Here is a 237,286-nt window from a genome sequence, read left to right on the forward strand (position 1 = left end):
AGCGTTTTAACTCTCTACTTCCTTTTTAAATAAAACAATGTTGATCCATAAATATCTTCATAAACAATGGGCAAATATGTTAATTTTGGCTTTTCCTTCCTGTTTTGCTGTTGCCTTGGCTTAATTTCTCAACTACTTGCGACTCTTGTTTCCAGTTGCCAATGTTGCACAAGAAGTACTGTACAATTAGGGTAAGACCAGACGAGGTAACGGGTGACAGTCATATTGCTTATGGGTTTAAGGGTTATTGCAGGGTTTGATGATGGACGCTGTTACGCATTATTTTCATTAGCACTTTGCTGCTTAATTTCGGGGAGGGCCTGGGCCCCCTCGGGCCTCCCCTTGGGTACGTGCCTGGCGTGTATACACCTACTTCTTCGTCCTTTAACTGCTGCTCTATTTCTAACCACTTCGCTCTCTTTCTACCGCCTTGCATGCTTGTGTACCTGATCGTGTTAATTTCTTTTTTTGTAGTTTTCTTCCTGGACCTCCTAGTGACCATTTTATTGGCGTCAGCGTCTATTGTTGCACTTTATACATTGTTCCTACATATCTCTATACCCTAAGCCGAAGTGGACCCCCGTAAAAAAGCTACTGCCCTGCTTGCCAGGCGCCAGCCGATATCGCCTCCTATGCATGCCATTGCGTGTAAAGCCTCCGCCAAAGCCTGCTCTATGCACTTCTCTGTTTATGTCTGCCACTTCAAAGCCTTTCTCCTGGCTTAGCTTTCTTATCTCCCGATTAACAGCCATAAAGTCCTTGGTAATAGGGAGTTTTAGAATAGGGGCCCCAATAGTTTGGGGCCCCGAAGAGCTTTGCGGGTGTTAGCGTTGGGGCAGGTAGGAGTGAAGAGCTTTAGAATAGGGTTTGACGTTTGCGGATAGCTGGATGGATGGATGGATGGATGTTATGAGCGTCCCCTTTGGAACGGGGCGGTGGCTTGCGCCACCAAGCTCTTGCTACTATGCTGCCTAATATCCTACCTAGATTCACCAATGAAAAAAAAACCACTATGAACTACCACGTCCAAATTTTCTGATACCCTATTGCGAACTGTGCTTTTGTACGTCTCCGTCTTTTGTCGTTTCCCTACTTTTCTTCCACCAATCCTCCAATCGCCTCTTACTGATGTCTATTGCGGACCTGTTTGCTTTACCACTGCTCCCGCTGAACCCAAGGGCTTCAAGGAGGCCAGTGGTGCCTAAATCGACCGCTGGATAGACGTCTTCACATTCTAATAAAATATGCTCCGTCGTTTCCCTAGCTTTACCGCAGCAAGCACATGCTTCTTCTTGCTTCTTATATCTCGCTTTATAGGTGCGTGTTCTAAGGCATCCCGATCTCGCTTCGAAAAGTAATGAGCTTCCCTTTGAGTTATCATAAATGGTTTCTTTCCTAATTTCGTTTTTTCCCCTTAAGTAGTTACTCATGGCAGGTTTCTTTTCCATTGCCGCCACCCATGAGATTAATTCAGCCTCTCTGACTTTCCGCCTGACCTTCTTTGTTGCTGTGTTGCCCACCCCACAGGCCGCATACTTGCTGGTAAGCTTCCTAGTTCTTTTCCTCCACTGTGAATCAATGTTTTGCCTGTACAGATACCTGAACACTCTCCCAGCCCATTTACTTTCCTCCATATTCCTCAGCCGTTCTTCATACTCAATTTTACTGCGAGCTTCCCTCACTTCAAAACTAGTCCAGCCCATATCCCCTTGCACAGCTTCATTTGTAGTCTTCCCGTGAGCGCCCAATGCGAGGCGACCCACTGACCTTTGGTTCCCGTCGAGTCCTGATTGTACCCCTGATTTAAAGCAAACAACCGCATTTCCAAAAGTAAGTCCTGGAACCATTACCCCTTTCCACATACCTCGGAGGACCTCGTACCTATTGTATCCCCATAGCGCTCTGTGCTTCATTATGGCTGCATTTCTCTTCCCCTTGACTGTTATGGTTTTTTCCTGTGTTTCCATATATCTGTTGCCTTCGTTTATCCATATACCAAGGTATTTATATTCTGTTACCCGAGGTATTTCTTGGCCCTGTATCTCCACTGTCTGCTCACTGTTTTCATTGAATACAATACAATACAATAGCGTCTTGCGCTGACAGCGCCACTACGGCGTCAAGGAAAAACTATTAGCAATAATTAAATAAAATATACCATTTTATGATAGGAATAATAATTTTTACAATTGAGAGGTTATTCTCTGTAAGCAGCAAACAATTAGTCGCGCTTAGTTTTGAGCAAACCAACTTTACTAACCTTCACCAGCCAAGCTTAGCCGCGTTAGGCCTACGAGCCATAAAATCCACAATCAAATTCAAAATCAGCGGCGTCTAATGAGTCAATCTTCATAACACACGCTAGTTGAGAGAAAGCGATAACCGCACTCACTTCTCCTAGCTTGCGAACTTCTCGCGTTACCGCGAATCCAACCCAGTTTTGTGCTATAGGTTAGAGCCGTCGCTTCGATGGGTGCCGCCATGTTTGCCGACGCAAAGCTTTTGGGGCCGCTATTTGGGTTCCCGCTAAATCGGTGAAATAGCGTTCCCAAAGCAAAACCTAAACGGAGTTCGCGTCTTGCGCATGCGCAGTGGCTTCGACGCTATTTCTTTGGGGCCCCAAAACGTTTGGGGCCCCTATTCTAAAACTCTATAATTTCTCCGTTCTGTGCATGCCACGATCTGGATTTACTGTGCTATCGCCCTTAAATCGTCAACTCCCTCCGCTAATATTTCCACTACTTTTGCGGCTTCACCATTCAGGACATCATTTAGACCCTCCGCTACCACTATATAGCGCTCTGCAACATTTTTAGGAAGCTGCTGATTAGTCCACTCTCCACTCTAGCGGTTGTAGCTTTTTGAAGACACTTTTGGTTTCTGTTCTGAAAATCAATCCAGTTTACGTGCATAGTGTAACAAGATGGCGTCTGGTTCTTGGCGTGCGCTGCCGAAAGGTGTACGAAATGTCCTGAATGGGTGAGTATTCGACTCTTGGAGCATTTTGTCACTGCGCAGTCTTATTTCTGACTGCTCGACAGGGAGCGGCCGAGTGTTAGCGGCGGTCGTAGTCAGAATCTAGCTGTACGAGGCAGCGTTCTCAAAAAAGGTGCCGGAGTGGGCTGGTTGTGAGAAAACTAGATACAAAAAAACCCATTAAGAAGGCATTCACGAAACAGCGTAAAAGATGACTAACCAAAGGGTTTGAAAAGCACATCCCACTGCTTCTCTTCATGCACTGTTTTCGATCCCCAACTATGTTCGCGAGTAGTCGTGTTGCTGAGCGTACATGTGCTCCCTCTTGCCGATCGGAGACTCGTGCGTCAGCTATGCATCGCGTCTCCTTGATTCGTCTGCACCAGTGGCGCGCAGTGCGGCACAAATGTGCCTCTTGCGAGGGTGACTCGGCGAACGGACACTTCAAATGGCGCGCTGTTCTGTTGGCTGCCGCAGGCCGCTGCGGGGAAAAGCATGCAAACACTAACCGCGTGATACAGAAAATGTGTGGTGAAGTCAGAAAAAAAATTCTACTGTGCCCCAGTAGTTTAGTTAAGTGCCGTAATATCCCCCCCCTTCAAAAAAAAAAAAAAAAAAAAAGCTCGGCCGATTTGAAACCCTCTTTCTTGTGGGGATGGGGGATGTAAAGATCACTCAACAACCTTTTATTAACTGGACAGAATTATGACCAAACCAGGTAACTGGACTGACTGATGTAACAATAGAGAAAAGCATAGTTTTCAGTTACTGGTCGTCAGTTCCTGATGCCACTCAACAATTAAAGTCCATACGTCTACCTTTCGAACTCAGGGTTACAGTGAGCCTGCCTCCTTTCCTAGCTTTAGTTGTTATGCAGGCAGCATCACAAATTTCCTGGGGTTTTACTTGGGCTTGTAGGTCCCTAGGAACTCAGTTTAAGTCTGCATCGGGGAAAGATCTACAGAAACACACTAGTATCCCCAATGGCAGCTCAAACTCAATCTTGTGTGACAAACTTGTACCGCATAATGTTCAGCAGGTGCATCGAAACAAGGAAGAGGAGGCACAGCGCCAATCTAATACACCGAATTTATTTGCATGATTTGCGAACCTTGCTTTCTTCACTTTGGGGCCTTAGCAAGGGGGTGCACAAGTTACATGTGGATTCCATAAACACATCCCCCATTCCCCCATGACATTTCTTGAAATACGCAGAAAAAGAAAAGTATAACACAAGCGAAAGGCCCTTATTTTACATAACCCTTACTTGGCCTATCCAGAATCTGTTTGAAAGCCATTGAACGTGGTATACTCTGAGCCATTGCCATTATCACTGGTGTCTCGAACAACATCATCTGCAGTTGATTTGATTTGATGTTTATTTACTTCAAACAAAAGGGGAAGCCAAGGTAGAAGGCAGTAGGCCTGACTGGTCCTTGGCTCCCTGTTACAGGCAGCAACACACTCATCCAATGTATATATAACAACGAAATATGTGTGTAAATCAGAAAATACGTTGGTTATGTACATAGAAAACAACTATGATGTGGCATCAATACAATAACGGAATATGCATGGAAAAGATCACACACGCACAAAAAGAACTTGTCCTACAACATGTACAATACTACAGCAGGTACAACTCTATAGGGTATTCATTCAAGTATTGCTTTATATTTTTAAAAACCTTTGCCGAAGTCGAGAAGTCATCTAGTGAAGTTTTATTGATGACAAATGGTACCTGAAAGGTACCATTTGTCATACTGAGCGTCTGCCCTGTCCACTCCATTTCTTGCCACCCGTATTTCCGCTCAACGACACTACATGATGCACCAACTGGCCCAACAGTCTACGCTTCTGGCCTGAAAGGTTAATTTCTGTCTCCCATAGTTAGTCCGAGTGATAGGTACTAATTTTCTACGTGTTCTCAGATGGTAAGTTACGGCAGGCCTGTCGGTAGAGTGACGTAAAGTTTGTTTTGGCGAATATATTGCAGTAGACGATAGTAATAAATTTGATGTGGTAGTTGGAATTGTATATTTCATGAATAAAGGTTCTGTAGGCAAATCCCGCAGTCTGCCATAATAACCTTCAATGGCTCTAAGGGCTTTTTTTTTTTGCAGAACATGTAACCTACTGAAGTTTCCAGATGAAGTGGTTCCCACACAAGACTACAATATATTTTGGAATAAAAAAAGAGCATGGTACATAGAAATTTTGAGCCATGTGGGTGTTAAATTAGTAACCTTATAAACAGATCATATAGTTTTACTCAAATCTTTTACTAAATTAAAGACATGAGCATTCCAGAAAGGTTTTTATTAAACCAAATGCCTAGACACTTGTGATTGGCAACTGGTTTTATGATATTGTTTTTATAATTAATAACTACACTACTTCGTTCAGTAGTATTAATCGCCCTAAATATGTGTTGTTTTAGTAAGATTCATACTTAGCTTATTTGCCATCAACCCAATTTCGCAATTTATATAAATAATCATAGACCCATATTTCTAATTTAGTTAAAGAACAGTCACTGAAAAAGGCATTGATGTCATCAGCATACATTACCAGATCAGGTGAGTCAGGAATATTAGTTATATCATTAATCTATGCTATGAAATAATGGCCCTAAAATTGATCCCTGGGGAGCAACTTGCTGTATAACCATGGGAGCAGAGGAGCAGTTATTGTCTCTTACAAACTGAAGCTTGTTGCACAAATATATATAGAATAGAATTTATTGACAGGAAAGACAGAGAGGTCGACCTGAGCTAGTGTGCTCTTGTCTGCTACTCTGCACTGGGGACGAGGGAAGGGGAGTGAAAGTACTGGGATGGTAAGAGAAGTGGTCAGGGCTTATGTATACGAGACAGTCCCCTTGCTGGAGCCGCTCGTCGACCTTGGTGTCCTGCAGAAACTTCAACAACACTTTAGTTGCACGCACTGAAGTTGCAGTGTCAGGCCATGGGCCGAGGATAGCTTCCTCTGACAGGGGTTGCCTGCCAATGCTGGCTAGGAAACTTTTAACGTGCTTCACTCCAGCATATATGCTGGGCGATCGCACAGTACGTGTTCCAGTGTTTCAGGCATCTGGTAGTGTTCACAATCAGGGCTGTTCGATTGGCCTATGAGGTGCGCGTAGCGACAGGTGAAAGCTTCTTAATAAATAACACTTGATAAGTCCAAAAGTCCAACCCCATAATCTGTCAATTTATACAATAAAATATGTTGGACACAGTCAAATGTTTTTCAATAGTCAAGAAATAAACCAACAGTATGTTTCCGACGTTCAATATTATCAATTATTTTCTCTTTAATGGACAACAATCAGTAGATTCAGTAGATCTTCGCTTCATAAATCCATATTGTGAGCTGGTTATAACGTTATGCTTACTAAAGAGGTTTTATAGCCTAATATTTATTACTCCCTCAAACACTTTAGATAACATTGGCACGATAATTTGAGATTTCATTTCTGTTACCACCCTTATACACTGGACACGCACGAGCTACCTTTAAATGATTGGGAAGCATGCTGTTTGTAAGCATGAGGTTAATAATGTACGTCAAGACGTCATATATCGACATCGATACATGTTTCAGGGGAGATGCCCTGATGTCTTCATGCCCTGCTGATGCATTGTCTTTTAAGTTTCTAATTAAACTAGCGACTTCAGTGGTAGAGGCAGAATAGAAGGTAACAGAGTGTGATAGTGGGTTTATCAGATTTGGTACGTCCTACATGAGATTGGGTCACTGTGCTCCACAGTGCCAACAAAAAATGCATTCATTGCCGTAGCTAAACCAGAACCACTCAATATTCCATCGGATGTAGTTATGTAGTTTCGATGTACTTGAAGTCGACGCTGATTGGGTGGAGAGATGGCGTTTTCCTGCAGAAATCAGGCATTTGTATTGGCTCAAAGGTTGCCCCTGTTCTTAGCAATATTTACCTGAGTAAGGTTGACAACTGCTTAGAGAAAGTCCTAGGTGATAGCGTTATCGAGCTATTTCGTTACGTTGACAATTACTTGATTTTCTGCAATAAGGAAGAATTCGATTTCGCTGCTACCTCAATAAATGAGCAATTTAAACTTTATGGCGGAGGATTAAAGTTTACCAAGAATTTCCTCACCAACACGTATTTCAGTTTCTTGACATTTCCTTGGTCTTCGAACAAAATCATGTTTGTTGGCAGTACTCCCCAACATCTTCGAAGCTGTTGCTAAACTTTCAATCCAAGCATTCCAAAGTAGTAAAAACGGAATTGCCATGTCGTGCCTTAAGTCTTCTCTCACCAGATCCTGCATGCGCAAAATGAGCGCCAGTTTTAATGCGCAGGTCCGGCGCCTATTAGAAGCAGGTTATCCTAGTGTAGCGGTGGCCACTGTGGCTGAGCGCCTAAAGAAGTCGGTTTCGAGAGGGACGGACGTGATTACAGAAAGCAGTAATAGCAAAAAAGAGTAGTGGCTATTCCGTATATTCATTCAGTGTCATCATCATCATCATCATCAGCCTGGTTACGCCCACTGCAGGGCAAAGGCCTCTCCCATACTTCTCCAACAACCCCGGTCATGTACTAATTGTGGCCATGCCGTCCTTGCAAACTTCTTAATCTCGTCCGCCCACCTAACTTTCTGCCGCCCCCTGCTACGCTTCCCTTCCCTTGGGATCCAGTCCGTAACCCTTAATGACCATCGGTTATCTTCCCTCCTCATTACATGTCCTGCCCATGCCCATTTCTTTTTCTTGATTTCAACTAAGATGTCATTAACTCGCGTTTGTTCCCTCACCCAATCTGCTCTTTTCTTATCCCTTAACGTTACACCTATCATTCTTCTTTCCATAGCTCGTTGTGTCGTCCTCAATTTGTGTAGAACCCTTTTAGTAAGCCTCCAGGTTTCTGCCCCGTAGGTGAGTACTGGTAAGACACAGCTATTATATACTTTTCTCTTGAGGGATAATGGCAACCTGCTGTTCATGATTTGGGAATGCCTGCCAAACGCACCCCAGCCCATTCTTATTCTTCTGATTATTTCTGTCTCATGATCCGGATCCGCCGTCACTACCTGCCCTAAGTAGATGTATTCCCTTACGACTTCCAGTGCCTCACTGCCTATTGTAAATTGCTGTTCTCTCCTGAGACTGTTAAGCATTACTTTAGTTTCCTGCAGATTAATTTTTAGACCCACTCTTCTGCTTTGCCTCTCCAGGTCAGTGAGCATGCATTGCAATTGGTCCCCTGAGTTACTAAGCAAGGCAATATCATCAGCGAATCGCAAGTTACTAAGGTATTCTCCATTAACTTTTATCCCCAATTCTTCCCAATCCAGGTCTCTGAATACCTCCTGTAAACACGCTGTGAATAGCATTGGAGATATCGTATCTCCCTGCCTGACGCCTTTCTTTATTGGGATTTTGTTGCTTGCTTTATGGAGGACTACGGTGGCTGTGGAGCCGCTATAGATATCTTCCAGTATTTTTACATATGGCTCATCTACACCCTGATTCCGTAATGCCTCCATGACTGCTGAGGTTTCGACTGAATCAAACGCTTTCTCGTAATCAATGAAAGCTATATATAAGGGTTGGTTATATTCTGCACACTTCTCTATCACTTGATTGATAGTGTAAATATGGTCTATTGTTGAGTAGCCTTTACGGAATCCTGCCTGGTCCTTTGGTTGACAGAAGTCTAAGGTGTTCCTGATTCTATTTGCAATTACCTTAGTAAATACTTTGTAGGCAACGGACAGTAAGCTGATCGGTCTATAATTTTTCAAGTCTTTGGCATCCCCTTTCTTATGGATTAGGATTATGTTAGCGTTCTTCCAAGATTCCGGTACGCTCGAGGTCATGAGGCATTGCGTATACAGGGTGGCCAGTTTCTCTAGAACAATCTGTCCACCATCCTTCAACAAATCTGCTGTTACCTGATCCTCCCCAGCTGCCTTCCCCCTTTGCATATCTCCTAAGGCTTTCTTTACTTCTTCCGGCGTTACCTTCGGGATTTCGAATTCCTCTAGACTATTTTCTCTTCCATTATCGTCGTGGATGCCACTGGTACTGTATAAATGTCTATAGAACTCCTCAGCCACTTGAACTATCTCATCCATATTAGTAATGATATTGCCGGCTTTGTCTCTTAGCGCATACATCTCATTCTTGCCAATTCCTAGTTTCTTCTTCACTGTTTTTAGGCTTCCTCCGTTCCTGAGAGCATGTTCAATTCTATCCATATTATACTTCCTTATGTCAGCTGTCTTACGCTTGTTGATTAACTTCAGTGTAGCACTGGATTAAAAAAGTTGCAAGTAGATATGATGTTAATGTTGCTTTCACTGCTCCCAATAAGCTAGGTAAGATATGTGCTGCCGTACAGAGAAAAAAGGAGCAGGTAAAAGTAAAAAAAAACGAACAGATATTTGTCCAGTGAAGCACAATAAGAACAACAGTTTTACTGACTGTCGTATGGGTGTCGTTTATAAAATTCCCCTTAGCTGTGGCCAGTTTTACGTAGGGCAAATGGGACGGTGTATCAATCAGAGGCCAGTGGAACATAAAAGGTCGTTAACCGGTGGATCGCCTTCTAAACTTTCACTACATTCTCAAGATTGTAACTGCACGCCAGAGTTACATGAATGCGCAATATTGTACAGGCATAAGAATGAAGATACGCGTCTTATGGTAGAGGCATGGCATATCTATAATGGTGGAAGTGCGTGCGTGAGTCAGCCTTCGATTACTTTACATAAGGAAGAGATTAAGTACCTTAACAGTTATCTCTCACGTAGACCGGCACGTGTACCCGACTGACACGTGGTGTTACCTTTCCTGAGCTTGCGCATATGAGTTTTGTGTCTTCTTTCTTTTTTTCCCTCAGTGCTCCCTTCAGTTGATAGTCGGTGTTCGTGTTGTCCACTTCTCTACTCTTGTGTCCTGTCTGCACGCATCACTTCTTTTTTTTGCATAATGATGTAGTTATCTCTGATAGGCTAGTTTGAGTTTTCCTATTCAATAAATTATTTACTTGCCACCATACTTTCTTGGCGTCATTGCATATCAGCGTAAAGTGCTCAACATACTGATTTGATTTTGCAGTTTTCAGTTTTTTATTTAGTTTGTTCCTATATTTCTTGTTTTCTGAAAAAAGATGAGGATTTCTAGTTTCAATAAACCTATGGTATATTTCATTTCTCTTTTTAATTTTCTCATACAGTGTTTTATTTATCCATGGTTTTCTATATTTTTTACTTTTAATTTTCCTTTCTCTCAACGGGAAGGCTTCATCGTAGCAGCCAATAAATTTTTGAAGGACAGCTTCGTATGGTTCGTTTACATCAGTCATTTCATATATGGTACCCCAAGAAGCATCGTCAGTGAGTAATTTGAATTTACCCAAGGACTCTTCACTAATGTCTCTAGGCTTATATGTTACCACGGACTGTTTAGGCTTATATAGTTGAATAGGAACAAAACCAAAAACAGGCAAATAGTTACTATTGTTCTTGACCAGCACATCAGACACAGTTTCAGAAATAATACATTTGTGGTGCAGATATCTAGTAAACTAGAAGTGGTTGCAGTTACCCATATGGGTAACTTTATGTTCGAACAGGCATATGTATGTGCAATACTATTTAGTTCCCGTGTTATATTATCATTGGAAATTAGGTTTACGTTGACATCACCCATAAGAACAACCGGAAGCTTGGTGGACGTTAGGAATTCCATTTGACTTTCTAAGAAGTGGGAAAATTGTAATCTGTTGCCAGCAGGTGGTCTGTATGCTGTTGCAACCATAGTATCGGGCAGGGCTACAACCATACATTCAACATTTGGAGTTATGATTGAAAAATCTTCTATTACACTATGTGGATAGCAACTTTTAACATATACTGCAACACCACCGCCTCTGCCGCTCGACCTAACTAGACCATTATAGTTGTAACCTGGGAGGGGAACGTGTTCATCATTAGTGTCCAACCAAGTCTGTGTAAATAGAATTGCATCAAAGTTTACTTTTAATGATTCAAAAACAAATTTAGGCAATCTTCATAATTCTTCATGCTACGGGCATTGAGATGAATTGTCGAAAACCCAGCTCTGTCTGAGCAGTAAGTTGAGGTGAGACTATCATTGTTATAATATTTACATATCACAGATGAATCCATGAGAAAAACAACAGCGATATAGCTTGCATAGAAACACACCTTGTCCAAATCGGACAGATCTCGGACCTTTAGCACATCTCGCGTCTCAATATTTTGCGAGAGTACCTTGCCACCAGAGGTCCAGGCAAACTTCTACCCGACCTGCTTTTTACATGCAGTAGCAGCTCCCATTAACATGGCAAGTTGGTGACTGAACTTGTTCCCAGGGGCGGGCAGCAAAACCCGGACGAAGGACAAGGGGAAGTGCACGGTACGAGCGCTGGCTCACAACTGGTGTACTTTTTCAAACAAGAGACTGAAATATACAGAAAATGTAAACACATGTAAAGTGACGCTTACAAAGGTGAAAGGGTGTTAGCCTATCTTGCCGTTCGAAAACTCAGTTTCTTTATCCAGCAGAGTGATAGAAGACTGGCTGACGCATGCACCAGAGTTTACGTGCATGAAGTAGGATTCCACAATCTTGCGATTGATTTGATTCATATTATTGTACAATATTTCCATTTGTTCAAACATAGTTGTTAGTCTGCACTCATATCGTGTACAGTCGCCGACCATTTATTCGGACCTCACGGGGACTGCGGAAATGTCCGAATAAACAGGTGTCTGAAAAAGCAGATTAAGAAAAAAAAAAAAAACAAGTCCTTTATTTCCACGCACTTATTCGGGCTCGGCAGTAGGCTTGAAAAAATCGTAAATGCGCCATTGCACGCTGTTCCGTTTACGAGCAATCAGATATGCCTGAATCTCGGAGAGAGTCCTATGGTCACTATAGGTGGCTGAAAGCACAGTCACTGCTTGTACTCTGAGTCATTGGAGCCAACTTGGAGTCGTCGTCCGGCGGTGTAGCAGAAACCTAACGAATGATCTCGCCGTTGTCGAGTTCTGCATATGTCAGTACAGCAGTGTCAGCACCTGTGAAACTGTCAAATGAGATGGTGTCCGGAATTGCAATGCAGCCATTGCGCAGGTCTCGGCAGAACATTTTCAGCCTCAGTAGGGAGCACAACGGAAGGTGACAAATCCTAGGCCTCCCAGTGCCCGCTTGCCGGCATTCCCCAGTGCAGTCTGCGCGGGCACTGTTGGTGCCATTAGAAACTTGACGCTATGTTTCTATATGCCGCGTTGGATCACCACTACCTCGGCACAGCACACAAAGCAAACACTACCACGCCGTCACGCTGACGCCAGTCGCACAAACGAGTAACGTGGCTGTAGCAAGCATGTGATGCCCCCCAGGCATAATGTTCGTTTGCCGCCAGGCTCGGTGGCCTGCTAAAGCTCGGCAGGCAACATTAGTCACTGCACCGCAATAATTTCAGGTTTATGGAGTTGCCGAAACCCATTTAAGAGATGAGGAAGAGCCACCATTCACTGCAGGATACACCTGGGTAGAGTGCAGCAGAAAAAGGAAAGGACGCAAAGGAGGAGGCCTTGGGGCGCTAGTGAAGGGACAGGACTGGGAAAGGGTAAGGGAGAGCTGCAGTGAGCACATGTGGCTCAAGGGCACCGTAGGGAATGTTGAGACAATCCTGGGAGTTGTGTATCTGAAAACGGGGAATGAGTCGAAAGAGGAGAATGCAAAACATTTCAAATGTATGGCCAAGGACATCAGGGAGTTAGCTATGAGACTGGAGGTAATCATCCTAGGGGACAGGAATGCACATTTGGAATACCTTGACGAGGCGACAGATGCAACAGGGCAGATGTTGGTAGATTTTTGTGAGGCTCATGATTTTGTGATAGTTAATACTGAAATTAAATGCGGCGGGAAGATAACACGGGAAAGAAATAACTCCCACTCGACAATCGACCACTGCCTAATGTCCCACAAGCTGTATGAACGGTTGGGAGGTATGGAAATTGATGAGGAAGCTACAAAAACCCTGGGGAGTGATCACAAACGAATCAAAATCAGTTTTGGAAAGACAGTACCACTGGTAGAAACTAAAGAAAGGAAAGGTATGAGCAAATTGAATGACAGGCAGCTACAAGAAGTGGCGAAAAACATTGAAAGCATGCTATCCAAGCAACCGCAAAGTGCATGGACATACGACGAGTTAATAGGTATTTTTAAATGAGAGCTAGAGAAGGGACAGATTAGGAAACTAGGAAGTAAGCAGGGAAAACATAAACCGAAAAGCTGGTGGGACCGAGAAGTTAAGGAGGCCATAGAGCAACGCAACGATGCGTGCAGAAAACACAGAGCAGCAAAGAAAAGGGGAGCCACACCAGAAGAGGTGGAGACAAAATGGGAGGATTACCTTGCAATGAAGAGAGAAGCATTGGCATTAATTCAAGCCAAGATAGCAAAAGTTGGGGTACAGTGGTTGTTAGAGATACGAAAAAAAGACAGAAATGCCTCTAAGAAATTTTGGGAACACATAAGGCAACAGAGTAAGAAGACAGAGGTGGTTCAGCACTCACTGACCACACCAGAAGGAACAAAGGTAGAGGGAGAGGAAGCTCAGGAATATATTAGGTTAACAATAGAGGCAGCATTTGCAGAGCCAGTGGGTAGTGAAATGGAGAACAATGACAAGAGCAGGACAGAGGGATGACAAGTAAAGAATGGGACAGAATTGAACACAAGGTCCCCGTTGGAACAGCGACAGGACCTGATGACATACCTATGAAATTGATAAGCATATTAGGCCAGAAAAGTAAATTAAAATTACAATAACTTATTGAACAAATAGTAGTAGGGGGAAATGTTCCACAGGGCTGGAAATCAAGCAGAATGATATTAGTTTACAAAGGTAAGGGGAGCAAGGACAACATAAGTCCTACAGGCCAATAACTGTCACATCAGTCATATAAAGAGTAGCAATGCAGATGGTGAAAATGAGAATGGAGGAATTGGCAGAACGTGAAGAGATCTTGGGAGAACTGCAGAATGGATTTAGAAGGAACAGAAGGCTAGATGATAATTTATTTGTTATAACATAGTGCATAGAGATAGCGGCAGCCAGGCAGAAACCGCTATGGATAGCTTTTTTAGACATTAGAGTAGCCTATGATAATGTAAACCGAGAAAAGTTATGGAGCCACTTGAGGGAATATGGTCTAGATAGAAAGGTGATTGGGTTCCTACAACAAGTTTATACAGATAATGAGGTAGAGATAACATGGGAGGGTGAAACTACAAAGCCAGCTAAAATAAGAAGAGGTCTCAGGCAGGGCTGTCCATTGTCACCCCTGCTTTCTATGATTACATGAGCCAAATGGAAAAAGGAATAGAACAGAGCAGAATAGGAAGTGACATAAGCTATTGGCGGCGAGGAGTTACGGAGTCGCCATCTATCGGAAGCGGCTCGCTGGCGTAGTATGAGGGATCACGTGGTGCGCTCCTCATAGGTTTTGCTGTCAGCGCTCACTGAAAACACCATGCGCGAGCTCTTCCGGACATTTCTGTAAGTACTTTCGAAACGAGAGAAGCTTTTTACTGTCTAAATAATAATCTTGGGCAAACTGAAAGAGCACAATCGTTTACAGACGCTATCTCTTTACCGAATACGCACAGTGAACGCCACTGCGCGCGGTCGCCGCGATGGAGTCTCCTCAACCGGCTTCTTGCGTGAAAGGTAGGTAAACGCTGAGAGCAAACTACGTGAAATATGTTCTTATAGTGGTTGTATAACTAAAGGAAGCGTAAAAGAATGAAGCCTCAATGCAGCGATCGCACGGATTCGCAGCGACTGACTGCGCGTCTGCATGCTTGTTCGCGCACTGTTTCGCTTTCGCCGCGTGCCCATTTTCGCACTGTGCCATGAGCTTTAGGCCGCAGAATATGAGCGTTTGACAGTATACAAGCAACCATTGTTGCGTGGGCGCTATTAGAGCTGTTCAAAAAATAATTTCATTGTAGAGACTTCGACGCTTACGGGGACTGTGATGTACGTGCCGTCACGACGATTCAATGTTTTTTTTTATTCTAAATTATATTACCTTTCAATATTATTTCTAGAGTCGCGTCACACTGTATGCTCATCGGTGTTCTCAATGTGCGATTTCCCGCTGCTCCTTTTTTGTAATCCAGCTGCACTAATTCATAACACAAATATGACCATATGCCATGCTTTCTTTTTAATGTGCTTCTTACCGCTCCCTTTCCACTCCACTGAACTTGCCAGTGTCTATAGCATCGACAAGTTCATAGACCAAACCGTCGTGACATTACTCAGGCAACGGACTCGGGCGAGCGTCGACCTCAGTGCGCGTTTTCCGAACATCACAGACACGGCGCCGTATCAGAAATCTTCCTCGCGTCTGTGCTTGCTGGATACTCGAGTTGTAGCCAATGACTGTTTGCCGGTTTTATGGTTTGCGAGCCAAGCTTCACGCGGCTTCTTGTCCAGCGCCTACGTGTGAAGAAGGCTGACATCGGCCTCCGTTACGTACGTCCGGCATTGCAGCACCGAGCAGTAGCCTACCATGTTGCGCGCCTTCAAAGGCAGCCACTACCTATTGTAGTGCTTTCAAGCGTTGTAAAGGAGACACTCAAAGCGGGGAAATCTCGCCACTAAATGAGGACCGCAGCGTACGAGGGAATTTAAACTCTCGTTTTCAGCTCGCTTCGGCGCTCCCGAAGCAGCCGACGCGGCCGCTATGTCCACGTGATCCCTCCTAGCACGTCACGCCGACGGTGGCGCCAGCTTTTCCACTGGTGGAGCTCGAGGCCAATATGCTGGAAGGGCAGAAGGTAGCTCAAGTACTAGCCAGACTGATGTATGCAGATGATATTGTACTGCTTGCTAACACCCGAGTAGGGCTACAGGAACTAATGAGCATATGTGGAGAGGAGGGGGAAAAATTGGGACTACAATTCAGTAGAGAGAAGTCTGGGATAATAGTGTACAATGAAGAAAGGGGGGAACCATTGGAAATACAAAGCACTAAGATTGATCATGTTGAAAAATAAAAGTATTTGGGCATATGGCTAAATGAGGGCAAAAAGTACTTGGAAGAACATGAAAAAATTATGATTGAAAAAGTGAAATGGAACTCAGCTGTAATGAAACACAAGGCACTATAGAACTATAATAGGTACGAGGTGGTTAGGGGCGTATGGAAAGGGGTTATGGTACCTGGCCTCACATTCGGAAATTCAGTACTGTGCATGAAATCGGAAGTTCAGGCATGCATGAAAACAAGACGGAGAAGTGTAGGCAGGTTGGCCTTAGGAGAGCACGGGAACACTCCTAATGAGGGAGTGCAGGGGGACCTGGGATGGACGTCATTCGAAGGTAGATAAACTTTGTAACAAATGCTGCATGTAATAACACTGTTTTATATTGCAAACATTGCTTACAGTAACAAATGTATAATGCGCATACTGATCTGCCCATCGACATTTCCATCAAAGCCAAAGGATGCTTACCTTTCCCTAGCTGCACTGAGCCAAAGTGACACTTAGTGCGACCAAGTTCACTTGCTCAAAGTGTTACTAAATTTACTCGTCACACCGGGGTATGACTTTTGATCAGTGTCGATGCAGATTGAATTCTCTCACATGGTCTTTTGCAATCATACTTTGAATTTGCTATACTCAGCCGTGCTCTGTCATTCGTGATTGGAAGTTGAGAAGCTTCTGAATGCGATCAAAGGCTGCCATTGACTATGCTTGAGCTCTTTCAGGAGAGAGAATAAAATAAAAGTGACATCATCATTAAGGAATACCGCACATTATTCCAAACTGTGCTAGCGACTGTGCAGATGGGAATGATGGAAGAACCTCTTCAAGTGTTGTGTCTACAATTGTGCACACCAAGATAGTGCACCACAAGCAAAAGTATCAATGAAAATAATATTTGAAAGACGTCATGGATCTAAAAAAAATTGTAATGGGACCTGTGCTGCAACTTGTGCAAGTTGTTTTAGTACAAGTTTGAAAGTGGACAGCTGGGTGTTTCCTTTCAGTGGGCTGTAAACATAGTGGCTTCACTTTTGTGGCTGGATAGGTGCTTTACATGTAAGCTAGACATGTAGTAATTGACATTCGTGTAGCGAGTTGTTGCATGGAGTCCATATTCTGCAAACTTGTCAGTACTCACTGAACAATAGAAAATTGAATAGAATAGGAAAATCTTAATCGGTTCTGTAGCTGTGGGCTTTTGATGACTTTGATGATGCAAGAGATGTGGTGAAGCTAAATTCCTAACAGATAGAAATAATTAGTGCTTGAAGGAGAGATAGCTTTCTTCTTCTGCATTGTTTTAACCCAATGAATGAGATATGCAAGTGCTCTTGAGAGGTTAAAAGGATTCAGTTAGTATGATGGAAGCTGTTGGCAAAAAGCTTGACCACCATATTGTTTGCATAGATAAAAGGTTGAATTCTATCGGATGTAAGCTGAAGTGTCTTTCTGGGAGTGTTGTGCAGATTGAACATTGTCAGAAAGCCATGGATAAAATATCAACTGGTAGGACCAAAGCTAGGCAAATTTGAAAACCAAAGTAGGCTTAATAATATGGTTATCTGTGGACTGTGGGAAAGCAACCCAGAAACGTCTGAATTGATTCATAAATACGTAATTGAACATGTATTTAGCACTAAGATGGTTGTTGTCATAACAAGCCTCAAAAGAATTCATCGTGTCAAAAGGAAAAAGAGGCACGAACAGGCCAATCATTTTGAGACTATTTAATGAAAAAAGCTGTGCTCTTTAGGCATGCACAGAAGTTAAAAGATCCAGGATTATCTCGCAGTGATGACTACTCTAAAGAGGTCAAGATAAAAACAGGCACTTGAGAGAATATGCAAAGGCAAAAAAAGAGCAAGGGGAGCCGAGCCATGTTGTAAAACATTTTTACAATAAGTTAATTATTGATATTAATACAGCAGCACAGTTTTGCAGAGATTCCAGTGTTTTGTTTAAATGAATTTGATGCGATTCCTTTGTTGCATTGGCTCAGGCCATACGAGAGTTTGGTATGCTGGGGTTTTTAGCCAGTCTCAAGTTGTGACAAAGTAAGTTTGAAACACAAGGTATACAATTACAAAGTACGCACTTTTGTGACCCAATAAATTTATTAAAGGTTTTTGCCTGTGCTATTTGTTATGTATGTGACGTCTGAACACCAGGAAAGATCCTGAGATATCTGAATGCATTAGTACTTTATGATTACTGAGCTCTTTTGTGTGTAGTTATCAACGGTGTAAAAGGAGCTCCTGCCAAATTAGTCAAGTTTTGCAGCCAGCAAAGACGCTTAAAAAAAAGGGGTGACGCTGCCTCGAAGCATTAGCTCACGATGACACAGGGATTTCAAATGCCTGTAATGGGATCAAGCGGGACAACATTGTATTCTAAATGAGCCATAGCCTGAACTTCGAGCTTTGAGCAAGCTTTTTAGAACTTGTGCTTCTCCATCAGTGGCCTAAACACAAGAAAATACTTCAAAATCCCATGACGTCACATTAACGTATCATCAATGGGGTTTTAGAGTGAAATAAAACAAAAGAAACAGTGACCTTCGTTATCTCTTCAAACGAATCAACATTTTACTGTAAAATGAACAAAGAGCTTTGAAAGACTACTTTATCAGTGTAAATTGATTTAATCCTTACCCTTGGTGTCCCTTTAATTTGCAGCTGAAAGGATAAATTTTTTGAATTTGCAGAAAAGTCACCTAAATGATAAATTATTTGAGAACCTGTTAATTTTGTCATGTCTTGACTAGCTATACAAAGTTTACAAAGTTTGCATTCTGTTTCACTGTGCAAGTGTGTTTTGCCTTTTTTCATTCTTTTTTGCTGTCAGCTTACAGTAGAACTGTAACCTGCATTGAAAAACGTCCTGCAGCCCCATTAAGGTAGTCGTCACCAACTACATACTCTAGTAGTATGGTAATTTGTTTTATTATATGTTTGTTTGGTATATTCTATTGTACCCAGCTAGTCTATAATGATACCTTTATTATAATAATTTCACCTTAGAACACTTTGTGGATCAATCCTGGCCATGGCAGCCGCATTTTGATGCGGGTGAAGTGCAAAAATGCCCGTGTGCCATGCATTGGGTGCACGTTAAATGTCCCCAGGTTGTCGAAATTTCCGGAGTCCCCACTGTGTGGTGCCTCATCGTGGTTTTGGTTTGTAAAAACCCCAGAATTAAAACAATAATAATTAATTTATTCGTGCGATAATCCAGTTCTGTTTAGAGACTGGATTGTTTGGAGTGCACCAAAGTCTGTCTAATGTGAAGTGCAAAAAAAGAAATGCATGTGTGATGCACAATGATCCTTTTCTTCTTATCAACCTGAAGAGATGGGGAGCGCTACAAAGGCCACTCAACCACGTGGCAGCAGCTCTCTTTGGGACTGAATGTATCATGTGATGATGATCGTGCGATGTTGATTCTGGCCATCAGCAGAATATTGCCGCTGCCCAGTGTGGCTTTGTGTCAGTAAACGTTCTGTGAGCTCCTGCACTGTCGCAGTGCTTGTCCCATGTTACTATTACTCATACAAAATGTCTCTGCTTTTAAGGAAATACTGCTTATAACGATGGTTGTTTGTAGTTTCGGGGACTTCATTATAACCACGCTTTACCGTGCCAGTAGGATGAGTGAGGGAACTGGCATTGTGCAGCCTAATGGCAATGCCCCTACAGAGTGTCTTCCATCGGAGAAAAGCTGAAATTCTGAGAGAATTTGTCAGTTCTGGAAAGTTTAGGGGAAATACTGTTTTCACTCCACTTGCTTAGAATTGTGGAAGGGGTTGTTATGGCAAAGCCAGTGGTATGCAAGATGGAAGCTAAGTTTTCAACTGAATCCAGACAATTCACAAATAATGATGCCTTTTGCTGGTTTTGTGTGTGTGAGCCGAGCCGGGTGTCTAGAATATGAAACGCATGATTTGTTTAAATCTGATGGTGCATATCCCACCTGATTTACAGCTTACTGTTGGTAATTGGTGAAAATTATGGGTGGGAATAGTAACTCGGCCAGCTACAAATGCACATTTTCTTCTTGCAGGGACTTCTTTTCGTAAAGAATGGTCTGGTGGTAAAACTAGGGAATGTGCCGATGTGTAGCAGACAGCCTCTTTCGCAGGCACTGTGACAGCCGGCGGCTGCTGTGCACCACGGGCAGCGTCCCAAGTTCGGAGCAGATAACCAGGGTGCCGCTTTCCCAGCCCCTGCCGGGGTTTCCCAAGCCACTGTATGCTGTGCCCTCGGCTCAGGACCATGCCACCGAGGTCACCACCCTCAACAACGGACTCCGGGTAGCCTCGCAAAACAAGTTTGGCCAGTTTTGCACCGTGGGCGGTGAGTGGGACTACCTGTGTCTAATCTCGCATGCGTATGGTTCATGTCTGCAAGTTTAGGCATATCCACCATTGGAAAAGCGAGCTGCTGCAGGATTGTGGATTGGTTTTACCATGCTTCAGCAGCTAAACAAAATGCTAAAACATCTTGGTGGCCGCTTGGCATGATATTGTTACGGGGATAACATTATGGTAACTTACAGTTATTTTAGAATAGCTGTCAGTTGGGCATGTCGGTAAATGTTCATGATGGAAAAGCACTGCTAAAACAGAGACTTAGGAAAAACACAGGACAAAGTGCTACTAGCAACTTGAAGTTTTATTTATGAAAGGTGTTATTATATACATAATGAATGTATGTCACCACGAGGCCACTATCGTTGAAAACCAGAACCAGAGATATCAAGACCGAAACATGTGTGCAACCAATCATAACCAAGGCACATGTACAATCCCCTTGTTAAATCGAAGGCACAAAGGCCGTTGTCATGTTTTATACAAAAAAAGCAACTTTGTAGTTTAAAAGCAGACTAGATGGCTGGCTGACACAGTCAACCCCACTCTTCTTAATGTGATAGGCTTCAGTGATCTCTTACAGTTCGCTTCACGTGCATGTAAACAATAATCGTGTCATCAAATTTAGGTTTGCACGGGCATTCACTACTGTGCATTTCTAAATGTGAATACAGTGCCCCTTTCAGAGAACTTTGATGTAAATTACAATCTGATTTACAATTTACAATTTACAATTTGATTTACAATGCAAAAACCAGAAACACCTGTACCACCATGTGTGACTAACTAGCCCACTTGCTCGGAAGCAGCTGCACAGGATTTCACGAAGCATGCTTGTCGGCCACAGTTTTGCTGTCTCTTTGATCGTGCCTTGTGCGCTGCTAGGTGCTCTCCGATTCTTTGGCACTGAGCCCCTTGCTTGTTGGGCTGTCAGGCTAATTACGTAACCATTTTAACACTTGTCCCGTAAATTAGGACTTACAATAGATCATTATTATCGTGCTAGGTTACAAAGTGCTCGCGAGATGAAGTTCTCGGCATGGACTTCCTGAACCAACAAGGCGCAATCATCGACCTGAGGTCAAAGTCGATAACGCTGTCCACAGACAAAGCGATACTGATGCAGAGGCCTGCCAGTCAGCGTGCCTTGAACGTACTTGAGGATGAAGTCAGCATCCCGCCTCGCTTCAGCATTGTCATTTCTATCGGCAGCGAAGCACCCGCAGACGTTGAAGGTGTCATCGAGGGCAACCATCATCTACTGCTCCACCGTGCAATTTGTGTTGCAAGAGGGAGCGCTCGACTGAACTGAGGGAAAGCAAAACTGATGCTGACAAGCTTCAGCAAGAAGTTCAAGCACATCAGCAAGGGCACGACGATCGCATACATTGAAGAAGTTGTCGAAACCAGCAAGGGGTTGGTCCTCTTGGATTCTGCCACATCAACACCAACGACTGTAGTTCCCGAACCAGGCTTCAACCTAAATACATGAGTAAGCAGCAGTAGCTCGCAAGTCTTCTTCAACGATACAGGGGCTACTTTTCGATTTAATTGAGGATTCGACAAACAGCAGTTGCAAAGCATCACATAATAATTGAAGAGTACGCTCGATCACTCCGCCAGAGCCCTTACTGAGTTTAGATGTGAGAACGTGAAGCTGTAAGGCAACAAGTCGACAGAATGCTGCGCGAAGATATCATCCAGCCGTCGAAAAACTTGTGGGCATCTCATGCAGCCTTGGATTATCGTTGGTTGAACAAGATCACAAAGGAGGATGTATACTCCCTTTCCACACATAGACAATGCTTTGGATTGGCTCTGTAAGGCGAAGTACTTCTCGTCGATGCATCTCAAGACTGGCTACTGGCAAATGGAAGCCAACGAGAGGGATGATGAAAAGACCGCCTTCATCACGCTAGATGGCCTCTACAAGTTCAAGATCATACCATTCAGACTGTGTTCGGTGACTGCAACATTCCAGCACGTAATGGACTTGGTGTTCGCAGGATTGAAGTGGCAAACCTGTCTTGTTTGCTTGGATGACGTCATTGTCTTCGCCGGAAATTTCGACGGTCACCTTTAGGCGGCTTGCGTCGCTTTTCAGTTTTCACAAAAGATCACTTTTGCGCCACTTGACGTTCGATATATCAGCAGTTGCTGCTATTTTTGTTCGATGTAAGCGTAATTTTGGCTATATATACTCATTGTAACTATATTGTGTTCAGAAATTGTTTGATATACAGAATAATTCGGTGTAAACAGGTTCAATATAGTTGGGTTCGACTGTACTTTGGTTAGGAGCTTTAAGTCATTTCTATATTATTCTACTTTGTACACCTAAAAAGTTGGCATGCATTTTATTTGAAGGCAGATTAAACATCTAGCACCTATTGCCAAATGAATTGGAGATGTGTTTTAGTGTTGTTTTCGGCATCTTGTTTATTTCACGCCGCCAGATAAATAGATCAATTTCATTGGTCCTGTTAGGGTCGAATTAATGGAAGTTGACTGTATTGCGTATAATTGGCATAATTATGTAAATAACTTTAATCATGTAGATCTTTCTCCTTGCAGTTGTCATCGATTCAGGATCACGATACGAGGCTCCTTACCCAAGCGGAGTATCGCATTTCCTAGAGAAGATGGCATTCAATGTGAGTCATTGGTCGCTTTGAAGTTTCTGTTGGCTGAAAAGTTGTTGTGAAGGGGAGATTAACTGGATTAAATCATGGACTGTAATAGAGTGCCAACGTGGGTAGGTTGGTGCTTGTTTGTGCTAATTAAAGAATCCAGAAGCATGACAAGTGGACGTATGAATTCCTCCTGTTTGTCCTGTCCCATGCACTGGTGCTCTATTCCATGAATATACTTTTTTAAAGTGTGAAGTTGAAGTAACCAGTAATAGAAATGTAAAGGGGTGCAGTAAAGCATTGAACCTTGTCCAGAAAGAAATTGAGCTGGCAATTTGTTACTGCCAGAGATGTTGTAGTGACATTTGTCCTGCACCTTCTGATAAGCCCTTACAAGTGCTGCTGATGTAGCTGCTCATTTGCAGCATTAGTTGCCACTCCCAGATTATTGTTCATTTGAGTACAGTCAAACCCGGCTATATCGAACTCACTAAAAAACGCCTATCAGTTCGATACAGAGCATAATTCGATATAAGCCTGCTAAATAATTGGATGTCATAAAAGCACATACCATTTATAAAATCATTTTATTGGTGAAACTAGCTTAGTTTCGCACGAAGTAGTCCTGCATTTTCTTCTGCTTGGGCAATTTCGCTGCCTGCGACGCACGCACTTTTCCACATGGTCAGCGTCGGAGCAGCTGAGGCCGCAACCTTCCGCATTCGCGCAGAAGCACCGACTAGTGCGAGCGCACCAATCACTTCGGAGGATGTGGGCCAAGGACCAGCGTTGCTTTCGTCATTGTGCCCACTTTCACTTGTGCTCGGTACGATGTCGGCAATGTAGTCTTCGTTTTCGGGCTCTCCTGTGGTCGCGACACCATCATTTGCACTCACAAACTCGTCCACCGTTGATTCGTCAACAGATTCCGGAAATTCTGACAGCTCGCTCCGAACTTCGGAAACATCGGCAACGGCTTCTTCACATTCATCAGGATTTAGTCATCACCGAGCACGCGAAAGTCGGCATGGCTGAAGCAATTTCGGATGAACCACTCGCACACGGCCCTGCGTACACGTCGGGCGCCACGGGCACCGGGTCGCGAGTTTGGCCGCTTTAGCCATAATCTCCCCCTTCAAGATCGTGCTGAGAGTGCTCCTCGGAATCTTGTACGCTGCGGGGACATCTGACTTCTCATCGCGTTCAATCCTATTTATGATTTCGAGATTCATGACAAAAGGCGAATTTTGCCGCTGCATCACGGCAACACTGCGGGAGACGGCCTACAAGGCGCACACACAATGAACCAGAAAAGCAGCTAGACAATTCGCACTTCCGCCATCCTGCACGACGAGGGCTCAAGAGCCTCTGATTGGCTGTCTGAGCAAGTGCTGCGGGCGAGCCAGGATCATTTTTTGCAGGGGGGCGTCGAAGGCTCGTCCGAGGCAGGGCGGTCACGGTAGGGAGAGCGGTTGGATGGAGCCGCGCCGCCGGGTTTTCCCGACACCGGGAGAGAAAGCCAACTTCCGGGAGCACTTTCTGCCGCTTGACGTTCGATATATCGGGAGTCGCTGCTTTTTTTGTTCGATGTAAGCGTAATTTTTGCTATATATACTCATTGTAACTATACCGTGTCCAGAAATTGTTCGATATATAGAATAATTTGATGTAAACGGGTTCGATATAGTCGGGTTCGACGGTATTCCTTGAGATTGAGGAACAATCTCAATCAGGTTAGATGGGCCATCACTTGATGAGTGTAGCAATAACATGAGTTAAAGCCAACAAAAGAATGTTTATTCAAACAGGCATATTGTATCTATATTTCTACACATGAGGCAAAGGCAGCCACGTGTGATTGTAATCAGTTGCACAGTCGGTTGTACGTATCGGCGTATGCACACATTGGGCAGACTTGACAAGTACAATACATTTCCCTTTCTGTAACTTACAAAGGCTTTAATTATGAAACTTGGATGAAGTTAAAGCCGGCAACATTGATGCCTTCAGGTAGCGTGTTTATTTATTTATTTATTTACTTATTTATTTATTTATTTGGTACCTGCATCGCCGATAGGCTTTACAGCAGGGGGCACACTTTCACATTTGTAATTTACAAGAAATCATGCACTTAACTGAAATCATGCATGGTCTCATCGCTTCGAGACATAGAACAGTGGCTTTAGATAATTTGTTTTGTCTATATCAATCTGAGAATAATAGATGCTGGAGAGAAATCTTAATCTCAAATTTTTTCTTTGAGCTTTAAGGTCTGGCCTATCGTAATTTTCAAGGACAAAACGGGCTACCCTATTCTGAATTTTTTTCCAATTTATCCACATGATCTTGAGTGTATAGGTTCCAGCAGACAGACGCATATTCAAGTACCGTGTGGATGCGAGTAAAATATAAAAGTTCGCTGAGATGTTTGGGAAAATGGCTGAAATTTCTTCTGAACAAACCTAGGAGACCAGCAGTTTCCTTCACGATGTAATTGACATGCTTTGACCAGGTGAGCAGTAAGGTAGATGCCTAAGTACCAAATTCTGCGCTTTGCTCACAGACATGTGGTGGATATCGTTAGCATAAGACAGGTAAGAGCGCTTCCTTGAAAAAGTGACGTGTAGACATTTTTTAGCATTCAAAGTCATGTCCCAATTAGCACATCAAACGAATATCTTATCTAAGTCATCTTGTAGGCTTTGCATGTAAATTGCACTCTGTAAATCACACAATCTGCGAACATTCTGAATGAGGATGTAACACCACGTAATTTATTTTGCTACGAGGTGCTGCAGGAGCGAACGATGATGAGAGGACTGATGAAGACGACGATTGCTGATAGTCATGCGCCAAGCTCCATCTTGTATGCCTGTCTTCTGCCTGTTGTATGTATCTTGTAAATATATTGCCAAGCGTCGTTTCTCCCCATAACATTTTGGTGGAGAGTGCGGGTTTTTCAAGTTTCAAGATGGATGGAAACAGCGGACGCTCCTTGGCGGCATCTACTGTACAATGCCACTGCATGGTGGGGACGAGAATGGTTCGAGCAGGTCACCAGCCGTGCCTCAATCATCCGCCGCCAACCGCCCCGCCATCTTCACCCAACCGCATGACCCAGGTACCTTTTCTGGCTCTGACAACATGTCGAAGATTGGCGGCAACTGCATGAATGGGTGAGCACTAGCAACAACTGGGACCCAACTCTGATGCTGGTGAACATCATATTTTACCTGGCAGGCATGGCATAAGTGTGGTTTCTGAACCATGAACAGGAACTTACGAGCTGGGAGATATGTAAGCAAAAGCTCATCGATCTGTTCAGCAAGCCCATCAAACACCGTCGTGCTGCGCATAAAGAACTTGCATGCCGAGCTCAGACTTGCACCGAGTCCTATGTGAAGTACATCCAGGACGTGTTCGCTCTTTGTCGCAAAGTCGATGACGCGATGCCAGAAACAAGAAAAGTTTTGCATATCCTCAAAGGTATCACGGATGACGCCTTTACACTTCTGGTCTTTAAGAATTCATCTGCAGTGCAAGACGTCACCAATGAATGCCAAATCTATGAAGAAGCAAAAAGTTGCTGCGTTACTCCAAACTTCACACATCTTCCGAACACGGCTGCGATGTCTACCTGCGAGGACCTCCGTTTCCCACCCGTTCCTGCTGCATCCGACAATATTGTGCACATCATCCGCCGTGAGATTGAAGCTGCCTCCCCATTTCCCCTTCAGGTGCGTAACTCCGATGAGTCCCACACAACCATTTCCCTTATCCAAACCGTTGTGCGTCAAGAACTAGCAAACGCAGGATTACAGACGCTTTGCCCAGTCAACGGACTTGACTACCACCTGCCCGCCGCACTTAAGTTATACTGCGGCCAACCGTTTGTCCTCATTATCAAAATTCCGCAGAATGGCGCACTTCTGATGCCAGTCCTGTCTGCTTCTGTTGTGGACTCGCTGGACACATTTCCTGCCATTGTCGCAGTGCTTGGAACTCGCAGCCTTGGCCGAGCTATTGAAACATCCGATTTTCTTCGAGTGCTGGTACACAATAACGACAGCGCTCCGCCATCATCGCCAGGACGATGAAACCACTCCCCTTCGCCATCCTGACAGCTGCCCCGCTCACCTATGCGTCGTCGCTCTCCTTCTGCCTCATACTCCCACCACTCATTGGAAAACTGACGGGCACACCTCCGAGAGGTGAGCCTGCCGTTACGACCCGACCAGAAATTCCTCTGCGCACACTACCTGGACATCACAACCTCACCAACATAGACATGGATGGTGCACAGTCGCCGACCGTTTATTCGGCCGAACCTCACGGGGACTGCGGAAATGTCTGAATAAACAGGTGTCCGAAAAAGCAGATTAAGAAAAAAATGAAATACTTTATTTCCACGCACTTATTCCGGCTCGGCAGTAGGCTTGAAGCAATCGTGAATGCGCCGTTGCATGCTGTTCCGTTTACACGCAATCAGATGAGCCTGAATCTCGGAGAGGGTCGTACGGTCACTATAGGCTGCTGAAAGCACAGTCACTGCTTGTACACGCTCCGCATGCGACGACAGCGTAGCACATGGTGCGTCATCTTCCGACTCGGAGCCATCGTCCGGCGGTGCGACAGAAAACTGACGAATGATCACGCCGTCGAGTTCTGCGCATGTCAGTACAGCAGTGTCAGCACCTGTGAAACTGTCAAATGCGACGGTGTCCGGAATCGCAATGCAACCACTGTGCAGGTCTCGGCAGAACATTTTCACATTTTCCGCGTCAGTAGGGAGCACATCGGAAGGCGACAAATCTTAGGCCTCTTGGCACCCGCTTGCCGGCATTCCCCAGCGCAGTCTGCGCAGGCACTGTCGGCGCCATTAGACACTTGACGCGATGTTTCTGTATGCTGCGTTGGATCACCGGAACCTCGACACAGCACACAAAGCAAACACCACCATGCCGACACCAGTTGCACAAACGAAAAACGTGGGGGCGTACTCGCGGCGTCGTGTGCGAAGAAACAAATCAGCTGCTGGCTTGTCTTGACATGGCTTACTAAGCTGAAACCAAAACTGCTGTAGAGCCACTCTATCGAACCAGGCAGAAACGATGACGATGAATGGGGATTTGCAGTAGCGCCACTTCGTGGGGCAGCAAGGAGGCTCCGTTTAAAACAAAAATGGCGCTCAGCAAGTTGGACCATGCACCGGTCAGAGTCGGTGCATGGTGCTCTCGATTGAGTTGGCTCAAAGAGTGTCCGAAAAATCAGACGAGAGTTTGCAAAGTGTCCGAACTTTTGGCAGTTGTTATACATAATGGTCTATGGGGAGAATGGCGGTGCCGCGAAGCATACCGAATAATCGAGCATGTCCGAATTTTTGGAGTCCGGAAAATCAGTCTGCGACTGTACCTGTCATCGCACTCATTGACATTGGCGCCCACATATCGGTCCATGAGCTCAAACCTCCGTATTCGTCTGAAGAATGTTCTTACGCCTGCTCCGATTGCTGTAGTAGTCTGTGTAGCTGATAGTGCGACTTCGGCTGTTGCTGGGTTGTGTACCGCCCGTTTCACTGTTGCCGGACGCCACACTTCAGTTTTGTTTCACGTCTTGGATCAGTGCCCACACGCAACCATCTTAGGACTTTACATTCTCTCGGCACATTCGGCTCTTATTGACTGCTCTGCAGCCATTATCCATCTTGCCTTACCTCATGTGTTTGAGCCTTCTGATCCTGTGCCGAGTTGCCTGTGTTCCGCCGATTACATTCGTCTATCACATCTAGCCGTGATGTACCGTATTTACTCGCATAATGATCGCACTCGCGTAATGATCGCACCCCTGAATTTTGTTGTCAAAATTCCCTATTTTTTATTTCCCGTGTATTGATCGCACCCCGAACTTGCCGCAGCGATATGTCGTGTGCCAAGTCTAGCTAGTAATGATTGCGCTATCTGTCGAATGCTACGCGAACGACTCTTCAAGACAAACCAAGCGGTCTGCACGCACAACCATTCGCAAGCAGATGCCCCATTTCATTCCTTTCATCACTTTCCGCACTTCCATGACAAAAAAAAAAAAAAAATAGAAGGCTACAACCAAACTTGCCTTTATTATGTGTAGGCTTTATAATGGCTGTGGTCAACAACAACAAAAAAGGCGCCTTTCAATTCTTCTCGTCTGCACTCGTGGGCACGCAACACAACAAATCGCGAGCGGCAATGATAGCAGCCACGTTTACACTGATACGTTAGAAGTGTACCCTATTCATACACCGATGCTTGTAACATGGCTAAGATATTCGCCCACCCTTAGCGGAAATGTGCCGTATTAGGATAGTAGTGAAGACAAATGCCGCAGTTTCTGCAGCATGCCTGCCAGGTGTTCCTGTCACTGGCAGCTAAGCGCGCCCATCTGTTTCTGTCCCCTCAAAGAGAACATGGCTACGTTATTGCCACAGACCTGCCGATATTAACGATATTATTCATTACTGATACGGAAGAAACTGTTTCAATGCACGTAATTTACTCGCGAGGAGAATAAAAATCGCGTTCGGCGCGTTCGGCTCGCTCCGCCGGCCGCCATCTTTGTTTTGGTGTCCCGCACCACATACAGGGCAGCCGCCTATTTATTGACCTGTTGTCATCCCACAGCAAATGCGAGATGAAAAAAAGAAAATTTTTTTTTTGCGGGAAATTTAACCCGCATAATGATCGCACCCTTGAATTTGCGTCAATTTTTTTTTTACAAAAAAGTGCGATCATTACGCGAGTAAATACGGTACATAGACGTCTCTCCTGATCCCCCTGGGGTTGACGGCAATTACATTATGTCGCGCAACGTTACCGTCCTCTGTTCGCAGAATGTTATGTTTCTCGGTCATCAGTATAAAGGACAATGCCGCATGTCTCTCTATTGTGAATTTTGGACTATGTTCTCAAATGATACCCCAGGGAATCTCTCTTGCAACCCTAGCTCCAGCCTTTGACTATCACGTTTCCGTCTTAACTGAGCCTGCTGCACCGCCTTCTGCTGCTATTGATTTGAACCTCACTATGCTAGATAACATAACGAAGATGATCACCACTGACCTTCCGGCTGAACACATAGTCGCTCTTCGGGGTCTGCTCATGTCATACCAGGACATTTTTTATCTCAATGACTGACCACTGGGCCAAACAACAGTTGTCAAGCATCGGATTCACACCGGCGATGCCCAACCCCTACACTAACGTCCCTATTGTGTCTCCGCTGCTGAGCGCCAAGTTATACAAAAGGAAGTTGACAAAATGCTTGTCCGTGATATCATTGAACCTTCTTTAAACCCATGAGCATCTCCTGTCAAGTTCGTTAGAGAGAACAACAGCTGGCGCTTTTGTATCGACTACCGGAGTCTCAACCAAGTAACAAAAAAAGACGTGCACCCCTTACCTTGGATAGATTACGCCCTTGACTGTGTCAGGAGTTCCAAGTATTTTTCTTCGATAGACCTTCGTTCCGGGTATTGGCAGATTGCAGTTGACGACATGTATCATGAAAAGATGGCGTTTATTACACTTGATGGGCTCTGCCAGTTTAAGGTGATGCCATTCGGGCTATGCAATGCTCCCGCCACATTCTAATGAATGATGGACGCCCTCCTTCAAGGTTTAAAGTAGTCAATCTGCTTGTGCTACCTCGATGATGTAATTGTCTTTTCGCTGACTTTTGACACACACCTCGAGCATCTCTTGACAGTTACTTCAGTGTTCCGCAAGGCAAGACATCAGCTCAATTCTACGAAATGCCACTTCGGCCGCCGGCAACTTACTGTGCTCAGACACCTCGTCGACTCATCTGGTGTTCGTACTGATCCGGAGAAAGTTCATGCGATCAAGGATTTCCCTGTGCCCACCTGCACAACCAATGTTCGAAGCTCTGTATGCCTCTGCTCCTACTTCCGCTGTTTCATGCGAAATTTCACTGATACCCTCTAATGGAAGTTCCTAAGGAGGACACGACTTTTGTCTGGAGTCCCGACCACGTTTGTGCATTTGCTGAGCTGACGACGCAATTCACGTCGCCACTGACTCTCAGCCACTTTGACATGTCCGCCCCAATGGAGGTTTGCACTGACGCCAGTGGCCACAGTATCGGCGCTGTTTTGGCACAACGACAGTACGGTTGCGACTGTGTCATTACTTATGCTAGCCGTCTTCCGTCACCAGCTGAGCGCAATTACTCGATCACCGAATGTGAATGCCTTGGCCTCGTTTGGACTGTAGGTAAATTTTTCTCCTACCTCTACGGACAGCCTTTCATAGTTATCATCACGCCCTATGCTAGCTTTTATCTTTAAAAGATCCAGCTGGATGTCTGGGTTAGTGGGCTCTACGGCTCCAAGAGTACTCTTACACAGTGGTGTATGAGACAGGCCGACTCCATGAGGACGCTAATTGCTTGTCACATCATCCAGTGGACCCACCTGACCAGCCTGAGACCGGTGTGTAAACATCCATCCTCGTGCGTACTGCATTTGGTGATATCGCCGATAAGCAACGATGCGTCCCTCACCTGAGAGACATCATTCTCAGCCTGATGGACCTGCCAACTTTACCCTCTTCGGGTATGCTTGTGTTGCAAGATGACTTATTGCACCGTTACAACATGCACCCTGATGACCCTGAACTGATGCTGGTCGTTCCCAACCATGTGCATGAGACTGTGCTCGCACAGTTGCATGATGTCCCAACCACTGGTCATCTGGGAGTCTCAAAGACATACGACTGTGTTCAGCGTCGTTTCTTCTGGCCTGGTATTTACCATTCCATGTGCCGTTACGTCGCCTCCTGTAACTCTTGTCAGCACCGCAAAAAACCAGCAGCTGTACCAGCTGGTCGTCTTCAGCCCATTGAAATACCACCTTCGCCATTCTTTCGAGTTGGTCTTGATCTCCTTGGCCCTTTTCCTCTATCGCTTAGTGGGAACAAGGAGATAGCAGTTGCTACGGACTACACCACCCGGTACACGATCACGCGGGCTCTCCCTACCATGTGTGCAACTGACGTGGCTAACTTCCTTTTCGACGCAGTGATACTTCACTGCGGCGCTCCCCGACAACTCCTTACCGACTGGGGCCGCTACTTTCTCTCACAGGTTGTCCAGGACATCTTGCACACCTGCACTACAAAGCACAAGTTTACAATGGCGCATCACCCTCAGACCCTCGCAGAGCGGCTCAATAGAATTATCACAAATGCTCGCCGTGTGCGTCTCCACCGACCACCGTGACTGGAATGCTGCTCTGCCATTCATCACATTCGCCTACAACACGTCCCACAATGATTTTGCTGGTTTCTCTCTATTTTTTCTCTTGTATGGACGAGACCCTATACTACCGTTTCACACGATCCTCCCAGCTGTCCTCGATACAATGTCAGAATCTGCCCACGATGCCATACCTAGAGTGACCGAAGCACGTGAGATCGCACGTCTGCCTCTGACCACTTCCCAAGAAAAGCAACAACGCATATATGACGCTCGTCACCGCGCTGCCCACTTTAACTCTGGTGACTTCGTGCTTTTGTGGAAACCAGCATGGCGAGTTGGTCTTTGTGAGAAACTGATTTCACCCTATTCAGGCCCATACTGTGTCTTGCGTCAAGTGACAGACGTGACCTGCAAGTTACAACCTCTTGATACCTCCACACCGCGATCCTCCTCTGATATCGTTCACGTGGCTCGACTGAAACAATGTTGCTCAAACCTGCCAAGCGCCGGGGGTCATGCTACGAGGCGCTGCAGGGGCGAACGATGATGAGAGGACTCACGAAGACTGCGATCGCCGATAGGCGTGCGCACGAGCTCCAGCTTGTGTGCCTGTCTTCTGCCCATTGTATGCATCTTTTAAGTATATTGTCAAGCGTCTTTCCTCCCCGTAACAATATATAAGAAAAGGGAAGTGGCCCCAGAATAGAACCCTGGGCGATGCCATAAGTGAAAGGACCATGGTTCCACAAACAACTACACTCTGCTGATGCCGGGACTCAGAAATCCATAAGATGACCCTGTCATTCAAGTTGTAGCTGCGTAACTTAGAAACAAGAAGATTATGCGCAACAACATCAAATGCCTTCTGTAAATCCAGAAATGTACAGTCAATAACATTTTGTTATTTGTTTAAGATAACTTTTGTTATAACCTTTTGCTAGGTCATATGTAAACTCGACCAACTGTGCAGAACAGAACATACCTTGACAAAAGCCGTGCTGTGCGGTGTTAAGTAAATTATGTTTTAACAAGATGATGATGATGATGATGATGGAGCTGTTGATTACATGCCCCATTGTGTTACAAGCTATACTTGTTAGAGGCACTGGCCTATAATTTTCTACCAAATTTCTCGGCCCACTTCTATGTATAGGCACAATGCAAGCCAATTTCCAGTCTGTTGGTAGAGACTCTTCTTGCAAACTCTTTTCAAATATATGGGTAAAGTACAATGACAATGTATCACTCGACCAAATTTGTAGAACAGAACAGACCTTGATGAAATCCATGCTGTGCGGGGTTAAATAAATTTTTAACAAGATGCATCATGATGCAGCTGTAGATTACATGCCCCATTGTGTTGCAAGCTATACTTGTTAGAGGCACTGGCCTATAATTTTCTACCAAATTTCTCAGCCCACTTTTATTTATGGGCACAATGCAAGCCAATTTTCAGTCTGTTGGTAGAGACTCTTCTTGCAAACTCTTTTCAAGTAAATGGCTAAAGTACAATGACAATGTATCAGAACAGTTTTTAGCAACTGTAGCTAGTAAATCGCGTGGGCCGCTTGCAACTGTTGGCTTCACATTACGCAATAACTTTCTAATACCTGTTGCACTAAAGATAACTTCTGGCATTCGATCAGCATCTGGTGATGGAATCTGTAGTACTCGCGATTGCGATGAATGAAATACTGACAGGAAATATGTAATAAAGGTTTCAGCCTTGCATGCGTCATCATCAATCAATCACCACTTTTTATCGTTGGTACCAAACAATCAGCTTCGCCACGACTGTGACCAAATTTCCAGAACAGTTTTGAATCTTGATCCAAGCTGTTTCCAAGTGTAGAAAAATAAGAATTTCGCATTATTCCTGCTAATGATTTAAAGTCAAGCTTCAGTCTCATTAACTGAGCCAGATTCTCAGGGCAATGCTTCCTCCTGAGTTTCTAATAGACACATTTTATTCTTCTGCTCAGATCACGCAACTGGCTGTTGAACCATGGTTTATCTTTAGCTCTTTTAGAAGATAAAGTTCATGCAGGGATGAACATGTCTAAGTTGATCAACCAGAGAATTGAAAACTGGAAAATAGGATTCCAATTTTATGTTAATGCTATCATAATTGCCTTTACTATGTATGTAGACTCTTCACACAAGTTTCTTTGCGACTGACGTGTTACCAATAGGGATGTGAGCTATCACTATATTGTGATCACTTATTCCCGACAGTACCTGAACATCTGAAAGAACATTTGTGGTATTACAAAGCAATAAATCAAAAATATTCCCAGAGCCATCTTTGTGTGATGCATCATGAATGTTCTGGTGGCACTTAAACGAATCAATTACTAGGTACAAAAATGTTGAGTACAAACAACCTTGAGCACTGTCTCTCAGGGAACTGGCTGGCCAATCTATGCCAGGGAGGTTCAAACAACAAAATAGGATCCCAACAAGATAGGATCGCTCTCGACAGTGTCGAGAATATCCGCTAGATGTTCAAATTGTGCCCGTGATGAATCTGTTAGACAGTAGGCCACCCCAGCAGCTAAGCTTTGCCTACTTAAATATGTTAATTTACAAAACATAGACATCTTAACACTGTAAAATTGCAACAATGCATATGGTACTCTTATAGCTACAAGAATGAACACACCTCCTCCTTTTATGCAACAATCACAACGAAAACACTGACATCCAAGGGGAAAAACCTCAGAATTTAAGACAGACTAATCGAACCATGACTCAGCTTTAAGAACAATTTGTTTAATAGATTGGACAGAACAGAATTCATTGATATTATTTTTGATGCTTTGGCAGTTGATAAGCAGTGAACTGAGTGGCCTTGATTTAGCAGGATGAACTTAGTGATCACAGCTCGTCTACTCCCCCTGACTTGCTATCATCCTGATAATGTTTGCCATTTAAGTGCAGCATATCGAACCTTAGCACTGGCTTCTTTCAATTCTGTTTGTTTCTTTTAACATAATCCCACAATATCTTTCTGTTTTCGCGCGCAGAGTGGGAAGAATCTTCAGATATGCTATAAGACGTGTCTTTCAGGTTATGCACGCTTGAGAGCACTGACTGTCGTACCTTGAAGGAGGAAAATTTCACAGTGATAGGTTGATCTTTGGCAGCTTCAAGTTTACTTAGCCTGTGAGTGCGTTCAATTTCCAGCAAGCAAAGTTCGAAAGCGCATAAATCAAGAACAAGTTCTTCAGACTGAGCAGTGGACTCGTTGTAAGAGTCCTCAAGACCAAAAAAAGGTCAAATTATTCCGCCTTCCTCTGTTTTCTAAGCCTACAATTTTGGCTTTCAGTACCTTCAGTGCTTCCTGGTCTTGGCGCTGTTCAGCTAAATTAGTATCTATGGCTTTGCTCATGTCATCCATTTTTGCAAGCTGCTTTTCAAGAGAACGTAAACACTCTTTCAAATCATTCATTTCAGTAGTGAGCTGGTTTTGATTTGCCTCTATTGATGTTAATTTGGACATAATAATTTTCTGGCCATCGAGTAATTGAGTCAGCTGCTCAGAAAGTCCCGGATTCATTTCAACATCATCGCAACACAGAAGCAAAAGTAAAAAATAAAATGCGTGATTGTGAAACAGAGATAGGTACTGCCTAGGATTAACATTCCACGACGGCATATCCTTCTGCTGTGATAATACAATCAAGAACAATGTGTGGGGTGGAAGCGGCAGCAAAAAAATTTGGCGAGTAAGAGAATGATGCCGAAAACCAACCTGCATCAATGGCAGAACAGTTGAGATGGGCATCGCCATGTTGCCGGTTCCATGCCCCGTTGATGCAGTGTCACTTTGCAGCATATGTAGCCGTGGGCCGTTCGTTCCCAGCACCCATTGTTGCGATCACAACATTCAAAAAAGTTCAGATATGTCCGTTGCTAGGCACACTTGATTTTTGAGCTCGAAAAAAAGATGCAGATCTTCATCCTCAAGCCGGCACACGTCGTCCACGAAAGTGGGCACTGAAGATGTTCCTCCAAGAGTCTGGTGAAATTTCTTGCATGAAAAAGTAATTGCCATTGCTTCCTTTTCAATGTGTGAATACAGTAGAACCTCATTGATATGTTCCCGTGCCAATGTTTGCAATCGAGAATGAAAGCAATTACCCAATAGAGTTACGCTCATTTTTTACCTGTTCATGCGTTCCCAGAAAACACTATTTTTCGGCACTAATATTCAATACGTTGCCAGACTGCAATATTATGATATGTTTTCCAGCCACTAGATCCCATGTAAACAAGAAAAATGCGCATGCGCGCACAATCAAGAAGGGTATATAGCTGCCCACTGCTCGACTGCAATACTCTCTCGCCTGTCTAACGTGAAAATGCTGGCATGCACTCAGTTTCTCATTTTAGTACCGGTAAATCTTCTCCGGGGCCGTTGCGCACGGCATTCACAGCTATCACCGCAAATCCTATTGCGATCGCCTATCTGTTTCCAGAATGTGGTGCCGTCAGAATCGTAGCACACACTTTTAATAGGCGATAACCGAAACGTGTCGCCATTCCCTACTGCAGACTGCAATCGTGTACGTTTTCCGGCCACTAGATTGCATGTGAACAAGAAAAGGCACGATGTGTGGGCCACCGGGAACAGCATATAGCCGCCTGTCTCATGCAAATATAATGGCGCATAGTTTATTTAACAAGCATGTGACGCCCCCTCAAGCATAATCTTCGTAGGCCCGCCAGGCTCGGTGGCCTGCTTTGCTTGAAGGCAACATTGGGCACTGCACCCAATAAACACCGACGAGCACAGCTGCTCGAGGGTCAGTCATCGTTCGTCACCACTACGCTGCGGAGCGTCTGTCTTATGGAGGGTGTCTCGAGGCTTCCCTTGTTCATGAATCTAGACGGATCGTGACACTGGTGACGAGTACCCACGGATCGTCCCACGCCGCCGTGAGAGGCAAAACACTGCCCCCCATTGCCGCCGCCATGCTGCTGTACGGAAGGCTCAAGCCGTTCGAGGGAGATGGGTCCACCTGGCCAATTTACAAGGAACAAGTCCACGTGTTCTTCCGGGAAAACGACATACCGAAGGCCAAACAGCGGGACATTCTCCTGGCCAGCTACGGGATCTGTGTCTTTAGTTTCCTGCTTGACCTTCTCAAGCCAGCCACGCCGCATGTTAAGACTCTGGGTGAGCTGCTCACCATACTGTGCTCACATTTCAACCAGGCGCCGTCCACATTAATGGAGTGTTTCCGCTTCAACAATCGGAGCCGCCGAGAAGGAGAGACCCTTGGTCAGTTCGTTGCTGCGCTACGAGGATTAGCGAGTGCCTGCGTTTTCGAGGACCAGCTGAACTCGCTGCTGCGGGACCGTTTCGTCTGCGGCATCAACAACTGCGCCATGCAGACACAATTCCTGGAACTTCCCGACCCCTCACTGGACGACGCCGTGAAAACAGCGCTGGCAATGGAAGCTGTCGGCGAGATTGCCCGTGCTACTGGCTCACCATCGGCGGAAGCGGCGGTCAACGAGTTGGCGACAAAGAGCAGTATCTGCGGTCGCTGTGGTGGTGCCCACTCCCCCTCACAGTGCCAGTTCTCTCAAGCACAATGCTTCACGGGTGGGAAAACTGGACACCTGGCACGGGTATGCCGAAGGGGGAGGGCGAACAACGGACAGCAGCAGCAGCCTGGTTCAAGCCCAGGTACCACACAAGCCCGCAGCCAAGGTAGCCGTCGCAAGGGTACACGGTGGGGGCGTGCGGCAGCAGGCTCAAGTGCTTCTGCGGCCAGGCTCCACGTCGTGGCCAAGGAGTCACCGATTTTCGACATGTGGCACACAGGCCTTGTACCGTCGTCTGTGCTGCCGTACATGCTGGCCGTCGAAATCGATAGGCAGCCCATTTCCATGGAGCTGGACACAGGAGCCAGCGTGTCAGTAATGGCCGGGAAACTTTTCAAGCGTACTTCCCCGGTGTGTCTCTCGAGGCTTCGGGCATGATGCTGTGCAGCTACACCGGGCAGCTCTCCCAGGTCCAGGGTCAGGCACAGGTCAGCGTTCGCTTTGGCGACAGGGAGGCAACCCTTCCCCTTTACTTAACGAAGGGGTCGTTGCCGACGCTGCTGGGCCGAAACTGGATGCATGAAATGGGCGTTTGTCTGCCAGAGTACCAGGATACCAGCCTGCATGCGGTGAAAGACGTCCCCAGCCTCCTGACCGAGTTCAAGTCTCTGTTCCAGCCAGGGGTTGGCACATTCGCCGGCATGACGGCTGGCATCTATGTACCTGAGCGAGCCCGGCCTCATTTTTTCAAGCCTTGGCCACTGCCGTTCGCCCTGAAGGAAGGGGTAACCCAGGAGCTGCAACGGTTACAGCGAGAGGGCATCCTGGTGCCCGTCAAGACGTGTGAATGGGCAGCTCCCATCGTACCAGCCCTCAAGTGAGACGGCAGTGTCAGGATCTGCGGGGATTTCAAGGTTACCATCGACCCCGTCGCTACCGTCGAGAATTACCCGTTGCCCCGGATTGAAGATCTCTGATCAGCATTGTCTGGTGGACAGAAGTTTACCAAGCTCGACCTCAGAGATGCTTACCAGCAGCTGGTGCTCCAGGATGCCTCCCGGAAGTATGTCACATTATCGACAACTTTGGGGCTCTTTCAGTACATGCGCTTACCGCTTGGCATGGCCTCAGCCCCAGCCATATTTCAGATGGAGATGGACAACCTCTTCAGGGGCATGAGGCATGTGGCAGTGTACTTGGATGACATCCTGGTTACTGGTAGCGACGACGGGGACCACCTGCAGAACCTGCACAACGTCCTGGCACGGCCACAAGGTGCCGGCCTTAAGCTCAAGCTGGGAAAGTGCATTTTCCTGGCCCCCAGTGTTGAGTACTTGGGACATGTAATTTGCCAGACTTGCCTAGCCCCGGCTCCCCGCAAAGTTGATGCTGTGCTTAAGGCGCCTAAGCCCCAGAACAAGAAGGAGCTTCAGAGCTACCTCGGCCTCATGAGCTTCTACAGGAGTTTCCTGCCAAACCTATTGGAGCATCTACAGCCGCTCTGTCTTCCGTTTCATGATGGTCAGCAATGGGTCGGTCATTGAGCGTCTAACGGAGGGTGCCTCAAGCCCTCCCATGTTCACGAACCCGGGTAGATCCTGACACTGGCGACGAGGATGGGATTCGAACCCAGGGGCCTTCATAAGATGGAGTCAATGGTGGCTTGATAGAGTTACACCACAGAAAGGCATATGTGGTTGTGTCCGTTGTCGGAAAACTAAACACAGGCTCCCTGTGGGCGATACATGGGGGTGTAGGTCGAAGTTGGTTGAGCCAGGAATGTAGCCTCTCTTAGTGCTGTGTGGCCGGTGGTGGAGTGCTTTTATGGGGGCCGAAAAACTGGCCTGGAGCGCAGATTGCTGACCCATAGAGCATCTCGGCTGCGCTGACTCCATCGTCGTTGATTGTTGTTCGTAGCGCCAGTAGTACTAGGGGTAGCCTTTCCACCCAGTGCTGTCTGTTGAGCATGGTGGTCAATGTCACCTTCAGTTGTCAGTGGAGACCCTCAACCATGCCGCTGCTCTGTGGGTGGTAAGCCGTGGTATTATGTGAAGGTGCGTGCCAAGGAGTTTGTCAGGGCAAAAAAAAAAAGAGTGAGCTTTGGAATTGTCAGCCTTGGTCAGTAGTGATGTGCAAAGGGCAACTGTACCGCGACACCCACGTGGCAACAAATGCTTCCACCACTGTTTCAGCCATGATGTCTTGCAGAGGCGCCTCAGGCCATCTTGAGTATAGGTCGACATACGTGAGGAGGTACCGGAAACCTTGGCAGGGCAGAAGAGGCCCTATCAAGTCTAAATGCACAGAATCGAAACGGCTCTCTAGTGGTCAAAATGGCTGTGCCGCTGAATGCATGTGCCAGGCCACTTTCACGGCTTGGCAGGCTTGGCAGCTTCATGCCCAGCTTCAAACATATTTGTTCATCCCTGGCCAGACGAAGCAGTCTGTGATAAGCCTCCGTGTCGTTCTGATACTGGGAGGCTTAGCCCATGCAGTGAATCGAATATTGGCTGCTCAAACTGATGGGGTACGAATGGGCGAGGAGCTACCTGCAATTTGTCGCAAGTGACCAATATTGTTGTGTAGAGAAGCAGCACCTCCGCAAGCTGGAGCAACGAGCCTTTTTCCTGCAGTTTGAGCAGCTCGGGTGTTGTGTCGGCAGCGGCAGGCAAGCGGGGGGCCCCGACCGGGCGAACGTGCGGCTAGCGCCGGCGCAGGAAGGAGACACGGAGCTGACTGCTCCTGATGAAAACCGGAACGAAGACTCAGCCAACCCGCGGCTGTTTATTACTAATAAAGGCTTCACACGCCAGATGACACCTCCAGATTGGCCCAAACTCGTCACATGACAGAAGGGGGGTGCGCCATCTAGCTAAACAACTATAAAACATACATGTACGATAACACAGAGATCTGACAGGGGGCGACACTATACTACATCATCCCCCCCTGGAAACAAAGTAAGCATACAGTGAAACGCGCACACAAGACGCGCACTTAAGTCCAAAGGCGATTTCAGTTCGTTCCCCCCCACGTTCACACACGCGTGCCAGCCGCACACAAAGCACGCACTTAAGTCCACAACAAATTCAATCCGTCCCCGCCCAAGTTCACATACACGCACACCAGTAGTCTTGGGCACCAAAACACAGGCAGTTACTCAAAGTCTGACAAGGAACACGGCACAAAACTCACTGCACCACAACAAGGAGCACTTTATACCTGTGTTAATGAAACATGTGGACTGTCTCCTAAATGTCACAGCGAGGCCCCTAGCCGTGGCATTTCGAAGACGGCAATACGCTCTACACTACAGAAACAAAATCATCGAGCCGCGGAGGCCGTTTTCTCTCACGATGAGGACGCGTGCGTACCTCAGAAGAACTTTGGGGGTTGCGACGCGTATCGGTCGACTTTAAAGACCCAGTCGTCCCACTATTTCCCTCCCCCTGGTTGGACAATTGAATGTGGTTGTCGCTCAAAGCTGGAGAGGGTTGCCCAGGAAGCTCCTCTCGACGTCCCAACAAGTCCTGGGAGGCTACCGATTCTCCTACGGAATCAGAGACGACTGCTGACTGTGTAAACTCGGAAGTGATACAGTCAGACTGACTACTCAGCTGAAGCTTATGACTGAGAAGACGCTGTCGCTACAGATGAGTCATCGGAATGACTATCCAAGTTTGAATATGAGTACAAAAAGTTTCTATCACTTGTACACAATGTACTACCTGCTGGATCCTTCATCACTAGGGTTAACTTAGAGATATGCCACGTCTTCCCATCACTGAGTAGAAAAGTAGATGGTCCTACCTGGGCCTTGACTTTACGAGGTTTACTGTACTTAAAAAATCGTTTCCTCTTAAATCTTATTCTGACGGTGTCTCCCACCTTGATACAAGTTGCCTGAGCACCTCTACGTTTGTCTACGTACTGTTTAGTCTGCCACTGTTTCTGCAAGACCCTTTCTTGAACGTGAGGCACAAGACTGTCCTGTTCCCGTAGATCTACACAGAGCCGCATGGTTCCATCCTTCTTGCGCACCACCACGAGTGGAGACACCCACTCAGAAGCCTCGACGCGCTCGATGACGTCGCAGTCCTCGAGACGTCGCAATTCGTTTGGGACCTGGTCACGGAGAGCCAGGGGTAGTCTGCGCAAGTTTGAAGATACTGGTTTCGCATCTTGCTGCCGATTAATTCGGTGCACAAGGTTGTTTACGAAACTCAACTCGTCACTGAAGAGGTGATCAAAACCCGGAGGCACACCTGTGGGGCTCTGTACTGAAGGAAGCGATGGTAGACGACATGTCAGCGATGTACCGTCGATCTGTATGCCCAAGCGTTGGATGGCGTCTAAACCCAGCAGTGATGTTCCTGTAGTCGTTACGTGGAACGTGACGGAGCATGACCTTTGAAAAAACTGGACAGTGGCTTGAAACAGGCCTTGAATGTCTATGCGTTGCTTGGAGAAATTTTTCAAGTCCACTGTTGTTTGTGACAGTCTGTGCTGTCGACCAAAGTGCTTTCCAAAATCTTTGCCCGTCATCAATGAGACAGACGCTCCCGTGTCCACCGGCAGTCACATGGAGACGCCGTTCACTACAACCGGAACTTCCAAATCTCTTTTAATTTCAAAAGCGCTTACCGTCAAGACAGACGCGGACGGCTGCCCTGCGGAAGTTGAAGACAGCGCCTTTGCGGAAGAGACGTGTTGAACAGTACGGGTTTTTCGGCATACTGATGCAAAATGGCCCAACGTGTGGCAGGCGTTGCACCGCCGGTTCCTTGCTGGACAATTCTTGTACGTTGCAATATGTTTCGTGCTGCCACACCGGTCGCATGCACCACGGTTCCCGGAGGAGCCATGTGCGAAATGTCGGCCCTCTTGGCGGCTTCTCGGAAGAAGTCGGCCATCTTGGCGGCCTCCCGGACTACGTCGGCCATCTTGGCGGCTCCCCAGAAGAAGTCGGCCATCTTGGCCCGTCGACGGAACGCCAAGTTGAGCTGCCTCGATTCTCTGTATTTTCTCCGAGTCGAACGCGCGGTTCGCTCGATGCAGGGCTTCTAACGAGCGTCCAATTTCTTCTGCCTTGTCCAGGGACAGGGTTTCGCCATGAGCCAGCAACTTTTCGCGAACGCTGACGTTCGCTACCCCATGTATTACTTGGTCTCGGACGCGCTCGTCGTAGGTTGTGCCGAAGTTGCACTGTACTGCCTTCTCCTTCAATGCGGTCACGAATTCCAGGAATCCTTCTCCCTCGAACTGCTTTCGACTGGCGAATTCGTGCCTTTCCGCCAGGACATTTGTTGACGCGGCGAACAGCCGGTCAAGCTGCTGCAAGAGTTTCTGGAACTCTGACGCTGGCGGGACCGCATCACTTGACGTTGACGCTGCGCCGGTCGACTGCCTTGCTGCTTCGCTTGACGCTGGCGCTGCGCTGGTTAACTGCCTTGCTGCTTCCTGCTCCTCGTCTGCAAAGTACTTTCGTTGTCCTTCACGCCCGAGAGCGCTGACGAGCGCGGACACTCGTCGCGCGTCCGTCCAGTCGCCACCGCCGGCCGCTTCGAGGTGGGCCTGAAAAATTTTTTTCCATCGATACCATGGAATTAACGGTGGCCCGTGCAATTCCAGAAAAACGGGAAGGTTCGCCGTAAAAGACGCCATGCCCGGTAGCGTGCAGGAGACAGTGCAGAAAACAAGCCGGAGCTTGCAGCAGGAATGGGGCACGGAAGAACAAGGGGGCGAGTAGGCCTAGGCTCGGAAGCCTCGCGACGCCAAGTGCGTCGGCGGCGTTTGCAGGCCGTGCCGACACGTAAAGGACGCTTCACTTACGAAGCTCGTTGGTTTCCCGGGGCTTCGGTCGGAACCGCTGCGGGAATCCCATCCTCGTCGCCAAAAGATGTTGTGTTGGCAGCGGCAGGCAAGTGGGGGGCCCCGACCGGGCGAACGCGTGGCTAGCGCCGGCGCAGGAAGGAGACACGCAGCTGACTGCTACTGATGAAAACCGGAACGAAGACTCAGCCGACCCGCCGCCGTTTATTACTAATAAAGGCTTCACATGCCAGATGACACCTCCAGATTGGCCCAAACTTGTCACATGACAGAAGGGGGGTGCGCCATCTAGCTAAACAACTATAAAACATACATGTAGGAGAACACAGAGATCTGACAGGGGGCGACACTATACTACATCGGGGTCGTTTTTCTGGGCGGAGGCTAGAGCTTGGAAATCCACAGGGCCAGCAGACACAGCACCAATTCACGGCAGTGCATCAGCTGCCTGATTTCCGGTCCAAGAGATATGGCAGATGTCATTAGAAAATTCAGAGATGGAGGAAAGTTGCCGAAGCTCACATTCTGAGTACAAGAAAATGTACTCAGAACTGTTCTTGAAAACGAAGGTTAATGGCTTGTGGTTGGTCGAATGTGAATGTTGCTACAGCCTTCAAGAGAAAAAGAGAAATGCTTGACAGTGCAATAGATGGCCAACATCTCCTTCCCAAAGGTGCTGTAGCGAGCTTCTGTAGGACTGATGTGCTTTGCGAAGAAGCCCAGCAGCCTTCAGTCCGTGCCATTGTGCTGCTGCCGTACTACATCTACTGCCATGGTCGACGCATCTACCGTAAGACAGGTTGGTGCATTGGGCAAGGGATTAATTGGCAACACTGCAGTCACCAACCATGTTTTGGCTTCCTAGAGGGAGTGTTGAAGCTCCGAGGAGCAGTGAAAAGTAGGTGTTTTTTTTAGTTGCGACGCAGCAGGCCGGTAAGGGGCTGAAGAACTTGTGCACAGGATGTTATGAAGCGCCTGTGAAAATTTATAACTCGTGCAACTTTCGGAAGGAAGTTGGCGAGGGGAAATCCTCAATTGCCCACACCCGTGATTCCAGTGGCTTGATACCTTGGAATGGAATGTGATGGCCAAGAAAATCCAGGGCTTCACCTCTGAAAATGCATTTCTGGGGCTCGGGTTTGCGGAGTGCTCACCCAGTAACTGATGCAACCGGGGCAGGAGTTGTGGCAGTCATTGGTCGCTGAGTTCCTCGGAGAGGAGCTGTTGGAGTCTACTCTGTTGCGATGACTCGAGGTGCTGCAGGACCATGTGTTTCAGGTTGTCGTATGCTGCGGCCGAAGCTGTACCCACTAGCAAGTCGTCTATGGCATTGGCGATGTCGGAAGGTAGTGCAGTGATGATGGGCAGATACTTCGCTGTCTATGAAGTGATGCACCAGAGTTGAAAATGGGCCTCTAGTTGTATAAAACAAACTCGGCGATTCTTGGGCTAAAAGCTGGGAAGCTGAAGCTCTGGGGCAATGACAGAAAACATAATTGCAGCCTCATGTCTGTCATCAAGAGTAGGAGCAGCGTTGTCTAGGGCTAGCGTTTGAAAAAAATGTAAATGTCCTGGATCATCACTTGTTGGGAGCTTGGTTTAGTGGAGGCAAGGAATACACGTTGTGACAGCTTGAGAACGGAGAGTCGACTGGCTTTATTCCAAAGTAAAAGGAAGTTTTCCGAGTGGCTGTGGTGGTGCCCCAGTCGGACAGTTTCTCGGGCCTTTGGGTATGACTTCTATGATTTCCCATATCTTTTTCATGCTATTGCTCTCATTCTTAATAAGCTTAGTATAATATTGCCTTTTCAATTTTCTAATCATGCTAACTGAGATACACTGTGGTGTAAAGTTTGTAAACAGGGATAAGGTGCCTCAGAAAGGCTGGCCAACGTTTCGATAGGAGAACCTATCTTCGTCAAAGGCAGCCTCGTCATCCTTGGCATGTTAGTTTTAAAGGGTTAGTGCAGTGACGTCATGTGTGTTTGTCGTCAGTTGCGGTTGGTTATAAAGGGAGAGACTTCAGAGGTAATGAGTGCTGTCGCCTGACATCTGTGAGCGTCATTCCCTAGACGAGGGGACAAAAGTGGGGGAGTGGGAAGGCAGGGAGAAAAGAAAAGAAGAAAAGAAAAGGAGAGGAAAAAAACCGGGGGAGGGGGGACATCAAAAGGGAAAAAAGGGGAGGAGAAAAAAAGAAAAAAGGAAGGGGGCACGGGAGGGCGTTGGGGAAGCGAGAGGTTAGGGAGCATTCAGAGGTGTCGTTGGCGGCACGTTTTTGTGGCATTAGAAGAGCCGGTTAGGCGGTCAGTGCGTGAATAACACAACAGGCAAAAAAAAAAACTGAGTTGAAAGCGTGACTTTAGTAGCATGGCAGCAATGCGTCGAGTAATTTTGAAGTAGTTAAGATGGCAACAAGGAGTTTGGGAAGCAATGTATGGCATATCTGGAAGGCAGCGGCATGGTCTTTCAAGAGCCGTTAGCCCCAGTAGCTCAACGTAGGTATCGTTAGGGCAGTATGCAGAAATGGCAAGGACAAGGAGACAAGGACAAGGAGTTCTGGATGCAATGTATGGCATATCTGGAAGGCAGCGACATGGTCTTTCAAGGGCCTTTAGTCCCAGTAGTTCAACATAGGTATCGTTAGGGCAATATACAGAAATGGCGATACCATGTGTGGCTCAGGTGGCGAAAAAGGTATACTGCATTTACTCGCACAATGATCGCACTTTTTTGTCAAAAAGATTGATGCAAATTCAGGGGTGCAATCATTACGCGGGTTGAATTTCGTGCAAAAAAAAAATTTTCATCTCGCATTTGCTGCAGGATGACAACAGGTCAACAAATAGGCAGCTGCCCCTGTAATAAAGGCGAGTTTGGTTGTAGCCTTCTTTTTTTTTTTTTTTTTTTTTGTCATGGAAGTGCGGAGAGTGATGAAAGAAATGAAATAGGGCATCTGCTTGAGGATGGTTGGTGCGTGCAGACCGCTTGGTTTGTCTTGAAGAGTTGTTCGTGTAGCATTCGACAGCGCAATCATCATTAGCTAGACTTGGCACACGACATATCGCTGCGGCAAGTTCGGGGTGTGATCATTACACAGGAAATAAAAAAAAAGTGAATTTTCACGACAAAATTCAGGGGTGCAATCATTACGCGAGTGGGATCATTATGCAAGTAAATACGGTAATGACGTCTGGGACTTCGGAATGTGTTGGTGAGGGTATTTCAAAAAACACATAATAGAAAACAGACAAAAAGAAATATAGAAGGAGGAGAACCAAAACCGGAATAACAAATAGGAAAGTGACGTGTGCAGAGGCGGGCGGGGGCTGGTGTACATGGGAAAAGGGGGTCGTACAATTGACATAAATGTAAAAACATGAAAGAGTATGTTGAAGAGGTATGAACCTTCGAATAGAAGATGAAGAAGGGCGGGAACCGGGGGACGGGAGAAGAGAAAGAGGGAGTGAGAATAAAATGTAGACGAGATGGACGCCAGTTCCACAGCAATGCTTTACGTCTACTGTGTCCTTTAACTAGGAACGCTACATTATTTTGGCGCCGCCGACAACTGACTCCAACATGTGGGTGACATTTTTCCTCGAGGAGACCCCCGCAGGGAAGATCATCTTTTCGAGATAACAAGCTCAAGACGAACCAGCGGTGGAACTACCTCACGAACTCAACTCGGCAGAACTTGTGAACCTGGTTTTTGAGAAGGCTCCCATGGACACTACTGAACTACTTCGGAAGGGTGCTATGAAAGTGAGCTTGCATCTGGCGATCTTTGACGAATTAGTTCTTCAGCCGATGCGTTAAAAGGACTTGGGACGGTCTTCGACAGAAGAGGTGAGCCTCGTTTTGAAAGCTCTTCAGCTACAGCAAGAACAGATTGCACAACAAAACCAACTGGTGACATCGCTTATAAGCTCTCTAAACGCTGAGAGGCCGACGACTAATTTTGTAGAGCCCGATGCGTTCGACGACATGTCTTAAAGCCCAGAAAGTTGGCTTGAATTCTATGAGTATGCCGCTGGGAAGAACAAATGGTACTCTGATAAGGACAAGATTACTAACATGCGTAGTTATTTAAGAGGTGTTGCACGGAAGTGGTACGATCTGCACATTATTGAAGATGCTGGCAAATCTTGGAACCAGTGGAAGGAAAAATTCTTGACGACATTCCGAAGCAACCTAGTGCAAAGATGGGACGTTGCGCTTAATTTCAAATTCAAGCAGGGCTCCCCCGTCGAGTATTTCTTTGAAAAGCGCCGCCTTTTAAAGCTGGCTGAGCCTATGCTTCCTTCTTCTGCCGTAGTAGCACTAATAATGCACGGACTGCACGCGGAAGTCCTGAAGCTAGTGCAAGTACGATCACCTAAAACTAGGGACGGGCTCCTGGAGTGCCTTAAGGACATACCATCCACTTCAGAAGAAAATATAACCGCTGGCTCAAGCAGTCGCTTCAGACAGACTGGCACAGATTGGTCAAGCCGTAATCCGCGATAACCGAGCTGCCTTGCAGGCAGTACAGAAAACTTGGGTTGGCGTGCTCCCAGGGGTCGAAGGCGAATGTGAAGACAGCTTCATAAACAAATCCCTGGGAAGCGTAAATCATGACTGTGAGGATGGTGAAGAATCAGTTGCCGCAGTTTGCGGCAACCTACTTCCACATAATTTGTTTACCGTGCATCACTAGCCCCAGAAAAAGAGCTTCCGTGAGACAGTGTATTTGATGTCGTCAAGCTTATTGTACGCCCCCATTAAGGTAGATGGCATTGAAGGGAAGGCTCTTGTTGACAGTGGAGCTTCGGTATCAATTATCAACAAGACTCGAGTGGATGCCAATCGTCTGCACGCTGGTAGAACATTGCATGTCCAAGCCTACGATGGGTCAGTGACCATGCATAATGAATGGGTAACCCTGGCTATTGAATTTCAAGGACATGCTATTACCAGTGGCGTTTTGGCAATTCCCAGTGTCACCTACGATTTTCTTTTGTCCCGTCCAGACATGAAAAAACTTAAGATAAACCTCTATTGGGATGACAAGGTAATGGCCGAAAACACGATAAGAACAGAAGATCCTGGTGAAGAACCTAGTGTATCAAGCCTAATTTTTCACCAGGAAGACATCAAGACTAAGTACCCAGAGCTTACATGCATGGGTAGCTACCCTCCAGCAATGAAATCACATGTCGTTCCTTTCGAGCTCACAGATAAAACAGTGGTTCGTAGAAGCCCCTATAATATGTCCAGAGATAAAAAGGTGTGGCTGAAAAAGGAGTTGCAAGAAATGTTAGACCCAGGTATCGTCCGGCCTTCTGTATCCCCATTTGCTTCTCCTATAACTATTGCACCAAAAGAAGACGGGACATTCTGCCTTTGCACAGACTACCGGGCTCTCAATCGTCAAACTGAATTGATACCATATCCAATGCCGAGAATCGTCGACATCATTGACGAAACTGGTGGTTGCCATTGTTTTTCACGAATAGACCTCTGCAAGGACTTTTGGCAGATTCCACTAAGTGAAGAAACGAAGAAGTACACCGCACTCATAACCCCATTTGACTTATTTGAGTACCGCCTCCTACCATTTGGTTGGAAAAACTCCCCTGCGTGGTTTCAGAAGGTTATGACGGACATTCTGAAACCTTACCTGGGCATATTTTGCAATGTGTACATCGACGGCATCATCATCTACACAAAGACAAAGGAAGTACACCATAGTCATCTTTCAAAAGTTCTTCATGCCCTCAGTCTTGCCCAACTCAAAGTCAACTTCAAGAAAAGTGCGTTCTTTCAAGATACCGTAGTATTTCTTGGCAGGGTGTTTGATGGACACACTAAAAGCACTAAGCAAGAATCCGTAGAGAGGATCTCCAAGCTGGTAAAGCCTTATGATGTGCCCTCCCTGCCCATTTTTGTTGGCCTTGCAGGACACTTCCGGGCGTTTATCAAAGACTATGCACTGAGAACAAGGTGCCTCAAATTTTGGCGCAGCCGACAACTGACTCCAACATGTGGGTGACATTTTTCCTCGAGGAGACCTCCGCAGAGAAGATATTTTCGAGATACCAAGCTCAAGACGAACCAGCAGTGGAACTACCTCGCGAATTCAACTCGGCAGAACTCGTGAACCTGGTTTTAGAAAAGGCTTCCATGGACACTGCTGAACTACGTCGGAAGGGTGCTGTGAAAGTGAACTTGCGTCTGGCGAGTAAATACGGTAATGACGTCTGGGACTTCGGAATGTGTTGGTGAGGGTGTTTCAAAAAACATATAATAGAAAGCAGACAAAAAAAATATAGGAGGGGGAGAACCAAAACCGGAATAACAAATAGGACGGTGACGTGCGCAGAGGCGGGCGGGGGCCGGTGTACATGGGAAAAGGGGTCGTACAATTGACATAAACGTAAAAACATGAAAGAGTATATTAAATTGAGTAGTAGGCAGGAAAAAATTTTCGAAATGGAGGAATAGGTGAGGTTAAAAATTAAGGTTAGCTGGTGGCATAATGTGCTTTGTGTCCTGGTTGATGATATAAGACTTTCAGATTTAAGTTACAGCTTTTAAAGATTCTAAGTTGCCATGTGCCAAGTTAATTCCCGTCGGGTGCAGGCAGTTAAACTTGTGTATGAGGTATGATTTCGTATATTTCCTTTCGCAAGGTGAACAGAAATTTGTTTGTATTGTATAGAGCCTTGCTTTGTCAAATAATCCCGGCCACGGCGGCCGCATTTCGATGGGGGTGAAATGCGAAAACACCCGTATGCTTAGATTTAGGTGCACGTTAAAGAACTCCAGGTGGTCAAAATTTCCGGAGTCCTCCACTACGGCGTGCCTCATAATCAGAAAGTGGTTTTGGCACGTAAAACCACAAATATTATTATTATTATGCTTTGTCAAATATATGACCATGTTCATTAATGTGGCTGGCTACTGCTTTAGGTAAATTGTGTTTTGTGTTCGTGTGGTGATCGTTGAGGTGATCGATCAGTCTAAACAAACTGATATACAGTATTTCTAAAGTATTTAAAGCTCTCCCTATAATATTAATTTGATTTATTGCGTTTCTATTTACAGTAAAAAGAGTCTGTGTTTTAATGTTTCTGGTGTTGTGTTGGTTATCCAAGGACACACTGCTCGCTCCTAATTGTGGTGCACATATGCCCTTGTAGATTGTCTACAGATTGCTGTAGACACTGTTCTTCAAATAATGTTCATGTTTTCCATCAATATTCATGAAACTTTCCATCCTTGTTAAGACTTTTGTGGTGATTTCAAATATGTAATTATTTTTCCAATAGGCCATTTAGTTCTGAAGATAAATGAAATTCATTGTTCATAATTTGCAGAAACAATAGGGAAAAAAATGTGCTACAAAATTCATCTTGGCACATGCCTGGGTACTAGAAAACACAAGGAACACAATGGTAGGAATACTATTTCGATACATCAAATATTAGCAATTTTATAGCAATTCAATCGTTACTGTTCGAATTTTGGCTACCCCACTGTCTGATCTAAAGCAGAATTGAAAATTTTTAAAGCATAAATTCCAAAATCTGACCCTACCATTGTGTACTTTGCACACTCAGCTACAAGCCACAAAAAATTATGGCTCTATCTGCTTTGAAGGCAGAGATATCGCCGCGGCAAATCAGCAACAAGTCAAAAGTCGGTGTTTCGAGAAAACGAGAAAAAAGGGATACAGTCACTTTTAATCAGTACCGAAATAATTTTGCATTATTTTGTAGTGAAAGTGCCTAAAAGCCACCAGGAAAGTAGTCGCCCTGACCACGGCCACCCAAATGCGGCAAAAACATCGTTTGGCACCTTTCGCCGATTCCCGGTGGCTTGCATAGCGCGCACGGCAAGGTTGTCGTTCACGCGGGTCGAGCTCCACGCCGATGCGATATCGCCGCAACACGCGCATGTGATAACGATCTTTATGGCGAGGCCAGATTACCGTTCGCTTTTGCCTCCTGCGACGCTGCCGCCGCACACCTTGCACTTGACAAACGACATCAGTGCATTCACGGAGTCCCACTGAAGATAGCGAAGCCTGCCTCGGCGTTGACTGGCGCGGCTGCAGCGCCGTCGGCGCGAGTGAGCAAATCCAACACCCGCTTTGTTGCTGGCGTTGACGCAAGGACTTTTTGAGCATTCATCTCCCTCTGCAAAAAATCCGCACGCTGCAACATTGCAGTGTTACGCCGAACGTGGCCGCTGTCCGTAACGATTTCACTCATTTGTGAGCTGGCTAGGCCTACTTCGGCATCGTCCGCGGCTTCGGCATCATTTGCGGTTGGCGGCGAGCTACTCTCGATGCTTTCAGAAACAATTGAGCGCTTTTGAAAGTTATAAGCTGATCGCTTCCTCTTGCCGAACTTGTGCCTCGTGGTGAACTTCCCCGGTGGACTGGACATCGTTGGGCATGTGCCAACAAACCTACGAGACGCACCATCGCGTCGCCTGCGGAGTGGAGCAGACGATGGGAACCTCGCGCAGCCAACCACAGCACGCGTTTTTGGTCACGTGCGCTAGTCAACGAATCGGATCGCGTGACTCTTGTTTCCAGTTGCCAATTTTGCACGAAAAGGGCTGTACAATTAGGGGAAAGCCAAACGAGGTAAGCGGTGACAGTCAGATTGCTTATGGGTTGAATGGTTATTGCAGGGTATTATCATGGACTCTGTTTGACAATATGTTATTTTCCACCTTATCTAACCCATATCGCGGATTCTGAGGATCTACCAGCATCGGGGTGCGCCGTCACTCGAGGAAATAATCAAGCAAAAGGAAAAGTTAAACGCAACTGGCATTTTCTCCGGCTGCAACTCGTTCCATGAGCATACAGACCAACTGACAATGAACCGAATCCCTTTCCTGGCCCCTGGATCAGTCTAAACAAAGAAGGTTGAACTAACAAAGCAACAGTGATGCGCGTGATTGTTGAATAGATGGTCACATAAAAATTGTGTTGGGCATTATAAATAAAATAAGATTGTGTCTGCAGCCTCCAGAACCATTTCCAACTTGATAAGTGTATCGATGTGCTGACACGTGTGAGACATGTTGCAGTGTGGCGGCTATGCGAAGTAGGTACACTGGCATCGATGCAGATAGGTTCCCTGGATGTTGCTGTGGGATGAACTGCGCGAAGTAAGGTTTGCGGTTAAATGCCGTCCTATTCTACAGCTGCTTGGACTGCTCTTGAATGCTCTCGAATGTCTATAGTTAGGTTCATGTAAATATTAATTTTTTGGCTTGAAGTGAATAAATGTAGCAGGGTCCTTCCGTACTTAGCAAAACTGTTTCAATATCGGGCTTCCGTGCTAGACATCCTGTGTTCGAATCCTGCTGTCGGGCAATTTTAATAATGTTTGTTTAATTATTTATAGCACAGTACTTTCTTGAAAATCATGAGTTTACAAAGTAATGAAGCCGTTTGAAGTCAGAACGATGAACTTTAGCCAAATCCATGTATTAACCATCATTCCCATGCTGGCTGACCTGGCCCTCTCGCAGCTTCTATAGTCACAAGCACCAGAGTTTCCTCGAGTAATTAATGTATCAAACTCTATGCAGTAAATGATCTCTAATATGTTTTGCACAACGGTGGCAGGTTTCCTAAAGTCAGCATCACCGCAATGCATTTGTGTTATTCGGTAAAGTGTCTGAACACTGTGAAGGTGGTTTTGGTATCTTGTCCAATTGGCGTTGTGCAAGCAATTTTCAGCCCAATTTTCCTTAAAAAAAGAAAATGCCGTGGGCTAGAATGGCGTAAATACTCTGATCAGACATTGAGGAACTACAGTTCTCGCTTGAACTCTATAGTTCTCGTTTCCTAGGGCAGGCTGAAAGTAGGCATTTTTGATGGGAGAGGATGTGTGTTCAAACCATTCATCGTCCCCTAAACTCCAGTGAGGCAGATGCTACCACTAAAGGGGTTGCTATTGCTGTCGCCAAATAGATCAGGCACATGCGTGCTGACTGGTGAAGTTCGAATTATCCAGCGAAAGCCAATTTTAGGATCGAGATAACAAAAGTTGGCTCATAGAAATGTATAGGTGTTGGCCGGGGCTTTTGGGCAGGATCGAATTATCCATCAGGTTGAATTAACTGGAGTCAAAATAACCGAAGTTTACCGTATTGAATGTGTATTTTGTTATAATCTGCTTCATACACTAAAAATGTTTTGCTGTGTAATCTTGTTCAGAATGTCAACAAAAGGAGCAAAGATGCTAAAAACAAAGTGGCAAGTGCTGTTACTAAAGAGCCATAAATAGCAGTACCGCCATGTCACATTATTAGTGCTATTATGTTGCTTCATGTAGTCATGAAGGGCCTTCAGCCTGGCTGCTTTATGAAGCGGAAGAAGTTCAAAATACTGGGGTCTCACCTGTGAAACTCTGAGGTACTGTAAAATTAAGATTCTTTTGTACAAATCTTAGTTTGGCTTGTTGTTGTGACATCAATATGAGGCAGTGCATAGACAGGATGATCCGATGCAGAAGTTTTGTATGTGTGGCGCCGATTCAACATTCAGTTGAATATTCTAAAATATGCAATATTCTCCCAACCCTACAGTTGCAAATTGTAGGGCATTTAAACGGCAGGGCATATCCACTTGAAAATAATTATGTGGATAGCATCACTTTCAAGATATGCACTGTCGTTTCACTTGCTTTTATAATGGAACACCTGTTTTATGCTATGAGGTACAAAAGTAGCTGTACTGCCAGTATATTGCATCCCAAAGTTCGGGACTCAATATCCTGGAACTGGTGTCATGCTACTAATTCACTCCTAGTGGATTGTCCTTGCGAACTCCTCAGCAACAACTTATAGATTGTGATATGTGCCATAAGTTTAGTCAAGAGTTCGACGAAAGTTTGTCTGGTCAGGTAACATGATGATGAAGAAATTGTGGTCACTGACAAAACCAAGGTGAAAATAACACAGACGTTTGAGGAGTGTGATCAAGGAACCTGTACGGGTCCCGAAACGTCTCTGTGTTATTTTCACCTTGACTTGGTCAGTGACTGCAATTTCCTCATCAAGGTAACTAGTTAAAGCATAATTAGATAATTTTAGAGATTATTCAATTGGGCATTCTGATTTCCAATGCAAATAATGTCTGCCTCTTCGAATAGTCCAGCACAAGGACTGGAAGTGCTCTATCTATGACAGGTGATCTTTAACATGTTTGGCATGTTTAGCGGAAACACCCAGTATACATCTTTATCAATGGTCTCTTTAATTGTTTGCTTAAATGTGTTAGTTCATTTTAGCCACCTTTGCTTAAACTGTGCTGGCAGAGGGATAAGAGTAGGTTCTCAGCTGATTCGAAAAGTACTTTGCAAATTCTCAGCAACTTGAGAATTGGGCCAAGATACTGAAACATAACTCGCTAACGTCTATTACTTGTGCTGCCTTTGTCTGAGCTAGATGCTTGGCTGGTGTGGAGAAATTAACTCTTTTGAAAGGTAAATGCTCCTTCCATTGAGACAGGCACTAGAAAAACCAGTTTAAAACAGGACACTCAGTGTCTCCTCACATGCATCACCTGCTATGTGATGCGTGCAGGTAGAAACACCCAGTGCTGGGTCATGGCCAAGAAACTGCCTACCATGGAGCTTCCCTTCCATTTGTTACAGGAAAAAACTTGACAAGTAAACAGAAATCTGTGTCCATATTTGGTACAGCATAATTAATCGAACTGAGCAGCAGCCAAGAGGGAGCAGTCGCAAGGATCGGTGTCAGATTTTTTTATGGGGCATGTGAGATACTAGCGTCAACAATGAAAAAAGTGGGTGAGGCAACGAAGAGCCAGAAATGGGAAATGGGCTGGGGAACCCGGAGACCAAACTAATGAGCAAACTAATGAGTGAATATCCCATCTGCAGCAGCTGCTTATTGATGGGGGCGGAATGCGAAAAGGGCCGTGTGATGTGCATTGGCGGCACGTTAGAGAACCCCAGCTGGTCGGAATTAATCTGGAGTCCCCCACTTTGGTGTGTCTCATGATCAGATCGGGGTTTTGAGACATAAGAAAAATAAAACAAGTGAGTAAGAAGGGTGCAAAGGAAGCTGTGAAATGCACGGGTGTCACAGTGCTACAGCTGTGCAAGATATCGCCGAGCACCATTGTGTGCGTGCTCATTTGGCTGAGGTGGAGCTTGAAGTGCAGCAACCTGTGTTGCAGTCCACACGGGAGTTCAAGGACCGGGATGCAGTGCTACAGGAGCTGGAGAAGCAAGGCGGCATTTGTGACTGCCAGGGATCGAGGCAAGTGTATATCTTACTACACCTTGGCTCATGGCTGCATTGGCTTTGGCCCTACCAGTACCACTTGGGTAGTTCGAAGCTTCTTTTTTTATGGTGAGTTTGCATATTGGCTCGAGGGTCTCTGAAGAATCCTCTGATGTCAACCAGCTGACACTATTGAAAACCGTTTAATAGCTCATGCCCCAGATACGGCAACTATGACATCAGCAGCCCTTCCAGCTACCTGCAGTGTGGTGAAAACATGGTCTCTTAAGCTGGTCCCTCCGGAGGTGGGATGTGAGCACCACTACCTTCACAAGTCATCAACCATATTTAGGGCTGGGACTCCTGTGCCAATTGTACCATTTTGGTACAAATGTACATTCCTGTGCCAAACTGCACCAAACATAGAAAGTTGACTGAAATTTCACTACGCTGCACCAGAATGGCTTCGGCATGTGTGCTCCAGCAGTGGCCGTGGACAGAGAGCAGATTTGTTTCCCGACAGAAAGTGCAGCCATTCTCATTCCGCACACCGTGCAATTGTGCCATCTCCCGCACCATTTCTTGTAATTTTTGCACTTGCAACTCTGGACTTGTTGGTGCTTGGCAGGTGCTTGTGCGGCAACTTGCTGCTGCCCACTGCTGCAGCAGCAGGCAGGCATCTCTTCTGTTCCCAGGGCCGGTATAAGGTAAAACTATTCCAATCTGTTATTGTGCCCATATGGGTGGGGCCTGGGCTGTTTTGCCCTATCATGAAGGGCTAATGGCAGTTTTGGAATAAAAACAGATCGGAATAGTTTCATGTGGAAGCAGCCCAGGGTCGATTGCAGCTCTCTGGGCCTTCGTTGACAAATGGTGACCCAGAAATTATGTTGCAACGTCGATTGGACCGCATAATTTGCTATCATCATGAGCGTTGGTGCAGGAATACATGGTTTGATTGTAGTGCCACAGATATTTTCGGCTTTACAAGAAAATATGCGCCATGCTGCCGCTCGACCCACTCTTCTATATTCTAGTACACTATAGCTACAAAGTGCGCTTCTACCGTGCCGCATTCTGATTGGCTTGCAGCAAGGCAAAGCCATTTATATTAGGTAGAACTGGCTTCCAATAAACCACAATAGTTCATTACTCTGGATTCTCCATGCAGTCTGTAGGTGAAGTGCATTTCCAGGCAATTGACCCACACTTTCAAGACATTAAAAAATATGTATTGGACTACGTTTAGAAGTTTTTGACTGACTATTGCAGAAGGCATGTTTTTTGGATTGCTACCACTAATATAAGCAATATTATCAAAATTTGCATGCAGTAGACAGTTTCAGTAGCAGGGTAATCTGCTTCAAAATTCAGCTTAAGACATCACTTAAGTAGGGAGGGAAGTGCTTTGCCAATTTTGCCATCTTGTGCCAAACCATCGAGCTGCGCCAATTGTGCCAAAACACTAATTTCTAATGAAGTTGCCAAATTTAGCAGGATGTTGCTTGTTCAGTGGCAACCACACAGCCCGTAGCCATGCATTGGCTAGTGCTTAGCCCTGCAGTCCAAGCCTAAGTAATCCCTTTCAGTGTTGGCGTCTTTGGAATGTGGTTGTGTTTGGTGATATAATTGTAACTAGGCCACAAGAAAATGAAAACAGTTTTGTGCTATACAGTGCATTAGGAATGTTTTAGCGCAATAGCTTAAGGGCTGCACGTTGCAGAAAATTGTGCATCGGTGTTGGCGTTGGCACCTGTGTCTGCGGACGAAAAAATCATCCAGAACCACGCATCCGGAACAGCGCAGGCCCTCCGTGTGGCGCATAGGCAGTACTGAATTGAATTTCTCAAAGTGAAATGCGTCCGAAAATTTGTAATGTATGACTTACACAAAACCTACAGACATGATAGCGTGGGATTGTAATCTGAATATGCGAGAAAACATAATTCCGTTGCATGGAAGCTCAAACACAAACCCCTTTTTCAGCTGTCGTTTGTCTGTCTTAGTAGGAATGGGGCAGCCCTTTCGGTTCCTAGCAACACCATCAAAAATAGAACCAGAAAGCTCGCCTTCGTGCATCGTGTTCACCACTAGCATTTCCAGGAAAAGATTGCGGTCGCATAAGCTTCAGTTGCTGGGAAGCATGAGAAGCAGTCAGAGATCTTTGAATGCTATTGCGTTCCACTCTTAAAGGCGAAGTTTAAGCATCCTCCAAAATTTTATAAAAGTGTTACGCATTTGTGTAGATGCGGACCAGCTCAAGATGATTTGAACTGGCGCTCATTTCATGGGAAGGGAAAGGAAAGCGGCACTGAATGAAAAAGTTCATACAGTCTGCCCAGTGTAGATCATCAGTTTCACTATATATTTTAGCACTCCATATTGCACCCAGTTGGTACATCTGCGTTGATTAATGGGCAAACGCCGTGTGTGTGACATTCTAAATCCTGTTTCGCACGTGCACCACGTCCGCTTACTGGGATGATAATGCGTCACACCGACAAATTACCTGCCTGCTTTCATGAAACTTTTTGGTCACAAATATCCAATCGCAACCGCAATCGTCGCTCAATTTTCACACTTACGCTGCACTATTCTCAGCCCGGTCACATCACACAAAATCAGTCTCTTGCCGCCACAGAACGCAAACCAAGCATGTAGTGTTTCATATTTAGTCAACCTTAACAGCCAAATTGTGGTCGTAATTAAATGTTCTTCGAAACGCAAACCTCTGAAATTGCATTTGCAGCAACGATGTTCACGACACGACTTGTGCAGATCGAGTCCAAAAAATTTAATCAACCATCGTTCAGCGCACAAAATATTGGTTGTGTTTACAGTGGCTTTATGGCGCCTTTGGCGGAACCGTCAATAAGCACGCCTAATCGAGCTTATTCGAGGTACTGGTCAATGATGCAGACTGGAAAGCCAGTGATTTTTTATCCCTGTGTTGTTATCAAAAATATCTTGGAGCCTTTTCTGAGTAGGCGATGTGAAATACTGGCAAACTTGCAATGACCAGTATGCCACTTTACATTTATTCTGCTTCATATGCTATCTTGACTGAATCACAGAGAATTAAAAATACCAGAGGGCACTACGTGAATCTTGTTCACTGTACCTTGATGGGCACATGTTGTTCATGGTGGCCACTGTGAATATTTCTCCTTCATTGTGCACGAATATGTCTAATTAGCCAAATTTATAAATTTACTTAATCAATGAGATGTAAATGAAAAAGTTGTGCATGACGTTGACAAATGACTGCTAAAAGCATTTAAAACAACCTGGGATTCATGAAGACCTTTTTTTAATGGGAAAGAAAGCTCGTGAAATAAATAAAAAAGAATGCAGAAAAAAAAGAAACTGCTGTGACCGTGATAACGCTTTGCACACCAAAGATTGCATCAATCTTTACGCAAACCTTGTCAAACAGTGGCACTGGGAACGAGCACCTGCACTTTTTTCTTGCTGCATTCGCTTTTCGAACCATTACAAGACCGTGACCCAGGTTTGCATGTTCGTAATACATGCAATGTACTGATGACATTTACGTCTGCGACCACTTATATTACTGGTGTGGAGTCACGTTGTCACGTGGATCAAAAAAATGTTTTTGACGGTTTTTTTCTTTTTTTTTTTTTCAAAGAAACAAGAAGGATCACGCAAGACCTAGGTCGCCATATACTGGCGACCTAGCTTACAAGAAGAAACGGTTGATATCCTTTCCGGGAGAGGTTGGACATCTTTCTGAGAGTAACCCAGATATGAGATGGGAGCTGTAAGTCTAACGTGGCATTTCTCGCGGTTTAGTTGGAATCTGGCATTGTGGCACCTTTCAAGAACTTTGTCTAGGTTCCGAGGATGTTTTTCTTCTGTTGTGCTCGCAACTAAGATATCGTCTAGGTACACAACACAGCCATGATCCTTAAGTGTGCCTAGCACGGTGTTAATAGTGCGCTCGAACGTGCTGGGAGCTGTCTGTAAGCCAAGTGGCATACAGTGAAACTCGTAAAGCCCTGCTGGTGTACAGAACATGATTTTAAACTTGTCTTCTTCAGCGACATTGATTTGTCGATACCCAGCCTGCAGGTCTAACGACAAAAAGAATCTTGCATTCCGTACTGTATCCATGGCATTGTCAATGCAGGGCAGTGGGTAGGAGTCCAATATAGTAAGCTTGTTGAGCTGTCTGTAATCAACACAAAACTGCAAAGTGCCATTTTTCTTGTGAACAAGGACAAGATGTGTGGCCCAAGTGCTACATGGCAGCCTAATCACGCTGGCAGCCAGCATATTACGTACTTGTTTAGCAATGACAGTCCGTTCACATTCAGCATACCATTACAGTGGTATGCTATATATCCATACTAAAGTGGAATTCGTGTCGGCAATATGGAATTCCGATCAAGCGTACCTTGTTGAGCTACTGGAAGCCCGGTTTATCCAGAACCATGCAGCCCGGTTTATTACATCCCAGTACGACTACCGGCTAAGTGTTAGAAACACTAAATCATCTCTCCAAATCCAATCATTAGCACATCGCCGAAAATCTCGCGCTTATGCCTCTTTCAAAAGCTGTATTACAATTTCCCACATTTACGCGACACACTTCTTTTGCCACCCAACCGTACTTCACGCCGTCTCTCAAACAACCTCAGTCTTCACTGTTCTACTAAATCCTTCAACAGCTCTTTCTTGCCGGTAGCTATTACAGAATGGAATAGTTTACCTGACCATGTAGTAATCAAACGAAACCCTACCAAGTTTCGAAACATACTAACAAACTTTCTGAGTACTGATGCTTAATGTATTTGACTTATCTTTACTACATCACTCTTGCTTTTTTAGTACATTGGTTATCACTTTTTGTGTTTGACAGTCATTTCAGTACACCTTCTTTACCCTTCTCAATGTTATTGTTATTGTTTCTTACTTCAGTCATGACTGTTTCTGAGTTTCTTTTTCTTATGTATGCTCCCCCCTTGTGTAGTACCCCAACAGGGGCCTTTAAGGGTCAATAAATAATGATGATGATGATGATGATTGTGATGATTCATATAGGTGGGTGGCTGTCTGTCGGAATGCAGTGCTCAAGCAAGTTGGTGCAGGGAAGTTGCACATTGTTGTCAGCAAACGGCGCAATGTTGCTCGAGAATGCTAGAAAGGGTCTTCCTGCCCGAAGGCTCACCTGTCTGTGGATCAGTCGGTAGCGTGCAGGAGGTCATGGATCGGAGTCTAACTTTGCCGACTTCAATATTCAGTGGTATGTTGTCAGAAAGGATGTAGTCCATGCCAAGAATGATGTCGGCAGGCAAGACATCGAAGACGGGGACCTCACGTAGGCACTTAGTACCAGTGGTTGTGTGTGGACGCAAGTCATCGGTGTCTGCTGGCTGTACGTTTCCACCTAGGCTTTGCATTGCTGCCCGAGTCCATGGCTGCAGAGTGGGAGTGGCGCGTTGCCGAAGCAGCGCTGGACGCTTAGCGCACATGTCTACAATTGCTGTCAGCTCTCTGATACCGTCGACACGAATTGGCACCAACGGCAGTAGGCTGCTCTAGTATCATATGTGCCTCTTGTAGTGTGCAATACATTGCTAGAGCAGTGGCTAGAGTCACCAACGGAGGAGTGTCCACATTGCAGTAGGGAAGCTTGCGAGGTAGTATGCGGCGGCGTGGAGGCGGCCCGACGCCACCCAGCTGTGTCCTGTAGCACTTAAGCCTTGCGGACAAAAGCATCAGGCACTGTCTTTAGTGCATACACGGACAGGACGACAGCATGCATGGGGTTGTGGATACCATCCATGACAACCTGTTTGGCCGCTGGGGAAGCCCAGGTAAGGTTGCAGGTATGAAGGAGCTGCAGCTTGTTGTAAATGTATTCGGCTATGTCTTCATCTGGAGCTTGGCATGACCGCATCTCGGTGAACTGAGCGTCATAAGCACTTGGAAGAGCTGCAAATGCGGTTGTGAAAGTTGCACTCCAAGTTGGCCATGACGCATATTTGCTTCCGTGGAAGTGATGCCAGCACCTCAGAGGTGCCCTTCTGTGATTGATTTCTTGATGGACTCTGTCCGAAAGTGTTTTGAGGCAACAGAGTTGACCTAAGTGGTGGGGTCGACCGATGAAACTCTGGAGTTCCATTCTCAGAGGGTGGAGTAAGTGCAGTGTACCCACTGTCGGCAATCAAGCTTGCCATGCTGTTCAGTTGTTGCGTCAGCATGGACAATGCGCGGGCAAGTTCAGCGTTGCAGTCCTGCCTTGGAGTCGCCATGGAGGCTTAGACGCCGTTTCCAGGCAGTAGTGACAGCGAGTCCGAAAGGACTCGTTCGCTTTGAAGGGTGGTGGACGGAGGCGGATGAAGGCTCAATGGCTCTGGGGTTCGTGACTGTGCCATTGCAATGAACAGAACAGAGATAACACCCGTACACCAGACTGGCTGTTCTATTCTCCCTTTGTCTCCTTCTTCTTCTTTTCCCTTGTCCCATGTTACCAAGCTTGTGCTTCTATTTCGTACAAATGTTTTCATTTCAAACTCTTTTGAATGTCAGAGATTTGCAGGTCGTTGAAAGCTCCTGGACTTAAGCACTCTCGTCACTAAATTTCGTTTTATTTGTTTGTACTTAAAGGCCAAAGGGCATTTTTACATAAGGATATTGCATTACATTATATAAGGGGTTCCATATCTTTCTGGCCTCATGGAACCCCACAAGCCCTTGTAATGTGTTACTCCCTCCCCATGTGCAACGTGTCAAATATCCTCCCCTAAACAGGCATCCAGATGCAGGCAGTCATTATTTCTAGGCAAGGTTTATTGCACTCAAATGAGAGATAAAAGAAAGAGTCCACATTTTAGTTTGAAGACGTGGCTCGAGGTTGCTGAGGGTCAGCCTCAAATCGGGTGCCAGCGATATTTATTTTTGGCATAGGACAGAGCTGATAATGCCTTCTCGGCAATGCGATCCGTACTGTTATCTCTGTGCCAGAAAGGTGAAGAAAAAGGGGAAGGCCCCTTGGGCACTCGCAGAACCCAGTTTGAGAAACCCTACATTACATAATGCACTCTCAGTACACAGCTTATTGTATTCAATTGGTACCTTAATTTAAAAAATTTACTTTTGACTGTAGTTGCATAAGTTTTGGTTATAATGCTTTGTGCCGCATCAGCTGCATTAAGGACAAGTTGCATCAAGCTGTTTGTCATTTGGTGTAGGGCGTTTCTACAGCTCATGCAACCTTACTGTAAAGAGCCTGATAGGAGTCTGCACATAAGAAGTGGTAATTTTGGTTCTGTAGAAAGAAAAAAAAAAGGCTTTGTCTACCTACTACTGTTGTCTCACAAACACTTCAATCACTGTTATTGAAGTGATGCTCATTCACCACAGGCAGTTTACAGGTGATCAGAGAGGTGTTCCCAGTGGTTCTCATCATCTGTGCCATGCAAACACTCCTTGAAACATGCATGACAAGGTCTTGTGAATACCATGGACAATCCATGAGCACAGCACTTTTGGAGAAGCTCATTTAAGCCATCTGGTCTGTAGCATAGTGGGATCCACAAACTTTCTCCAAACCTCTTGATTTCTTGACCACGTGACCTCTCTCCAAAGCTAATTCCGGTGTATACCAACTGTTCCAATTGGATGTTGCCAAAAAGATTTAGATACTGGAGGGCTTCATACAAACAATCTCCTCTTCCTTTTTTTTTAAATGGGTGGTGTTCATGCTATTCATGAGTTCTTTCTATTCCACAAAAATAATTGTTTAAATGAAGTTTAATTAGTTAACTTTTAGTTTACCTTGTCAATAAGAAATCATGCAAAAGTTGTGGAGGATATCAAAAATTGCCTGTAACAGCATTTAAAGCAACCTAGGTATTGTGTGGTCATTCTTTCTGACAAAAACTAGAAAGCCTGAAAAATGTTTAAAGTATAACAACACGTCTGTGTCTCAAACAAATATCATCAGCTAGTACGCTGTACTAGTATGTCCTGCAAAATGGCTGGTGACAAGCCATCACGTGTAGCTCACAATTAGTATGTGTATACTCGATGACCTCATTGGCAATGGAGCATGAGACCATATGAACATATTAGGTTGACAGCCATCATAGTGCGGAGTCTGCGTGCAGCCTTTTCATGTGTCTGAAAAATTTGTCTGTGACTCTATAAAGTGTTATACTGCAAAGAGTAACAGTGGAAGAAGAGATATTGTGAGCCAAAGAAGGAGAGGTACGTGGCATAAAGTGATGAATCGGGGAAGGCCACACTGAGCTTCAGCGCACCAATCAGGGTAAAACATATAGAAGAAGTTCTAATGAAACAGCACCAGGACGCGTAGGGATGAACAGAAAGAATGAGCCCCAGCTACAATCTGGAATGGTAGAGTGGAAGTCGACCTGGAGTCCAGACCCACCTGGTGTTTCATGGAGACAGTCTGCAGCAATCTGGTCAGAGGCCATGCCCAGCTTCTGCAGCTACGATCGGGAAGCTAAGTGGGGGCAACGGAGAACCACAGCCACCACCTCATGGGGCACCTTCGCCAAGACGACATGCCCACGCTCTTGTGGCAGGCATGGTGAACAGGTCCAAGATGTGTATTCGCACTGACTTGACATCTTCAGGCCAGGATCGTCGTCCTGACGTCGGAACTGGCGAAGCCAAATCCTTCACAAGGCCAAACCGGGCTATGCAATGTCGAAACCAGCAGTGCCTGCTCGACACTTCGGCTTGGACAAACTCATTGCAAATACCATAAGACTCTCATGTAGTGTCTATACTGGCACATTCATGGCAATGATACTTTCACACTTCACCCAAAAAGTTTACACTGCAGTAAACTGTTGCATGAAAGTCCTTGCCTACTTTCAGATGCAATACAACAGTTATTACGGAACATATAAAGTCTAGCATGACTCCTGAACATGGTGCAAGAATTCACACCATTCATGCACAGCAAAACTGCTTAAAACATGATTCTACAAAAATAATAATGTCATTGTGACATTAATATTTTTGCTCATAATCTTGAATTTCCATCTCCTGCCTTTCCTGTGGTTTCCCAATATCATTGTAGAATCATGTTGTAAGTAGTTTTGCTGTGCATGAATGACGTGAATTCTTGAACCATGTTTAGGAGTCATGCTGTACCTTAGATGGTCAGAAAAACTTTTTGTTACTCCTGCTACAGTTCCTGTTATCCTTCAGTGGCCATTAATCCCATTATCACGGTAATACACTTCACCGTTTCTCTGCAGGCACAACTATCTGTTGTAACAGTTTGCCACTGCTGTTCAAATGCAGCTTAAATGATAGGCCATCTTGGGCTTCATTTTGAACCAAGGTCTTATCCCTTTCTGTGATTGGTACACAGCCCATTCTACTAGATACAGTCTTCAGGGATACATTATCATTCTGCTGCTTGGCAAAGAGTGCAGGCGAGCTACCCAATATTTGTGCAATGACTAAAGATGCATTAACTACCTATCTTTCATTAGTTCATTAGTCCTGCCATTAGGCAGCATCGTCTGTGCAGCAGCCTGTAGACAACCTTTAGTCTTATCGTGTTCTGTTGATTTCCTTCTTTTTGCCAGGATACTTCTCTTTTGAACAAGGCTCCTCAATTTGTTGCATCCCAGGTGTGTTTCCTAGGAAAATGTCATACATGGGTTTCTTGATGCACTTTACTGATATCGGCCCTGAATAGCATGGTGTCATTATACGAGGGTGAATCAGAGAGTCTTTGCCTCTGTTTTTTATTAGCTAAAGTAAGGTACATACAGGTAATTATAAATATACTATTCTACGTACCTTACAGTATTTTTTCACATAGTCTCCACATCGGTTCAGACATATGTCCCATCGTAGCACCAAATTTGAGATGACCCTGTGGTAGAATTCGTCTGGCTGACTGTGGAACCAGCGGCAGACTGCTGTCTTGGCTTCATTCAGAAGAACTCCAGTTGTGCCCTTGTGCAGCACTGTTGCATGTGAATCACTGTTCTGCAAGGTACTTCAGCGGACCGAAAACGTGGAAGTCACTAGGGGCGAGGTCCAGACTGTATGGTGTGTGGTCCAGGCTCTCCCTTTGAAATGACCGGAGCTTGTCGGTGGTTCTGATTGCCACATGTGGCCTCGCATTGCCATGTAGGGTAAGTGCATTGTGCACATCGGCAATGCCTCGGCATTTTCGCCTGATGGCAGCCAGCAGACGTGACAGTGTGGAACAGTAACTGTCGGCATTGATGGTTGCACCTTGTGGCATGAAATCCAGCAGGAGTGGTCCTCAACGATCCCAGAGGGCATCGCTTTCCCAACAGATGGCACTGAAGTGAATTTCTTTGTCACAGCTGAATCCGGATGTTTCCACACCTTGCTCTGCTGCTTCGATTCTGGTGTGAAATGCAGTATCTACGTTTCATCGCCAGTAACAATACGGTCCAGGAAACTTTCACCCTCTTCAGCATACCATTGCAGATGACTCAGTGAAGCAATCATTCGCTTGCCTTTCATAATGTGATCCAACTGGAACCTACCAACATGAAACCTTCCGGTACCCTAAGAACCTGTGAACAATGTCGTAAACACTCCCATACGAAATGCCAAGCTCCCGGGAAATGTGCTTGAGGTGAAGACGCCGATCCGGTTTCACCATTGCATCCATGCGGGAAATGTTGTCTTCAGTCAGCGACACACGAGGCCTCCCTAAATGCTCATTGTCGTGCAAGTCTTCACGACCTCTTGTGAACTCAAAGAACCACCGCTACACACTTCTCAAAGCGAGACGCTTTTCCCTGTTCATGGGCTGCATTTCCCTGTGGATTTCAATGGGCGTTCATCCCTTGCTCTACAGAAAACGAATCACATTTTGTTGCTCATATGCCATGGACATGTGAAGCACAACCGCCATCTTAGACAACTGACAGCAGCGCCATTCCATGGAGCTACTAGCAGATAAGGCTGGGCCGGTCCAAGAAATGTCCACCGCTGGGAATGGTGTGTTGACTTCGCATTTACAGCCATAATTTGGCTAGAAAAAAAAAATAGGAGCTAGGACTTTCAGATTTGCCCTTGTAATTGTATTGGCCACAGGCAGCCACCTCATTATACCATCGACTAAGGTCACTGGTGCAGTTTTGTCTGTGATCTCGGTTGTTCTAAAATAGGTTTTTTCTAACTATAGCTGTGCTCATGCCCCAAAGGATAGAAACTCATTTGTCATGTGTCTCTACCACAGGCATCCACTGATCTCCTGTAGAAGATAGCGCTCCATGTGCGATATCTACCTTTGCTGTTTCTTTTTCACCCGACACGCTGATGTGTTTCCCTAAAGGTGCTGCTACAGCTGCAACTTTATTTGTAGTGCTTCTTTTACATTGCTGTGCTATGACTAGTTGTTTTGCACAACTCACACATTGTGTTTGTGTTCAAATGACAATGCGCTACACAGTGTCCCATCCTGTTGCAAAAAAGTCATCTTTTAGCAGTGTGTTCAAAGGGGCTGGTTGGTTCTGTTCCGTTCTGAAACGGCGCTTCGTCCTGTGCTCTTTACACGCTCGTCCTGTGTCACGCTATTTCTGTTTTATTCCAAAGTCATATTTGCCCACATCTTTTGCCCTTGCCATACTACCTTCCCTGTTATTATATTCTACTTGTTCCTCTGCTGTTATCACCTGCATGTCTTGCCTTGTTTTACTTAAATTATTTATCCCTTGTGCTTCAGTGAACTGATAAGCATATTCTACTAAGTCAACATGGGATTTCACGTTTCGCTTTTTCAAAAATATGACGAGTTCTGGACTACAACAAAACAAGAACCATAGTGACCATAGCTCAGTGACCATAGAGTCCTTGACTGCTTTGTAAGTCTTAGCTGTGCTTCACATTTAAATCCATCTCTCAAAGTAGTTACTCAAGCGACAGATGAACTGTGGACGAGTCTTCGGGTCTTCTGGCTTGCAGTTTTGCAACTTTTCTTGAAATGGCATATTTACTCGCATAATGATCGCAATCTTGAACTTTTTTGTCAAAATTCGATTTTTTCCCTTTCCCTTATAATGATCGCACCCCGAACTTGCCACATTGACATGTCGTGTGCCAAGTCTAGCTAATGATGATCGTGCTTACCATCTGTCGAATGCTATCAAATACTATGTGAACAACTCTTCAAGACGTACCAAGCGGTCTGCACGCACCAAACATTCTTAAGCAGATTCCCCATTTCATTCCTTTCATCACTTTCCACACTTCCATGAAAAAAAGCTACATCCAAACTTGCCTTGGCTTTATTATTTGTAGGCTTTATAATGGCTGTGGTTAACAACAACAAAAAAAAAGGCACTTTTCGATTCTTGTCTGCACTCGTGGGCACGCAACAAATCGTGAGCAGCAACGATAGTAGCCACGTTTACACTGATACGTTGGAAGTGTACCCTATTCATATTCTGACGCTTGTAACACAGCTAAGATATTCGCCCACCCATAGCGGAAGCGTGCTGTATTAGGATAGTAGTGAACACAAACACTGCAGTTTCCGCAGTGTGCCCGCCATGGGTTCCTGTATCACTGGCAGATAAGCGTACCCATCTCTGTTTCTTTCCTCCCAAAGTGGCCATGGCTACGCTATTGCCGCAAACTTGCCGATAGTAACAATATTATTCATTACTGATATGTAAGAAACTGTTTCAATGCGCATAATGTACTCACGAGAAGAAAAAAAAATTGCGTTCGGCGCGTTCGGCTTGCTCCGCTGGCTGCCATTTTTGTTTTGGTGTCCTGCACTGTTACAGCAGCAGCTGCCTATTTGTTGACGTGTTGTCATCCCGCAGCAAGTACGGGATGAAAAAAAATGTTTTCTTTTTGTGGGAATTTTAACTCGCATAATGATCGCACCCCTGAATTCATGCCAATTTTTTTTACAAAAAAGTGCGATCATTATGTTAGTAAATATGGTGCCGTTGCAGTTCGTCTGAACCTCCGAAGCTGTGCAAGTTTGACTTTGTTGTAGTCCATAGATTCAGCTGTGCACATTCTACCAAAGACACTTTGCCTACCAAACACAGGCTGAGTGCCGTAGTCCACTGTCCACTTGCTGCGTTCCGAACCTTGTCCCAAATCAATCCTCTTAAACCTCTGTAAGTAGGTGTAATGTCTCTTTTGTTATCGAATGGTTCCATCAGTTTACGCGTACAAATCTGTGATCTTCTGCGTGGTTCTGATCCCGATGAAAGGGACTATCTGTCAGTCTCATTACTCCATGGTGTCAGCTCTGTTTGTGCATAGGGCACTGCTAATTGTAATTTCAACTGAGAAATTCCTTTTCTGCCTCTTGTACTTTCCAAGCTTCCTGTTGCGCACGCTCGAACAAGGTAAGTGATTCCCCTAACGTGAGTTCCAAAGATCTTGATACTCCAAGTAGCTTCTCATAATCCACGTTCCTGCGAAGTAAGAGACCAATTACTGAAGATAAGAATCCTGGCAGGCTTGCCAATATTTTGTTGTAGCCTCTAGATGGAAAGCATGATGCAGGAACATTTTGGATAATAAGGAGCCTTTGTGTAATGAGGCTCAAAACAGACAAGTTAGTCCACGAGGAAAGCTCCCAAAATAGACTTAACAAAGCTCAAACACGCTCCAAGTAACACGCTACACAATACAAGTTAACAGCAACATAGAACAAGAATGAGAGTCTTATGGTATTTACAATAAGCTTGTCAAAGCTGTAGCGTTGAGCAGGCATTGCTGGTTTCGACGTCGCATAACATGGCTCAATGTTGAGACGAGGGATCTGACACAAGAACTAGCCGCACCAGATCCCTCCCTGAAACGTTGGTGCATGCTGTGACATAGCGTGTGGCACCTATGTTCTTAAAGAAAAAATACTAGTTGTGCGACTAGATGACTGAGGGAGCCACCTGAGCCTCACCACCCCCTCCCAGGCACGTATTGCCAGGTATTGCTTCCATCCTTTGCGAGGTCCATGTAACCCACAAACAAAGGGTACAAAAGGAGGGAAGGGACCATGCACGGGCAGTTGTTCCTCTGGGTGAGAGCTGTCCTGTGCCTTGGTTTGTTCCGTTACCGTTCACTCTTGTACATGGCGTAGCCCTGACCTCTCTTGTGCTTTGCGGTAACCCTGACCTCTCTTGGTTTGTTCCGTTACCGTTCGCTCTTGTACATGAGCGAGAACTGCGTCTTAGCATAGCCCTGACCTCTCTTGTGCTTTGTGGTAACCCAGACGTCTCTTGGTTTTTTCCGTTACTGTTCACTCTTGTACTTGAGCGAAAACTGCGTCTTGGCGTAGCCCTGACCTCTCCTTTGGCACTGTGGCTGACTGCTGCGACGGTTACCCGCTGTCCTTGTCGATACAGAGGCTTTGAGGTGGCCCTGGACTATGCGGTTGCACTCGGCTCTTATAGTCTGAATTTCAAGTCTCCATCTCTGACGAGCATGTGAAACCCCCTTGGCATAATCTTTGTTGGCCCCCCAGGCTCGATGGCCCACCAAGCTTGATGGGCAGCATTGATTGCCACACCAAATAAACACCGATAAGCACAGCTGCTCGCGATCAGTCATCGTTGTCGTCATCAGTCATGGATGACTGTTCGCAATCCATTATCGTCAGAATTGCCTTCGACCTAGACCGAATCCAGCTTGTGCTACGTAGGATGTTTTGTATACGTGCCAGTCCTGTGAAAAAAGCGTAATGCGGGCGACCGCCTTTTTAACGGAAGGCTTGCGCCTCCGGAATCCTTCGTTATACAGGTCACATCATTGCAAAGGTCGCACAGCCAACAGCTCGCACAAGAACATGGACAAGTTATTCTTGCGTTACGAAGTTCCATCATTGCACAACATACTGTGGCTTTAATATTGAATACAACCTATGCCAAGGCTGTTGCTGTTTGTGTGCACAATCCAAAGTTAAATAGTCTTTATGAATAAAGTGCATTTGTATCCCTGAAAACATATGCAGTCAGGGTGACCATTAAAGGAAAAGTTCAGTTCGCTTGGGTGTTTACAAGCTGGCAGGTACACTCTACAAATTAGCATAGGAGATGTGCGGGCATGGTGGTGGCCTCAGCAAAGAATGTAGCCACTTACTGGCGTGCCTGTATTACTGACAAGATCTTCATTTATCTGGTCGGCAGCACTTGTGGTGTAGTGCTGTTGAAAGAGTACTGCACAGCTTTAATTACCAAGACGCGCTGCCGATAGTTATCGCCCGCAGCCTGAAGTTGCCGCATTGGCTCAGCAAGCTACGTGTCACAATTGTGCACCACCTACATAGCCAAAAGCAGTGCTTGGCTGAATGCTTTCTTTGGTGTGTAGGAATGGCTGTTTCATTTTGTGTCCTTATCATTTGATGTTCCCATTTATTTCTCTTTAGGTGCTCTTCTACTTTTGCCATTAGTTTTGTGTCTCGAGCGCACGAGCACTGATACCCTTTCATGTGCTTGGGCACCTGTGATTTGTTGATTCATTCATTAGCTGGTCGAATATAACAAGTTCTGCATGTGGGAAAAAATTCGCTTTCTGCTTGAAATCTCCTTGGTTACACTCATTGACAAAAGTAATTAAATTATGTGTTTTGCAAGTCTGCTATTAGGAAAAACAAAATTTCAGTTTCCTGCTTTGTGAGAGCTTGCACTTTTCACCACACCAAGGCCTGCTGGGCTGCCATCAGTTACTGAAAGGCTGATATTTCACCCTGCAGGGACACAATGATCTATGCGGCCTCAGCCGATGCTCGTGGCCTGGGCTCTGTTGTGCGGCTCCTTGGCGAGGTGGTTCTGCGGCCTCTCTTCAAAGAGGAAGAGGTGGGTGACGACGTGGCGGCAGTATAATTATTACGCAGGTCTGGCATGTTGTTACCATCAGGTGACATCACACATGGTAAAATAAAGAATTGCTGACTGGATCTTTTTTTCAAGACCCCTATTTTCTGGCATGCTCCTCTGTTTCCTTAATGACACCATATTGTGCCCACAATTTAATTGTAAAAGCAACTGTAACTTTGGCACGTGTGCAGTATTTCTCACAAGATCCACATACAGTTAACTCTTGATGTAACGAAGTTGGGAAAATTGGCAATTTGCTTTGTTATATCGAAATGTCACTTTTTATGCAAATAAGTACAATCGCCAATCGATTTTTCTTGCACAGAAATGGGGCGCAGAATTTTCTGAATTATCGGGCAATAAAAAAACAGCAAGTTTGAATGAGAAAACAATTCATTTTGATAAATGTGGGAGTCAGTGACAAATGAGACTGTTTCATGCTACTTACGTCGACGATGTCTTTACATCGGCGGTGCGAATTAAGCAAAGTCGACCACGCTTTTGCGTGCACTCCGTCCCTGTGGCTAATAGCGTTGCCCTCACTGGAACGACGCTATCATGAAAAGCACCGCCAGCGAGGAGGGAATGCTTTGTCTGCCTCTTGCTCCAACGTTTTCTGAAACTCAAGATTATGCAGCCTCCAATACTAAACATGCAGGAAAACAGCTTACATGGTGCCATGCCATGCGTATGCACTCAGCCACGCACTTATGCTCACAGCCATGCGCAGCCACGGCCGTGACGCACGCCAACTTACCCCCCATTATCCATAGTTAACTTATCGAGAAACATAAATTTATGTTTTTCCCATTACATTGCTTTGAAAATCTTGAGTGTGAACTGGAACCGTTATGAACTGTTACGGATCTTTTTCTTTTTTCCGTTCCGGAGCAGAACTGGAATGGCACTTTCTTCAGTGGAACGACACTAAAATGAGACCGAAAAACATTTTGTTCTGACACCCTGCTTTTACTCCTTTAAAGTGGCTTGAAAGATAGGTCGATTTGCATTTGGAAAGTGTTCCTGTTCCAGTTGCGCATAATGTCTGCTTGAATTTTTGCTAGGGTCATCTCATCACTGTACACTGATGGCAGCATCATTAGCATTCGCTTAAATTCAGATCTCATTGGCAGCACATGCATTGGCTCTTCATTTTCAGTGTCAAATTTTCTGTCATCACTTACGGACGATTTCACCGTTGGTTAATTCTGTAGAGAGGGTGAGCTCATTGTCAGCATCACTGAATCTTTCAAATGTTATCTTGGTGGCAATTGAAACACCAGCAGGTCATTGGTCATCACAGTGTCTATAGAAGGGGACTGATCAGGCATACTGTCAATATCTGTGAATGAGATTGCCGTCTCAGTACCGAGTGTGAAGCCAGTGGGCCGAAAACAGTTACGAAGTGTGTCTTCCGTCATTACCTTCCATGCACCCAAAAGCATGCATACAGCAGACCTGAGATAAACACAACTTTTGCTGCAGTCCAAGCGCAGTTCCATTCGGCTGAGCACCTGTACTGAAGCTTAAGATTGCGGATCATGCATTGGTCCATCGGCTGGAGGATTGTTGTTGTGTTCGGCGGCAGGAATTTCATCTGTACAGCCTTTTGGTTCTTGATGTATCCATGCGCAGCACAGTTGTCCACAAGCAGCAGAGCATTCTGATTTTGCTGTTCAAATATTCTATCTAACTTGTGGACATATTCTTCAATAACTGCTGTTCGCTTCGTGAAAAACAGGTAGGCATGTTTGCTTGATGATGGCAGCTTTCTTTTCTGTCGTCAGCTTATCGTAGTGCTTTCCTTGCTTCAAAGCCATCGGCCAGGATGACAAAGGCGGAGGCGACATCATTGCTAACAGCAGCGAAAACCTTTCACTGAAACATGCCACTTGAACAGAAGGAGGCTTAGTAGCAAATGCTGAAGCAGCTAGCTTCTATGATTGCAGAGCTTATGATAGCACAAAATGACCATGTACCAAATTTCATGCAGCCAAACACAAGTGAGGTGACTGCGGTGGCTATGGCTCGTGTCTCGCACTTCGCTCCATTTTCAACGCGCTGAAAGACGTGCGACATATCCGTGCACGTTACTCAACCCAAGATGAAGAGAAGATAGCTTATTCCCTTTGCACCCATGTACTCACGCCATGAGGTGGCACCAGTATTGGAACACTAGCACCATCTCTTTACAACTACACCAACTACTGGCAGCACAGAGTTACCTGGAGAAACTGCATTACAGGAGATGTGAGAGCCATGCGGGAAAAACAACACCGGGAGACACGAGAGAGGGGAGCGTCTCCACATGTTTAATAAGCAGATGGAGCAGCATTTGGCTGATGCATCTTCAAGGTGTATTGAATCTCCGAGAAGGTGCTGTTCCGATGCCCCAACTTGTGCACATTCCCCTGAATACCATGGCAGGAATAAATGCACATGGGGCTCTCTCTGCTTCTACACACTACAAATATCAGCAGTTTGTCCAAGTGGCTCTTGGTGAGTAAGTAGATGAGCTAGGGCTGCGTGTGCTCCACTGTAAATTGAGCTGGTGACACAGTTGCTGGGATGTTGCTTAGCACGGAGCAGTCAAATTATATGCAACTTACCTTGAAATTACAGTTAAACTTCAATATAACCAACTTTAGTATAACGAAGTTCTCTATATAACCAAGTATTTAACTTTTTATGATATCTTGTCCACAGAACACCATGTATATAAAGAAGTGTTTGTGCGCAATTTCAATCGAAAAAAATTTCATTGCTGCTGTGAAAGAATATCGAGGCAATACATAGAAACTGCTACAGATCCATATGGTTGAATTACATGCAACTCTTTGGGAATGCAGCTCTCAAATCACACGCCGTGCGACAGAGAGCAGCCGCCGAAGCAGAGCAGGAAGACTCTCTTGCTGTCGTGTTCCATATAAAGTCCAACTGATCCTATCGCAATTCCATGCATGCCTTATGCATGTGGCTCAATTCGCGCTGTCTTCCCGCTTGAGAAGGGGCGGGGGCAATGCAAGGTACCGCAATGTAGATGGTCATTGCAGAGCTCTACAGGATGGCTAAAGGAGGCATTAAAGATGGAATATTTTGACAACTCCGAAGTGTTACTTTTTCAAGTCTGGGGCTTGGGACTGAATGTTACAGGCAAACTTTGACAATGTGAATGATATTTGCTGCTGCAGCCAAAAAAAGAAAAAGAACAAACAGGGGAGCCTACTTTAATAAAGTGGGATTTCCTTCATCTCTGATGGCAAGCCCAGAGATCCTGCAGGGACTTGGCCATGTAAAGAATTCAGAAAACAATCCAGAAGATGCAAGGCAGGTCTGAGGGTGCATGAAGGACATTTGCCTGAATTTCTCTTTAACACCATCCTGATGCAAAGGGGAAGCGTGCAATCTTGTCATACATGTTGGTGAAAGTGTTTTTTGCATGCACTGCATTGTATGCCTGCAGAGGAGACAGTTGTTGGCGCTCTGTTCATTGAGTGTGCCTTCCGAAAGCAGGCGAAGAGAAAGGAAAATTGAAAGGGGAGGTGCCCTGTCATTAATGTGTGGTTTGTTATTTCTCTGCAACTTTGTTTTCTCTTGAGGATCATCAGTTGCACGCTCTACCTACCTGATGCAGATAGAGAGGAGCCGGCAGACCATCCAGTTTGAGCTAGAGGACATTGACAGCAAGCCAGACCAGGAGCAGCTGCTCTTTGAGATGATCCATGCTGTGAGTCACTCTACTCTCTCTTTGTATTCGCACTGGCAGCAGTGTGCAATGTGATTCTTTTAAATTAGGTATGCTTCCGGAAGCTGGAGCCCAAGTCATTTTCTTATTCCCATCTTCTTGACCTCTGTCGTTTTGCTATGTTTCAACCCCTTACTGCATGAATTATTATTTTCTTGTGACACAAAGTTAGACAGGCTTTTGTTTAGGTCAGATGTGCCCATATGCACCTCAATTTTGTAAATCTTGCAAATCTTACATACAAAAATAGCCTGTATCATGGTTAAAGTCACCATCCAGTTAGGGGTATGTTAGGTCTGGTGTGGTGTCCGCGCACATTCTAGTACAGCCGCCCTGATTTTTAATAATATAGCGCGAGCGTCGACTGAACTGCTGGTGAGCGCCTAATAACGGCGATAAGCATGCAACAAGAGCGTGCAACAAGGCGAGTGCAACAAGGCAACAAGGCTCGTGCGCGAACTCTCGCCTTGTTGCACGCTTATCGCCGTTATAAGGCGCTCACCAGCAGTTCAGTCGACGCTCGCGCTATATTATTAAATATCAGGGCGGCTGTACCTCTTCTTGTTGGGGTTGTCGGATCTGTTAATAGAGCTAGACATTCCTGTTGCGCATCTAGCCAGAGGTTTCGGCCTTTGGGATTCTCAACTTTGTATTCCCATGCCGCGTGTTGGGCATTAAAATCTCCTCCTATTAACACCACACGATTTTCCACTAGTGCAAGGGTTTTTCAAAATACTGTTTGAAACTTGCGTTATATATATATTTTTTTCACTTTGGGTCGCTGTACACATAGAGAAAAAATGGGCTATCTGCCATTTTTCTAGGGGGTATTATTTCTATTAGAATGTTGTCTATGTCTGATTTTTGTAAAGTGTTGTGTGACTGTGAGGTTTCCTTTCACCAATGTGGTTATCGCCTTTGTCTCCCCTTCAGCACTGCCAGTCAGCTTGTAGCCTGATAACTTTGCTAGCCCATGCGTCTCTTGTAGTATGATAATATCTGGTTTCCTTTCATTAATCAGGTGTTGTTGTAGAATGACTTTTTTCCTACTGTACCCTCTACAGTTCCATTGCCAAATTTTATATGTATCATGTCTGTCCATGACGACATTACGGCTTTAGTGCCCCCAGTTCCAAATTGGGGTGCCTGTCATAGGGCTTGCTTGTCGTTTTAATGAGGCCCCACTTTTGTTTCAAGTTCTGTTACCCTTGATACCAATGTCTCAAGTTGTTGTTTTATGGTGCTCAATTATTGCATTATTTGTGCACCCATTTCTTTTAGCCTTGCTCCCATTGCTTCCTCTATTGTTTCCTCTATTTTGTACATTTTCGTTGCCATTTCCTCAATTTTCTATTTGATCCGCAGTTTGAATTCGTCTTGACGTTTTTGAATCGTTTTGGTTATTTTAATTTTCCTTGCGCTGCTACTGTTTTCTCCTGTGCCTTCTGTCGCTTCGCATTTAGTTACAGTGATATCTTTTTCCTCTTCCATTATCTGTAGACTGCCTTCGACTACTGTTTTTGCTGCTTCACGTTTTCTTTCTGCTTTCGTATATTTATTAGTTTCTTCCTTTAATTTCCTATTTTCTTTTCTTAGTGCATTTATACTCTGATTATTTTGCGCTAGCATTTGTTTAAGCTGTGCTAGTTCTTCCTCTACTCTGTTACTTTTCTTGTTAAAAGTAGCAACTGCAGCCTCCGCGCGCGCTCTGGCGACTGCGCCTGCCCAGCTCACCTTTAATAACCTGAGGCAAAGCACGCAAAAAAGCACGAGGACAGCAAAAGGGAATAAAGGCTTCGTACTTTCTTGCGCTTTGCCTCAAGTTATGCAGTGTCAACTAGCCCAGCAGTCTGTTCTCGTCAATCACTTTTAATGATCCAGCTTTGCTGCCTCCACTTGCCTCTCTCCTTTCGTTTTTTGCGTGAGGCCCAGTCTCCTGGTAAGGCGCGTGTCAAGCTCCTCTTGTCATTGGGTCAAGACGTTGATCTCGATCTGCCCCTGGATCTCGATCAGCTTCTTCCTCTGGGTCCTCTTTCTTTGAGTCCAGTAATCAGGGAAAGGGTTCCAAGCAATCCCTTGTCTGTTTGTTTCCTCTGTCCTCTCTTGTTCTTGTCTCTTTGTTGTATCCATTGTTTTCTTTTGTTTGGATCTATTGATTCCATCTTCTTGGTGTATTGTAATATTCAGCTTCTGCTTCCTCTTCCTCCTCTTCTTCTTCTTTCTCATCTTTGTCTCTTGACTAGGTATGAAATTCTATATCTGGCAGTACACCTCTGGTCTCCTGCTGTGTGGTCCTTTCCACACAACTGGCAATCTATTATGCACTCGTGGTCTCGTTGTGAATTGTTCTTTCCATATCCACGGCAGACTTTGTCACTGGGATTGGGGCACACGTCCACTCTATGTCCAAGTCTGCCGCATTCGTAGCATTTGTCGAACTGTTTTTTGTGTAGTACACAACAAACAAGCGAGGCACCATAGTTTTTTATTTTTTTATTTTTTTTTTTCATATACCTCACAGGCTCCAGAAGGAGTATTGTGTGAGGGGGGCGGTACAGATAACAATTGTGGAGCAAAAACTTGTTTTTTTGTTACATAACTATGAACAGAAAGAGAATCCAATAATAAACAAAGAACGCGAAATAAATAAAGATAAAAAAAAGAAAGGTAAACTAACAGTTGTTAGCTTTTTGAGTATACAGTAAAGAAAACAACCTTAGAACAAATGCTTACATAAATACACAACAATGAAGTTAAGAGCAACAAAATGAAAACATATTTTCATTTTCATTTCATTTATTGAACCCTCAGAGCCAAACGCATTAAAGAGGGGAGTGGTTTTTGTTTTAGCTTTTTTAGTTTAGTTTTAGCTGTTTTAGACTTGTTTTTAGCTAAGTACTAGCCAAATATTGCACTGATTTTTTGTCTGAAGGTTAATGGGTCGTTTATGTCAGCGATGTTATCAGGAAGACCATTCCACAGTGCAATCGCACGTGGCAAAGCTGAGCAGTTGAATGCATTGGTGTGACCGAAGATGCGTTGGAAACTGAGGTGATTATGCAGGCATCTAGATGTGCGGGAGGGACGAACGAGTGGTAAGGTAGATGGGCGTACATTATGCATGATTTTGTGCAGAAGACAAAGTAATGCTCTATTCCTCCGTGATTCCAAAGATGAATGTGACAACGACAACTTGATGTTAGTTATCCTCGAAAATGGGCTATAATCTCTGGCAGTGAAACATGCAGCGTGGTTTTGGACCTACTCGAGAAGATGGATTAGATATGCCTGATGAGGTGACCATATAGAAGCTGCGAATTCGAGCTGCGGTTGCGCTACTGTTTGGTAGGCCATCTTTCTGGTTAGGGAAGGAGCGCTGCGAAGGTTATGTTTTAGGTATTCGAGAGTGCGCGATGCTTGTCGTTATTTTCTCAATGTGGGATGACAATGAAAGGCTAGGTGTTAGAATAATGCCATGTACTTGTATAAAGATGTGCAAGCGACAATACTATTGCTTAGTGAGTAACTGAAAATAGAGTAGGATTTTTTGCGAGTAAATGTCATTAGATTGCATTTGTTAGTATTCAGGGTCATTTGCCAATCCAAACACCAGTTAGTGACTCATTAAAGGTCATGTTGAAGAGTGATATGATCAGTGGGGGATCGGATTTGACAGTAGATAACACAGTCATCTGTGAATAGTCAAACACTGGATGTAATGTTAGATGGCAAGTCATTGATGAAAATCGGGAAGAGTAAGGATCCAAAGACACTACCCTGAGGTACGCCTGATGTTACGTTACTGAAAGGGGAAGAGTACTGATCAATGACAGTGGACTGCTTTCAAAAAGACAAAAAGTTTCTTACCCAAGAAATTGTTAGATCATCAAGGTTTAAGCATGAGAGTTTAGAAATGAGGTGACAATGAGCAACACGATCAAATGCTTTAGAGAAGACGATGAATATTGAGTCAGTCTGAGCATTGTTGACCATATTTTGAAAAAGATCCGCAGTGAATTCAGTTAGTTGCGCCTCACATGAAAGGCCTTTTCTGAATCCATGCTGATGTTGAAAAAAGAAGTTATGACATTCTAGGTGATGAACGGCATTAGTAAAAATGATGTGTTCGAGTAACTTGCAGGGAACACTAGTTAGTGATAAGGTATGGTAATTACTCAGATCGCTCTTGTCACCTGACTTGAAGATGGGTATGATTTTGCCGACTTTCCAATCATTCGGCAGCTCCCCTGTTGACAGTGACTGCTGAAATATATGACTGAGGATTGTACTGGAAGGGACTACTGTATGCTTTAGGATTTTCGTGTTAACGGCATCAGATACAGAACTAGTCAATAATTTGAGATTGTTAATCAAAGTAGCGATTCCAGCGGCTGTTACGGTAATAGGAGTCATATATTGGTAATCAAAGTCTCCCATCTTTGTCATATTGGAACGGTCTTCCTTTGTGAACGTGGAAAGGAAATAGTTGTTAAGTACAGATGTGCAGAGCTCTCGCAGTATGGCAAGACCAGTGCTATCCACCAGTGCGGGAGTGTCAGTGCTGTTTGAAGGAGATATGGTCTTCCAGAATTGCTTAGGATTCTTTTTTATCAGTGATTGAAGGTCATCGGAAAAGAATTTATGCTTTGCATGACAAAGGGAACAAATTTTGTCACATAGAACCCGTCCAATATGATGATCACATTGGTCGTGTTTCCCATTCCTTGAGCCTAGAGCACATTGGGATTGCCAGGTTAAAAAGCATTGGTGCAAGCACCGACCCCTATGGCACTCCCCGCTTTGTGTTGAAGCTGCTGGTTGCATGTCCCGCCACATGAATGGCAAACGTCCTTTGAGTTCGAAAGCACTTTACGAAATTACAGACATGCTCGGGTAGCCCCATGCAATGCATAATGTCAAGTAAAGTCATGTGGCTAACTTCATTGTATGCCTTGCACACATACACTGCTAATATTGTTCGCACCCGGTGAATCTGATTGCCTGCCAGAACCATTCCAGTTAAGCGCTGCAAGTCCATCTTCTGTGCCCAGGTGCAGACAAAATCAAATTTATGCAGGATGATACCATTTGAATTCTTCAAGCCACCAGGTTGTTCACATGGCAAGCATTTTCTCAGTTAATTGGCAGACAGTGGCAGTTAAGCCAGTGGAAACTGACCCTGTCAACCTTCAACAGCTGAACTCTGTCGAGTGAGGCTAGCTTAGCAGGACTCTTTGAGGAACTATCAGACATTGTTTGGGATATCATCGGCCTTAGTGAGATTAGAAGAACTGGTGAGGCTTACACGTTGCTGAATAACGGACATGTCCTCTGGTATAAAGGTCTTCCTGATAAGAAGCTATACGGAATAGGATTCCTAATCCATAAGGACATAGCAGCCAACATTGATGACTTCTAAAGCATTAATGAGAGGATAGCAGTAGTCGTAATCAAACTTAATAAGAGGTATAGATTAAAGGTAGTACAAGCCTACGCTCCAACATCCAGCCACGACGATGAGGAAGTAGATCAGTTTTATGAAGGTGTTGAATTAGCGATGAGAAAAGTGCAAACTCGGTATACAGTAGTTACGGTTGACTCCAATGCAAAAGTGGGGAAAAAGCAGGCAGGTGAACAGGCAATTGGCAACTACGGCGTCGATTCTATGAACACTAGAGGAGAGCTGCTAGCAGAATTCGCAGAAAGGAATAAGCTGAGAATAATGAACACCTTTTCAGAAAACGTAGCAACAGAATGTGCACCTGGAAAAGCCCTAATGGTGAAACAAGAAATGAAATTGATTTTATACTTTCTGCTGATCCCAGTATAGTGCAGGATACAGAAGTGTTAGGTAGGGTAAAGTGAAGTAATCCTAGATTAGTGAGACCCAGGATTCACCTCAATTTGAACAGAGAAAGAGCAAAATTGGTCAAGAAAAAGCAGGTCTACTTAGAGGCAGTAAGGATAAAAGCAGACAAATTTAGGCTGGTACTTGCAAACAAATATGCAGCTTTAGAACAGATAGATGGTGAGGAAGACATAGAGTTAATGAATGAAATCCTAATGAGGCTGGCTTCAGAGGCAGCGATTGAAGTGGGAGGCAAGGCACCAAGGCAACCAGTAGGCAAGTTCTCCCAAGTAACAAAGGACCTAATAAAGAAACGACAAAGAATTAAAGTGTCCAACCAAAGAGATAAGATAGAATTCACAGAACTGTCAAAACTGATCAACAAGGCGAAAATAAGAGATATTTGAAATTATAATGTGAGAAAGACTGAAGTAGCCGTAAAAGATGGACTCAGCCAGAAATCATCGAGAAGGAAACTTGGCATAGGACAAACCAAAATGCATGCACTGAAAGGTAAGCAGGGTAATATCATCAGCAATCTCGAAGGTATAATAAAAGCAGCGAAAGAATTCTATACTGACCTGTACAGTACCCAGAGGACCCGGGAGTACTCCATTCGAAACAATAATGAACAGGATACAGAAACTCCTCCTATAACTAGAGATGAGGTCAAAAGGGCCTTGCAAGACATAAAACGGGGAAAAATGGCAGTATAAGATGGAATAACAGTCAATTTAATCAAAGATGGAGGAGACATAATGCTAGAAAAACTGGCGGCTCTCTATACGAAATGTCTCTCAACTGCAAGGGTCCCAGAAAACTGGAAGAATGCAAACATTATAGTAATCCACAAAAAGGGGGACATTAAAGAACTGAAAAATTACAGGTCCATTAGCTTACTCCCAGTATGATATAAAATATTTACCAAAGTAATCTCCAATAGAATAAGGGCAACACTGGACTTTAGTCAACCAAGGGAACAGGCGGGCCTCAGGAAGGGATACTCTACAACGGATCACATCCATGTCATTAATCAGGTTATCAAGAAATCCGCAGAGTACAATAAGCCTCTCTATATGGCTTTCATAGATTACGAAAAAGCATTTGATTCAGTATAGATACCAACAGTGATAGAGGCATTGTGTAATCGAGGACTACAGACCGCTTACTTAAATACCCTGGAAAATATCTACAGAGATTCCACAGCCACCTTAGTTCTACACAAGAAAAGTAGGAAGATACCTATAAGGAAAGAGACACAATCTCTCCAGTGCTATTCACTGCGTGCTTGGAAGAGGTATTTAAGCTATTAAACTGGGAAAGTTTAGGATTAAAGATCGACGGGGAATACCTTAGCAACCTTCGGTTTGCCGATGACATTGTTCTATTCAGCAACACAGCAGACAAGTTACAACAAATGATTGAGGACCTTAACAGGGAAAGTGTGAGAGTGGGGTTGAAGATTAATATGCAGAAGACAACGATAATGACGGACAACCGGACAAGGGAACAAGAGTTCAGGACCGCCAGTCAGCCTCTAGATTCTGTGAAGGGGCACGTTTACCTAGGCCAACTAATCACAGGGAACCCTGACCATGAGAAGGAAATTCTCAGAAGAATATAAATGGGTTGGATTGCATACAGCATACCTCATGAGCTCCTGACTGGAAGCTTACCGTTATCATTGAAAAGGAAGGTAAGCAATCAGTGCATTCTACCTGTGCTAACATATGGAGCAGAGACTTGAAGACTGACAAAGAAGCTTGAGAACAAGTTAAGGACTGCGCAAAGAGAGATGGAACGAAGAATGCTAGGCATAACTTTAAGAGACAGAAAGAGAGCGGTTTGGATCAGAGAACAAACGGTTATAGAGAATATTCTAATTGAGATTTAACAGAAAAAAATGGCACTGGGCAGGTCATGTAATGCACAGATTAAATAACCATTGGACCATTACGATGAGCAAAATGTGAACAAGGTGAATGCAGGAGCCAACGTTTCGACAAGTGGACTTGTCTTCTTCAAGGCGACATATGCTTTCCTCGCCACAGTATATATAGGTGGGGTTCTTCTAAAGGGGAGGGGGTGTGAGGCGAGAGCGCGTGGAAACGAGGGAAAGTGTGTTAGCGTGTCGAATTAGCAAAGGAACGCTGTGTACAAGGTCAAAGCCAGGACCCCCCCTCCCCTCACCCCAGTCTGTCAACCCACGCGCGTTAAGGTAATGGCTAACAACATCAAGTACAGGCTCAGGAACTCTTTTAAATCGACGCAACCTACAACACCAATAGATCCTGCGTCCCAGTTAGCTTCAACACAGGAACACGCGCCTGAAATTTTCAACACCAGCTCGCATGCACGTTCCACCGAAGCTAGAACCCAAGAAGCATCTACACAAACGGTGGACGCGGAACCAACACCACCTTTACAACATCCGCGCATACGGAAGCCCACAACCACCCGCGAAGCCTTCACGCAAACAGCTACATACACTAACAAGCAAACCGATACGCAGACAGACATCGGTGCAGGCCTCGACAAGAAAATTAAGCGTAAAAAGACACCACCTGAAAATTTTTCGCCCCGGAGGTCTGCCCGAACCAAACAAAGATGACTACCACGCACTAGGGATAGCACACGCAACAACAAATCTCGCCCTTTCCTCCAATCCCGCAAACTCGTCGCCAAACAAACAAATTACAGATTTCACCTAAAAACTTACACTAGCTGCATTAAACAGAGGAAAATCCCAAAAGGTCTCAGAATTAAGGTTAGATGCGCCCTTGGTTCTTTACCCTCCAGGCTATTATTAAAGTGGAATGCTGTCCTAGAAAATGCATCGCTCTCCCTTATCGACATTTTCGAAGAACACTGCAAAGAACAACTTAGGATAATCTCTGATCAACTCGACAGCATAAAGTTAACTGAAACGGAGAGAAGAGAACTTAATCAATTCGTCCGAACTAAGGAGGAAAAATTACTAGGTAAATACCAGCGAAAAGATATTAGAGCTGCAGATCCACCCAAAGAAACTAATGTAACCCCTGCAGCACGTAGCTCCACCGACAGTCCTACAGGCGAGCATCCAGAGCACTGCAGCAATGTAGTAGACATATCCCAGAGTCTAAGCCCCGAAGAAGTTGATCTCCTGAAACGTGGTCTAACGTTTTGTCCGACGAACAACGCAGTAAACGAATACGAACTGCACAAAGATATAACAGAGTTTTCACGACGCATGCGCATCAAGGAATTCTTTTTCGGTAGACCAGATGTAGGAAAAGAAGATAGAGACTCTCTTAGACCACCTAGCACGTGGACACCGGGAAACGAACAGTGCCCAGACCTTGATTTATACTTCAAACTGATATCAAAGGAAATTCTAGAGTCAACGCAGCATTGCCGGAAACGCAAAAATTTGACCCCCGCTCAACACCAAATCCTTAAACAACTTGCGAAAAGGAATGATATTGTAATAAAACCAGCAGACAAAGGCGGCAGTATCGTAATCTGGCCTATAGCAAAGTACAACAATGAGGCCTCTAAACAACTGAACAACCACACCCATTACAGAAAACTTGACTCTAACCCAACCTCAGATTACAGCAATATTGTGTTAAGCACAATAGCGGAGCTCCGGTCCAGGGAACTAATCACGCAATCTGAATATCGCTTTATGATGCCCAAAAACAAAACAGCAGGCCGCTTTTATCTTCTTCCTAAAATACATAAAGTTCCGGTCAAAGAAATATTTACAGCAGAAATCCCAGGTCGGCCTATTGTGTCTAATAACAACACTCCTACTGAGTCACTATCTAAATTCTTAAATCACCACCTGTCAAACATACCCACCACCCTCCCATCCTTCGTTCAAGACACGCCGCACTTCCTTCGAATTATCGACGGCATCAACGCCAACCAAATCCTTTCCGACAGCGCTATTCTAGTCACTTTGGATGTTTCTGCCCTTTACACCAACATTCCCATGAGTGAAGGAATTGAAGCCGTTTCTAGATCCCTCGCAATCAATCCCCAAGCGCACGCTCCTGAAGTTTACTTATCGCTCCTTAGGTTAGTTCTCACGCTCAACTATTTCGAATTCGATTCTATACACTACCTGCAAATTTTTGGCACTAGCATGGGTACGCCATTCGCTCCCACGTATGCGAACATTTTCATGGGGCAGCTTGAAGCAGACCTGCTGAAATCCTACCCTTTAAAATCCCACACCTATCTTCGTTACATTGACGACATATTTATAATATGGGAACACGGCACAAGCGCCTTAACCAACTTAATTAGCCATTTCAATCGCTTTCACCCGAGTATTAAATTTACTGCTCACCACACTCCTAGTCAGGTCAACTTCCTGGACACGACGGTCTACATAGAAAACGGAAAACTGAGAACGACACTTTACCGGAAGCCTACAGATAGCCAGCAATATTTAGACTACAACAGTCATCACCCGCGACATTACAAGAAAGGAATTTTTGTCAGACAAGCGAAACGTATAAGAAGAATCTGCAGTGAAGACCATGATTATATACACCACCTAAATGACCTTAGATCAACGCTAGCAGAAAGGAACTATCCCCAAGTTGCTCTCGATAGAGCTTATGATACCGCGTCAAGATTGGAGAGGCAGTCGGAATTGGCGAAGAGACAGCCCACATTAGAATCTGACAGACCGCCGGCCTTTATAACAAAATATTCTAATGCACTCCCAAACATAAACAACATCCTAAGAAAATACCACCCAATATTATCAAGTAACGAGCGTCTGCGAAAAGCGCTCCCGGATGTACCCAGGGTTACCTATCGCCGAAACAAGAACTTTAAAGACATGTTAGTGCACGCAAAAGTCAGCCAGCAGCATTCCCCCGTAATAAAAGCATGTTGTCGCCCTAGGTGCAAAACCTGCAGGCACCTTCAAAGTGACATTAAAATTAAAAGCACCGCAAATAATTATACACATGAAGTCAAATCTAGCTTCACTTGCACAAGTTCGGATGTGATTTATATGCTTGAATGTTCCTTCTGTAAGAAACAATATATCGGTGAAACAGAACAATCAATGAACGTCAGATTAAACGGACATCGCGCGGACACAGCTAAAAAGCTTCCCAAAGCCGTCGCCGAGCATTTCAACCAACCAGGTCATAACTTTGATGAACTTAAACTCTACATCTTACAGTCAAATTTCCGTTCTGAACGAGAAAGAAAATACAGAGAATCATACCTTATCCATAAGTTCAAGACATTGCAACCAATAGGCATAAACGTTTCAAAGGGAGCTTTAGAATCTATTCGCTATGCTAAACCTCAAGCTATAGGCAACAACACTTAGTTTGATTTCTTGGCGTATCCCCCCCCCCCTTTTCCTTTTTCTTCCCTTCTTTTTCTTCTTCTTTTTTTTTTGTCAGCTGGCGTGTCGGACGCCCTTGACACGCCGGCTAACGCGCGTGGGTTGACAGACTGGGGTGAGGGGAGGGGGGGTCCTGGCTTTGACCTTGTACACAGCGTTCCTTTACTAATTCGACACGCTAACACACTTTCCCTCGTTTCCACGCGCTCTCGCCTCACACCCCCTCCCCTTTAGAAGAACCCCACCTATATATACTGTGGCGAGGAAAGCATATGTCGCCTTGAAGAAGACAAGTCCACTTGTCGAAACATTGGCTCCTGCATTCACCTTGTTCACGTTTTGCTCATCGTCTTGAATTGCCATCTCCCGCATTCCCCGTCTTTTCATTGGACCATTAGGGTGACAGAATGGGTACCAAGAGAAGGGAAGCGTACTAGAGGACGGAAGAAGACTAGGTGGTGCGACGAAATTAGGAAATTTGCGGGTGCTAGTTGGACTTGGTTAGTGCAGGACAGGGGTGATTGGAGATTGCAGGGAGAGGCCTTCGTCCTGCAGTGGACATAAAATAATATGACGACGACGATTATGATGATGATGATGATGATGATGATGATGACAATAGAATGAATCTTTTGGAGATTAGTAATGTCTTTTCCTGGGCGTGGGTATAGGTATAACTACAGAGTATGTCCAAGATTCTGGTATATTGCCTTCAGTCCATGTGTGATTGATGTTATCCAGGAGCGAGACCAATTATGTCTCTGAGATTTTTGAAGAATTCGTGAGGTAATCCATCAATTTCAGGTGCTGTGCCTGGCTTCAATGCATCGATACCTGCTATCAACTCTGGCATAGTGAACGGTGCCTGGATTCCAGCGATTGCCTCTGGGTATTGGCTTACCATCGAAGGCAGGATCACGGTGATCTATAGGTGCATGAAGCGTATCATAGTGTAGGAACAATGTCGGAGTGATTTGTTTCGCCGCATTTAATGGCATAGCTACAGAGGCGAGAAGCATGGAAGCTGTGGGATCAAGCTGACGTTGACCCTTCACCATTGCATGAAAAGCATGGCAGAGAGAAGCTGTGCGTGAGGGTCTGAGGGACATACACCAATCCAGCCAGCATCCTCTATCTAGTCTTCTCTCGTGTCGACAGGCTTGTGCCATGATACGGTGCATTTGAATTTTCGCTTTTATTGATGTGGGATCATGCATCGCAACAAGCTCAGCCCAGCGCAGAGCTGTCCGAAGATGCAACAGCTGCATGTCTGGGGCCAGACGACCTTCATCTACCCAGGATGTTTGCATTGCTGAATCAAGTGCCTTTCGAAGAAATTCCTGAAGGTTTCGCAGCGACAGATCCCGTGTTAAGAGCGCTGCTTCCCGAAAGGCATCTCAGTGAACAACTCGACAACAGCGACGAAGTTGGTAATGTCTGTGGGTAAGAAGTAAGAGCTAAGGGGTAGTGGTTACTCCATGTAACGAGTGGACTGGAACAATTACTATGCGGCAGCAGCGCGACAAAGTAAAAGAAGTGTGTGTGTGGTGGTGCGCGGCAGCGTGGCACATGAGGAGAGGGCAAGCCAGGATCTAATTGCGGACGGTACGGGAGAAGGAGCTCGGACTGGTGAGGACCTGGCGGAATGTGTTCCAGCGAAGCTGATTGAGATGGCTACCGGTTCGCCTTGGCGCCTGCCTTTCCACGAACACAACCGGGTCAGCCCACACATCAGCAGCTAATGGTTCGCTTGGGCAGCCGTCCGGGAACCATCGGGTCCAGTGGATGGCAGTCGCCCTGTTAAGCATGCTTGCGGTCCCGCCTGAGGGCCACCACCGCAGCCACACAGCGCTACAGCTCACGCGGCTGCCAGCCATGCTGGCGGCTTTTGCCGTGGGCCGGAGTCAGCAGAGCTCACCACCAACGGGCCAGTCAAGCTTTGCGAGCCCAGAGTAATGGGCATCTCTACCTGCCCTGGTGCCTCGACATGGCAGCTTCGCCTGCCAAAACAGTCCCGGCCATTCAGCCTACCGTGAAACCTCGCCGTGGTACTACTACGCATGGGTGAATCGTCAGCGGGGTGACAGCAAACACTTGAAGTCGATGAACTCTAGTGCATAGCCACGGACAATTAGAGACGTGCCACGAAGTTTTTCTAGGTGTTACATGTGTTCATGTGTATTGTGTGCTGATAACTGCCATACGCACCCTGTTATAAGGCAGATAAACACAATGTTGGGTCACTACCTCTGCCTCACTGTGTGTTAAGCCCCTGGGCCTACGAACCGTTGCTATCACACTGGTGCCAAAAAACGTGCACTCGCCAAGAATAAAATAAAAATAAAGAACCAACATTTTGGGCTCCGTACGGGTCCCTTGATCACAATGAAGATGTGAGCATGGGCGCGTGGCTATTTATGGGTAAGGTGGCGTAGTGTTCGGCTGTATATCTCGGGAAGATTACCCTGTGTCCTGTTTATCGTGTGTCTAGTTGATTGGATGTAAAATGATTCTAAAAGCAAACGGGCAGATAAGTGTTTTCCTTTTGCGATGATGGCTGCCGGAGTCCCAGTCAATGATGTGTCCGGTTAGTTCGTGATGTTCCACCAGGGCGTTCGTGGCTGTGTGGCCCTTGGCGACGTCATTCATGTGTTGTTTCAAGCGCCGTTTAAAATTTCTGTTCTCCCCAGTCTACGACACGTGACACTCCTTGCAAGGTATCTTGTATATCACGTACCGGGTAGTCCGTGTGTTGCAAAGGGTCTTTTGCGCATACCAACCGTTGCCCAATTTTTTGGGAAGGTACGTGGGTGATTCGAACACCATAGCCCTCACAAATTCATGCAAGGGTTTCACTTGTTCCCAATGTGTGGGGTATCGCCACGCGCTTCACTGTTTCTTTCACCGTTTCACGGCAGGGCTTCGCTGCTTTGCGCTCCTGCGTTCTCAGCAGTTGTCAAGGGTAGCCATTGTTCAACAGGTCCCTTTTCACAACCTGTTGCACTTGCCTACATTTCGTGGAGCTGGAGCAGATGCGGAATGCCCGGGAGAAGAGTGCTGCTGTGACGGATCGCTTTTGCCCAATTGGGTGCGCCAAGTTGAAGCTCAGGTACTTCCCCTTGTGCGTTGGCTTTCTGTAGACACTAGTCTTCAAGCCGCTTGTAGTCCTCTCTATGAGGACATCCAGGAAGGGAATTCGTCCATTGTTTTCCTCTACAGCCGTCAACTTTATACTCGGCTTAAAATTTAGGTGCTCGAGGAAATATGTTGCGTACTGGCAAGGGATAACGCAGAAGCAGTCAGAAATAGCTTTGGTCGTGTCCCAAATGAAGATAAGGCGGCACTTTCCAGATCCTCTGGAGCAATGTTGGCGCAAACGACGGATACAGAGGCTCCCATCGCTGTGCCGAATACTTGCTTCTAATACTCCTTGTTAAAGACGAAGTACGTATTCTCAAGGCATAATTTTAGAAGGCGGGAAATGTCATGGGATTCTAATGGCGTGCGTTCGGGCAAAGAAGAGTCAGCCTCGAGAAGTTTTCTGCAGCACTCGACCACATAGTCAATAAGCACACATGTAAACATTGACTTTAGGTCAAAGGAGATCATGACTTCGTCATCGTCAATGCAGGTGCTTCTTATTAGCTCAATGAAGTGAGTGGAGTCTTTCACGAAAGTGGGCGTGAGTCTTTCAAGTGGCCTAAGAATACGGTGCAGGTAGCCGGACAGTTCGTACAGCGGCGAGTGTGTGTAGTCCACAATCGATCGTACCGGGACGTCCGGCTTGCGAATTTTCGGCAGTCTGTAGAGCGCAGGAGCCTAACCGTTGTGGCAGAGCAACCTGTAGCAGACATTCTTTCTTTCAGGGGGGGGGGGGGGATAAACTTGAAAACTTCAGTAAGCAGCTTCTGGAGCTCCGATTCCACCTTTGTTTTATCCCTAGCCAGTTTGGCATAGGTCCTGGAGCAACCTATTTATCTTGTTGACGTAGTCCACACGGTTCAAAACCACAGTGGCATTTCCTTTGTCCGCGGGGAGGATGACTATGTCCTCGTTTTCTGGTAACCGCTTCAATGCGCTTGTTTTTGCTGTCGGCAGGGTCGTAGAATTTGTCCTCGTAACCTTCGAGATGACCCCAATTGCACGCGAGCGAGCTTCTTCCCATAGACTGGGCTCAACAAGTCATACCGCTTGTTCCACGGCACAAGTCAGCTGGCCGACATTTGGTCTTGTGCCGATGTTGTACTTAAGGCCGTGGCTGAACAGAGCATGCTCTACCGGGTCGAGCCTGTATGAAGATAAGTTCCGAACACCTAGTGTGCCCAAACTATCGGCATTTCTTCGTAGAAGAACAAGGGAAATGCCACTGCAGATAAGGGAAATTCCACTGTGGTTCCAATGTGCTTAAGCATAACTTTATTCAGGTAGTTCATGAGCTGACCAGGACAGAGGGGCAAAATCAATCTACGCTGGATTTGTTATTTTTGACTAACGGACCATTTCATTATAGTGTCGACATTGAGGAAGACGTATCAGATCATAAAACAGTAGTAGCAATTTTAAGTATAGGAATCACGCAGTTAGAAAAAAATCCCTCTGTATATGTGTATAACTTTAATCGGGCTGATGACACGTCGGTTACCGACTACTTAGAACGTGCTCTTGATAATATGCCGGTTGATAATGACATAAATAGAGTTTGGAGATACTTTGTATCAGTTGTTCGCGCCTGTTTAGAAAAATATATGCCCAAGAAAATCAAGCGCATAGGAAAACCCAGTCCATGGGTAACTAGAAACATTGTTCATTTGAAGCGGAGACTAAATCGTGCACGTAAAAGGATGCTAAGGTGGTGTGCAGAAATAGCCAGTCTCAGTACGCAAATTGGAAAAGAATTAAAAGATGCGAAGGCGGCATTTTTTTCAACAACACTGGTGGATTACTTGCAAAACTCGCCTCAGAAGTTCTGGAATTACTTATCTGGTTCTACGTGCAACATTAATGAAATTAAGGTAGGCGGAAATGTCTGCACTAAACCAGCTTTGATTGCACACGCTTTTAACAGTATGTTTAACTCTGTATTTACACCTGGCAGTAATAGGCACCCCATAAATGTGAGCGATGGTTTGTTGCTGTGTAAAGACAGAAATGATATTGTACTTTCTCGAGAAGGCATTCTAGCATTATTGCTAAAACTGGATACCAAAAAATCTTGCGGCCCCGATGAGATACCCAATGAGTTTTTAAGGCGTTATTATGAATAGATATCACATTTTTTGTCTAGATTTTTTGCAATGTCATTTCGTATCGGAGGTGTGCCAGAAGATTGGCTCCTTGCACGCATCGTACCTATTTTTAAAGCGGGCAATAAGTTATTGGCGGAAAACTATCAGCCAATTTCCATTACATGCTCCGGATGTAAAATGTTAGAACACATAATATCGAAACATCTGGTTGAATATATAGAAAATAACTTATTCTACAGTAAGCAGCATGGCTTTCGCCAACGTCTGTCAACTGTGACACAGCTTTTTGAGGTGTCTCATGCTTTCGGCGTCGCAATTAACAATGAACAAATTGATGCTATAGCAATTGAGTTTTCGAAAGCTTTTGACCGGGTGTGTCATACAAAACTTATTGAGAAATTGTATAAACTTGGTGTTAATACGCAAATTGTGAAATGGATCCATGCGTACCTTACAAATAGAAAGCAATATGTTTAAATAGCAGGCGAAAGATCATCCTCCTTACCTGTTTTATCTGGTGTGCCACAGGGTTCGGTTTTAGGACCAATTTTGTTTCTGTTATATGTAAATGACATTGCTGATGACTTGCATCCTAACATTGAACTGCGTCTATTTGCGGATGATTGCCTTATTTATTGTCGCGTTAAGAATGTCCAGGATCAAATGTTGTTGAACGAATGCTTGCAAAGAATTTATGACTGGTGTGTTACGTGGGACATGAAAATTAAATTCGATAAATCAGCTTACATGACTGTATCTAACAAGAAAACCTCGTTGCTTTTTTCTTACAGAATAAATAATAGCCCACTTCAACACGTTAGTAAGCTTAAGTGTCTTGGCGCCACAATCACGCACAATTTTAATTGGAACGTACACATTGAAAACATTTGTGGTTCTGCTCAACGCAAACTCGGTCTGTTAAGGTGAAAGTTGAAAGATGCTACACCCGAGCTAAAGCTCAAGGCGTACAAAACAGTTGTACAGCCCACACTGGAATACGCATGTATAGTCTGGGATCCGCACCAAGTGGGCTTGATCAGTAAACTGGAACGAATTCAAAGACTAGCCACACTTTTTATCTTTAATGCTTATAATAATAATAATAATATCCTTTATTTCATGAAAATATTGCACATTCAAAAATCCGGTCAGCCCAAGCCATGGAGGCTTGTCGGGCTGTACTCGGCAGTCAGCGACAAGTACTCAAAAAAAGCAAGGTTAGCAAGCTATAAACTGAAGCAATTTGCAAAACAAAAAGCAAACTACGACGAAAAAGGCTACAACACTAAAGCAAAGTACCACAAACAAAATCTTAGCTACGAGCAAACGCAAGCTAGAAAAGATACAAAGTGAAACAGACAAGGATACACACCAATCTAGACCAAACAAAACTAATCGAAACTATAGGACGGGCTCTAATGACAACTAAATAGAAGAATAATTAGTTTTTAGGTATAGTTTGAGTGTCCGTTTTGATGAGATAGAGCACAGTTCAATGGGTAAAGAATTAAAAATGTTAGGAATATAATATTTTCTGGTATAACAACCAAAATGGGTATGGAGTGGAACCCCGTTCATACATTTTTCACCGGACCAGGGAAAAAAAACGTAACAGCCGGGAAAACGCAACAGTGAGGAAAGCTCCGAAAATGAATGAAAAAAGTGCAGCTTCAACTATAGACAATTTATTTACACAGAGTGCGCTTAGGACTTTAAAAAGTCTAGATTGGTGGCTTGCAGTTTCTTCCGCTCGCTAGAAATCACCACAGGTTTCTCAATAGCATGGAAGGCCGCATTGCTGTCAGCGTCGCTGTGAGGTGCGACATACCTGCGGAGGAGGTCCAGAGCCGCGACGGCTTCTCCAAAGCTAGAATTTGGCAACTCCCCGGCATCATGCGGCTCGTGCTCCTCGTCGTCACCGCGCCACGGCAATGGCAATGGACGAAGGAATGTCCGCGGGAAATTTTGCCCTCTTTGGCGTAGTCATGCTAACGTGCTAACGAATGTTTAGTATTGCTGCGGAGCGCGCGCGTCCGAGCAGTCCGGTTGCGCGCGGCGCGGCATGGTTTCGCGAGAAACGTAAACAAGAGAGGAGAGCTGGCCCGATAAGCAATGCCATGAGCAACGCCAACTTCCGGCTTCACTTTAGCTTCACATAGAGTCAGGGCCTCTCCCGAGTTTCCTTCCTCCGTGAGTCGACCCGTCCAAAAACCACGCGGTGACCGTAATCACAGTGATGATAGTGAGAGCATTTTTCACGAATGGCCACTTAGTGGCGGCCTCTCAAACTGGCGTGCGGCTTCTTGCAGCCAGTTCTATAGCCAAGCCCGGCGGCCAAAACTCGTCAAAAGCCAAAATGGCAGTTGGAGCGCGTTGCCTACTTTAGCCCAGGCGGGTTCGGGGTGCTAAGCTGCGACATATCATGCGGGAACGTTTTCAAAGCTACTACGTAACAGCGGGGTTCCTTATGCATTGGATCCTATAGAAGCTATGCCGGGACCGGATGAAAATGACATAGCAGCCGGGAAAACGCAGCAGTGAGGAACGTAACAGCGGGGTTCTACTGTAACACCGCGGGGTAGTGAACATATTATGGTGTCTCAGTGGTCTGGCAGGAATCAACGGAAAAAGAAAATCACTGTTCCAAAAATGTTTTATCACCACAGTTTGAAAAAATAATGCTTCAAATGAGGGTTACTGCAAAAAAGGAAAATAGATTATTATTAGGGGGAATGGTCTCATTGTATGCAACATTGCAAAGAACAGATTTCAGAATAGAATTCAATTTTGCGCGCCATGTAAATGAACAGTGATAAAATATGGTAATTCCGTATCTAAGATAGCTGTACACAAGTGCGTGAACAATGACTTTCCGGACAGAAAACGGGAACAGGTATCTAGAGTTATACAGAAGACAGGATACTGAACGTAGCTTTTTGCTAATACCTGTAAAATGAGTGTTCCATGTCATATGAAAATCAAACATGATGCCTAAATATTTTACATTAGTTGTGAACTCTAATGGTATGCATTTGCAGTTTATACAGTTAGAGTCGTGAACAAAAAATGGCACAGGACGATCAATTTTTTTTATGGGGATTATGAAAGCAAAGTAGTTTTGTCTTTTGTCTATTAATTCCAATTCCGTTATTTGTACACCAATCCATTACAGACGTGGCATCTGCTTGAAGGTTATAAACGCATGTATTAAAGGATGCATGATTTGATAGAAGGACAGTGTCGTCGGCGTACAGGAATATGCGGCATTTTCACACAAATTGAGGTAAATCATTGATGTACAGGTTAAATAGAACAGACCACTGGGGAACACCCGATTTTAACATTATTTTTGTACTGGAATAGTCACCTATGCTCACCACCTGAGAGCGATTGCTAAAATAACTAGACTTATAAATGGGCCCCTGAAGCCAATTCTTTCTAGCTTATCAAGAAGTAATGTGTGAATAACGGAATCGAAAGCCTTACTTGCATCTAAAAAACGAGCACATACGAATTCATTATTATCAAAAGCTGAATAGATAGTGTCCGTAAATTCTTCTAGTAGTGAAATAGTGCTTTTTCCCTGGATGAAACCAAACTGTGCTTGTGACAGAACATTATTTTTATTCAGGAAATTGGTCATCGTTATGAGCAGGTGTTTTTCAATTATTTGGCTGATTGCAGGCAGAATGGAAATCGGTCTGTAGTTCTCTGCTTTGCTATGAGAACCACTCTTATAGAGCAGCTTAACCACAGCCACTTTTAGATCGTCGGGAGTAACGCAATGATCCATATACCCATTAATAATGAAGAGAAGGACGGATTCAAGCACAGAAAAATTACATTGAATATCATGTATGGAGATATCGTCTATACCAGGTGGTTTCTTAGGTCTAAAGCTAAATAAGATGCTGTGCATGTCTCCTGCAGTAACCGGTGGCAAGAATGCCGATCGTACAGTATTAGGAACAGCGTTAGGCACATCTGGAGCAAAAGGCTGAAGATTGAAGACACTATAGAAAAAAAATAATTAAATTCTTGAATGGCTCACGTAAGGTTGCTGAAATGTTTTGCGAATACATGTTCTAAAGGTTGATTGGGGTTTCGTCCGAATACTTCATTAATAGCTGACCATGTCTTTTTGGGGGAGTGTTTGCTTTCATAAAAGGTCTTAGTGTAATACTGACGCCTTGCCGACCGAGTCATGGCGTTTACCCTGTTCCGGAGCGATCTGTACAGATCTCTAAGGTGAGTATTGTTTGGGCAACGCTTACAACGGTGACCAAACGGCATCTTTTTCTTTAATAGCCGTCAGTATATCGCACGTTAGCCATGGAAGTTTGGGGTTGTGTTTTCTCACGGCGATTGTTTTCTGGGTGGTAATTTTTAGAGAACGGATTGCATCAACAAAACGCGTATAAGCGGTGGATGCAGTCTTCAAGGATGCAGTCTGTAACTGCGATATTATCTCGTGCCGGTCTGCCCGAACTCGCAACGCACAGAAAAATAGCCAGGTTGAAATTGTTGTACCAACTGCATAACAATAAATCCAATTTGGACTCCAGACTATACTTGCGTCCCCCCGGACGAGTGTCCCCACGTACACGTCACCCTCATGCTGTAATGCCCTATGTGCCGCGCGTTGATGCCTTCAAATTTTCCTTTCTTGTGAAAACTATAGTCGATTGGAACAAACTTGATCGAGATGTATTTATTGAAACGCACACAACTGAATCATTTGAGTGTAAACTGTTCTGTGCTTGCTGAATGCATTGTTTGTTTATTGCGGAACTGGTGTTACGTGTTTGTGGAAAATTCTTTTCCCCCACCCCTGTAACAGCCCACAAGGGCTATCAGTATTGAAAATAAATAAATAAAATAAATAAGTAAAGAAATACAAGACCAGCTGGAAGGCACCGGACTTAGATGTTCGTCGAGCAAATCGGAGCTTCTCATACTCCCACCTACCAAAAACAGCAGAGGCAAGACCAGACAAAGCGAATACGAAAAAATCAGAATCGTAACCAAATCCGGCAACGTGATCCTCGAGGCCAGCAAAATTAGGATCCTAGGTACGGTCATCGAAAAGCATGGAAAAAATGGCGAAACCATCACGTGTCTCACGGCAAAAGCAGCCAACGTGATTCGACTCCTCAAACAAGTCACTTCCCGGAAAACTGGCATGAGAGAGGAGAGGCTAATTAGGCTCGTCCAATCCTTCATCGTGAGCCACATCGCGTACGTTGCAGCCTACCACAGATGGCTGCAACACGAACGTAACAAAATGAATGTGACCATCAGAAGAGCGTACAAAACGGCGCTGGGCCTGTTCGAGTCCACAAGCACGACCCGCTTCTTACAACTCGGGATACACAATATGCTCGAAGAAATAGCCGAAGCGCAATGGACCTCTCAACTGGAGCGGCTGTCCATTACCAAAGCCAGGAGGAACATACTAGACAACCTGGGAATAGGACGCTCGAACGAGGTGGAGATGAAGCTCCCCATCCCTGAAGACGTCCGACGCCAGACCAGAATCGACACCATACCGAAGAACATGAATTCTGAGTTCAACAAGGGAAGAAGAGTGGCGAGGGCCAAAGCTCTCATCGACCAGCACGCTAACGACAAGCATGCGTGGTACGTGGACGCGGCCGAATACCAATGGAACACCTTCACAGCGGTCGTCATAGAGGCGTCAACTGGTGCCACGAGGACGGCAGCGAGCGTGAGAAGTGCCGGAGTGGAACAAGCAGAAGAGGTATCCATCGCCCTGGCCATCGACGACGCAGACTGCCACACGGTGCTGAGTGACTCGGGACAGCTGGTGCAAAACTTCGCCAAAGGCCAAATCTGCAGGGAGGCTGAGCGCGTGCTACGAGTGTCCAAACTACAAGACAGAAAAATAAGACTCAAGTGGTTCCCGGCACACGCAGGCAACGCATCGGAACGCAATGAGAACCACAATGAGACTACACACACAGCGGTGCAAGTGCTAATCAACTGCGCCCCGGAGACAGACCGTCCGACGTGGTTCGGAACCAAGGACTGCATGACGGATTACAACGAAATCACAAAGGCCTACCGCCTGGCTTGCAGGACTCTCCCACCCCCGCACCCGAGGCTGAGTCGAGCGGAGGCGGTACTACTGAGACAGCTCCAGACCGGATCGCTACCGAGCGCAGGACTGATGCATCACATGTACCCAGAGACATATCCGACCGATAAGTGCAGAGTCTGCCGGAAGGAGGCGGCAAATTACACGCACATCTTGTGGGACTACGTTAAAACTCCAGAAGAAGCAAAATCAAGAACGATCCACCGCGGCTCGAGGCAGCCGCGAAGAGCTACGACCAAGCTTGCGTGCCCCGACCGAGACGTCGGGGCACGCAAGCGCCCAACTGCAAGCACAAATAAAGTTGGCTCCAATCCAATCCTCGAGCACCTAAATTCCTTTAAGCCGAGTATACAGTTCACAGCTGAAGAGGAAAACAATAAGCAAATTCCCTTTCTGGATGTCCGTCCTCATAGAGAGGACTTCAAGCGGCTTGAGGACTAGTGTCTACAGAAAGCCAACACACATGGGGAAGTACCTGAGCTTCGACTTGGCGCATCCAATTGGGCAAAAGCGATCCGTCACAGCCACAGCAGCACTCTTCTCCAGGGCATTCCATTTTTAAATTTGAAAACATGAAGTGGGGGGGGGGGTCGATTTACAATCGAAACCAAAACATGGCACCACCAAAATAGCGAGACCAACGAGATATCAGGGGAGCTACAATGTAATTACATTTTTATGTTTGCTCTATGGCCTCACCCATAGCTTTTCGCTATCCCGCACATTTGTTTGCTTTTTAGAAAGATTTTTGAACATCTTTGAAAGTTTTACAGTGCACACAACACTCATGGGGGGGGGTGTCGATAGTTGATGGAAGTGCCGCTGTTCCACTCGCGGCAGCACCCTCAGAATGGTGGCACTTGCGGGGAGTATCCCTGTAGCTCTTAGGTTGACACGTTCGATTTGACTGCAGGCTACGAGCTACCGTGCTTCCTCAGTCGTCATGAGCACTCCAGGCCCACTAAACATTCGCCGCTTGTTCACAGCAGTGTTCAAGAGGGCTGCCATCCTTTACGCCGAAGAAACAAATCACTGCGCAGCGGGCCGCAAGTTCGATGTTTCTGAACGGGCAATGTGAGAGGGGCGACGAAGCAAAATTTTCACCTGTGACTGCAAGTGAAGAATTTCTCACGGGCCGAAGTCTGGACACTTTCCGGAGCTGTAGGCCAAGCTTATGGCATACGTCCCTGAAATGCGTAGTCGGTCCCTGCCAGTGAAGTGCGACATGGTCATGAAACAAACCTGGATCTTAACCTTTTAAGGACCTGCTCCGCCGTGAGTATGAGTGGCTGGCGGCAGAACATCGCGATCTTGCGCCAACCAGACCTGTCAAAAGAGCCTCCCTGACGGCTGCGTATGGGTGGGTGCATTTGGCGTGGGCTGCTGTTCCACAAGATGTCGTGGTGCGGTCGTTTGCCAAATGGGGAATTTCGCTGGATGACGACGCGCTGTGGGACTGTAGCAGCGATGTTGATGGCAGCACTACTGAGAACGAGTAATCCAGTGACCACGCCAGATACCTATGACTTTCGTTATCGAATGCACCCTTGGGTCTACTCTTTTTTTTTTTTTCCTGTCACACGTGATATGGGGTGGGGGGGGGGTGTTGACTTACATTCGAGTCGACTTACAATCGTGTAAATATGGTAATGTGGCATTTGCTTTTTGAAGCAGTACTGCCCAAAAAGCATGATGTCCGAAGCAAACCCGTTTGCGAAGTTCACATATCTTGCCCAATAGGCCACGACATTTCTACTGCAGAACATTTTGGGGCTGGGAGTGTTGTGACAACATTACTTTAAAAGATTGGAGGCCACAACTTGCGACAGTGACATCAGCTGTTTGGCCACAAATTGCAGGAGTTTCACAGGTATCGGGTCAGCAGACGAAGTACGCAGTTGTTGAAAAGATTGTTGAAAAGACTGGATGTTTGTGTCACGCGACATTGTGCATAGCGTTGCCATTCATCTTGTTAGAAGTACTTGGTGGCACCAAAGGTGGTCTATCTCTTCTTGAAGTCGGGCCAACCTCATATCCAATAATACGAGATCGTATGGTGTTTCCATTTGCGAAGGAGGAGGCTCAGTTTGTCGGCGAAGGCCTCCTGCGTGGCTCTTTGACCATGGCAGTATAACTTTTGTTTTCCGTGGAAGGCGTGACCTCCGTGACGAGATAGTCGTCGGTTTCTAATTTCGCCAGTTTGGTCTTGGTCATTTGATTGTTGGCATTTATGCTGAAGCTCTCGCATGGTGTTTCGTTTAGTCATATAGGTGACGTTATGTCATGGTCATCACTCTTGCAAAGGCTACAGCGAAAATTGGAGCCAGCTGTTGCGTCCATGTCAGCACCCGGTTGTGTGTAAGGGCATGATGCCTTCATGTGCCCTTTTTTGTAGTAACCATAATAAAATATGACAGCAGGCTTGAAAGGTCAAAGGCGAAGGATACAGCCATAGTAGTACATCTTCTCCAGTGGGGTTAAGGGACCTTGGACAGTGACTAAACAAGTACCCCTTTTTCCCATGTGGCGTGCAGGAACAATGATATCTTGGGGGCAGAAGAGCTCGCTGTGCAGGGCATCTTGTTCGGCCCTTGGGTCGACTCTAGCGACCACATACATCGACGTCCGATGGTTGATAGGCCTGGACAGGTATAGGCTCGCCGTCTGGAGGAACAATCTGCCTAAGCTGCTGAAGTCGACTAACAGCGTCTAGCGACAGTATCCACACCGACACTGTATTTGTTTGTTGATAGATGCGGAATAACCCCGTCCTGTAAAGACATGCATATATAGCGGCTTGAACGATGGTACAGTGGAAAGGTTGATGCAGGCGCGTGCTTTGATGATGGCCTTGTATGGGTGTGCATGTCAGGCCACAGGAAATGGGTTCTGCATGCATGCTTCACATTCGGGGTCAACTCTTGTTCATTAAGTCCATGGCAGTTTGTGAAGAGAGACGTTTACCAGGAGCTTTCAAGGCAGCGGCCTCATGGGCCAATGCGACTGTGTTCATGAAGACTGGCGATAAAGTGGCATGAGACGCCATTTGCTTTGTACGTAGAGCTGCTGAGAGTGGCATTGGCACTTGTACACACAGACACCGCTTGGCGTTCCCTATTGCAGCAGTCAAGCCGGTACACTGGTTATGGTGGTACCTTTGACAAGTTAGGCCCACTTTCCAGTGGTCAGGAAATTATGAGTGCCAGAAGTGGTTAGCGAGTCATACTGCACATTCGCTAGAAGTCCGCACAAATCGTGAAAAAGGACGTTTAGAATCCGGGAGCTGTGGGAAGCCAAACTGAGAGCTAGCAGCACTCGCAGTGCTCCCAGAGTCCAAATTGCGGATTCTGCAAAATTCGTGAAAAGCACTTTTGATTGACTGGGCACTTCCATATTTTCTTCACGAAGACAGATTTTTTTCCTCACAAAACTAAGATTGATTTCGTCTTGGCACTCAGGAGCAAAATATATTTTTGATCAGAATTAAAAAGGGTCACCAGGCACACCTAGCCGATCTTATCTGAACACACCCTTAAACAATGAGAGTTTGTAAACCAGTGTCTCGGAGCAGTGCATTTGACCCTCGGTGTCCCATGTTGTTGTCACACATAACGGGATGACATTGCTGCATGTAAGACAGTGTCTTACATGGTATCAAGCATGTAAAGTTGCACATTACTACAGCAAACATTACAGTAAAATATTACTACAACAAACAGATTTGTTTCCTCTAGCTGTTGCTTGAAATGCCTAGCATTTTGTATTTAACCCTTTCATTGCCGGGCTTTTTTGGAGATGATGTGCCACCATGGTGGGGTGTATTTTCTCGGATATTATAAAATAAACACATATGTTTATTTTTGGTCATTCAGAAGGTTGAAAATGACACAGATTCTTATTTTATCTATTCATGAATGGAAGTGCCATGCCAGTTGCGCCATTATGCACCGAACCGCTGAGCTACACCAACTTGTGCCAAACATCGAAAGAAGTCGCTGAATGTTGCGGGATTTGCATGTTCAGTGGCAACTACACAGCCATGTTTTGGCTAGCATTTCGCCTTAGAAACCAAGCTAGAGCAGTCTGTTTCAGTGCCTGGCGCCATTGTAGTGTGGGTGTGTTTGCTGGTGCATTGTAATTTGGCTGTAGTAAAACGGAAATCCTTTGTGCTATACAATGCAATGTGAATGTTTTTTATAAGTCTTATGCATTTGTGTAACATGTGGACAAGTTAACGATGATTTGAACTGGTGCTTCTTTTATGGGGCAGTTGGGAAAGAAAGCTGCGCTCCCAGCTGAATAAACAAGTTGTACGGCCTGTAGTTATACATTTTAGGGCTCGCTTGTATGCCCTATTCATAAATCTGCATTGATTAATGGTGAACACCATGTGTGTAACATTAAAATATATTTCAAAGATGAACCACGTCTGGTTACTGGTATGGTAATGCGGCACACTAACAAACGAGCTGCTTGCTTTCATGAAACTTCTTGACCAGAAATATCCAATGGCAACCATAATGATCCCTCAAATTTGTACTGTGGGTACTCCGTATTCTGCGCAACCATGCCATACAAAATCGAGTTTTTGTGACTACAAAATGCAAACCGAGGATGTAAAGTTTTGGTTTTAGACTACCTAAAAAGTAAAGAGTCGGAGTATATGCGAACAGCAGCAATTGCTTGCAATGATGTTCGTGATGTGACTTGCGCATATCAAGTCTTTTAAGAAACCATTGTTTGGCATACAAAATATTGATCGCCATTTTACATTTATTACATGCGGCAGCCTTAATAATCAAGCTTGTGCAAAATATTGGTCGGTGATGCTGATCGAAAAGCCACTGAACACTTTTTCCCCTTTATTCTTTTCATAAATGTCAGAATATTTTTCATTCTTCTCACCAAGTTATGTGGAATACTGGCAAACATGCGATGACCAACCAAGTAACTTTGCATTTATTCTATAGTTTCATGCTGTTCCACCTGAATGCCACCAAGAAATAAAAAGGGCATTACGAGAACGGTGTTCACTTGTTTATGGTTGTCACAGTCAGTATATCTTGGTCACTGTGCACTAATGTGTCTAATTAGCTAATTTTATAAACTCGAGTAATAGACGAGATGTCAATGAAAAAGTTGTGGAGGATGTTGAAACATGAGAGATAACTGAATTTAAATGAACCTAGGATTGGAATTATCCAATAGCTTGTCTAATAAGTGAGGTAATTAATGTTAGCTAATTAAACTTAAATATTAGTTGCTCATGCACAAAAAAAAAGAAACTCTTGACTAGCAATAACAAAAGCCTATCAACGTTCAGTGGGCTGCTGTTTCGTAAATCCCCCTTTTCTTTTTTTTTTCTTGGCCACATTTAGTTGGCATGTCCAGTATGTAATTTAACAGGGTTCTCCAAAGGAACACGTATAGGTTTTCTTGGTCAGATGTATGACATTTTTTTCCTTTAGTGAACTTTCCTCCACCTTGCGTGTTTCTGCAGAACTAATTACCCGTAACCCAATAGTGTTTTACAAAGTCAAATAACATGTTTTTTTATTTGCCTATACGTATTTCACTCATGTTGATCCTTACCTAACATGCTTCAAAACAGGTATCTTCTGCTCCACAACGAATATTCAAAAATGTAATATTCATTGTATATAATACAATGTAGTATTTATGAATTATTGTAATAAAATTTCTTGCTGCAACAGTAATGGTTATGACTTTATTAGCGAAGCCACTAGCTTCGTGGCACACTGCTTTACACGGCAATACAACACTACGGAACTCGCGCACAGAGGCAAGGCACCGTCGGCACTTATCGTCGCATAGTCCCAGAATGTCCTTGCTGCCTACCGTCCACGCTCGGCACACAGGGTTGCAGACACAACACTCTCCCCCCCTAGCCGATGTAGTCCTCCAGGTAGCTTGGCTGTTTGATGTGCTGAGAACGGCCAGGTTGTTCTTATGGCTCGAATGCCTCGGATAGTTCCACCGGGTGTGAGATAGGTGATGATAGGGGCGACTCGGCCACTGGTTTCTCCGTGGTGTCAGCACGTTCACTTGGCACAGTTTGCTCCTCGGAATGTTCACGAGGCTCCGGAAGCAACAGCTACGGGTCAACGGTCTTATTTTGCAACACAATTAGAGGTTGACGGAATACTCATCCCACTCTCTGCTCCTTAACTGATCAACATGATGCTTCCAAAGATGACAGTCTTTAGTACAAACCATGTCTGACAGAAGTCCTGTAATGTTGCATACAATGCCAGGCAGCCACTTGAGACCTTCCAAGTAATTTTGGATGAACAAGGGCTGTTGATACTCCAAAGTACCACACCTTCTGGCTGCCTTGCTGTGCCAGTTTCTCCTGTTTATCCTTCATCTCCCCCAGCAGATCTGGGCGCATTTTATCCAGTGCAGTGTGGAGTCTTCTGCCCATCAGCATTTCAGGACTATCGCTTGTTGTTGAGTGTTGAAGAACATGTTGGCTTAAAAGAAAACGAGCCAGTTTTGTGGTCGTGTCTCCACCACTCATGCGTCTCAGAATCTGCTTGGTCTCTTGCACCATGCGTTCAACCTGTCCTGAAGATGGGTGGTAACGTGCCACTCTGACATGATGGATCTGGTTGTCTCGCATGAACACTTCAAACTCCTCTGAACAAAATGCTGTTCCATTGTCTGAAACCACAGTGTCTGGGATGCCATGCACTGCAAACAGAGCACGCAACTTGCGGCACACAGCTGCTGATGACATGGATTTCAGAGGAAGTATTTCCAACCATTTGGAGTGCGCGTCGACCATCAGGAGGAACAGTTCGTTGGAATGGTCCTGCAAAGTCTATGTGGGTCCTCCCAGGGACATGACCTTGCACATTCTGGCCTTGTCTTTTGACAGCACTGACAAGCTCGCACCTATCGCTCAATGCCCGCATCGATTCCTGGCTACGAGACCGGGCTTCTTGCCAAGGCTTTCATGTGCACAATACCAGGATGTGTGCAATGCAGCAACTCTAAAACATGACTTCTTGCTTGGTTTGGAATAATCAGCCTGCTGCTCTGCAGAGGACAGCCATGGTACCCTGAAAGCTCATGCTGCCGATGAATAAATGGCTTAAATTCCTCTTGTAGTTTTTCATGAGGCCAACCATTCACAACCCAATGTTGAACTCTAGCCAAAGTTGAGTCACTTCGATTGCACTGAGCTGTGAACATCCCAAGCAGTTTCAGGCCCTGTCTCCAGCATTCACACTTCGCCCAGTTTTTGTTCAGTCAAGCTTGTCTCTGTTGCTGCAGGCAGTTGACTAAGGGCATCTGCATTTCTGAGGCCTTGCACGGGCCTGTACTCCAATTCCTAGTCATATGCAGACAGCATTAGCAACCATTGTAACATCTCTCATGAAAGAACATCTGGCATTGGCTTTGCATGGTGCAACAATCCCAGTAGAGGCTTATGATCAGTCACTATGCAGAAATAGCGGCCGTAGATAAACTCGTGGAACTTCTTAATGCTAAAGCCTATGGTCAAGGCATTTCGGTCTGTCTGTGCATAGTTCCTCTCTGCTGCCGTCATTGTTCGGGAGCCATAGGCTATTGGCACCTCATAGCCATTATCATCAACGTGGCTCAACACCGCTCCAAGCCCATACGGCGAAGCATCACAGGCCAGTAGTAGAGGCTTCTGGATGCTGTAGTGGGCAAGGATGGTTGACGATTCTAGCAGCTGCTTAGCTCGATGAAAAGCCTCTGCTTCTTGCTTTGTCCGCTTCCAGCTGCCATCAAGTAACCTGTATGAGGGTGTGTGCAGCTCCACACAGGAACCTGTTGTAGAAGTCTTCCAGAAAAGCCTGCCGCTCCTTTTTACAGCTTGGTGCATCATGCAGAGCCTTCACCTTGTCATCAGTTGGCTGGATTCCTGCCCCGCTGACTTTTTACCCACGAAACTCAAGTTCATCCATGCCAAAGGCACATTTCTCTTCGTTCAGTCGCACACCTCATCCTGTATGCTCTGTAGCACTGCTCCAAGTTGCCCATTATGTTCATCTTTTTTGCCAACCAAGATGTCGCCTAGTTACACTTGCACACTTTCGATACCTTAAAGCAGCTCTTCCATGTACCACTGAAATATAGCAACAGCTACTGTTACTCTGAACTGCAAACGCATTACTCAGAAAAGTCCGTGATGAGTTGACAGTGTCAAAAGGTCAGCAGTTTCCTTGTCAACGACTAGTTGCTGATACACTTGACTTAAATCAAGCTTGGAGAACTTGGAACAGCCCATTACCTCAGCAAACAGCTCTTCTGGTGTAGGCAAGGGATATGTGTCCCAACAGATCACAGGATTCAAAGTACTTTTGTAGTCCCCGCAAATTCGTATACTGCCATCCTTCTTGGCTATAGCAACTATCAGTGTGGCCCACTGGAAATGTCGGACAGGCTCAAGAATACTTTGCCCGATAAGTTTATTCAGGGCCTCATCCACCCACGGAAGCGAATCAAAGGCAATGGGCTGGGGCTTGAAAAATCTGCAATTAGTGTGGCCCACTGGGAATGTTGGACAGGCTCAAGAATACCTTGCCCGATAAGTTTATTTAGGGCTTCATCCACACGTGGAACCAGAGCAAAGGGAATGGGCCGGGGCTTGAAAAATCTGCGTTCTGCAGATTTTTCAAGAGCCAATCTGCGTTCTGCGTTCTGCGTTCTGCACTTCCACCCCTACCGGCAGCCCTTGGCTCTTCCTGATACCTGGTTGAAAAACCTTGGAGGGCTTTTTTAGCACTTTAGTGAGGGATGGGCTTTGGCTCACTTTGTCCATTCTCAGTTGATGAACCTTCAGATCAATCCAACAAACCTTGAACCAGTCCCGGCCGAGCAAGCTCACACCTGCTCGGTTGACCATGACTGGATGTAGCCACTCCTGCCTGCCCCTGTAGTTGACTTGGACTGTCACCAAGCCTAGCACCTTCAGGTCTCGCTGGCTATACATACGAAGTTGCAACTCGCATAGCTGAAACTTATGTTTGGACACCCAAAGTGTCCACAGAGTCCTCTTGCTGACTACGAAGCACGCAGCTCCGGAATCGACTTCCATCTCAAAAGACCATCCATGACTTTGACAGTGATGTGAAATGCAGGCTCTTCACCTGCTATCTGGAAGACACTCTACACGTTCATTGTCTCGTCACTACAGCGCTGACTAGCTTGCTTGCTGTCTTTCGTCCGGGGCGTTGGCGAAGAGTGCTGAGCTTTCTGCCGCCAAGCTTTTACAATGTGCCCACGCTGCTTCCAATAGTGACGTTGCATGTGCCGAAAAGGACACAAGTCTGGCACATGACGTTCTCCGCAGTGAAAGCACTTGCTGTCAGGCTGCCGTTTGCTGTCTGGCCTGGGCTTCACAGTATCTTGCTTCGCCACCGTTGCCTTCTGAATGCAGCATAGTTCTGCTGTTGTCACCCCATGAATATTCTTGATCTCTCAGTGGGCATGTTCTGCTGCCAATGCTTTCTGCTGGGCCACCTCAAAGGTTGACTTGAGCTCAGAAAGGAGCCGTCGCTGCAAGGCGTCACCCCGGAGATCACAGATCAACCTGTCACGGAGCATATCTTCCAAGGTAGTCGCAAAGTTACAGTGCTCCGATTGTGACAAAGCTCGCTGCTATAATCAGCGATGCTCTCGCCTGGCTGCTGGTCACGCTTGCCAAATCAAAACCTTTGCACAGTGATGGATGGCATGGGGTTCACATGCACTGACAGCTTCTTGATGATGTCAGCTTAGCCCGTGCACAACGGCAGAGCCGGTGAGCACAGTGAACGAATGACTGCGTACGTCATTGGCCCACATACTGTGCACAACACGGCACATTTTTTTCTTCTGTAGTTATGTGATTTGCTTTGAAGTAAAATTCGAGCCTTTTGACGTACAGAGCAGTCCACTTTCAAAGATAACACTGGAGCACGTGGCGTCTGCTGCTGACCACAACTGGCCGGTGGCTGCAATGAGCTTCGTGCAGGCGCAGAGAGCGGTGATCTCTCGTCTGCTACCATCTGCAGCCGCAGTGAGCGTTGTGGGTGGTGCTCTTTCGTTGCCTGCTACCGTCTGCCGCTGTGCTTCGCATCGTCATGAAAAAAGCAGCTCGCCTAGGTCGTGCATAAAGCAGGCACTTTCCTTCCAGCTGGAAGGAAAGTGATGGGATTGACCTACAATGAGATAAATGTCGCAATGACACTAACGTCTTTTCCTCACCTTATCGATACATAAAGAATTGCCCACTTCAGCAAACATTTAGTATGCACGTCGACTTCTGCTATTCCACGATGGCTCTAGGGCCATACGATGAAAGCCAACATATTGTTGAACTGTGGCTAGGGAAGTACATTCGGTGCGCTATTTCAGGATTAATGAAGAGGCCGCTCAAAGCAGTTAATAGAATTGTTCAAGCTTATAAGAGCAACTGACGCATAAAGGACACTCCTAGGAAGCCACGGCGTTGGGCTACGAGCCATGTGGGAGACCTTGCCATTGTAGCTGCTGTGGCCTACTGACCTCGGGCTACTGTTCAAGACACCAAACAAAGCCTTGGACTGAATTCTTCAAAGACAACTGTGAAGTGCTGCTTGTATAAGGCAGGGTTAAAAAGCGGAACATCTGCACAGAAGATCCCCCTTCGCACTGCTTACAGGAACAAGCGGCTTAAGCTTGCAGAGGGTCACGCAGGCTGGATGGTGCAGGATTGGAAGAAGGTCGTCTTTACAAACAAGTCTACTTTTACCACCTGTTGGGACCAGAAGACACGCATTTAGCGCCCTGACTGCACTTGGTAATATACACCTTTACTATAATGTTGCTCCTTGCACGATTTTTCATTTTCATTATTGATAGCTGGAAACTTGTCTCTCTGGTTCTGAGAATTCCTGGAAGTGTTTGTAAAAGCGGATGATGATCCATAAAACAATATACAGTATTATTTATGGAATCCGACCTCTCCTATCACACGGAGCCTATCACGGTTGACAATAAGCAAAAACTGCTCCCAAATAATTATTTGAAGGGTAGCTTGAAAAATGTGCGGTCAATCTTTTTCTGGTTGCAATATATAGACATGGTGGCTAATATATAGCAATGGTATCAGCGATGACACATAACACTACATTACATTTCAGAAGCTTCTTATGTCACAAATATAACAAACTAGGAAGAGCAGTGTCGTTTCTTATGGATAGAGTTTTCCGAAGGAATCTGTAGTTCCATTTTGTAAAAATCTTTGCATGTCATAAGCTGAACCCTAGATATTGCAGAGATACTGAACGTGATGATGCAGTGTCAAGTATGCAAAAACTTCCAGTTTAATGAAAAGATCCACGACTTGCACTGCCTGATTGCATGCATTGCGGATCATGCGACGTGCTTGTTGAACCTCTGTTATTTCGTACTTCAGCTACAGGCTAGAAGACATCCAGCGGCTCACTGCAAGCGGAAGGACAGCCGTCAGCGTGTGGAGCTGCATGACAAAGAACTGGCTCGGGCCTCTCGTCAAGCTGGAAGGAAAATTCATGGCCATCAAATACTTTGACGTCATTGAACAAGTTGCCCTTCCTCATGTTGCAAATGGTGCTTCCCAGCCACATGACTTCCTGTTCCCGCATGACAACTACCCTGTAGACAATGCAAAAAAACCTCTATCACTTCTGCAGTGTCACCAAGTGGAAGTTCTGAGCTGGCCACCGCAATCTGCCAACTTGAACCCCATAGAAAATGTTTGCGGAACCATGAGAAAGGCTTTAGCAAGTTAATGCCTGCATGGGCTCTCCACAGACCGGCTTTGGAGCGCTGTCAAGGCCGAATGGGAATGTTTGAAGCAAAATTCGTTCTTCTTTGATGTCTTGTATGCAAATCTTCTTTCAAGAATGAAGGCAGTGCTGGAGGCAAACGGCGACGTGACCAGATGTTGAGCAGTGCACGGGGATTAATTACCCTTTTGTTTTCTTAAAGCTTGGAAAGATTAAAGTTTTTGAGAGCACCTTTGATGTCAAGTCCTAATATAGAGGTCATAGCAATCAGTATTTTGAAGTCGTATTCTAAAATGGCTACTGTAACCACAAAGGCACCATTTGTAAATGTTCACAACTTAATGCTTTAGAACAATTTCGCCATGCTGCTAAACTTCAGCATCCACGTGTTACTGAAGTCTCTGCAACTGCAGGAGCTTAACAGGTTATAGAGACCAATACGTTTCCCCATCGAGCTTAGTGCTGTGAATTCTTTTGAATGCTCTTTAAAGGCCTATGCACTGCAGCGACTCAAATATGCATTAGTGCACATGAGATAGCCACTAAACATGGAGTAATGCTCTCCAATATAGTTGTGCCATGAAGAGACATCTGTAAAAAATTGTGATGTTTGTCTCATAACTTGAAACAGGAAAAATAACTGTGAGGTAATATTTTGCACCGTCCAATTCTCCTTCAGTCTTGCAATGGCTAGCTATCTGAGTGTGACCAGGCAGTCTCCAGCCAACTTTAACAATGTGTGAATGGGTTGCTTTGTGACGATCCGAAGCACGGCGGTAGAAGGTAGCAGACGATGAACGAGCACCACGCACTGCACTCGCTGCGGCTGCACTCGGTAGCAGATGCCGAAAGAGCACCTCCCACTGCGCCTTTGTGAAGCTCGTGGCACCTGCCAGCCGGTGGTGGCGCAGAGCAGACGCCATGCACTCCGATGTCCCCTTCAACAGTGGCCCGCTCTGTACAAAGTCCATGCCACCTCACCAGATCTTGGCATGAATTCTCTCATGGAGCCCAACGTTGTTGTTGTTGCTGCCATCTCGGTAGATTTGCCTCATGGCCAATTGTTATGGTTTTATATGCGAAGCCCCTAGCTTCGGACACACTGGGTTACACAGCAATACAACACTAATGAATTCGCGCACAGAGGCAAGGCACCATCAGCACACACTGTCACATAGTCCTGGAATGTCCTTGTTGCCAACCATTCAAGCTCAGCACACAGGGTTGCAGACACAATAGTAATCTTCTGTCATGGAATATCCTGACTTAAAATTGACTTGCATTAATCCAAAACTTCCTTGGGCGCTTCCATCCGGGTCTATTCCTCACATTCCTATCTTTGTTTTCTACCTCCTACCTAGTTTTGTCAGGACAAAAAAACGAGAGAGAGAAAGAGAAACCTCATAAACGTACAAAAGGTGGCAGAAACACGCAAGAGTGATGGCCTTGCACTACGACATGAATATTTCGACGAGGATTCGCTGTGGTTGTGGTGCAAAAAATTTGAGAGCCACTCCTCCCGTCTGCGGTGGATGTGCGATCTACGTGGCGCAACCACCCCACGAGGGTGTGCATTCCACAGCACACTAACAAAAATTTGGAGGACGCTTAAGCTTCGCCTTTAAGAGTGGAACATGATAGCATTCAAAGATCCCTGACTGCTCCCCACGCTTCCCGGCGACTGCAGCCCATGTAAGCGTATTGTTTACCAGGGAAACGCTGGCCGCGAATGCTCTGCGCCAAGGCAGCCTCTCTGGTAAAAACGCAGCCTCCTGCATAGGCCGCGATGCAGCGGAGGCAAGTACCATCTGGAGGTATTGCAAGGAACCAGGCATGCCGCTTTGTGGCTTCCAAGATACTCTAGCGGGCGCACGCACAAATGGTGGATGCCATGGCCTGTCTATGAATGGTAGAAATGCTGGAAGAAGGGTTTCTTTAAGTTTTTGCATAACAGAATTATGTTTTCCCATGAATTCAAATTACAATCTAGCTATCGTTCCTCTGCCTATCGGCTAAGATCAAAGCAAATTACAATCCGAGGCTATGATGTTTGTAGGTTGTCTATAAGTGATACTTTACGATTTTTTTACGTATTTTAGCTTGAGTAATTTATTTAGTTCAGTAACTGCCTTGTGCCACATGAAGGGCCTGTGCATGGGTGGTTTGAAAATCTTTTTGCCAAAACAAGGTCCGACGCAGGACACCGGATTTTTTGCGGCACGGGGCCCCTTACGCTATCACATTCAAACCCAGATTGAGTAAACAAACTGATGAGAAAATATGCTTTTTGAAATTTACTACAGATGGAGCTTGCCACCTTTGTGTTATTGCACATGTCTGACTGGAGAGAGTGGAGAACGGGTACCTCAGTGACATTGTGGAACAGAAGTATGGAAATGTGCCAGTATGTGAGTGGCACTGAAAGGGTTAAAGGAGTACTCACATGACATTTTGGTTTGTCTTTTCTTGCTTTAAGCTGCCGACTCCGTAATCGTGGCATGAGGCCTTGATTTGTCGAACAAGCAGCAAATCATAGATCATGCCATCAGTTAATGTGTGCATCAAATGGAATGTGGCTTTTTATCATATGGTGTGTTTGTAAGGGTGTTTGTACGCATCAAGAAAATCAGGGTGGGTGGTGCTCACGTGAAAACATTTGTGTACAGGGAAGTTCAGTGGTTTGCCTTGCGATTAACGAGAGGAAGGAAGGGCTTGTGTGCGTTGGGAGAGAAGTGACTAATGTGGAGTGGAAAAGGGGGCCATATGTGTGGCTTGCAACCATAGGCTGCTCATGCTGCAACACTGCACTGCGTTATGTAAGCATCAACAAGTCCAGCGTTAACAACTTCCTGTAGAACAATGCAGGCCACTTTGAGGTCTAGACAGGAAGCTTGGAGGGAAATTAACCCTTTGAGGGTCGAATTATTTTGAAAAAAAAAAACTTTCCCAGGTAGTCAAATTACTTTATTGCGGATATTGAATGTACAAAATGTATAAAGTCAGTAATAAATAGTAAAAAAAAAATATTAGGAACAGCATTTTGGTGTCGGCATCACTCAGAAATGCAAAATGTTCAATAGTATTTCAGAGTGTGGTACTCCTTGAAAAACGGGTCTATGTACAGCGCCTTATCGCACTCTGCACACCTAAAATGCGTGTATGTTCTCCTCTTGGAGCGACGAGTTGTGTTGGCACATACATGACATCTTCTCTGCGTGCGGCTGCCTTGGGCAGAGATCTGAGGCACCCTCTTGCGTAAGCGCAAGAGTCATGAGCAAGAATACCTCGTGAGTGGCAGTGATAAACAAGCTAAGAGCAGCTCCAATCAAGATAGAAATCAACTTCTGCCGCCCCTGCAAGAGAGTGCCGACAAAGAGAAAAATCACGTTTCACGTGCCTACGTTGCGATCACGCGGTGAAACCAAAACCGCAAAAGGGCGTTGCCACTGAGAGCGACAATATTTCGCGAGCGGCGTTGATAAACAAGCTAAGAGCAGCGCCAATGAAGATATAAATCAACTTCCACAACCCCTTCAAGAGATTGCCAACAAAGAGAAAGATCACGTTTCGCACACCTCCGTTGCCATCATGTGGCGAAACCGAAACCGCAAAAGGGGTGTTGCTGCAGTCTGCGCGACACGCTGAAACTAGAAATCAGTTCTGTTTATCTCTGCAGCAAGGTAGCACAAATTTAAAATGCTTCTTGTAAGTCCTAAGAGGTGGCAGCATCTCCCAGTGAGCACGCATCGTCATTATGGCACGAAATTTCAAACGGACGGTCGAAACCGTACCCGCACGGCAAAAATCTGGCGGGACAGAAAACCGCCGCCGTACATGTGCGGCAAAAAGCTTCAAAGGGTTAAGCTACCTGTTTTGCTATGCGCCTAAGGTAAGCTACACTCTCACAAAGTCATCCAAACACCTTGCTGGACAAAGGTGCTGTAATGCCTTTTAGAATAGCTCAGGTGGGCTGGTTTCTTTAGAGAACTGCAGGGGTCAATGGCAGAACAAGCTGCTTTTGGCACATGTGATCTCAGAATCTAATTTTTTCCCCAAGGAGTTGCAAGTCAGCCAAGGGCAAGGCCGGTTGCATACATTCCAGTTATTCTCACTGCCTTAAGCATAGGGCAACTAAGCACAGAATGCGTTTTGTTTTTTCTCTCCGTGAGAAATTGGCAAGATGAGTGAATGTAAAAACAGTGACACAGTCACAAGGACCCATGCAGCATGACTTGTGCCATGCAGGGTAAGCTTTTTGTACAAGATACTGCTATCCTGCAGGAAATGCTACGCCTTGAAATCAGGCAGTGTCTGAAGGAATATGAATGCATGCTGTACATTGCACCTTGGCAGCATTGCCTAGGAGAGTGTGAGCTACAAAATGAACATTGTTGCACACAGGGTTGGCTGCCATGGGAAGCAGATGAAACAACACTGCACGCCAATTGTGGTCAAATTAGCACCCCGATTGTCTGCCAAAACTTGCATAGGATATCACAGGATTATAGAAATTAGTATACATAATTTCAAATTTGAAATAGACCTGTGTCGAATTGTCACTATGGAAATGCTTTGGCAATGCATTGTACAGCTAGGATGCTGTATGCAGCAACTGTAGCGTTCATCCACAAGGGGATCATGTTTCTAGAGTTTCAGTCCTTTGTTTGCAAGAGTACAGGACATGAGCTTGCAGTCACAAGAAAACAAGAAAACAAACCATGTTCTGTGCAAGTGCAACAATGCATTCACAACAGTTTGGCCTGTGAAGGTCAAGCACTGTCTGTATCGAATGATGTCTCCTTACTTGGATTACCTTTCTGTGGCCTAGACTGTCATTCTAACTAGTGCAACACATTTTGTGCTCTCATAACCTTTCCTCTTTGGAGCAGCCTTTGTCAGACCACTGCCATGGACTAAGGTCTGAGCTCTCACTGCTTTCTCGATCTCATCCAGACTTGCGCCTTGTTTATTGGGACTGGTGGTTTGTGCAGGCCGCCTATGGCAACAACACGTTGGGCTTGCCCAAGCTGTGCCCACGGGAGAATGTGGCCGTGGTTGGGCGCCAGGTGCTGTACACCTACCTGAGCCACCACTTCACTCCGTCACGCATGGTGGTGGCTGGCGTTGGGGTCGACCACACTGCATTGGTGGAAGCAGTGCACAGGTGAGACTATGTGTTAGAAAAAAAAATTTAATTATGGGGTTTTATGTGCAAAAACCACTTTCTGATTATGAGGCACACCATAGTGGAGGACTCTGCAAATTTTGACCACCTGGGGTTCTTTAACATGCACCTAAATCAAAGTACACGGGTGTTTTTGCATTTCTCCCCCATCGAAATGCAGCCGCCGTGGCCGGGATTCGATCCCGCGACCTCATGCTCAGCAGCCCAACACCATAGCCACTAAGCAACCATGGCAGGTGAGACCATGTGTGATCACATGTTGTACTTTAACCAAAAGAGTGAGCCGTGTTTGAAGTGACCAGATGTCAGCACTCCTGATGCCATCAATGAAAAAGCCAGCTTTATTGTCTTGGGGCATTGGTTTTCTTGCCCCCCCAGATCACAGGGTAAGAAGAAGGGAAAGCAGGGAAGGGAAAGTGATAGCCACCAGATACTCTGTGATAGCTGCTGCGCGCTGACATCAGGACAGTGATAGTGCAGATGGAATTTGCTACTCCCAAAGTAGTAATTTTTCACAGCATGTGTCACCAGCATGCTACAGTGGGACCTCAATGTAACAAACACGAATATAAGGAAAACAGAGGGAAGGTGGGAGATAGAAATTCAAGACAATGAACAAAACGAGAACAAGGTGAAAGCGTGCCTTTTTCAAGGCGACACATGCTTTCCTCGGCACAGTATATATAGGTAGGGTTCTTCTAAAGGAGAGAGAGGGTAAAACGGGTGGGTGTGGCAATGAGCAAAGGTGTGTTAGTTGCGAGGGTGTAGAATTGAGAGTAAAGGAGTGCTGTGCACAAGGCCGGTGACCCATAAATTTGCGCCTTGCTTACTGGGGCTGGTGCTGTGTGCAGGCTGCCTATGGCAACAACATGTTGGGCTTGCCCAAATCTGTGCCCCCGGGACACAAATATAACAAATTAAATTTTAATGTTTTCTTTCTGGGTTCAGGTGTCAGTCGATGTGTATGCCGAGAATAAATCGTGCATCGGGAAGTGCGCCTGCTGAAAGGACAGTGAATGCTGCCCGTTTGAGTCTACAGTAGATGCGCTTCAATACCGGTTTTCTGCCATAGTTGCGGTGCACTGGAGGAGTCCACAATGTCCATAGTAGTAGAAAACTCCGGGAACCATTCCACTGAGAAGACTGTAAACCACACCAACAACATTAGGGATGTCGATGAAGGTGGCTGGAAATTGAAGCTTGACATACCTCCCCGTGATCTAAGGAAGAGAACATCTGATGTCACAGACACCAAGGGCAACGAATTTGAGGACTTCTGCCTAAAGCGGGAGCTGCTTATGGGTATCTTTGAGAAGGGCTGGGAAAAGCCCTCTCCCATCCAGGATGCCAGCATCTCCATTGCACTCCTAGGGCGCGACATCCTGGCTCGGGCCAAGAACGGCACTGGCAAGATGGGTGCATACATCATCCCCATGCTCCAGCGGATAGATGTCACAAAGGATCACATCCAAGCTATGGCCATTATCCCCACTCGCGAGTTGGCCCTCCAAACCAGTCAAATCTGCATCGAGCTGTCCAAGCACCTGAAGGCCCGGGTCATGGTTACAACTGGTGGCACCAACCTGAAGGATGACATCATGCGCATGGATGACATCATGCGCATCTATGAAAACGTTCACGTGATCGTTGCGACACCTGGCCGCATTTTGGATCTCTTGGAAGAAGGAGTAGCGCAGATGGACAAGTGCAACATGCTCATTTTGGATGAGGCAGGCAAGCTTCTCTCGATCTCGAACTCAACGTCGCAGGTTGCAGCGCATCAGGAAGCTGCGACGTGGCGGGCTGCAGCGCATCAGGAGACCGCGGCTGCGGCATGGCAGGTGGGCCTGGTTCCCAGGTGCCCCTCTCCGGAACCCTGGAACGCTTGGAGGCATTCCACGTACGGTCGTCTCCAAGTCGGAAAGAGGCTGGCCCCTCCTCTTGATCACCTCTGTTGGTGAAGAAAAGGCGCAGCCTCCCTTGAAATGAAGAGACGGTTTTTTGATACGGACAAAATCGCCTACGGCTATCTTTATCTTCTTGGCGGCTCTCCTTTTGTCCGTGTAGTGCTTGCTGCTTTGCTGCTGACGCCCAACCCTTTGATGAAGTCGCGCCAACTCCTTGGCTGGGTCTTCAGCAAATGCTCGTGCTGAGAAACCCATGACATCCAGCCTGGTTCGGGGCATTCTACCATGCAGCAGGACTGCTGGGGCGACCCCGGTGGTGGCGTGCGGAGTACAGCGGTAAATGGCAAGGTATTCTGTGACAGCTTGCCGGAGTGGTCGTCTTTCGAGGAGTGAAACTTGAATGAAATTCTTCAATGTGCGATTAAAACGTTCTATTTGCCCATTGGCTTGGGGGTAGTATACCGAAGAATGTGAAAGACTGATGCTTCTGTTTTGCAGGAAAGTTATGAACTCACGCGAAGTAAACTGAGGTCCATTGTCACAAACAATCTCTTTCGGGTAGCCTTCACGGGCAAAAACACTTGTTAAAAAGTCTTTCACGGTGCTCGTGGACACTTCACTGCAAAAATACACCTCTGGCTATTTAGAATGGTAGTCGACAAGCGTTACAGCAAATCTGCTGTTGTAAGCTGCATGCTCCAAAGGCGCAACAATGTCTAGGCCAAGCTTTTGCAACGGTGCTGGTGATGTTTTGGCGGACTTATCTGCCTCCAAGCAGATATGGCAGTTTTTTACTGCCGTTTCCGCTTGCTCATCCATTCTTGGCCACCAGAACCGCTCACGCAGTCGCACCTTCGTGCGCGTGATACCCGGATGTGTCTTGTGCGCGGTGCCGATGATCTGAGTCGTGAGGGAGGACAGAACAACGAGGCGCTCTCCACGCAGAAGCAGGTTATCGACAACAAAAAGTTCTTCCCGAATGGCGTAGAATGGTTTCGCCTCTTCTGGTATGGACTTCTTTGGCGGCCAGGAACTCAGCACGAATGAGTTGATGGTTTCCAGGCAACTGTCGTCGAGGGCGGCCAGCCTGAACTTCTCCTTAGTCACGCAGGCTGGCTCAATGAACGAGACAATTTCTTCCTCCTTAGCAATCTCTGCTTCCGAGGTTGGTGCTGGTAGCCGTGAAAGTACATCTGCTACAGTGTTTGTGGACCCCTTGCGGTATTCAACAGTGAAATTGTAGCAAAGCAGTCGTGCACTCCAGCGTGCGATTCAAAGTGGGCGTCTTCCATGTCCTTGTGACGACAGCAAGGACACCAGTGCCTGGTGGTCTGTTCGAATTGTGAAATGGCGACCCACAGGTATGTGTGCCATTGCTCACACGCCCAAATGCGCGCAAGAGCTTCTCGTTCCCCGACTGAATATGTTCTCTCCGCAGGCGACAGTGTATGAGATGCGAAAGCGACTGTGCGGAGCTCGTGGCCACTTTGTTGCTGCAGGGCTGCTCCCAGCCCACAGTCAGACGCGTCGGTTGACACAATGACTGGCGATGACGGATCGAACATCTGGAGGACTGTACTCGACGAAAGCACTTCCTTTACCCTCCGGAAGCTGCTGTCTGCTTCGGCAGACCAGATGAATGGCTCATTTTTGCGAAGTAAGACTCTCATAGGCTCAACCACTTGTGCCAAGTGTGGAACGAACTTGGAGTAGTATTCTACGAGACCCAGGAGCGAACGCAGGGTGGCCACATCAATTTGCACTGGTATGTTAACTATGGAGTCTACTTTCTCTGGAAGTGGCGAAATACCACGTGCAGTGACCTTGTGCCCTAGAAAGGCAAGTTCTGGAACGTCGAAAAGGCATCTGCTGTTCAGCTTCAGACCTGCGTTCTTGATCTTTTGCAGCAGGGTCTTCAAGTTTGAAAGGTGTTCTTCTGCAGTCTTGCCAAAAATGATGACATCATCAATGTAGAACAACACGCCAGGGCAGCTGTCAAGGATTGTCGCCATCATCTTCTGAAATGCCGCTGGGGCAGAAACCAACCCAAAGCAAACTCTTTTAAAACGGAAAAGGCCATCATGAGTGATGAAAGCTGTCAGATCCCTGCTGTCAGGGTGCAAGAGAACCTGATGGTAAGCGGAAGCCAAGTCAAGTTTGGAGAAGTGTGTAGCACCTACCAAAGCGTGAAGCAGCTCCTCTGTATCGGGCAATGAGAAACTGTCTGGAACAATAGATTGGTTCGGCTCTCGAAGGTCTACGCATATCCTGATGCTACCATCTTTCTTGTTAACAACAACAATGGGGGACACCCATTCAGAAGCATCGATCCGCTCGATGATGTCAAGGCTCAGCAGTCTCTGAAGCTCATTTGATACTGGTGACCGAAGAGAATACGGCAAACGGCGAAGCTTCAAAGTTACAGGCTGCATGCCTTGCTGTGTCTTGATGCGATGCGTGAACCCCTTAGCAAGACCCAACTCGGGACTGAAAAGTGAACTGAACTCATGCGCTAAGGCTGGCGGAAGAGCTTTGTTACGGGGCTGCTTGCGTGAGGGTGTGGAAATAGAACAGGATAGCGGGTTAACAACAGTCGGGTCTGCAACAGTAGAACCCTCAATGCGAAGATCCAAGGCTTTAATGCCGTCAAGACCGATCAGACAAGTTCCTCGGTGAACAACATAAAAATGTAGCGACGCTGTGCGGCCTTTAAACCGAACGTCTGCCTGGAAACAACCTAGCACTGGAATCGGCCGTTGAGAGTAGTCAAACAGACTAACATGCGGCGCAGGCAGAAGTGGAACGCTCTGAAAATATCGACTGAATTCTTGCTCCGACAGGATTGAAACAGACGACCCTGAATCAACAAGGAATGTCAAAGTGACATTCGCGACTTGCACTTGAATATGAATTCCGCTACGCGTGGAACGTTGCACAGTCAAAACTTCCTCAGCACTGCTGGATGACGAAACATCTTCATGAAATTCAACTTCACGGACTCGGCCTTGCATTTGGGTTAGCTTGCGGTTGCATACCCTTTGAAAGTGGCCTTTGCGACCGCAAAACGAACAAGTCTTGCCATGCACTGGGCACTGCGGCGCTGACGCGATGTGGTCCCGCGAACCGCATCAGAAACAATGTGGCGAGCCGGAGCGGCTACTCTGTTCTCGGTTCTGCTGAGGGGGGCGGTTCCGCTGCGGCGCACGTGAGCCGCCCGCACTCCTCGTTAAATTCTGCTCTAAGGTGGCTGCCGGTTCTGAATTCCTTTTTTTCGAAGAATGCGACGATGGTTTTCGACGCTGCCGCAATGAAATTGCTTCGACCGAAGCAGAAAGCTCCTTTAGCTCTTCAGCCGCCTGCTCAAACTGAAGTGCAATTCAAACAGACTTCTCGGATAAAAGTGTGGAACCGTCGAGCAGTAACCGCTTACGTACGCGAGTGGAAGCTACGCCGGCAACGAATTGATCCCGCAGAGCATCATCTTGCGAGGCAAACGAACAATGTGACGCTAGCTCCCGTAGAGCGGCAACAAAGTCATGAACGGGCTCGCCTGTGTGTTGGTTGCGGCGGCGAAAGCGATGACGCTCGATGATAATGTTGCGCGACGTCAGAAACTGGTGCCGTAATGCAGCGAGTGCAGAGTCGTATTCGTCAGGAGGGGCCACGACAAACTTTTCATCGGCAAGTGCTGCGGCACTGGGCGCGGCCGGTGCTGCGGCGCTGGTCCCTGCATGTAGCGTCTGATAAGTACGCTGGCCCTCCGTCCCCAAACAAGAACGCAAGAATAGCCTTGCGTTGCTCCGGCTTGAATGCGGCGGCTCCGGATGCCAGCAAGTACACGTTGAACATCTGCTCCCACTGCTCCCATGGCAATGAGGAACGGCCGGGCGTCGGAAGGAAAAACGGTGGCGGAGCAAGCCCGGTGAAGCTCATGGTGGGCGGATACGGACGGCGCAGCGGGGCTGGGGGTACGTTCACGACATCCTCATCGCCAATGTGGTATTGACCGAAGCTGGAAGTCAGACTCCAGCTGTTCCGAAGTAAAAAGCTGTTTATTTAACATATGCAACCAATATATATATAATGAAGAACAGAAGCGCCCCCTGCGGAATAAAGAACTGAAATGAATAACGAAACTGAATATAACAATGACGTATACAGCGCTGGCTAACAAACACTCTTTATTTATTGCATTTTCACTTGCAGTGTATAGCAACTCCTAAGCAAAAAACAAAAAAGTATATTATCATCATCATCATCAGCCTGGTTACGCCCACTGCAGGGCAAAGGCCTCTCCCATATTTCTCCAACTACCCCGGTCAGGTACTAATTGTGGCCATGTTGCCCCTGCAAACTTCTTAATCTCATCCGCCCATCTAACTTTCTGCCGCCCCCTGCTACGCTTCCCTTCCCTTGGAATCCAGTCCGTAACACTTAATGACCATCGGTTATCTTCCCTCCTCATTACATATCCTGCCCATGCCCATTTCTTTTTCTTGATTTCAACTAAGAGATCATTAACTCACGTTTGTTCCCTCACCCAATCTGCTCTTTTCTTATCCCTTAATGTTACACCTATCATTCTTCTTTCCATAGCTCATTGCGTCGTCTTCAATTTAAGTAGAACCCTTTTCATAAGCCTCCAGGTTTCTGCCCCGTATGTGAGTACTGGTAAGACACAGCTGTTCTATACTTTTCTCTTGAGGGATAATGACAACCTGCTGTTCATGATCTGAGAATGCCTGCCAAACGCACCCCAGCCCATTCTTGTTCTTCTGATTATTCCAGTCTCATGATCCAGATCCGCGGTCACTACCTGTCCTAAGTAGATGTATTCCCTTACCACTTCCAGTACCTTGCTACCTATCGTAAACTGCTGTTCTCTTCCGAGACTGTTAAACATTACTTTAGTTTTCTGCAGATAAATTTTTAGACCCACCCTTCGGCTTTGCCTCTTGTCTTTGCCTCCAGGTCAGCGAGCATGCATTGCAGTTGGTCCCCTGAGTTACTAAGCAAGACAATATCATCAGCGAATCGCAAGTTACTAAGGTATTCTCCATTAACTCTTATCCCCAATTATTCCCAATCCAGGTCTCTGAATACCTCCTGTAAACACGCTGTGAATAGCATTGGAGAGATTGTATCTCCCTGCCTGACGCCTTTGTTTATTGGGATTTTGTTACTTTCTTTATGGAAGACTACGGTGGCTATGGAGCCGCTATAGATATCTTTCAGTATGTTTACATACGGCTCGTCTACACCCTGAGTCCGCAATGCCTCCATGACTTCTGAGGTTTTGACTGAATCAAAGGCTTTCTCGTAATCAATGAAAGCTATATATAAGGGTTGGTTATATTCCGCACATTTCTCTATCACCTGATTGATAGTGTGAATATGGTCTATTGTTGAGTAGCCTTTACGAAATCCTGCCTGGTCCTTTGGGTGACGGAAGTCTAAGGTGGTTCCTGATTCTATTTGCAATTACCTTAGTAAATACTTTGTAGGCAACGGGCAGTAAGCTGATCGGTCTATAATTTTTCAAGTCTTTGGCATCCCCTTTCTTATGGATTAGGGTAATGTTAGCGTTCTTCCAAGATTCCAGTACACTCGAGGTCATGAGGCATTGTGTATGCAGGATGGCCAGTTTTTCTAGAACAATCTGCCCACCATCCTTCAAGAAATCTGCTGTTACCTGATCCTCCCCAGCTGCCTTCCCCCTTTGCATAGCTCCCAAGGTTTTCTTTACTTCTTCCGGCATTACGGCATTACTTGTGTGATTTCAAATTCCTCTGGTCTATTCTCTCTTCCATTATCGTAGTGGGTGCTACTGGTACTGTATAAATCTCTATAGAACTCCTCAGCCACTTGAACGATCTCATCCATATTAGTAATGATATTGCCGGCTTTGTCTCTTGACGCATACATCTGATTCTTGCCTATTCCTAGTTTCTTCTTCACTGCTTTAAGGCTTCCTCCGTTCCTGAGAGCATGTTCAATTCTAATCATATTATACTTCCGTATGTCAGCTGTCTTACACTTATTAACTTGGACAGTTTTGCCAATTCTATTCTAGCTCTGGGTTAGAGGCTTTCATACATTGGCGTTTCTTGATCAGATCTTTCGTCTCCTGCGATAGCTTACTGGTAACCTGTCTAACGGAGTTGCCACCGACTTCTATTGCACCCTCCTTTACCCTTTGAGGGTCGAATTATTTTGAAAAAAACTTTCCCAGGTGGTCAAATTACTTTATTGCAGATCTTGAATGTACAAGATGTATAAAGTCGGGAATAAATAGTAAAAAAAAATTAGGAACAGTATTTTGGTGTCGGCATCACTCAGAACTGCAAAATGTTCAATAGTATTTCAGAGTGTGGTACTCCTTGAAACACGGGTCACCGCACAGCGCCTTATCGCAGTCTGCACACCTAAAATGCGTGTATGTTCTTCTCTTGAAGCGACGAGGTGTGTTGGCGCACACATGACATCTTCCCTGCGTGCGGCTGCCTTGGGCAGAGGTCTGAGGCGCCCTCTCGCATAAGCGCGCTGCCGCAGAGAGCGAGAATACCTCACGAGCGGCAGTGATAAACAAGCTTAGAGCAGTGCCAATCAAGATAGAAGTCAACTTCCGCCGTCCCTGCGATGGCGTGCTGACAAAGAGAAAAATTACGTTTCGCGCGCCTCCGTTGCGATCACGTGGAGGAACTGAAACCGCGAAAGCGCGTTGCCGCTGAGAGCGAGGACACCTTGCTAGCGGCAGTTATAAACAAGCTAAGAGCAGCACCAATCAAGATAGAAATCAACTTCCACCGCCTCTGCAAGAGAGAGCCGACAAAGAGAAAAATGACGTTTCGCGCGCCTCCGTTGCGATCACGCGGCGAAACCGAAACCGCAAAAGGGGTGTTGCCGCAGTCTGCGTGACGCGCTGAAGCTAGAAATCAGTTCTGTTTATCTCCCCAAGAAGGTAGCACAAATATCAAGCACTTCTTGCAAGTCCTAAGAGGTGGCAGCACCTCCCAGTAAGCATGCATCGTCATTATGGCGCGAAATTTCAAACGGAGAGTCGAAACCGTACCCGTAGGGCGAAGACCTTGCGGGACAGAAAACCGCTGCCGTTCATGTGCGGCAAAAACCTTTAAAGGGTTAATGATGCCCCCAAGATTGTCGTTCATTGTTTCAACACTAAGGTCCTCTCTCTGAGTTAAAGCCGAATACCTGTTCTGTAGCTTGATCTGGAATTCCTCTGTTTTCCCTCTTACCGCTAACTCATTGATCGGCTTCTTATGTACCAGTTTCTTCCGTTCCCTCCTCAGGTCTATGCTAATTCGAGTTCTTACCATCCTATGGTCACTGCAGCGCACCTTGCCGAGCACGTCCACATCTTGTATGATGCCAGGGTTAGCGCAGAGTATGAGGTCTATTTCATTTCTAGTCTCGCCGTTCGGGCTCCTCCACGTCCACTTTCGGCTATCGCGCTCGCGGAAGAAGGTATTCATTATCCTCATATTATTCTGTTCCGCAAACTCTACTAATAACTCTCCCCTGCTATTCGTAGTGCCTATGCCATATTCCCCCACTGCCTTGTCTCCAGCCTGCTTCTTGCCTACCTTGGCATTAAAGTCGCCCATTAGTATAGTGTATTTAGTTTTCACTCTCCCCACCGCCGATTCCACGTCTTCATAGAAGCTTTCGACTTCCTGGTCATCATGACTGGATGTAGGGGCGAACACATGTACGATCTGTACCTCTTATTAAGGTTCACAACAAGACCTGCCACACTCTCGTTAACGCTATAGAGTTCCTGTACGTTACCATCTATATTCTTATTAATCAGGAATCCGACTCCTAGTTCTCGCCTTTCCGCTAAGCCCCGGTAGCACAGGACATGCCCGCTTTTTAGCACTGTATATGCTTCATTTGTCCTCCTAACTTCACTGAGCCCTATTATATCCCATTTACTGCCCTCTAATTCCTCCAATAGCACTGCTAGACTCACCTCACTAGATAACGTTCTAGCGTTAAATGTTGCCAGGTTCAGATTTCAATGGCGGCCTGTCTGGATCCAGGGATTCTTAGCACCCTCTGCTGCATTGCAGGTCTGACCGCCACCGTGGTCAGTTGCTTTGCAGCTGCTGGGGACTGAGGGCCAGGGATTGATTGTTGTGTTCATATGGGAGGTTGTGGCCAAGTATTGCACCAGGGTGGCCAATCCTGCTCTGGTGAGGGAGTGCCTTACCGGTTTTGGTCACCGGGATCAGGCCGCACTCCAGGCCTGTTTGTGCAATTTTATCAACACGCGGAGATTTTTTTTTTTAATCCAGTGGAAAATTGCGCGGCACCGGGATTCGAACCACGGACCTCTTGCACGCGAGGCGGATGCTCTACCTCTACGCCACCGCTGCAGTCCTATAAAAAAGTATATATATATATATATATATATATTGTTACGCGCGAAGGAGACCGTTTGTAACCCTTACGGATGAAGGGGACCGTTTACTTTAGGTCGCGAAGGTGAGCGCAAGAGTGGTCAGCTGGTTTATCATTTGAGCGTCGTTCTCTTCTTTCTTCTTCCACTCGGGACCGCAAGCACGTTCACTGGTCTTCGTTTTCTTCATGCGTAACATTCCTCTCGTCGCAGACGAAGCCCGCCGGGCGAGTCAATCCATGTGTCTTGACGTGAACAATTTCAAGCGGGCGACATGGACCACTTGTGTCTTGGCAGCTCTTCTACCACTCGCCGTGAGGCGAGCTATGTTATACGTGACTTCCGTGAGTCTGCTAATAATCACAAACGGTCCATTGTAGGTGGCCAAAAGCTTTTGGCATAACCCGCGTTTCCGTACTGGAGTCCACAGCCAGACTAAATCACCAGGGCGATAGGTTACCGGACGGTGGCGAATGTCGTAGCGTACTTTTGATCTGTCCTGCGATGCCAAAGTGTGCAAACGAGCAATACGACGAGCTTCTTCGGCGAGGCAGAGAGTCTCGGCGACGGTGGGATTTTCGTGACTGCAGAAGGGGAAAACAGTGTCGATTGTGTACCGGGGTGGCCGTGCGTACAGCAGGAAGAAAGGGCTATAGCCGGTGGTCTCGTGCTTGGCGGTGTTAAATGCGTACGTGATAAAAGGCAGTACGTCATCCCAGTTCTTGTGGTCGGATGAAACGTACATAGATAGCATGTTTACAATTGTTTGGTTGGTACGCTCCGTAAGCCCATTCGTCTGTGGATGGTATGGTGTCGAGTGACGCAAGTGGGAATCACACAAACGAAGCAGCTCCTCTACGACGTCCGCTGTGAATTGTTGTCCACGGTCGCTGATGATCATGCGGGGCGAACCATGTCGCAGGATCACATATTGCAGCAGGAATGTTGAAACGTCAGTGGCAGTTGCGGAGGGCACGGCCGCCGTCTCGCAGTAGCGTGTGAGGTAGTCGACGCAAACAACTATCCAACGGTTTCCCTTGGCTGATTTTGGAAATGGGCCTATGAAGTCAATGCCCACTTGTTGGAAAGGCGTGCTTGGAGGCGGGATCGGCTGCAGAAGACCTGCCAGAGCAGTAGATGGCCGTTTGTGGCGCTGACACTGCATGCAGCTGGCCACATACGTCTCAACAGATTGTCGCATTCCAGGCCAATAAAAGCGTTCCTGAATCCGGTAAAGCGTCCTCGCCGAACCCAGATGGCCTGACGTAGGGTCGTCGTGCATAGCACTCAGAATCGCTGTGCGAAGGCTCTCCGGCACCACTAGGAGAAAACGTGCGCCAGTGCTGGAAAAGTTCTTCTTATAGAGGAGTCCATCACGTACACAGAAATGGTTTGCTGTCGTCGAGGCGGTCGTAGCGGTGAAGAGCGGTGTTAATTTATCGTCTTTTCGCTGTTCGGTTTTGAAGCAGTCGAAGTCTGGAAAACGCGGCGACACAGAAGGCACGAGGTGATCGAAGTCGTCGGCGTCACAGTCCATAGTACTAAGTGGCATACGCGAGAGACAGTCCGCATCAGCGTGTCGTCGACCACTCTTATAAGAGACGGTGAAGCTGTATTCTTGCAGTCGGAGCGGCCAGCGCGCAAGGCGGCCACAAGGGTCACGAAGATTCACAAGCCAAGACAACGAGTGGTGGTCGGTGACCACTGTAAAGGGGCGTCCATACAGGTAAGAACGAAACCGCTGAACCGCAAATATTACCGCGAGGCATTCTTGTTCCGTCACAGTGTAATTCTGCTCGGGCCTACTTAATGAGCGGCTTGCATATGCGATCACGTGTTCGCGGTCACCGTAGCGTTGAACTAGGACGGCACCAATACCTATGCCACTGGCATCCGTATGGAGTTCTGTCGGAGCTGAAGGACTGAAGTGTTGAAGAACCGGTCGTGACGTCAGCAGGAACTTCAACTGACGAAAAGAAGAGTCGCACTCCGGAGTCCACTCAAAGGGGGTGTCCTTTCGTAGCAGGCATGTCAGCGGATACGCAACGTCGGCGAATTTAGGAATAAATCGGCGGAAATAGGAACAAAGCCCCAGAAAACTACGGAGCTCCTTGACACAGCGCGGTGCACTGAACGCTTCAACGGCTGCTGTTTTCTGGGGATCAGGGCGGATGCCATCCTTGTCGACGAGGTGCCCAAGCACAAGGGTTTGGCGGTCTCCGAAGTGGCATTTCTTAGAGTTTAAAACTAGACCAGCGTTTCTGATGCAGTTCAGGACAATATCCAGACGCGAGTTGTGTTCGCTGAAGGTGCGGCCAAAGATGACGACGTCGTCGAGGTAGCACATGCAGACGTTCCACTTCAAGCCACGCAATACAATGTCCATAAATCTCTCGAAAGTTGCCGGAGCGTTGCACAATCCAAATGGCATCACATTAAATTCGAAGAGCCCGTCAGGGGTTACAAAGGCAGTCTTCTCCTTGTCGTCAGGATGCATCGGAATTTGCCAATAGCCGGATCGTAAATCTACTGAGGAAAAGTAAGAGGCGGAATGAAGGCAGTCTATTGCGTCATCAATACGTGGGAGTGGGTACACGTCCTTTTTTGTTACAGCATTCAAACGGCGATAGTTGACGCAAAATCTCCAAGATCCATCTTTTTTTTTTAACAAGAATCACTGGAGCTGCCCACGGACTTGCTGACTCTTGTACGACTCCCTTTTTCATCATTTCGTGCACTTGTTCGTTGATAATCTGGCGCTCTGATGGTGAAACACGATATGGCTTTTGTCTAATCGGATTTGCCGAACCCGTGTTGATGGTATGGCGCGTTCGAGACGCATGGATTGCAGGTATATTGTCCTTCTGCGCAAAGTCGAATACCGAAACGTGCTTCGAAAGCACACCCACTAACGTTCGGCGTTCACTCGTGATGAGCGATTTATTTACCATCGACAAAAGGGCCGTTTCCGAACTGTGGCCGTCAGGTTCTTCCGGCACATCTGTAAGTTCAGCCACTGATAAGGACGCGTGTTCCCTGGCGAAGGCTAGTTTCATGCCGTCTGATAGTCTAACGGGCTCCTTAGAACAGTTTACGGTCCGTAAGCCAGTGCGTCCGCCTTTGATCGACACCACACAATGTGGCACCAAAACATTCTTCTTCATACAGTTAAAGTGCATCGGTTCTACGGTAGCTTCGAAGCAGTCGGAATCGGCGCCGCAACAGACAACGGGAACGCAAACGGTAGATGATGCAGGTATGATCGTATCACCACAAACACACAGTGTAGTTTCGCGATCTACAGGGTTCTCCAGGAGTCCTGATGGAATCCTACCACTTAAGAATACTTTTCCTGTGCGGCAGTCGACAGTAGCACCACACTCCCGCAAGAAGTCCATGCCGAGAATAACATCATGAGTCGACCGAGGAATACTTACAAACTCTGTCGTAATAACATGGCCTCCCAAAAATACGTCAGCACTACACACACCAATAGGTCGCAACGGCTCACCACTCACTCCACAGAACTTTGAATCTTCATCCCATTTAAACAAAACCTTTCGCCCTAACACGTGTTTAAACGAGACACTCATGACCGAAATTGTTGCGCCTGTGTCCACCAGAGCCATCACAGGGACATTATCTACAAGCACGCGCACTTTGTTTTTCAGCGTCAACGCAGGGGGTATTTCTGTCAGTAGCACGTCTCCAGCGACCTCACCTCCCGTCGGCCGCGCTAGCTAGTTTTCCGGTGACGAAGGGGACGCGGTGCGACGCAGCGGTGAGGGAGAACGGGGAGCACGACGTTGCGGTGGGGGTGTCAAACTTCTGTCAGATGCTGGGGAGCGATTCCGGGAGCTGCTCGGCCAATACTCGTCGCCAGACGATACGTGTGCTTGCCGCGGGGCACCGTGTGGCCATTCGGAGGGCCGAGAAAACTCTGACGGCTGGCCATACCACATGGTCACACACTGGTTGCAAAACCGCGATATATGACCCGGGACACCACGGGAATAACACACCGGGAGAGGTCTAAACCTTGGTCGTTCGTCGATGAAGCGGATATTATCATTTTCCCGCGTGTAGTGGGTTGGTTCGTGGCGTGTGTCACGACGATACATCGGGCGTCGAGAGGGCGTGCGCTGAGTGCGCTGGTCATAGCGCGGAGTCGGCGGGCGTGTTGTCATCCTCGACTGTGGGGCTGCGCTGTACTCTACGGCCGCTGCGGTAACCATTGGTTGCCAAGGGGCCGAATGTGGCGCTGTCATAGCCTCACGTGACGTGTACACGCCATGGTGGTCAAAAGTGGAATGCAACAACCCTTCGCGGCGGGAAAGTTCCTCGCGGACAATCTGTCGGATGGTCGAAGGAAGGTCGAGGCAAGGACTCGTGTCCACACTGGCAACCGTCATAACATTTGCCAACCGACCAAACTTTGGCGCAATCCGACGCATCTTGAGCGTTTCAAAAGTTCTGCAGTGCCGAATGACGTCGGACACAGAACTGAGGCTCTCCTTTCCAATTAGAAAATTGTACACATCCTCAGCCACTCCTTTCAGCAAATGCCCAACTTTATCTTCGTCCGACATGCGAGCATTGACCACCTTGCACAGCCTTAACACTTCTTTGATGTATGTTGTGCATGTCTCACCTGGTAGCTGCGCCCGTTGCGACAGTGTCTGCTCCGCATGCTTCTTTTTGGCGACTGGGTCCCCAAAATACGCCTTTAACTCGTCAACAAAATGTTCCCACGTCGTAAGCGCGTCCTCGTGGTTCTCGTACCACACGAGGGCGGTATCGGTCAGGGAGAACACCACGTTGGTGAGCTGAGCGGTTGCATCCCACCCGTTAGATTTGCTCACTCGTTTGTAGTGGATGAGCCACTCGTCGGCATCTTCCCCCGCTTTGCCTCCGAAGGTGGGTGGAACTCGGTAGTATGGCAGCGGACTGCTAGGCGCTGCCCTCGTAGTGGCTCCTTCTTCTGGCTTGTCGAAGATGGTCACGGCTGATGGCGGGAGGCCGGCAAGTCGACGGCTTCGACGAAGCTGCGGCAGTGATGGTTCCGTTGTTGTGAGCGATACCCAGCACCTCCACCACTTTGTTACGCACGAAGGAGACCGTTTATAACCCTCACGGATGAAGGGGACCGTTTACTTTAGGTCGCGAAGGTGAGCGCAAGAGCGGTCGTTCTCTTCTTTCTTCCTTTCGGGACTGCAAGCACATTCACTGGTCTTCGATTTCTTCATGCGTAACAATATATATATATATATATATATATATATATATATATATATATATATATTACTTGGAGAAAATACACTTGACAGATTGCTGCTGGCACATTGTTGTGGACGATCTCAACCGTGAGAAGACTGCTTTTGTAACAATATATTTACAAGAGACAGGCATACAAGATGGAGCCTGTGCACACGAATATTGGCGATCGTCGTCCTTGTCAGTCTTGTCATCATCGTTCGCTCCTGCAGCGCCTCATTAACCCCCGGCGGCGAAGGTGCTGTCCCGGCAATTTGTTGCCTATCCCCCATTTTTGTTGGCTGGGTGATTTCACATTCGTACGGCTGCTACTGAGATATTGGTCCACTCGTCACCAAAGAGCTTTAGATACCGATGAAGCACCGCTGGTTTGGTCTCGCTGTATCATACGGTCGTGGTAGCAGGTTGTCGTGGCAAGGTGGCCTCCGATACAGTCGGACCAGTAAATTGCTTCATTGGTTGGACGTGAGATGAGTCGTGTGCCTGTGCCTAGACTCTCACCTATGAATGCGAAATTATTCTACTGTGTCAAATCTGATGATGTATATCTCGAAACGCAAGCATTATTGAAGAATCAAACAAAATTGACTTGTCTCCGAATTGATCACTCAATTTTTAATATAACCATATATACCTAATGTGAAATAAAACAAATACAATTTTTTTGCTGGATCTACCTGTTCGCAAAAACTGTGTCTGCCATATCAGATAAGCTGCCATATCAGATAAGCTATCAGATGCAAGCAACTATTGGCATAGATAGCATTGGTTTTATCAAAATAACCGATGCTTTAACTTTAGAGGACTTCTATAATTCGGAGAGAATGGTGTTTCGAGAATGATGCAAAAATAATTAAATAAATAAAACACCCATTCCATTCAGGGAGGTAAAGAAGGAGATTGCGGCTATTACATTTGCTTCTCATGTATTAGCAACATACCTTTTCTTTTCGATAGAGTGCTCCGTCTTAAAGGATACACTTATAGTGGCGAGATCACGCTTAGGGTTCTTGAAACTCCTCCAAAGAAGGGCAGAAGACAGGCACACAAGATGGAGCCCATGCGTACGACTATCGGCGGTCATTGTCTTTGTCAGTCCTCCCGTCATCATTTGCTCGTGCAGCGTCTCGTAGCATAACACATGGCGGCAAAGGCGCTGTCCTGGCGCTTGGTAGGTTTGAGTGATATCGCTTCAGTTGAGCAGTGTGAACGATATCAGAGGAGGATCGCAGTATGGAGGTATCGAAAGGTAACTCGTAGGGCACGTCTGTCATTTGACGCAAGACGTGGTATGGGCCTGAGTAGGCTGAAATCAGCTTCTCACAAAGACCAACTCGCCGTGCTAGTTTCCAAAGAAGCACAATGTCACAAGGGTTAAAGTGGGTATCGCCGTGACAAGCATCATAATCCGTCGTTGCTTTTCTCTGGAAGTGGTCAGATGCAGACAAGTGATCTCACGTGCTTTGGTCGCTCTAGATATGGCATCTCGGGCATAGTCTGATGTTTTATCCAGAATGGCTGGGAGGACCGTTTCAAACGGGGTAGCATAGGGTCTCGTTCATACAAGAGAAAAAATGGAGAGAAACCGGCAGAATCATGGCATGACGTATTGTGGGTGAATGTGACAAGCAGCAGAGTGGCATCCCAGTCACGGTGGTCGGTGGAGACACGCATAGCGAGCATTTCTGTGATAGTTCTATTTAGCCGCTCTGTGAGGCCGTTGGTCTGAGGGTGATACGCCATTGTAAACTTGTGCTTTGTAGTTCAGGTATGCAAGATGTCCTGACAACTTGTGAGAGAAAGTAGCAGCCCCGGTTGGTAAGGAGTTGTTGGGGAGCGCCGTGGTGAAGTATCACTGCGTCGACAAGGAAGTCAGCCACGTCAGTTGCACAACTGGTAGGGAGAGCCTGCGTGATCGCATACTGGGTGGTGTAGCCTGCAGAAACTCCTATCCACTTGTTCCCACTAAGCGATAGAGGAAAAGAGCCAAGGAGATCAAGACCAACTCGAAAGAATGGCGCAGATGGTATTTAAATCGGCTGAAGACAGCCAGCTGGTACAGCTGCTGGTTTTTTGCGGTGCTGACAAGATTTACAGGCGCCGACATAACAGTAAATGGAACGGTAAATACAGTGCAGTCCACTTATAACGATATCGAGAAAGACGAAAAATATGATCGTTATAACCGATGATCGCTATATCTGGACTGCAGTTATCAAAAAAAAAAATTTTTTTAAACGCGGAACATACCTTTGCAGCTCCGAGCTCCAATTCGCTACTTGCTCTAAAGAATATATGATGTAGACAGTAGGCCGTAAAAAACAAACTTTATTTCTAGCGCCAATGACCGTGTCAAGGGTTAGGCGCGCCGAAATAGTCCGAAATCTGCACTTGCTTTTGCAGCAGCTTCAGATTCACAACCGCGGTGTGCATGGATTCCAGCTGCTGCGCGAACACTGGCGGCAATCCTTTAGCATGCATAACATCAATTAAGGAGTCGATCGACGACAGTGCACTTTGCGTGGACATCGTGGTCAGGGTCAAGGAGCCACTGTCGATCTCGTTGTCACTGTCGCTGATGCCGTCGCCACCGTCGCACAACTTTGCCGTCTGTCGAGACAGCACATCTTCGGCGATCGCCTCGTCGGTGACTTCATCGCAGAACGAGGCAGCACTGTCTGCAGTCAAAAACTCCTCCTTCGGCACAACACCTGTGTCACCAGTAGGAACGAGCTCCCAGAGCTCGATATGTCAGCGACTTCCACCGGGTCGGTCTCAGCGGGTTGGGGAAGTTCGTTCTTACGCACAAAGCCCGCCTTCTTGAAGCAATTGGTGATGAACCACTGGTAAAGCGCCTCTTCAACATCGGCGTACAAAGGGTCTCTAACCCTTTTCCGCTGATCGGCCAATGCCTCCTTGGATCGGCATGGCCGCTGATAGCTCCTGCCTTCACAATCGCGGTGCTCCCGGTTTTCAAGATGGTTGATATCGTTAACTGGACGAGCTAATACTTCTTCACGAGGGCGCTCACCTTGAAGCCGCATCGAGAGTCCTGCAAAATATCCATCTTCGTGTCAAGCGACACAGCTTTGCGCTTTGTCGGCGCCATCTTCTAACTGGGTTGAACCATTTGAACCGTTGGTTGCACGCTGCTCCGGTGGCGTCAGCCTGCTATCGCGAGATGGATGGATGGATGGATGATTGTGGCTCAACCCTTTGAATCGGGCGGCGGCGGCGCGCGCCACCTAGCCTTTAATGGTTCTATATGCATGCATACCTATGTATTTACTCCTTTACTTTTGCATTGATATTGTCCACCAATCAGATAGCCTCTGTTTAGTTATTTCTACCTGTTCAAAGTCTATTCTACTTTCACTGTCTTTAAAACCCAAGGCTTTGAATAGTTCCCCATTAGATTCAACTGCAGGGTGAAGTTGTTTACAAGCAAGTATCAGGTGTTCCGCCGTTTCCTCCTCCTCTCTACACGCCTCGCACACCAAATCTATCTCCTGGTATCTGGCTCGGTACGTTTTAGTCCTCAGTACACCTGTCCTGGCTTCGAACAACAATGAGCTTCCCTTAGAGTTATCATAAATATTTTCTTTGGCTATTTCTTGCTTAAACGTCCTGTATGTCTCCAATGCCGATTTGGTTTGCATCTCTGTACTCCACATACCCTCTCTGCCTCCTTAACCTTTTTCTTGACAGATGATTCCTTACTTGTTCCCCCGCTACTGCCCAAGTATTTGCTTGTCAATTTTCTAGTTCGCTTCCTCCACCTCGTGTCAACATTCCTCGTGTATAAGTAACTGAAAACCTTCCTAGCCCACCGAATTTCCCCCATTTTTCTCAATCGCTCCTCAAATGCTATCGTGCTACTAGCCTCTCTGCTCTCGAAAGAAGACCATCCCAGATCCCCCTGCACTCCAAGATTTGGTGTCTTGCCATGTGCTCCCAGAGCCAGCCTACCCACACCACGTTGCCTAATTTCCAACTGTTGCCGGGTCTCTGTTCTAATACATAGAACTGCATTGGCAAAAGTCAGGCCTGGTACCATTACCCCCTTCCATATCCCTCGTACTACCTCGTACCTATTGTAGTTCCACAGTGCCCTACTCTTCATAATCGCTGCACTTCTGTTACCTTTAGTCGTTAGATATTTTTCGTACTCTGTCAGATACTCAATGCCATTATTTATCCACACCCCAAGGTACTTGTATTTATCGACTATCTCCAGCGTGGCCTCCTGTATCTTATGCTCGCCGCAACTGTTATCATTAAAAATCATGACTGCTGATTTTTCTTTGCTAAACTTCAAGCCTAACCTGTCTCCTTCTGTACCACATATGTCCATTAATTCCTGCAGATCTTCTGCATTGTCAGCCATTAATACAATATCATCCGCGTACATCAGTCCTGGTAATGACTGTTCAATCAATTTTCCTTGCTTGAGAAATGATAGGTTGAAGCCGAGTCCGCTTTGCTGTATTTTGGCCTCTAGACCTTGTAGGTACAGCATAAACATCAGAGGTGACAATGGGCACCCCTGCCTAAGCCCCCGCCGAATCATCACAGGCTCCGAAACCTGCTTTTCCCATTGTATAATCACCCGGTTACCTTTATAGATATCTTTTAAGAAATTGGTTACTCCATCTTGCACTCCTAAAGTTTCCAGAATGCCCCACAAGCCCTCTTGAAGTGCACTGTCATAGGCTCCCTTGATGTCCAGAAAAGCCAGCCATAGGGGTCTGTGTTCCTTTTCAGCTATTTCAATGCACTGTGTTAGCGAGAACAGATTGTCTTCTAGCCTCCTATGCTTCCGGAACCGATTTTGTAGCTCTCCAAGTACTCCCTCGTTCTCTACCCATGCCTGCAGTCTGTCCTTTATAATCTGCATAACCACCCTGTAAACCACTGACGTCACTGTTATAGGCCGGTAGTTATTTATGTCAGCTTTGTCCCCCTTTCCCTTATATATCATTCTCATCCTACTTAGCCTCCATTCGTCAGGTACTTTACCATCCACTAGCATTTTGCTCACCACCTCCCTCAATGCTTTCTTAGATTTCGGGCCCAATTTCTTTATTAACATAATTGGAATACCATCGGGGCCTGCCGATGTGCTACTTGGTACCCTCTTCTCCGCCCTTTCCCACTCTTTTTGTCCAAGCGAAAGCAGTGGGTTGACCGGGCTATCCCTCTCCAACGTACTGCAAGTACCATTTGTCTGTTTTGTAAATTTTTCCCTCATCATGGTTCCTATATGCTCCATTGCCGCCTCTCCTTCTAACCGAGTACCTTGAGCTGTTACTATATACCTCTGCTCTAGGCTTGTCCTATTACCCAAGGAGTTCAGATGTTGCCAGAATTTTCTAGCTGCCTGTTTATCTTTTTTATTGCTTATTTTTGACAGCCATTGGGACCCTTTTGTCTTGATTTTCTCGTTGATCAAATAAGATGCTTTCCTTTTGCATTTTATGTAGTTTACCCATTTCCTCTCTACTTCTGCTTCAGGTTCTCCCTTACTTTTGGAATACCTGTGTTTCCTGGAGGCTTCCTGACGTTTCTTTATGGCCTTCTTAACCTCTTCATCCCACCAGCTCTTGAGTTTTCGTATCCCTTGCCTTGTTTTCCTGACTCGCGCCTTACCTAGCTCACGCTCAAATAGTCTCATTAACTTTGGGTAAGTCCAATCAGTTTCAGTACTCTCTGATATTTCCTCTTCAATTTGTTTGGCCGCTATTTCCACTTCGTCTTCTGAGTAAAAAATCACATCTGGCGTTTCCTCGTGCGTCGTTCGTGCTTTAGTTTCCCTCTTAAAACTCAACTTGATACGTTTGTGGTCGCTACCTATACTTCTGGAGCCCTTTTCATCTATAATCATGGCTCCTAATCTATCGTACATCCTATGTGACATCAACGCATAATCTATTGTCGAGTGTCGACCCCCTACCTCCCATGTTATGATCCCGTCACACTTTTCAGTAGAGTTACAGACAACTAAGTTAAGCCTCTCACACATATCCAGCAGCATGTTACCTGTGGAGTCTGTGTACCCATCCATATCTTCAACATGCGCATTCATGTCTCCTAATACAATTACTTCACATCCTTTTCCTAGCTCATTGATGTCCACTGCTATACAGTCCAACATTTTTTTGTTTTCCTCTTTAGCATTTGATCCTGTCCAAAGGTATACCAAGCCCAGAAGTGTTTTCGCCCCTGCTACTTTTCCTTCTAGCCATAAATGCTCCTTGCATTCCTGTTTGACCCTTTGCCAATTTGTATTTTTATGAATGAATGCTTGCTGAGCACGAGGTCGCAGGATCGAATCCCGGCCACGGCGGCCGCATTTCGATGGGGGCGAAATGCGAAAACACCCGTGTGCTTAGATTTAGGTGCACGTTAAAGAACCCCAGGTGGTCAAAATTTCCGGAGTCCTCCACTACGGCGTGCCTCATAATCAGAAAGTGGTTTTGGCACGTAAAACCCCAAATATTATTATTGAATGAATGCTCCAATTCCCCCACCCTTTCTGCTACCCTGCACTCTGTTGCAGTATTCGCATGCATAATCAAGGTTACAGGGCGGTTGTTCCATGTCCCTAAGATGTGTCTCTACAAACCCATAAACCATTAAGTTCTCCTGCCTTAGTTGTTCTTCGATTTCCTCCCATTTTAGCCTATTTCTGCCACCTTGCATGTTAATGAACCCTATGTCTGACTTAATTTGGCTCTTGTGCTTATTCCTGTCACCTCTCCTACAGTACCGATGTTCGCATGTATGTGGCTCCTGCCTCGAATCGTCCACGCCTACGCTGCTTCTTTCAGGGCTCTGGGTCCCCCTAAAAAAGCTGTTGCCTGGCGACCCATCCTCCCCCTATCCTTTTGCCAGTGGCACCACTGTAGTGAATACCATCCTGCACAAAAGGTCGGAAGCCGGTTCCGTACACGTCCCTGTTGACCTCCATCACGCTGTACCCGAGTCGTCCGCTCAGACTCCTAATGACCCGATTGGCCTCAACCACCCTCCTTTCTACCTGGTAAGCCTGGCCCTGGACCTCTGGGATAGTGCATATGGTCACATGCACCCTCCCGGAGGCCTCTCTAAGCTTACTCAGCCCAGTCTCAACGTGCCTCTCAAGGTCCTGGCTTCTCCCCTTAAGCACTTCATTGAGCCCAGAATGCATAATGACCAAGCTGTCGCTCTCCGTGCTGACCCCAATTACTTCCCGCGCCTTGGTCATTGCTTCCGCCATACCCTTGCCCGCTTGCACCTCCACCTGTACTCGCCCGTCCGCCTTCACTCTCGCCATCACGCCCTGTTCGGCCCTCCCCACATTGGAGTCCCCTATCACCAGGACCCTTCTACGTGCAAACCGTTCGACTGCAGCCTGTGCCTGCTGCCCGTCCCTTTGTGCCCGCTGGCGCCCCTGTGGCTGCAGCGTCGCCTCACTCGGGGCGCGTTGTGCAGCTTCACTATAACTACGCCGCTTCACCGGCGGCGAGCTGATGACGGCTTGCTTTGGCTCCCTGCCTCCCACTTCGCCTGTAGGGTCTGCCCTACTTTCCGAGTTTTTGCCAACACATTGTTGTCCTGACCCGACCTTCTCCGCTGCCTGCATCTCCAGCGCGTCGAGCCGCCTTTCCAGTTCGGCGCTCCTTTCTTTTTCTGCCTCAAGCTCGGCCACGGTCCTTACTAACTGCGCGGCCTGGGCCGCCTCCACCTTGACAAAATTGTCAACTTTCGCCTGCAGTGCTACCCGCTTCTCCTGTTCCTCCCTCAGTTCTGCCTTAAGCTCGTCGAACTTAGCCGCCCAATTCCCTTCCAGTTTTTGGACGGCTTCCCTGACGCCCTCGCACGACCTGCACGTGAAGCTAGACCCCTCCGCGTCTGCTAAATTCTGGAACTTAGTTTCGTCGAGGAAGCACCATCGCAGGCACTCGTCGCACTGCACTTGCTCCCCGTCCCCCGCGGCCTTCGCGTTCTTCGATTTCATCGCTAGGCCTACGTCCTGAGGCCCAACGAGGAACTTCGCCAAATCACTCAAGCAAAGCCGACCTCGACCGCTATTCCAAACTAAAATAAAGAATTGTCATTCCCTACCCCATGCAAGAATCTGAGGAGCTAGCTGAAATAATTAACGAAGCCTATCAATAGGTCCCTCCTACCAACTAGGCCTAACGGGGGAGCCGCCAGACCTAGATAAAGCCGGTGCGTTTGCTACTCTTACCAAGAATTCAAAATTTGCGCCCCTACTCCATGCAACAGAAAATACTTCAAAACACTAGCTAATAAAGATAAAAAGGTACTTAGCTACGAACGAAGTCGCTGAAGCCTCGACCACAGGAGCGTCCGTACCGCCGTCCGCCGCGTGAGAGGCGCGGGACGGGCGCCACCGCGTCACTTTGCTTGTCGTTTTTTTTTTCTTTCTCTCTCTTTCGGAGCGACTGTGGCCGACGGGCATGAAGCAGCTAGCACCATCTTGTGGTGCGCTGCGCCTACTCAGCTATTCTCCAGTGCGCGGGCGGGGCGAGACGCGCTGCGCGGTAATGGCGGCAGATACGAACTTACGGAGGTAAACATCGCCTCGTCTCGACATCGTTCGTTTCAGGGAACTAAGCAACACTAGTGTTACGATTATTTGGCACGGAAAATGCCGTCCAGACTGCAAAATTTAGATCCTTATATCCGATATGCGGTGAATAACCTATCGTTATAAATGGTTTTTTTCCCCATAGACCTAATGCATAAAATGACACTCTCGTGTCGACCCATCGTTATAACCGATATATTGTTATATGTGGTATCGTTATAAGTGGACTGCACTGCACTGGGCGAAAAGAAACGACATCGAACGTGGTCATATGTCTTTGAGACTCCCAGATGACCAGTGGTTGGGACATCATGCCACTGTGCGAGCACAGTCTCACGCATATGCTTGGGAACGACCAGGAGCAGTACAGGGTCATCAGGGCGCTTATTGTAACGGTGCAATATGCCATCTTGCAGCACAAACATACGAAAAGAGGAGGAACTTGTCTGGTCTGCCAGGCTGAGAATAATTTCTCTCACATAAAGGTCGCGTCGCTGCTCATCGGCGATGTCGCAAAACATGGTAAGCGCGAGGACGCAACTTGACTCACTGGTCTCAGGCTGGTCTGGTGGGTCCACTGGATGATGTGACAAGCAATTAGCGTCCTCATGGAGTCGGCCTGTCTTATACACCACTGTGTAAGAATACTCTTGGAGCCATATAGCCCACTGACCGAGGCGTCCAGCTGGATCTTTTAAAAACGAAAGCCAGCATAGGGCATGGTGATAACTGTGAAAGGCTGTCCATAGAGGTAGGGGCGAAATTTACTTACTGCTCAAATGAGGGCAACACATTCATGTTCGGTGAGCGAGTAATTGTGCTCAGCTGGTGAAAGAAGATGACAGGGTGGCAACCATGGTGTCGTTGTGCCAGAACAACGCCGATACCGTGGCCGCTGGCATCGGTGCGAACCTCCATAGCAGCGGACACGTCAAAGTGGTCAAGAATTGGTGGCAATGTAAGTCGCGTTAGATCACGACTGTGTCGCGTTGACCTGTGGCTGGTACGTGGCGTCGTCAGGTAGTCTTTTGTCTGCATATTCTTTGCTTCCAGACTTCGTTGGGACGGCGGCGTGACCTTATGTCGTCGAGGTAGTCTCTTCGTAGTCTTCGTAGGTGGCGGAGGATCTTCGTCAGTTCGACGAACAGCAACCGCGCCTCCATCGGTTGCTGCTTTTAGTTTTCCGAATATGGGCTCACGGACCAGCCCCAAGCTTGGCCAGTGTATGGACGGCGCTGCGGCGACAGGTAGCAGCCTGGTGGCGGCGAACGAGACGGTCGTTGAGGGATCCACTGAGTAGCGGCCATGTCACGAGGGCGTTCACCTTCTCTCAGGCGCGCTGTGTTGACGACGAAGCCTCGCAATCCCAGGTCGCGGTATGGCCATCGGCAGTACACATGGCCGGCTTCATCGCAGTGGTAGCAGAGCGGGCGGGCTTCGGGGGCGTGCCAAATGTCCGTCTTCCTCGCATAGGTGCACTGGGCTACGGGTGGGCGTGCTGGCGGTGGCGGACAGCGGAATTGCGGCGTTACAGGGCCCTGGCGCGGTCGCGGATAGGGACCTTGACGGCGTGCGACAGCGGCGTAGGTCATCGCTTCTGGCTGGGGCTGCGGTAATTGAGGTTGCACCTCAGGAACTCCAAACAATCGCTGAACCTCATCTTTCACATGTCAGCGATCGAGGCCACTTGAGGCGGCTACGAAGGCAAGACCTTGCACTGTTCTTCGAACACAATGGCCCTGATGGTCTCTTGGAGATTACTGGAGCCCAGTGCTTGGATTGAGCACTGAGGCGTGAGCACTTGGCAGTTATGTTGCCTAGTGTGCATTTCTAAAGTTTTCTCAATCGTCGTTGCCTCTGTCAAGGACTCGGCTACGGTCTTCAGTGGGTTTCGGATCAGTCCTGTGAAATGTTCTTGCTTTATGCCTCGCATCAAGAAACGCACCTTTTTCTCTTCAGACATTTCCGGGTCAGCGTGCTGGAAAAGACGGGTCATCTCTTCCGTGAAGATGGTGATGGTCTCATTAGGTAGTTGGCATCAGATTTCCAGCAGAACTTCAGCCTTTTCTTTATGGACAATGCTCCTAGACGTCCTCAGGAAGTTATTGCGGAACAGGTCCCATGTTGTAAGGGTGGATTCCCGGTTCTCGAACCAAGTCCTTGGTGCATCTTCCAAGGTGAAGTACACGTGTCATAGCTTATCCTCAGAGGTCCAGTTGTTGAAGGTCGAGATCCTTTCGAAGGTTTCGCGCCAGGTTTCCAGATCCTCCGACGTAGCCCCACGGAAGGCAGGGGGCTCTCTGGGCTGTTGAAATACGATGGGTGACACTGGGGCTGCCATTGTATTTGCCTTGGCCACAATCTTCTTGGTCTTCTCAGGTAGAAGTCCGTGCTCCGGGGGCAGCTGTTGAAGGTGGCAGCTTGCTCGATGGTCCAGGACTACGTTGGTGTTCTTTTTGCGGTCCGGGCTTGGATCACGGCTTGTCGGGGCGTCCAGTACACGAACGAAAAGCAACTCCGCCAGATGTCAGGTGGAGGGACGTATGAAGAACACAGTAGCAATACTGTGAAAGGCAGAACTAACTTTTATTGGGCAAACCTGTGCCCACAAGAACAGGCTACACTTATAGCACAACGATAGCGATGAACACGGTTGGCAATCGTCGAAAATCTGATCAGCGGGTCAGGCACGGTGGCTTTTATAGATCAGTCGTCGAATGCTCCAGAGTAACCGCTGGGACCCACGTGTCTTCCACAAAGTTCTACACTATTCGCGTCACGCTTACATGGAATCAGATTACACAAGTTGTGGTGAAAGACAGTGGACGGAACCATCGATGACATTCCAGAAACTTTTTACATACAGGCACGTCCTGCGCTGTGCAGTAACATTTTTAGGCAGTGAGAAGTGGTCGTCCGATAAAGATAAAGAAGTACACGTGTCACTAGATAAACTAGCACTGCCACAACATCTGTGTCTTGCATGCACATAAAATTTTACACCCTATGTTCCATCCTTTGAATCATTAAATCAGAGGGTATAAAGGTTTCTCTCTCAAAATTGGCTCGTGGAGTGACGTTTGAAGAACACTGTAGCAATACTGGTGAAAAACGAAACTAACTTTTATTGGGCGAACCTGTGCACACAAAAACAGGCTACACTTAAAGAACGGCGACAACGGCAAACACAGTCGGCGATCGGAAAAATCTGATCAGCGAGTCGAGCGCGTCAGCTTTTATAGAAGTCGTTGAATGTTCCAGAGTAATCGCTGAGACCCGCGTGCCTTCCACAAAGTTCTATGCCATTCGCGTCGCGCATGCGTGCAATCAGATTACACAAGTTTTGGCGACAACAGACAGCGGATAGAAGCATCGATAACATTCTAGAAACTTCCAATACATGTAGACCCTTCCTGCGCTGAGCGATAACATTTCTTAGACGGTAAAAGTGCTCACCCATATAAGATAAACGAGTTCACGTGTCAATATTAGAGATTTGTACTATTCCATATTCCAAATCACGCGCTTGTGGGCATCGTTGAAGAATCCATTTTTGAATTTGGAGCTGTGCCATTCCAGAATGAGTATGCCATCACAGTCAACGGTTTTCTTGATGTTCTAACAATTTACCTTAACTCCACTTTCGCTGAATGGAACGGAAAAGTTTATCTGTAAAACAGCGGCATGTATATCGGTTCATGTATTGCCCCTATTCTGAGCGATCTGTTATTACCATATTTAGATAAGAAGGCTGAAGTTCTTTTAGTTTTTACACATGTAGTAAAATGTTTTTGGTTTGCCAATGATTACCTTATTCCATTAGACTGTAATAATGTCGGCTTTGATTCTTCCCTCCAGCAGACAGAGGCGCTGCTTATCGAATGCCTGAAACCACTCACTCTCATGCACGAACATCCTGAGAATGGTGCCCTAAAGTTTTTTTTATTTGAGGTGGTCCTTTTTAGGCGAACATGTCTGCTGGAAATGTGAGCCCCACGCTAAAACAACCCCTGCTGCCTTTTGCATCAGCCCATAGTAAATTGGTCCAATGCGGCATTGTTCAGGCTTGCTTGAAAAATGCTTTTCTGAAATCTTGTTACCACTCAGTACAAGAGAGGTTCAGGTTGCAGGTAGTTTGTTTGAAGGCTCTTGACTGTCAACTGCCTTATCGTTTCCATTTCAGAGACGCTGCATAAGAAGTTGCAATTTTGTGATGCCCATCCCGACCCACGTGATACCATTTGCAGGAATCCAGCGGTCGTCCATAAATTCACGCTATCTCGCTTAAACTAAAGAAAATAGGCCAAAGAGTGGGAGTTTCCGTCGTTTTTTCTTCGCCCCACCAGTTATCTCAGTTAGGTGCCAGAACCAGCCCTGTCAGCAGACAATCAAAATCATGCAATATTGTGCACAGAAAGGGTTTCGTCGATTGCGCAAGAGGAGTAGTGTATAGCATACCTCTTTCCTGCAGGTAGCGCTATGTGGGACAGACGGGAAGGTACCTAAATGTGAAGTTGCAAGAGCATAATCAGAAAGTGCAAAAAGGGAGGGAGGGCTTCCTCGGAATGCATTGCTCCCAATGTAAATGTCTGCCACTATTTGAAAAAACAGAAATACTAGCAAGAAATGTGCATGAAAACACAAGACTCATCATTGAGGCAGTGGCTATCGCAGAAGGCAACTTTGTTAGCAAACCAGCCATAGCGTTGACTGTTAAAGAATTTGCTTATCTGGGGTCTCTACATGGGAGGCCGCCTTAGGCCTTGGTGCGCTCTTGTTAATTTGTGGTGACCATGTTAACTTCCGTGATTGTATCTGATTGTGATCAAGTGCGGGAGCTTATATATGCATGGCCTTGTTGTAATAAACGCCAGTTGGAAGTCAGCGCTTGTCCTTGTCGCCTTACTAGTGTCCTGTGTCCACTCTCATGCTGGTTACATCAGCGTGGAATACGAACTAGCCCAGTCTCACACCTTGCTGCAATTCTGAAAGCTGTCTACACAAATGCCACACATGTTCTAAAATAGGTCCTTAATGTCTACTGAGAAGACGCTTACTCGCTCTTACTCAATATATACCTAAAACATACCCGAATATATACTTACTCATCCGGGAAAACAAACTACCCGTAGTCACTAAAAGCTTTCGCACACTGCGCTGTAGTTAACATCTATGTAATGCAAATTGTTGCGTTAATTGTTGCAGCACGAGGCCCCGACAGATGTGCACCGAGCTCTTGGGGCTGGAAGCATGCATTGTTGTTTGTGCGGCTTCGGCAAGCACATGTTTACGCTCCTGAAATTCGGCCTGGGTTGGCCACTTATTCATTTTGGGCATTTTGGCCGGAAACATTGATGTGCCCTTTCTACGAGAATCATTGCAGCCCAATGCACCAATGTGCATAGAGCTGGTGGGACCCGAATGACCCAGGATGTGCTTTATTGTTTTCCAATTGTGTAGTGTTTCATGAAGCTGATGAGAAACCAAAATGAAACGAAGCTGGTGATCGGCAGTGGAATACAATGCTGCCAGAGTGAAACATAGCGCTCACTTGGGTTATTGGGAATTAAAAGCATGCAGTATGCTTCCAATAGCACTATGTGACATGCACTGGGATACAGGTAGGTGAAAGTGCTTACTTGAATAGGGTTGGCTGTGTGTTTAAAGTGCGATGGCCTGTGCAGAGATTCACTGGAAGAGGAAACTGAGTGTATGGTGGCACGGGCGGGCGAGTACCACAGGGAAGCTGCTGTGGCAGCTTGATCGTGCACACCTTGCGCCTCTTCCTGTTCACATGGGTTCTAGCGGCCGGAAAATGTATCACACAATCACAGTTTGTTGGTGTACTGTAAGTTGATGCCAAAAGATAGTGTTTTCCATCAATGTATTATCCAGTAGAAAATAAGCTTAACTGCACGAGTAATTTCTTATATCACATATGTTGCCACCAGGAAATCGTATGTAACAGGATCGTACCAATGAGGTTCTGTTATATTTTGCTGGCCAGTTTGTTCTATTCTGTGTGTTCTCAAAAAGCAGATGACACTGACATCTTTGAAGTTGATTAGTTGCTTTTAAGTGCATGCATTGTTTTTGCAGCTGTCCATTGTTAACACTACAGCATGTGCCACATGGGGGTGGCATCTCTGTATGTCACCTTCAATGTGCACACCATAGAGCTTGAGGTGTGTGCGTTCACGATTCGTGTTTGCCAAGAGAATAGCTGAAAGTGTTTGGTGGGCCCCTGACATCAGTGTATTGTGATGTGCAGGTACTTTGTGGAGCAGGTGCCGATCTGGCAGGATAACCCGGAGTTAATTCTGGACCCCAGGATGGAGCCGGACGCATCCATTGCACAATACACGGGGGGTGTTGTCAAGGTGGGTTCGTCCCTGCTGGTCGCTTCAACTCTGGCTGGAGCTCCACTTGTCCAGTGGGGACGAAAATGCCACGCATAATTGTGGGGCATTTTCAGCCTTTTTTTGGGTACCAGCGTTCCTTTCAACTTTGCTCTCGTCTCCGTTTTGATTGAAGAGCACATTATTTGTAATTGGTGTAATGCTTTATGCCATGCTTTCAGGGGTCAAACATGTCATCTCATGCAACATGGGTAACTGTCGGATGCAGAGCTATTGAGTCCGCAAAACCCCTGACACACTGGGTGGAGGCCCATTGTGATTGCTATGGCTTCTGCAATCTGCCTCGTGGTTGTCAGGGCAACTGCTGCATTGTACTACAGTAAAACCTCATTAATTCGACCCTCAGTAATGCGAAAAATTGGATAATTTTGACTCATCTGCTGGTCCCGGCAGGTGTATGCATTATTTAATGGAATAAAACTCGTGAATTCAGGTGTGTTTTTCCGCACACTGGTTAATTCGTATAACTTTTCGAGCTTGTCAAGCGTGGAGCACCACAAATTTTCTATGCAAAAGAGCAAAAGGTGCGTTGGTGTTGAACCGAAGGAAAGCAGTGGAATATTCATTGCCATAGTCCTCGGCGGAAATTGTATATGTTGACAGGAACGCCAGAATGCTTCGTGCCTATTTGTGCCTTTGCAGCCTTTGTTTTTGCGTTTACCGCAGCGCATAACACCGCATTGACCTTGTGCCTTCAAATTACGTAATCGCCATCCACGATTGCGTCGATAGCGACCACAGTGATTGCAGCTTTGTCCACAACGGTTGTGGCAAACAGTAGTTTCATTTTGACTTGGTGCGCACATGAGCTGCATGCCTTCAGAACTGCATGGTCACCATCCATGCTCGCATCCAATCGGCCGCAGTTCCTCTCGCTGCTGTTGCAGTTTCATGCACAGCGGTTGCGGCAAACAGTAGTCTCATTTTGGCTCGGCGTGGCTAGGTCGTGTGCCTTCAGAACTGCGTATCACATCGATAGTGGCTACGGTTTGGTAAGCAGAGGCAAACAGTAGCTTCTTTTCGACTCGGTGCAATGTTTGCGCACACAATGTCACAAACTTAGCGAAAGCTGTCGAGAATGAAGAGCACTGGCTTTGCCACGACACGATCTGTTGGTGACCAGCTCACCAGCAAAAAAAAAAAAAAAAACGACACGTGCGCACAGTAGTGAAAAGTGTGTCTTGGACGTGCACTGCAAAGTCACTCACAAGATGATGAGAATTCTAGCTTCTGCACTGCTTTTGTGGAAATAGAAACAGGATTTGCTGATTCATTCAGTAAATAAAAGTATGTTAATGTAGTAAACTTTTGTTTATTGCTTTCTTGGTACCCTCTATAATTTGGCATTGGGTTAATTTGCACATTTCTTCCGGTGGCGTGGAATCCGAATTAATGAGGTTTTACTGTACCAAGCAAGGAGATGCATTTGAAAGCAAGATGTTGGCCTGTGCATATGTGAGTGTAGCTACAAGTCGTCCAGGAGTAATGGCGCGATGGATTTAGGGAATGAGCCAAGTGCTGTGTCACCATGTCATGGTTTTGGCCACACATTTGACCCACCACCGAACTGGTGACACAGCAGCCGGAAAACCACAGTGCTGTCTGGGCGAGTTTCCTCGTTGGGTGTAGGCAGTCTTGCTTGACTTGTCACAGCTGTGCAAATAAATCTTTCTCCTCAATAATAAAGGCCAACTGCAATGAAATTTTACGTTGGCTAAACTTGTTTTAAATGGTTAGCAGTAGATAGATACATAGATAGATAGTACTTTTATTCGTATCAATTCTCATACACAAAAATCAGGCCTACCAAAGCCTCACCAAGGGCTTGAGTGGCAGCGCCTGGCAGACAGCGAATATTAGCAAAACAAAGAATAGAGATATTGCAACAAACTCGACAAGCAAACAAAAAAAGAAAATTTAACAACTCCAAGAGACAGATATGGAGACATAACTATTACAACATCAAAAGGGATGACAACAATATGGAATTAAGATAGTAACACTCGATTAAATAATTACGGGGTAGGAAGCAACGCAGAGACGTACCGGAAAATTTTTTTCAGGGTGTATTTTGTTCTCATGCGGAATACACTAGGTGGCATAATATTGAAACAGGCAGGTACATAGTATTGACGTGTGCGCTTTCCATACCGGGTTGAGGAGCGAGGAATGCAGTAACGGTATTTTGGTCTTAAATCACGTGCAGGAACATATGGAATGGTGAACTGACTGCACCAAAAATGTTTAAGCGCAATAGTTTCTGTTAATAAAGCGTTAAAATTTGGAAACTTTAATCTTCTGAAAATATCAATGTTATTACCGATGGGGAGGTCGTAGGCAATATTTTTTAAAAGTAAACGCAGAAGCGAATTCACCCTGCGCTGCCAGCGAACAGTGCAGTGACCATAAACAGTGATTCCGTATCTTAGTACACTATAGGCTAGAGCGTGTGTAACACATTTACGGACAGAAAAAGGCATAAAATATCTGATATTATACAGGACACAAGATACAGCACGAAGTCTTTGACAAACGAAAGAAAGGTGCGAGTTCCAAGAGAGATCACTGTCGAAGATCAGGCCAAGATATTTGACCGAATGCGCATATTTGACTGGAACACAGTTACAATGAGAACAGGAGGAAGTATGCAAATAAACAGGATGACTCAACTCAAATTTTTTTAAAGGGTTATGAAAACATATAAGTTGTGTTTTAGAAGTATTAACATTGATAAGGTTAGACTTAAACCAGTCTATAGCTTTAACAGCTGCCGTCTGTAACATTGTTACAGCATCAGTGTATTTCCTTGCGCGCGCAAAAATGACAGTGTCGTCAGCATACTGGAACAATGAAACAGGCACATTGTTAGCAAGATCATTAACGTATAGATTGAATAACAAAGGACTCAATATAGAACCTTGCGGGACTCCAGAATTAATTGCCGTGAAATCGCTATGGAATCTTGAAATCGACACATATTGGCGCCTATTTTGTAAAAAGTTAGTAAGTAAATGTAAAAACGAACCTCGAAATCCCAATGTAGAAAGTTTATCAAGCAGAAGAACGTGGCAGATGCTATCAAAGGCCTTACTTACGTCAAGAAAAAGAGAGCATACGACTTCATTCTTATCAAAAGCTGAATTTAGTATGTCAGAGAATTCTTCAAGAAGATCTGTTGTTCCTTTTCCTGGTATGAAGCCATATTGACTAGGTGATAGAACATTGTGCGTATTCAAAAAATTCGTCATGGTAAGTAGTAGATGCTTTTCAAAAATTTGGCCAATGCATGGCAAAATAGAGATAGGTCGGTAATTACTCATCATGTTTCTGGAGCCACCCTTATACAAAGGTATAACTTTAGCAGTTTTCATTGAAGTCGGTATTATACCCCTGGAAATGATACTATTAAGGATAACTAGTAGGACACCCTTAATCGCTTCAAAATTTCTGCACAATTCAGAAACAGTGAGGCCGTCATGACCAGGAGATTTGCTGCGTTTAAGACTGAAAAGTATACACCTTAAATCACTTTCGGTAATGTCAGGAAGGAAAGCAGATTCCATCACACTGGGAGGCATAGGACAGTCGTTAGGCGGGGTACCAGATGCACCAGAAACCAGAGAAAATAGTTTGTTAAAGTCATTCGCAATGCTCTGTCCATCTTTCTGGAAATGAGATATGAAATATGTATCATTATAAATAGTAGCGCTCGCTCCTTTCAGGTTATTTACCAATAACCATGTTTTCTTGCTGTTAAAACGTATTAGTATATACCACTGAAGCAATCTTGGAAAAATCATAGGGATCATATTTGCAATGGTTATTTTTTTTGTTAGCAGCCTTTCAACAGCTCGCAAGTGGTGATTGACGCTAGATATAAAAGACTTGACCTAGAATTTTTTTGTTGGTTCATTTCTTCTTCATGGTGCACAAATAGATACTAAATTAAATGTAAAAGTGTTTTTCCAGAAACTAAGTGAGATGAACAATATTGTTGACCTGCCAGTTAAAGGTATGATCCGGGTATGGTGCTTTGCACTTGCCTATAAAATCCAGCAGCCCACCGTTTACTTCTAGAGTTTCACTAATGATGAAAGGGGATGAAAAACTTCTTTGTACTCTTCAAATACATTGCATTGTGAACATTTGAAACCAGAAGCACCGTTGTGCCAAACACAGCAGTGGTATATCTACTAAATACCGGCTGGAGGGGAAAGTGAAGCGTAACACTTTGCTGCATCAGGTAGGCCGACTACCACCACATGTTGGGGCATAACTCTGGATGTGGTCCTTGCCTGTGCCTTGTTGCCAGTGATGGGGAAAGCTTTTTGGGGTCATCCTAGAAGTGTGAGTTTGCTTAGCTTACAGGAATGAATATTGCATGGTGGAGTAGATCCACCAACAAAGTCTGCTGCCTGCTTTGGTATTTTAAGATCCACATATTCAGCAGCTGCGTTAGCGACATTTGAATCAACCAGCGAGTTGCTCAAAAATGCTGCACCGTGCTTCCATCTCTCTCTTATATTACACCACGAGTTGCTTAAACGCTCACAACATGGCAGCATTTCATTTATACATGCAATATTCACTAAACAATTTAATTCACAAAAGCCGCAGAAGCTGTCTGGTGCAAAGCACGAAGAGCAGGCCTCAATCTTTTAACTGGTATCCCAGCAGCTTTGTTGAGTGTCATCGTGCACTGCCTGCAGGATGCCTAGTAGCAAGGAACACTTGGACGAGATGCACCTCTGCATAGCTAATAAATAAAAGCTTGCTTAAACAAAGGTAAATGATTTTCACATTGGCGAGAATATGACCGCCACATGTGCCAAGAAGAGAAGGACTCAAGCCGGTGGCATTCGTGACGCAACAAGCAGGCTCCACCAGTGGAAGTAGTGTCAGCCTCTGAAAGATAATGCAAGTGCTTGATGAAACAAGTCATGCCGATGTGTTTTAAGGCACCAGTGGGGTCCGATTACCCTACATTTTCACATTCAAACTAAACGAGCTTTTCTTGCATAGCATTGTACCCTTTCTCGCCAATTAAGCTTAAAGTCTAACTGATGTCCAATTAACGGGAGTTGACTGCATCGCATAATTTATGTGCTTTCTTAAGACCTTGTATGATTAGAATTGTTTCTCTATGTCTTTTCTTTTGTACCCTCTTTAGCTTTTTGCAATCACCCTCCTAGCAATGTACCATTAATTAGGTAGCCAAGAGAGCGTCCTTTGTTGTCTCTCTCATATTTGCTCCCAACTAGTTCTCATCTAGTTATGCTGTTCGTACATCATTTCAAGCACATTGCACTTCCATCTATACCTCTGGCTTAATTTTTGCTGAAATTTTGCACTGTACTGACATTTTGAACAGTTTAGTACCATGTTGGGGTGCTTGATTCCTGTAACAAATTGCAGGCGCAATGCCATCATCAGCCATTGTTATCAAAACACTGAGCGTGCTGTTTTCCAGTGAGCGGTGTTGATTTGTGTGGTGCTATTGCAGTGGAGTTGTGCCTGTCTCCTCCTCCTTCGGTCCCACGCACTCACCACAGCAGTTATGCTGCGCCAAGGGGTGAACCCTGTTGCATTTCAGCAAGAAGTCTGCTCCCACTCTGCGCCGAAAAGGTTGCTTTTATCGCACCATCGAAAGTGGTGTGGCTTAGACTAGCGACTGCATTAGCTCCACGGTGGACCAAGTCAAATCCCTCCAATTATGCCTGGATCGTTGTGCTGCCCATTCCGTGGGCAGTTGGTATGTTCAGTACTTTCCAGCTCGACTTGTGCAGGTTGCTTAGGCAATGGGACAGCCTCGCTTTTTAGGAGGCAGCGAGCGATTGCGCTAGTGCCGAGCCAGATCTCGCGCTCCCCTCCTGTGTGACCAATGTAAAATGGTGACTCAAGTTTCAGATGCTGTATGGTGTCTCGCTCGTTTTTTCTAACACAATGCACACATTAGCGCAGACATGGCGGCCGTGAACAATTTTCCCGCCATTCAGTTTGTCACCTATCCCCCACTTTTGTTGGCAGGGTGATTTCACATTCGTACGGCTGCTACTGAGATATTGATCCACTCGTCACCAAAGAGCTTTAGATACCGATGAAGCACCGCTGGTTTGGTCTCGCTGTATCGTACGGTCGTGGTAGCAGGTTGTCGCGGCAAGGTGGCCTCCGATACAGTCGGACCAGTAAATTGCTTCATTGGTTGGACGTGAGATGAGTCGTGTGCCTGTGCCTAGACTCTCACCTATGAATGCGAAATTATTCTACTGAGTGTCAAATCTGATGATGCATATCTCGAAACGCAAGCATTATTGAAGAATCAAACAAAATTGACTTGTCTCCGAATTGATCACTCAATTTTTAATATAACCAATATACCTAAATGCGAAATAAAACAAATACAATTTTTTTGCTGGATCTACCTGTTTGCAAAAACTGTGTCTGCCATATCAGATAAGCTGCATATGCAAGCAACTATTGGCATAGATAGCATTGGTTTTATCAAAATAACCGATGCTTTAACTTTAGAGGACTTCTATAATTCGGAGAGAATGGTGTTTTGACAACAATGCAAAAATAAATGAATAAATAAATTTCGCCCATTTCATTTAGGGAGGTAAAGAAGGAGATTGCGGCTATTACATTTGCTTCTTATGTATTAGCAACATACCTTTTCTTTTCGACAGAGTGCTCAGTCTTAAAGGATACATATATAGCGGCGAAGCAAGTCTGCGTGTAGCAGGTCTAAGTGCTTCAGTGCTTTTCTAATCCACTGAAGTGCTTTTTAGCACCTCTTAGTACACCATCGCTTTCTTACAGTCCATAGTAAGGACCACTTACTGTTTTCACAGGGCTTGCCCGCTGTAAAAAAACGCCATAGAATTTAGTTTGCAACCACTTTCATAAACCTGCTCCGAAAGTCTGTTTTACTGCTCCGAAATGCATTTTTGGCTGCTCCCAAAGCTGGTCTGAAATGGCAAGCACCAGTAACATCACTGCCATAGTAAAAGAAGGTTTTCTCTCTAATTTATTGTGCATGAAACTGTAATTAAAGGGACACTAAATGTTAGTACGAAGTCAAGTTAAAGTGATAAAGCAATGATCTAGAATGTCTAAGGCGACAATATAATCGCGAACAGAGCTTTAGTAACTGAGAAATTGAGGTAAATGCATGACACGATTTGAGACCCCCCAGCGACATTCCGGTACTAGCCCGATGACGAAGGCACTCCTCATAATTTATGTCACTAGTACTCACCTGCTCGTATTAAAAAGATAATTTCATGAGGTTATAAGGCAGAAGAAAATGCTACTTGTCCACTTCGGTTCGATTCTAAATTTTGACGTTACCCTTCAGTAGTATGGGTGGCCGAAAGGTTTCGTTTTCGCTCGACTCTGCGCGCTCGACTCTTGTGCTGCGCGCCCTTTGGAGTTTCAGTTGTTTCGTTATCGTGTCGTGCTGCGCTGGTTTCGTTATCGTGTCGCTGCAAATTTCGCTGGCTCGCGAAATTTGCATTTGGAACAAGCAGCGACAATACCACGTCCATGTGATGTCATGGGATGTGCAAACGGTCCGCAGAACTTGGTCAAGGGCAGTTGCAGCGGCAAATCCAACGTTACTTATCACTGTGTGCCAACAAGTGAACCTCTCCGTTCGAAGTGGTTAAGTGCCGTACCTCTGCCACAGCGCGTAGGCAAAGAGCCGAAAAATCGCATTGTGTGCTCGCTACACTTTCGTCCAGAGGATTACAAGTTCAACGCCGACTTACTGAAGTCGTGTGGAGTGCCTTTCAAAGCAATGCTTTCCCGTAGCGCTGTTCCGTCTGTCTTGCCTGTATTCTTTTGAAGCGCAAGAACAACTGCGGCTCAAAGACGAGCGCGGCATTTGGTTTTCATGAAGGAAAAGCTACAAATGTGCGAATATGTACAGCCATGACATACAGTTACCGTCGTAGTAGTACACAACGACGCCGGCAGTGCGAGCCCTCAGCAGCAGGTCACGTTCATCAGGGCTTAAATCGCTGAAGTCGAGCCCAGCATCGCGAGCCAGTGTGTCGTTGTCGGGGTCGTCCATTGCAACGAGCGTCAAAGTTAGCGTAATAAAATAAAGAACCAGCTTATCGTCGCGCGCTTTCCCTTCCGCTAGCCACCATAGTTCCGCTTTTGCACTGCTGTCGGCTCTGTCTTGGCTCTATTTCTGGCCGCGCGTTTGCGTGTTGCGCAGAAAAGCCGTAGCGCCGTCTGCGGGTGCTGTTTTACTCACCGACGGTGCAACGTCACTATGAGACCATGACGTCACCACTCCTGGATCGGAGGGCGGGCGATTTGAACTGCACTAGAGGTATGCGGACGCTTCAGAACGCATTTTCTCTTAAAATAAGTCTCTTCTTCACACGAAACAAGCATGTCAAGGTTTCTGGGATGGTATTTCAACAGTCCACGTTGATTTATTGTAACCTTTAGTGTCCCTTTAAGCAATGCCCTCAAAGTGCTAAACTGCATCCATCGATAAATGCTCGCCCAGTGTGAAATTTGAGTGTGAGCAAGAGAATCGTTCAGCTGGAGGCATGGAACAACTTTTTGTTTGGATGTCAGGTTGAGAAGGACCTGTCGAATGTGAGCCCTGGCCAGACTCCAATCCCCGAGCTGGCACACTTTGTGCTGGGCCTGGAGAGCTGCTCGCACCAGGACCCCGACTTCATTGCCTACTGCGTTCTCAACATGATCATGGGTGGTGGAGGTTCCTTCTCGGCTGGTGGACCTGGCAAAGGCATGTACACCCGCCTCTACACCAACGTGCTCAACCGGTAAGCTGGTTACTTGAGTGTCATGTCAATGCAGGAGTGAACAGATTAGCTGTGGTGCACCGTCATAAGCTTAGAGTGACAACTCTAACACTGCACACTTCAAAAGTCGAGCACACATAGTGAATACGCAAATGAAATTACACTGGGTATTAACACAAGTGCACTGCAAAATAAAGTCTAATGGGAAGTGCTGGGAGGACGTTAGGCAGTGGTACTGATGCCTCACCCATGCTTCTAAGATGCAGGCAGCATCTTGTTTGCATCTGGTCGCGATAATGCATTTCACGATGGCTGGCAAATAAGGGAAGCCAAACACAAAGCATCTTCGTCCAGGTCTAGCCAACTGGCCCAACATTGCTTGCCGCCGAGACTGGTTATACTGTGGTGCAAGCTCTGATGGAGGGCCTTCCGATTATGCGGAAGAGCCTGTTCTGCCCAGAGAGCAGAATAGGCTGCATGCTGCTCGGCCTGCTCTGCCGAAACTCTTCAAGTGGTTATACCAGGCACGTACCCAGAGGGGGGCCAAGGCCCCTCCCTCCCCCAAAATTAAGCATCATACCCCCTCCCCCCACCCTCCGCCCACGCCACCACTCCTCATACGCATTCCTAAAGTGCTGACAAATCAATCTATTTGGCGGTCAACATTCTGCTGCCTTTTACAGTGAAAGCTGTATATGACTAACCTTCCATCTTTTTTTTTTTTTTTTTGGTGTCCGTCAACAAAAGAAATCATGTGGGCCGATCCTAGTGATAGTGCAGAAAGGGTCCAAAACCCCTGTGGGCTCGGGAACCTGTAATGCGCCCTTCAGGATGGGCCCACGTGTGGGGACAGCTTCACACCTACTTCTATGCCGTGGGTCAGCCCAGCATTTCACTACTGTCGGGATTGGCCCACATATGGGGGGTGCTTAATGCCTGCTTCACCTCTGTTGGGCGCAGCCTGGTGTTGCACTACCTTCATCATCAAGTCATCAAATCAAAAGGGAATTTTTTATTTATTTATTTGTTCAGTTACCTCACAGGCTCCCGAAGGAGTATTGCGTGAAGGGAGGATACAGGGAATTAGCAAAAAGAAAGGAGTACTAAGAAATTATGCATTGTTATCGAGTAAACATGAAAGAACAAATATCTAACAATATAAATAATGCAATAAATGAAACAAAACAACTGCGTGAAGTAGCAAAAAAAGGTGTACCAGGAAATTATACAAATGGTAGCTGGTGAAGATGAAAGAACAAGTCTCTAACAATGTTATTGCAATACAAAACAAACATTAAAGCAATACTAACAAGAAATACTATACAACTTCGCTAAAAGTATTTACTTAGGTGCGCAGTATGGTTTAGTTGTGATGAATTATGGAAATAATATGCATAAGTGTGCTTTGAAGGATACAGGGGCAAGAATGTCAACTATGTCATTTGGGAGGTTATTCCAATGCTGAATGGCATGTGGTAATGCGGAAGAATTGAAAAAATTGGTTCAGCCAAAGATACGCTGAAAACTCAGATGATTATGCAGACGCCGAGACGTACGAGATGGATGTGTGAGCAGCAGGGTGGACGGGCGCATGCTATAGACCATTTTGAGAAACAGACAAAGCAATGCTATGATTCTTCGTGATTCAAAAGACGAGAGGGATAAAGATGACTTAATGCTAGGCATGCTAGAGTCGCGGTGATAATCTCTGACAATGAAGCCTATGGACCATTTTGAGAAACAGACAAAGCAATGCTATGATTATTCGTGATTCAAAAGATGAGAGGGATAAAGATTTCGCTAGAATAGCAGCTTGGGCTTGTTGGTTTTCCATCCTGCTAGTAACAGCGCAAAATATAGACAAGGGACGAGAGAAGAAGACACCACAAGCGCTTGTGGTGTCTTCTTCTCTCGTCCCTTGTCTATATTTTGCGCTGTTACTAGCAGGAGGGATAAAGATGACTTAATACTAGTCACGCTAGAGTCGCGGTGATAATCTCTGACAATGAAGCGGGCAGTGCGGTTTTGGACTGACTCGAGAGTCACGATTAGGTAAGCTTGACGAGGTGACCAGATAGGGGCCCCGAATTCCAGTTGTGGCCCTATGAATGTCTGATAGGCGATTTGTCTGGTGAGGGCAGGAGCATCGCGCAGGTTACGTTTAAGATAATCGAGCGTATGTGAGTCCTTAGCAGTTATTTTTTTCTATGTGTGCAGACCATGACAGGTAAGGTGTAAGGAGAATAACGAGGTACTTGTACGAGTTCGTGCGTGTGACAGAGTTCTTATCCAGTGAGTAATCGAAAGCGGAAAATGTCTTTTTGCGGGTGAATGTTATTAGTTTGCATTTATCAGTGCTTAAGGTGATTTGCCAAGAACAGCACCAGTTAGTAATACGGTCAAGATCTCGTTGGAGAGCGACGTGATCAGAAGGTGAGCATATTTGACGATAGATCACACAATCGTCTGCGAACAAGCAAATGGATGACATTATTTCGGATGGCAGGTCGTTAATATAGATCAGAAAAAGTAATGGTTCGAGTACGCTTCCTTGTGGTACACCAGATGTTACATCGCTGATACTGTAAATAAAGTTAGCAACGATAGTGAATTGCTTACGGAATGAGTAGAAATTTCTTATCCAAGATACTGTTAGGAAATCGATGTTTAAGCATGAAAGTTTAGCTATGAGACGGCAATGAGCAACGCGATCGAAAGCCTTAGCGAAGTCTATGAAAATGGAGTTTGTCTGTGGGCCCGTATTCATGTTTAGGAAAATATCCGTAGTCAATTTGAATAGTTGTGTTTCACCTGATAGTCCTTTACTAAAACCATGCTGATGTTTAAAGAAGAACTTGTCGGTTTCGAAGTGATTTGTTACGTTTGAAAAGATTGTGTTCCAGTAACTTACCAGGAACGCTTGTTAGTGATATTGGGCGGTAATTGTTAACAGCGCTTTTATTGCCAGACTTAACAAAAGGGATAACTTTACTGACCTTCCAGTCATACGGAACTTCCCCTGTTGAGAGGGACTGTTGAAACAAGCAGGAAAGGACTGTGCTAGAGGGTGCTACTGTATATTTTAAGGTTTTTGAGTTCATACTGTCCATGCTGGAAGAAGTTATCTTGATGTTGTTGATCAGCTCAGCAACACCAGTGGTTGTTATATTGATGGGGTCCATGTATGGATAAATGAGTTTGATGGATGTTCGTATTTTCGAATGGTCTTCTTGTAAATACGGCCGTGAAGTAATTGTTAAAGATAGATGCTGAAAGCCCTCGTGCAATCGGCAAGCCAGAACTATCAAGTATTTGTGACATGTCGAAGTCTTTAATGCGAGAGATCGCTTTCCAAAATTTTTTTTGGTTGTTTTGAAGCAGTGATTGCAGATCACAAGAGAAATACTTTTGCTTGGCTTGATGCAGGGCATTGCAGTAGGCTACATCAAAAGACTTATGTTTGCTCCAAGATACAGGTGTGCCCACATGTTTGGCAGTCCTGTAAAGATGCTTATTTTTATTTTTTAGAATATGAAGAGGTTTACTGAACCATGGTTTCGATGAGTTAACATGAAATGAGACCTTTGGTATATGCGCATGTGCTAATTCCATTAGCTTTTCTTTGTACAGGCACCAATTCTCGTTCACTGTCCGCTCAGAAAAAAGTTGTTAGGAATGTCGACGTCAAGTTTTCCAAACCATTGTTAATAGCACTGATGTTTGCTGTTTTGTAATGAAATATTTGTTTAGTTTTCAGGTGACGTGAGCATGAAGCTGTATGAACTGTGAATTGTAATAGCCGGTGGTCACTGAACCCATCCACAAAAGTGATAGTGTTAACCCTCTCAGGCACGGACGATAGAACAAGATCCAAAATGTTATTGATACGAGTTGGTTGGTCTGTTAATTGCACAAGTGAAAAATCAAGTGTTAGTTGAACGAACTCACAGGATGCACGTGATTAGCCTCGCAAGAAGAAAAATTTCAGATTTGTTATATTTGGATCGAATAGAGGTAATGTTATCGTGTAATTCGGAAATGAAATTGTAGGAGCTATCGGGTGGTCTGTAGCATACACCATAAATTGCATTCGATTCTGGAAATGATATGCTGACCCACAGAATTTCGAGACTCGAAGGAATCGGCACAAGAAATGACGTAATATGTTTTTTATGGCGAGCAATACCCCACCACTGCTTCTGTCGTCCCTATCTCTGCGATAGATAATGTAAACATTAGAATCGAGTAGCACTTTGCCATCCGTAATTTCAGAGCTGAACCAAGTTTCCGTAAGTGCCAATATGTCGCATTCACAGTCATCTAAGTACGTCGAAATTTCATTTCGTTTAGGAAGAATGCTACGAATGTTAGTTAATGATATGAATAGGTGCGAGGGCACGATAAGCTCATGTGGTGAATTGGGTTTTTTCTTAAATGCACGTGTTCCCAATCTAGGTCTTTTGCTATCAGGGTAGGGGAACTACAGCGGCGGATGCTGCATCGTATGTGTACACATTGTTATCGATTCTTAGTTTATCTAGGGTTAGCTTAAATTGTGCATTTTGGCTTTTTGCAAAGTCAATTAGTTTGCGTCAAGCGATACGGGTTTGCATAGAAAAATCTTCACGAACAGCAAAATTAGTGTTCTTGAATTTGTAGCCTTTTTCTATTATGCGCTGCTTATCCTTAAAAATGCAAACTTGAGAATGACCGGTCTATTCTTCTCATCGTTGTATTGGCCAAGGCGATGCACGCAGTCTATTTGAGCTGGATCAGTAGTGATACTAAGGTGTTGGGTACATATGTCAATGATTTTTGATTCTCATGACCATGATTCGCTTTTGTCGTCTGTGATTCCAAAGAATAGCAAGTTATGGCAGCGTATATGGCAGTATCAGCTTGAATACATTTCGGTTTTCTGCTGCCCTCTTAAAACCACGCAATAAGAAAATAACAAAACACGTCTTGGGCCGTCGGAGCACCACCAGCTCGATGTAGGTCGTCTCGTGCCGCAACGAGTTGCGTGACGCTTCGCGTTACGGGGATGTCAGCAATAGTTGAATCTGTCAAAGGTTCTTTAGTTACTTCGGATCGTGCATTGTCTCGGTTAGTATGTTTTTTCCCACGGGAGGAGTAGATTTTAATGAAGAGAAAGGAGGAGAGGTTGGCCTGGAGAGTGTGTCTCCAGCCTGCTAGTCCTCACTGGGGAGTGGGGAAGTGGGAAATACAGGGAAAGGTAGGTGGCGGGTGATTGTCTTTTACAAAATGTATAAACAAGGTTCTACTGTGTACACTGTTTGAGGAATATTCCCATTGAGGAACCAGTCTATACCGGCTTTGGCCTGGCACCAATCCCAAGAATGTACAACCTGTGCAATGCTGATATGGTGATGCAGGTACCATTGGATGTACAATGCTACTGCGTACAACCACGCATATGGTGACTCAGGCGTCTTCTGCATTCATGCCAGTGCGGACCCTTCTCAGGTCAGTGTATATGATCACCTGAGTGAGCTTCATTCCATGCATTTTTGGGGGGCTTGCATGACTAAGCAGGGATTTTAACACCCTTTATTTACTCAGAGAGCGACACATTAGAACACACAAAGTTTTCTTATTTTGTCAAGTTTAACATATCAATCACGAGAGATTACACATTTTCAAGGCTATTGAAATTAACAAAAGACATGCTTTACCGTATTTACACGATTGTAAGTCGACTCGAATGTAAGTCGACCCCCCCATATCGCTTGACCGAAAAAAAAAAAAAAAACCCGAAGGCGCATTCGATAACGAAAATTTATTAGTAGCTGACATGGTCACTGGACTACTCGTCTCCACTAGTGCTGCCATCGTCATCGTTGCTGCGGTCCCACGGCGCGTCGTGGTCCAGCGAAATTTCAAATTTGGCAAACGACCACACCAGGACATCTTGCAAAACAGCAGCCCACGCCAAATGCACCCAACCACACGCAGCCGTCAGGGAGGCTCTTTTGACAGGTCCGGTTGGCGTAATTTCGCAGTCTTCTGCCGCCAGCCACTCGTACTCACGGCGGAGCAGAACCTTAAAATTAAGGCGAAGGTCCGGGCTTGTTTCATGACCACGTCACACTTCACTGGCAGGGACCGATCACGCATTTCAGCGACGCTGCCGCAAGCTTAGCCTACAGCTCCGGAAAGCGTCCAGACTTCGGCACGTGGGCAATTTCGCTTCGCTGCAGTCGCCACTCTCGCACCACCCGTTTAGAAACATCGAAATTGCGGCCCGCAGTGCAGTGATTTCTTTCTTCGGCGTAAAGGATGGCAGCCCTCTTGAACGCTGCTGTGAACGAGTGCCGAAAGATTAGTGGGCCTGCAGCACTCATGACGACTGGGGAAGCATAGAAGTAGCACGTAGCCGGTAGCCAAGTGGAGCGCGTCAAAAAGTTGGTCAAACCAATGCCAATGCCTTTAAACAGAGAAAGAGAAACCCGCGAACGGTGTCTGCTCTTCCATGAACTACCGATACTCCCCGCAAGCGCCGCCGTTCTAAGGGTGCCGCCGCAAATGGGAACAGCGGCGCTTCCATCAACTATCGACACCCCCCATGAGTGTTGCATGCACTGTAAGACACTCAAAAATGTTGAGAAACCCTTCCGAAAAGCAAACAAACACGCGGGAGAGCGAAAAGATACGGGTAGGACCATAGAGCAAACATAAAATTGTAACTACGTCGTAGCTCTCGTTGGTATCGCTTTTTTCTTGGCGGGGCCATGTTTTGGTTTCGATTGTAAGTCGACCCCTCAACTTCAGACTTTCAAATTTTAAAAAAGGGGTCGACTTACAATCGTGTAAATACGGTATGTTCCGACAAGTTACCTGTTCCCGTGATGACAACAAATGATGGTGAACAAGACCTGTACTATCAAGTAACTACATGGAGGAAAGATAATGCACGTTGTGCAACCTGTCTAGTGAATCGTTTATGCTTGGCAAGAGTAGACGTCTTTCTTTGTTACCTGGTTTAACTTGCAAATACACAAGCGCAAGCTGCTGTCTTTTTTTCTTGACCAACACCACGGGAGACACCCAGTGACTCTTCAAAAGCTGTATGACATCTTCCTCTAGCATTTTCTTCGCCTACGTTTGTATTTCTTCACATTTTTCTTGGGCCACACGGTAGGGGTTCTTACAAATTGGTCTAGTGGCATCTTCTGTAATTATCCTATGTTTGGTCAGTGGTGTTTGCTTGACCTTGGATGTGGATGAAAAGCAGTTTTCAAACTGCTGTACCAATTCTCAAACTGTGCCTCACATGCTGCCTCTTGGAGGGCAACAAGGTCAAGCTAACGTCGACAGACATTGTTGCCTCAGCGATCATTTCATTCATTCCATGATGCTGCAGTCTTGTGCTGTGTCATCGCAGCACACCATTGCAGTGCCCTTTGGGATGTGGTGATGTTCCTTGCTAAGGAGCACTTCTGCATGGCCATGATTTAATTCCAGAATGCTTCTTGCAGTTCAAACACTTTGTGTGGGTGGTAGTATGCTTATCTGTTTTGCTATTGCATCACTATGGTAAGGCCTCTCGCTAAAGACAGACACATGTGAGCAGATTCATGGTGGTATTGTCATCTTGTTGGCTAGTCATAAACGCTTGCACTGCCCCTCCTTGTTGCCGTTAACATCTGGGCTCGCAGAAAATATGACCACACGCCCTGGAATGTTTATAACTGTGCCATAATCCCACAAAAAATCCATGCCCAAAATGCGTTCCTTGTAGCACTTGGGGAGGGTAACGAACATGCCGACAAAGCTTGAGTCACCGATACAGAACATGGCGGTACCCATTGACGCCATTAGCTGACCCCTGGCACTTATGATGTGTGGCCCTGTCCATGTTGTTTTCACCTTTCTTAAGTAGTCAACCAGCTCTTGACACATAATCACGAAATCAATGTCGGTGTCCACAAGGGCTATCACAGAATGTCCATTGATGGTTGGTTTTGAACCAGGCCTGCAAATAATTGTTGTTTAATTCCTCGCATGAGATGGTGCACTTTCTTAGTCTCAGGCATATCGGGGTCAGCTTGGTGAAATAAACAGACCATATTCTCAGCACACATGGCGATGCTTTTGTTGGGCTGCTGAAAGCATGCTTCAAACAGCTGTTGCGTGTAATCCCGCCGGCCAGAACTGGAGAATGTATCCTGGAGCTGGTGCCAAAAAGTCGTTTGGTAGCTCTCTTCCCTGTTGCGAAACCATGCAAGATCGCTGTCTTCTAGAGTGAAAGAAGTGTGTACAAGTTTTTGTTCTGTGCTCCAATCACTGACCTTAGCAAGCCTTTCGTACTGATTAAGCCGGTCCTCAACACCTTCAAATGTGTCGCCAGGAAAAATTTTTGAAATGAGAGGATATTGAAAAAGTCACATGAGAAATACTTGTCGCTGTCTGTGAAGGAGGTAGATTTGCCGATGCAGGAATTTTCATGCTGATCGGAGCTGGAATGGTAGTGATTTTGGGGCTCAGGCCTAGCACACGGCGGCTGAATCGGTGCACTAGAGTGGTGACGAGAGGTTAAGTCTCTGGACTGCTTGTACGGGTCCTAGTACGAGTCCCAAGCATCAGGACGCAGTACAGTCGAACCCGACTATATCAAACCCATTTACATAGAATTATCCTGTATGTCAAACACTTTCTGAATACAGTATAGTTACAGTGAGTATATATAGCAAAAATTACGTTTACATCAAACAAAAATAGCAGTGACTCCCGATAGATTGAACGTCAAGTGACGCAAAAGTGCCCCCAGAATGTGGCTTTCCCTCGTGGTGGCAGGGAAATTCCGCAGTGCGGCTCCATCCACCCGCTCTGCCGACCGTGACTGCACCGCGTCGTGTGAGCCGTCGACATCCCCCTGCAAAAAGTTATCCTGGCCTGCCCGCAGCGCTTGCCCAGACAGCCAATCAGAGGCTCTTGTGCCTTCGTCGTGCAAGTGGTCTCGCTGCTTTTCTGGTTCATTGTGTTTGCACCTTGTGGGCCTTCTCCCGCAGTGCTGCTGTGATGGCTAGCGCAAAGTGACAAAATTTGCCTTTCGCAGTGAAGCTCGAAATCGTAAAACGAGTTGAACGGTGGTGAGAAGTCGAATGTCGCCGCAGCGTGCAAGATTCCAAGGAGCACTCTCAGGGCGATCTTGAAGAATAAGGGTGAGATTAGGGCTAATAAAGCGGTCAAGCTCACGACGCTGTGCTCGTGGCGCCAGACACGTATGCACAGCCGGTGTATAAGACGCCGAGGCGACCATGTACAAGGGTTTCATCCGAAATTGCTTAAAACATGCCGGCTTCCACTTGCTCAGTGATGGCTGAAAATTCTGATGATTGCGACGAAAATTTGGAAGAGTGGAACGAAGCCATTGCCGGTGTTGCCGAAGTTTGGAGCAGGCTGTCACAATTTCCACAAGCCATTGATGAATCAACGGTCGACGAGTTTGTGAGTGCGGATGATGGTGTCGCAACCATGGAAGAGCCCGAAAACGAAGACTACATTGCTGACATTGTACCGAGCACAAATGATAGTGGGCACAATGAGAAAAGCACTGACGATCCTTTGCCGACATCATTCGAGGTGATTGGTGCACTCGCACTAGTCTGGTGCTTCTGCGCGAATGTGGAAGCATAACTGCGAGTCGGCCTAGTTGGAACAGATTCATTTTTAAAAAACTTTTTGTGCGCAAACAAACAGGGACGAAGAAAAGGAACAACACAAGGACGAGCGCTTTCTAACGACTGGTTATATTTTCGAAGAACCACCTGCCTAAATACCCACAGGTCTGCGCAATCTAGTCAACAGAGCACGCCTATAGCGCATATAACAACTCTTGTGATAAAATGCCGTGGAACAACGCCACTCGGTCAACATAAAAACAGCAAGGCTCATAAAACAAGCACTTGTCATGGTCAAAAGTATGAAAGTGCTTGTTTTATGCGCCTTGCTGTTTTTATGTTGACCGGGTGGCGTTGTTCCGCAGCATTTTATCACAAGTGTTGTTATATGCTCTGTAGGCATGCTTTGTTGACTAGATCGCGCAGATCTGTGGGTATATAAGCAGATGGTTCTTTGAAAATAAAACCAGTTGTTAGAAAGCGCTCGTCCTTGTGTTGCTCCTTTCCTTCGTCCCTGTTTGTTTGTACACAAAAGATTTTTTTTTTAAATGTGGAAGGTTGTGGCCTCAGCTGCTCCGACTCTTCAGACAATGTTGAGAAGTGCGTGCATCGCAGGCAGTGAAATTGCCCAAGCTGAAGAAAATACAGGACTATTTCATGCGAAACTAAGCTAGTTTCATCAGTAAAGTGCTTTTATAAATGATATGTGCTTTTATGACACCCAATTCTTTAGCAGGCTTATATCGAATTATGCCCTATATCGAACTGATAGCCGTTCTTTTTTTTTTTTTCGAGTTTGATATAGCCGGGTTCGACTGTACCCGCACTTCCAGCAGTGTTGTGGGCCTTGGATACTCGAGGGACAGGAGCATTAATCAGCAGGAACGGTAGCAAGAACCGTCTTTTATTACTGCATGCTCCATCTTTTCTTTAAATGCCGATACATCTTCCTATCATCCTTGCTGTACTACATAACTGGAAATATGTATTCTAGTAGGAGGAATTACAAATACTGAGCAAAAGGCTACTTGGAATGGCCCAATTTGGTCATGAATGCATGTTTTGGCCAATGGCTTGACTTGGCTAGCCTGTGGCTGTCGAGCAAGAATTCCAGTCCCGTGTTACCATACTGATCGCTCAGTTGCACAATAATGGCAATACAAAGTGTGCACGTGTAATTTAGTGTTGTTTGTGTGCTCCGTATGTCAGTCACTGACAGGCCATCGACAGGATAGCAATTTCTTCTTCAATATCAGCTTGTGTACTGATAGCAAGTATTACATATAATGAAGGTATTTTTCGATCAAATACAACTTCTTTATAATGAGGCCCGACTTGATATAAGCTTAAGAAATACCAAAATTTATAAAATGCGCTGAATACTTGATGAAAATACACTTGTGTTTATGTGCTCCTACATGTGTGTGTGTTTGACGAGTGTCACGATCATGACATCATAAGGTGTTGTGGCACATCTTCTGCCCAAGATGTGTTTGGGCTGTGCATGTGCATGCACTAGGTATATCTGCTCTAGGCAGGCAGCTTATTGTAGCTTGTAATAATGGCCACATAACACTTCGCTTGACATTCCATCACAGACATGATTACATGAGGTATTGTGTTGCATCCCTCATTCGTTTTCATGAGGTGACCAAGCTGGAGTTTTGGCTGGACTAATGTGATCTGGCAAAGTTTATGTATATTAAAAGTAAAATTCTGTAGGTAGCAGTGCAGACAGTCTGATGTTTTTGATGTTGTGGTATAGATGGAATTAAATGGTTCAGGTATGAGATGTAGGTTCACATTGTAGTGAAGACAACGAATGCTGGCCATTCATCACCACCAGCACTGGGCACGGCATTCGCCGCTCGTGCTGAGGCTCTTGCTACTGCTTGATTGCCACATTGGCCACTCTCAGTTCGCAGCCAATAAACTTCTTCACAATTGGTGGAGGGTGCTGGGTATTTTGAAAATGACCACGCTGGAACTACAATCCCGCATGCTGCCATCTGCCCTGCCTGACGACGCTTCCCCTTAGGCGCCTCCTTCTCCATCGGCAACATGCTCTCTGCTTTGCTCCGCCAGAGTGACCCTGCTGTTTTCAGCAGCGTGGATGACAACAACGTGGAGGATTGGCTCTTGTCGTATGTGAGGGTAAGCATACACAACAAATGGGACAATACTGCAGAACTGAACAATGCGATTTTCTACCTGTCATGTTTGGCCAGCCTCTGGGACAAGGACCGTGATAGAGGTTTCCAGACATGGTCGACGACCTCTTCTGTGAATGTGTTTGGCCACCCTGCTCTTTGCAAGCTCAGTGCAGAGCAGCGTTTGCGGGGATGAGCTCAGCAGCTGGGTGAATCATTCACGAGCTACATCAAAGACATTCTAGACTTCTGCAAGAGAGTCGACGCAACCATGTCAGAGTCAGACCAAATCAAGATTATTATGAAGAGAATAGAGGACGACGTTTCTAACATTCTGCTCGTGAAGAATCCACGTACTGTGGCGGAATTAATTACTCTGTGCCAGAGCTACGAGGAGCTGCAAAGGCAGCAGTCAATGACCCGTATTAGAGTTGTCGGATGATCCCACTGCTCGCATCCAGTTGTAGGAGTTGTCGGACGATCTCGCTGCTGCCACCATTTGTAAAGAGGGTTGTAGGTCGTAGAGAGGAACTTGGGAGGAACTAGGCGTACAGGGTTTATTTACAGTTTAAACAAGAGATACATTCGACAGTCTAAGCGTGGCTCCCAAATGGAGCACGCAAGACGAGCATACGGCACACAGCTCACGAGTACATTGACGAGCACACTACGAGCACGCAGCTCATGAGCACGATCACAGAGCACGAGCACACTCTAGCAGCCGATATCAGCTGCTTATAAACACTCCATTGGTCCCTAGTTCCCTAGGTGAGAGAACCATTCGATGTCAGCGTCAACGCAGTCGGCCCGCCGGTTGTCCCTTATCTTGAGTCTTGAAAGGCGCGTCGGTTCCCCGAGCTGACCCCCGCAGCGCCGCCGCCGGGTGCCCATTGTCTTGCGCCTCTAAATTCCAGAGCTGCCTTTCTCCTGTAGTCGTCACGAGTGTCAGCAGACTGACGAATCCTGGGGCCCCCGTACCGCAAAGCCCCCTTTTGTTAGGGAAAGCTCTTCTTGCGGCAGATAGACCATTGCTGCAGAGAGACCATGACGACCCAGCAAATCAACCAACAATACGTTGGGGGCCAAACTGGTTCTCCGAAGGGCGCCAGCACCACGGGTCGATCGAGGCACGTGCAGCGAGCTGAAATAGCTTTGCAGAGCAGCACCCCTGCAGGCCGATCCTAACACCCGCTGACCTTTTTCGCACGACCAACATCAGGCTCGATTGGCTGCCGTTTCTGACCAGTCAACACTGCTTGCTGAGAGAAAGGTGTTTGTGCGTGAGGAAGTTGCCCGCCAACTCTCCTTAGTGTCGTTCACTCAGCCGCAGCATATTGAACAGCCTGCTCCAGATATTGGTCCCTCGCTCTGCCACCCGGTTCAGCAAGAAATTGCCGGGTTCTTGCCTCTCCACTGCGCTTGCAGTGGCGCCTCTCAGTTGCACTGAAGTCGTCACCAGGCCCTGACCATCGCCTGCAGCTGAAGCTCTGCCCCTAAATTTCAGCGACGTCGTTTTCAGGCCCTGACCACAAATTGCTGTCCTGTTGCTTTACCAGACGCCACGTTCACCACGTCCTGTGATATGGACTGGACCTGCCGTCGCAAACTCGTGGCGTACGTTCGACGATCGGCCAATATGCTTTGCCTGTGGCTATGCCAGTCATGTTGCCTGCATTTGTTGATGCACGCAATTGAGCTGCCATTTTGCAGCTCTTACAACTCACTTTCGGCCCCACAGCTGTTTGACTGATGCCCATTATCCGCCGTTCACCTTCTCCGCATTGCCGCTCAGTATCGCAGATGCAACCTCGTTCTGCGGCTCGCGAAGAGGAAAACTGATTGTCGCGGTCCATGAGGCAAGGACTACAGCCAAAGTATGGCTCGGGAAGAGGAAAACTAATTGTCGCACTCCACAAGGCAAGAACTGCAGTGCCGTTGAACTACAAAAGTCCTCACCGTCGCCCATCAAATGTTATAGAAAATTGCATTGAAGGTGTACGTGCATTTGCTCTCGTGGACACTGGAGCCGCCGTCTCTGTTATGGATGCAAAACTATGTATTGTGAAGAGGTTTATTGGCTGGGGACTGAGAGTGGCTAATGCGGCGGTCAGGCAGCAGCAAGAGTCCCAACACGAGCGGCGAACACCGTGCCCAGCACTGGTGATGATTATTAGCTAGCGTTCGTCGTTTTCACTACAACACTAAATAGTAATACAGTTGAAACCTCCAGTAATGAAATCCTATGACTACGAAGTTCTCACGACAACGAAATAATTTCGTATCCCCAGTGAACGGCCATAAGATTCAGTGCATTTCGTATGTCTTGACAACGAAATGTCGCTGTACTAAAGTCCCGCATCAACAAAATTTGCTGGAACGTAATCCTGCATATTACCTATTTGCGCAAGGCTAGCAGGCTCCAAAATGTGCTCAAATGCAATTGCTTTGCACCAAAATTGCATAAAATACCACCACGTTACACTTGCCTGGTTGCTGCCATTTTTGTTTTAGTAAACAACCAAGTGCTGGAAATGATCACACTGGAAACACATCACGGCTGCCATCTTATTTGTTGATCGCCCGTTTGAAGCGGCATCATGTTGCTACCGCCATGTGACGACGATTTTTGCACACCTAGGGCAGTGCGTAACGTGCACCTCAGTGTGGAAAATGCAGCAAGAACAAGGAAATCCACGTCCCACCGATGTGGAATTGTTTATAGCTTTTAAAATGGCAGTCGCAGCATGGGGTGCCATGCATCGAGCAGTGATTGAGCGATTGTCCAGAAATACGCATTCGTTGCTTCAAGAATGCTGGTTTTGGCGCCATCCAACCGGCATCGCGTGCGGATTTGGCGCCGGACGTAGATTGGCACCAAGGGGCCATAATCTCACTCTGTTGTCTTCAGGTGTACGAGTTACGATCACTTTCGTGCTCAGCACTGGGCACATCGACCCCTGCGGGCAACAGAGTGCACTGGAGAAATGCTGCTGCATGCGTGGAGCGCTGTTGCTTTGCGTCCGGTGCTGAGTTATGCAAAATCTTCCAAAAGTGGCCATATCTACGTCCACTTTTGCAACTGACCGAGAATACTGCTCCATGGCAGTGCTGCCACTGCGGATCGTCGCATGTGGCGCACTTTGTACTGTTGGCGATGCGGTTTTATATCCTCGGGCAAGCTTTGCAAAAGTAGGCTAACGGAATTTTGATGGTAAAGTTTCGTTCTGCGACGAATTACCTACCTGTGCAGTCTCATTTTGCAACTGTGAAATTCTTGCGAACGCGAATTTTTTTGCGTTCTCTGCCAATTTAGTTATTGCAAGGTTCAACTGTATTAAGTTAGGCTGTGCATTAATGATGCTTGTTCAACAGCAAAGCGGTTAGTATGTTTGGGTCTGCAGGATTTATCATCTCAGTCAGCGTCGCACTGCTTAAGAAGGTGTGTACATCAATACTGATTGGCTCAAAGCAGTGCCTCGACCAGTCTGGAGCGACGCCTGTTATGCAAGTATATGCAACAATGACAAATAAGCAACAACACTGCCCTGATCTTCCTGCACTAGTTTGTTGTGACGTCATTGACTTTATCGTGTCGACTCAGCTCTAATTAATTGCTAATCTTAAAGAGGAGAAACACAGTGTTAAACAATAAAACTTCTTGGGAGACTTGGTTGGTATGTATTGCCATTGTAGTGCAAAGGAACACGGACAAAGAAGAGGAAAGGACACCACGGTTGATAACTCGCAACTGGTTTATTCGGTCGACCCCAGAAAAATAGGGAATAACAGATGCACTAGTATAGCGCATGCGTACACATTCTTCATAGCAAAAAAAAAAAAAAACGAATATTCAAAACGCCGTGTTTCGCTACCAAATAAGCAGATCCACGTGTCGCTAACGCAATCTGTGCCTCTTTTTCTAATGTGATAAGCTTCCAAAAGTTAATGAGCAGTAGTATCCTTACTTCTGCCTAGAATCTTAAGCTTATGCAGCCATGGTTTACACTTGCAGGGCAGGCAATCCACAGGCTGATGTGAGCCAGCGCCCGTGGTGTACTGTCCTTTTCTTTGTCCGTGTTCCTTTATGCTACAGTGGCTTCAATACAGCGTTAAGCAAACGAAAGCAAGTTGCAAGAACTTTCTACAGCCAAAATAACCCAAACATTAAATATAATTTTGAGTCTGTGACTGATTTGATGAGGCATTCAAAGAAGGGCAGTTTGGCTTTCACTTTATAACCAAATAGAGTTTAGCATTTATTATGAGATAAGGTGAAGCAAAAGGTGCTCTCCTAGCCCTGTCTGCATGACAGTGTTGTGTACACTTACAAGAACTGGAAATTTGGTTGGTTATTCTAGAGGGCAAACAAAGTCATTCAACCTGTTCATGGCATGATAAAGAATTGCAAAAAAAAAATTGAGGTGCATGCAGGATTAGTGTGCAGGTTATTATGTCATTACGGCTAATGGCTTACAACGTTCAAATACATGCTGGTTGAAACATCAGCAAAGCGTGAGAAGTTATTTGCACCCGAGTGGTATTGTTCTTTTCGGTACAGCAAAGCAAATGAGTCACGCCTTCTTGTGCGACCTGTTGTCTATAACCATGTGGTTGGTGCTCACGTGTTCCAGCTCCGAGACGTGGTGAACGTCATCGTCCGGGAGTTTTCATCCATGGCAGGGAAAGTGGCTCATGTGAGTATGGTCTGCACAACTGGACACAGCTGCTTTGCCAGTGCAGTGTAATATAGGAGTGCGTCAGTGCACGTACAGCACGAGAAATACCGAATCGGATGGAGGCTTTTGTTAGCTTTGGCAAGGCATACTTTTTTTCCCATGAGCGTCTAAATTACCCATTCACAAGAGCATGAAATATTCTCTATTGATGGTGTTTATGAGGATTTATGGGTGAGTGCAAATGTACGGCACAAAACATGAACATGCACAGTAGAACTTTGTTGATACATTCTCATTACGTACATTTTCCCGGCGCCAACATTCGCCATCGAGAACACAAAAAATGACCCACTAGAGTTATGTTCATTTTTTACCACTTCATGTGTTCCTGCTATGGTAACTGGCACCACCAGGTGGCGCTACTCGTACTAAACTGTACAATAAAAGGCAGAACGTGAGGCCAGTGTGCCTACGCCCCTTACAGCGGCTACTGTGCCCTCACTACTGCAAACTATGACCTGGGGCCCGGTCATGACAACTGGCGACGACGGAAAATGGTTCAAGTGAATGACACCGGCAACGCGAGAGCAGGCATGCTGGTCCCCGGAAATATAGACGAATCCAGTACAGACACCAAGGACTGGGTGGAATACTGAGAACAGGGGGAACTTTTCCTGGCTGTAAACGGCATGCCATACGGTAAGAAGACGGCTGTATTTCTGATGTGTTGTGGAGCCATGACATATTCCGTGCTACAAAGTTTACTGGCCCCTGAGATACCTGCCAAGGCGAACTTAGCGACAATTTTTGATGCCCTCAACAACCACTTCTCGCCAAAGGTCTCAGAAGTGGTAGCCAGGGGCCGCATTCTTTAACGGTTCGCTTTGGAACCGGTTCACTCGCACGAACGCCATTGGTCAGCGCTTTGTTGTCGTCATCCTTGGTGGGCGTGACAACCAATTTTGTTGTCGTCTCACAGCTTGTCAATCATCTGGAAAGGAACCTGTCGTCTGCTACGAGAGGAACTGCGGAGAAGTGGTTCACTTGAAGATTGCGTTTGGCTGCAAGCATGATGTCGACTGTTGCTAGTGCAGCCGTGGCCGTCTGCTAGTCTTGAGCTGGGCGGTGTGATGAGAGGGTCGCCAATAGTGAGTTCTGTGGGTGTGTTGCTGGCGAGCGTTGCCTGAAGACAATGATGTGACGAGAGGCAATGGTGCGATGCGTTCGACATGAGCGAAGGCGAGTTCTGAAGGCATTTTAGGCGCCCCCAAAAACAGAATGCGATGGATTTGCCGTAAGCTAAAACATCATGGACCACAAGATTTAGTAGCGTTGACAGTGCAACGTAAATGCTGTGCGCGCTACATTATTTTTTTTTAACAGGTGGTTTTTATCAGTGCATATGGAATGTCGAGAGTCAGTCGCATCATTACTGCCATTGCTAGGGTCATTACTGTTGAGGGAAAAGAAAAAGGATTGTAAGATTTCTCTCCATGCTACAGGAGAAAGCCGTAGTCAAGAATGTTTCCTTGACCACGGCAAAATTCTTGAAGTTCTCTCATCACAATCGTGCCCCTTAAGAAGCTCAGCCATAGCTAAACGAAATTCTATTAGAGCCGTGGCCTACACGTAGAGAACTGCTTTGATTGCTTAATGTATGGCACAACAACTAGGGACAAAAAAATATTCTGCAGATCCCATGCACTGTGGGAATCGATGTTAGTGAAGCTTTCCATGCTGGATGCTTTAATAGACGATAATTATTGGTGATGCTGACGGCTAAAGCTTAATTTCTTCCATGTTTAGCACGAGAGCGGTGAGTTGATGTTAACGTAACCTTGCATGCACCACTGCTGTTTGTCTGCATGGCACACAGAACACACAGTGAGAGGGATTTGCTTGAGGCGTTGTTGTGCACCATATTTCATAACCTCTGAGAGGGTTGAGCGTTGTCGTTGCCTCACATGGCACATCCCACCGTGGCAGGAGTATTAAAGGGACACTAAATGTTACTACGAAGTCAAGTTAAAGTGATAAAGCAATGATCTAGAATGTCTAAGGCGTCAATATAATCGCGAACAGAGCTTTAGTAACTGAGAAATTGAGGTAAATGCATGACACGATTTGAGACCCCCCAGCGACATTGCAGTACTAGCCCGATGACGAAGGCACTCCTCATAATTTATGTCACTAGTACTCAACTGCTCGTATTAAAAAGATAATTTCATGAGGTTATAAGGCAGAAGAAAATGCTACTTGTCCACTTCTGTTCGATTCTAAGAAACAATAACATTTTGACGTTACCCTTCAGTAGTATGGGTGGCCGAAAGGTTTCGTTTTCGCTCGACTCTGCACGCTCGACTCTTGTGCCGCGCGCGCTTTGGAGTTTCAGTTGTTTCGTTATCGTGTCGTGCTGTGCTGGTTCTGCTGGCTCGTGAAACTTGCATTTGGAACAAGCAGCGACAATCCCACGTCCATGTGATGTCGTGGGATGTGCAAACGGTCCGCAGAACTTGGTCAAGGGCAGTTGCAGCGGCAAATCCAACGTTACTTATCACTGTGTGCCAACAAGTGAACCTCTCCGTTCGAAGTGGTTAAGTGCCGTACCTCTGCCACAGCGCGTTGGCAAAGTGCCGAAAAATCGCATCGTGTGCTCGCTACACTTTCGTCCAGAGGATTACAAGTTCAACGCCGACTTACTGAAGTCGTGTGGAGTGCCTTTCAAAGCAATGCTTTCCCATAGCGCTGCTCCGTCTGTCTTGCCTGTATTCTCTTGAAGTGCAAGAACAACTGCAGTTCGAAGACGAGCTCGGCATTTGGTTTTCATGAAGGAAAAGCTACAAATGTGCGAATATGTACAGCCATGATATACAGTTACTGTCGTAGTAGTACACAACGACGCCGGCAGCGCGAGCCCTCAGCAGCAGGTCATGTTCATCAGTGCTTAAATCGCTGAAGTCGAGCCCAGCATCGCGAGCCAGTGTGTCGTTGTCGGGGTCGTCCATTGCAACGAGCGTCAAAGTTAGCGTAATAAAATAAAGAACCAGCTTATCGTCGCGCGCTTTCCCTTCCGCTAGCCACCATAGTTATGCGCTGCTAGCTGTCGGCTCTGTCTTGGCTCTGTTTCTGGCCGTGCGTTTGTGTTTTGTGCAGAAAAGCCGTAGCGCCGTCTGTGGGCGACGTTTCATTCACCGACGGCGCAACGTCACTATGAGACCATGACGTCACCACTCCTCGATCAGAGGGCGGGTGGTTTGAACTGTGCTAGAGGTAGGCGGACGCTTCAGAATGCATTCTCTCTTAAAATAAGTATCTTCTTTGCATGAAACAACCGTTTCGAGGTTTCTGAGATGGTATTTCAACAGTCCACATTGACTTAATATTAACCATTAGTGTCCCTTTAAACTTGAATTGGATTATGGGACTGTAAGTGCCAAAACTGCAATCGGATGATGTATAAGGCAAGCCGTAGTGGCGGACTCCGGATCAATTTTGACACTGGGATTTTTTTTTAACGTGTCCCAAAATCTAAGTGCATGTGCATTTTCTATTTTGCCCCCATCGAAATGTGGCTGCCGCAGTTCGGATCAAATCCACGGCCTCTAGCAATTCCATAGCCGCAAGCCTAAATGCGGCGGGCACATAAGTGTTCATTTGACGGTCAACCACTTCCGTAGTGTCACCTGGACCTTGCGGTACTTGCTCTTTAATTAATGCGGCTCTGCTTATGCATGCCCTGCGTAAGTTGCCCGATTGACATATTTGCATGGTGTTCAGTTTTCAGGAATAGCAGCAGCGTACTGTACCATACTTTGAACTTAAGCTTATCTAGTTTAACAGGGCTGATTCCTGGGCTAGTTGGTACGGTTAGCACTGTCCTGTGTTTCTGTCACGTCCCTGTCTTTTTTGAATTGCGCTAAAGGCTTTGCCATTATGATTATCTAGGTTCCCCGCAGTCGCGGTCGTATAGTAGTAGGGTTTGCTTGCCTTCTCACGTCACCTCCCCCCTCCCTTGTATGGGAACTGCCTCTTCTCTCTCCTCCCTACAGTTCTATCTACGTGCCCTCTGGACTCGAACTTTAGTAGAAAGGGAAGCGCCGCAGTTTCTGCAATGCTTCTAGGGGGAGCCGCGCGTAATTACAGCTTCTAAGAGGCCAATGTGGCGACAGCAAGGGAGCTCCAGAGGGCATTGTGCACATTCAACGCGGTGGAGTGAAAATGAGTTTCTAGCATTGCCTTTCCTTTCTGATTCGCTCCTGTCATGTATACACACGCTGTGACCCTTCACCCCCCCCTCCCCCCGCCACGCAGTGTGCCTGATGCAGCAGGCACAGCCGCCATAGTAGCAGCAGCAGTGGGAAAGTCGAAGGAAGAGGCAAAAGCTTTGCTTTAATAAATAAAACAGCACAGATAAAATTAAACCACTAGCTGTGTTACCACTGGAAATTAAAAGTGCAAGTGTCGTATACAAACCAATATTTTTTTTTACCAAACTAGCAGCAACCTTCGATTACTACATCGTCCCCAAAGTACAAACAAAAATCATGACGTGACCTTGCGGCAGAACGCCTCTCGTTCACTGGTCGCCCTCGCGCTGCGACATTCCGCTCTTTCTCCGAGTGATGTCACCCAGATGTAACAGCCAGAGCGAATCAGTTCCAAAGCAAAGCGTTACAGAATATGGCCCCTGTTTCAATTTCTTTTCATGACATAAGCAGGATGGGGAGGCGGTGAGCAAGTGACTACGCGACGCCTGCAAATTCGGGACATTCCGAGACCGCATGCTACAAGACCAAATTGTCAGTGGCACTAACGACATGCCAATGCAAATGCGGTTATTAAAAACAGCTGACTTAAACTTAGAAACCGCAATTAGTACAGTATGGCCCTTCGAGGCTGCTCACAAGGATTCTCGTGCCCTGAGCGAACACCCAGCTTCATAGTCCGAGCCAGCCCAATTGGCAGTCGAAACAGCCATGTGGCAACAAATAGAATACAATCTGGGTGTCGTGAACACGGGTGTTTTCGATGCGGCGCCTGTGCCAACATGTCAACTCAGTTTCCTACAAATGCAGGTGGCAAGGGCATCTGGCAAGAGTGTGCAAGACTGATAACGACTTAGCAGATAGACAGATGTGCCATGCAGATTCGAGGTGCTTCAATACTGTAAATGAAGTGCTTCGGGTACACGATGTGGGTGACACGCTGGAAGCATGCAGCCTTTGGATGCTTGAGGCGGCTGGACCAGTGCCAATGCACATTATGGTTATTGCTAACGGCGTTCCGCTAGAAGTTGTGGGGTCTCCTCCCGTGCTGTTGGGACAAAGGAACGACAACACAGTACAGTCGCCGACCGTTTATTCGGACCTCACGGGGACTGCGGAAATGTCCGAATAAAAAGGTGTCCGAAAAAGCAGATTAAGAAGAAAAAAAATGAAATCCTTTATTTCCACGCACTTATTCGGGCTCGGCAGTAGGCTTGAAGAAATCGTGAATACGCCATTGCACGCTGTTCCATTTACGCACAATCAGATAAGCCTGAATCTCGGAGAGGGTCGTACGGTATAGGCGGCTGAAAGCAGTCACTGTTTGTGCACGCTCCGCATGCGACGGCAGCGTAGCACATGGTGCGTCATCTTCCGACTCGAAGTCATCGTCTGGCGGTGCAGCAGAAACCTGACGAATGATCTCGCCATCATCGAGTTCTGCGCATGTCAGTACAGCAATGTCAGCACCTGTGAAACTTTCAAATGAGACGGTGTCCGTAATCGCAATGCAACTACTGCGCAGGTCTCGGCAGAACATTTTCCACGTCAGTAGGGAGCACATCGGAAGGCGACAAATCCTAGGCCTCCTGGCACCCGCTTGCCGGTATTCCCCAGCGCAGTTTGCGCGGGCACTGTCGGCACCATTAGACATTAGACACTTGATGCTATGTTTCCGTATGCCGCGTTGGATCACTGCAACCTCGACACCGCACACAAAGCAAACACCACCGTGCCGACACCAGTCGCACAAACGAAAAGCGTGGCCTACTCGCAGCGTCGTGCGCGAAGAAACAAATCAGCTGCTGGATTGTCTGGACATGGCTTACTAAGCTGAAACCGAAACTGCTGTAGAGCCACTCTATCGAACCAGGCAGAGACGATGATGATGAGCGGGGATTTCCAGTAGCGCCACTTCATGGGGCAGCAGGTAGGCTCTGTTCAAAACAAAAATGGCGTTCAGCAAGTCGAACTATGCGCCAGTCATAGTCGGTGCATGATGCTCTCGATCGAGTTGCCTCAAGGAGTGTCCGAAAAATCAGACGAGAGGTTGCAACGTGTCCGAACTTTCGGCAGTTGTTATACATTATGGTCTATGGGGTAAATGGCGGTGCCGCGAAGCTGACCAAATAATCGGGCATGTCCGAATTTTTGGAGTCCGGAAAATCGGTCGGCGACTGTAGTGCAAACAATCACAAGGGCATTTATTGCACCTTTCATAGATCAATGCCTGCTAGCCGAGTTGCTATCCACAAAACATGCCGATGGGCGCGCGACAAATCTAGAAGTCCGACTCACCGCGAATGCATCACGAGCGAATATGTTCACCTCATGCTGGATCCCAACGCCTGGTCGTTCGCGCGTACTGTCACGCAAACGGTGGCGCATTCGAAGGCAGGCCACGCGAAACGGTCTCGCAGAAGCATGGGTCGGCGGCGCGCGGGATGTCCACGCTGTTCGCCGACCCGCCGGGAAAAACAGCCCGTTCTCCCCTGCGCCCCCAAGTAACCCTGCCGTGAGGCGGCGTTAGCAACGCAACACTCGCGCCATCTCTCGCACTGCGCCCCAACCACATCGACCGCCGCGGGCATCACGCAGGCCACGCGGCGAAGCCAGATTACAAGAGACGCGCCATGCGGGAAAAACATATCAGGGGACGCGCGAGAGTCGCGCATCCCTACAAAGTGGAACTTGAAAGGGTGCGAATGTGTCAACGATAAGTGAAAAAAAAGTTCACGCAACTGTTTTCCAACGTACAGCTGAGGAGTTTTTGTAGGGACACGCGACCAGTCGCTGGGAAGTTCACAGCCACTGTGAAGCTTCGGGAAGAGGAGAGACAGCTACCACTGTTTGTGGTAAAAGGGCAGTGTCCTGCATTGTTCGGTAGACATTGGATGAAGAAATTTCAATTGGGAATCAGCAAGCCAGAATCAATTTTTTCTGTGTCTGCAGAAGAAGCTGTGGACCATTTTCAGGAAATGTTTTCCAAAGGATCAGGTACGTTCCAGGGGGTTAAGGCTCGCATCATGGAGCCTCAAGATGCTAAACCCAGATTCTTCAAGCGCCTGTGGATTCCCTTTATTCTGAAAGAAAAGTTTGAGGGTCTTTGCAGAGACTGGTCTGTCGAGGTGTGGTTCGATAAGCAAAGACTGCCAGATGAGCAGCGCCTGTTGTGCCAGTGCTGAAACAAAATGGGCAGTGGTGCATATGCTGTGATTTCAAGATGACGGGTCCATTGTTGCCCGTTGTCCAATTGTAGCTCCATCTGTGAATTGTGTTGCCTGGTGACTACAGTGGGCATCCAGCTCAAATCTGGGTGAACATTCCTGGTGAACACCCTGTCTCCTGGTTGTGCTGGCAACCTTAGTTTGGCTCTTTGTTCATACTCCTTCTTCTGAGTGAGTTGTTTCTGAAGTACTGTTTTTCTTAGGTCTGGCCGCAGCAGGTCCAGTGCACCCCTGAGCCTCCATCCCATCAACAGCTCAGATGGGCAACACCCGGTGACCTCGTGGGGCGTAGACCGATACTGGATTGCAGTCGAACAATGTGCATTCGTTAGGAGCCACAGAGCTGCTCGCATCCACCCGTCTCTTGGCCTGTTACGACCTATCCAGACGAACTGTGGTGATCACTGATGCTTCTCCTCACTGCTGGGGGCTGCTCTGGCAGTGAGAGACACTTCTGGAGAAGAGCAGCATATAGCCTTTTCATCGAGGAGCCTCACCACTGCTGAAAAGAATTACAGTCAGCTGGATAAACAGCCACTTGGACTCGTGTTTGGTATCACAAAGTTCAGGTGGGCGGAAATTCGAAGCAGTTACCGACCACACACCCTTGTTGGGTCTGTTAGGCACTGTAAGACCTACTCCTGAAACGTGCTCGTTGAGGGTTCTTTGCGGGGCTTTGCTGCTGGCTGTGGCTGCTGTACAGCCACAGCTTGAGCTATAGGTCTGGAGGCCTGATAGCCCATGTAGATGGGTTGAGTAGGCTCCCTTTGCCAACGACCGGATGTTCTGCAAGGGCTCCTGCAGAGGTATTCATGCTTGAATTTGTCTATCCCTCTGTTATTTCATCAAAGGTCACAGAAGCCACAGCAAGACTCAGTGCTGTCAACAGGATTTGGGATCTGGCCATGTTCTGGACATGAAATCAGAGGGGGGGCTATATGTGTCTCAATTCAATGAGTTAAGTGTGCACCAGAACTGTGTACTGCGATGAAACCGTGTTGTGGTACCCTCCAGCCTCCAAGGGGAAATTCTCACGTTACTGCACGAGAGCCACCCTGGGGTCACGAAAATGAAAACCATCACATGAAGTCGTGTGTGGTGGCCATCGTTAGATAGCGACATCATAGCGACAATACAAAAGCACTGTGCTTGCCAATAACAGCAGCGGCCAAATGGACCAGTGCCTATGATGCCGTGGCCATTTCCAGACGGCCTGGTCAAGAATTTATGTGGAATATGCGGGACCTTATGGGAATTCTCCAATTTGATTGAAGTGTTTTGGAAATTAACAGTTCAAAACTGACAAAACATTTTGAAACATGGATTACCACCAACTCGCCCAAGTTTCTCTTCTAGTACAGTTCATTTCTTGTACATTGGGCTCTGCCTTCTATGATTGAAGTGTTTCCCGTTTGATCGCCCTCAGCAGACTGTACAATTGCGTGCATGCGAGTCACATTTGCGAATCGGCCTTCCAGATATGGCGTTGTCAGACAATGGCCCCGTGTTCCTGAGTGAAGCGTACGAGATATTCTTGAAGAAAAATGGCATGAAGTGGATGCTGGTAATGCCCAATCCTGCCTCTAATGGTGCTGGAGAAAGGGCTGTTCAAACAATGAAAGCAAAGCAACAGATATTTGGCCCAAGGGACCTGCGTACACAAACTGCACAAATACAGTTAGCGTATCGGTCTACACCCCACGAGGTCACTGGGTGTTGCGCATCCGAGCTGTTGATGGGATGGAGGCTTAGGACTGCATTGGACCTGCTGCAGCTAGACCTGAGAAAAACATTCCTCCAGAAACAACTCGGTCAGAAGAAGGTGTATGATCAAAGTGCCAAACTGAGTTGCCAGCACAACCAGGAGCCAGAAATTTTCACCCAGGTCTGAGCTGAATACCCTCCGTAGTCACCAGGCAACACAATTCCCAGATGGAGCTACAGTTGGACGATAGGGGACAATGGAACCCGTCATCTGTATCATCTGGATCATGGCTCTGGCACCTCCACTGAATGCCCAGAGCTACAGTTGCCACTACCATCAGCAATCGGAGACACAGCTGTCAATGTTCTTTCTGAAGTTGCACCAGGATGGGCAGACCAAGTACTTGCATCCGGCGAGTCCTCCTAACTGGAGGCCAGCGACAACACACGATCACCGCGCACAGTGTGTTCCTCGCCTCCTCCCACACCTCGGCTTCGTCAGAGCACTAGGGAACGGTATCCTATGCTTCGGTTTTCTCCTTGAACTGTAACTGCCTGTAACTTCCATTAAACTGTTGTTTTAAGGGGGTAGGAATTGTAACTGGCACCACCAGGTGGCGCTACTCGTACTTAACTGTGTAAGAGGTGATTGGAAGATTGGCGAAAGAAAAGTAGGGAAATGACAAAAAGCAGACAAACAAAAGCAAAGTTCACAATAGGGGATCAGAAAATTTGTTTGTGAGAGTTCCTAGTGTTTTTTTTAACCTAGGTAGGACATTAAGCAGTATAATACCAAGAGCTGGGTGGCGCAACCCACTGCCCCGTTCTGAAGGGGACACTCATAACATCCATTCATCCATATATTCGGCATGAGATATTGTGGTGGATGGACGTGTTTTTCCAGTGCTCTGTGGCAGTGACAAAATCATAAGTTTTTAACGAGACAGCTTTAAGGAGCTCATGTTGCAGAAAAGTTGGAGTCGGCGGCGTTGGTCGTGAGCGAAAAATCTCGGAAGCCAATTCATAAATAAAAAACAACTTGCAAGATGGGCTGGGTGGGAATCGAACCAGGGTCTCCGGAGTGTAAGACGGAGACGCTACCACTCAGCCATGAATTCGATGGTTCAAAGCGGGACAAAATCGCCTCTAGTGAATGCGGTGTTGCCTTAGAAACGTGCCGTAGAAAGTTATACTGTGGTGTATATCGGTAATTATGAGCATGTAAATTACAGAAGTCGCAGTTAAACGAGTAGCGAAGTACGTTTCCGCTACATTTCTTCTGCGCTTGGCGCACATGCAGAGCCATCTTGCGGCAAACACAGAAGACCCCCTTGTCGCAATGTACAGCGCTGCCCCGACAGGTGGCGCACCACTCACTCGCTTCTCCCCTTCATCTCGTTTGAGCGCATTGGGGCCGTGCGGGGACCGATGCGAGGATGCCCCAATACCCTTGCGTTTAATAAGTTTTCTCGCTCTCTCCCCTTCCAACTTCCAGCATGCGTCACTCGAACCCTCGTGTTTAGGCAACGCGGCTCCTCTTTCTGCTCACAACGCGATTCGTAGGTGCAGCGTCCGATGCGGGACGCCTCTGACGTGATTGCTGCGCTGTAGCGCGTCTGGCGGGAAAGCGCCCCCTGCAATGTGTGCCGTGCTGCGACTGACCGAGATACTCAGTGCATGTGAACGCTAAACGAACAGGGGAGCAAGAAACGTAGTGTGCACAACACAGTGCAGTAATGTAGATTGTGAAAAGCACTTGTTAGAACAAATAATTTAAACAAAGTTGTACTGTGTACTTAGAAGTGTTGTCCATAAAAACTGTGTGTGTGACTCAAGAGCATGCCAAGCAAATGAGTGGGCGGTGTGAACGGGGTGCGATAACGCTTTTGCATTCCGCTCTTGAAGGCGAAGCTTAAGCATCCTCCAATTTTTTTTTTTTTTGTGCAGGCTTTGAGCTTGCTTCTGTGTTTAACTTGCTGATTTTTATTTATTTATTTATTTATTTATTTATTTATTTATTTATTTATTTATTTATACAATACCGCAGGCCCCAATGAGGGCCCAAGCAGGAGGGGCAAAATACATAAATATTTACATATGTATGTATATATATACATACACATGTACACATGAAAAAGAAATACAAAAGCAATGCAACATATGTAAATATCAGAAGAAAACTAAAATGAAGGCGACGACTAATAAGATTAAGAGAAGGTACACTGAAGGAAGACAACCCGACAAACATTAGAACAGTATCACACGCATATATGAGCACTTGCAACCACTATCAAGAGAGGGGAAAAAAAAGAGGAAAAAAAAAGAAAGAAAAAAACACCAGAAGTTAAACGAGCGACCATTGCAAAATACTGAAAATAATAGAACAAGGAAGATCAGGAAAGTGTCAAACAAAATTCATGTTTAAAAAAAAGGGGGGGGGGGGAACAGTAACAAGGCTTGCCGACATGGAAATACCCCTAGTATTCAAGACACATGCATTCCATAGAATCGGTGTTTATCAATTGTGATAATGGCAGGCTGTTCCAATCTGTTACAGTGCGCGGGAAGAAGGAAAACTTAGAGTTTAGTTCGGGTGTTATAAGGTGTTAAAGAATCAGCGTGACGATGCCGTGTTCAGCGCGCTGTTAGTGGTTTAACATAAGCCTGTGGGTCGAGAGACAAACAGTTGTTTTTAAGCAAGAACAGAAACTTCAGTCGTTGTATTTTCCTGCGTATTTGTAGCGTTTGAATATTACGTTGTTTCATTAGGCTAGTAAAGAGTCACTCAGTCTATATTTAGAAAAAATAAACCTGACAGCTTTACGTTGGACCATCTCTAAAGCGTTAATGTTAATTTTCTTATAGGGATTCCACACAATGCATGCATATTCTAGTTTCGGTCGGATGAGTGAAGTGTAAGCCAGTAATCTAGTACCAGAGGGAGTGTGTTTTAGTTTGTGCCTGAGGAGACAAAGCTTCCTGAAAGACGAGTTACATACGTTAGAAATGTGGCTATTCCAGCTGAGGTCACTGGTTTTTGTGATTCCAAGATACCTATACTGGCTGACTTTGGTCAGCGGTTCAGAGTCGAGGTTATAGACAAACGACATTTTATTTATTTTTTTGTTTGTTTTGGACATGTAAACAGTCTTTTCTCTATTCAATTCCATGCCTCACCGACTGCACCAGGAAAGAATGTTTTGAAGGTCCGGGTTAAGCATTAACTGATCTTCGTGGCAAGTAACCTCGTTAAACAACACACAATCGTCAGCAAATAGTCTAACTTGAACAGGATGAGAAATTTCGTTAGTGATGTCGTTTATGTATATTAGAAATAGTAATGGTCCTAGCACGCTACCTTGAGGTACTCCAGAGGTTACTGAAAGTTCGTTAGAAGAGTAATTATCAATTGAAACAAACTGCATGCGATTAGAAAGATAAGCCGCCACCCAGTTAATAATATAGGCTGGAAGGTCTATCGACTGTAGTTTTTCTATAAGTTTATTGTGAGGAACAAGGTCAAACGCTTTCTTAAAGTCTAAAAATATTACGTCAATTTGGCTTGACTTGTCAAGAGCACTTGCAAAGTTGTGAATAATTGTGGTTAATTGTGTTACAGTAGAGAAACCCTTCTGGAAACCATGCTGATATGGGGACAGTACGTTGTTGTCACTTAGGAATTTGGTTATTTCATTAGCTATAATATGTTCGATTAACTTGCAACATGATGAAGTTAATGATATTGGACGATAACTAGTTACTAGGGTTTTGTCACCTTTTTTCGGTATGGGAACGACACATGCAGTTAGCCAGTCTGTAGGAAGATTAGCCAAAGATAACGAGGAATGGAAGGTAACAACAAGAAAAGGGGCTAACACTTCAGCATATCTGTGCAAAAACGTGTTCGGTATGTTGTCTGGTCCTGGAGATGATTTAGTTTTGAGGTTCAGCAGCATCGACACAACACCAGGTTGTGAAACAATATCAGAGGTCGAGTTACCTGACATGCGGTTAAGGTTTATAACACCATCGAAATTTGAAAAAACACTGAAAATAATTATTGAAGTGCTCCGCGATACGTTGTTTTTCGACAATGACATGGCCCTCGTTAACAATTTGGTCAATTGGTTTGGTTTTTGCACTTTAAAAAGCCCAAAATTTTTGGGATGCCATTTGAATAAAATTTGGCAATGTATGGTGAAAATACCAGCGCTTAGCTTGCTCTACTTCTTGGTTGAGCTTATTTTGGGTTTCGTGAATTGAAACACGTGAGGCACATCGTCGTCTCAAGCGCTTAACTTTTCTTTTAAGGTGCAAGATGTTTCTCGTTATCCAGGGAGTAGTCTTGAAAGTTTTTTCAGTTTTATTTGGAATAAAGTTGCTAAGGCAGTGAGTGATAATTTCTTTAAATTTATCCCAAAGCACAGTAACATTGTTAGTGTGAAAGTTATCAAGGCATTCTTCAAGATAATCCAAGACACTTTCGTCTCTGGCACGAGAAAAATCTTTAACAGTGGTTGTTTTAATTCTTTTAGGGTTAAGCACTTCCAAAGAACAAGAAAAATATACAAGACTATGATCAGAAATTCCCGGCTCAACCGAGACAAAAAAGTTTTCTAATGAACAACTTACAAAAACGAGGTCAAGTATGGTTGCTGACGTACCATAGGTGCGCGTTGGCTGTCTCACAACCTGTTGTAGATTGTGAGACAGAATGATGCCATGCAAGTAACCTAAGTGTGAATTAATCCCGGTGCAGAGAAACTCGTTCTCCCAATCAATATCTGGTAGGTTAAAGTTGCCTATAAGTAGTGTTTTATCGCTTGTGAATGAAACCATGTGTGCGAAAAGATCACGAAAGAATTTTGGGGGCGAGTCAGGTGCTCGATAAACTGCAAATAGCAAGAATGATTTATCCCAGCAAGTAAGCTTTATTGTAACAGATTCCAAGTTACTGGCCTGGCATAACAGAATAGCGGATACAGTTTCTTTTACCAAAACTGCCACCCCGCTCCCTCTAGTACACCTGTCACGGCGATATGCTCGATAAGATGGGGGAAACACAACAGCATCTTCAATATTGTCATGCAACCACGTTTCTGTTATAACAGCCACATGGGGATTGTAACCCATGATAGCTGCCTCAAGGCTTTCCGATTTATTAACGACACTGCGGGTGTTAATGTTTAAAATTCTCAGTTCTTTAGCGCCAGGGGAAGTGTAAGCGGAGGCAAGTCAGTCATTTTTTGAAGAATTTACATGGCCGTCAATTTTGATCCTCAAGTTCTTACTATCATCCCATGCGAAAAGCTCATTGTTAACACTCATCTTATCGTTAATTAAGCGAACTTTCTTGCCTTGTTCTCTTTCAATTTTAGCACTATTTCACAAGAGTTTGCGTTTTCTTAGTGTGCTGCGCGAGTAATCGTTTTGAATCGATATTCGACTACCGTTTAATTTGTACGCATTTTTTAAGACAAGCTGTTTTTCGGTAAAACCCTGGAAGTAAATGATGACTGGTCTCTTGTTACCTTTGCTACCAAGACGATGAATTCGGCCGACGGATTTGCAAGGAACAGCAAGCTTTGCAGGGAACACCTCATCAAGAACTTTATTTTTAAGAATAGGCTCAGTTTCGCTGGCATCCTCCGGAATGCCAAAGACTACCAGATTGGATCTCCTGCTCCTATCCTCCAGATCAGTCAACTTTGCCTGCAGTGATTTCACTGTACGCTCAAGGTCATCTACACGCGAGGCTCGTTTTTCTAATTCAATGAATCTGGCTCCCCAATCAGCTATAACGTTTTCCACCTTATTCTGTTGCTCCCTGAGCGCAGTCACGTCCGCTGCCAACTTGTTCTGACCAGACAGCAATTCTTTCAGCATGGATTCCATAGAAGCCCCACTACCGTCAGTGGGGCCGGGATTTAACTCAATGTCGCCGCACATCAGCAGCAAGCACACGCAGTACACATCATATACAATAAAAGCACACCATAGGGGGCACGGCAAGACCAAAAGACCACGACAATCACTTCTCATCGTACTATAGCAGTTACTACCCTGCACGAGGTAGCAGAACGGTTTACTCCTCATGCTTGTCGATGGTCCGCCGTGCCCACTGAAAGTATACGTCTGGAGCTGCTCCTTTATACACCGACGCGTCGACGTCATATGAAGAATAGGTGGCGCCTCAAGTGACTCGTCCCAAAACAGCGAAGGATTGGCATCATGGAAGCAGTGACGTGGCATCGGTGTTCTAGTTGTGGTCCAAGTGCACGTGGCGAAGTTTCGTAGATAGGGATGGTCGATTGCATTTCTTGAAGACTGGTCAGGCTGCGGCAGTTGCAGTATCGTTGATCCGGCCAGGCCATGAGCAAGCACCTGCACGAGGTAGCAGAACGGTTTAAGCCACATGCTTGTCGATGGTCCGCCGTGCCCACTGAAAGTATACGTCTGGAGCTGCTCCTTTATACACTGACGCGTCGACGTCACGTGAAGAATAGGTGGCGCCTCAAGTGACGCATCCCAAAACAGCGAAGGATTGGCATCATGGAAGCAGTGACGTGGCATCGGTGTTCTAGTTGTGGTCCAAGTGCACGTGGCGAAGTTTCATAGATAGGGATGGTCGATTGCATTTCTTGACGACTGGTCAGGCTGTGGCAGTTGCAGTATCGTTGATCCGGCCAGGCCATGAGCAAGCACCTGCACGAGGTAGCAGAACGGTTTAAGCCACATGCTTGTCGATGGTCCGCCGTGCCCACTGAAAGTATACGTCTGGAGCTGCTCCTTTATACACTGACGCGTCGACGTCACGTGAAGAATAGGTGGCGCCTCAAGTGACGCATCCCAAAACAGCGAAGGATTGGCATCATGGAAGCAGTGACATGGCATCGGTGTTCTAGTTGTGGTCCAAGTGCACGTGGCGAAGTTTCGTAGATAGGGATGGTCGATTGCATTTCTTGAAGACTGGTCAGGCTGTGGCAGTTGCAGTATCGTTGATCCGGCCAGGCCATGAGCAAGCACCTGCACGAGGTAGCAGAACGGTTTAAGCCACATGCTTGTCGATGGTCCGCCGTGCCCACTGAAAGTATACGTCTGGAGCTGCTCCTTTATACACTGACGCGTCGACGTCACGTGAAGAATAGGTGGCGCCTCAAGTGACGCATCCCAAAACAGCGAAGGATTGGCATCATGGAAGCAGTGACGTGGCATCGGTGTTCTAGTTGTGGTCCAAGTGCACGTGGCGAAGTTTCGTAGATAGGGATGGTCGATTGCATTTCTTGAAGACTGGTCAGGCTGTGGCAGTTGCAGTATCGTTGATCCGGCCAGGCCATGAGCAAGCACCTGCACGAGGTAGCAGAACGGTTTAAGCCACATGCTTGTCGATGGTCCGCCGTGCCCACTCACGGCAGACCATTTTTTTAGCCTTTAACTAATAATTGGGTGGTTTCCTCTTTTTTCTCTGTTTTTTCGTGTGCACAGGTGTGTTTCATGTTTATTTGGTTGTGCAGGATAGTCAGAGCGTCCTTTCGCGCTGCATGTTTCAACACATGCAAACGGGTGGGACGTTAAGCCTTTAAATAGTAGCTTGGAAGTGGCAAGAGCAGTAGCTATTAGGGGTTTTACTGTGTGCGCTTTGGTATCGAGTATATTACTTTAGTAGGAAAGTGAGTGTGTGGCCACGTGGTTGACTACGTGCGAAAACGTGGCATACCTTAAGTCTGTGCGGCATTGATTGCTTTTACAACATGGTTGAGAATTTGCAACATTTTAAGGATTTAGATACTCTGCATATAAGTTTTTGCTAGAAGGCACATGCTCTGCATTATTATAGTATTGTAGTATTTGCATTAGAAAAAGACGTGTAATACATTGTAGGAAAGCGTACAGCATGCTGGGGGTCCCTCAAGGTAAATGAGGGGATGGATGAGAACGGAGAGGGAATCGAGTCAATCAGCACACACTATAAAGTCGATGCTGTATAAGAAAATGCAGGCTTTCCAGGATGAGCTTGTCAAACAGGTCGAAGAGCTCAGAAATGAGCTAAATATGGAGCGTGTTACATGGAAGGTAGTGGAAAAAGACTTCGAGCTGCCGAAGAAAAGTTGAAAAGGGCCAAAATTATGAACGAGAATGGTCGTGACAGTGGAACTCATTCCCCCGACGTGATAGGAGAGAGAGTGCCAGCAAAGTACGTGGAATGCAGGCAACATGGTGAGGAGTTAGCTGGAAAGAGCTTGACCTACCTTGGAGAGACCTACCTTGAGGCTGCCATGCAAGAAAAGCAGGAGCCCGGGGGTCAATACGCCTTGTCAAGTCCGAATCATGCGGAAAAGGACAAAGAGGGAAGCAGGGAGAGGTAGGAGAGAGTGAAATGGTGATTATCGCCAGCGACTCAAGCCTGGTAGGTGCTCAGACACAATTCTGGAGAGGGTGCAAGGTGATAAAAGAGTTGGCGGTGAGGGCATTTCCAGGCTGGACACTGGGTTCTGTCGTGGAGCGAGCAAAAGCAAAGCTTGCGGAAAATGCCCATGTGAGCAACCTTGTCATAGTAGCAGGGGGACTAAATGACGTCCTAAAAAGGAAAGGGACAGGACTAGCCCAGTGCTTGGCAAAGGGGGTGGACAACTTGCGCGAGCTGTCCCCTCAGGTGCAGGTTGTGGTGTGCACGGTGCCGCAGGTGCCTGTACGTGACAGTCACGTACAAAGAGCCGTAGTGGCTGCTAATATAGCGATATGGAAAATGAGCCGAGAGAAAGGCTTCTAGGTTGTCGAAGTAAACAGGGAAGTCAGAAGATGTGGTGGTTTTGAACGAGACGGCATCCACTTCAATTACAGGCTTGGATAAGAAGTGGGCTGGCAACTTGCTGGTAATGCTGTTGCTTTTTTACGGGGCCCACGGGCACTCAGGAGGCCAGCGTAGGTAGTAATGAAGATCCCCTAGGGGAACCTCAGAATATTGTCGCCGTCAATAACAGAAAAAGGAGGAAAACAAGAAGGAGAGCTCACCATACAATAGGCTATATCAGCATGCAGGGCGGTAGAAGAATGGAAAAGCGGGCAGAGATTGAGGAGCGGTTAAATAGAGAACAAATAGGGGTGTATGCGGTTACAGAAATGCAACTCGGAACTCTGAAGAGCCACCAGTGATTGAGAATAATGTTTGGGAAGGGTACAACAGAACTAAGACAGAAAGAAAGGGAGGGGAAGTCGGAATGCTCATCCATCAGGGAGCCAAACGGAAAAGAGTAAATTCAAAGTGCCGAGAGCATCTTTGGTTATCAGGTACAATGAGTGAAAAAAAAAATTTGGCTGGTCGTAACATATTTGTGGACCAGAAATAATTGCACAGAGCAGAATCAAGAGTTAGTGGAATGCGTAAGTGCTGATTATAATGGTTTCGGGGATGATGTCGAAATTAACCTATTAGGTGTGTGACGAAGAAGATCAGCAGGCTAAAAAGCTCTGTTGCCATCACGTGGCTCATACGCAGTTCGTTCACTGGCTGCGCCCTGGCTGCTGTTGCCACGTTGATCGCTGCTTCTCTACGACCCTAATAAACCACCTTTACAGGTGACAGGAATGCCCACATACAGGAGCTAGACGGCTATACTGATGAGATGTCAATGCTAGATCTTTGTGAGCAACATAACCTCGTTACTGTGAATACAGGGCCTAAGTGTGAAGGGCAGATCACCTAGGAAGTGAGGAACCAGCAATCAACCATTGATTACTGTCTGGTGACAAAAGAAATTCATGATAACTTGAAAGAAATGTTCATTGACGAGGAAGGGCATAGCCAGCATAGGGAGTGACCATAAACATATCATTTTGAAAACGGAATATGTATTTAGGAAAGAGAGTAATGAGTGCAAAATGGCCAGTCCAAATTTCAACACTGAACAAATAACAAATATAGTCGCAAGAGTCGAGGAAGAACATTGCAAATGGCCAAGAGCGGGAATACAGTGATCTTCTAAGTGCAATAACGACAGGAATACGTAAAGAAAAACAACATGTTCGTTGGAAAAAAAAAAGAAACCGAAAAGCTAGTGGAACAGGAAGATACGAGCAGCAATCGCCGAACGACAGAAAGCATCCCAAGAGCACAGGCAGGCAATGAAGGCACAGTTGCCACAGGATGAAGTGGCCAGTAAATGGGAAATATACCAGGAGAAAAAGTCTATGGTTCAAGTACTAGTGCAAACAAAGATAAAAGGTGAAAGTGAATGTTGGTTGTCGGAAATATAGGAGAAAAAGAAGGCGGCGCCTGGAATATTTTGGAACCACATAAAATTATTAGGCAGGAAATCAACAATACAACAACATATCCTAGACGAAGTTATAAACAAACTGGAAGGGGAAGCGGTATTAAATTACTTGTGAAAAATAACAGCCGAATCTTTCCAATGCATTGATGAGATTGTAGTTGAAGAAAAAAAGACCATAAAAGAGAACCAGATTTAAAAGGAGCTGATGCTGACAAATTTCAACTGGAAGAAAGCCGAAGAGAAAATTCCTAAGCACACAGCCACAAGGCTAGATGAGGTTCCTGTTAGGCTGATTAATGAGCTAGGACGAAAAAGTAAGGCAGCTCTGGGAAAATCAGTGGAAAAAACTTTAAAATATAGAAGAATACCAGACAGTTGGTGACAGAGTAGAATGAATTTAATTTTGGGGGAACTTCAGAATGGCTTCAGAATAGGTAGGCGTTTGGATGATAACTTATTTGTTCTTACTCAGTGTATTGAAATATCAAGAGCAGAAAGCAGACCATTATATGTGGCCTTTTTAAACATTACAGGAGCGTATGACAACATAGACCGCAACATTTTATGGGATATTCTGGAAGGGGAAGGCTTAGGTGATGATTGTCTACAGCCTTTGAGAGAGATTTACCTAGAAAATACCGTTTGATTTGAATGGGAAGGAATGAGGAGTGAGGAGAAGGTTGATAGCAACAAGGGACTGAGGCAGGGGTGCCCTTTATCCCCAGTGCTATTTATGATGTACATGGTGAGGATGGAGAGGGCACTAGAAGGAAGTAATTTCGTGTTTAATCTCTCATACAAACAGGCGGGTATAGTAGTAGAGCAGCAGCTCCCAGGTTTATTTCATGCAGATGACATTGTGTTGCTAGCTAACAAGCAAAGTGATTTGCAGCGTCTGGTTAATATCTGTAGACAGGAAGGCGAGAATTTAAGTTTGAAATTGTAGGGTTCTCATCCGTGCTCTTGGGACAAAGGAACGACAACACAGTAGTGCAAACAATCACAAGGGCATTTATTGCACCTTTCTTAGATCAATGCCTGCTAGCCGAGTTGCTATCCATAGAACATGGCGATGGGCGCTCGACAAATCTAGGAAGTCCGACTCACCGCGACCGGATAGCGAGCGAATATGTTTGCCCCATGCTGGATCCCAACGCCTGGTCGTTCGCGCGTACGGTCACGCGAACGGTGGCGTGTTCGAAGGAGGCCACGCGAGACAGTCTCGCAGAAGCATGGATAGGTGCACGCGCGGGACGTCCGCGGCACTCGCCGACCCGCAGCCAACGAGGAAGCGCCTTCACCTTTCCCTGCGCAAGTAACCCTGCCATGAGGCAGCGTTAGCAGTGCAACACTCGTGCCATCTCTCGTACTGCGCTTCAACCACACCGACCGCCGCAGGCACCAGGCCCCGCGGCGAAGCTGGATCACAGGACACGGGAGCTATGTGGGAAAACAACATATCAGGGGACGCGTGAGAGTTGCGCAGTCCCACAAAATGTTGCGAGAGAATATCAAGTTTTATGGTATTCCATGAAAACAGTAAACAGACAGCGGCAATATAGGGCCAGTAAATACCTTGGGTAAAAGAAGATAAATGTCTTAGTATATGGATAAACAAAGGCAGTAGATATATGGAAACACAGGAAAAAACAATAACAATGAAGGGGAAGAGAAATGCAGCCATAATGAAGCACAGAGTGCTATGGGGATACAATAGGTACGAGGTGCTCTGAGGTATGTGGAAAGGTGTAATGGTTCCAGGACTTACTTTTGGAAATGCGGTTGTTTGCTTGAAATCAGGGGCACAATCAGGACTCTATGGCAAGTGAAGGTCAGTGGGTCGCCTCGCATTAGGTGCTCATGGGAAGACTACAAATGAAGCTGTGCACGGTGATATGGGCTGGCATTGTTTTCAAGTGAGGGCAGTTCACAGTAAAATTCAATATGAAGAACGACTGAGGAATATGGAAGTAAGTAAATGGGCTGGTACAGTGTTGAGGTATTTGTACTGAAAAAACATTGATTCACAGTAAAGGAAAAGAACTAGGAAACTTACCAGCAAGTACGCACCCTGTAGGGTGTGCAACGCAGCAACAAAGAACATGAAGTGGAAAGTCAGAGAGGCTGAAGTAATCTCATGAGTGGCGGCAGTGGAAAATAAACCTGCCATTTAAGAGGAAAAAACGAAATCAGGAAAGAAACAATTTATGATAACTCAAAGGGAAGCTCATTACTTTTCGAAGCAAGATCGGGAGGCCTTAGAACATGCACCTATAAAGCGAGATATAAAAAGGAAGAAGCAGCATGTGCTTGCTCCGTTAAAGCTAGGGAAACGATGGAGCATGTTTTATTTAAATGTCAAGATACAAGATTTTTTATGTCAAGATATCAAGCCCAGGGGTCGATTTAGGCACCACTGGACTCCTTGAAGCCCTTGGGTTCAGCAAGAGCAGAGGGAAAGTAAACATGTCCGCAATAGATATTAGGGAGAGGCGATAGGAAGATTGGTGGAAGAAAAGTAGGGAAACGACAAAAAACAGAGACGTGCAAAAATAATATTCACTATAGGGGGTCAGAAAATTTGGTTTTGGGAATTCATGTGTTTTTTTTTTCTTTTTCTTTTTCTACCTAAATAGTACATTGGGCCGTATAATAGCAAGAGCTTATTGGCACAACCTACCGCCCCGTACCAAAGGGGACACTCATAACATCCATCCATCCATTCATCCATCCATCCTGTACAATAAAAGGTAGAGCGTATGACCTGTGTGGTCAGTTTTTGTACACTCCTTACAGTGACTACTGTGCCCTCGCTACCGCACACTATTACCTCAGGCCCGGTCACCACACTGCAAAACACAATTTTTCTGCACCAACATTCAGTACGCCGCCAAACTGTGATCGTATGATATGTTTTCTGGCCGCTAGATCCCATGTAAACAAGAAAATACACAAGGAGCGCAATCAAGAACAGTATATAGCTTTTTGCTGTGACAGCTTCACCAAAATTCTCGCCCGCCCATCTCACATGAAAATGCCAGCACACACACTGTTTCTCATTTCAGTATCAGCAAATCTCCGGGGTCGTCGAACGCGGCATTCACCAATCCTATTGCGATAAGCATCTTCACCGATCTGTTTCACAGCGTGTGGTGCCATAAGAAGTGTAGTGCATGCTTTTAATAACCAATAACCGAAACATGCCGCCGTCCCCTGCTGCAGACTGCGATCGTATACGTTTTCTGGCCACTAGATCCCATGTGAACAAAAGAAGGCACAAGGCGCGTGTGATCGAGAGCAGTATATAGCCGCCCATCTCACGTGAAAGACAACAGGGCGCGCACAGTATCTTATTCTGGTACTCCGCACACCGTATTTACAGCTATCACCGCCAATCGTATTGCAATAAGCATGTTCACCTATCTGTTTTACCGTGCGTAGTGCGTAGGGCCATTGGTAGCGCACTGCAAGCTTTTAGTAGGCGATAATCCAAACGCGCTGACTTTCCCTGCTGCAGGTGGCACAATGTGGGGATCCCGTATCGCTTCGGCGGCATCCTGCGTCGCCCACCAGCTCGATATTGTTTTGTTTCCTGTTGCCTTCTTAAAACACCGACAAAACACGTCTCCGGCCACTGTAGCACCTCCAGCTCAACGCACATCGGCGTCTCGTGCTGCAATGACCTGCACAACACGTCGCATTACGTAGATATCAAGAATAGTTGACTCTGTCAAATTTTTTTAGTTACTTTGGATCGTACATTTTCCAGGTTAGCACGTTTTTTCTTATGTTTTTTTCCGAAACAAATGAATGGGGTTCTACTGTATTTGTATACAGTGGCAAACTGTGTTCTTAGTGCAAATACACTTGCGCACAGCCAATGTGTCTCCGTTTTTGTTAACATCTGTATTTCTTGCACCAGCTACTATAGGGGGCAGAACAGTAATTCAAGTGAAAGTAAGGCTGCCCTTATGCATTCATTAAACAAGCATCACATATGCCTCTGCTGCGTCCAATCTTCTCACTCAAACTCTCACTAGTCACATTAAAACTATATACCAAATTGTATTGAATGTTTCATCTTTTCGTACTGTCATCTTTTCTTTCTTTATATGCAAGGATAGCACGCCTCTCCTTATTTCATAATATCCCAATGCACATCTTAAACATAGTTCCCTTATTCATCTCGTGTGCGGACTGACCACTGTCAGAACTTTACACGGTGCCTAGTGGCCTGAAAAAGTGAGGGAAACTCTGAGAACCTGGAAAAGTCAAGGAATTGTCAGGGAGCTCTTTATTTTAATGAGTAAGGTCACGGCGACTCGTTGATTGAACTGTCTGTCGCAAATTCACGTAGGTCAGCTATCCCGCAAAGCTATTAGTCTGTTTGCCGCACTGCAAGTCAGATTTCCTGCACCATAATGCTGTTTTCAATTGCCATGACAAAGGAACTGATTTGTAAATTACATGCAGCACTGGCTGCTGCTTTAGGATGCTGTTGGTAAATAACAGCGGCTGTGTACCAATTGCCTTGGGATAAAATTGCAGTATATGAGTATTGTAGAGGAATCTATTGAATTGTACTGAAGATCTTGCAGGAAGGTTTGGCTTAAAAATGTTCTGAAAGAGGTCCTTAAAGATATTTTATTAGAGTGTTGTAGTTCTGGTCAAGGTCAAGTAAAATAAGGTCTACTCGTGATATCTCATTCAGTTGGCGGAGCTTGGAAGCATGCCTACCACAGGTTGAATTGGACAGTACGATGGGTGAGGCATTGTTTATGAGAGTGATTGTTTGGCAGTGCTTATTCTTCACTTGGCATCTTTATGCATAACTACCTGATGCTGTGCCTGTCGTGTGTGCACAGCTGGATGTTTGTGCATGTGTTCTGTACCATATTTACCCAAATGTATTGCGCACCTTTATTCCGAGAAAATGGTTACGAAAATTACCTGCATGTTAGAATTTTATACAATACCAAAACAGTCTTCATGGCATTGACAACAACCTACTGCCGTAAGATGCAGCATCATTGCCATATGCTAAAAGAGAAGGTTTTTGTGAAGGCTGCTGCAGGTTCATTTTGTGCTTGACTACGATTGCCCGCAGAGTTGTCTACGTCAACAGGTGATTGGTGAGCTGCAACACCACAGACTCAAGCACCTGGGGGTTCGACCCTCCGGCATGTAGCCATGCACAGCTTAGCTGTGTCCGGGAAAAAGGGTATTCTAGGGGCTGAGCCAGTGCAGGGTGTCTGGACCTTTATGGACCTTCGGCGGCGGCAACACACCTCTTTGGCCTCCGCTTCACAAAGACGGCACGGCACCTTCAGGCTGACCCACCCTGAGGAAATGGGCTGATCACCTACCTTCTTCTTCTGCCTTCCACTTTCCTCTCCTGCAGTCTCCTGTCCACTGCTCTCTTCCTCATTTTCTTCATTTTCGTGGGCTGCCTGGGTTAACCTAGTGTACCGTAACCATAATACTCAGTTATAATAAACCTCAATATAATGAAGTAGATAAAATCGGCAATTTGCTTTGTTATATTGTAATTTCGTTGTAATGAAATTGGACCTTTTATGCGAATAAATGCAGTCGCCGATCAATTTTTCTTTTACGAAAAGGGGCCGCAGAATTTTCCGAGTTAACAGGCAATCAAAAAAAGCAAATTTTAATGAGAAAGCAATTTAGGTGTTGGCAACAAGGGATACGGTTTCCTGCCACATTGACGATCTATTCACATCGGCGGTACGAATTAAGTGAAGCCAGCCACGCTCCCGTGTGCACGCCGTCCCCGCAGCTGATGGCGTCACCTGCACTGGGACGATCCTATTATGAAAAGTGCTGGCAGTGGGGAGCGAATGCCTATCGTCTGCTTCGCCTGCCTCTCGCTCCAACGAGTCACTGAAACTCAAGCTTACGCAACCTCCAATACTAAATGCACGGAAAGACAGCTTACTTGATGCCACGCCGTCTCGGCACGCCCAGTCTTTGCACAAGCGGCATATTTCCTCTAAACAAGGTGTGCGGCTGCATATGCACTCAGCCGCACTTACAGCCATGTGCAGCCACAGCCAGGTCACGCGTGTTACCGGGAGGTCGCTCCCCTCCCCCTCTTTCCCTTTGCTTATGCGGGAAGGCGGAACTCCTGAAGCCACCATCTTTCTTGTCTCACCCTTGTACACTTTCAGTCTCGCCCACAGCGCAGAGCACTCGGGGTGCCATAGGATATTATGGCACTTGGACTTTATACGGAACATGATGCGGATCCACTTTGGCGGTGGCTCTTGTCACACCGCACGCGATTCGAAAGGTGCATTTGCAGGCAGCCGATTGTAATTCACTCATTTGACCATCTACGTCCGCAGAAGTTTCTATTTATTGTCTCAGCATTCCTTTGCAGTGGAAGCAAGCTTTCGTTATATTGAAATCGCATACAAACACACTTCGTTATATTGAGGTTCTAAATACATGGTGTTCTATGGACAAGAGCTTATGCTACAATGTACGGTTGGCATGGTAAGGTTCGCTTCACCCTGCTATACCCCCTCGTTGGGCTCGGTGGTGGGTGATTCGCATCGTTGCTGAATAAAACTACACCCTTCACAGAATCTTCCAGACCCCTTGCCGAATAAAACTACACACCACAAAATCTTCCAGACCCTTCTCAACTGATCATCCCTCAAAAAGGGGCACACCAACTCTACGTTTCAGCTTTTCTCAAGAGCAAAGAGACTTTCCCGAAATTTAACGTCCATAGTGGTTAGAGAGCTGATGAAAAGGCCAGAATGATTTCACCATTCCTTGTATCCAAGTCCCTCACAGAGACCATTGGAGGTGGCCAGCGACACTACTCACGAACCTTGGTGGCGGATGTGGTACATACTTTCTGCCACAGGCGTCACGAGTATGTGAATAAACCCACACATGCTACCTGAAGGCATCAATGTTGCCAGATGTTGCCAGTCTCGAATCCGGCTACATTGATGCCTTGAGGTAGCATGTGCACGTTTATTTACCAATTGGCTTCACCCAAAAAGATCACGTACTCGTGACACCTGTGGCAGAAGGGATGTACCACATCCGCTGCCAAGGTTCGTGAGTAGTGTCGCTGGCTGACACTGCCAGGGTTAGTTCTAGTAGTAAAACATAAATACCCCAGAAAGTGGATGGGAGAACAGCGATGAGGTTGCTCAATTGGTAAGAGCATCGCGCACGTAATGTGAAGACATGGGATTGTTTCCCATCTGTGGCCAGTTTGTTCATCCATTTTTATTTCCATTAATTTATAATTTCTTTATTTCAATCGGTATGTACAAGTAAATTTCCCTAGGTTGTCCTTGTCTGTTCGCTGCTTATATGATACGATCAATAAATATTGGGCCCCTCGTTTAATCCACTTTCATCTCGTTCGGGACACAATGAAAGTGATAATAGTTACCGCTTATTTGTGCTCTGTGGCTAGCGTAGCACAAATGGCGACGACGATGCACTGCTTTCATTATGAAAGCTCATTCCTTTGTTTTTCTTCTATAAAGATTAATTCTGCACATTGCATTTTTTCTGAGCATGAACATGGGGTTCAGGGCATGCTGTATCTTTCATTTATGAATTCCCAGCATATTACATTCAAGTGAACGTTTTTTAGGTCCACCTTTGTGACATTCAGGTGCACTTATTCAGGTGCCCACGAAAATTGGGTGAGTGTTAGCTTTAGGGACATGTTAGAGTCTTGTAAATACGGTAATTATTGTTATATTAGAGTCTTGTAAATACGGTAATTATTGTTATAGCCAACACAGACACATCAGCGACATTGCTGCTTTGGTTGTTTCTTTTTTCTCATTGCCTTTGAGCACCAAAGTGCTGTTACAGCCATTGTTGTTGGTTGTGTTTGACATTGCGTGTTTGTGTTGAAACCACTGTGTGTCTTGCAGATGGAGCTGGAGCGGGCCAAAACACAGCTCCAGTCGATGCTGCTAATGAACCTGGAAGCGCGTCCGGTCATGTTTGAGGACATAGGACGGCAGGTTCTTGCCAGTGGTCATCGCAAAGATGCCGACTACTACATTTCGGAGATAAGTGAGTTGATTGTGCTTATGCAGGCACGGACAGTGTGTTGGTAAAAACAGTAGTTGTTTTAAAGTGAGTTCACCTAGACATGACCCAGCACAAGACACTCGTTTGGTAAGCGAAGCGAAGCAGATAATACTGTGCTTGTTGTACAATTTGTTGCACATGAGTGATAACAAGGACATGGTCACCCATGTCATAACATTGCAATTTTCTTATAATGAGGGAGGGAAGGGGATAACATGCTCAGGAGTCTCCTAGCATTGCATAACAAGAATGTAGCAAGCTATCAGTAACCTACATAGAAATGAAGATGTACAGTTCAGTCTAGTTTTAGAAAGAATGCCAGATTTCTATGCCAGCCCTGGTTACAGTTCAGTTCTAGTATATGAAGGTATGGAGAATATTTTTTTATTGATATAATTTCTTTTGAATAGAATCGAGTCTTGTTGCTTTTTTTTCCTCAGAAAATAATGAATTAGTGGCATTCTGCTGTACAGTCGAGCCCACACATAATGGCCCCGCTTAAGACTAACTTCCGCTTTAAAACGAACGAGAGCCATGCGACTGCCAAAATATACATTATTTCAATGGCATAAAATCGCACGTATAAAGAAAATCTTTGAGCCCTGCCAATCGGTTACAGCGAACGGACGCCGCAAACCCGCGACCGCACTGCGAAATAACGACGACCTCTGGCCCCTTTGTGCACGCACTCTGTTTTCCCAAGCCTCCTTGGAGGTGAACTATCCGTTTCGTGCCACTCTGCCTGCCGTCACGTGCTGCCCACGAATGTCGGTGTGTCACACGACGCCGGCGCCGTAGCACGCATTTAGCCGGTGCCATGCTACGGCGCCGGCTGAAGTTCAGAAGTTTCGTTTCCTGGCCATTACCGGCGAAGATGGCTTCTCCACACTAGTCTCCATACTTCTCTGCTTCGTTCTAGCCAGGCCTAAGTTGTAGTTCAGGATGGCGGATGGGAATGCTGTGCCTGCAGTGGTCACAAAACAAAAAGCGTGTACATGGCAACGAAGCGAGCAATATTGAAGGACGTGTCTCAACTTGCTAAAAACTCCGAGTTAATGAGGAAGTGCAACATGTCTCAAATCAACCATCTCGACAATTCTAAAAACAAGGAAAAGATTGCCAGCTCTGCCGCCGACTCAACAAACAGAAAGCGGCTGCGGAAGGCTGCCTATGCGGATGTAGAAGACGCGCTGTTTAAGTGGTTCGCCGACGCACGGGCTCGCAACATTCCAATACAGTGGACCAATGATGCTGAGCAAAGCCAAAAACTTTGCATTCCTGCTGGGTTTTCCTGACTTCTGCCTAGGCAATGGTTGGCTACATCAATTCAAAGTGCGGCATGGGATTGTTTTTAAGGGGTAACATGGGTTGTTGAGATAACTTTATTTCTTGATCAAATCTGATAAAACTGCAGATGCTCATTCAGTGTTTCGCTATGACTTTAGATACCTAACTATATTTTGCATACACATAGTAATTGCTGAGATAGTTATTAATTACCTTCTATTGTTTGTTGAAGAAGAAACCTTATTAATGAATGGTCCGGCAGTTTTTTGTTGTGGTGGCCTCAGGTGGCGGCTTGAAGTCTTTGGACTCGGGCGGCATCTTCGGCTTGCCGGACGGCCCAGAGCTGGTCTGCCAACTCTGAACTTTTGAGAGCCGCCTCCCAGCAGCAGGGACGCCGATGTTGAAACAATTAAAAATTACCTGTTAAAGGGAAAGTTGCAAACAACATATAGTTTGATACTAGAGTGCATAAGGATAGCAACGCTGGAAACAGATCCGAAATTGAACAATTATTTGTGATTTTACAGCTCATCGAAGTTTTGTGTTCACAGTAACAATAATAAGAGCACATATAAATGTAAATAAAAAAATTTGGAGCTCAAAATAAAAATAATCTGCTCTTATTGTTGCATTCTCAACACATTTAGCTTTGTGCTGCAAAAGAAGTAATAGCTCTAGCTGTCCTAGATGCAAAAATATTGATACAGCAAACAACCAAAGTGACCAAAAACCATGCTTTGAGAAAAATGAGAAAAAAAAACATTGCTCAGTGCAATATCGAGGCATTGCTATTTACATAATTGCATTCAGAATCGACTCATAAGCCTCATAATAATCTGCTTGCAGTACTTACAAGCCTAATGCTTTTGGCTTCGTATATATATATAAAAACATTACAGGTGTAATAATGTTGCCACAAACAGGTGAGCGATAAGTTTGTAATGAGAAAAACAGACAGCTTGATTTATTCAGGAATATAATAAAGTATTTACACATTACCAGTTAACAGGCTAGTATGCCCCTAGCACATGCCCGAGCATGTATGCCCTAGTGTGAAATGTTTGTTATGGGGAAAAAAAGAAGTGTAATATGCCGATTACTGGTACTGCTCATATCACGCCCAGTCAGATTGTTCATGAGGAATGGGTTGCACGTTTGGTCAATGTGGCACCACCGCAATTGGCACACAAGATGAATATCTTGTAATTGGCAAAACAAAAAGAATTGATTTAAAGCTGTTTGCCAATTAATGGTGCTCCGCATTCCATACATACCGAGAGAGTTCACGAGGAACGGGGTGCACATTTGGTGGCTGCTCACGCTTGGTGAACTCCGTGCCGATGCGGCATCGCCGGACGTTGCACACGAGATAAATATCTGTATGGGGAGACTGCAGTCACCTTCACCTTTGCCCGCTGCCACACCGCAACTTGCGTCTTAGACAAAAGGCAGAAAATCGCGGCTTATGATAACAATGCGCGTTTACCACGCATCCGAGCCAGCCGCAGCCACATCAGCGTGAGCAAGAAAATACAATTGTGCCTTGGTAGCCGGCGTCGAAGCAAAGCTTGCCATTTTTCTTGTGCCTTCACTTTTTCCAAATCATTGGGTTGCATTAGTAGTGCCAGAACGCCACATGAACACCGGCTGCTGCCAAAAGCGCTTTCATCTGCTAAGCCTATACCGCAGTCATGAGGGGGGGGGGGGGAAAGAGAGAGAGAGACTCCGGCACGGCTCGGCACAGGTAGCAAACTATTGCCGGCATCTTTCAAAGCTACAGCACACTTTTGAAGGTTTAAAACTCCTTGTTTCTTCTTCTGTTCGCCAAATTTGTGGCTTGTAGCAACCTGAATTTGACATCGTTTCGTGCTGAGTTTCGCACGCCCAAGCAGACGACGGCGAAAATCCGCCAATGGCATGGCGTTATTATGGTCATGTGCCTCAGTTGACAAATGGAATTGCGCATGAGGACTACTTTCTTATGCATTTTTTCTACATAGCCATTCACGCACAGAGTAGCCTCGTCACACAACCACAACAGGTCAGCTCTCGTCAAACACATTAGGACCATGGTCGCTACTTTAAGCTTTGGCTCTGCTGTCACACAATACTTGTTGCGATACCCACGCAAATCAGAATACATGTACAACTAAAAAGATCCCCAGTGAATCAAATCCAAAAACACAGAGAAATTGAAGCCTGGTAAATCTTACAGCCAAAACCAAACGCTTACCCACTGAAGTAGCAGCATATCACCAGTCCTTCTCCGCCGTATCCACTTAGTTGCAAGAGGTGGTCAATCCCAAGTCGCCTCCAACTTGATCAGGATACCGGTCGGTCACCATGTGCCAACGTCCGTCAGCTGCCGTTGCTGGCTTTGAGTCGTAGGCCGATTTAGGAGCCGTAAGCCAATCTAGGAGCCGTAGGCTGATCTCACCGCTGCCATTCTGTTGTCAGAGTTGGCAGTCGTAGCTGTAGGAAGGAGCTTGACTCTTCGTCGGGACTTAGGAGAGCAGGATTTATTTTACATTATTTACATCTTAGACAAGACATCCATCGACAGTCTAGCATGACTGCCATATGGAGCCTGCAAGACTAACATACAGCAAACAGCTTACGAGTACATTTCGAGCATGACAACGAGCACGCAGCTCACTAGTACATTTTGAGCACGACAACGAGCACGCAGCTCACTAGTACATTTCGAGCACGACAACGAACACGCAGCTCACGAGTACATTTCTAGCATGACAACAAGCACTCAGCTCACTATTACATCTTGAGCACGACAACGAGCACACAACGAGCACACTCCAGCAGCCGACAATCGCTGCTTATAAGCTCTCTGCTTGATGTCACAGTTCGACGTCATTGAAGATGACCCGCCCTTTTGGAGGAGGATGAGGGCTAACATACACGTGCCGCACACGCACGCTGGTGTAAAGGTCCGAAGCCAACGTCAGAGGGGCTTCGTAGAACTCTGCTTCGTCCCGGGTGGCGCGGTCGGGCAGCACATTGACAAATGAGGACCGCAGCGTACGAGGGAATTTAAACTCTCGTTTTCAGCACGCTTCGGCACTCCCGAAGCAGCCGACGCGGCCGCTATGTCCACGTGATCCCTAATAGCATGTCACACCGACGGTGGCGCCAGCTTTTCCAGTGGTGGAGCTCGAGGCCCATAGTTGAAAGTGAAGCGCTGTGTCTGTGTATCTGTTTCTTTCTACGTCCTCGTTCACTCGTGCTTATACACTCTACCATGGATTCTAACCAACTAGCCCGCCAACGTGTTTTAACCGAGCACAGCTGCTCGGCGGCCAGGGATCGTTCATCACCACCAGGCTGCGGAGCGTCCGTCTAACAGAGGTTGCCTCAAGCCCTCGCTCATTCACGAAGCCGGGTGGATCGTGACACTGGTGACAAGTACCCACGGATAGTCCCATGCTGCCGTGAGCGGCGAAACAGCGCCTCCAATTGCTGCCACCATGCTGCTGTATGGAAGGCTCGAGCCGTTCGAGGGAGATGGGTCCGCCTCGCCAATTTATGAAGAACAAGTCCACGTGTCCTTCCGGGCAAACCACACACCCGAGGCCGAACAGCGGGACATTTTCCTGGCCAGCGGCAGGATCCGCGTCTTCAGCCTCTTGCTCGAACTTCTCCAGCCAGCCACGCCACATGTTAAGATGCTGGGTGAGCTGCTCGCCATACTAAGCTCGCATTTCAACCCAGCACCGTCCACACTAATGGAGCGTTATTGCTTCAACAACAGGAGCTGCCGGGAAGGAGAGACCCTCGGGCAGTTCGTTGCTGCGCTACAAGGGTTAGTGAGTGCATGTGTTTTCGGGGACCAGCTGGGCTCGCTGCTCCGGGACCATTTCATCTGCGGCATCGCCTTTTCGCCTTTTCCAGTCGCCTTTTCCCATCCCCCTATAATCTATAATCTTTCTTCTGCACCTTTCCTTTTCTCCACTCCTTTTCTTATCTTTTTTTTCCACTCTAATTTCCTGGTGGTGAGGGTTAACCTTGTGTGGCTAACCAGCCTTGGTTACACCATGTACGGTTATAGTGGTGGCGTACAGCTGCCGTGCGCAAGTCTTGAGATACAAGCCTTGTGGCGTCCCCATGTTGGGCTCGGTGGTGGGCGGCTGGCGCTGCTGCCGAAGACAAATACTTTTTATGGCTACTCCTTCCATTTCCCTAACTGATCGTCCTCTAAAAAGGGGGCGCAACGAAGCAACCACTCGATTTTTCTTCAAGAGCTATGACAACTTTGCAAAGTACCATGTGATCCACAGTGACGGCAATATACCAGCCAGAAAACTATCTCCCTTCAAAGTTTCGAAGTGCCTAAGAGACACATTAGGCCCAGAATTCAAAGCTACAAGGATGGCTAGTGGCGACATCCTTCTGGAACTGAAAGACAAAGAGCAACTTTATAAGCTTTCAGACCTCAAATTCATTGGTGACATAGCAGTAACTGTCACGGCGCACCGTTCGATGAACAGTGTTCATGGGGTAATCTCTGATGAAGACATGCTTGACCTTAGTGAAGAAGAATTGCTTGAAGGTTTTGCAGAACAGAATGTGACCAAAGTTCAAAGAATCATGATCCGTCGGAATGACACCGAAATTCCCACAAAACATGTAATCCTAACATTCGGCTTCACCACACTACCAGACTCAGTCGAAGCAGGCTATGTGAAAATCCGCGTGAGGCCTTATATTCCCAATCCTAGACGTTATTTCAAATGCCAGAGGTTCGGGCACAGCTCTCAGACATGCAGAGGAAAATTAAAGTGTGCCATATGCAGTTCTAACGATCATCCATCTGATAATTGTAATGCTGTATCACACTGCACGAACTGTGAAGGGGATCATCCTGCATTCTCACGGTCATGCCCAATCTGGAAAAAAGAGAAAGAAATTATTTCCCTTAAGATCAATGAAAACATTACCTTCTCTGAAGCGCGAAAGCGACTTACATTTCCTCGCAACGAAAGTTTTGCCGCTGTGACGAGGCAGGGGGCCCTCTCACAACGGCCTAAAGAGCCCGCCCTGGTCACACGCAGTGAACCACGGGGGACTTCTTCTGCCCCCACAGAGGCAGCACCCAGTGCTGCCAAATCCAACAACTCGCAGACCTTGCTCTCGCAGGGCTGCATTACTGTGCAAAAACCGAGGCCCGAGACACGTCTCCCAGAGCCTCGTGATCCCGCCTCCACCGCCTCTGAGAAGGAGATGGAGGTTGACGCAAGTACATCGGTGCCAGCGGCACCAAAAGACAAGCGCGGCTTGCTTGAGGGACGTAAAAAAGAAAAAAACCCTCGAATAATTCCGCCAAAACCAAAATAATATTATCACTCTACACAGAACACTCCCAAAAACACCTTTGTCATAATGGGTGTTCAGATATTGCAATGGAATGCCAGAGGGCTTTTGCATAACCTAGATGACATCAATGAATTGTTATCTACGTATAAGCCTAGACTGTTCTGTGTTCAGGAGACACACTTAAAATCAAGTGACTCGAACTTTCTAACTCAGTTTGGAATTTTCCGTAAAGATCATGATGATGGACATGCCGCATCAGGTGGCGTGGCAATAATAATATCAAAGACTGTTGCATGCCAAAATCTCCAACTTAACACGCCTTATGAGGCAGTAGCCATACGAGCTATTTTGCTTAATAGGCTTGTTACTGTATGCTCTTTGTACATTCCACCAGACAAGCGGATCGACATTAATGAGTTTGAAAAACTACTAGACCAGCTTCCTGAGCTGTATATTGTGGTTGGTGATTTTAATGCTCATAGTGGACTCTGGGGGGACTCACGCTGTGATGCAAGAGGCCGCGTAATTGAAAGATTCCTTCTATCCTCTGCAGCAACCCTGTTTAACAAAAAGTTCCCGACTTATTATAGCACTGCACATAACACCTACTCCTCAATAGATCTGGCGGTTGGTTCTGCAACACTTCTGCCATTGTTTGAATGGAGAGCTCTCACAGACTCCTTTGGAAGCGACTATTTTCCAGTTCTCTTAGAGGCAATACAGACGTATGACCCACCTGTGAATCCAAAAAAATGGAAGCTAAATGCTGCAAACTGGGCAGAATTCAAAGAACTCGCATGTATATCCCTTGAATCCATAAGGCAGCTTGACATTGAAGAAATGACCGCCTATGTAACTGAACACATTATCAATGCCGCGAAACAATCGATACCACAAACCTCTGGTAAAATAGTGAACCCTAAGCCCTGGTGGAACGAAGAGTGCAAGCAAGCACGAAAAGAACAAAACAAAGCATGGCGTACGTTTTCCAAATATTCAACAGAAAAAAACGTTATAAATTTCAAACGTGCAAAAGCAAATGGAAGACGTATTCGTTGGGAAGCCAAGAGAGCTAGTTGGAGAAATTATATCGGCTCAATAAACTCATACAAAGATAGCCAGAAAGTGTACAGTAGGGTTCGAAGGCTGAAGGGGAATGCCACACTACCCTTGCCCGTGGTAAATGACAGTGCTACTACATTAGAAGGGCAAGCAGATTCTTTGGGAGAACACTTTGAGCACATATCGAGTTGCGCGAATTACACAAAAGCATTCCTAACATATAAAAAATTAGCTGAGTCAATACCCTTCTCCTTCCGAAAATCCCATAGCGATGGGTACAATTGCCCATTCCCGATGCAAGAATTAAATATAGCTTTGCGCAACTGCAAAAACTCTGCGCCAGGATTAGACAGTATTAATTATGAGATGGTCAAGCACCTACCCGAGGAAACACTTGAATGCCTCTTATACCTGTTCAGTAAAATTTTCTGCAGTGGTCGATTGCCGTCTTGTTGGAAGGAAGCTATAGTAGTACCAATATTAAAGCATGGAAAAGACCCCTCCTGTGTACAGAGCTACAGGCCTATCGCTCTAACAAGCTGTGTATGTAAAGTGTTTGAAAAAATGACAAACCGCCAATTAATGTACTTTTTAGAATACAATGGAATTCTGGATCCCCACCAAGCTGGTTTTAGACCAGGAAGGTGCACAACAGATAGCCTAGTACTACTTGAGAGTTATATACGAGACGCACTTGTTCATAAGCAATACGGTCTATCAGTATTTTTTGATCTCAAAAAAGCTTATGACGCTACCTGGAGGTATGGCACATTGCAAGACCTCGCGTCGTATGGCGTGTCAGGCAACATGTTTAATATAATAAAAAGCTACCTGTCCGAACGAAAGTACAGAGTAAGGGTGGGAACTGCAGTGTCGAGAGTCTTTGTGCAAGAAAATGGTGTACCACAAGGAGGAGTGCTCAGCTGCACACTATTCTTAGTTAAAATGAACACACTACAAAAACACTCCCATCATTTATATCCTACTCAGTCTATCTAGATGATATAGAGATAAGCTTTAAATCATGCAATCTGTCCATATGCGAGAGGCAGATTCAGCTGGGAGTGAACAGGCTTTCAAAATGGGCTGACAAGAATGGCTTTCGCTTTAATGAAGAAAAGACAACATGCGTGTTATTTTCTCGGAAAAGAGGCATACATCCTGAACCGAATATTACGATGAACGGGTATGTGCTTAGTGCAAAAAAGGAGCAGAAATTTCTTGGCATTACATTGGATGATAAGCTCTCGTTTGTGCAACATATAAAAAACATAAAAATGAAATGCTTAAAAACTATGAATATCCTCAAAATTCTTTCGCACCAGTCGTGGGAAACTGACAAGAAATGCTTGCTCTCGCTGTATAACAGTTTGATTAGAACACGTATCGATTACGAGAACATTGTTTACCAATCAGCTTCACGTTCTGTTTTAAAAATTCTGGATCCTGTACATAACCTTGGCATGCGACTAGCCCTAGGTGCATTCCGTACTAGCTCTGTTCCAAGTTTGCACGTAGAAGCTAATCAGTAGAACCTAGACCTACAACGTAAGTATTGTAGTTTTATGTACGCACTTAAGATTAGTTCCAACCGAGAACACCCGTGTTACAAAATGTTGTAGAGCACAGAAATTCAAACCCTCTTTGCAAAGCGGCCATCATTAGCAAAGCCATTTCCTTTGAAAGCACTGTCGCTATGTCAAGAAAACAACATATTGCTGTTGGACGTTCACCTGCATAACACTAACGAGTTAGTAGCACCATGGGAATCAGTCACCGTACATTGTGACTTCTCGTTCACAGAAACAAACAAAAAGCTTGCACCCCAAGAAGCTGTAAAACAACACTTCTTATCACTACAGTGTAAGTACAAATGTCCAGAATTTTACACTGATGCTTCAAAAACTGCTGAAACAACATCATGTGCTGCAATTAGTCCAGATTTTATAGCCCATTTAAGATTAAACAAATACACAAGCATCTTCACTGCTGAAGCTCATGCTATACTCCTCGCAATTAAAGAAATAGCAACAAGACGGACCAATCAATCGATAATATACACAGGTGCCTTAAGTGTGGTCCGGTCAATACACCTAGAAAAACAAAGAAAGAATCCAGTGATAAACACTCTCATCAGCAGCTTATCCTTGGCCTACAAGAGAGGGCTACATATTATAATCTGCTAGGTGCCTGACCATACTAGTATACCTGGAAATGAAGCGGCAGACGCAAATGCGGCTTTAGCAGGTCTAAGGCCCCAAATAGATGTAAGTTATGTTCCATATAATGTACAGATATGAAACCTGTCGTTTGAGGAATACTGCGTCACGCATGGCAAGAAGCTTGGGACACAGAAAATAATAACAAACTTCACATCATCCAACCCTACATTACCCAAACACCTGTACACCGGCATAGACAGGAGGAAGTAATGATGTCGAGACTGAGGATAGGACACACACATGCAACACACTCATACTTGCTAACCAGTACTGATCCACCGGTCTGCATTAGATGTGGAAATCAACTCACAGTCATCCATGTTCTTATACAATGCCCTGGCATGGAAGCCACGCGAGAAAAATACTTTCCTGAACTTTACTGCACCAATTTACCTATGAACCCTGCATTTTTCCTATCGGCTGAGCCGATTTTCCCCATCGACCGGCTGTTATCTTAATGATGTGAACTTTTTGAAAAATATATCTTACCGCTTTTAAACTCATCTACCCTACGCTACCCGAAATCCTACATAATCATCCTAAATTCTCCCAAGAAATGCAAGCCTTATGTTTTAATTCCTAGGCCTTTACAGCCACCGCAGTACATCACAGGCATTGCAACCCATTATACCCGCTGACATGTTTATAACATTCTACTGCACTACTAAACATTGTTGCTGGCGCTCTTTGGCCGTTGTAGCCCTTGCGCCATAATATACAAATTAATAATAATAGGAACTTTTTTGACACAGCATCTAACTCTATCTGCTGATAGGCATCTCGGAAATCTAGTTTCGAAAATTTCTGTCCCCGGCTAACTTTGCCCACATTTCCTCCAGCTTTAGTATGGAGCACACATCAGTATAGCAGCTTTGTTGACTGTGAGTTTGAAATCGCCACAGATTCTGACCCTACCATCCTTTTTCAGCCCCGGCACAATTGGCACCGCCCATTCCGATTATTGAACAGGACTTGGGATGCCCTTTCGTTGCAGCCACTGAAGCTGTGCCTCTACTAAATTGCTCAGTGCAAACGGTACATTGCGTAGTCTGCAAAATACTGGCAGCGTTCCCTCTGATATTTTTATGCTGGTCTGCATGCCCCTAGATGTCCCAATACCATCAATAAATAGTGAGCCATAACGACCGACTGGTGCGTCTGCACTGCTCGCCTGGTGAACCGTGGCTATATCTTTCAAAGTCACATTGAATGCTCTGGCCCACTTTCGCCCAAGTAGAGCCCATGCGCCGCCTGGTACCACAAACAACGGTAACTTTGCTGCTCTTCCCGCAAACTCTGCATGGACCATTGCTGTACCCGAAATTGACGAAAGCTGGCCAAAATGTCCTCACAACTTGATGTCTGACGGCTCCACGCTGACGTCAGGTAAACGGCTCTTAAACTCTGTTTCATCAATGACCGAAACCACGGCACCAGTGTCCAATTCCAATTTAACCGACTTCTCCTGGATATCAGCCTCAACGAAACTGGGAGGCACCTTTTGCTCGGCCATTTCATGCTATGTGATCCCGTTTATAGCATTTCATCGACTTGTTCTTTTATGGCTTTTCGTTACCACTGTGAAATTGTACAGGCTGTAATGGAGTGGCCTAGCGCACTCTTCGGTTATTACCTTATTTACTTGATTCTAATGCGCCCTCGGTTGAAATGTGCACCTGTTTTCCGTGACCAAAAAAAGGGGGGAAAAAATGGCCCTCGTTTGTAGCATGCACTTTTTTGCGTGACCTAAAAAAATAAAGTCCTTTAGAGTACCGCACACCTCATTCTTTCATACAGAAATACTTTCTCTCATTTACATAAGAACTTTCTCTCATTTGGAAAAACAAAGACTTACGCCAAATGCACTAAAGTTGCGAAAAATGAAAAAGTTGCAGTTTTGCCCAAAAGGTGAAGCATTGATTTCGATAGCAAATTAGTGGACAGCTATATGAAAACTAAGGATAGTAGTGTTATCGGGTGTATAAACTTTTAAACATTCGCTTACTAACTATGTTAACAAGCATGGTGTCACAAGCACACAAGCAAACATGAACCCGTCTCACTCAATTACTGCGGAAACTTTTTATCAGAGCGCTGGAGTGATGAAGTGTGGCAGCAAGAGCGAGCGAATTGAACTTTGTGCAGTCTCTCCCTTCATTGTGAACTAAGCGACGAGAACACAGCACGGTGCACCTAGGTGTGTAGACTATGTCTCCATCGCAGATCAATAGGAGCCAAGCAGCCGCCGGGGTAGAACGGCTCTCCTGTTTACGCCAGTCCCACACACAAGTTTCGGGAACTCCGAACGCCCGTGATGTGGCCAGATTTCCGTCCGTCTCCGCACACGTGATCACTTTCCTTTTAATTGTGGCATCGTGGTGAACTCAGCGTGTCTTCGCAGTCGGCACTTCCCTGCTGATAGAGCAAACGCAGAAAACGGGAAGATGGACGGTGGACTAACATAAGCCAAAGCCTTCTTTACTAGATGCCCGCCACATCGCTAGTTTTCCCATTGTAGCGGTGGTTCCCTTAGTTCTGCATAAATTATGTAAGGCGGCGCTCGTTGCCTTTGCAACTTCTGCCGGCACGTCGATAGTGCCGATATGCAGGGATGTCTGCTAGGGAGCATTCTTGCGGCCTTCCGAAACGGATGACAGATGCCATGGTGATCTCAGAGGCCGCAGCATGTGATCTAGGTTGCAGGCATGCGCCATAGGCAGCGCTCGTTGCCTTTTCTTGGAGACGTGAAAAGGGAGAGGGCACGGAACCGGCTTTATTGTACCACATATCAGGCATCTATAGAAAAGGGGGCATTGCCTAAGCACGCGTACTACAGCACATGAAGCTACGGCAGCTAGGGTCAAAGCATTTACGAGGTGGCCATTTTGAAATGCAGATCGCAATATGGTAACGCAGATTTAGGGTCGTACTCGATTCTAACACGCACGCAAGTTTTGGACCCGTTTTATTGGAAAAAGTGCGTGTTAGTTTCGAGTAAATATGGTATGGTGATGCTTAGCCACTCATGTTTATCGAATCCTTCATAACATCGAAAGTAGCCTTTGTATTGTCGGAGAAGACTTTTTAGCTGTTGCTACTTACTTATGGGGAAACTTGGATTTATGTAGAAGGCTCAGGTGGGAACTATGGCCGTAGAGGTAGACGTGGCAGAATCCGAGAGGACAAATGCATTGCTGGTTTGCACACTTTCCTTTATGTATGCAATTGCCGTGCCCTTGCTGAGGTGTTTGTATGCCTGGCTGAAGTTTGTCAGCTTTACTTTTGCTTTTCCTCCATGCAATCAAGCTATTCCTCTCGAGACACGAATTTCGAGGTCTAGCAGTAGAACGCATCATCATTGAAGGTATCATTGAGGGCAAGCAACATCTGTCAGTCATCCTCGATGATACCTTCTACCAGTGGTTCAGTGCTAACGGAAATAATGACACTGGCGCGAGGCACAATGCTGACTTGATCTTCTAGCACACTCAAGGCATGGTGACTCGGAGAGCTCACCGGCAATATGATGATCTTCGGATACTGTTGCTGACTTTGACTCCAGGCCGACGATCGCGTTGTGTTTGTTCAGGAAGTCCATGTCAAGAATTGTGCCTCGCGAGCACTGTTGCAGGACAACAAATGTCGCAGCATAGGCCCAGTCATGAACCGTAATTCTTGCCGTGCAGATTCCAGTTGGCCTCCAGCTGTCCAAATTTGATGGACGTCCCAAGCAGGCTTGACTTTCTTCAACATGGCAGCGAATAATCCGCTGATGACGGAGTAGTCGGCTCCTGTGTCTGCAAAAGCGTTGACTTTGTGGCCGTAGAAGCACATCCAGGTCGGTGGTTCTTTGTCTTCTATTGCAGTTAGTGTGCGGCATCGGGTCACGGCTGCATCGCATTGTCCTTCCTAGTGATGTTGCGTTGGGTCGTCAGGTCTTGTATCATTTTCTTGCGTCGAGTGTTCGTCTCATCAGTGGTATTTCCTTGCTACATCATCGAGATGGGTCTTGCAGCGGCGGCGGCGGCGGTGGAGGATCTTCAGCACTTCAGCAGGCAGCGACCGCACTTTCATTGGTTGTTGTTTTTAGTTTTCCGAGTATGGGTTTATGGACTGGCCCCGGGCTGGGCCAGTATATGGTCGGCACTGCAGCGACAGGTAGTGCCCTTGATGACAATAAACAAGAAGGTCATCGATGTCTCCACTGCGTTGGAGCGAGGTAGTCTGTGATATCATGAGACTTTACGCCTTGCCGCACACGCGGAGCGTTAATGTCAAATCCTTGTAGTCCCATCTCGATATGGGTAGCGGCGATAGACGTGGCCGGCTTCTCCGCAGTGACATCAGTGCAGGCGGTCAGCAGAGGCGCGCCAAATGTCCGTCTTCTGGCATCGAGTGGCGATTGTACTTTCCAGCATGCGTTTCTTGCGTCCTCTCAAACCTCATAGACTCCATCAGAAATTCTGCTATAGTCTTGGGCAGGTTGCGCATAAGTGCAACGAAGAGTTGTTGCTTTACCCCATGCACGAGGAACTGAATTTTCTTCTCCTCAGTCATATCCAGGTCAGTGCAGCGGAAAAGTTGAGTGATCTCTACCGTAAAAATGGTGATGTTCTTGTTGGGAAGCTGCACTTGTGCTTGCAGTAGATGTTCAGCCCGTTCTCTTCTGATGATGCTTGTGAATGTCTTTAGGAACTTTATGCAAAACAAGTCCAGTGTCGTTAACGAGGACTCGATTTTCGAGCCAAGTCCTGGCGGCTTCTTCCAGTGAAAAAATAGATGTGGTGCAGCTTATCCTCAGCAGTCCACTTGTTGTAGGTTGATACTCTTTTGAATGTCTTAAGCCAATCCCTCAGGCTGTCTGATGAAGCTCCGTGGAAAGTAGGGGGCTCCCTGGGTTGTTGAAGCATGATTGGTGGGGGTAGCGTTGTGGCTGTCACCGCAGCTGTCGACTTCGCCATGGTATTTTTGGTATTCTCGGGTAGAAGTCCATAATACAGGGGTAGGTTTTGTAGCCTGAGGCTTGCTCGATCGTCCGTGGTGGCATTGGGGCTGGCCTTGCGGTTCAGGCTTGGATCATGACTTTGCAGTGGTGTCCGGTACGGGAACAAGCAGCACTTCCATCAGATGTCACGTAGTGACAGCAGAGCACACAATAGCAAGAACTGTAAATCACGAAACTCCTTTTTCGGCGAACTTGTGGCCAGAAAAAAAGTAACAGTCAAGCACAACGATAGTAGCGAGTGCAGTAGGCGATTGGCGAAAATCTGATCAGCGAGTCAAGTGTGTCTGCTTTTATACATGACTCGTCGAAGGTTCCAGTATAATCGCTGATGACCACGTGTCTTCCAGGAAGTACTAAACAATTCCCGTCGCGCATGCAATCAGATTACGCAAGGTTCGGGGACGACAGACAACAGATAGAACTATGGATAACATTCTAGAAAGTTCTGATACATGCAGGCATGTACTGTGTCATGCAGTTATGTTTAAGATTTGTTACCCGGTGAAAAATGGTCACTGAAGGAAGGTGAAAGTACATGTGTTAGTATATAACGATGTTATTGACAACATGTAGGAGATAACGATCAAAATTGTACCTTCTGGATGGTGTTTTCCATGCTGAATACTTGTGACATTTGCGTTGCTAAGTTCCCCTTAACCAAACGATGCCGAAATGGGGGGAAAAGCTTGCCTGTGTGAGTTTGTATATGCCACCATTATCGCTCAGGGCCTTCTACCTGTGTGCCGATTGCAAAAGTTACAGAGAGCATCGCGAGTTGGCGCTGCACACCACGAGATGGTGCTAGCCACTTTTCGTCTGCATTGCCCACGATTGTGCTCCACGTGTCCAAAGAAAAGAGGGAGAAAAGTGAAGCGGCGCGTGCCCTCTCTACAGTCTCTCAGTGAGTGCGGAAATGCGCCCTGGAAGCAGCCCCAAAGCAGCGGACAACCCACTTAGAAGAAGATGGCGCTGACAAAGCGCAAAGCTGTGTCACTTGAGACGACGCTGCAAATTTTGCAAGATTCAAAGAACTATGAGCCTGTGCAGTCAATGGTATTGACACATGTACATGTTTATCTTTATCAGGTGACCTCATTTCACTGCCTAACAAATGTTATTGCACAGCGCAGGACGCACCTGCATGTATAGGAAGCTTTTGGAATGTTATCGATGGTTCCGTACGCTGTCTCTGACCGAACCTTGTGAAATCTGATAGCACGTATGCGCAACGCAAATAATGTAGAACTTTGTGGAAGGCACACAGGTTCCAGCGATTACTCTGGAACATTCAACGACTGATGTATAAAAGCCGATGCGCTTGACCCACTGATCAGATTTTGACGATTGCCGACTGTGTTCGCCGCTGTCGCCATTCTTTAAGTGTAGCCTGTTTTTGTGGGCACAGGTTCACCCAGTAAAAGTTAGTTTCGTCTTCCACAGTATTGCTGCTGTGTCCTTTATACGTCACTACCACGGGACATCTGGTTGAGGTGCGGGGTAGTGGCAGAGGCAACGACGATTGAGAGTCGCCCCGTCACCCTGTTGAACCATCAGACTCTACTGAAATGGAACCTGACACTAATGTCTTAGCAATCACAGACTTCATCCATGTCACCGACAAACAATGTAGAGATCCATCGTTGCTCTCTTATTGACTGTCTGCAATCCGGCACCCTTGACTCCTCACTCAACATGTTCTTGCTTCAGGGTGAAGTTCTTTACCGTTGCAACATGCACCCCGACGGCACAGAGCTCCTGCTAGTTGTCCCATGTCATCTACGCAGAGATGTCCTCGTCCAGTTTGATGATGCTCCAACTTCCTGGCACTTAGGCCTCTCCAGAACTTATGATCGCATATGATGACATTTCTTCTGGAAAGGCCTTTATCATTCCGTTTGCCGCTACGTAACATCTTGTGACCTGTGTCAGCACCGTAAGAAACTAACGACTCAACCTGCTGGTCTCCTTCAGCCAATTAACGTTTCATCCGATCTGTTATATCGAGTGAGCTTTGAGTTACTCGTCCTCTTCCCAATCTTGCTTGAAATTTTATGAAAAATATTTTATTTGTGTAAAAAAATTGTGAAAATGTATTAAAACTACACACTGGTACCTTGCGCCACCATGAGAGGGCAATACGTATGTGTGGTATCATCATCAGTAGCTGCAAGGTTGTAGTGACTTCTTTCGCCTACTATAAGGGTCACAAATCCATATCCAAAGCTAGATAGTGCCGATAGTGCCTCTAGCGCCTCCGCAAACCTGTTGCCATATTGTTGCCTTTGTTTATGCGGCCACGCGGGTTTGGGCTTGAGTCAGCTTCAGTCATTGCAGTGTTGGCCTCGCCTTTTGTGTGACTAGCTGCCGCATCAGGCGCCGTGTGACTTCGGCCTGTAGTGGCTTCGCAGTGCAATGGCGGGCTCGAAGCCCCGACGGTACTTGTAAGTGTTTTTGAAATCATACGCAGCAGAATTTCCATGCTTCAGGCTGTCGAAGAAAGGGTATAAGTTCGGATTCTGCAACATGTGTGCCTTTGATGTGAACATCTTGCATGGTGGCAAGTCTGACATCAAGGTCCACATCACTTCGAAAAAGCATCAGAGATATGTGCAAGCCGTGGACAGCCAGCCAAGCCTAGCAAGTTTTGTACGTAGCGACAACGTACTCCATGTTATTCGTGCAGAATGCCTCTTCATGGCGTTTTTAGTTGAACACAACATCCAGCTTAATGTCAACAATCATGCCGGACAGCTTTTCTGGTAGATGTTCTCCAAGTGCGAAGAAGCGAAACGATATGCCTGTGGACGAACAAAGACGACGTCAATTGTTCGGGAAATGGCCACCAACGCGGAGACTCCTTTGCTGGATGCCCTAAAACAGCAAGTATTTTCAATCGCTGTGGATGGCAGTAACAATAGGGATACACAGCTTTACTCTATTGTGACATATTTCATTAAAGAAACGAATAGAGTCCAAAGCCACCTTCTTTGCGTCGGGACAATCCAAGGGGAAGCGACGGGGCACAAGATTGCAAATGTGGTTCTGGACGAGATGAAGTGTCGGAATTAGCCTGTTGGAAACCTGTTGGTTATGTGTTCGGACAATGCCAATGTCATGATCGGCAAGAAAAACAGTGCTTCTACTGTATTGAGAGAGACTCAACCAGGTTTGACAGGGGTTGGCTGCCCGTGCCTTCTCATCACTTTGGCCGCCCAAAAAGGAGCTTCATGTCTTCCTGTAAAGGTTGGTGAGGCTTTGGTTCACATTTTTTTATACCTAGAGAAAAGCTCGAAACGGAAAGATAGATTTAAACAGTTCCAAAAAATGCATGACACCGAGGTCAGAAAGATGTTGAAGCATTCGCCGACACGTTGGCTGTCGTTGGGAAAGTGTTTGAAGAGGCTGCTTGACCAGTGGAAACCACTACTCAGCTTTTTTTTTTTTATCTGAAACAAAGCAGTGCAGCAAGCAAAGCTTGTTTTTGGAGTCATACCAAATTCCAAAGACCCTCACAAATCCCCAAGAACCCTGCACTGACCCCAAAGTTACACATCTTCACAAGACTGCTGCAGGCCTCGGGGAAAAAACGCACCGACAGCGATGAACTCTTGCTAAAGAGGAAAAGAGCTAATTCTGGACCTCAAGCAAGAAAACTGAAACTTCATACCAAGGATTCTGGGGAAGCCAGCCACGTGACCTGTGAGGAGCGGCTGTTTTATTTTTTGTCGTCAGAGCTAAGCAGGACATGCTGTCTTTTTCTCCAAAATGTTATACCACTTTATGAGAAGGCAAACTGCCTTTTTCAGGCACAGGCTTCTCAGATTCATGTACTGAGGGGACTCTTGAACTGCCTTTTCAAGGATCTCCTGACTAGATTTGTGCACCCAGGTGTTGTCAAGGCATGTCATTCATTGCAGGAAGTTGACTATGGAGCTGCAGAGAACCAGAAAGGTGATGAAGACATGGTCATTGGCAGGTCAGTGCCTCAACCTACTCTGTGGTTGAGGCACTGAGCTGCATTGAGAGAGCAATTCTTCTCTGCCCTACATCTGTACTTAACGGCAGCATGCGATTACATTCGCCACAAATTCCCACTAGAAGATTCCAATCTCAAGATGGCCGAAGTTGCTCAAGTACAAGCTCTGGAAACTGCTTCACTCAACAGCGTACGTCATTTTATTATGGCATTCCCTGCTATCCTACCCCAGCAGAGTGCCAAATCTGGGGTTCATGCGGGTCCTTGAAACCCTTGAAAACCCTTGAATTAGAAAAGATCGTTTTCAAGGCCTTGAAAGTCCTGGAATTTTCGCAGATCCTTGAAAATCCTTCAATTTCCCAAATTTTTATTTTTAATAAACTTCCAGTGATTGTATTTGAGAAAATTTCAACCCTCCTGAATTCCCACTGCGATTTTGTTAAAATATGGTGCAAGTTCCGTACAAATTCAAGTAAGCATGTGCCTAGCGGACACTCGTAAACGTCTGGCCACAATGACAGTGGCTTGCCCACCGTTTCCTCTCGCCCATTTCCTGCGCTACTTTCCACTTGAGTCGAGAAATGGTGGCCACTGTGTGTGTGGTTTGCGCAGTCAGTGCCTCCTGTGGCATGGTCGAATGGGGACATTTTGTGCGTGTTTAGCACTTTCATATGTGGTTGTATCATCACGTTTTGTGCACATGTAACACTTATGCATGCGTGTGCAGTTCCATCATGCCATTTTGTGTGCGTGTAGCACTAATCTGTGTATGTGCAGTTGTATCGCGAGATTTAGTGCACATGTAGCGCTTGGGTGTGCGTGTACAGTGGTATCATGACATTTTGGGCACGTGCAGCGTAGTGTGCGCCAGTAAATGTGCGTGCCAACAATGCCCAGAAAATGCAAATTTCAGTCGTCGTGGGTGAACAACGACCACTACCGAGAGTGGCTTGCACCGTACTTGTCAAATCCGCGCAAGGTAAAATACAAAGTTTGCTGTAAGTGTTTTGACATCACTGCCATGGGTGGGAGTCGGCACTAAAATGCCACCTAAGAAGTGCAAAGCATACAGAGCGCATGGAAGCCACCGGGAGTAGCTGCATGATAAGGAGCTTCCTGACAATCTCTGAATGTTAAGTGAATGAACCACAGCCAGGGCCATCGCAGTCGTCAAACATGATGGATGCATGCAAGAAGCATGAACTTGTGATTGACGCAGAATTTTTTGTGGACATTGAAGGTTATAACATCGCACTATTCACATCATTCGTCATCACAGGTGAATGAATTGTTTCAGAGGATGTTTCCTGACAGTGAAGTGGCACAATCTTTCACATGCGGAGAGCAGAAGTGCTCGTATATCGTGTGCCATGGTTTGAGGCCATTCTTTCTTTCCTCTCTGTAGTGGGAGATAGAGAAAAGCCACTACTATGTTGTCTTGTTCGACGAATCTCTGAATGAGAATTGCCAGCAAAAGCAAATGGATTTTCATCTAAGGTACTGGGATGCATCACAGTCGGTCACCATACGCTACTTCACATCTGTGTTTATGGGCCATGCCAAGGCATAAGATCTGCAAGAAAAATTACTTGGTGTCTTAGGACCACTTCCGTTACACAAAATAATGCAAGTATCAGTGGACTGACCCAATGTGAATCCCAAGGCATTCAAAGGCCTGCAGCAGCACCTACAGAAGAACAATCAGGTGAGGTGCTTAGACTTGGGCAGCTGAACCTTGCACACTGTGCATAATGCCTACAAGGCAGGTCTTGCAGCTAGCAAATGGAGCTTGCACATTTTGCTCTCAAGTATGAGCAGGCTGTTTTTTGATGCACCTACCTGGATAGAAGACTTTGTAGCTGTCACTGGACCAGCTCTGTTTCCTCTCAAGTTCTGTGCACATCGATGGATTGAGAACGTCCCGGTGATAGAGCGAGTTCTGCTTTTCTGGCCTGACATCAAAGAGTATGTGGAAGTGGCAAGAAGCAAGGAAGTGAACCTTCCCAAGTGTGCTTCTTTTCAGAATGTTTGTTACTTTCACTGACCCACCAGTGGTAGCAAACCTCAAGTTTGCACTTCCTATTGCGATGACCTTCCAGCCATTTTTGACACACTTTCAGACAGATAAGCCAGTTATGTTCTTTTTGGCGAAGGACCTTGAGAATATTGTCAGAAAACTGCTAACAAAGTTTCTCAAGTCTTCTGTTCTCTGTTCGTCAGTGGAAATCACTGGCCTCCTGAAGATTGGCTTTGAAAATATAAACAACCATGTGCCACTCGAGAAGATAGATGTCGGTCACACAGCCAAGCAGCTTCTTAAAAGCCACACAGTAAGTGTGAAAGTCGTATTTGCATTTCGCATGCAGTGCAAGGAGTTTCTTCTAAGTGTCACAATAAAGATCCTGGAGAAGAGCCCCCTGTGATATCCCATTGTGAAAGGCCTCTCTTCACTAGACCCCAGGAAGATGTCATCGAAGCTGGATGAGTGTCTGGAAGGCTTAAAGAAAGTTCTGGATGCACTCATTTCAGCAGAGAGAATCCATGAGCAGTCAAGGGATACTGTGCTTGCACAGTTAATTGAGCTGCTACAGGAGCACAAACATGAGTTGCAGTTATTTGAAAGGACTTTGCATACACTTGACAAATTTTTCTATGAACTTTTAAAGGTTGGCTCAGCATATGCCGAGCTTTGGAGGGTTGGAAAACTGCTGCTTACACTTAGTCATGGCCAAGCAAGTGTAGAGAGAGGATTCAGCGTGAATCGCCAGGTTTCAGTAGAAAACACGAAAGAAGTGTCTCGCATTTCACAGCGCATTATCTGTGATGCTGTACGCGTAGCAGGTGGCATTTTCAATGTTCCCATCACCAAGGAATTGAGAGCATCTGTGGCTTCTGCGAGGAACCAATACCGTGCCTTTTTGGAAACATAGAACAAGCAGGAGCGTGAAGGTGCGAAACAGAGGAAGAAATGCTGCATTGATGAAGAGATTGAAACTCTCAGAAGGAAGAAAAAGAAACTAGAAGCCGCTGTTGCAGAATTGACAGCTTCAGCAGACTCATATGCAGAAAAAGCGGAGGCAACCAGTGACCCGACTTGCATAATAAAGTTAAACCGCCTAAGGAAGACTGCCAAGAGCAAGCAGCCGGAGATCTTGGACATTGACGTAAAAATTCAGGTGAAGCAAAATGAGGCCGCCTAAGGACTGAGGGAGTGTTTGTTGCTTGGTTGATCGGCTTTAGCAAATAAATTTTTGCATCTTCTAACACACTGAAAGTGGTCATGCGTGTAACTCTGAAAAACAGTGATGAATAATGGTAAAAAAAATTAAAGTATCGCTGGAGCCATAGTTTTGTCTGAAGACAAGTTTCTTTGTTAAAACGTTGGCTGCAACGACAATCCCCTTTTTCAGCGAATTCTCATCATTTCGAGCCTTTGTCTACCCCTGAGCATCTGTCTATTTAAATTTCTAACAGATAATGTGGTCCTTGAAAATCCACATATAGGGCCTTAAAATTCCTTGAAAACCCTTAAATTTTTGTCATCTACACCAGCATGAACCCTGTCAGAATCAGAAGAAGTAATCGATGTACTTGAAGTCGAGTTTGCCGACTTGCAAGCATATCAGGTTCCAGCCGACATATTGAATGAGCCAAGGTGCGACGTGCTGTGGTCGCAATTAGGAAGCGTTTGAAGTGTCAAACGTTTCCTAATTGCGAAGTGTCAAACGTGAAGCGTTTGAAGGCTCCACAGAATTTCATTGGTTATGCTGGGTATTCTCTCCATTCCCCACAGCAATGCTGAATGTAAGAGAATATTCAGCACTGTGAACAAAACTCAAGCGCCATTTCGCTCATCTGTGTGTGAGAAAACACTCGAAAGTCTGCTGATGGTCAAGGGGCACCAGAGTGGTGCTTGCTTTGAGCAAACTTACACGGACAAGTTTCTGAAGCAAACAAAGTCGGCAACAATAAAAGCATTGCAAAAATAAATTATGCGCCAGTGGAGTTTTCGCTCTTTGCTCTCCAAGACATGGATTTTACTTGCAGTTGTGAAAATGTGAGTAAGCTTGTCACAGAAGGTAAATCCCTTAAAAAAAAAAAAGAGCGCTGCCACGCACCCCCCCTTCCCCCCTTCTCACCGCCGCGATAGTTTTACGAATTTTCAAATCTTCAAGTTGGCAGGTATGAATTTCTATGAAAGGTAACAAATGGATTGCAGTCGCTACAGAATATACCACGCGATATGCACTTCCTCGAGTGTTGAGTGTTGCCAACTAGCTGCACTACGGATGTAGCCGACTTCCTAGTGTACGACATCATCCTCCAACATGGTGCTCCATGTCACCTACCCACAGATTGCGGTGAGTATTTCCTGTCTCGTGTTGTTGACAATCTACTTGTGCTACTCATCACAACTTCACCACCTCATATCACCCTCAAACCAATGGACTCACCAAATGCCTTAACTGTACATTGACCGATATGCTGTCCATGTACGTTTCTCATGATCACTACGATTCAGGCGTTGCCCTTCCGTTCGTCATATTTACATACAACTCATCGCGTCATAACACTGCTGGCTACTCACCCTTCTATTTTCTCTTTGGCCGCCATCCCTTATTACCATTTCACACTTTGCTCCTTTCTTATCCAGCATCCATGTCCACGGCTTCCTATGCGCAAGTCCATTTACGATCATCGACACTGGGATACTGCTTTTCCACCGGGCTCTCTTGTCCTTCTCTGGCTCCCATCGCGTCGTGTCAGCCTCTGTGATAAGTTAATGTCGCAGTACTTCGGGCCCTACTGTGTGCTGCTCCAGGTGACTCCTTTCACCTATGAGATAACTCCCATGGCATCCACTTCATCAGTGGCCACACCTCGAAGGGACATCGTACATGTTAGCCGCCGCAAGCGTTACAACTGTGATAACCCATTTTCACCACAACCAGCACCTGGACGGTGCGTCACCGGCCGGGGATAATACGAACAGTGGCGAAGACAAAGACGTAGTAGGGTGGGGTCAGAGTCTCTCTTGTCAGACTGAAAGACCTGTTAAAACCTGTGTGCCCTGTGCATTCTTAACTAGCCAATTGACAGCCATTTACTGTTGAGTGAATGCTCACCGTAACAATGTGTCTGGTGCGGGCTCCAGATATATTCAAGATATAATAAGAGATAGATCCATATTCAAGTTTGGGACATCTGAGTGTTTTGTACACAAGCAGTTTAACGTGTTGTGGTGCATGTCAGAGATGTCATTTCAAAAACCCCAGTGTATCATCAGCGGTGGATACGATGTTTGTGATGTGTGCTCGCCAGTTTAGATCATTAGAGAGGGTGATGCCTAAGTATTTAAATGTCTATGTATTAGTATTATTAGGATGTATTAGTAACGCAGTAAAGAATAGATAGAGTATGCTGGCCGCAAGATAAAGCTATTGGTTTACATTTAACAGAGTTAAGGGTCCTAAACCAGTTGTTGCATCAATCTTGTACCTTGTTGTGGTCAAGCTGTAGCTGCTGGTCAGTACTGTTGTGAAATGTTTGGTAAATGATGTAGTTGTCTGCAAACATTCGGATTTGTAAAGACACCTGTAGTGGAAGGTCCTTAATATAAATTAGGAGGAGTAGCGGGCCAAGAATGCATCTTTGGGTAATGCCCAATGTTACTGGGAGAGAGTGGTTATTTATTTTTGCCGACTGAGAGTGATTAGTAAGGAACTATGCTATCCATTTTAGGATGTCGGGGTGCAGGTTCAGTTGGGATAGTTTCAGTAGTAAGCGTTGGCGAGATACATTGTCAAACAAAAAACGGCATCAATTTATATGTTATGGTCCAGATTAGCATTTAAGTCAGAAATGAACATGGCTAGTTGTGTTTTACATGATAACCCTTTACAGAAACCATGTTTTGAAAAATGGAGGAAGTTGTTGGTATCCAGGTGCTGCATTATTTAAGAGTAGATTATGTGCTCCATGATCTTGCATAGTATACTGGTTAGTGCATAGTACATAGTAGTGCATAGTGCATAGTACTGGATAGTAAAGGCTTAAAGCAAAGCTTTTACTTCCAGATTTGTAGACTGGAATGACTGTTGCCATCTTCCATTCATGCAGGATGCTACTGCAAGACAATGACTGAGTGAAAAGTAGGCGTAAACATGCCATATATGTTTTTGCTTTTCAGTAGCTTAGAGTTGATTTCATCGGTTTGGATGAGGATGATAGTTTGATTTTGTCTAAGATAGATTTGATGCCGTTGGTATTGAACAAGATTGGCGGCTCAGCAAACTGCACAGGCGCTGACAGCAAGGGTGTGTCGGGTTCGATGGTGAAGACAGATGAAAAAGTACAGTTGAATGCATGAATGCACCTGCGCAGTTGGAGCTACTGATCACCATGCCAGTATCATCAATGAAGGTGACGATGCCCATTGCCTTGGGATCTAGGATTTGCCAGAATTTTTGGGGGTTTGTATTTAGCACATTGGGTAACGTAATATGTTAAAAAAAAAAGTATTTTTCACGAGAAATAGTGTTCATGTATGTTTTCTCAGCCGCGCAATATTTTTCCCGTGCCAACAGACATGTTTCAGCTTCGCAGAACGGAAAAGCCGTTTTTTTGTTTGTTGTTGGTTTATAATCCTTTAAAGGATATCATGAACCACAGTTCCGGTTCGTTGGTACAATATGTAACAGAAATGTGGACTGTTGTGAATTCGGTAATATTTTTATGGAACAGCGATCAGTTCTGTTCTAATGAACGACTACTAAGAGTATATGAAAAAACAGCGTAGAAGGAAGCAAGTTCGCTGTTTATGGTGTCGTAGTCACCCTTGTGGTAAAGGCATGTAGTTTTAGTGCAAGTTTGTCTCAGTGGCGATGTAAGGATGAAAATTGAATGATCTAATTTGTGGTCACTTAATTTTCGTAGGTATTTTTGTAAGAAAAGACTCTGAATTATTCGTTAGTATCAAGTCCAATATGTTGGCGCTGCCTGCTGTGACTTGTGTTGGTTTAGTCAATAATTGGGTTATGTTGAAATTGAGGTGAGAATCAAGAAACATTTTTTCCGGTCGAGTTGTGCCTGAAGATAAGCTAGTACTCCGGTCAATGCCAGGATAGCTGAAGTCGCCAAATAATAAAATATTTGCATTCCTATGTCTACTTGAGAGCTGAATAAGGATGTTACTCTTATGGCAAAGTTTGGGTCATTAGTTGGCAGCCAGTAGCAAACACCTAGCAGGTTAATTTGGGGTGCAGCACAAGAAAGAAGCCATAGGATTTTGAGGTCAAATGAACTGCTGTTGAACGAACAATGTAGCCGTTCATTCACAGCGATAAGAACACAGCCTCCCCGGATGTGTAGACAATCCTTACAGAAGGTATGGAAACCGAGTGAGTCTTCCAAGACCTCAGTGTCAGACAAGTGATCAGTAGGCCACATTTCAGTAAGTACAGTTAAACTTCGATATAACGAAGTAAGTAAAATTAGCGATTAGCTTCGTTATATCGAAATATTGTTTTATTGAAATTCGACCTTTTATGCAAACAAGTAGTCGCCGATCGATTTTCCTTACATGGAAAGCGGCCAGAGAATGTTCCAAAGCAAATTTGAATAAGAAAACAATTTATTTAGGTGAGTTAGGGAGTCAGTGACAAATGATATGGTTTCATGCCACGTCGACGATATCTTCACACAGGCGGTATGAATGAAACGAAGCCAACCACGCTTTAGCTTGTGTTCCGCCCCCACGGCTGGTAGCGCGCCCGCACTGGGACGATACTATCATGAAAAGCGCAGGCAGGTGGGGGGGAGGGCAGATGCTTCATTTGCCTCTCGCTCCAATAAGTCACGGAAACTCTAGATTACACAACCTTCAATACTAAACACGCAGGAAGACAGCTTCCATGATGCCACGCCATCTCAGCACACCCGCTCTTTGTACACGCGGCAGATTACTTCTGAAGCAGAGTGCGGGGCTGCGCATGTACTCAGCCCCGCTTACAGCCATGTGCAGCCACGGCCGCGACGCGCACCAGCTTACCTCCCTCCCCCGCCCCTCGCACGCTTTTGATCGCATTATCCTGAACTCTCTCCTCTCCCCCTCTTTCCCTTTGTTCTTGTGGGGAGGCAGCACTCGTGCGTGAAGCCACCATGTTTCTTCCTCACCCTCGCACCTAAAGCACAAAGTGCGCAGAGCGCGATAGGATCTTATCGCACTTGGATTTTATACGGAACATGATGTGGTCTCGCTTCGGTGGTCGCTCTTGTCGCGCCCCGCATGATTTGAGAGGTGCATTTGAAAGCAGCCGCTTAATTGTAATTCAATAATTTGACCATCTGTGTCTGTGGAAGTTTCCATTTATTGTCTCGGCATTCCATTGCTGCTGAAGCGAAATTTCATTATATTGAAATCGCATGCAAACACTTCGTTACATTGAGGTTCTAATTACATGGTGTTCTATGGACAAGATGTTACGAAAAGTTAAATACCTAGTTATATAGAGAATTTTCTTATACTAAAGTTTGTTATATCAAGGTTTAACTGTATTAGTATATCGCATCTGGATGAAGAGGCTAGATTAAATAATTAATAGCTCGCATTTGGGGAGGAAACTGCTTGTATTAGTATAGACTGTAGGAAATTATATACTAGCACGACGGGTGGTATTTGCATAATGTGTGTACTGACTACAACAGGGAGTTGCTATTGTGTTTCCTTTACGTTTTCTGAGGCCTCGTTATAAACCTAGCATTTCATTCCGAGGAACATTGTAACGCAACATAAATGGAGCAGATTTGCTCTTTGCAAAGGCATAAGCAGGGTGTCTACCAACCGCGAAAACTGGGAATTCTCAGGGATTTTGAATAGTCTGGAAATACTCAAGGAAAACTCAGGGAATCTGTGCTTCTATCAGGGAAAATTAGCTGTAATTTTATTTAAAGGGAATGAAAGTCGCGGTAATGCTGGCTCGCGTAACAGAGAGGGATCGTAACGAATCGTCTTTTGACGCCGTGTCGTCGGAGGAGTTGCCAGTGTACAGTCATCGGCCGACTTTCCGGACGCCCGATAATTCAGACGGCTTCACGGCACCATAGCGGCATCACCATGCACGTACCTAATAGAGTCAGTCTATAAGAACATCTGAAATTTCGGACGCAAGAGCCTTTCGTCGTCCGATTTTCCAGACTTTTTGCCGTGACGGCAGGTCCGAAACGCCATTAATCAAGGCCACCACTGCCGCCGTTTTGATTACCTCGCCGCCGTGGTAAACGCAAGGCCTAGCTGCTTCAACGTTTGTTCTTGACGTTCGGCGCCGTGTTTTTCATTTAAAGAATTCGCCGCTGTCAGCCTTAGTGGTCCTCGCGATTGGCTTCGAACCTCGGAAAGCACGGCGCGTTGCATAATGCCGGGTGCCGAAAGTCAGCTTCACCTCAATGCACTAATGTTATGCGGCGAAGCATAAGCGTGGAAAGGGGCAATTGTCACGGGACATAGTATGTATTCCTTAATTATACACGGAAGAATTATACATTTCTATAAAAACTGGCCACCCTGTATACGCAATGCCTCATGACCTCGAGCATACCGGAATCTTGGAAGAACGCTAACATAATCCCAATCCATAAGAAAGGGGACGCCAAAGACTTGAAGAATTATAGACCGGTCAGCTTACTGTCCGTTGCCTACAAACTATTTACTAAGCTAATTGCAAATAGAATCAGCAAAACCTTCCACTTCTGTCAATCGAAGGACCAGGCATGATTCCGTAAAGGCTACTCAACAATAAACCATATTCACACTATCAATCAGGTGATAGAGAAAGGGGGATATAACCAACACTTATATATAGCTTTCATTGATTACGAGAAAGCGTTTGATTCAGTCGGAACCTCAGCAGTCATGGAGGCATTACGGAATCAGGGTGTAGACGAGCCGTATGTAAAAATACTGAAAGATATCTTAGCGGCTCCACAGCCACCGTAGTCCTCCATAAAGAAAGCAACAAAATCCCAATAATGAAAGGCGTCAGGCAGGGAGATGCGGTCTGAGACCCACAGCGTGTTTACAGGAGGTATTCAGAGACCTGAATTGGGAAGAATTGGGGATAAGAGTTAATGGAGAATACCTTAGTAACTTGTGATTCGCTGATGATATTGCCTTGCTTAGTAACTCAGGGGACCAATTGCAATGCATGCTCACTGACCTGGAGAGGCAAAGCAGAAGAGTGGGTCTAAAAATTAATCTGCAGAAAACTAAAGTAATGTTTAACAGTCTCGGAAGAGAACAGCAATTTACAATAGGTAGCGAGGCACTGGAAGTGGTAAGGGAATGCATCTACTTAGGGCAGATAGTGACTGCAGATCCAGATCATGAGACGGAAATAATCAGAAGAATAAGGATGGGCTGGGGCGAATTTGGCAGGCATTCTGAGATCATGAACAGCTGGATGTCATTATCCCTCAAGAGAAAAGTGTATAACAGCTGTGTCTTACCAGTACTCACGTACGGACGTTTTCGTGGCCCCTAGGCAGTCAGAAAAATTCGTCAGTTGACTGTGCAACTGACGAAGAGCATGCTTCAAATGGTCCGTAGGGCGGACGCACAGTGGAAGGAAGACGGGAACAGAAAGGACCTACACATTGAGGAATGAACGGGAAAGGAAACCTGCCGCCGCTTCTTTCAAGGAGTTTGAGCTCAAAAAAACAAAGTGTTGGCTGATGCCGAGATGCAGGTGTCCCTTATCAAAATCAAAATAAGCTGTTTAAAGCTGTGAAATACAACACTGCGGTGTTGTGCGCAGGCTGAGAATATGTCAGGACAGTTGAAGTTGACACACCAGTTGTTGAAAATCTCACTTGTGACAAAGTTTGGGCCTCATACCAATGAGCTTGTTATCAATTGATAAAAATAGCTGATATTCGAAAACATTTGTTTCTGTGCACATCTCCTTTTTATTGATATTTGAGAATGTTCGACTTGATTTGCAATGAGTTTTACCGTTTTTTCAAAGATATTTTATTCGCTGTGCATGTTACTAACCCCTCCCTTGTGCTTTCTTTTTGAATAAAATAAATGATGCTCCTTACTATTGAAACTGGATTAAGTCCTTTTTTAGCATTGGGCAACATGGTGTCAGCTGGTCTTAGCATAAAACAAAGTTCTGTCACTCAGAAAATTTTGCAAAGGCACTTAGGGAAAATCTCAGGGAATTTGTAAATGTCAATTTAGTAGACACCCTGCATAACATACTTCCTAGCACATTGCACCGGACAAGGGAAATCCTCACAAATACTGTAGCCAGTTCCTCTCAACTTGCGGCCGTATGACAGGGTCTGTTGTTTTAATTTAAAAAAACAAACCTTACAATTGTAGGATGATTGTTGCTATTGGTACAGAGGCAGAGGCGGCGTGCTCGTTCAGTGTCCCTTGTTTCTAAGGCTATGTCGCCGTGAACCTGAAGCGCATTGAGACAGCAATTATCAATGGTGTCTGATGCTCTGTGTGCCTAGAAGGTGACTGCACTCTCAGAGGTCTGTGTAAGCTCCATACTCTTGCAGGAAGTTTATACCCGAGAGCAGTCGCAGAGTGCTGGGCAGTTGGCTGGAAATGTAGACCCACAGGTTTGTTCTCTTGCCGCGTACGTGCCCAGCTGTGTTTCGATATGCCCACCAGCAGTACGAATTTGCGTTCCAGCGCGATAACTTCTCTAAAATCTATCGCTAGCTTTCTGCCACAGGCTTTATTAGTCAACACCCGTTTCCAATAAGGCACTAACGTCAAGCACAACGGGTATATTGTAACGTAGGTTGGAGACGGAGTGTTACAAAAGTGTTACTCTTTAATGGCGGGTCAGAAGAAGAGCGTGCAGCTTACGCACTTCATCGTCTTTCATGGCGCCGACCTTTGCACGCGCCGTTCTGCGGTGCGGGAGCCCCACATCTTTGTGTCGATTGCCCCCCACGCGAAAACTGACCATTTCGGTCGCGTCACAAAGTTCTTTCAGCGACATAATAAGTGGAGCTCCTCAGGTGCATCTCGGCGTTCACGTACGCGCATAGTATGGTTTCATGCGCACTACATGAACAACTTCAGCGCGAGGACAACGACGGAGCGAACCGGGGTCAGAACTGCAGGGGACGACTTCGTAGGTCACGTCACTGAGGCGGCACGTAACCTTGTAGGGACCAAAATACCAGCGGATCAACTTTTCCGAGAGTCCAGGGCGACAGACAGGCGTCCAGACCCACACGCAGGCGCCGGTATTGCAATGGACGTCACGTCGACCCCGGTTGTATCGAAGGTTGTCTGTTGGCTCCGGATACGATGCCGAGCAAGCTGGCGTGCCTCTTCGGCTCTTTGTACAAACTCTTCCGCATGTTCGCTGGTCGGGCTATTATCAGCCAGAGGTAGCACGACGTCAAGTGTTGACGTGACGTGGAGCCCATATATAAGTTCGAACGGCGTAAACTGTGTAGTCTCCTGTACAGCAGTGTTAAACGCGAAAGTCACATAGGGTAAAATCTCGTCCCACGTCTTGTGCTCTACGTCGACATACATGGAGAGCATATCAGCCAGCATTCTGTTCAGACGTTCAGTTAATCCATTGGTTTGAGGGTGATACGCAGTGCTCTTGCGGTGAGAGCAATGCGTCAGCTGGAGAACATCCTGCATAAGTACCGCTGTAAATGCTGTACTACGGTCGGTGATGAGAACAGACGGTGCACCGTGTCGTAGGACGATGTGGCGTACAAAGGACTTGGCCACTTCATACGAGTTTGCTTGAGGGATAGCTTCGGTTTCGGCGTACCGGGTTAAGTAGTCTGTAGCGACGACTATCCATCAGTTGCGTGAAAAGGTCAGTGGGAATGGCCCAAGTAGATCCATTCCTATTTGTTGGAACGGTGCTTGAGGATGGTCTACAGGATGGAGAAAGCCGGCCGGTTTGACTGGTGGTTTCTTGCGGCGCTGACAATCGCGGCAGGTCTTCACGTACCGTTGTACAGAAGAATAAAGCCGGGGCCAGTAATACTTCTGTCGTATCCTTGCTAATGTCTTAGCGAATCCCAGGTGTCCCGCGCATGGCTCATCATGGCACGCTTGCAAAATGTCTTGGCGCAGCGCCGACGGCACGACAAGGAGGTACGTATTGGGACCATTTCCGCAGTTTTTCCTGTAAAGCACGTTATTGTGCAAGTAGTATGACGATCAGCCGCGCACGAGTGAGTGGGGTAAAACACCTTCAACTCCTTGAAAGTGCTCGATCAGCGGCGGCAGCTCAGCCATTTTTATGGCGTCGATAACGCCGAGAAATGGCAAGTCATGGTCAGGGTCCGATGACGTCGTAGGGAGTGGTGCGCATGACAAACAGTCAGCTTCACTGTGCTTCCTTCCAGATGGGTAGACAACTGTAATGTCATACTCTTGTAGGCGCAGGCTCCAACGTGCTAGTCTGCATAAAGGATCCTTGAGGTTGGCAAGCCAGCACAGGGCGTGGTGGTCACTGACTGCCTTAAAGGGTCTACCGTGCAAGTAGGGTCGGAATTTACTAATGGCCCACACAACCGCTAAGCATTCTTTTTCAGTTGTTGAGTAGTTTTTCTCAGCCTTGGTGAGACTACGGCTTGCATAAGCAATGGCGCGTTCCGCACCAGCTTGCCACTGCACAAGAACTGCGCTGAGACCCGCATTGCTGGCATCAGTATGAATTTCAGTGTCAGCGTCTTCGTCGAAATGAGCAAGTATTGAGGCCTCTTGCAAGCTCTTCCGCAATTCATTGAATGACTGCTGCTGCTCGTCCGCCCAAATGAAAGGCACATCATCACGTGTAAGCCGTGTCAGAGGCTCAGCAATTCTCGAGAATCCCTCGAGGAAGCGCCTATAATATGCGCACAAACCAAGGAAGCGTCAGACAGCCTTCTTGTCTGTGGGTGGCGAAAACTCGGAGACGGCAGCTAACTTGTCGGGGTCTGGTCGGACACCTTGAGGACCAACGACATGGCCATGAAATTTGAGCCCTTGGAACCCGAACTAGCATTTTTCAGGCTTGATGGTGAGGCCGGCAGTGTAGATCGCAGCGAGAACACTCCAGTCATGCGAGATGTTCGTCAAACGTGCTCGAGAACACAACGACGTCGTCCAAGTATACGAGGCAGGTTTGCCATTTGAGTTCAGCAAGCACGGTATCCATCATCCGCTGAAAGGGGGCAGGTGCAGAACAGAGACCGAAGGGGAGAACTTCGAACTCATAGAGCCCGTCAGGTGTCACAAACGCTGTTTTTTCAAGATCCTGTTCATCAACTTTGATTTGCCAATACCCTGATTTAAGATCCAACGATGAAAAAAACTTGGCATGTTGTAGACAGTCCAGTGCGTCGTCGATGCGTGGCAATGGATAAACATCGCGCTTGGTGACACGGTTCAACTTTCTGTGATCTACACAGAAGCGTAGCGTGTTGTCTTTCTTTCTGACTAACGCTACAGGGGAGGCCCACGGGCTGGTGGATGGCTGGATCACGTCGTCTTGGAGCATCTTTCACCTGATGCTTGATCGCTTCCCTTTCCACTGGAGACACTCTTTACGAATGCTGACAGACAGGACGTGCGGATTCGTCCGTAATGATGTGGTGCTTTGTGATGGACGTGCACAGCACTTTGGATGACGTTGAAAAACAGTCCTCAAATTCATTCACGAGACTCAGTAGACGATCTTTCTGGTGGTCTGGCAGAGCGGCATTAACATGAATCCGTTCTTTTAGGCTGGGTAACCCTGTATGCTGACACGATGCGGTTTCAAATGTAGCAATGACAGTTACATCAGTTGATTTCGCGAAGGAATGCGATTGTTGTTCCTCGTGGTACATACCGATACTCTTTGCTAAAGTTCGTTAGCAAAACGACTGAACATTTGTTTTGCACCTGAAGAAGCCCTCTGACTATACAAATGTGGCGCTCAAGAAGCAGGGGCATGTTTGCCTCAGCAATTCCTTCGGCGGCGTCCTCCATGTCGCATCGGACAAGGGTAAGAACACAGCTCTTGGGTGGCAACGTGACGTGATCGTCAGCTACGCGAAGCGGGACGTCATAGTCGTCGTCATTACTGTTCGCTATAGCTTGCGTCATAGAGTTTCTCACTATAACACCTAGAGGGTAATCTGGCGCCACCGTCTATGGGAGTTTCTTAAGGGGGCACCGTGCCGTCATGGGAATGACGGTATATGTGTCTGCGAGGCTCGTGTTGGCTGGTGTTGTAAGAGGCTTCGTCTAAAACGTGGATATGGCTACGCAAATAACGCGTTCTCAAAGTAAAATCTTCATAAAATGTTTCCATTCACGCATATTACATCTTTACTCACCCACGATGCATGACCAAGCGAAGAAAAGCAAGAAAAGACGACCAACTGTTGCAAAGCGAGCGCCAACCTTGTCGTCTGTCCTCCAACTTTAGCGGCCCGCTGATCCTTTTTACGTAACATGTAGTCGTACACACAATAACGAGTTCTCATAGTTAAACAAAACATGTTTTCGCATAATAATAAAGCTGAAACAGCTTTTCACGTGCTGTTCTAGCAGAAAATGAATCATTGTGACAGACGGAACGGTACTTGCCAAGCGCGTCTTCAAGGTGTCCTGTCTCTACGGGAACGATGCCAATCCGAATCCACAATATACCGACATTCCCATGCATACCACAGCGCAGCAGCGCCAGATTTCTCTCTAGGTAATGTAGTGAGAAACTCTATGGCTTGCGTAGTAGCGAAGCTGACTCTAGACTCTTGCGGGTCGATGATGGCACCGTTCGCCTGAAGGAAATCCATGCCGAGTATAAGTTCCTTTGAACATTCAGGAAGAATGACGAAGTCGCCGATGTACGTGAAGCCCCGAATGTTCACTCGCGCCGTGCACCGGCCCATTGGAGTTATGAGATGCCCTCCTGCAGTACGCATCTGAGTTCCGGTCCATTGTGTTGAAACTTTAGTATACGCGCGAGATTCTGGCTCATAACAGACGTGTCCGCACCCGTGTCGATCAACGCCGTGACTTCTTGGTCATCTATGGTAACTGGTACGTCGCACGATACTGACACGGAATTACACTGCTTTCTCTGTGTCTCAATTACATCATATGGCGGTCGTCGTAGTGGAGGATCTTCAGTGTTGGCAATGTCAGCGACCTCACCTCCGCAGGTCGCTGGACTCAGTTTTCCCGGGAGGCAGGGCTGGGTGACTGACGCCTCGTTGCTCTCGACGTGAAGAGGGGGCTGGAAGACCTGTTTCGGGCGGGTGACGGTGACCGGGGTTCACGGAATCGTGGGGCGAACGAGGTCCTGGCGTCCGCGAGGTATGCTTTAATCTCCAGGGGGCGTTCACCATTGCGCGGGCACGGCGCATTCAGTGAAAATCCACGGAGCCCAGCTCGGCGGTAAGGACACGCCGTGTAGAGGTGATCGGCTTCACCGCAATGAAAACACAAGGGCCTCCGGTCTGCGGTGCGCCATACGTCGCTCTTGCGGGGTGGTCGTATTTCGGCAATGAATGGCGTGCGGCGGGACCTGAAGTCGCCAGTTGTTTAACGGCGCGCACACCATTATAGGCCGGGACGTCGCGCGCATCGTGAAAAGTCGCAGACAACGAACTTCGCACAGCTTCCGCATACGACATACGAGGCTGTGGCTGCCGTACCTCGTACTGTGGTTTCTCGCTGCACTCTGGGATTTTTACTGCCTGCCTGATTTCTTCCTGGACGACCTCAGCCAGAGCGAGTCGCTGTACCGATGCTGGAGCCACCTGAAGCTTTTGGAGCTCTTCTCGAACAACAAACCAAATGAGCTCCCGCAAGGCATCGGTATTGCCCAAGGGCATAGCGAGAGGGTCACGCGATAGGGTCGACATGTCGCGGTTGTATTGCCGTGTTCGCTGCTGCAGTGCCTTTTCCATAGATATGGCTTCCGCAAGAAACTCTGCAACGGTCTTTGGTGGATTGCGTATTAGGCCACCGCATAACTCTTGCTTGACACCGCGCATCAAGTTCCTGAAGCTTCTTTTCTTCCGGCATGGAGGGATCCGTGCATCGGAAAAGTCGGCACATATCTTCAACAAACATTGCGACGCTTTCGTTCGGCCGCTATACTCTCGATTGAATTGCAGATTCAGCTCGCTCCTTGCGATCGAGACTGGCGTATGTGCCGATTAGCTGCCGTCGGAATTTGTCCCATGTCGATACGGCCGCCTCACGGTTCTCGAACCATGTCCGCGCATAGCCCTCGAGGGCAAAGTAGGCATTGCGTAGCTTGTGCTCTGGAGTCCAGCCGTTGTATTCTGCGACACGCTCAAAGTGATCGAGCCAGTCCTCTACATCCTCGAAGATGTCCCCATGGAAGGACGTGGGGATTCGCGGCGGTTGAGGAAGAGCTCGGTCGGCGCGGTCGAGGAAGATGATGGAACCGACGTACTCATCTTTCTGACTTGGTTAGGTAGTGGCTCGTGCTCAGGTGGCAGTTTTTGAAGCCGGCGGCTTGTCCGTACGTGCACAGGAGTCAGCTCGACTGGACTTCGTACTGGGCTTGTATACGTTGTTCGATCTGGGAGTGGTAGCATGTACCCAGCACCTCCACCAGAAAAATGTAACGTAGGTTGGAGACAGAGTGTTACAAAAGAGACGTTTCTCTTTAATGGCAGGTCAGAAGAAGAGCGTGCAGCTTACGCACTTTGTCTTTCATGGCGCCGACCTTTGCGCGCGCCGTTCTGCAGTGCGGGAGCCCCACATGTTTGTGTCAGTATCTAACGAGTGCCTATCTCCGTGTTCAGCTGCGGTCCTTGTTGAATCTTGTTGATGGGAGATCTTGGGAAGGCTGTATTGGAAAACGGTAAAAAAGCAGTAAACATTTTAACACAAAGTGCATGCCTAGCTCTTTCTTTTTCACGTTATAACCATGCCCACATCTGACTAGAACAACTCACCGGAGCAGGAAGAATCTTATGAAAGCTTCGTATGCAGTATCCTTTCTATTGACACCAAATACCAAGATTGTTTTCCCATGCAAAATGCAACATCTGGCATAACTAAGTGCTAAGGTAACGTTATGTAATGCATGAAGCCTCATACAATATTTTGTATGCTGAATTCATGGATATTCTTATTGTGCAAAATTTGTGGACAGACACGGCGCTAGACATGCAAGCAGCAGATCCCTTCAATGCTACATAGCTTGTGATATCCAAGCCACATATTTTCACAATTCTTGCTGTATCGGAAGAACAAAAATGCAGTTTAGGTGTGACAGCAGAAAGCAGCTGAAACATCCTTCAGGGAGTACGGTCAGAGTACCCAATACCCAGAGTATGCACAGAGCGGCAGCGAAGCGAGCAGAAGCAATGTCACTCGCAAGAGGGCGCCACTCGGACTTTTCACTGCTTTAGAGCGCTGTCTAATATAACAATTTTGTCCATTTTAGCTGTCTGTTAGGTAGAGTTTAAGTAATTGTGAAAGTAATTTATTCCAGAGCTACCAAGTTGTAAATTTGATAACTTTTTTTGTTAATCTAGGAATTTTCTATTCTAAAATTGCGATGGCCTGCTGTCACTAGGTTATAGCTCTTTCTTTTAAATGCAACAGGCCATCAAAATCAGTGCAGTGGTTGCCGAGAAGAACGATTTCTTCATTCCCATGTACTTAGATACGAGCTCCAGAGATAAAGCTTCCTCTTAAGTCACGTCTTGTGCCTTTTTTACCATATTATTATTGAGTGGTCGGCCTCCCACGCAGGACCTCGAAAAAGTGTCTGAGCAGGTGCTTTTGGTTTACTAAGATGCATTACAGGTTGGACTGTTTCGCAGAAACGAGACAGTGCAGTGCGTATGCAGCAGTTGATAATTGTCTCCCAGAAGAATCAACACATATCCATCCATCCCCGTTGCAGGCAAGATCAAGGCGGACGACATTGAGCGTGTGGTGCAGCGGATGCTTCGAGCACGGGCGTCAGTGGCTGCCTTAGGCAACCTGCGGGGCCTGCCAGCACTGGAGGACATCGAGGTGGGCCTGCTGAGTAAGGATGGTGTACTGCCTCCGCGCCGGTTCTCGCTGTTCGGACGCTGACTGTGCATTGTTTACTATGCATCCAAGCTGGCTGGTGACACCTTACCAGGGCGGGCCTACCAGTGCGCGCCGGAACCAGACATCACCATCGCACGAGGCTCAATAAATGTTTCCCACTGCACGGTGGCCTGGCTTATTGCTCACCTTCTGCCACAGACTGCAAAGCACAGTGTGCTCAGATCTTGGTACAGTGAGTAACTGTTTGTTCAAGCTCTTGGACCACAGAAAGTGGTAGTTGCCCTCCAGTGTGCCATAGATCAATTCTTTTTGCAAGAAGGAGGAGCAGCACAGCTGAGAAAGAAACAGATAGCAGAATATCTTACAAGCGAGGTGGTGGTGATGCCGTTATTGCTAAAGAGCCAGATTAGAGCATCGTGATGCCAGACCATGGCCTCCTTATACTGTGTGATGTGGGCAAGCTAGAAGGTGATGCGTCTTCACTTCTGCAAGAGCTTGTCGCTGCTCTGTTTGCGCTGTATTTGGTTCAGTGAGTTGAACAGTAAACATTACACATGACGCGAAAGAGGAGCATTTCATTGAGCTCCAGATGAGTCACACTAGGTAAAAGAGAAGCTCCAGTCTCCATGCGGAGGTGTAGCTGGAATAGCGGCAGCTCGTTGCATCAGGTATTAAAAGCTGTCGCACAGATCTCATCCAGTGCGCACTTGTTAACTGTTCCAGTTGCGCATTGATGCCACAAAGTCCTTCAATGTCTCTGGACTTTGCGGCCGCCCGACTGGAGTGGGAAGAAAGAGCTTAAAAG

The 237,286-nt window shown here is 46.2% G+C and overlaps 2 protein-coding genes across 5 annotated transcripts; both read left to right on the forward strand.

Annotated features, from left to right (window-relative positions):
* Window positions 1-2,872: 2,872 nt before the first annotated feature.
* On the forward strand, window positions 2,873-236,644 carry LOC142587341 (mitochondrial-processing peptidase subunit alpha). 4 transcript variants are annotated; one of them, XM_075698265.1, is made up of 14 exons: window positions 2,961-2,979; window positions 14,677-14,737; window positions 20,206-20,420; window positions 23,009-23,088; window positions 55,919-56,001; window positions 71,684-71,786; window positions 75,442-75,534; window positions 114,907-115,079; window positions 145,571-145,679; window positions 154,314-154,525; window positions 159,901-159,991; window positions 170,930-170,992; window positions 198,379-198,523; window positions 236,348-236,644. In XM_075698265.1, the coding sequence occupies exons 1-14, from the start codon at window positions 2,976-2,978 to the stop codon at window positions 236,521-236,523; spliced, it is 1,608 nt and encodes a 535-aa protein (XP_075554380.1). In that variant the 5' UTR covers window positions 2,961-2,975; the 3' UTR covers window positions 236,524-236,644. The 4 variants fall into 4 exon arrangements, with proteins under 4 accessions (XP_075554381.1, XP_075554382.1, XP_075554383.1 ...); XM_075698266.1 differs by lacking the exon at window positions 14,677-14,737 and having other exon boundaries at window positions 2,873-2,979; XM_075698267.1 differs by lacking the exon at window positions 55,919-56,001 and having other exon boundaries at window positions 2,936-2,979; window positions 75,446-75,534.
* LOC142588042 (ATP-dependent RNA helicase me31b-like) lies at window positions 116,150-117,061 on the forward strand. Its single transcript, XM_075699483.1, has one exon. The coding sequence runs from the start codon at window positions 116,198-116,200 to the stop codon at window positions 117,059-117,061; it is 864 nt and encodes a 287-aa protein (XP_075555598.1). The 5' UTR covers window positions 116,150-116,197.
* Window positions 236,645-237,286: the final 642 nt, after the last annotated feature.

The sequence above is a fragment of the Dermacentor variabilis genome, chromosome 7 (assembly GCF_050947875.1).
Source record: "Dermacentor variabilis isolate Ectoservices chromosome 7, ASM5094787v1, whole genome shotgun sequence".
Classification (NCBI taxonomy): domain Eukaryota; kingdom Metazoa; phylum Arthropoda; class Arachnida; order Ixodida; family Ixodidae; genus Dermacentor; species Dermacentor variabilis.

What these genes read in the sequence shown, in the direction of transcription:
- LOC142587341 (XM_075698265.1), top strand. An exon ending in CCAGTGCGGACCCTTCTCAG is followed by an intron (nt 159,992 to 170,929) that starts GTCAGTGTATAT and finishes CACGTGTTCCAG; the next exon opens with CTCCGAGACGTGGTGAACGT. An exon ending in CTACTACATTTCGGAGATAA is followed by an intron (nt 198,524 to 236,347) that starts GTGAGTTGATTG and finishes TCCCCGTTGCAG; the next exon opens with GCAAGATCAAGGCGGACGAC.
- LOC142588042 (XM_075699483.1), top strand. Translation starts at nt 116,198, where the DNA reads ATGTCCATAGTAGTAGAAAACTCCGGGAACCATTCCACTGAGAAGACT.